General features: G+C 35.4%; 6 protein-coding genes across 12 annotated transcripts in view; 5 read left to right on the top strand and 1 right to left on the bottom strand.

Moving 5' to 3' along the window:
* Nucleotides 1-13,020: 13,020 nt before the first annotated feature.
* LOC145689216 (uncharacterized) lies at nt 13,021-14,493 on the top strand. Its single transcript, XM_081763353.1, has one exon. It carries the CDS (start codon nt 13,021-13,023, stop codon nt 14,491-14,493), a length of 1,473 nt encoding a protein of 490 aa, XP_081619479.1.
* Nucleotides 14,494-29,340: 14,847 nt separating this feature from the next.
* Nucleotides 29,341-31,996, top strand: LOC145690185 (general transcription factor IIE subunit 1-like). Its single transcript, XM_081764820.1, has one exon. It carries the CDS (start codon nt 29,755-29,757, stop codon nt 31,003-31,005), a length of 1,251 nt encoding a protein of 416 aa, XP_081620946.1. The 5' UTR covers nt 29,341-29,754; the 3' UTR covers nt 31,006-31,996.
* A 3,579-nt stretch (nt 31,997-35,575) lies between these two features.
* ValRS (Valyl-tRNA synthetase) lies at nt 35,576-140,318 on the bottom strand. Of its 2 annotated transcripts, XM_081764821.1 has the most exons (21): nt 139,939-140,318; nt 135,214-135,390; nt 134,073-134,200; nt 127,099-127,263; nt 123,883-124,084; nt 121,687-121,975; nt 120,027-120,151; nt 119,334-119,479; nt 116,385-116,501; nt 106,577-106,667; nt 100,522-100,551; nt 93,185-93,361; nt 88,482-88,603; nt 82,245-82,353; nt 77,210-77,357; nt 64,205-64,653; nt 58,526-58,681; nt 56,363-56,569; nt 47,167-47,281; nt 42,774-42,940; nt 35,576-36,188 (listed from the first exon to the last, which is right to left on the bottom strand). In XM_081764821.1, exons 1-21 carry the CDS (start codon nt 140,131-140,133, stop codon nt 35,973-35,975), a joined length of 3,531 nt encoding a protein of 1,176 aa, XP_081620947.1. In that variant the 5' UTR covers nt 140,134-140,318; the 3' UTR covers nt 35,576-35,972. The 2 variants fall into 2 exon arrangements, with proteins under 2 accessions (XP_081620947.1, XP_081620949.1); XM_081764823.1 differs by lacking the exon at nt 100,522-100,551.
* A 39,758-nt stretch (nt 140,319-180,076) lies between these two features.
* Nucleotides 180,077-235,803, top strand: ida (anaphase promoting complex subunit 5 ida). 4 transcript variants are annotated; one of them, XM_081764826.1, is made up of 14 exons: nt 180,077-180,108; nt 193,029-193,159; nt 196,211-196,311; nt 204,721-204,931; nt 209,794-210,019; nt 216,192-216,357; nt 218,040-218,227; nt 221,883-221,997; nt 225,742-225,870; nt 228,317-228,553; nt 229,481-229,674; nt 231,471-231,735; nt 233,282-233,539; nt 235,586-235,803. In XM_081764826.1, the coding sequence occupies exons 2-14, from the start codon at nt 193,051-193,053 to the stop codon at nt 235,703-235,705; spliced, it is 2,319 nt and encodes a 772-aa protein (XP_081620952.1). In that variant the 5' UTR covers nt 180,077-180,108; nt 193,029-193,050; the 3' UTR covers nt 235,706-235,803. The 4 variants fall into 4 exon arrangements, with proteins under 4 accessions (XP_081620952.1, XP_081620950.1, XP_081620951.1 ...); XM_081764824.1 differs by lacking the exon at nt 180,077-180,108 and adding an exon at nt 180,200-180,513; XM_081764825.1 differs by lacking the exon at nt 180,077-180,108 and adding an exon at nt 180,200-180,491.
* LOC145689217 (uncharacterized) lies at nt 191,182-191,754 on the top strand. Its single transcript, XM_081763354.1, has one exon. It carries the CDS (start codon nt 191,182-191,184, stop codon nt 191,752-191,754), a length of 573 nt encoding a protein of 190 aa, XP_081619480.1.
* Nucleotides 235,804-287,406: 51,603 nt separating the features above from the next.
* The window catches only part of LOC145690188 (uncharacterized), an 18,181-nt gene continuing 17,229 nt past the window's right edge, over nt 287,407-288,358 (top strand). Inside the window, exon 1 of one of the 3 annotated variants that reach the window (XM_081764828.1) lies at nt 287,407-287,810. The gene's annotated coding sequence lies outside the window, so the exon portion shown is untranslated. The other 2 variants (XM_081764829.1, XM_081764830.1) reach the window with 2 other exon arrangements.

The following is a 288,358-nucleotide window of genomic DNA, read 5'->3' on the forward strand; positions in this document are numbered from 1 at the left end:
TAGTATTTTAGTATAAACATATTTCTTTTATAAAATAAGTATATTTTATACTCTTGATAATTTCCACATAAAACTGTATGATGGGGAACGCCACATTGAATTTGGGACTAGTTAGCAATGCTCAGGGGCGTAGCCACGAGGGGGTCCACCGGTTCCGGACCTCCCAAAAATTTCGAAACTTGACTAACATTTGTAGACTTTCTTAATAAATTATACTTTTTAACAGAAACGATTGATGTATGCTAAATATTTTATTTTACGCCTCATCATGTACTCTTCTTTTCTTATAAAAAAAATCGTTCTATCATTTTTCTAAAAAATATAGGTGACAGTAAGTAAGAATTACTTATCGTCTTTTCGGGTGCAGTATAAGACAGGTTCCATATTATATAGACGTATTGGACTTCCCTCAAATACTTTGGACCCCTCCCAGTTAACATTTCTGGGTGTAGAACTGGCAGTGATGTTTGTTTTGATGTTCTTTGATTTTTCGGGGGGCTTCTGTTACATGCTGATTCTTCATCTGGCAGGTTTCGAGGTTTCCTTTCCAGAACATATCACATTGGTAAGCATTGTTCCGCCTCATGTGGAAGTATATTGTGTTCATCGTGCATTGCGTAACAACCAAGACGGATGATTTGGAATGTGGTTTTTTCTTTTACGCACATGTGTGTGTGTTGATGTGTGAATATGTGACATTCGGAATTCATATACCAGTTGTGGTTTGGTTTTTAATTATTAGGTTTAATTTTATTGTATGTGATTTAATTCTGTAAATAACCTACAAATTCTGAATGAGTTGTATACCATGACTTCTGTAAATAACTTACTAAAAACATTGACCAGCTTTCAACTGAGGAAAAATTTGCAATTAAGGCTTAGACAAAACAAGCAAAGGGGAATTCAGGAGAGTGTTCGAAAAAAGAAATCCAGTTTAAATTTACAGGGTATCTTATGCAGTAGTGTTATTTGTACCAGATACATTTCCTCAATTTATTTTAAATTTTCCTGGATAAACTGTGAATAAAGTGTGTTCAATGTACATTTTTTTATAACACTAATCTCTGATACGAACTCTCTCACTGTCAATGACTTGAGTTTGCTAGAATGAATCGTTCGCAATAATCTAGAAAAAATATTTAGTAAATCTACAAAGCTTTGAAATTAATATTAACAGTACCTATGGCGTCAGCAAAAGACGAAAAGCTTTTTCCACATGAGAAAGGATTGACACTTTCAAGGAATTGAATGTCCCAAGAAAGGTTATCACCATTGGTTATGCTTTCCATCGAAAAAGACCTGACAATAAGAATACCAGAGTTCAACCAGCATGTATTAGACATTTGCTCCAATCAAAGAGAGGAGAATGAACTTACTAATTAATTAAGGTGATTAATCGGATAAAATGTTTTGCATTTTTTATTTTTTGAAAACAGAATTTTATATAATTTAACATGTCACATAGCATTTGCATCTAAAGTTATGCTGATTAGTCAATGAGTCAACTTTATATCTTCTGTCTCTTATCGTTCGTACTGCAACACCCGAAACCACAATCCACCGGCCGCCACTGATTTAAGCTCCTCCTAATCAGCAAGTTATCCTGAAGCTGTAATAGTTGAAGCTTGAAGTTTACATGCGCGCACACACAAGTTAACTGATAGATCCCATACTCCACGTAACAACAGTTAGAAGTCACGCATTTCATTTACTCTACCAGAAATACTTCTGTTCAAATTTTGTTGCAATATCTTCATTAGTGCTAAAACATTTTAAAACGAAATTACAGATCCGTAGAACATCGTGTAGATTATGTGTTCTTTCTGATTTGTGGTAGGTATGTCCTTGATAAATTTGATTATGGATTGACTGATGTTGATATTTGTAATAACTAACTAACTTTATGGCTATGGAACCCGGAGGTTCAATGCCACGTTCACAAAAGCTCTCCACTGACTTCTATTCTTAGCCAACTGGATCCAGTTTCTACTTTGTAATCCTATTTCTGCGAGATCAATTTTAATATTGTCCTAACATCTGCGCCTGGGTCTTCCTAATGGTCGTTTTCCGATTGGTTTTCCAGTTAAGGCTTTGAAAGTGTTTCTACTTTCTTCCATCCTGGCTACATGACCTGCCCATCTGAGCTTCCTAGATTTCATGACCCTAACAATGTTCGGTAAACCATATAAATTATGTAGTTCCTCGTTATGAAGTTTCCATCATTCACCATTCCCGTTCCTCTTGCGTCCGAATATTCGTCTCAGGATCTTGTACTCAAATACTTTCAGTGTATGTTCTCTCAGAGTAAGCGACCATGTTTCGCAACCATATAGAACAACAGGCATGATTATCGTTTTATATATTTTAAGATTCAAATTCGTCGACAGAATACGCGACCACAAGATATTCTGAACTGAATAATAACACGAATTGCCTGCTTTTCATCGGCATTTAATTTCTTCGTGAATTCGTGATTTTTATCCGTTAATATTGATCCTAGATATTTGAAAGTATCCACTTTATCAAAAGTATCGTTGTAATATTATCACGATATTATGTGAAGATTAAGATTACAGGTACCAGGTTCCTCTATTTCCATCTAAAGTTTTTTGTTGTTTTCGTTTTAATTAGATACAGATTGTTATCAAAATAACGGAAATACCTGACGAAAATGCAACTTATCAATGCAGCGTAAGGGCACCGTCAGCCTACAGAACAAATCCAATACGTCATGGAATGGAGGCATATACTCGTACATCATGAATGGGTTTCAGAGTAATATTTTACAATTCCTCATCAGTGCAGACTCAGTTTCGTCAACGACGATAGAGGAGTATACAATATCTGCTCTGAATTCTGAGCTCTAGAACTAACCACACGTTTTCTTTTAATAATATTGAAGTCTGTGGATTGGGTGAGTCAGATGAATTGTTAGTTCATCCTCATGCAGGGCCTGTTCTACCATATGTGCAACACGTTCATTTGCACGGGGCGGTAAGTCTCGAGGGCGGCAAAATCTGTCATAACCATATTATTTAAAATAAATATATCTTATTGGAAACAGACTTCGTGATGATAGTTGTTAAATTTACTAGACTGACCTTTTATTTGAATACTACATTCATAAATCATGTTTAGGTCACATTAGTTTAAGGGCACATGGACAGTTCTAAAGCAAATGGTGAAACAAATCCTAGCATGAATTGGTTGATTGTTGTCAAGTACAAGAACTCAATTCTCAAACAGTAGTGAACACATGCTCTATTTAGTTAGTTATCATAGTTTTCATATGAAAACTAGTCTTGTCTTTGTCGCAAACAAGTTCATTATCATTGAAGGAGGAAACAAGTTTCTTTAAATATTTTTTAACAGATGTAGAAGGAAAAATCAAGAAATAAAGATAAAAGAGCTAATTACACTGGAATTGCAAACTTATATATTGAGATTGAAGCTCGATATTGAATCCTATAAAAAAGATTACCACCTTTCTTCTGCATATGTGTTTGTTTTATCTTTCACTATAGTGCGTCCAGTAAGAGAACGTCTCTGACAGCTCGCACTGACATTGCCACTACTCGCGTGTCAAGGTTTTTTTCGGTGCAACTTTTGTGGCAATTTAATAGACTGAAATAGTAATGTCGTCATTTCTCTTCGTTACCATGGTGATCGCCATATTTTTTTCTAAACAAATGCATGAAGCGATAGGTATACTATGAAGTATACTGTTAGTAAGAGCACAAAGTTAATAATAATTTTAGAATATTTTGAGACAAAGTAAAGTTTGCAGGAAAATATACAGATTAAGAATATGGGTCCAGTATTTAGAAAATTTACAAGTGAAATCTAGTAATTAACGAAGTAACATATAAGGAACATTTTTCTACAGGGGCTACATCTCTAGGTAATCTGATGAGATAGAAATTGCTTAATGCCAGCGCCGTTACCATATAATGCACAATGAACAAAATCAACTATACGCAATGTAAAAACTATAAGGTACAGACTGATGAGCTGTCGGCACAATGAAAATAGAACAAATATACGATTTGTCTACAAGGAAAAATGATTGTATATTTTGAAAAGATTATATATTTTGAAAATAATGTTAATTATATTGGCGCATTTAGGTATTTTACACCCACCCTTTAAAATATGAGTGCATAGTTACAGTGGCTACAAAATAAAGAAACAAGCAATCAATCAAAAAAAAAAAAAAAAAAGACACGAAGCTTGTAGCCATATACGTTCTAAGAATTTTCAATCTGGACCAATTTCTGATCGGTTAACATGCATCGGATCTTTCCTTATATTTTCTACTTACTTTAAAAATATATACTGACAGTACGACAAGAAAACATCCAATTATGAATGGTTCAGCATAAGTTTTAAACACTATTTCTGAAGACCTACACGTTTGAAATGTAATGTGTGACACTGATAGCACTAAATAAATATTTTCCAGAGTTATTTAAATTTAATATCCGATAATAAATAAGCTAAGTATATCTTGACAATTAACGTACCTTCCAAATGTATAAATCACAAAATCTTTGATATCAGGGGAAACATTTCACTTTCAATGCTTGTCATATTTTAATATACTATTTACCTAATCGCTTGCTTTTTCTATGATTTCGTAGGTTCATTCATTGGAATCTTTTTAAACATGTACAACTTTTTTTTTTTTTTTTTTTTTACTTTAACTTTTGCAATCCAGAAGATAACACGTCACTGTTTTCGCTTTGTATTTAGGTTCTTAGGCCATGTTGTTTAGAAAATAAAATTAGAAAATAAAGAGAAGTTCGAGTTATATTTGATTCATGCTCCTGTCATTTATGTGTATACAGATCATAGACCGATTTTATCACTGATAAAATCTATGAAAGTCCCAGCGCTTGTACAGAGGTGGTTAACAAGAATAATGAGATTTCCAGTTGTGCTGAGATTTCAGCAAGGGAAGACAAATCCCGTAGATTTTTTGTCTCGTCTCGAAAACTCGCACACTGAAGGTCCAGAGTTTGAGGGGAGCAACGAGGCTAATGAATTATTACCGTTAGAAGCTGAAAACGATTCTGGTTTTCTTAAGATAGAGACAAGCGAAGGAAAGGTAGTAGACGTTCAGGAGCTACCAACGTCTGAGGTTTTACTCATTGATTATAATAGTTTTAGGGAAGTAAAAATATTAAAGAAACAAATGAAGGAAAAGAAGAGAAGAAAGAACTTAATCGCGAGCAAAGTTAAAAAATTTTCTCTAGAAGAAAAGAGAGAAATGCTATCAGAATTACCTTACTGCATGTTAGTAGAAGAAGAGGAAGAAAATAATTATGCAGACTTCTCGCAAATCAGAGATTTAGATAAACTTAGAGAAACTCAAAATGGAGATTCTTTTATTTCGAAATTCATTGCTTTCTTAAAAGGAGATAAGGTGTCAGTTTCTAGTAAGCTGAAACAAAAATTTAAGAGACTGAAGAGAAATTGTTTTATAGACGAGAATGGAATTCTGAAAAGAAGATTGAGGGTAAATGATGAAGTTAGGGATGTGGTTTGGATCCCAAATTCATTGAGAGCAACTCTCTGTGTGATGGCTCATATAATTAAAGAATCAGGTCATCCTTCGTGGATAGAAACGCTAAGAAAATTGCGGGAAGCTTACTTCTGGCCAAGTATGCGTAACGATGTACGAAATTTTTGCAAAGCTTGTGTTCCCTGTAGTTTATACAAGGAAAATACTAATACTAAGTATGGGTTTATGGAATCTTCATTAGCTGTTAGGCCTAACCAAATCTTGTATGTCGATAATTTTGGATCCTTAGTGCCGAGTAAAATAGGAGGATATAGATATGGATTAGTCCTTGTTGATGGATTTTCAAGATTGGTAAAGATTTATCCTGTCAGAAGACTTACTGCAAAGACAATGGTAGACTGTCTTTTAACTTTTTTCTCGGAGTTTGGACCTTATTCTCAAATATCTAGTGACAATCACTCAATATTTTCAGGAAAGTTGTGGAGAGAAACAATGAGTCTGCTTAAGACAAGATGTCATTTTATTAGCGCTTATAGGCCAAAGGGAAATAAAAGCGAAAAAATGATAAAAGATGTAAAGACAATACTTGGCATGTATGCTAACAAGCATGAAAATTGGGCGAGAGATATTAAACTTATTGAATTTGCAATAAATTCCAGAGTTTGTTCGGCTACGGGATACAGCCCAGCATTTCTATTCTTTGGAAGGTCTTTTAAACACCCGTTATATGAAACCCAAGAAGAGAAAGAAGTTCAAGAGGAACCAGATTATTGTAAATATGTTCGGGAAATCCAACTGAGAATGGAGACTGCTTACAAACGCGCGAATGAGGTACAGAGACGAAAACATGCTGACAGAAAACAAATTTACAATAGAGGTCGTCGACCGAATCCATTCAAACCCGGTCAGATGGTATGGTGGCGGATAATACGGCTTTCTTCCCCCACTAATAAAGTGAGTGCAGGCCTCTTACCGAGATACAGCGGTCCATGGAAGATCGAAAAGCAGTTAGCTGCAAATACTTATATAATTCGGAATCAAGACAGCGGTAGAACAGTCAAGACAAACGCTGATATGATCAAACCTGTTTTTATGGTCCCAGAATTTTGTAAGAAGGTCCGTGAACTACAGCCAGAGTTTGCCAAAACACTATTTCCAGACGAAAGAGGAAGTAATGTTGGGGGGAAAATAAAACATCCCACAGACGTAGTAATTTAAGCTTAAAAAAAGATTTTTTGTGCTGTTATTTTTTCTTTCTTAGAGAAATTTAGCTAGTTTAGGGAACAAGCCTGGCCAAGATCACAGTTTTCTCGTCTCGTCGTTTACTGTAAACATCGTTGTTTGTAGTCTCAAAGCTTTGAAAAAATGTCGAACGAATTTAAGAAACCTACACGTAGTGTGTACGTTGCTGCACGTCCTAAAGCAGATGCAAGTTTTGAACTTGAATTATTGTGTCACGTAGATGCTTCACGAAACAATAAGCGTCGTATGCGTTTTTCACAGTTAAATAACAGCAGTAGTAAGAAAGTTCGAGTAGCTGACCCAGGCTATACTTTGAAGGACATTAGAGCACTTCAATATCAAGAATCGTTGCAAAAGTTTAATGAGCAGTTGTTCACGAAAGAGGACTCCAACCTTGGTGGACCGAGTTCGAAAGATTCTTCCAGTAATCCAGATGCTATTGTCGAGGATGGTTGTTTCTTGGATCTAATCACTGATGGTGAGGGATTAGATGACCTTCCCTTAACACCAGGTAAGGACTTAGATTTATCAGGTACTGTGAACGGAGTCGAGACGGCAAAAAGGAAGTTGGACATCTAGTGAACAGAAATCTGCAAGTCGGTATTGCAGATAAACAGATAAAATCAGTGGAAGTGAGTGAACAAGTGAAGTGAACAAATACTGAATTAAATGGGAAATTATTAATTTTTGCTTATGTTTTTTTTTTTTAAAAAAAGACGGTCACGAGACTAAGAACTGAAGGGAAATTCTCCCTAAAAATTTTAAGTCGTTACGAAATTAAATGAAAAATTTGTTTGTTTTTCTTTTTGTGATTGTGATAGTGTTGTGATGAAAAATTTTTTGAAATATAAGACTGATCCGGACTATAAACTGAATACTCAAGTAACAAGTGAGAATAATATTCTTTTTTTTTTGTTTTTTTGTGATGGGGTTATATGCAAGGTACGTCTTGCGACCTTGCTGATATTATATTCAAATATAACTGATATAATTTAAATATTGCTCTATTTAATAATTGTGTTTAATTATAGGTTAGAAATCCAGGCCTGGAGTATATTAATTATTGGTATATATTTATTCATTTATTTTATTATTATTAGTGTAAGGAAATATTTAATCAATTTATGTTGTATATTTATGTATATATATATTAGAGCATCATCCCCTATTATTTAAGAATTATTCATATTATTACTTACAGTTTAGCTAGTGCTAATCGTTGCTTTTTTCCATGCTAACTTTTTCTCTTGAAGCCTGTCGAGGAGGCTAGCTGCTAAATCCATTGTATTTCAGTCTCCCTTACTGGGAATTTTCCATTTCGAGTAGTTGGCGCTAAAAAACTTTCTAAAGATTTTTTGTTGCTATTTTTTTAGCAGGCCAAACCGTATAAAAAGGCTGCCTCCCCTATCTTCGTGGCTGTGCGTTTTGAGGATTCCAGAATGTAGGATCTTGGCCAGCCAGTCCGCTGCACTGTAAGAGAATAGTGCAGTTTGGAGAGAGTCCCCTCTAGTTAGAGACTGTATGTAGAGAGAATAGTGATTCTACTACATTACAGATGCCCGCTTAAGCAATTGAGCTTTGGCCGTTAGATAGGATATTAAAATGATTTTAGGAAATAAGTTGTTATTTTTAGATGCTTAATCCTACGCCTATAACAGAGGCTATTGGATTACTATTGCTTGTTTAGAATGGGAGTATATAAGCTTCCTAAGGGTCTATGGCGGAGGTGAGTGACGCACGTATAGACTCGAGGTTTTGGTTCCGTCCTAGTGGTGGAGGAACATTAATTTTGAAATCCAAATGCGTTTGGGTTCGATCCCTGCTTATGTAATTATAGCATATTTAGGTGCTGTAAGAGATTAGAGATTTCTCACTGCAACTTTCATTTAAGAGAGTGTTAGAGTGAGTATTTAACCAAATTCCTTTATTTCCTTGAGCGTAAGGAAATTTAGAGCCGTGAGTAAAGGCTGACAATCCTATCCCTAAAACCAACCTATCCTATATGATTATTTGCTTAAGCTAGATAGAATCCTTTTGTGGACTTAACTTGGAGTCCCAGAGTCAGGTTTAGGCCAGACAGTGACCTTTGAGTCAAGGTCCCGTCTTTAAAAGCAAGGAGTACGGTCCAGGAGTAACTGAATTCTGTAAACCGTATTTCCACAGGTCCCTGCTATAATAGAGAGTAATTTGATTAATAAGGAAATTAGGATTTCTAGAGTTTAGATTAAAATACTTCCTTTCTCCATTAGTTATTGGGGAAGGGTAAGAAGGAAGATAGAGTGCATATAGGGCGGAGTGGCGTCCTGAGATAAAGTTAGTACCCTACCTTTAAATTAGAGTATTCTATTTGTAAATAAACGAATAATCACCTAGTTAATTTCTCGGAATTTCATTTAATATTCTTTGATATGAACCATATACCCTAGACATTACGAGCAAGTACTTTGTAAGGACGTAGATAGAAAGTTATGAATAATTAGAAAGTTGTTAGTTGATATCACTAATTATACGGAATTGATATTCATATTTGGAAGAGATATAGAGAAACGAGAAATCGAGAATACGGACAAAAATTTTTTTTTTACCTTCCAAAAGTGGGGAATTCTCGTCCGGAATAGAAATTAAATGAAACCGAGAAACAGACGTAGGAGGAAAATGGAGAACGTAATTGAATTAGACTTGTTAAAATCCGCTTTAGGGATAGATTCGGATGTTGATCTAGGAATAGACCAAATAGTAGAGGAAATACGTAAGCTTAGAGAGGGGAATCAAGAAAATAATGAGCACAGAAATTGTAAATGTAGTAGTTTGGATGAAATAAAACTACCGTTACCGAAGTTCTCAGGACAAGTATCGGAGAATCCATTCGATTTCCTCGATGAATTGACAGATTTTGCCAAGAGCAAAAACATGACAATGAATGAATTGCTAGATAAAGTTATTCCAAATGCCTTAGTTGCTGACGCCCGTAAATGGTTTAATTTCAAGTCGAAATTTGCAGATTTTACTGCATTTAGGCATAGTCTACTGCAGGAATATTTTAGCTTTAATTATGAAAGCGAAATAGAAGCTCAATTGGCGACACGAATTCAGAGACCGGACGAATCGTTCTCAAGATTTATTAGAGAAATGGCATTGCTTTTCTCTCGTATGAAAAATCCAGTTGAGGAGGTAGAACAGATAGCTAAGATTGTAAGTAAAGCACACCCTAAGTATAAACAATTTCTTCATGATAGGAAATTTGTAAACTTAAGGGAGTTGGAGGAATACGCCTTGAAAATTCAAGCGTATTTATTAGAAGATTATAACTATGCTAAGCAGCATAGCGCAGGGAAGGAAGAAAGTATCCAATTGGCTGCAGTGAGTAGTAGAGAGATAGGCACTGAGTCAGTCCCCCCGATTAGGCCGCAAGCATTAAATCCAGCATATTTTAGCAGGCAAACAAATGAAAAGAGAGAAAGTAAAAAAGAGGGACCAAGTAAGGCTGAAATTAAATGTCATGCGTGTAGAGGTTTTGGGCACAAAAGCTATGTTTGCCCCAGCAAGAAAAAGGTTGAGAACCACGGGAAAAGGGAAAATATTGCAGCTACGGTCACTAGATTTCCTAGAAAACTTGCTAGAGGGAAAAATGCACCTCCTTATCTTTTTGGGAAATTTTACGGACAGATTAAAGACTGTTACTTGGACAGTGGATCATTTATTTCATTAATTGATATTAAGACCGCGAAAAAATGGATTGAGAAAGGAGCGAAGTCGGAAAAAGTAAATGAAAAGATTTTGTTAGCTACAGGTGAAGCTAGCTGTAGTCTTGTGGTTATGCCAACTTTTTTCATAAAAAGGAGGAAATTTACGCATAAATTCTATGCTCTTTCTCACGCTTCTATTGAATTAGTGCTTGGTGCTGATTTTCTATCAGAAGCAAAGATAGATCTTTACCTTGCGAAAAATTCATGGTGCTTTAGCGATGAGTCGTTTCTTACGAGATTCGTAATTCCAGAGGATCGAGAGAGAACTTCAAAAAGTTTGTCATCATCAATGAGGGATAACGGTACTCTTTGTAAAGAGGGAAACGATGGTGCGTCAGGAAAAAGAAAGAATTCTTTTTTATTGCATCGAAAGCAAGAAAGGAATCTCAAGGGTGGAGAACAGAGCCACTAATAAAAGCGACAATATTAAATAGAGAGGTATTCTTGTTTTGCGACTCTGGCAGCCTACTGAGCTTTGTTGACGAAAACGAAGCAAATTTGTGGAGAGAGAGAGGGGCGAAGTTTAAGAAAGATCCATTGTATTTAAGTCTAGCGAGTGGGTCAGCGACTTCCTTAGAGAGTGTGCTCGTAGAAGTTGAATTTTACGGCCATAAAATTAAGCAGCGGTTCCACGTGGTATCTTCCCTTCTGAAACCCATAATTGCAGGAAGAGATTACCTGGCGAGGGCAAAGATTGTTTTGTGTACATCGCTCCGAGGATGGTGTATTGAGAACGGAGGGATGGCGGTATGCGAGTATGACAAACCTCATAAAAGTAGAGGGGAGGGAAATGTCCCTTGTGCGGCCATTGAGAATGCCCCCAGCCAACTTACAGAAAAGATGTTAAACAATGTTAGTTTAGACCCACAGAGAAAAAATAAAATGAGAAATATTTTGGAAAAATATAAGAACGTTTTTTCAGACAAACCAGGAGTTACACATTTAATGAAACATCATATAAATATTAAAAACCCCAAACCCTTTTCCTGTCGGCTTAGACCTATGTCTATAGAGACAAAACAGATTATGGAGAAAGTGTTAGATCAAATGGAAAAAGATAGAATTATAAAAAAGGCGAGTACCCCGTACGTAAGCTGCCCGATTTTGCATAAGAAAAAGGATGGTAGTTTCAAGGTCATATTAGACAGTCGAAAAGTTAACGAACTAACAGAGAAGGAAAAAGTAGGTTTGCCAAGTATAATGGAAGCCCTAACTCACCTAGGAAAGATGAATTTCTATGCATGTTTTGATTTATCATATGCTTTCGCTCAAATTGAATTAGATGAAGAAAGTCAACCGTATACAGGTTTTATAACTCATTTGGGCACGAATCAGTTCATTAGAGGAGTTTATGGATTATGTAATTACCCATTTGCTTTAGCCAGGTTAATGCAAATGGTTTTAAAGGAACTATATTATACTAAGGTCATCTCATTCTATGATGATATAGTGGTGGGCGGACAAACACCAGATGAGTTAATTGAAACTCTTGAAGAAACGTTGAAGAGAATTAGCGATGCAGGACTTACCCTTAAACCGGATAAAGCAGTTCTTTTTACGCAGAAAATAGAATTTCTGGGATATACTATTACTCCCGGTAGAATAACATGCACTCCGGAGAAATTAAAGATGGCACAGCAAATTACTAGGCCGAAGAATGTAAAACAGCTTAAAGCGATCTTGGGATTTTTCCAGTTTTTTCACTTTCGGATACCAAATATGGCTATGATAGTTTCACCGCTTACAGATTTGTTGAAGCGAGATGCAAAATTTAAATGGGAAGAAAAGCATGAGAAAGCGTTATTGCAACTAAAGGAGGAATTAGCCAAAGATCCTGAATTACTTCTACCGAAGTTAGATGACCCGTTCTACTTATATTAGGACGGAAGGTCGGTGGCTACTGGGTACACCCTCTGCAAAAAGGATGATAAGGGCCGTTTAGCAGTAGTAGCGTATGGATCTAGAAAGTTATCTCCCACTCAAAGTAAATATAGTTCTACGTATCTAGAGCTTTTATCCATTGTTATTGCACTTGAGAAGTTCGAGTTATATTTGATTCATGCTCCTGTCATTTATGTGTATACAGATCATAGACCGATTTTATCACTGATAAAATCTATGAAAGTCCCAGCGCTTGTACAGAGGTGGTTAACAAGAATAATGAGATTTCCAGTTGTGCTGAGATTTCAGCAAGGGAAGACAAATCCCGTAGATTTTTTGTCTCGTCTCGAAAACTCGCACACTGAAGGTCCAGAGTTTGAGGGGAGCAACGAGGCTAATGAATTATTACCGTTAGAAGCTGAAAACGATTCTGGTTTTCTTAAGATAGAGACAAGCGAAGGAAAGGTAGTAGACGTTCAGGAGCTACCAACGTCTGAGGTTTTACTCATTGATTATAATAGTTTTAGGGAAGTAAAAATATTAAAGAAACAAATGAAGGAAAAGAAGAGAAGAAAGAACTTAATCGCGAGCAAAGTTAAAAAATTTTCTCTAGAAGAAAAGAGAGAAATGCTATCAGAATTACCTTACTGCATGTTAGTAGAAGAAGAGGAAGAAAATAATTATGCAGACTTCTCGCAAATCAGAGATTTAGATAAACTTAGAGAAACTCAAAATGGAGATTCTTTTATTTCGAAATTCATTGCTTTCTTAAAAGGAGATAAGGTGTCAGTTTCTAGTAAGCTGAAACAAAAATTTAAGAGACTGAAGAGAAATTGTTTTATAGACGAGAATGGAATTCTGAAAAGAAGATTGAGGGTAAATGATGAAGTTAGGGATGTGGTTTGGATCCCAAATTCATTGAGAGCAACTCTCTGTGTGATGGCTCATATAATTAAAGAATCAGGTCATCCTTCGTGGATAGAAACGCTAAGAAAATTGCGGGAAGCTTACTTCTGGCCAAGTATGCGTAACGATGTACGAAATTTTTGCAAAGCTTGTGTTCCCTGTAGTTTATACAAGGAAAATACTAATACTAAGTATGGGTTTATGGAATCTTCATTAGCTGTTAGGCCTAACCAAATCTTGTATGTCGATAATTTTGGATCCTTAGTGCCGAGTAAAATAGGAGGATATAGATATGGATTAGTCCTTGTTGATGGATTTTCAAGATTGGTAAAGATTTATCCTGTCAGAAGACTTACTGCAAAGACAATGGTAGACTGTCTTTTAACTTTTTTCTCGGAGTTTGGACCTTATTCTCAAATATCTAGTGACAATCACTCAATATTTTCAGGAAAGTTGTGGAGAGAAACAATGAGTCTGCTTAAGACAAGATGTCATTTTATTAGCGCTTATAGGCCAAAGGGAAATAAAAGCGAAAAAATGATAAAAGATGTAAAGACAATACTTGGCATGTATGCTAACAAGCATGAAAATTGGGCGAGAGATATTAAACTTATTGAATTTGCAATAAATTCCAGAGTTTGTTCGGCTACGGGATACAGCCCAGCATTTCTATTCTTTGGAAGGTCTTTTAAACACCCGTTATATGAAACCCAAGAAGAGAAAGAAGTTCAAGAGGAACCAGATTATTGTAAATATGTTCGGGAAATCCAACTGAGAATGGAGACTGCTTACAAACGCGCGAATGAGGTACAGAGACGAAAACATGCTGACAGAAAACAAATTTACAATAGAGGTCGTCGACCGAATCCATTCAAACCCGGTCAGATGGTATGGTGGCGGATAATACGGCTTTCTTCCCCCACTAATAAAGTGAGTGCAGGCCTCTTACCGAGATACAGCGGTCCATGGAAGATCGAAAAGCAGTTAGCTGCAAATACTTATATAATTCGGAATCAAGACAGCGGTAGAACAGTCAAGACAAACGCTGATATGATCAAACCTGTTTTTATGGCCCCAGAATTTTGTAAGAAGGTCCGTGAACTACAGCCAGAGTTTGCCAAAACACTATTTCCAGACGAAAGAGGAAGTAATGTTGGGGGGAAAATAAAACATCCCACAGACGTAGTAATTTAAGCTTAAAAAAAGATTTTTTGTGCTGTTATTTTTTCTTTCTTAGAGAAATTTAGCTAGTTTAGGGAACAAGCCTGGCCAAGATCACAGTTTTCTCGTCTCGTCGTTTACTGTAAACATCGTTGTTTGTAGTCTCAAAGCTTTGAAAAAATGTCGAACGAATTTAAGAAACCTACACGTAGTGTGTACGTTGCTGCACGTCCTAAAGCAGATGCAAGTTTTGAACTTGAATTATTGTGTCACGTAGATGCTTCACGAAACAATAAGCGTCGTATGCGTTTTTCACAGTTAAATAACAGCAGTAGTAAGAAAGTTCGAGTAGCTGACCCAGGCTATACTTTGAAGGACATTAGAGCACTTCAATATCAAGAATCGTTGCAAAAGTTTAATGAGCAGTTGTTCACGAAAGAGGACTCCAACCTTGGTGGACCGAGTTCGAAAGATTCTTCCAGTAATCCAGATGCTATTGTCGAGGATGGTTGTTTCTTGGATCTAATCACTGATGGTGAGGGATTAGATAACCTTCCCTTAACACCAGGTAAGGACTTAGATTTATCAGGTATTGTGAACGGAGTCGAGACGGCAAAAAGGAAGTTGGACATCTAGTGAACAGAAATCTGCAAGTCGGTAGTGCAGATAAACAGATAAAATCAGTGGAAGTGAGTGAACAAGTGAAGTGAACAAATACTGAATTAAATGGGAAATTATTAATTTTTGCTTATGTTTTTTTTAAAAAAAAAAAGACGGTCACGAGACTAAGAACTGAAGGGAAATTCTCCCTAAAAATTTTAAGTCGTTACGAAATTAAATGAAAAATTTGTTTATTTTTGTTTTTGTGATTGTGATAGTGTTGTGATGAAAAATTTTTTGAAATATAAGACTGATCCGGACTATAAACTGAATACTCAAGTAACAAGTGAGAATAATATTCTTTTTTTTGTTTGTTTTTTTGTGATGGGGTTATATGCAAGGTACGTCTTGCGACCTTGCTGATATTATATTCAAATATAACTGATATAATTTAAATATTGCTCTATTTAATAATTGTGTTTAATTATAGGTTAGAAATCCAGGCCTGGAGTATATTAATTATTGGTATATATTTATTCATTTATTTTATTATTATTAGTGTAAGGAAATATTTAATCAATTTATGTTGTATATTTATGTATATATATATTAGAGCATCATCCCCTATTATTTAAGAATTATTCATATTATTACTTACAGTTTAGCTAGTGCTAATCGTTGCTTTTTTCCATGCTAACTTTTTCTCTTGAAGCCTGTCGAGGAGGCTAGCTGCTAAATCCATTGTATTTCAGTCTCCCTTACTGGGAATTTTCCATTTCGAGTAGTTGGCGCTAAAAAACTTTCTAAAGATTTTTTGTTGCTATTTTTTTAGCAGGCCAAACCGTATAAAAAGGCTGCCTCCCCTATCTTCGTGGCTGTGCGTTTTGAGGATTCCAGAATGTAGGATCTTGGCCAGCCAGTCCGCTGCACTGTAAGAGAATAGTGCAGTTTGGAGAGAGTCCCCTCTAGTTAGAGACTGTATGTAGAGAGAATAGTGATTCTACTACATTACAGATGCCCGCTTAAGCAATTGAGCTTTGGCCGTTAGATAGGATATTAAAATGATTTTAGGAAATAAGTTGTTATTTTTAGATGCTTAATCCTACGCCTATAACAGAGGCTATTGGATTACTATTGCTTGTTTAGAATGGGAGTATATAAGCTTCCTAAGGGTCTATGGCGGAGGTGAGTGACGCACGTATAGACTCGAGGTTTTGGTTCCGTCCTAGTGGTGGAGGAACATTAATTTTGAAATCCAAATGCGTTTGGGTTCGATCCCTGCTTATGTAATTATAGCATATTTAGGTGCTGTAAGAGATTAGAGATTTCTCACTGCAACTTTCATTTAAGAGAGTGTTAGAGTGAGTATTTAACCAAATTCCTTTATTTCCTTGAGCGTAAGGAAATTTAGAGCCGTGAGTAAAGGCTGACAATCCTATCCCTAAAACCAACCTATCCTATATGATTATTTGCTTAAGCTAGATAGAATCCTTTTGTGGACTTAACTTGGAGTCCCAGAGTCAGGTTTAGGCCAGACAGTGACCTTTGAGTCAAGGTCCCGTCTTTAAAAGCAAGGAGTACGGTCCAGGAGTAACTGAATTCTGTAAACCGTATTTCCACAGGTCCCTGCTATAATAGAGAGTAATTTGATTAATAAGGAAATTAGGATTTCTAGAGTTTAGATTAAAATACTTCCTTTCTCCATTAGTTATTGGGGAAGGGTAAGAAGGAAGATAGAGTGCATATAGGGCGGAGTGGCGTCCTGAGATAAAGTTAGTACCCTACCTTTAAATTAGAGTATTCTATTTGTAAATAAACGAATAATCACCTAGTTAATTTCTCGGAATTTCATTTAATATTCTTTGATATGAACCATATACCCTAGACATTACGAGCAAGTACTTTGTAAGGACGTAGATAGAAAGTTATGAATAATTAGAAAGTTGTTAGTTGATATCACTAATTATACGGAATTGATATTCATACATGGAAGATTATTAGATTAAGAGATAAGACCAAGAATAAGGAGGTCTTCTTTGTACTTTTTTTTCCTTCCAGGTATAAGACAGAGTGATCGTGGTTGGTAACACTGGTATCAAAGTATGGGCTGCAATGTCCCACCGCATGTGGTACGAAACGTCAGAGACCATCTCTTGTTTGCCGTGCTATAACATAATAGATTATTATTTAAAGGAAAAAAAAGGGACACAACGAGATTATATTTGTAGTATTTAGGCCTTGTGCCTGAGTGTGAATGCATTTTCCTTTCCCTTCCTTGTTCATGGTAGGGTAGTGTTACATACTCGCCAGGAAGGACGAAGGAAAAAAAAGTTATTGTGTAAAACATTTTTATAAAAATAGTTAATAACTAAAGATTACATTTAAAGAAAACATGGCAATAAACGGCGATAAACTGGTAATAAACGAAAACCAGAATAAAATTAAATTTAACCTGACCCCACATGCTAACACCCAAACTTTAGATAAACAACTATTAAAGTAACTTTTAACTACTAAATAAAAACTGGATGACAAGATAAACTTGGAAATAAAAAAGGTGAGTGGAAGTAGCGGGGATCATCATCACTTCAACTTACCAGTCAAGCATACTAGGTTACAGGTCTAACAATCTCTGAAGGACGGGACTGAAGATTTTGTGTAAGGATGGATCTTTTTGTGTAAGTCTTTTGTTTCCTTTCTGGCCTAGTCTTTAAACTGTAAATAGGGTAGTGAAAATTGGTATCTCGTGAGGGGATAATATTTTCCACTTATTTCCACTATACTATTTGTTAATTTTGTAACTGCAACCATCGATAAATCATATTTTGTTTAAATTAAATCTATTATTCAATAGACAAAGTTAACAGGAAAAAAAAAATATATTTTTAAAGATCGGAACAGTAGTATACATAAAATCGTGGCTTTTAAGATTTGTTCTTTCTGGAGAAAGGGGGCGGTAAATGGTGCCATTGCACGGTGCGGCAAGTTACCTAGGGCCGGCCCTGTTCTCATGTTAAGTAACCACACCTTAACAGCTCCAGTAATGTAAATTGGCGCATTATCATCTTCAAAACTTAGGCATTCGCGGAAAACAACATCTGAATAGCAGAATATGTGTGGATATCACTAAAATGTCCACACATTCACTGGCAGTAGTGAGTCCTATAAATGTAATTGTGCACGTTGAATTTGAAGATTTTATTTAATCCAAATGACAGGATTCTCTATAAGAATTTATCTATTGATAACGCGAATTTTTGTAATTGTAGTATTCAGTTATTACACTGTAAATATATGTATTACTCAGGAGTAATATTGAAATACGACGCTTCGGACACAAATTTTTTGATTGGTTACTTGACGCTCCTTTTCAGTACTGTGGCTGTATGAGACAGGACCTGCTGTTTAAAGTGCGCGATCAAAATTCGTTAATGTTTGTATCCGACACTATCGGGAAAGAAACCAGGAACCATGCGTATAGAAAGCAGAAGCGTTGGCCACTCAGTCATGAAAAGGTACTGACCATACTGTATATAAAAATAATTAGAGCGTTGTTGACAGAAGTACCAAAAACAATGGTAGGAGAGGGGGAGTGACACAAAACTATAAATGTTTTAGTTTTCAGTGGGCAATACGCTATAGTTTAAAAACCAGTCGAGCGTATAAGTACAGGTGCCTAAAATTCTAGCATTACATTATTGCTGTACAGTGCAGATCATTTTATGTTTCCTGCAAATAATTAGAGATTGTATACAATTTATTTTTAAAATGCGTACAATACACATTTCCTCTTTCTGTCATAAATGCTTAAGACATACAATAAAGTTCTTAACACTGTTGGGTAAGTTACTTGTAAAAGTGTAACGCGTTACAAGTTACTTTACTTTCCTTTAAAATGTAACGCGTTACTTCCCTACTTCGAAAGTAGCGCGTTACTTTTAGGTAAGAAACTTTGAATATGGGAAAAAAAACTTATTACTTCAATTGTCCGTACTACTACTATTACCACCACAATTATTATTATTACTATTATTATTATTATTATTATTATTATTATTATTATTATTATTATTATTATTATTATTATTAATATTATTATTATTATTATTATTGCACGTTCTCAATCGCTTTATGTAGATGCAAGAACAAATTCTTACTTGAGAACTATGGGAACATTTTTATATAATGTAACACTGACTAAAAAGCCATACTGCCTTACTTGTAGGAATGGGCAGGAGCGAGTTTTCTTTGAAACTCGACTCGACTCGAAACAGACATTTTGAGCTCGATTCGAGAACTCGGTTTGAAAAATTTCCTCCAACTCGACTCGAATTCGGGTCGAGTCGAGCCAAATCGAGCTAAATCCTGTGTGTATTTTCAAATACTTTCTTCAAGTATCCTATATAGACAATATTATTATTATTATTAATTATAACAACACTGTGTATAAACATGAGAAATAGGTGGTTTGTTTCTGAATACTAAAAAACTAGTTGATTGCCAACCTCGGTAGTCGTGAAGTTTAGGAGTCAAGGACATTGTTCACGAGCTTCTGAATTTGGGTTGAGTATTCGGGCTCGAGCCAAATATTGTTAAAAGTTATAGGACGCCGGCCAAATATGTTCAAAACTGCTCGGCCCGGGTTTAGAATTGTCAATGACTCGAGCTGCTTGGCTCACAGCTCATTCTCTATCGAGCCGCGTGAAGTTAACCGAGCCAACAGCTCACCCAACCGAGCCGGCTAGAGCCCTCGACTCAATTGAGCCGAACCGAGCAGAAGGCTGATTCCTACCAAGCAGGCTCGAGCCAATGGTTCACACCAAGCGAGCCGGCACGAACCATCGGCTGTTGAGCCGAGTTGAACTAGCTTAGTATAAAACGAGACGAGGCGAGATGTGAGCAGCATAGATGGCCATTTTCTACTGGGCTCGCACTCACTCGGGCTCGCGCTCATCTCTCTCGACTGGGCTCGCACTCACTAATCTTATTTGGGCTCGCACTCACTCGGGCTCGCGCTCACTTCTGTCCACTGGGCTTGCACTCACTCGGGCTCGCGCTCACTTGTCTCAACTGGACTCGCGATCACCAGCGCTTGCGATCACTTCTCCCAACTGGGCTCGCGCTCACTCGCGCTCACACTCACTGATCTTATCTGGGCTCGCGCTCACTTGGGCTCACGCTCCCTTCTCTCGACTGAGCTCGCGCTCGGGCTCATTTCTCTCAATTGGGCTCACACTCATTCGTGCTCGGGCTCAGTTCCCTCAATTGGGCTCGCGCTCACGTATTTTATTGGGGCTCGAGCTCAATTGCACTCGGGCTCACTTCTCTGAGTTGGGCTCGCACTGACTTGTTTCATTGAGGCTCGGGCTCAGTTATTGAGCCCGAGCCCAGTTGAGCGCAAGAGCCATGCTCGCGAGCTTGTACACCTTAATAGGCTGATTAATGGCGTATGCCCCCTCCAATTTCAACCCCTGATGGAGTTGTTACAATTAATCGGTGTTTTCTAACTTTTCCTATTTTTGCAGCAGCCCAAACTATTATCTAAAGCGATTTTTGTTAAAATAATGTGAGTCACTTTTATATCGATTTTCATTGTTTCTGTTTGCAGAATCTATGTGGATAGGACTATCATTTAGTTACAAAATAATGTTTTTTCTTATCTCATAGAAATACCTGACACGTTAATACGAAACTTCGTTAAAACAGGTGCTTTAACAAAATGAACTAGTCCTACAAGTCTTAGGTTGTTTATGCAGCTGAAATTTGAAATACTGTTGATTGATTAATTGATTATCTTTCACCGTCCCCTTTCATCAGCGAGGCTATATGAGACATGGACTTATAGTTTTAACGTGGAATCTGAACCACTGTCGTTTAATACTTTCCCACAGGGAATCTATCACAAAAATCACGTGTGCTAGCCACTAGACCAGTCGAAGGGCTTGTAATACTGTTGTCCAATGATTTTTATTAGGAATAAATTATAGGTGATTTTTTTATCGTTTAGTCAGCGTAACGAAGATGTCCAAATTGATTGTGAATGTGATAATGCAAGTATTGAACCATTGTGTAGTCCACAATCCAGTATACACCTTCTGAACCCCTGTCACCAAGGCATTCAAAGTGAAAGTGTTAGTGCTCTGAAGAATGTTAACCCTCCCCCCGTCCCAACCCCATTGTTAATAAACCAACTATCCAACCCCGAGTCAGTGAAGCGGAAATCGATCTTGGCCGATGATAATTTTGTGCTCAGGAACTGCTCGAATTAGTAAGTACAACAAAATTAGTAAATACCAGATATGTTAACAGCAGACGTTCACCTTCAAGTTTTATTGTATTGCCAAGTCTCGAGGCTCATTCATTGTCGTGCTCTGTAGATAATAGCTATGTATCTGAGACCATGCTTCAATACCATACACTGAGAAAGAAGTGTACGTGGCGTATGTAAAATCGTATGTTACATTTGTAAATCCTGGAGTTTTTGGACTGCAAACGTATAGCTGAAAACGCATGTTTTACTGTATAATACTTTCTGTAAGGCCTACCGCTCACTGGCAACATTTTGTCGGGCAACTATCTTGTTGCTCTGGCTAAATGCATTGAGTCTTATGGGAGTCCGCTCATTGAGGCGACAGCGACAGAAAAGTTGCCGAGGTGTCGCCAAGCAGGGCGACAGCAGGGCAACAGCTCGGCGACGGAACAGTTGCGCAACATCTAAAAATGCATTGAGTCTTATGGGAGTCCGCTCACTGAGGCGACGGCGACAGAAAAGTTGCCGGGGTACCTCCAAATAGAAAGGTAAAAAAATAAATGTTTTCTACATTTTTTTCACGTAACAGTTCGTTCCGTGTGAAAAGAAGTGTTCGCAATGGAAACTAATACATTCTTTGATTAGTGGCTATCATGTTTTTAGTGATAAAGACTATGAAAAATTAATTGAGGATATAGACAAACGCTCAGCGTTAAAGATGAAATATATATATAAAGAAGAAACTATGGAAGGAAGTGTGTTTCGCTGTTATAAGAAACTAGAATGAGGTTTCCAGCCAAGAAAAAACAACACAGGTAGGTACATTTTTCGATAATGACATATCGCTGTCATACTACACACTACTACTTTCATTAATTTCCCACAACTAGAAAAAAATACAGATAAAATTATCATTCTCAATTTTCTTTCAATTTCAAATATAAAAAAGAAAAAACTGTACTGTATAAATATGGCCGATTTTAAAACGTGAAGAATACGCGGGAAGGGCGAAGAAAGCCAATTTTTATTTTATGGCTATACGTAGAACACCTGAGAGTACAGTTACGGTACAGTGTTGTCGGATTGCCGCTTTTGTTAGTTTCGTTCTCTTAGTTATTTCCAGTCGTTTTATATTTTCGTTATTCTTGTTATCCTTTGATTCGAATAATTGTTCCCGTTCATATTAGCTTACACAATGCTGTTACTTTTGTCACTCATTGACGTTCAGGGACGTCATTTAGGGGGGGGGCAAGAGGTGCATTTGCTCCACAAGAGTTTGAGGAATACATATACTTTAATCAAGTGTCTACTAATATACTAGTACAAAACGTGAAAGTCTTATGTCGGTGGTGCTCTTGCCCCCCTCAAGTGAAGTCTGAAATAACGCACCTGTTAACGCTACCTTCGAAAGTTTATTTAAATTTATTTATTTAACCATTGGAATGGGCGGTAGTTTTTTTTCTTTTTTTTAATGTCCGAAACCAGCGATTATGTGAACTGTTCCGGTTGCCGATTATGTAAATTGTAATATCAAATGCTCGGCAACTTTTCTGTTGCCGTCGCCAGTGAGCGAGGGTATGGCAACAAAACTGTTTTGTCTCCGTGAAGTTGCTGACTGCAGACGACAGCGACGAGATAGTTGCGCAACTGTTTTGTCGCCAGTGAGCGGTAGGCCTAAGTATTCCATGTGTACGTACTTTCCGCATAAAACAATATGGGCGGTCAGGATCTCATATACAAATGGACAAACAAGGGAACGTATAGCCTTTTGGCCTCTATTTAGAATTTGAGGGAGTGAATAGTTTGTATTACAAACAAGCAATATTTTCTAAAGTTAATTCTGCAGTAGTTTCTTTATTTCTTTACGTTTCCAACTTCTGATGAAAAAATAGGCCTATTAAGTGATATGACACCTCCATGAATACCGGGTTGATATAGTCTTAATGCGATGTCTTTACATGTTTTTCTGAAACCTGGAGCCCCACAATATTGTTCCCATTCGGACCTGCATCTTCTAAGTCCATTAGATTACTTTTTGCCCTTACTTTGAAGCAAGAAAACCTTAATTTTTTAACTTTGTGACTTCCCTCAGGAGCAACCTCCATCCATTTACTTTTAATTATGTATTTGAAAGCATATTGTCCTGCTAAAACACATTAAATATGAATATTTCTTAATTTAGGCTAAGTTTAAGAGTATTAAAACTGAAAATTTGAAAATATGCGTTGATTATAGCCTGTATTTTGTTAAAACACACCAAAGAAAGTTAGAAGTTAATGAAAGCTCAATAAAGATGTTTATGAATGAAATTTACGTCATAACATCAGTTTGAGTCGAGAAGTTATGTGTAATACTTTCGAAAATGGTAAGCATATTGTGGTTCTAGTTTTCAATTCATCGTTACATTTCCTTATGTATATTAAAAGCCGGTTCTTTAATGACGTAACATAACGGAAAAATAGTACCTATATAAAATGAGGTAATATTAAGGACTGCGTTAAAAGATGAAATGTAATTATGTCAATTTACGAAGCTATCGTGAAATTTAGAATGTTTTGTGTTTGTTTGTTTGGAGCTTAATATTCTTTTTCATCAGTGAAATTATATGAGATCTCGCTCGTCTGGAAGATGAGAATACTTACCACTTATTCACAGTGAATCAATATGAATAAGTGCCTGGCAACTATTAGCTATTTCGTCAGGTATGTGCTAATCTTCACGGTAATAAGATTTGTTAACTCTGCAATGAAAATATTGTCAACATCATGAAAATCGAATTGTAACCAAGGGTAAAAATGAACCTGAAAAGGTTGGGGAACGCATGACGTTATGCTGTCCCCTGTACCTATCTTTGCCCACTATATTTTTTAGGAAGTGGAGGGACGCCATAGATATTTTTGAAAGTGAGGGATGACGTCTCTCGTGTTTTCCCTCACTTTTAACACTGGTTGTAATAAACGACTCACCATCGTTTCAGGGTAGCTTTCGAAAAAAGACTTTAATGAAAGGAGGTGTGTGTGTGTGTGTGTGTGTGTGTCTTATTTTTTTGGATGTTGAATTGCTATCTTTCTTTTTTTAATAGCCCATTGACTTATATGAGGAAGTATTTTTCTTTTAACTAGACGAGATTTTAATCATTCAGTTTTACTAATTTCTTTTTCTGGCCTATTTAAGAGTTCCTTGCTTTAAAAATATTCAATGTAATATTGTTTTAGTTTTTATTTATATATATTAAAAATACATAATACCGTAGTTAAATTTCGCTTAGAATACATTTAAAGATCTCAAGAAGGAGTAGTCAGTAAAATTAACAGGCTAAAAATCAACATTCTTAAGAGCTACTCTTGTTTATTGAGTTTTAAAGAAGCTAGAATTAAATAATACATAATTAATATCGCTCGACTTTTCTATGAACGCACAGCTTCATTAGTTGCTAGTAAATAAATTTCCTACTTCGCAAGGCCAAGTAAAGTAGTTTCCTTACTCTATGATCTCACTAAGTGCGTTACTTAAAAATGTGTAACGCGTTACCGTTACGGTTACTTTGGAAAAATGTAACGCGTTACTAGGAAACGTTCTTTAAAAGTAACGCGTTACTTCCATTACGTTACTTCCCAAGACTGGTTCTTAACAATGGTGCATAGGGTCCAGGATTCAAACCCTGGTCCCGCCAAGTGAACTTTGTAGTGGACACACACCGTGTGCGTGGGTTTTCTCGGGATTCTTCCATTTCCTCCCACTTTCTTCATTCCACTATTTCATTCATTTCTCATCATCACCGTCTCCTTTAGCCTAGCCGGCATAAACGTGGAACGTAAAACTCAAAAATTTCATTTCATTTGGTTCTTAACAAACATTTATAAAGTACTGGCCTGTACTAAGAGATCAGAAAATATTAATAACAGCAATTTTTGGTATAAAAAGAGTGTTTTTAATGGTATAAGTAAGGCAGAAAGCAGTGGTGGATTTAGCCCAGGGACAGAGCGACTAAACTTCCCAGTTTTCTGAGTGAAAAAAAAAATAATTGAAGCTGTTATTTCTATATTTTTGAAAGTTTATAGTAAGCTCACAATATACCTGTTATAGTCTGGGTTCTGGCTACCTTTGCCTCCAGCTTTTACTTTCTAGAGCCACCACTGACAGGAAGTGAATAATTATAAAACTCTGGCTTGCCCTCCCGGCTCCCGCCACATTCGGGCGGGTAATCGGGTAGTTTTGCATTATTTTCATTAAAATATAGTCTTCACATCCACCGATAGATGCTTCAAAATCTGCGAGGGTTTTATATTATTATTATTATTATTTTATCTACTGGCTATGGTGTCTGTTTTGAATACTGAAAAAACATTTGAACTTGACCCTATTCTAAACGCAAATTTAACATGGAACAATTTGTAAAACAACTTTTGAATTTAGGACATAATGGCAGGAAATAAAGGCAGGAGGACAAAATGGCAGCGGACGAAATGGCAGGAGGACAGAATGGCAGGAAGTTAATTTGGCAAAAATTATAACTCCTAGGGCTCGTATTTTTAGGTTTCATCTATTGTGTTTGTTAGTGGGTAACGGTTCTCGATTTATTATTAATTTCTACCTCAAATGTCCAAAGCACATAAATACAGCTAAATTGAACCAAGAGCGTAAAAGTGGGTAAAGATCAGTTATCCATGTCAACTTTTTTCTTAAAACTATTTCTTTTTAACCATCTTCCAATTGATATCTTGGTTTTATAATAATTCTAAGTAGTACAACTTTTATTTATGACGAAAGAATTTTCCCGTGGACTCCCTCTGAATTTCTCTCAGGGTCTAGCTATCATGTGACAAAGAATTAAATCTACAAACTGCTTTCACACACAATATAATTTTGAAACTTGGGAGCCTAGTGGTATCTTTATGTCTGTAGTATGTAATAATGTTGATACGTTATTCTCTTGAACATCTTAATGGTATTTGTCGTTTGACTTCAGAAGACTGAGTTTAGCCTGCAAGTACAAGTTGCCTACAGTTAAAACATATCAGATGTACGATCTTGTTTAATAAAACCTGCACCTCCCCCTCCTCTGTCTGAAAAGCCCTATATTGTTATTCTCATATGAAATTCAAAGACAAAGGCAATCGTCTTTGTCCAGTCATATTTTTATTTCAAGTGTAAGTATTAAAATGTGCTACGCATGGTTGCAAGAGGCTTATATATATATATATATATATATATATATATATATATATATATATATATATATATATATATATATATATATATACTGAACTTAGGTACCTAATATTGGAACTAATGAATTGATGTAAGAAGCGGCCGCGTGATTTTCGACCAATTATTTCATCACTGGTATCTATGAGCAATGAGATAACAACAGTGAAAGACAAACTTCGTTCTTCTCAAACTTGATACTTTGAAAACCTTATGAAAGTAGTTTCGTTATCCAAATACATATTCAATCAAATCAGTTTCAGAAGTAGCATTAATCTTATAATAACGTAATAGCTGTAAGAGTTACTCTAAAAATGTATTTTGTATGTTTTCTTTTTTTCGTAATTCAGAGATTTTTTCCTGAATTTTACTGGAGTTATGAGGAACCTTAAATTATCAGGCACCCCACTTTAATCGCTCCCCTTTCACCCCCAATGCGATATTGGGTATATTTACAGCTTAGTGGAGCTTAAAGGAACCATGATCGTGCATATTTGATTTCTAACTTGCTTGGTTATAGCGTTGCCCTCAAGACAAAATGAGAATTCAGGTTTTCTCGTCTCTTGTCGTAAATGTTTGTAAAAATGCTGTCTCGAATCAAAATTTTCTCGTCTCGCTTTGTAAATTTATGTACAAAATGTGTCCTGATTTCAGTCTTAGATTCATGTAGAATTTATCAGAATTCTTCCAGGTTACGACGAGTCCACGAAAGATTGATATAACGACACTTAAATCATATTTATTAATGAAGTAAATTGTGTAATGACTTGCATATCTTTAAACGTTGATAAATGCTCTTTCTTGTGTTCATACTATTACCTTATCAAATTGCATATGACATATATACAATTAATCATATGACATATATACAATTAATCATACCCTATATTTTGAAAACGGGAGATCCTATGTCTACCGAAAGTTCTAGTGTTTCTTGTGAGTACTCTACAATTTGTTTCCTCTGATGATTTTTGCCCCGAACTTCCCTTGAATTTGTCCCTATGCATATTTTATAGACTTAAAAATACTAGAGACAGTCACCAGAAAATAATGAGTACACATCCTACATATCCTCTCGTCAAACACTTCGGAACGAGTCGAATCGACCAATTTTAATTCGTTTTCTTTACAACAGAAAGTATCTGATCCTTTGTACAATACCGAGGTTAGTTTATTCGCAAGTTAATATGGATGATGTATGTATTTTCCCTTTTATTTTATTTTATTTTTTTGCTTGTTACTTAAAATGTTTTGCAAATAACTTCAATAACTTTTGAAACTGTTTGTCTTCACTTGAGCATATACAGATCACAGTGAGAAATAAAGATAAAAGCTGCTTCCTTCTAGTAATACCCGAAAAGATCTTAAATAATATATATAAAAAGAAAACGACTAAAACTAATTTCTTTTATTAAGACACTGCTGGTATGAATAGAAAGCTTGCAATAGTAAGGTGTTTGTAGATGACTGTCAATTAGAACTGAAATATTATTAGCAGTTCGAATTTTGGAGCATAATGAATAAATCGAAAATTTATGTTGAAATCTTCATTTATCAAGCAAGAAACAAAATAGTTTAAAACCCGACAATTCAAATTAAGTTCCTGCCATTCTGTCCTCCTGCCATTATGTCCCCTGCCATTTTGTCCTCCTGCCATTCTGTCCGTTCCCCCAACTTTTATCATGCGAGGGTAATCTCAAATGAAAAGTCTCATTTTATATAATATATATGCAAAGAGACGTTTATTTTCAATAATGTTTACATTATTTTAAAGCTTAAACATTTACCTATTTTTCTACATGATTTTCATTTCGAATGATGCATTTTTGTACGTGGTGTGGAAATTCTTATCTGCCCATATCACACCAACTCGCCATCGTGTGTTTGGGGAAGTGTTGAACCTTATATATATATATATATATATATATATATATATATATATATATATATATATATATATATACCTCGTCATCGTTGCTGAAGCGCCTTCCGCCCAAATGCTTTTTTAACTTGGGAAACAGATGCTATAGTCACTGATTTGCTCGACCTTAGCGACAATTCTCGTTCCTTTCTTCGTCGTGAATTTCAGTTGCGTCGAACTACAAACTCCCTACATCACTTGCGAATGTTTTTTTGACATCCATGCACGATTTGCCATACACTTCTTGTCGATTGGCGATGAATTCCAATCGGTTTAATTCCTTTTGTCTTCAAAAATCAAATAAATGCGCGAATCTTCACACTTGATGGTAGCGCCAAGTGGGAGCTTCGTTACAAATGGCTGCCAAGCCAAGACTGTGCGTCACAGCGAAATATGCGGAGACTTGTTTGGGCGTGGGAGAAACAACAAACACAACAGTGTTGCCAACAGCCGCACGAACAGTTTCCCTGCGTTTGGAGGTATTACTTTTGAGATTAACATCGAATACTATTATTATTAATAATGTATACGAAACTTATCTTTCAGTGTATTTTCACTGAATCATCTAACTTTTAGTTAGTAGGGAACCACGATGTCTCTGTGGTCACTGTCTGTCTACAAGAACATTTTGTAACGACCGTGTGACGAACGAATAGCCAGGTAAAAACCAGAATAAAGGTGAATTATCTCAAATTGTTTCTTCTTTTAGATATTTTGAAAAAAAAAAAAAAAAATAGACAAACATTTGGAATTCTATATTCATGGATTGCAGTAATATTTAGCAGTTGATTTTCAATTATTTTGTAAACATTTTCAGTTCTAAGCTAAATAATGTTCTATTTTATTCTATTCATCTCCCTTACGGGGAATTTTATGAAAAAATCACAGCACTATGGCCCAGTTGACTGCTTCACTATTTTTGTTTTGAAACGTTTTCATAAAATTATAATTGTATAATATGGCCCGTTCCAAACATGGACGAATTGGCCTTTTCCAAGTAGTTCTGTTTTAACACTTTGTTAAAAGAAAATGAAAGGCAGAGGCGCCAGACATATAAATATCATGTAAAATAATATAAAGTTTGTAATAAACTAAATTGTGTCTAAAATTAAAATTGAAATAATTAAAGAGCACAACGCTCCATTATTTTATAAACATGACGCCATCTTAACAGCCTAAATAATGTTGCCGGGTGTCAAATGAATACAGAAACATTGTAACAATGTAACTGTAGCAACAATTCTTTCATAAAAATTACTTTTGTATCTGGTTGTCAAGCATTTTACATTTTGTGGCAGATAAGGAGAAATATACTATGAGCATGGAAGAGCCATTGTTAACGATAGTTCCAAGCAGTTTGAAGCTGTTAGCTCGTCTTATAGTGCGAGGTTTCTATACCATAAAAGATGCGTTAATTGTGGATATGTTGGTCCGAAATCATTGTATGCGAGAGGATGATCTGCATGAATTACTCCAATTTGGACGGAAATTATTGCGTGCCAGAATAGAAACTCTAAAAAACGATAAAATTATTCAAGTAAGACAGAAAATGGAAATCGATCCTGATGGAATCCCCCAAACAGTTAATTTATGTTCCATTAATTATAAAACATTCGTAAATGTTGTAAAGTACAAACTTGATTTTATGCGGAACCGGCTGGAAATAGCAGAAAGAGAGACCGCAGTCAGAACAAGTTTCAAATGTCCTTCATGTTCGAAAACGTTCACGGATTTAGAGGCAGATCGGTTATTTGACATGGCGACCGGTGAATTTCACTGTACAGAATGTAAAGCACTTATAGTGGAGGACCAATCGGCTTTACCGAAGAAAGACTTAAGATTGCTTGTAACAAAATTTAATGAACAGTTAGAACCAATTTATGACATACTACAAAAAGTGGAAGGCATTAAATTAGCACCGGAAGTCTTGGAACCAGAACCAGTTGATATTAACTTTATTCGAAGGGTCGAAAATATGTCACAATCAGAATCATTAATCCGGTCAGAAGCTAAACAAATGCACGTATTCCAGGTTGATATTAAAAATGGAGATGAAGCAGTTCAAGAGAAGACAGCAACCAGGACAGAAATACCAATATGGTGGGCTGAAAGTACTGTTATTAGTCCTGAAGCCAAGGAGGTTGAATCTATACCAATATGGATGGCTGAAAGTACCGTTATTAGTCCTGAAGCTACGGAGGTTGAATCTATAAGTAATGTATCCGGACCTCGAATGGAAGTGCCAAGCTCTAAAAGTAATAAGAAAGCTCGAGAGGATATAATGTCTATGCTATTACTATACGAGAAGAACAGCAGTGGGGAAGAGACATCTGGACAGAACGATAGAGACAATGAGTGTAGCGAAGAAGAATCGAACGAATCTGACTTGGAGCCGGATAGCACAATGGAGAGTCACGATGAGGATATGATTCCCAGTGTGACAGTCGGTGGAAGAAAGGTTCCTCTGGCAGACGTTAATAACGATCTCATTTCAAAAATGACCCCGTCTGAAACTGCAGCGTATATACAAATGTATCAAGAGCACTATTCTTATATGTATGAATGAGTAAAATCTGCGAAACATTTTTGTAATTTATAAACGATCAAGGAAGTAAACGTTCCATGTCTTAGATCTGAGAAGAAGAAGAAGAAGAAAACTGTGGCTGACGTTTAAAGTTCGTGCTGTTTAGTTGTGAGTTTTGATACAAAAACAATACTGAAGACTGATTCTTCTAAATTGTTCTTCTAAATTCTATTTTATTCTAAATTGTATTTATGTATTTGAGAATGATTTTGATTTCAAAAGATGAAATGAACGTAAGAAGCAGTGAATTTTGAATATGGAACAAAATACTTTGGTTAAAATAAATTAGTTCAAAAGTGGTAGAGAGTAGGGATGGCCATTTCCAGAAAAATAGTTTTCCGGTTTCCGGATATCACATTTCCCGTTTTCTGGTTTTCCGGAAAATTTTCCGTTCCCGTTTTTCGTGGAAGGCGCGATGAAGATGATGTGTAAGCGGATGATGGGGTGATACAACTGAATGCACAAAATATCATTTTTAGATTGTTCCTCTTGCAAAAGTACTGATACAGTCATTTATTTTTTTGCTAAATCATTTGGTTCTGCTGCACATTTTCCCCAATACCAAGCATAATACAATGTTGGTTCCAATCATGAACCCCAACGGGTGAGCTGTTTTTGAAAACGGATATTCTAGACGGGACTTTGGAGATTATTTCTTCATAATGCAATTTTATCCCCATGGAACGAAACAGACCCATATGTATAATACATAAAGTCTATAAACCCTTTTAAAAATGTTTGATTTAATATCTTCTACCAACAATATATTCTAACATACTGAACAGGCTCTTTTAGGCATTATGAAACTTGATTACTTGCTACGTTTGCCAGTTAACGTTGACTTACTTGTTGTTTCTTAAATATATTGTAAAGGAAAAATAGGTTTTCAACTAAAATCCGACGTGTAGTAATCACGCAATGTTATTTATGATGATGATTTATAAACAATCGGTGAAAAAAAGGTGGTGGCGCATGAGCCACCCCCTGTTATAATTAGTTGGTGGCAACAATATTATTACCACGAGATTTTAAACTTGCGCTGAGTACCTTAAAGCTTAGAGTTATCACTTTTTAGATTCTGTCGAGAATCGAACTTAAGCTTTATATTTTAAGGTAAAAAAAATCATGTAGACTAATCTATTCAAGAAATGTATATTTCAGCATATTAGGAATATTTGCACTTACTTCCAGTACCTTGCACTTCATTGCAGTTTATTTTAATCTAAACCATCGCTCCACTTATTACAAAAGTGTCTACAATATTTGCCACTACACTACTATCTTTGATATTTTGAAGTATAAATATATTCATTTCAAATGAATGACATAGTAATAGTTTGAACTATATTTTGTTCTGTTTAGAAATACACGTTGGTATTTTATTTCCAAAGAAAAAAATAATTTTAATTATATTTAGTTCCAGAAAAAAAGATGATGAGAGCTAATGTGCTGACCACACATTTAATAACTAAAATTTATCTGATCGACCACAGCTGTTTATGGTCTTTAATGTAAAAAAAAAAAAAAAAAAAAAAAATTCAGCTGTAAAGCTGAGATTCCTATATTTCGTAAATAGAAAACCCTAAAACTATTTGTATTTTTTTTTTTTTTGGTAAAATCCTGTTTTATTCTCATTTAAAAAAAAACAAAAAAAACTATAGAAAGTCGAGCCGGATCTAAAATTATGATCATATTTTTGAGTTACTCTACCTGACCAATGAGGGAAAGAAAAGGTGTAATGAAGAATTGAACACAGGTCGAATGGATAGTACTCGAGTATGGATCAATTTAGTCACGGGATAACATGTAACATCGCTCATGTAACTCATGAATATGAGACTGTTACATTTTTTGTTCGTTTGTTTGTTTGTTTATAAAGAACGTGACTTTTACTTTCTTCTTTTTATTAATTTTTATATTTCTATAGTGTCTTGCGTAAACTGCAAACATGAAGATAACGATTTTGTTAGAGATCGCGCCTTTGAAAGCTTTAAAACTAGGGATGCGCACGAGACAAGGTTTGTGGCTGTCTCGTCTCGAAAATGTGCTGTAAAAGTGATGTCTCGACTCGAAAACTGTATATTGCTCTATTGGAATAGCGAATTTTGTCAGGAAAATCCTGTCTCGACTCGTCTCGTGCGCATCCCTATTTAAAACCTTTGATTAAATAGGAAAGTGACAGAATTACATGGACACTGCTTTCGTTCTCATAGAAAGGGGAAAAGATGCTATTCCGCGAGAAAGATGTATTATCTTTTGTAAAAGATAAACCAACAAGCTCGTCACGTACAGTTCAGTGACTTTGTAAATATAGTTTAAATAAAATAGCCTTATTTATAGTTTCAGTGTGCGAATCTCCCGATGCACAGGCGATTCTATATTCAGTTAAACATTGGCAACTCCACACATATTCCTTGCTAAAATATAACTTTATACATATATTTTTGAAAAATCCTTTGTAATATGCATTGAAATTATTTCTTCTTCGAAACTAAATATTGCAAATGCGGTGTGTATTATACGCCGGCCAATACGATATGTCGGTAGATTTATACACTAGTGCTCGAATTTGAAATAAATATTTAAAAAAAGAAAAAAATAAAACATACAAGATAGCGCATGAATTGATCTATTTGTTTCTTTGATAAAACTTTTTATTAGCAATAATATTTCAGTGAAAATAGTATGAAAAAATAAGTTATGAAGAAATATTCTAATACAGAACATGTTCAATATGGCCGTCATTTTGGTTTTGAACTTTAAGCGAACATAGATGTTATTGATTACCAGAAGGGACATGTTTTCCGTAATTTTATTGCACGCCTGAATATGTTCTTAGCTCTGTCAAATTTTGGGGATGTTTTGGAGAAATCATTTCCCTCGAGGTACTTCCACAGAAATTAGTCACATAAGTTAAGATCTGGACTGTGAGGGAAGAGCAAGATCAGGTCCGACCCTAGGCAATTTGCCCTCCTCCTCTTTTCCAGAAAGACCAAATCTTAAAAGCTACAATTTTAAGTATGGTACCCCATCATGAACAACGAAGTTGAAGAGAAAGTGCACCCGCACTCAGAAAGGCCTAAACACTACTAACACAATCTCGTTGTGTTTGTTTTTTCTTTAAATAATCTATTATACTGGTGAAAGATAAAGCAAGTGCACCTGCAGACGAAAGATGGTAATCCTTTTTAAAGAATTCAATATCGAACTTCAATCTCAATGTATCAGTTTACAATTCTAGTGCAACTAGCTTATATCTTTATGGCTTGATTTCCCTTCTACATCTGTTACAATTAAAAAAAAAAAAAAAAAGAAAAAACTTATTTCCACCTTCAATGACAATGAACTTGTTTGCGACAGACAAGAGTAGTTTTCATATCAAAACTGTGATAACTAACTAAATGCAACAGGTGTTCGCTACTGTTCGAGAATTGAGTTCTTGTATTGGCAACAATCAAGCAATTCATGCTGGGATGATTTGACCATTTGCTTTAACACTGCTCATGTGACCTTATACTAACGCGACCTAAAGATAATTTATGAATGCAGTCTTCAAATAGAAGGTCAGTTTAATAAATTTAACTAGAATCATCATGAAGTCTGTTTCCAACAAGAAAAAATTATTTCAAATAATACAATTATGACAAATTTTGCCGCCTCGTTCAAATGAACGTGTTCCACATATAGTAGAGCCGGTCATGAACAAGGTTGTCCGTTATGACACCAGTCAGGAAACTGACCTGAAATTACCTGCATGTTGAAAATCTCGTGTAAGAAAAGCAACAAAATAATGTTCTCAATGTGCGCTTTTGCACCGTCCTGCATAAACCACTGCGTGTTGATAGACAAGCAATAGCAAGCAACTGTGGACTAGAGACAACGTCGTAAGTTACGCTTCCCTTGGTTATGTATTTCTATTTGGTTCTAGTGAAATGTCAACTGATTTATATAATGAATTTACACTGTATGTAGATTTAAGTTCCACTCAGTAAGAAACATGGAAAAAAAAAAAATACATAAAATCACTAAAATTCCAGTTCACTTCAAAGAAAGGATTAGGGTAAGGAATTAGATTTGTGGGCTTTCGGCATCCATGGTCATGTTCGCCCGTCATATATATGAGGGATAACGGGGAATTGGAAAGAAAGAAAGGGATGGGGAGCGACCTGGGACTATTATGGTAGGTACCATCCCGGTATTTGCCTGGTGTGAATGAGGAAAATCCAGGAAAAATATCATTCCGGATGGCTGGCATGAAAAAGCTGTTATGCCTCTTCGACCGAATATTCCCACAAGAAATCAAATCCGGGACCATTTGCATCAAAGGCTAGAGCATTAGCGACCACGCTACGATTTCAAAGACGGCGAAAACAATCTCCATGTAAATCAACAGACGAAAACAAAGATGGTGCAAGTATTTATCATCATTAAGTAAAATAACTTGTTTTCAAACTTGCGTTTCATATTGGTCACAAAGAGCTTTAAACCACATTTGGCCTGCAAATGGTAGTGTTTCTTTATTGAAAAATATGCCAGAAGAGAACAGATAAAATTAAGTATGAAGTAATAATTTATTGTACAAGGACAGAACATTACAGATCCTTAAATAATAATTGGCAGACATGATCCAACATAAAACTACAGAGCTGAGCAAACGAATTTCCTTGTTAGGCCACTGTGACCTATGCCCTTAACCTGAAAGCAGAAATATCTTGCCACATAAAGAGACAAGATTAATACTTATAACCATGCTTTTACATAAGACAAGCATGGGATAGAACTGCTGTACAATCTGTTAGTACGTATACTTTATTACCAAGTGTGAAGTGTTCTCGCATTATGAGTACAATCGTGTTATTTTTTGATTCCTTGAACACGTACTACACAAGTACACATCCACACTTTCAGTAGCGAGGCAAGAATCATGAGTGGCTGGGAATATAATTTTTCTACATGTTTTTCAATGCTTCTAATGCAGCAACTAGTCGACTCAATTCACCTTCAGCTTGAGCGAATTTTTCACTGTTGCTACGTCGGATCTCTTCAGGCACTTTCACAGTATAATCTGATGCATTCATTGCTTGCTGCAGTTTTGTTAATTGTTCCTGTAGCCTCTCTTGTTTCTTAAGTAGCTTCTCACATTCCTTGACAGGATCAATTAATCCCTGTAAAATACACAATACATTAAAAAGTCAATACAACTAATATCGTTAATGATAAAATATAACAAGTACAGTAAAACCTGTCTTCAACAGAGTCTTTTATATATATATATATATATATATATATATATATATATATATATAAGTAACATCGACAGTGATGTGCAAACCGAACCAAACACGATGAATATACATGCTTTAATTGAGAATTATATGAAAAGGAGAAGACAAGAATAAGGAACAAGAGAAATAAGGCATTGAATTGGAAGAGAAGTGTAGGCTAAAGAAAGGAACTGCAACATTCGCCTTATGTGGAAATGATATTGATACGCTTAGTGTGGTTTTTCAGACTGTCTTTATATGGAGAAAGCTCGGTATACAAGCAGCGATGTGTACAGAAAACCCTGTTTAACTATTAAAAAAAATTAAATTAACGGTGTATAGGCTTTTTTCTTTTGTTCAATGTAAATTTTGTGTATATTAATGTGTAGTAGAAATAAATACTGTAAACTGACTAAGGTACATTCAGCATCTCATTTCATCTTAATAAGTCCATTATATATATTAGAGATGCAAAAAAGCCGGCTTTTTTGAATCGATGGTTTTTTTCACATAAAAAGCCGGCTTTTTTGGGAAAAAAACGAGAATTTTGGAAATTTTGGCTTTTTTCAACTTCATGATTTTTCTATCTAAATAGCTTTCTTATAGTATATTCTATAGTTAAATAAAAATTCCATGACCTGAATGTGATATTTCGCTCTGAAATTCACCATCAAGATGGATGCAGCACATGTTTTACGAATTAAAGCTAACATGAAGAATGTAGTATTTGAGGGTAATTTTAGAGGCTATTTAACTTTATTTTAACTTTTGAGTTATCGACATCTTTTTTCTTCTCTAGTTTGTCATCCGTGTTTCATTTCTAAGAGCTTTTAGTACTCTAGCTTCTAGCGCAAAAGTTAAACTTGCCCGTTTTTCTATTTATCCGTCAAAGCGTACGTTTTTCAATATATCCGTCAAACCGTACTTCCACATTTCTGTTATACTGTAGCTGTGAAGTGATTTAGCAATAATTTTCCGGACACAACCTTGAATACCAATTTATACAAATAATCAGTAGCGGATTTAGAAAAGTACTTTAGGAGGGTTTTTTTCTGATTGTTTCGTTTCCTAAAAAGTCCTAATTTTATTTGGGAAGTGCTTGAAGTTTATGAGTACAGGCATAACTAATATTTCGTTTCGTTTATATGTTTAGCAATAATCTTCCGGATACAACTTTAAAAATCATTTTATACTGAGAATCAGTGACGGATTTAGAAAAGTATTTTGGGAAGGATTTCTTACTAATGTTTAGTTTTTTTTTAAACATTCGTAATTTTTATTTGACGGGAGCTTAAAGTTTATGAGTAAAGGCATAAATAATAGATATTTCGTTTGTTGCAGACATTCCGTAACTTTGGGGAACGGGCTTCAGTCCGAAAGACCGCCCCCCTAACCTTCGCAAAACCGTCACTGCTGATAATTAGTAATAATAACGATTTAAAAACAATAAAAAAGGAAGTCGCCCAACTCACAGTACACGCACTATTTCTACATTCACAGATGGAATGAAGAAAAGCTTTGTCAGAATGGTCGAATGCTGGTTGAATCCCGGACTTCCCGATAGAAGCGCAAAAGCTAATCACTCAGTCATGTTTGTTGTGCAGTTGTATTTAGCTTAACTTAAATATATTCCGTAGTCTTTTTTTGGGGGGGGGAGGGGAGTTCCGTAATGATATGTTGAATCCCTCTTGTTAAAAATTCAGAAAACTTGAGGATTGGGTAAACTGTGATGGTGGTTCTATAAAACTTAACTGTAGAATTTCAAGAATATACAGAACCAAAAGCTCTAGATGTGCAGCCTTTAAGTGTATCATATAAATCTAAGTATTTCTCTTATGTTTTATTTTAATTTTATTTTGTTTCAAAAAAAGGGTATGGAATATTTTGAAGTAAAAATACTACATACTATTTTGCTAGTTATTTGTGTATTCTTTAAAAAGAAGTGTTTACTTTTAGGGTTGGCTGGTTTACACCAACTTTTTTTTTTTTTTTTTTTTAATAACTGGTTTAAACCACAAAAATAAAAAGAATGAAAAATGCGAATCGTGTGAACTTCATGGTGACGTTTCCAGATATCAAACTACCTGCGATAGTTTTATTTCCCTTTCACCTTTTAATCAAGGTGTCCCATGTTCAATTCTCGGTCGAACCACAATCATTCTTTCATGCGTAACCCAAGTAGCGGTTCGGATGTCAGTTTAAGCGAAAGTCTTCTCCTTGATAACCTCGGTATTTCGTAAGGATGTTAAGCCTAAATATACGAAACAAACCAAATTGTATATTTCTACATGCCTAAATGCGTGTTGTTTTATAAAGAAGCCAATATTGCTTAAATATATTGATAGAAATTGGCAAAATTTATCGATTGCCTACGTAGCTTCCAACATTAGCTTGGATTGGACTTTCAATGATATCTACGTACCGGTACTAAATTTGTAATTTAATACCTCAGTTTTAGCGTACTTATTATGGTAAGTTGACCTTTAAATTTTACATGCAAAGCAATAACAGGATTTTCCCGTTATTGTCTTACATTTCAAGTAATGACGGGATTTTCCCAATGGCTAGGGCGGGAGATTCTCAAATTAAGAAATTTACTGACCGCACTTCTTTAAGCTTATGGGAGTTCTTCCGGCATAACCCCGCTGTTGCATAATAACATCAAGGCGAAACAAACTTAGGCTATTTCTGTGAATATGTAATATAAATACATAAAGCAAAAAATCTAAGTCAAAAAAGCCTGGTTTAAACATCCCCCAAAAAACGGGTTTTTGGCATTTTCAAAAACAACCACGGTTCTTGCCAACTCTGCTTACTTTTGTATATAGGAGGTTAAAAAATTCTTATTATATACATTGGTTAATCCTGTGGAATTCATAATGTAAATATGTTGAAGAAAAATTGTTTGAAATATTTTTTCGAAATTCATAGTTTATTTTCGATGTTTTATATTATTATCAGCATCAACCACTAATTAAATTATTTTTTGTGTTATAGAGAAGCGATACAAAGTCAGTTTTATCAATTTAAAGCAGTATTTTGAAAAAAGCCCAAAATTTCCGAAGCAAAAAAGCAAAGCAGAAAAAACCGAGTTTTTTTCCAAAATATATATATATATATTTTTTTTTTTTTCGTGACTCTACCCTCGTTAACCGGAAACCTATGTTTAACGAAAATTATTGCGAGTCCCGTTCGATTCTGCTGAAGACAGGTTTTACCGTACTATGTTTCACAGAAAATAAACAACAGATACAATATGCTATTTAACATTTTTTCTTTTTCATATACTGTACAGTGCATAAAATATATATGTTCCAGAACAATAAAAGATACGAACTATTATTGGCAACTAACTACACACTTTTCAGCGCCATATAAATTTATCTCCGTTTTCTCAAAAAATTATGAAGGAAAATTGGACGGTGTTCTGCATCAACTGACCAAGCGCCATTTTGTGATTTTCGAGATTTTTACATCAGTGAGTAGGAAACAATGTAAATAATGTAAAAAAAAAAAGTTTGAAATCCTACTATTTGTTTAAACGTTCAGGAAAAGCTATTCGACCAAATGCCAAGTACTGGATCGTAATGGGAACATGTTTTTATTTCCTTCAATATCTCAGAACTGTATTTCGGCGCCTGGTCAATTGATGCATAACACCGTCCAATTCACCCTCAATCTTCTCATATGTTTAATTGAACGTTCTATCCACGGATATAAGTTTCATCTTTGCACAGTATTGTAGTTTAGTTAAACAAAAAATTAAGTTTTAAACATGCTGGATTGATTTAAATCAGTCTGATTTAAATCAAAATTTAAATCACTTGATTTTTTAAATAAAAATCGTTGATTTAAATAAAATTCCGAAATAAAATAATTTAAAGTGAAAATAAGTAAAATCCCATTTCTGTTCTATTATTTCAGTACGGAAGTTAATAATCATAATACAATGAGACTCAAATGTACAGAATGTACAGCATAGTATGAAAACAAGTGTCATGCACAGTATGATTAGGGAAAAATCCCGTTTTGAACGGGTAACGAAGCAATCTTGCTATCTTCTCTTCGTAACAATGGGTTTGGGTTTTTAAATCGTTAACTATTCCAACAGGGAAATCATCATCGACATTTAAGACGAAAATTCTTTCGTGTGCGCGTCTTCTTGCTTGTTCCCAGATAATAGGGCGTATTTAGAGGGGTTTTATTCAATCTCCGTGAAAAAAGGAATATTTTGATAAACGTTGCTATATATTTTCCTTTATGCTTAACCTTTTAAATTATATTATCAAATTTTTATTCTATTAAAAATCGAATCTTCATTATTCGATTAAAAAAGTACCAATAAACCTTTTTACTTCGTTTTATTTATTTATTTATTTATTTTTTTTATTATAAGATAAGGCATTGTAGAACATGTTACATATGCTTTCACGCCTTTCTGCGTCGAGACATGGTGTGTGATGACATCATAAATTTAAAAAGATATTTTTTGTTATGCCTTTTTTTTTTGGCAGGCTTACATTTTGCATTCAAAAGACTGAAATTTTGCACACTTGTTCAGTGCGCCCTTTAGTATTTTTAAGATGTTTCCAGATCTCTGCGTGAAAATAGGGGGATCCAGAGAAGAAAATGCAAAAAAGGATATTTTTAACAAAACTTTTTTTCGCGATTCAGATGGAGACATATCAATGGTACCGTTTGAAAGGCTGTTCTATTCTGAAGAGAACGATGTACGAACCATGATCCTAGGATAAATAGGAATGTTTCAGGAAACTGTTACCTGAGATCCTGTTTTATACGGAAATCTGGGCTATATTATTTTTCGCAGGCTTACTTTTGCACCTAGAAGACTGAAATTTTGCATATTTATTCAATGCACCCCTTAATATTTTTCAGTGTTTCAGATCTCTACCTTAAAACAGGGGGTTGGTCCAGAGGAGTAAAAAGTAAAAAGGGATATTTTTAACAGAAAATCCCTTTTTTCGTAATTTTTCCGCCCCAGATACACGATGGAGACATTTGAATGGTACGATTGAAAATCTTTTTTTATTCTGAAGCGAATAATGTACAAATCACGACCCTACGATAAATCGAGATGTCTGAGGAAATTTTTATATTACATGCGGGTTATCTGGGGCATTGTGGGGATGTTCTTAGCACATTGTTAAATATTTTCCTCCCCTTACTATTTAAGATAGCTTGAAATTTTATACACACATTTAGTATTTCCCAGTTGATTTTTGAGATATATGCGTTAACACAAGGGAGTCCAGAGGGAATCAAAATTTGAAAAAAAAAAAATTAGAAAAATCCCATTTTCTCTCAAAATTTCCCGCTTCAGGGACATGATACGGAAATGAGAACGTTACCGTTTCAAAGGCAGTTCTATTCTGAAGAGAATGAGGTATGAACCATGATCCTAGGATAAATAGGGATGATGATGTAGCTGCTTGACTGAAAGTCTATAATTTTCCTTTAAAAAAAAAGCCATAATTTAAAAGAGTTAAGAAACATTGTTTGGGATTGATATAGGTTAACAATTGGGAATTAATTCAAAATTAAACCCTAATACTTTCACTTAAATGGCATAATTAGTATTTAATACTAATTCCTAATGCTTTTTCTTCAGTTCGCGAATTGTAATTTACGAGGAGAAAGATTTGATTTATATATAAAAAAAATCGATTTAAATAAAAAAAAATCACCAGAAATGATTTTTTTTAAAAAATCATGATTTTTTTCCACCCTGGTTTTAAAGCTACATCTAATTCTGGGCTGTATTTAATTAACCATAATGTGTACTGTAATTTTGCTAGTGTTAATGAAAAGCTTGGTTAGGGTATATTTCAGTGTCAGTTTGATATTAATAAGTGGCTTAATTATTCTATTGTCTATATAAGGTCCATTCAATAAATAACCAGAAAAATTATATAAAAATTACCAAACTTCGACAAAGTTTGTGCTTCTTGTTTATTTTTTGGTGGTATCCTAGAACTGGAAATGAATGAAATGGTGGAATGAAGAAAGGGGATAAAACAGGAGAATCTCGAGAAAAACAACACACATGGTGTTTGTCCACCACAAACCACACTTTACGCGAGCTGGGATGAACCAGGGATACCACACATCAAACTAAGAAAAAGAAGTGTCCGGAATCTATTGTAAAGCACCAGTTGGCATTTCCACTTCAAGAACTGATCCCTGTCTACAAGTGACGTATCAAATAGTTGTCACTTGATATATGAAGAGAACAGTCAGTAATTAAACCATATTTAATTGCATATCTTAAAATCACGACTCTGAACATATTACGATACTGTTCCTGCAAGCCAATATCTGTGCGCCTGGTTCGGAATCGTTCCTTGGGAATATAACAATATTGGAAGTTAATGCGCTAAGAACATATTACACTTCATGGACTGTAGTGAAGAGACTCACTATATGTACGTATAAAACAGCAATATTAGTTTGTCACGCAAAACTTACCTTCAACATAAGATGTACTTCACATTTATCTGATACAGTCAGAATAGCACATCCTTGAGGGGGACGTTGCGTTAGTTCCACTTTACTGCAGTACGCCAAAGTTGACATCGCACTAACATATTTCTCAAGAGTAGTGGATAGTGCCTGATCTGAGCAACAGATGTACGCTGAAAGCACAAAGGCAGATAACTGTTATTTAAAGTACTTCAAGGCTTTCACAGATATGTAAGTTGTGATTTCCCTCATTTCTATATCTATTTTCCCTGAACATTAATTATTTCATCGCCTTCTTTTCTTTTTATCCAACCTTACCTTGCCTTTATATTTTAATTTAATAAATACAATTCGTTTAACTCTACCTGCCTTATGAATCAGATGCACTGCTTCAAACAATTTAGAGAACTGATACAAATACACTACAATACAAATTAATTCTGGTAATTTTCGTTCATAGCTTTTGCATTTTATTTTCAATGTCAAATTTCACAGAATATCTTGCATCTCGTCTTTTTAACACAAGATGCTTTGTTAATTTGTAATTTTCTCTCTTCTACATTTTAATTTATTCTTCCTGTTTTAATTCCTGACAAATGTATATGTGTTCCTGGATTTTCACCTTGTTCCTAACAACGGCTTCGTCACGGCATGTGACCAGTTTTATGAAATTGGTCACATGCCGTGACGAAGCCGTTGTTAGGCAGATAGTTTATGTAATGTTGATAATGTCGTTAAGTGAAGAGAATCGCTAGATTATTAAGTAGGTAATGGATATATGAGTTGAGATTACTCAATACATGTTTGTATGGGAATAGCGATTGTTTATCCACAATAATAATTGGGATAGCTTCAGTAAGAGTGTATACCAATAGAGGTATAGCAATAAAAGTGATCATTGCAATTATATGCGTTATTCATCTGGACTAGTCGTTGGTCTTCTAGTAGACATAATTGTGGTGTGGTGTATATTCGGTTAGTACGAATATAGCAGCTTTGTTTTGAATTTTACATAAACCTAATATGTAAGTATGCATTTATGAATGAAATGATGTTACGTAAGTTACTGAGAATTTACAACATATTATTACTGCGTTGATAATACTTAATAAAAACGGGTAGTAGAATTATGTTTTTTTTTTTTTTTTTTTTTTTTTTCCGAAAGCAAAAGTACTATACTTCAAAGTACAAATCTTTAATGTTTATATATCAGGATTCACAGTGGTTTGGTCTCTTGTAAACAGCTGAAAAGTGACCAAAAGCACACGATAAAGTGGCCATAAAGTGACCAAAAGCACACGAAAAAGTGACCAAAAAGTAACCAAACTCTCATCATGCCCATCTTTTCTTCTTTACTTCTTCTTTTTAAGCTTCCTCCTTTCTTAGGTTTTCTAAATATGCTTTGTAGTTACGGTAAGCAGACTTAGCAGACGTAAAAAGCTTCTGAGTAAGTGGAACCAATTCTGGCCTATTTCAGAATTTCTTCATCCCAGACATTATATTTAACTGAGCACTGAGAGTTCTCAAAGCCGTGAAATATTCAAATTCATCACCTACTCTTACAAAAAACCACACAAGAAGCATAACACAAGACGAACATGATGAACCACAGAGAAACACACACACAACGTTCAACAGAGAGAAAACTAAAAGATTATTATGATAGAAGAAAAATAGACACAGAAGGGTTCTCAACCCCACCTTGAGAGCTTAAGCATCTACCAACCATCCACTGTGCTTTAGAAAGAATAAAAGCTGAAATGAGAATAAAGCTGACAGTTTCACATGTGACAGCAAGTACTGAAGCTTTCGGAAGAGTAATGAGTAACACGTTTCTGCCTTTTTCCATTTATTTTCATATTTCTCTTAGAAAACTGCCAATGCAAAACATAAATCACACGAAAAAGTCACATTACTTCCCAAAAAAGTAACTTTTAGTGACAAATTAAAAAAAAAAGGAACTTTTAGTAACCAACTTGAAAAAAAGTAACTTTTAGTTAAAAAAGTAACTCGCTATGAGCACTGATATATATAAAAGCTGCAGTTAAAATAAAACGACTGAGTAACTAAGGCCCATCACTGGAAGTAACATAATTCTGCTACTTGTTTTTATTGTACGTCATCTATGGCACATGAAATAGTGATATGTTGAAACTTAGAATGGACCATTTATCTTGATTCGCCCTTGTAACCAAACTAACACATACAAAACGCTGAAATCTCTTACCATGAAAATATCGTCAGGGGTACATTGTTTGACATACACTGCAATACAAAGATTAACAGTGTTGTCAACCCAAAATGAAGTTTTACTTTTTTCAAATGACGCTATGTTTGGTTATTACATATTTCAGATCTTAGAAATATTACATGGGAGAACTTACAATAGCACGCTTGTTATGTAGAGTTGCAAACTAAGGACTCTACAGTGTTACAAACATTGAAAAACAACCAAATTTTGGAGGCTTCTATCACAGTAATAACACAAGTGAGACTGACGGGCAATGAATATCCGAAGTTTCTTTGTGTCGAATACTACAATCTTCATATGAAGTATTTCGAAAAAGTAGAAACAAAGTTACAAGGAATTAACAATTGACTTTTCTTAAAGGACTTTATTTTAAAAAAAAGTGCTTAGATAAGTATCACATCCAGCTACGCAGATGTTTTTGAATAGACATAAGGATCATAATGCCGTTTACAGCAATTTGAAGTTTCAAACCTGAGTATGAAAAACAAAATGTCGGAAGTTTTTAAAATCGTTATTGCTTTCCTTTGCTTCTGTAACACAACATTAGTAGTTTTTGCCAGGTGTAATTACAAGTTCTCGGAATTACATAATTTTGAGCAGTGTTTCAAACTTTACCATTGTTTACCATATCTCGAAAGGATTATTCTCCTATCCTTTTATTTGCCTATCAGATTAATCTACTTAACAGATTTCCTGAGAGGTCAAATTATTTTAATCCTATATAATTCTCTCGATACCAACACAAAGATATTACCCTTACCCACTTTTTGCCAGTTTACCTACTTTTCCCAACCAATCTCTAAATTGCTGAATGAACTTCTAGTATGAGTTTTGCAATTCCTAAAATATCTGCAATGTTTTGTATGATATTCATAAAATTTACTCTTAAAAAATCGAGTACTTTTCCTCTTCATGAACACAAGTTTTAGCTTTCTCCATAGGTACGATAAAAACCGGAAATGTAATTGTTAATCGGTAAGGAAAACTTAGATCCTTTTTGGAAAAGAGTATAGATTACTCAATGGCATACGCAGAATTTGTCATGCGTCGGGTTCAAGCTACCAAGTTTATATTATTATTTCAGGTGTTTGTATACATATCTTACTATGGTAAATGTTTATTTTTGCATATCTTCAGAAGGGTAGGGTTAAAACCCGGAACTTCCCTTGCGTATGCCAGTGGAATTACTGTGATATTGTTACCTTCAACAAATTCAAATAAAAAATTATATACCCTTATTCGCTCTGTGGTTTGGCTTTTTCTCCAGCAATCAAATATCACCTAACTGTTTGTTTTGAGATGGTATTCTTCTGATCGATTTATAATACTCTTAAACAAACAGTTGGTGCAAGTGAAACATCCAACAACAATTCAACATTGTTTTATTTAACCGAACGATTTCATGATATTTTTAACGTGAATAAAACTCGGTCTGGTTGGCAAACAGACGCTTTACCGACTATGCAATCACAAATATTGCTAATTCAACAGCTGTAAAATTACGTAAGTTGATATTGTGGACATGTACCTCTTTTATTGCCTTGCCTTTGACAGCTCATTGCATCAAGAAATAGTTGAACCACAATATTCCGACATGTGAAACAGAATAAATCATTACACTTCTCGAAATGTTGAAATATTTATTTGGATTTAAAATATCTATCTATTTATGTATCTATATATATGATATTATTTCAGCAGGATGGTTTTGTCATGATTAATATTCAGGCTTAGATTTTAATCAGTAAATCATTTGTCAGTAATCAAAACTTCTGAAGAAACCGATTTTAAGATTTCCTATGCATTGTAAGTTCTTAGAACTCAAACAACCGTTTTGTAAAACAAAATTCAATTTATATTTTTGAAACATTTCTTGAACAGTATTCCCCATAAACATTAAGGTTGAGAGTGGAGAAATAAGAAACCAAAACAAATTCTTTGCCAAAATTCACCGAAAACCACTAGCTGGCCATGTGCATATATACTTTTCAATTAGCGCAGCGCTTACGATGAAAGTGAACATCCGGAAAAATTTCTTCCGAAGGGCCCTTAAAACGAAATTAAAAATGAAGAGACACAACATCTTTTAGAAAAATTAACTGTTTCAAAGAACTTTATCACATAAATAAACGTGCAAAAGTGACATACCTTCAGTTTTTGTTTTGTTTTGCAGATTATAGTCTGCTCTCGCTGATCGGACAATGTGAACAATTTTCTGCACAAATTCAACCTCAGCTTCCACATTCGTATCTCTCCATGAGCTCTGGAAAACAATCAAAATATTATTATCAATAATTAATAATTGTACACAGACAACAGGCAACTACTATTTCGACAACTTGAAAGTCCCCTACTGGAAAGTTTATAAGAATTGTGTATTGAAAACAAATATTTTTACAAAACTTGCATTATTTTATTTAAATTCGACACAATATTTCACTTCCTTACACTGGAAGCTTCATCTGGGGGTAGACTTGTAATGGTAATACCAATATTCTATTTATATCGCACTCTGCTACTCTGTCTTCTGTTTTGTATTTGAAGATATTGTTAATTTTAAACTTAAGCTCCAAAAAATTTGTTTTTACTATTTACACACTAAATGAAATTTTATTTATGGCCATTATATGAAAAATGTTAACTGACACTGTAAAAATAGCAATTCTTCGAACTAGTAACCTCATACCAATGTAGCCAGTTCCTAAAGTAAAATATGATGGATACCACAAAAGTTACTGAAGAGAAAATTAAAATATTTTTATGCGGATTTGGTGGTCTTTCCTAGTTTAATACTGCAATTCCACTGGCATTAAGCAGACTAGCTGGCGGTTTTAAGTAGAGCGGGCGGGGAATTTATGATTAGCACATTGGCGAATCACATCACCATTTTTGCTATTTTTCTTAACCGGCGTACGGCTAAGTTCTAATTTAAGTAGTTTCCTAATCACCTCACGACGTTACACAAACACAGACCTCTCCTGAGAATTAAAGCCGGAACCATATGTACCAAAAGCACGAGAGCTAGCATTTTACCAACATGAGAGCATGTGACTAAATCAAATAAAATGGCATAGTAAGGTATTGCAGCGAAATGCAACTTTAAAAAACTATAATGAAGAATGATCTAGAAACCTGTCTATGTTGATAATCACTGGGTTTTCAAAAAATGAACTGTGTTTCATTTAAAAAAATATCAAACACTGCTTTGAACGCAAATAACAAAACAAAGGAGATTCAACAGCTCAACAAATCTGTATGCAGTTTAATCCTGACTACTCGCAACATTTGGAGAGGTCTCTTGGAATTTGTAGAAATCAAGGCGGAACAAACGCCGGCTAGTGTGTATACACCCTCCATTCCAAAAGAAACCGAACTTTTGAAAACAAATAGTACCACTAGTGCCATCTGTTGTAATATTTTACCGGTAGATGGCGTAGTCCCTCATTGACAACTGGTATAAATGTCATGACATTTGGATGCACGGCAACAAAGTTATTGCGTTTCAACTGTCAATGTGTTGTGTACATCGGTCGGAAAATGAGTTTCAAACAACGAGCTGCAATTGAGTTTTGTGTTAAACTGGGTAAAACTTTTAGTGAAACGCACCAAATGCTACAAAATGCATATGGTGATGAGTGTCTATCCCGTACGCAAGTTTACGAGTGGTTCAGGCGATTCAAATCGGGTAGAGAGACGCTGGATGATGACGAAAGATCAGGCCGTCCCAGAACCGGATTATCGGAAGAAAACATCGAAAAAGTGCGTGAATTCATCAAACAACAAAAAATCGTCGGTGAAAGTTATTGAAATGGAATTAGGCATTCCTCAAACAACCGCATACCGCATTTTGACCGAAGTTTTGGGCCTTAAGAAGGTTAATTCGCGGTTTGTACCACACAAACTCACCGAAGACCAAAAAGTTGATCGAATTGCGCATTGCAAAGACATCGTTAAAAGTGCTCGGCAGGATCGAAACTTCTTGAAATCGATTGTAACTGGTGACGAGACGTGGTGTTTTGAATATGAGCCCGAAACAAAGCGGCAAAGTGCTGAATGGAGAGCGCCGGATGAAGGAACACCCAAAAAAAAGTCGCTTGGTGAAGTCAAAAGTTAAGGTGATGCTGATTTGTTTTTACGATTCAAAAGGAATTATCCACAAAGAATTTGTTCAGCCCGGCCAGACAGTCACTGGAGAGTTTTACTTGGGCGTCATGAAGCGTTTGCTGGCAAGAATTCGTCGTATTCGGCCCGAATATCGCGAAATCGGCAGTTGGACTCTTTTGGACGATAATGCACCATCACATCGTTCGCGACTTGTAACTGAATTTTTGGTCAAAAATCACATTATTCGGTTGCATCATCCGCCCTATTCACCAGATCTCGCTCCGTGCGATTTCTATCTGTTCCCGAAACTGCATTTGGCGATGAAAGGAAAGTGGCACGCATCGATTGATGCCATTGAGAAGGCGACGACCGCCGTCCTAAAGACCATTCCAATAAAGGACATGGAGAAGTCGTTTGACAACTTGTTGGAGCGTGCAAATATGTGTATCGATGCAGAAGGGGAATACATTGATTAATAAAAATGATTTGTTCCAAAATGTACATTGCTTTTTTGTTTTTTTTAAAACCTTCGGTTTCTTTTGGAATGGAGGGTGTATATGCCGAAAACAGTGAGAAAAATCAATAAACAACTATATTTTGGAACAAGTTGCTTTTGCAACTGACACACTCTTCGATTCCCTGTCCACTGAATTTGCACTTATACAGGAATTGGTGTCCTCCATTTATCATTTAATCCTAAATACCAATTATTGTTGTTCTCTTCGACGTACGCAGCATAGGCCTCGCTCTCACTATAATACTGACAACTACCTCCCAGCGGAAACTTCAATTAAAATAACTGTCGCGAATCAATCTGAATCCACTTAAAGACAGTAACAGTGATTGACGTATTTTAAAATTTAACTTGCTGAAATAAGCTTCCTTTTTTATAAATTTATATCCGAGTATACGAATCATTGCCGCTTAAACAGACTTTTGTAATTGCCAGGATGCAATAGGTTTTGCCATTCAGATTAAATCCAAGTGCAGGCAATGTCCGTTAATCTGCTATACGGAGCTCTTCTGCAGGTTGCCTAACATAAGGACATCAACCTCAGAAACGTCCTAATGACAATGTTAATCTATTAGACTTAACACGACCCCGAAAACATTGATTGAAAAATAACGGTACATTTTTTATTATTATTATTTCAATGAGAGCTGGCAAATCTACAGAAAATTTTGAATCGACCAGAGAAAACGGCACGTTTCAAGGGCTTGTGGTTTCCAAGACTCCATTGCTGAAAGGAATTGGCCACAAATATACAAACGTAGCATTTTAATAGCCTAGAGTTGAACGGTATTCACCAGGTTATGGCATATGCTGATGATGTAAATTTAATAGGGGATGATAGGAGAACAGTAGAAATAAATGCAGAGATCTTATTAAACGCTTGCAGGGACATGGGTTTAGAAGTAAATGCAGAGAAAACTAAATACATGGAAGTGCGTCGGGACCGTAATACGGCAAATTGTGGAGGCGTTAAAATATTAAATAATGCTTTTGATAAAGTGGATACTTTCAAATATTTAGGATCAATATTAACAGACGAAAATCATATTCACGAAGAAATTAAATGTCGACTAAAAGCAGGGAATTCGTGTTACTATTCGGTTCAAAATCTCTTGTCGTCGCGAATTCTGTCGAGGAATTTGAAGCTTAAAATATATAAAACGATAATCATGCCTGTTGTTCTGTATGGTTGCGAAACATGGTCGCTTACTCTGAGGGAAGAACATAGACTGAAAGTGTTTGAGAACAGGATCCTGAGAAGAATATTCGGACCCAAGAGGAACGAGAATGGGGAATGGCGGAAGCTTCATAACGAGGAACTACATAGTTTATACGGTTTACCCAACATTGTTAGGGTCGTCAAGTGTAGGAGGCTTAGGTGGGCAGGTCATGTAGCTAGAATGGAAGAAAGTAGAAACGCTTTCAAAGTCTTGACTGGTAGACCCATAGGAAAACGACCATTAGGAAGACCTAGGCGCAGATGCGAGGACAATATTAAGATGGATCTCGCAGAGATAAGAATACAAAGTAGAAACTGGATGCAATTAGCTAAGGATAGAAGTCAGTGGAGAGCTTTTGTGAACGCGGCACTGAACCTCCGGGTTCCATAGTCCATAGAGTGAGTGTGAGTGAGTGAGTGTGAGCATTTTAATATATACAGGGTGTCCCAGGAGGATGGGGCAATATTTTTGGAAATGGTAGTATGGGTAATTCTAAGCAAAAAAGAAAAAAGAACAATGAAAAAATAACATCTTTAAGTTTTACGTCCCACGGTTATGTCGGTTAGGATAAAGGAGACGGTGATTATGAGAAATGAATGAAAGGATGGAATAAAGAAAGTGGGAGGAAACTAGAGAACCCCGAGAAAACCCACGCACACGGTATTTGTCCACCACAAAGTTCACTTGGTGGGAGCTAGAATCGAACCCAGGACCCCACGTCTAAGCAAAAAAGTTCTATGAACATTGGTCCTAATCTCAACGGTTCTGTTCTTTCCATTTCAGGGAAGCTATTGAGGGAAATTTGGGAAAGTTAAGATTAAAGAAACTGAATGGCAACACTGATTCCCAAATATCCCTCAATAATTTCTCTTCCAAAGACACTACTGTCACATGTTGCATACCGATGGAACGGTCACCCATCACCTTTCAAATCCTCCATATCTCATCTCTGTACAATAAATACAGGGTGAGCAATAAGTAACATGAAGTCAAACATGGTTCTCAAACCGTTGAGATTAGAACCTATGTTGATATGAACATTTTTGCTTATGTTAGAATCACTCCTACTACCATTTTCCGAAGTATTGTCCTTTCCTCCTGGGACAACCTGTATATTGTTAAGAAAAAAAAGTGGAACAGTTTGGTTATAGTAGTTCAACCGCCACATACGTGTTAACGTTAAATGTCAACGAATCTGAGTTTCAGTGTATTATAATGGTTACATACTCAATAACTTCTTGAACACTAATAAAAATTTTAATTTTTGTACAGATGTTTACAATTAAGTGTATAATTACACCAGAAATTGAAAAGCAGTGCATAACGGAGACACACTCATTGTTAGTTTCTACAAGATTCTCACATTGTTACTGTATACAGAATAATAGGTTAAATTTGCAGTTCTTTCATAAAGAAATCGCCGCATTTTTTTAAAAAACATTAACAACCAATTTATGAAAAGGTCTTACTTCTACTTTAGAACTCTTACACCACAAGTGCAATATGTATTTATAAAGTGATACAATCTTGATATGAGTGACTTAGGCTGGTGAACAAGGCCACAGAATAAGTGGATTCAACTATATTGGAAAACTCTTACAAGTGCAATCAACGAAATATTTCACTTATTTCTTTAACAAAAATATTTAATTTATTTCTTTAACAAATTAAATCCACTTCACTTCCCTATTCGCGACTCAAAAGCAAAAACCTCAACTACCAGATAATTCCTACAGTGTATTTTTATATAAGAACTATAATACAGATTCTAAAAATTCAGATACAGATGTCTAGAAATAATTTCAGATACTTCCATTTCTTTAATAAATTTAATAACAAATTTTTAGTTAGATGTCAATTACATTACTAACTACTGCTACCCATATCGTTACATATTGGCTGCTAAATACTGACTATCATAAACTTTCAAATTATTCCTAACAGGACGCTGAAATCGGGAATTTACAATTATGATGTTGATGAAACGGTATTGTTAAGTAAAACAGAGAAAGGTATTTGTAAACTAAAGCAGCTAACAGGACCAAAATGAAACTGTCACTTCACATATTTCAACTCTTCAAAACCTTGTATCGTCATCCGCAATAAAAAGTTCGCATATACTGTAACTTCTACATTTTCATTAATAACTCAGTTTTCTTAATATATTATCGCTTCTTTGTGCTTTCCCAAACAAAGCAGTGTAGTAATGAATAATAATTTATGATTTTTGAGAAAAAATAATAAAGCAAAATAAGAAAATTATAAGCAAAAAACTTTGATTGTTATAAAACTTTGGTCTGTCAGATAATTACGCGAAGAATATCCCGTGGGAAATTTGAGGGAAAATGACTCCACAGTGCACAGGTATTATGAACACTCACAAATACGTAAAATTGAAAGAACATAAAATAATGTATTTTTGAGATGAACATACAATTCACACTTCACGCAAAGTTCCAATATGGGAAATCAATCAATATCTTCTGTTGAAATTACTGAAAAAGACAGAAAATGGCTATTTAAAACTCCAAGTGTAAACCTATGCTTGGAGCGATTCTATTTGTAATATTACAAGGCGTTATTTCGTAACATACCTCCGTGGCCAAGCGGGTTTAGCAATGCTGTTGAAATTCTAGAATCGAAGGGTGGCAGTTCGAGCCTGAGTGTCGAAAGCTTTTTTCTTTCTTTCCTTTTTTTTTTTTTTTTTTTTTTTCAATATAGTGAAATCTTTTTTAAAATATAAATTTGTACTTTGAAGTGCTTGAAAAAACAAGACCAGATGAACAATTACTTTTCAAAGCTCAGTCACATTTATTCACTATGTTCATCATTTAGATTATTATACGAAGACACTAAAATGAGGAACGTTAACAATCCTTATTAACGTTAATACCACATCCGTTATAATGAGAACAGATTTGTGATCTGAATATCAACCTTAAACCATACATAAAAAAATGAAAATTATTCATGTTCTTGATACCTATTGCAACACACAGGTGTATATGTAGAAAGAGAGTGAGAGTGCGAGAGAGAGATAAAATATTGTATATATGCTTGTATTTTTAATTAAAATAGTTAGTGTAAATCATAATTTGGATTTTTATAAAGCAATTTGAACAATCATATAGAAAATGTATACTGCTTAAAATTGAATTAAATTGCAATTCCAGAATCTGTAACATCTTACATTTCTTATTTATTTACATCGAATGTTAGCTTATTGTATAGTTTATAGCATGAGTTACAGCTGATATGTAAGACAAAATTATCCATAAATTGAATTTAATTAGGAAATTGATATGTTTGCTATAAGAACAAGTTTATGAAAATGAAGTGTATAATAATGGTTGTATTTGAAACAGAGTTTGCGTAATGGAGTAAATATTTACACCGCCAGCTTTGCAATACTGTGCAGTTTAAATTGTCAATCTCATCATTTTACTTATTTTTTTTTCACTGTACATGGAATTTAGTATTGCATTCAATTATTCGATTCCAGTTAAGGGTCGATTCCCGTTGAACTCTGAAAAAAGTATATGGAAAAAATGTTAAAGAATATACATGCAAAAGTCTGATGCCAGTGTTTTGTAAGCTATTGACAAAATAACAGAAAGACAGGAAAGAAAATCTCTTGAGAACTGAAACTGAACAATGTTTTCGCATTCATGCTTAATTTGCTACTAGCGTGACACATTAAATTGAATATAATATAAATATTAGACACAAAATTCGCTACTTCAGTGTTGATAACATGGAAAATGCTAGGTACTGTTAAACATTAAACATAACATCTCATTTTTTATATGAATATATATAACTTAAATAAATAAATGACAATACAGTAATAATACTATTAATCTATATCTGCATAGCATATAAATGAAAAACACGTTGTTTATCATAACGAAAAATGGCTGAACCGTTTGAAATGAATTTTATTAACATAGTTAACACCTATTTAGGACTGGGTTGTTGTCACGCCATTTTTATTGAAATGCGTATCCTAACAACGGAGAGGGGGTTTAAAATGTCACATTTGTGAGATTTTTGTAGATGTCCAGAAATACTATTTTAACTGATCATAAAACAGAAATCTGTCGGTGAAGTAATATAGGGTAATGTGTGGTATTCTAGTTTCACAGCGAGTTCCTTCGTAGCTAAGCGCTTAGCGTACACATTTTTGATGTAAGAGAGCCGGTTCGATTCCCGGTGTGAGTTCATGTGCTTCGGATTCCACGCTAATCAGTAGGTAAACGTCTCATATAGCCTCGCTTCTGAAAGGAATGTGAAAATCAACTCAACATTATTTTTATACCATCAATAGAAGCAAAAGTAGATGATACTATCCTGCTAAAAACATGCATTTATTTATTTGGCACATATTACAAAGCATCGGACTATTTGTGACATTAATTACAAAAGCTTCAAGAAAAAGAAGCTTTATGAACACTTAAGTCGCTTCAGGCGTTTAAATCGCTTTATAAGAATCCAGATTATGAATTACACTAACTTTTTATGTTGTAATTAAAAATACAAGCATACACTGTTTTCTCTCTCTTTTTCTCTATATATACGCCTGTATATTACAATAGGTACCAGGAGCATGAATAATTTTCAGTCGGATGTGTGATATAAGGTTGATATTCAAATCAGAAATCTGTTCTCATTATAACAATGTTAACGTTTCTCATTTTAGCGTCTTCGTATATGAATAATGACAGAGTGAATAAATGTAGCTGGGCTTTGAAACGTGATAGTTGATATGAATTTGTTTTCTTCAAGCACTTCAAAACAGAGCTTTATATTTGAAGAAACTTTATTAGTGTTTCCATATATTGAACAAACAAACAACACAAAACCAAACAAACAAACAAACAAAATCTTCCCGGAATCAGATTCGAACTGCCGCTCTCCGATGCTAGAACTTCAAGAGCACTACTAAACACGTTTGACCACCGAGACAACTTATGAAAGAATACGTTGTAATATTGCTAATATATCCACACTTGCAGGTTCACACTTGAAGTTTTAAATAGTCATTTTTTCCCTATATTTGTAATTTCAACTGAAGATATTGACTGATTTTGCATATTGGAACTGTGCACGAAGTGTGAATTGCATATTCAACGCAGAAATACGTAATTGACTGTTTAGTTCATGTTTCTGTTCAATAGTTTTACATGTTAGTGAGTGTTCCTAATACCTGTGCACTATGTCATTTTCCTTGTAATTTCCCATGGGATATTCTTCGCGTAATTATTTGACAGACTAAGGTTTCATAAGAATAAAGGTTTTTTGCTTATAATTTTATTTTGCTCTATTTTTTCTCCAAAATAATAAATAATTATTTGTTATTACACTGCTTTGTTAAGGAAAACACAAAGAAGCGATAATATAGTAAGAAAACTGAGTTATTAATGAAAATGTGGAAGTTACAGTATATGCGAACTTTATATTGAGGATGACGATACATTGATATCCAACTATAAAATAATTAACTTACCTCCTCGACCTCAGGATACGGTGTCACACAGATACTAGGTGGAGCACTGTCTGATTTTTTGGGCAACCTCTGAAACAATTCTTCTGTGATGAATGGCATGAACGGAGATAGAAGTCGCAAACCTACATCTAGCGTTATGTAAAGAGTATTTTTAGCAGTTTGAATAGCTTCTGCGTCACCTCCTTGGAATATAGGCTTTAGATATTCCTGAAAAAATAATAAAATACATAATAAACAAAATGATGCATTTCCGATAATGTAGATTCGCATCAATAGTGAACACAGAAGACTGTACGAAACATTTAAATTTATTTCAATCAGGGATTATTTTAGCCCACTAATTTATTTTTATGGTTACCTACCAATGACGTATTCATTAAAATCATTGTATTACATTGTGACAGTGACAAATAGTCTCGCTGCTGCTATCCTCATTAAAGTGTTACCAATTAATCAATAAATTTCATTATACTGTAATTACTATTTGAAGATCAAACACTAGATAAGTCATTTCCAAGTCGTCGTTGTATGACGTAGAAGTGGCCTTTTACAATCAGAGCCAGGAGAGAGACAATAGGTTGAGCAAAGAAGGCGAGGGAAATAGTTAGGTAGAATGGAATAAAACAAGTATTGGTAGTATTCATTAGTCCTAAATCCACGAGTAGTGCATCTGCGAAACGATCTTGTTTATCTATCAGCATTATCAACGGTAGGCTATCACCATTTCTATCAATGCTAGAAATACCTGTCACCATTTCTATCAATGGTAGACTATCACTATTTCTATCACCATTTCTATCAACGGTAGGCTATCATTATTCATATCACCATTTCTATCAACGGTAGGGTATCACTATTTCCATCACCATTTCTATCAACGGTAGGCTATATCTATTTCTATCACAATTTCTATCAATGGTAGAAATACCCGTCACCATTTCTATCAACGGTAGGCTATATCTATTTCTATCACCGTTTCTATCAATGGTAGGCTGTCACAATTTCTATTAATGGTAGACCGTCACCATTCTATCAATGATAGAAATGCCTGTCACCATTTCTATCAACGATAGGCTATTACTATTTCTATCACCATTTCTATCAATGGTAGATTTGCTGTCTTCTTGCTGTCTAAATAGTTTACTGAGAACACGAGCAACAGGCCATGACGTCACAATACATACAGTTAGAAATGACAGTACTTAAGAAATTCCCTGTTTTCTTACTAGAAAATGCTAACCCAATTTCTATAAAACAAATGCCCACAGCATGATATGTTACATAACTCATTATAAGTATTTCTGATCTTTATGTTTCCCTGACACAAATACTACTAATAAAACACTCAGTACTTCCTTTAAAATTAAGACTACTCTATTTTTCGAACGCATAAAACTATTTACTACTACACCTTGCATATCTATCTGTTTCCGTTGTTTGAAAGCTCCATGCATAGTAACAACTACTTTATTTGGGTCTTGCAAACAGCTTGTAAGCAAAAAATACACAACTTGTAAAAATATTACATAGTACTAAAACCTCAGACAATACGCTACAAGGAAAATAATAATTATAGTAAATTATAAGTCAATTGTCAACTCAGCAGTATTTTCTAAACAATGTAGTTAAAATTTCATTTAAAGTAAGTTAGTCTAACCATCTAAAATTTCATGCCCATCAAGCTGAAATATATCATTTTGTTGTCATATTGATTAAAATATATTCGGATAAATATTTTTTTAAGATTGCCAGGTAATTCTTAAATTTAGTCACAAATTTAATGTACTCGTTAATCTATTTGACCGATACTCTGTAAAATTTTTAAAATATATGATTATGGTCAGTTTAAATTATAACATTTTGTAACTTTTTAATGTCTCAGATTTCAAATTTTACGGAAACAACATCGACTGGTTCCTTATTCTATAATTTAGTTTCTTATATCTACATTTTCTGGACAATATCTACGACAGTACTTATTTTCTAATATAATTTGATTAAATGGTTTATCGATAAACCATTCTGATGATTTTGATGATCCAATTTGCAACTCTTTGAACTAAATTACAGAGTTCTTTTTCTATTTAAAATGAAATAAAAATGAAGACTGATTAACACAAAAAATTTTTATAGATTTCTTTATAAAAAAATAAAGGAGCTTACCAAATAAACGTCACAGAGTTCATATAGCCACAGATTATAACACGCCGTCGTAGCCATTGGGAAATCATACTGTTCAAAACCTTTATTGCAAGCTTCTACAGCTGCCGCTACACGACTCAGCATCCAAAGGTCCATTGGAGACTCTCGGCCGCTTAACTGTAACAAAATCATTTGCTTAGTTCTTTCCGTAACATGATAGTATTATTACTTGCACATGCGTAAACAAGTACCACTGTCATGTGTACATCACATAATGGAAATTGGTTTCTATGGCGTGATATTTTCTCAATACTGAAACCGGAAGTAGCAGTACAAAATCACTTCCGGTTTTAGTATATAGAGATTAGACTGGAGATGGAATATGATTTGGGACGCTTGATTCTAGAAAAACACTTTTCGATGTTTACTGTATTACAGGCTTTTACTCTATAGCGATCAACGTTGAAGTCGGAAACAGTTGATTTCTGACACTTCCGGTTTCAATAGAGAGTTATTTTTAGAACGTTAAATCGATTCCAAAAAACCGCTTCCTGCTATCTCTTATAGTTTTTGCTCTATCAGAGCAATATTGAAACTGGAGGTGTTAATGGATTTCTATTACTTCCGGTTTTAGCAGTGAGTTAAGGATGGAAACGGAATATACTCTTGGGACGCTTAATCGGTTGCAGGAAACCACTTCTCGTGATCTATTACCGTTTTTGCTCTATAGTTAAAACCGGAAATAGTTTATTTCTACCACTTCCGGTCTGAATATAACCTCCATCAACGAACTCGATTTCTAACTCTTGGTCCTAGCGGCAGCCCATGTGGTTCAGATCCCATGTTAAGTTGTAGATCCAATCTCATATAGCCTCGCTGCTCAAACGAACGCTAACCTCTAGTCTAACTTTTGACCTACATTCTGGCCAAAAGTGATGGAGGTCCACAGTATTATGACACGTGGACCTACAGCTATTTCCGGTTTTAACGGTTATCACTATAGAGCAAAAACGGTAATAGCTCGTGAGAAGTGGTCTCCTGCAATAGATTAAGCGTCCCAATATATATCATTTCCGGTTTGAACTTCCAGTTTCAAATGTTGATCTAATAGAGCAAATAATATAAGAGAAAGCAGGAGGATAGATAACCAAACCAAACCAAACTTAGGTAAACCAAACTCCTTTAAAAAATTAATATGTATTTATCATTAAATAAAAATGAAGACCTAATAAATATTTATAGTTTCTTCATCAACACATCTGTTTCATCAACGGAGAAATTAAACACTTTAGGAAAATAAATGGGAACTCGCGAAGTTTAATTGATTATTGTATGCAAAAAACACTGACACAACCAACATGATAAATGCTAATATAATTTTAACTCTCACTTTCATGTTCTCTGAGAACATGTTGTAAGTAATCATGTGTTATATTTTAGACTAATCAGTCTTCTTCTGCCAGTAACAGATTCACAAGATCTGTCCTAAGGAACATGGAGATTAATGTTAAAAATATATATGCCTTACGTTCTTTAAGTAACAATGAATGCAATTAATCTTTAATTCAACAATAATGGAACTTAGAAGTTCACATTATGAATCAAAAATGAACATGTAATTTGTATTAAAGCAAATACACCACACATAAGTTATCACAAATGAACAACTCCGCTATTACTCTGCTTTCTTTTCTTTTTTTTTCCAACAAGTTACTGAGTAAAGTATCTACACACTTGTCTGTATCAAGAACTAGTAACGGAATCGGTCATACAAGAAGTCAAGAGGCTGAAATTGATCAATCCTCAATTAGATATCCATATTTGTGTTATTTGTCAAGTATGAAATCTTAATAATATGATGCAGAAATACCTCGATTATCGTGGTTTATAATTGGAGCAAAATTCCAATACTGAGCACCGAATTCCAATTATCACGTCCGAGAGATGTATCCCATTACATATGAAAACATAATTATATTTTGTTCGAAACTTTGCTCCTCCAAGTAGTTCGTCTCTTGTAGTGCTTTATTTTTAATGGACGGTACCTATTCAGCATTAACTGTCCGCCTTTACCTTTAGTGCATGTGGATATTATTCTCCTTACGTACTCCTTTTATACAAATAAAGATTAACCTAAAAAAAAAATCACTACATGTTTAATACATTTCTCTTAATATTTATTCATTCACTTCAGCCTCTTGCGAGGTACTTCTTCGTTGGATCATAAATCCATGTTGCCTTATCTTATATTTGTAATTTATAATATAATTCTTTACAACTGGCAATTGTGGCATTTTTCGCGCCAACAATAGCCGTGATAATCGAGGTATTCCTGTACGTACAGTCTTGTTCAAAAAATCTTGGCTATTCACCTTACATCTTGTTTAAGTATAAACATGTTTTTCACCAGACTACTGAAAAATTATTTTCCCGTTTCTTATTTATTTATTTATTTATTTATTTATTACAGTATTTGGAATAAGCGGAACATAGAAAATGTTGTCCACAGGTGAACGACTAGCAATAGAGCTTTGTAGTCGTAAAGTTTAGGTTTAGAAACCACGATAAGCGATTTTCAATTTTTTTTTACGGTTATTCTTCTCTTAAATACGAGAATAGTTTCTTTAGATTTATCGGCCTTCGTCGATGTTCTAAAAATTCCTTCGATTCTTTGTTGTTAAAATAAAATGATTTAGCACTTGTATTGGAGCTTCATATACGGGGTATTGGACTTTATGGTCCCGAGGCTTGGACATTATGGAAGTTAGAGAAGAAATGTTTAGAGAGCTTCGAGATGTGTTGTTGGAGGAAAACGGAGAAGATAAAATGGACGAGATGTGTTGTTAAAGGAAAACGGAAAAAATAAAATGGACGAAGATGTTTTAAAACGGATAAGAAAGAAAATTATGCTACTAGCCACTATCCTTCGTACAAAGGCCAATTGGATTGGACAGATCTTACGAAGAAGTTGTCTTCTTCATACCACCATAGAAGGAAAGATGGAAGGAAAACGAGGAATAGGAAGAACACAACTGATCGATGATTTGAAAAATAAAAGAAAATATTGGAGTTAAAAGAGGAAGCTGGAAATCGAGAAACATAGAAGAAACATTTCCTCAAAATTAAGAAGAAAAAATCCTCATTAGTCCCAGGACCTACCACGAGGAATAATAATAATAATAATAATAATAATAATAATAATAATAATAATAATAATAATAATAATAATAATAATAATAATAATAATAAGAAGAAGAAGAAGAAGAAGAAGAAGAAGAAACACTTTAAAAAAAACTCTCAACACCGTATTTATGTAAAGTTTTGAATTTTCGGGTTTCATCATTTAATTTCAAATGACTTGAGTCACCAAATCCCTTATTGGTCCAAGTCTCATCTCTCCCAAACTAGAATAATAAATACAGAAAGCGGAACTAGCGATTTGTTACTTCATATTCACACACCAAATCATAATTATCGTACACAGAAATATTAAAACTTTCTTGTAATTCCCCTGCTTTTTTACAGAATTTACTGACCTGATTCAAATCTATGAGGGGCTTTGGTCTGCTATTATTTTTAATTTTCACTTTCTCTTTCAGTTAAACAAACAAACTCCTGTTCTTCAAAGTCCTTAACACGATTCATATCGCACTTTGTTGCAAATTTCGATGTGAATAAAAATAATGTAAACGTCACCACGCAAGCTTTCAAGTAAACACAGGAAAGAATTTATTCTCACAAAAATAATTGAAAATAATCATGACGTAAGTGTCTGACGTAAAAGCACTCTAGATTCCCTCGTGGCCACGTTAGCGTACGCGTCTTCGGCACCGAAGACCTGGGTTCAGCGGAGCTCATATGATTTGGATTCCAAGTTAAGCTCAGGGGACGCCGACTACGGAGGTGCTCCGGTGCTCAAGTACCCACACAAAAAAAGACAAAAGAATGATGAAAAACAAAAAGGAAAGAAGAAAAAAATGAAATCTTTGAGTTTTACGTCCCACGGTTATGCCGGTTAGGCTAAAGAAGACGGTGATTATGAGAAATGAATGAAATGGTGGAATGAAGAAAGTGGGAGGAAACGGGAGAACCCCGAGAAAAACCACGCACACTGTGTTTGTCCACCACAAAGTTCACTTGGCGGGAGGAAGGTTTGAACCCGGGACCCCATGCACCAGAGGTGAACGCTCTAGCACTGAGCCACCGCGGCTCCAAAAAGGAAAGAAGAAACAAGAACAAAAGTAACAGAGGAAAAATTCTGATATTTCACCGTAATTTTTAAATTATAGTAGAGTCCGATATTTTCATAGAGCGGTAGATATAAACTTTGGAAAGACAGGGATGAAAACAAGTGAAGTTCTGGAATTATGGCGCTGAGGATTTTTTACGTGACAAATTGAAGGACAATTTCACCGTGTTGTTTTTTGCTAAAATTTTTCACATTTCTTATATCACAAATAGTCGGTGTTGAGAATGGTGTGACGAGAATTTAGATCGAGGATTAGAATACCTTTAAACCCTTCTGGTTTGAATGGTATTCTCATTCAAAAGATACATATTTTCCACTGTGGAAAAAAAAATGAAAATAGACGAAAAAATTCAATTTCTTTCAAACAAACCTAAAACTGCATTTTTAGGAAGGCCAATTTTCAAACTTTTCCAGGGGAGGACCCCACTAAGGCTTGTAGTATTCCTTAACCCGAGATTTCCCTATCATGAACTATAAAATCACTCCCCTTGACTTTTAAAACTCGACATCCTTGGTTAAGTTGTTGGTCCACGTTTCATATAACCTCGGTTTTGAAAGAGGCGCTCAAACATTCTTAATGCACTGCTTCAGATTTCACACAATACAAAATTTCCCGCTTAACGAGATATTCCCACCTACACTCAGGCACGATCTTAGGCAATTTGCCGCTCCATGCAATGGCATTCCCCTCCCCCCTTTCCCTAGAAAGAACAAATCTTAACCATTTAAGTAAGCTATCCCATTATGAACAACGAACGGGAGGAAAAGGGCACTCGCATTTAGAAAGGATTTGTTTGATCATTTCCTTTAGCACTGTCCATGTGACCTTAAACTAATGCGACCTAAACATGATTTATGAAAGTAGTATTCAAATAGGTCAGCTTAGTAAATTTAACTACCATCATCTTGAAGTCTGTTTTCAATAAGAAATATATATTTTAAATAATATAGTTACGACAGATTTTGCCGCCTTTCGACACTTTCCGCCCGTGCAAATGCACGTGTTGCACGTATGGTAGAGCCGGCCTGCCTATACTTGGCAACACAAGACTGCAAAAAGCCTGTCATGAGAACAATGGTACTTCTCCCATATAATGCGACAGCGTATGTGCGGAAACAATTGCACAAGTCGTTAAATTCGAATAGCTTACATTGAAACACAATGGCTTTCCTGTCGTCTCTGTCTCGCTCAGATATCCAAAACTTTCAAAGCTTGTGCGGCTCCCACTATATAGAAGAACGAAGAGGATTAATATATCTTCGCTGGACGTCGAAAACAACGTGATTCATTTTACGAAAAATCACAGTCAATGAAAATTATTTTAAAATTAATTCTACATTCTCTAATAGATTAATTAATGTGGATGTGCACATGCGAATTTGCGAATACCCGCAAACTGTCTCTGTTCCTTAAAAAAACATTGAAATACATAACCCTCTACATGTCTTACCTTATTTGATGGCAGTCCGTTGTCTACTGAACGTCCTGTAAAATCACCACTCTGCAATTTTAACTCATTTTTATCTGCTCCGAAGCTCGCAATATGATTGTACCACCTTAGAAGGTGAATTCGATTACTTTCAGGTTTCCTTGCCAATGCTTCGAACACTAAAACATCTGCTTTTGACGGTCTATAACCCTCTATGTAACTATGGTCCCCGAGGTAATTGTTTAATGAGTTAAGTGCACTCTCTGAGTTCAAATTACTTAATGATATAAGTCCATTCTTCAGACATGACGTAGATCGAGAATTGGTAGTGTTCGACCCTTGTTCTGTCCTCACATTTGGTTTGAAGTCACTTCCTAAGTACATTAACGCAAATTTTGTGGCATTCCAGATTTTATTACAGAAGAATCTGTAGCCCTGTACTCTTAAGATATCTAAGTTGATATCCCGACCTGAAATTCACAGACAAATTACCATATAATTAATTACAGCTTTTAAATGAAAGCCATTTTAACAAAATAAATTATCACTCATTTTAACAAGAAAACATATAATTGCAAAAAGGGCAAAACAGTATTTAAAGTGGAACAAGAACTCTAGAAGAACTGCCTGATTGTCTCTTAAATTTGAACTGATACTATGTACATCCATGCTCATTAAATATTCTGCGAATACTGTAATTCACAACTTTTGGCATTAAATTTTTCCTTCAGCCTCTGGCAAAAGTTGACTGATTAGTAAATGGAGATGATAGGAAGAATTCCTTGTATGAAAATGTTCCCCAAAATTATCAAAAAATAATACAAATATATAATCAAAAATCAAAATTAAACTCAATTGAGTGAATCCTGGCTATCCTGCTTTAGAGGGATTTTTTGTAGCAGAGAGGAAATTCAGAATTTCCATTAAATAAGATGAGAAAAGAAGGGAAAGAAGTAAACTGTTGAATCTATAAGTTTAAACCTACTGTCTAAAATGTTTCCCAAACATATACTAACTCCTGCAATCACGAATTCGCACGCAAATATTGAAACAAACAGCAAACTCTTCTTTTGAGGTTTGAAGTGAAGAACTACGGATAGAAAATCTGAATGTAGGTTAAGAAAAAAGAAAAAAGTAGGAAGCTACTGCAACGGAGTACCCGTGGGTGAATGAGTAGTGAAAGACTACAATATACAATCCGGTAGCATTTTGACATTTTGTTTCTATTATCTTTTGTTTTTTCCTTTCCTTTTTTTCTTTTTCATTTCTTAGAATAGTAGACAGAAGTAGTTAAGTTTTGTTGACAGAAGTAGTTAAGTTCTTCCTTTAGTCTACGTATCTACTCAGAACAACAGAACCGTGGGTAACAGTTTTTGTATGCTTACTTCTTCCGCCACCTCGAACTCAGATAACCAAAGAGGAAGAAAGAATGAGTCACAATCACAGGTACAAGTCACCATACAAAATGAATACGGCAAGAACTTTTTTGATTACCTTGTATTTCAGAACTCCTGCACCAAAATTGCAAAATGCGTTTACAAAATGATACAATTTTGATGTGAATGACTTAGACTGGTGAACAAGACCACAGAATAAGTGGATTAAACTATACAGGAAAACTCTTACAAATGCAATCAACGTATTTCACTTATTTCTTTAACATATTGAATTTACTTCATTCCCCTATTCACGACTGATGAGGCAAAAATCTCTACCAGATAATTCCTACAGTGTACTTTACGAGGGCGAATCAAAAAGTAAGTTACATTTCCAAGTTATGGCCATTTATGAAATCACCTACACATTGGCAACACGGCTATAACAACATACACTGTACGTTCACTTTTCTACATAGTCACCAAGAGACTGTAAATATTTCTCGTAACGGCCAACCAACTTTTCGATTCCGGATGCATAGAAATCACCTCCAGCGCTATGTAACCACCTGGAGACAGCTACTTTCACCTCCTCATCGTTTTGGAATCGTCGTCCACTGAGATCTTCTATCAACTTACAGAACATATGGCGCTAAGTGCGGACTGCATGGAAGATTTTGCTATACCTCCCACTTGAATCGTTGCAGCAGTTCGAACGTTTGGTGGTACGTGTTAGGTGATACATTCTCGTGCAACAAAATCACATCGGCGCTCAATTTTCCCCGCCGCTTTTCTTTAATTTCCTTACACAACCGGTGTAATGTTTGACAATACGGAGTCGCGTTGATTGCCGAATGGAATGTCAATTTAGAGTGAACATCCAGTTGACGCGCCATTGAATCTAGCCTGCTCTGCACACACAACACGACAGAAGAACACATAAACCTTCCTCTCGGACGTGTCAGCAGTTACTGTAGCTTGCCCCGCATTGGCCACAGTCACGACACACAGCGTGCTCCCGCGGCGAGCTAGGGTAACTTACTTTATGATTCGCCATTGTATAGAAGAACTATAATACAGATTCTAAATATTCAGATACAGATAACTGAAAATAATTTCTGATACTTCTATTTCTCTGATCAATTTAATAACCGATTTTTAGTTACGTATTGTCAATTATATTACTAACTGCTGCAACCCAGTGGATAAGAAAAATGTGCAGAATAAAGGAGTGTCAATTAATTGTGGCGGGCCGGCGGTATGCGTTTGCGTAGACCGCCGGCCCGCCACATAATTTAGTGTCAGCTTTGTGGGATATCTTGAACAACCTAGGATATCTTGAACATCTCTAGGATATCTTGAACAACCTAGGATATCGTGAACTTTTTGCACAGCCTTAGGATATCAGGAATAATCGTGACATCGTAAACTTTGATACCAGTTTAAGTTATTTAAGTGAACTGTGTTTTGTGCATGTGCATTTTGCATGTGTGATATTTATTGTGTGCTGAAAGTTTTTTTCCATCTGTTTAACTTTCATTCCATCCTCCTTGGCGGAAGCGAAAAAGGGAAAAGGACGCTTTTGTTGTTTGACTGGCCATCAATCAGCAAAACATCCTGCTCACTGTATCGTGACGCCAAACGCATATTAGTGATTTCAGTTCATTAGTGTTTAAATAAGTGCAGTGCATTTTAATGTTGAAATTAGGCATTTTAAAGCCCCATACAGGTGAATAAACTCATCGTGAATTTAGATTTAGTTAGGTTAAGTGAGAAATTCCTCTGAGAAACCATTATTGCTCAAACCTTCGAGTTTTCGCAATTTGTTGTTTCTACGTTGAAACATAATTTGAATTTTTAATCATGGCAGAAGCTGACGGAAGTAACGTACAGCCAGAATATGTTAAAGTTTCTCAGGCAATTCAGGTTATTGCAGAACCATTTACAGGAGATCGTTCTAAGTTGAGGCAATTTATTGATAGTTGTGAAATTGCTCAAGGGTTAGTTAACCCCCGTAATAAGCCTGTACTATTGAAGTTTATTAAGTCGAAAATTTTAGGAGAACCTAGAAATCGTATTTTAGTTAGATTGAACGTAGATACTTGGGAAGCAGTTAAAACAATTTTAGAAGAGAATTATGCTACACATAGATCTATTGATTATTATGCTTGTTTATTGTTTTCTGCCAGGCAAGGCAAAAATGAGGGTATTAGCTCATGGGCTAGCAAGTTAGATACAATTCGAGCTGATCTGAAAGCTGCTGCTTCGAAAATATGTCGTGAAACTGAAAGAGCTGGTGCTCATTCACTTATTGATCATTTGACAAAAGCATCTTTTGTCCAGGGAATTAGCGATCCCCGCATTCAAACAGTAATTCGTGGTAAAAGTACAGAAGATGATAGTTTCGCTCAATTAGTAGATTTCGCTCTAGTTGAAGAGTCGCACATATTGTCTCAGAGACGAAAGCCATTAGATTCCAAGAATGAAGATAGGGCAAATTCTTCAAATCATAACATTAAGTCAGAGAAGAAAGGAAATAGGAAATTTCCCCAGAAAAAGCATTCTGAAAGTAAATCTAGAGATTCTCATAACTCTTCTCATTCCCGTAAGGATAGTAGAAATTTTAAGAAAAAGGTTCATTGCTTAGAAGATTGCGATCATTCAGTAGACTCGCATGAAGAACCGCATGATAAACATTGTAGTGAAAATAGTGACAAATTTGAGGATTCCAATTCTTGTTGTGTTTTACGTTGTACACACTCCTATCATTGTCGTGAAAAGCGTAACCATACTTGTGCGAAGAAGCGTATCCATGTTTGTACCCGAAAGAACAATAGTTCTCCGCGTTGTTCTCATCACCGCCAAACGCGCAGTCCTTCTCCGCGTAGTTCTCGTTGCCGCAAAACGCGAAGCCGTTCTCCGCGTCGCATTCAGCGTCGCCCAGCGCGAGATCCTTCTCCGCGCCGTTCTCAGTGTCATCGCCCAGCGTGTACTCATTCTCCGCGTCGCACTCAGCGTCGCCGATCGCATAGTCATTCTCCGCGTCGCATTCAGCAACGCCCAGCGCGTAGTCCTTCTCCGCGTCGCCCAGTGTATGTGTGTCCTCAGCGCCGTACACCGCGCAAACCTTCTCCGCGACCAAAACCGAATAATGTCTCACCGCGTCGTCATCCCGTCGTTGACACGCATGATTGTGAATTGAAAGAGAAATGCCGTGCTGACCACAGCACCAAGCCAAAATCTTGTAGCAAGAATAAGTCTTTATGTTGTTTATCGAGACACAACTCCTCCAGAGTTAAATTAGAGAAACGTGTTGATAGTAATAGAAATCAGAATGATAATGTTAAGAAGATTTTCCTTTGTTCCACTGAACAAACGAGTAATAATTGTACGAAGGTGTCCCCACCTCAGAAACCTGATCGAAATTCTGTTAAGTCTGATACAATTGGACGTTACGCCCAATTATGCGAATGTTCCACTAAGAGTATAATCGATGAAAAGGGTAAAATTAAAGTACGAATGATGGATTTAAATAAGAATCACGAAATGTTATTAGATTCAGGCTCAGATCTATCGCTTATTAAGTATAGCCATTTACGTGAGTCAATGTTGAGAAAGATACATAGATGTGACTCCACTCCAGTGCATGGATTCAATAATTTTCATGCCCATACCTTAGGTACATTAGATCTTAGATTAGAAATAGGCAAGAATAGAGTAACTCATACTTTTCATGTAATGCGTAGTGATTTATTACCTCCTAATGTAGCAGGTATAATAGGCAGAGATTTTCTTCTTGAACATCATTGTGTAATTTCGTATGACGGACAAGCTGAATTGAAAATTGATGTAGGAACTAAAGTAAAGATCCCAGCACGCACCAGAAAGCCTAGTAAAGTTGCCCACGGCCGAGTTAATTGTGTATTTGTGTAAATGTTCTACTAAATTAAGCCATTATTATCTTTTTCTGCGTTAAAATCAGACGCCTCAAAATTGCTAATGGAATTCATGCAATTATTACTAAACGTAACAAGTCATCCAATCTCATTCAAAAAGCCAAGCCGCCCCTCTCAAAAAGGAAAATCTTAATGTAAAACTCTCTCATCCGAAGTTTAATTATCGTTAATTTGTTATTTGAAGATCAATTGTTTGATCTACAACAGTGACTTAAGGATTCTCGAGCTCTCGCCATATGTAATTGAAAATCATTTAATCTAGAGGTTAATTGTAAAGCGAATTTTAGTAAGAAATTCAAGTGTAGCGATATAATTGTGTATAATTTGTGCCCTTAAACAAGGATGAAAAATGTATGAATTTAGTATGATTAAGTACCCATATCTGATGCCGATTAATTGAAAACCTCATATTGATTCAAATAATCGTCTATGCTTGTTAACAATGTAGTTATAATGTGTTGAAAAAGCTTTTAAGGTAATATGTATAATTAATTATAGGCAATACATATAGAAATATTATGATAGTTTAAAGGTCTTCTAACCGCTCATCTAGTCCAGTAGCGTGGACGAGCTCACATTAATTAGCTATTAACGAATTAAAAACATTAGTATTTTATTGTTAATTGTAAATGTTCAATTATAACTCAAATATTCCTATTTCAAGCGAGAATTGTCTATGAATTGCCTAATCATTAAACTTTAGTAGATTTATTTATGTTGAGTCATTAGTACGAAAGGCATCATCATCCCTTTCTAGAATACTCTATTGAAACAAAAATTGTGCAACTTGCGTCCCACGCGCAAAGAATATAATTATTTCAACCATACTAGAAGTCAGTATGTTAATTAATTTTAGAGCTATCTATTGTTTGTTGTTCAGAAATCTCCTTAATTACCCGTAAGTTAACATCATTAAAGTAACAATTAACTTACTTAACTTACTTATGCATCATTTAACGGATTCATAAGATCATAACGCATAAATAGCTTATATTTTTCATATCTGTAATTTCTTGCTCTGTATCTTCATAATATCATTGTGGCATTGTGGTTTTATATTTCCCATATAAATGTACAAAAGGTCTTTACCTGTACTCTAAAACTCTTTCTGTGAGAGAATTAATTTTCATGTTATCTCGTAAGCTTTGCCATTTTGTAAATCAATTATGAAGGATTCATTATCAATTTCTATAACAATTGATACAAACTGATCAAACTAATGCTTGTAGCTATAAATTCGAAATAATTAAAGTAACAAAATGCATAAGAAATAGCCACCATAACATTGTTGCTAGTAATAATAGTATTAATATTGATGTTGCCAACAACATCCATGCTAATAATAATCGTATTGAAAACGATAATGTTTCAAATCAGGAGGTCTATAATACCTCGTATGTTATATTAATTATATAAGAATAAAAGTGTGACAATAGTATTCTGTCTAATCCAATGCAATGATAATTTGCATCATTAATTGGTTAAACGTACATCTAAAAGGTAGCTATAATTTACGATTACAATATATTAGTCATATGTGTAAAAGATACAATCTCGAAACATCTGTTTCCAAATAGAATGGTTCCGTTAACGTAGGGACAAGAAACAGTTTAAAAAAAAAAAAAAAAATTCTCAAAGGTTAGTTGTGTAGCTGAAGAATATATATATATATACGTCTATACACAGATTCTTGAATTCCTTCATCTTCTGTGGTTTACCCCTCTGTAGAAAATATCATATATCAGCTCGAGGCCAAGCTGAATGTGTTAATGGTTTAGGGTAGTTTCTTTTTAAAAGAAAAAGAAAAAGTTAAAAAAAAAGAAAATGTACCGTTAGAGTCTAAAAAGTAGGTCAAGTTCATCTCTTATCCTTTAATGGTTTGTTTGGGTTCAGTAAGGTCAACTATGTGTCTACTTCCTTATTATGTTTCCGTAGATAAACAAGAATTTGGTAATTCTGTTTCCTTTTGTTTTTGTATCTTTGCAAATACAATTCGATATTGCTATCGCCTACGAATTATTTGGTCTCATATTATTTTTATTCTATAAGCACATTTGTCAGAAAATCTTAATAATTTTGGAAATTATTATTAAAAGGAATATCATTTAAATTTACATGTAAAATTTTAAGGTACATATGTAGAAATGCTAAAAAGTTTTAAGGAATTAATGCCTTTAGTATAAGCTCATATACATACTTTGTAAATGTCTATAGGTATAGCGTATTGATTAGTATCATTGAGTTTATGACCCAATCATGTAGTTTAAAGTTCACTAATCGTGTCATTTCTTAGTTTTATGTACTTATTATGAAATTGTCACTATATACTATATGAGTTCTCTTATATTGAGTTAGGGTATGTTCTATTTCAATTTTAATTAACCTTAGTATGTAGTATTGCTCGAACATACAACAGTGTTGCAACCTACCATAGGTTAAGTCAATGTTGCCAACCCAAAGTAAAAACTCATTTAACATGAAAGTGTTGCCAACTCTGAAATTTAATTTGCCATTAGCCCTAAGTAAAAAAAAAAAAATGTTTAGATTTGTCGGAGCAAACTAAAATTTTTTTTTCCTTAAGGGGCGTCGACTGTAGTGTGCCACACGCGCCATCTCAATTGGCGCCAAAATTTTTGCCACACTCCACAATTACTCAAACAATTAACGACAATTATTTTTCTAATTGCGTAGACAAGTTTATTTTTTTCTTAAATCTTAAAACAAGGAAGAACGAGAGAACAGGGAAATGTTAGTCATCCTCTTCGCGCATTCAAGTTCCTTCCAGCTGTCTTTATTTTTTTTGTTGGATGAAATACTATGTCTGCTCCATCCCTCCCAGCCAGCTGACTGTCTGCTCAGGAATCAGTTAAACTATAACCTTTCTCGTCTAGAGAAGATAATATTTTCTCCTACAGGAAAGTAATAGATTCCTACTTTTTGGTTATCAAAATCTTAAATAAATAGAAACGACAGAATTAATCTGAAATTCGTTTAGTTAACTTAAAGGTTAAAAAGGTTATTTTGTTAGTCAACCATATATTCAATAACTATGACACAGAGTCTCATCTTCCCGTAATACGACCACAAGTGTTCGATTATAAATTTGATTATTCACTCTGTTTTTGGACGTTTTAGTAATATAAATTGTCACAGACCTAAGTCGTTAATTTTTAAAGCACACTTGCAAAGTTTGAACTTTTGAACTCTTGAAATTTTATTGAAAATATAATGTGTCTGGAGAGTCACGGTGTAATTAAAATTGTCTTAGTAAATTGTACTATCTGTAACCAAAATTGACTCTTTGTACACATGAGGTCAAATGTTAACCTTCTCAGGTTATCAGGGTTTTTGTATCAATAAATTTTTCCATGTACAGGAAGCTTTTAGGATACGCCCTCCGCCTGCTTACGCAGTCGCAGAAACTTAAATTCGTTTCATAAATAATTCGAAATCCAATCAGGTAAAACCCTGACTTACCCCTGCCTTCACACGTCCCTACCCTAGTGCCGTGTGAAAATGATAAGGTCGAACAAAAAGTGAGTACATCTCTCTTGAGATAGAATTCGTCAATTCGGGGGATCATCCTCTAGTTTTCGAAGAGGCGCGGGCCTCCGCCCGTTGCCCCCTTCGGGGGAATTCCGATCACCTTTAGAAGTGGCACAAGCTCCCGCTTGTTGCTTCCTTCGGGTAAAGTTCCATCAAACTCCACGGCATGGACTTATCGTCCACAGTCTAACTTGGAACTACGCCGGAACGTTGACACTCTTGTTTTAGCCCGTTCTTCGGTCGGGAGAAACTTTGTTACATCCCTCACCGACTTGTGCTATTGTGTCAGCAGTGACTGTTAACTTCCATCATACGGCGTAAGGACGGTATTCCTTCCACCACGGACATTTCATAAAGATCTACCATTGGAGACGAGCAGTGTGTGTTATCACTAATTCAACCTTAAGTGCTCAACTGGACAGTACCTCTGTTCTCACTGTGAGTATACAGTCAACCTACAAACTTAGTTATTACTACTCAGATTCTGCTTACCTAATCTGAACATTGGCTCTACAAGGATCTCTTCAAGATCTCTCATTAATTCAACTTTTGTGTACCTAAATGCTTCCTAAAACAATATTCGTTAACCTGTGCTAACGCTGAGTTACGTAGAAGACCTCATGTAGGAAAGTCACCCTGTAATGTATTCAGTCTACGGACTTATTCGAGCCAGCTAATAAAATTCTTCCTAACTCGAACTTGCATTGTTTACGTCATTCCAAAAACATTCTCAATACTTCCCTTTTGGTGAACGTTTCATAATTCTTTCTCAATATCTATATTAACGCCTCGTATCGACGTGCCCATGTTGTAGTCTACTGGAGAAGGCAGATGACCTGTGGAATGAAATCCTGTTGGACGTAGTTCGAATCTGGGAACTGCATTCACCATTCGTCTCACCTCTATTCCATCATCCATCCAGGAGAAGACCAGCCTGTGCGAAGTCCCAAATATTCCGAAGACTTCTAATCCCGTACGAAGCTCAGTGACGACATCGCCTTACATAAAGTCCTGATCATCGTCCGTCTATCCTGTTCTTGTATTTCAGCCGCTCGAAGTACAAGTAAGTTTCTCGTAATAGTGTTCTTAGTGCTTTTAAGTGATTGTGCTACCTGGTGCGTACGAAACGGCTACAGCAGCGTCGAAGATAGCCCCGGAGTCTTCCCATCTCGACTTAGAGTGCCTGGAGGTAGGACCACGGACCTCAGGTGGGTTATCACTGTTTATTTAATGTTTTCTTGTAACTGTCATTTGCATTATCTTTTCATAAAGTCGCTTAACTGTAAAGGGGATCACCTCCCAAGTAGTTTCAAAATTACTTTGAAACCTTTTGTTGCTTAAATATCGTTTGTGTGAATTGCTAATTACTTTTGATTTCCTAGATCTCTTTCAATTCGAGCAGCAATCTCGTGTCTAATTATAATGATATAATATGTCTTTGATAAGCTAATTTGCTAAGTATTCTGAACTGGCTGATAGCAGTGGTATTCCAACTCGCTGACGCCTTCTCGCTAATATCGTAATACTCGTAATTATTGTTCTTTTGCGTACTGACCTCACTCGTCCTCATTCAGACGAAAACCGCCTTGCTTTTGTTATCTGTATTGTTCCGGGACCCTAAAGCTGTCCCCTTGACGAGTGGTCATTCGATAGCCTGTTTGCTTGAGATGGACATCTGCGCCTTTGCGCCCTCACTCGGTTGTTATTGAAATTGTATGTTATTTAACCATCTATCATCCGAGCTGCATAGCTCTTCTTTGACACGGACTAATTTGAAGTCCCAATATAAACAGCCTTTTTCAAGGCTACCTCTTGCTATTGTTCATTATTATAGTACTAATAACAACCTCCTCCACCAAGACATACTTTGGTGACAGATTGGTGGAATGTGCACGCGCGACATAATTGTTGTCGGCCTGTGACATGCGATACCTCGCGTCACGCACATAATTTGATAACTGAATCGTTGGGATATGTACCCGCTGACATAAATTGGTGGCTACATTGAGATTCGAACCCTGGCCCACATAAATAGTGGCCCTTACATGAATTATTCTTGTTGTGATATAATTATCCTCTGGCGGTATATAAATACTTGTTGTTCTTGGCTATCGTTCTCTATATCGGTGTCTTCACACCCTGTCAGTACGCCCATAAATTAGTTAAGCGCTCGTGTATATAAAACCTATATTTTGACTTCTACCAGAGCTTACTTGGGAGCGTGAACAAACTATTCGTTGTTCTTTAAATGCAAATGATAGAATCGGTGTTTACAACCTTCTAACACTGAAAATCCTACCCGTCCACCACGAAGGTCTAGTTGTCCCCTTGAGACCGTTCGTGGCCGCGACAGCAGGGTGACTTTCCTACATGAGGTCTTCTACGTAACTCAGCGTTAGCACAGGTTAACGAATATTGTTTTAGGAAGCATTTAGGTACACAAAAGTTGAATTAATGAGAGATCTTGAAGAGATCCTTGTAGAGCCAATGTTCAGATTAGGTAAGCAGAATCTGAGTAGTAATAACTAAGTTTGTAGGTTGACTGTATACTCACAGTGAGAACAGAGGTACTGTCCAGTTGAGCACTTAAGGTTGAATTAGTGATAACACACACTGCTCGTCTCCAATGGTAGATCTTTATGAAATGTCCGTGGTGGAAGGAATACCGTCCTTACGCCGTATGATGGAAGTTAACAGTCACTGCTGACACAATAGCACAAGTCGGTGAGGGATGTAACAAAGTTTCTCCCGACCGAAGAACGGGCTAAAACAAGAGTGTCAACGTTCCGGCGTAGTTCCAAGTTAGACTGTGGACGATAAGTCCATGCCGTGGAGTTTGATGGAACTTTACCCGAAGGAAGCAACAAGCGGGAGCTTGTGCCACTTCTAAAGGTGATCGGAATTCCCCCGAAGGGGGCAACGGGCGGAGGCCCGCGCCTCTTCGAAAACTAGAGGATGATCCCCCGAATTGACGAATTCTATCTCAAGAGAGATGTACTCACTTTTTGTTCGACCTTATCATTTTCACACGGCACTAGGGTAGGGACGTGTGAAGGCAGGGGTAAGTCAGGGTTTTACCTGATTGGATTTCGAATTATTTATGAAACGAATTTAAGTTTCTGCGACTGCGTAAGCAGGCGGAGGGCGTATCCTAAAAGCTTCCTGTACATGGAAAAATTTATTGATACAAAAACCCTGATAACCTGAGAAGGTTAACATTTGACCTCATGTGTACAAAGAGTCAATTTTGGTTACAGATAGTACAATTTACTAAGACAATTTTAATTACACCGTGACTCTCCAGACACATTATATTTTCAATAAAATTTCAAGAGTTCAAAAGTTCAAACTTTGCAAGTGTGCTTTAAAAATTAACGACTTAGGTCTGTGACAATTTATATTACTAAAACGTCCAAAAACAGAGTGAATAATCAAATTTATAATCGAACACTTGTGGTCGTATTACGGGAAGATGAGACTCTGTGTCATAGTTATTGAATATATGGTTGACTAACAAAATAACCTTTTTAACCTTTAAGTTAACTAAACGAATTTCAGATTAATTCTGTCGTTTCTATTTATTTAAGATTTTGATAACCAAAAAGTAGGAATCTATTACTTTCCTGTAGGAGAAAATATTATCTTCTCTAGACGAGAAAGGTTATAGTTTAACTGATTCCTGAGCAGACAGTCAGCTGGCTGGGAGGGATGGAGCAGACATAGTATTTCATCCAACAAAAAAAATAAAGACAGCTGGAAGGAACTTGAATGCGCGAAGAGGATGACTAACATTTCCCTGTTCTCTCGTTCTTCCTTGTTTTAAGATTTAAGAAAAAAATAAACTTGTCTACGCAATTAGAAAAATAATTGTCGTTAATTGTTTGAGTAATTGTGGAGTGTGGCAAAAATTTTGGCGCCAATTGAGATGGCGCGTGTGAATCAAGGATGCCTCTACTAAAAAATAGAAAAATGATCTTAATAATAATAAAAAAACAAGGATAAAAACTATATGTAATTTATTTAAAACAAGGATAAAAACTATATATAATTTATTTCAACAGTTTACTTTTTGATTAAGCTTTGTTATTTCTTCAAGCCATTTTCGTACTACCAACATAAATGAACAAGCAACCAACTTTTGTTTTTACCTTGTGACATATAAGCACAGAGAGCGAATCTCAACGCGTCTGTGCCACATTCTGGAATACCATTTGGATAGTCCTGTTTCTGGCCTTCTTTAGCCTTCTCAATCTCCTTTGGATCTAAGTTACTCTCATACAACTGTTTATGGAGCTCCTAAAATATAAAATATGGTTTTATTGAACTAATAGGAGAGATGAACAAACATATAATACTACTAATTTATCAACAAACATACCAGACTACTTCCTACACCTTAATGTACGTACAATATGGATCAGATAACATATTTAGATCAAAAGTTTGTAAATTTCTCAAGATAATTAATATATGTTTATATGCTATTTTCACAAATGGCGGATTCTACATCAAATACAGGGTGGAGCAGAGGAAACGCGTTTTTAAACCGCGAGTACCCGACGACGAGTACAAGTATTAATTTTAAGCGACTATGGCAGAGAGCTCAGACAATGTAGTTTCAGTCGCTATGGAGCGTTAGAGCGTCGAGTACAGTGTGTTTGCGGTCGAGCATTTCTTTAGAAACACTGATTCTGTGATCACGATTCAATTGTTTTTCCGTCAAAAGTTTACTGTCTAACGTCGAAGTACAGTCCCAGATCGAAACACCATACTCCGATGGGTTGCAGCGTTCAGAAGTACTGGATATGTAATGAAAAAGAAACCACTTGTCTTCCCCATTCAATTTGAACTCCGGAAAACGTAGACAGAGTGAAAAGGGTAGTTCCTGCTAGTCCGAAGCGATCCGCTAGACGACAGGCTGTATCGTTGGGTATGTCACGTCGTTCGCTTCATCGCATCTTACACGATGATCTCAAATTTGATCCGTATAAAATAACTAGCAGCGTTCACCCCGCTTCGCTGGGGTCACCCCGGAACGCAATAAACTTTGTTACTTAGATAATTTTTACTTTTTCGCTTTCAAGTGATATGATAAAAACCATAGAAGATTGCAGTAAATGTTAACATTATATCGCCTGTCATTTATGTTAACCCGCCGAGTGACACGGTCATGTGGGTTGCATATAAATACGGTTAGATTTAGCTATGATGAGCTAACAAAGGATTTGTACGTTATGGACACTTGAATGGTCAATTATCTCAAGACACTGGTAATTGAAAATTAAAGTGATATGATAAAAACCATCTAGGGTCCAAATCTTAATAACCCCCCAAAAATGAAAGAAATTGGTTCAGCCGTATTAGCGTGATGAGCTAACAAAGGATTTGTACGTTCTCTTTTATATATATAGATGACTGTCCAGCAGCTAAGTGAAACGGAGTTTGTGCTGCGCAGAGAATTTTGTGGCATAATGGACGCTACTCTTACGGAAGATGCAGATATCCCAATATTCAAGAGTGATGAAGCCCATTTTCATCTGGATGGTTATGTTAATGTACAGAACTGCTCTACGCTCCAACGCTCCATAACGAGGTCGTTCAAAATCAATACCCCAACTCGTCGTCGAGTACTAGCAGTTTAAAAAAAAAACATGTTTCCTCTGCTCCACCCTGTATAAGGACAAAAAATTCACAAGGCGTAATGGTGAATACAATTTTGTTATACTTAGTATTGGTTATAGTTATAAGAACAGTTCACTAACCTGTTAATACACCTTTGAAGCTTTATTTTGGTATCACCACCATCTCTTGAAGCTTTCGTCATCCAATTTAAAATTTGAAGAATTAACTGCTTGAATTCACATGATGCTAATCTTGGTCCTCCTCTCAAAAGACATTAAACCGAAGTCACTGTTTAAATTTTTATTGATCACTTTTAAACATGGACTTCGGTTTACTGCATTTTGGGAAAATAACCATAATGAGCAATACGTGAATTCTAATAGCTGGAGTTCTTCAAACTTAAATTTAGCTGAAGGAAGCAACAGTGTTGCTGAAATAATACCAAAATAAGCGTTAAATGTGCAAGAACAGATTAATAGGCTGTTCTTTTGCCAATTCCTTTTTTAAAGTTGAACGTCCCACAATTATGTGCCGACGTTACGTTAAACTGTGATGAAGATAATAGTGGAACGACAAAAAGTGGAAGGAAACTAAAGAACCCCGAGAAAACCCATGCACACGGTGTTTGTCCGCAGACCTCACTTGGCGAGAGCTGGGACCGAACCAAGGATTCTGGGTGCCAAAGGTGAGCGTTCTACCTCTGAGCCACCACGTCCTCCAAATATGTATTAAAACGCTATTTTTATTATAAGTTAGCTACGCCCCCAAATACACATTGCTGTTCTCCTTAAAATATTTTACCTCTTAACAACACATTCTGCTAATATATAAGCTTACCTGGTGTTTGAATAAATATGGCAATTATATATGTTCCGCCACAAACTATAAATTTCATGAAAAATTTTGCAAAAATGCAGCTTCTTTCATTGGTCAAACACAGAAAAACAAAAGTAGATATCATTACGCAATCAAGTATAATTGGTTTACATTCTATCAATGTTTGAATACATTTGTAAATTAATTTATAGTGTTTTATCCTGATTTCGTAGCAATATTTGTCTTTTCGAAGTCCATGCAGTAATTTCGTGGGGACTATGATTTCAGCTGCCTACTTATATAAGTAAGCAACTGAAATCATTGTCCTGACGAAATTAAATTACTGCACAAATACTCAGGTAAATAATTCTTAGTCTGAATGTATCTTTCTAAATTTTAAAAACAGGCAATATTTGTTAAGTGTTCCTTACAGGGATAAGAGTTGGCCAGCTTCTTAAACTGCTATAACACTCAGTACTTGTCAAAAGGAAGATGTGTATGGTGGTGTAATATGAATTCATTGACACCTAGTTTGTTCTTTTCGACGTTTGACTATGGAAAAAAGCAGTTTCCTGAAATACCTAGAGAAATTAATATCTTTCGGCCAAACATAAATAAGTACCATATTTATTATTTACTGTACTAAAAGATCTTTTAAACAAAGCACGCAGAAATGAATTGTCTTTATTTTAGCTCTAATTTTTAACTAACTCATATTTCAGTGAAGCCTCTCCACAATGATGGCTATCGTGAGCAAAAAATAATCGAAATTTTTTTATGGTTCCATAAATTTTCATATATAATTTCATATAATTAATCTGCTATTAAGTGGAACATGTCCAACTGAAAATGAAAAACCGACTTTGATCTCGAGTAACGAAAAATACTGTATTCGTCCTAATTGGTTATAAACTTTCTACTCATAACTTCTGAAGATTGGAATACGATATATTTTTAAATAGTAACACCCTATCGCAGAAGAAACACACATGTATTTGGTCTAGGAATTAATTCGTGCGGGTGGACAAGAGATGGCGCAACGAACGGAGCGTCCCACAGTTCCGTGTATCCACACATGTGTTGCAAACCCCTGTCATCGCGTATCGTTCGTAGTATAGGGCAGTGGATTAAAGCGTCAACAACACCAGTTTGTAGTTAAGTGAACATGGCGCAATTTGTGCCTGATTAAGTGTTTTTGCGGGGTGTCCTGCTGCATTACTTTAACATGCAGAAAAGTGCGACTGAAAGTCATCGTATTTTGGTGGAAGTGTATGGTGACCATGCTCTAGCTGAGCGAACGTGTCAGAAGTGGTTTGCACGGTTTAGAAGTGGTGATTTCGGCTTGGCAGACCAAGAGCGAGCTGGACAGCCAAAAAAATTTCAAGACGAAGAATTGACAGCATTGCTCGAGCAGGATTCGTGTCACACGCAGGAACAACTTGCAGCAGCATTAGGCGTTGATCAAACAACAGTCTCCAAACGCTTGAAAGCCATTGGGAATGATTCAAAAGATGTCACATTGGGTTCCACATGAATTGAAAGACAGAGACGTTGAAAGACGAAAAACCATTTGCGAATTGCTGCTTCAACGACAGAGCAGAAAGGGGTTTCTGCATCGAATTATTACGGGTGATGAGAAGTGGATCCATTACGAGAACCCTAAACGAAAAAAGGCCTGGGTGAAACCAGGTGAACCAGGTCCATCACAACCAAAACGAGATATTCACTGTGCAAAGGTTATGCTGTGCATATGGTGGGATATGAAAGGTGTGGTGTACTATGAGCTGCTGCAACCGGGTGAAACTATGAATGGAGAACGTTATCGACGACAATTAATGCGTTTGAAGCAAGCTCTGGCCAGAACACGACCAGAATGGGAGCATTGTTTAACATGATAACGCTCGCCCACATGTCGCAAAACCGGTCAAAACCTATTTAGAAAATGTCGGATGGGAAGTTTTACCCCACCCGCCGTATTCACCAGACGTTGCTCCTTCGGACTACTACTTGTTCGACTGCATGAACAACGATTTGATTGGACAGCGGTTTACTTCTTCAGAAGATATCTAAACATGGGTCTCTGACTGGATCGCTTCCAAGGATGAGGACTTCTTTCGCCACGGAATCCGTACATTGCCTGACAGATGGGCGAAAGTGGTGGCTAGCGATGGACAATATTTTTCTTAAGGTATTTATGTATTTTGTGTTTGTACTACAGCTTCAATGTGTGCGTACCAACCGCACGAATTAATTCCTAGACCAAATAGCTGCACAACAGAGAAAGTGAATATTAACGGAATCCTCGAAAAGATGTTAACAAAATGGTAATCGCTGTTTTTTTAACTGGCATTCTTTCTCAAACTTTCCAAAAATCTTTTTGCTAATGATCTTGCTCTCTCACTGTGGCCGCAAAATCAATCTATGGAAATATAAGTTCTTTTGTAATGTACTTATTAGAAACTTTTATTAATATCTTCAACTATCTTAGATTTAAGCTTTTTCAGTGTGTACGTTAAACTAAAAATTAATAACTGAGCAAATGTTATAAATACACACTACTTATGAAAAGCAAGTTATGTTGATTAAGTTGTATATAACAAGAATTAAGCAGCAACCTAACAAAACAAAAAAAAAAAAAAAAAAAAAAAAAGTGAATTTAGAGTCCGTTAACGACGGGCTTCACTGTAGTATACACTTAAATATCGTACATATATACTGAAGGTTAAACAGACAGTATTCACTTACTTCTAGAGTTATTCCATTAATTACGTCCATTGGATCAATAACGTTTCCTAAGGACTTGCTCATCTTTCTTCCGTGAGCGTCTCGAACAATAGAATGAAGATACACCTCTCTGGAAAAGAAATACATAGTTTCAATTAAAAGATGTTACAAGTCAGATTGAGCCTCTGAACACACCTTATTCAAATACCCTATATCTAATGTATGTGCACAAATTAGATTCTTGGTTTCATTGTAACGAAGACCATTGTTACTTTCAAGTGTCCCTTACATTCCTGTGATCCAAACAATTTAGTTTACGTATGTTGAATATATTGTATGAACTAAAAAACTTTTAATTAGTTTCCTTAAACGTGCCGGTCCATTTTGTTCAGCGTTGCTAGATACCAGTTCTTGCCTTGCTTCTTGCCGTAGAACACATTTAGTGTTATTCACATAAATTTAAACATTTATTAGTTTATTAATTTCACAAGGAAGAAGACGAACTGTGAATAATACCTGAAAGATCTGCAGACCCTGGAATATAAATTTACACTCTCATGATGGCCACAGGAAGGATAGTAGTCGAAAATTCAGTAAAAATTAAATTCCACGCAAACTAAACGTCATAACTGTAAGTTTATTTATACAGTATAACTTGCGTAAAACAAAATCTGTCACATTTTACAACTAAAGCTTTCCGTATTTATTTTTTTCATTTTTTTTATTTATTTTTTTTTTTTTCAGCGTAAATGTACTTTAAACTTCACGGAAACAGGGAAGAAAAACTGAAATATTTGTAAAGTGCATATATATATTTAAAAAAAAAAAAAAAAAAAAAAAAAAACAGAAACAGCTAAAATTTTTAATATTAACATTAAAAAAAAACCTGAAAAGACTCATATCAATATCAGTAAATAGGAAGATTTTTGAAGCCATCAGAGATAAAAACATGTATACACTATTAAAAGCAAATTAAAACAGCAACAGTACGGAGAACATTGTAGATTTCTGTATGTGAATATAAGTGTAATCAGTTCAAGTATTCACAGTAATCTAAATGGGGTGCGTGACAATATGGTAGACACGGTGCACAACAACTCTGCACTTGAGTGACGTAATGCTTTTCGCGATTTGGTTCCCATCTGACCGTGATTTAGGAGGCAGAAAAGTGAACTTATCAGCGTTGCCAACTGAAATAAAATTCGCCATGAATTTAGAAATGTGAGGTATTATTCATAACTCGTACGTTGTACCTTTTCATCTATGTATTCTAGCTCATTACTATTAGTAGTAGATGTTGAATTCCACAAATAAAAATGAAATAAAATATTTTTCATCTATGTGTATGCCTACGTAAAGGAAACACTCACCTACATTTCCTCTATTCCGGATAAGTCACCGTCAGTATCCTCTTCTGAATCTCTGTTGCTATACTATCGACACCACCGAGACTGATAACAACCCTCTCAGTAATTTCATCCATAATTCCTTCTGCTTCCCAATACGGAGTCTCAATTTGCTTCAACTTACAAAGTGATATCCATTCGTTCCTCCCGATTTGCCCGAACCTAATTTCACAGAGTTTTTGAACATCTTTAATTTTGAAAGTTGTGTTTCATGACGCAACCCATCCTTTCACCAAAGACCATTTTTTTTTTTTTTTAATTGGATTCAGTTCCGGGTGGAAGGGGGGTAAACGAAGCACAGACTGTCCACGCCGTTTTGAAAATTTCGTCAATTGCAAACTATTTAAATCTAGATTTATGTGATTGGATTAAACTATACAGTTCCGTTTTCAGCATATTACAATCAAAAGAAATGTTTTTCTCTGTCAGCCACTGCATCAGTTGTTGCTTAGTCGAACCAGAGGTAGGTGCTTTTTCCAAAATAACGTTGTGATAGGATGCATATCACAAACCACGACAGAATTGTGAGGGAAATTTGGTATTAATTTATCTGTAACCCACTTTTCATAATTCTTGGTTCATTTGGCTGTGGTAGTCACCTGTAGACTGACTTGCTTTTCACATTAATAACGCATTGGGTACAAACCCATTTTCCCCTCCTGCATGAATCATAATTAACCTCTGACCCCGAGAGACTGGTGCTAATAGACCGTGAGAGCTGTCGTCGGTCTAAGATTTATTTGAAACGTGAGATGATAATATGTATGATTTGTCTACATAAACTATATTTCGCGCTTGGTTTCGATATTCCTTTATACGTCTCAAGTAGGAAATTCTTTCTTCTCGAATTTCTTGAGACTCGACAAGTATGGTTCTGTCAGTTTTAGTCTTTCTCCACCGAAACCCAAGATCTTTTAGAATTTTTCTAAGGCTTGTGCACCCACCCTGAAAACCTATTGATTCTGAAAGCTTTTCCCTCAGTGTCGAAATAGTAGGAACTCTGTGTTCCGTTTTATAAAAGTTGTAAATTGTTCTCCGAATAACATCACTGTCAAACTCATCTACCCCAACTACAGGTTTCTGACAATGCCGGATTTTATTCGGAGTTTCAAAACAAGTTTTATTAGCTTCAACTGTCTGTCCTTCTTTTTAATATTTTTGATCATCCGTAACAATACACCTACAGCCTTCGCTGTTCTTTCTAAAGCTTTTCCAACAGGAATTGTGAAGGTACCTTCTCGTGCTTCCATCTCCATAAATTTAATAACATTCCAAACCACCTCTCTAGCCTGTGAATGGATCTTTTTGTGCTTTACTTTGGAGTTTATAACATCATAGTCACGTCAATTCACTACAACACCACCGATGTACTTACAACTATCACACTAGCCTATCCACACTACACTGGACCGGAATATGATAATAACACCCTCGTAACAACAAACACCTTATTTTCAATCTACCAGCACACTACACGAAACCCAGCCAAAGAACAAACCTCCACAAGCATCGGATATATCTTATTTCAAGGGGTGAGTGAGCCATGTCTTGTTTTAGATCCTAAGCGAATGGAATGCTACGATTGCCAAAATGTACCATGTGTTCTGTTGACCAGCAAATGTGTGGGAAACTTCTTTTTTTTTTTTTTTTTTTTTTTTTGGTAACCCAAAGGTCAAAATAAGAAGGGTGAAAGAATGTTTTCCACTCAGTATTACTTAGCATTGTGTTATAGTGGTGTATATAAATCTAAATTTTGTGTTTTGTAGAACTAAAATACTATGTGTATCTATTCTTTTGTGTGTTAATATCTGGGATTGTGTGGATATATTTCTATGAGTTCTTTACCCTTTTTTATGTCGGTACGTTCAGGTCTTTGATACATTCATTTATTCTTAATTTTCATAATTGATTTCAAATTCTCTTATACTTTGGTTAATTAACGCTATGATATGGAAGATAAAAGATCTTTTTTTTAAAAAAATCGGGAGCAGTACTACGACCAGAAGTCTAAGTAGGGAAATGATATATAATGTCAGAGCTTACTTTGAGAAAGAAAGAGCAAACGATGGTCTATTGTTATACATTGTACCAACTGCAAAAATAGTGGAGAGGATGTGTGATGCTTTGCAAAGAGGCAAACATTCAGTAATAAACAAAATAGTTTTTTTTTTTTTTTTTTTTTTTTTTTTTTAATAAATGATTTAGGATCTACTACTGAGAAATTTGGATAATAGCGGTTGGCAACATATCTTGCGCATGCGTAGTCACAACCATCTCCTCTTATTTTCATCTCATTCGCTCGGGTAGTAAAGGTTTCAAAGTGCAAATTTAGCTTGCGCCGTGTCTACTGAGAAAATGAACTAGCTAACCTATTACTGAAGCCAGAGAGCCGTCCCATCGATTTGCGGTGCTTAAGGTGAACTGCTGGGGTCAATGATGTAGGAGAGAATTCCATATCCAGTATGAATGAATTATTTTGTTCGAACTCTTTGACTTTTTCATATCAATGATAATATATCAATATGAGAGCACTTTATGACATTATGACATTACTAGCATAGATTCGTAAAAATGTCTCACAAAATGATGGTTCATCTTATCTATTTTGAACCCCAAGACCATATTGGAGACAGTAAACTTGTTACTTTTCCTAGAAAGGCTTAACTCTTTCCTCCTGTGGGGTGGGGCATGGAGCGATCGCCCCACTTACCCTATCCACCGGACAATCCTGTTGGCGGCAATTAAAGAACACACAACAGATGAGGACTTAATGAGTTTATAGCTAAGCTGAAGCAACACTACAATCCTGATAGATACAGAACTGATATTGGCAGTAAAACAGGATATGACAAATGCAATAAACCTAACATTATATGATGAAATACGAAAAGTAATCAAAGCTATATTGCCTATATACAAGAAAAGTTCAATGGACACAATACATATTGTCAATTACTGTTTTTTGTGCTATTTGCCAGAACTTTAATAGCCTATAATTATCGTACTATACTGAACGTTGATAAATCTATATATTATTAAAATGGAGAGATTCAACACCAATTTATTTCAAGTTTCATATCAAATATATCCTGCAGGTCTCATAAGACTGTCAACACGTAATTTTACACCAGTTAACATCATTCTATGGGACATTACGTCCACCGAGGAAGACCAACATGAAGAACGTTCTGTGTAGAACTCTATCGTGGGTTTATAAGTAGCACACTTAAGTTCCATTTCCGACAGGTTCATGTAGTTTCGATCCTACGTTAAGATGTAAGTTTATCTCTTATATAGACTTGGTGCTCAAATGAGACGTTAAACTCGAAACGAACAAACCAACAATGAAAGCTTTGCATCAATGAAGAAGTGCTGAGTTCGGAGGAAAAAAAAAATGTTGACAATGGATCGTTCAACACGTCAGCCAAGGTGGAGCAAACTGTTCTAGTGACACATTGACAAACCAGACAAATCTGTAAATAAGTTTGGAACTCAACTTCCTTGAACAATCATTCAGCGTACCATGAGGCAGCTCGAACTTCACGCTACAATCAACAACGAAACGTTTAGTTCAATGTCTGTCAATTATGCGGTTTTGGCCAAAGGGGACAATGATAAATACATGAATAATTACTGAAACACTTAGCTTAAAATGTGGGAGGAAAAAAGACAAGCCGAGAAAATCCAAGGAAACGACGTTATACGAAGCACTGATGGTCTAAGATCACACCAAAAAAACCATCGCACTTAGCTCCAATTCCCATTGGTCATATATGATACAAGGGATGTGCTATCTCTTGTGCCCTTGAAACCAGAATGCAACACAGAATGGAATACATCCGAACCATTGAGTTCTGATGTGCGAATGGTTTCTGGAGCACTGAGGAAGAATGGAAAATTTTATCACAAATGTTCTCAGAGGAAGCAATTTTTAATGTAAACCGCAACCGGTTCTACTATTCAGCATATAATTTTCATTGGTTTATGGACATCATCGTATTATGATGTGGCGAGAACTATGGAACGAGTAAGTTGTCAGTTCCTAATTATTTCATGAAAAATCGATACCATCGAAATCTATCCTGAAATATTGTATTATTTATGCTCGATCTGGGTATACACACCATTGGTTTACGAAAAATAGGCTATCCTTCGTAAGAAATTCTACGATCACCTGACTTAAGAGTTCAATGGAGTGCACAATGTGGGGTTTCCTGAAATCCAAAATGAGTACCATTAAAAATCAGGGATATAAAACATCTGTGAGTGAATTGCTGCGAAGTGTACTGTAGTGTCATTCTGGAGATAATGTCCCGCATTCTACGAAACGCACAAGACGTTTACAGTTATGTTTTAATAGCCGCGGAGCTCATATTAAATACACGTTGTAATTTACCCATTCATGAAAAGTCTAATGTAACTTATTCAACTATATATCTGATGCAACTATATATCTGCAGAGAGTTCAAGGTTGTGATTAAATTATATTCCAGACACAAGCAAGTTGATTAGGAATTAGATTCTGGGTTTTCGGCAGCCATGGCCATATTTGTCCGTCAACGTATGAGGGACGACATCCCCGGGGAATTGGAGAAGAAGACAGGAAGTTGCCTGAGACCATTATGTGAGTCACCATCCCGGCATTTGTCTGGTGTGAATGAGCAGGAGAATTTCACTCAAGATGGTTGGCCTGATAAAGCAATTACACTTTTTCGGCTGAGTACTCCCAATGTGAATTGGACACGGGATCACTCGTACCAAAGGCGAGAGCATTAGCGATTACGCTACGTGGGGTCACACTAGCTAGTTGAACGGATAGTAGTTACAAATAAACAGATAAATAATTGCTTACTTAAATGGTAACTGATTCAACAACTTTTGTCCAAAGAAAACCATTCGAGCCACCCAGAAGAAGAGGATATCGTGTCCGGTTTCTAGAAGCGTTCCTGGATAAAAAGCTCTCAGTTCTTCCGTCTGGAAAAGAGAAAGGAATACTATTAGTACTACCTGGCTTTAAAAAAACGCACACAATAACCTTATTATATAAATATCCAATATGCAACCTACGTATTATTATATTAATACTTTAAATGACTACACTTTCCCACCTACAAAAGTAATCACTGCGACATTACTAAGATTTTCTGAATTCTTTCAAATAAAATATAATTTTACTCTAATGTCTCGGTAAATTAAAGGGGGTAAATAATAAGTACAAAGCGATAGTAAGATTATTATTAACGACATATTACTTTATAGTTGGAGGCTAGTTATTGCCAGATCATAAATTAAGCTTAACTATGAAACGAAGAGAAACTGAGTCCATATACATATTAAGGCTTCAAACAAACAAGTGAAAAAATTTTACATGAAAATTTCATGGTTCCCACTCTCTTTCCCCCCAAAAATTTCCACGACATATCCAGGACGTTTCAAGGACAAACAACCAATTTTCCAGGACTTCGATACAGGAAAGTACAACAGAATTGCAATTGTAGGTTCAAAACTCACAACAGTGAAATGAAAAGTACAGTAGCTTATGGAGTGAATATTAATGCAAGTACAGTATTAATACACAATAATTAAATACACAAAGCGGAGTATAATGTGCTGTTTTTTATTTATTTATTTATTTTGGGTGGCCTCCCAATTTTCCTTACAGCCACCCGATCCACCCACACCCAGCACATGTATTTTCATTCTTTCTACATGACATTTTAACTGTGCACTGAACACATTTACAAACAACAAAAATCTATTTTTCGTACATGGCATCTTTATTGCGTGACAGTGTGACACACATAATTAGGGAAAACAAAAAAGGAATTATATTACAAGTTTCTCAACTGAGTATGGATTTGTGTGATTTCCTCATCTACAGATATAATCTCATATGAAATTTTACTGAAGAATATGTACTGTTGCAAAAATAGACTGATCATGGAAGATTGATACTGATACAAAGCACAGTTTCTGGAGGATAGTACTAGTGAAGACAGTATCCAAGAACGGGTTGCCAGACTAGTGGATGAAAGAAGAAGAGAGAAGTTCTCCCAGCCAACTACCCTGTTGGGAGAAAGAAAGCTCACCACCCACCACCCACACATGCAGGATCATGACAAATTATTATTCAGCACAAAAACAGGAACAGCGAACAAAAATAGCAATCAATTGAAATCTTCATTATAATTATGAAAAATCTGACATTTAATATACCTGTAAATTTCAAGGACACTTCCAGAACAAAATCAATTCAAGCACATTTTCAAGATTTCCAGAACGAGTGGGAACCCTGAAAATTTAGTTCTCTCCACTCTTGTTTCTGTTTTAACGTTTTAAACATCTATACTATCTTATATTACATTGGGAAATTGCATAACATAGAGTTCACTTTACAAGTTATTATCTTAGCTTAGAGCAGGGATGCAAATAAGCACTTGCCCACTAGCCCGGGGCGAGTGGTTCATCAGTGCGGGCGGGTATTTAATAGCATACCGAAAGTAAGTAAATGATTTCTATTGTCAGATGTGGGCTAGTAGCTTTCTTCTTGGGCTAGTAAAATTTTGTTGCTTATTTGCATCCCTGGCTTAGAGTAAGTATTAAATATCGCTGATCTTTATTTTAGGTTGATATGAAACTATCAAATGGTGTCTAACCTTCTTACAGCGTTCATACATCCCGCATACTTATTAATACTTAAAGTCGAGAGTAGTAACTTAGACGTGAGACATTATGAGTGTAGACAGACTGCAGCAGCTAATATTAAAGAAAGACAGCTTTGTAACTATATATATCTTTTTTCCCCCTTTTTTTTTAATTCTTCTGTAACATCACGCTTCTTAACTTAATTATTTCTTCTGCAACATTACGCTTCACAAATGCCACATTCACAAAAGCTCTCCGTTGACTTTTGTCCTACGCCAACTGGATTCAGTTTCTACTTTGTATTCCTATTTCTGCGAGATCAATCTCAATATTGTCCTCCCATCTGCGCCTAATGGTCGTTTTCCGATTGGATTTCCATTAAAACTTTGAAAGCGCTCCTACTTTTTCCATTCTGGCTATATGACCTGCCCATCTGAGCCTTCTACACTTCATACTCCTAACAACGTTTGGTAAACGGTATAAATTATGCAGTTCCTCGTTATGAAGTTTCCGCTACTCTCCATTCCTGTTCTTCTTGGGTTTGAATATTCGTCTAAGGATTTTATTCTCAAATACTTTCAATCTGCGTTCTTTCCTCAGAGTAAGCGACCATGTTTTACAACCATACAGCACCTCAGTCATGATTATCGTTTGATATATTTTGTTTCAAATTCCTCGACAGAATTCGCGACGATAAAAGATTTTGAACTGAATAATAACACGAATTCCCTGCTTTCAGTCAACATTTAATTTCTTCGTGGTTATGTTTTGGATCTGTTAATACTGACCCTAGATATTTCAAAAATACTGATCCCCTTTTTTCTTAACTTACACTCTTTTTCTTCTAGCATTATTTTTCCTGGAGATAATTATAATTTTGTCTGTGATAGGAAGTGAACTACCACATCAATAAGTTCTCCCGAAACATTTTTGGGATATTCTTTCAGGTTTTCCTGCAGGTGGCAGCAGGGAAGCCTGAAATCTACATAAGCGAAAACCAAGTACACACTACCTCTCTTACACATGAAACTTTCTCTTACGTCATACTCAAAAATCACACACTGCAGCAGAAAAAGCCTCACGAAGTGCTACAATTCAATAAAGGAAATACAACTTGAAAAGCCATCTGGTGCAGTTGAGTAAAAGACAAATAGTGTAAATTGAAAGATCATTCAATGGTGAGATTTCCCACTGACACTGAACTTAGGCAACTTAATCTGTGTGGAATGAGAGACTGGGAGATAAGTAATACCTTTCGTGGCATTTTATTTTTATTTACCCGTTCAGGTTCGAATATTGCTTTTACTTTTGTTAAATGAAAATATCTTGTTAACCACTATGCAACATTACTGCTGCTACATACACCGTCACATTTGCTTTCGAATAAAGGAGATAGTGACACCTCATTATATTTATAGTTGCAACAGTAAATTCTAAAGTATTTACTAATTATTGTATTACGTCAATAATAGCCAAGGCCTTCAATCAAGATATTGAAAATACTATTTAAAAAATAAATAATGCTTAGTATTAATTTCATAATACCTCATGGTCTGTAAATCGAAGCGTAATTGATGTTAAAACATAAGTCCGTACCTCATATGTACTGAATATATTTGGTCTAGGAATTAATTCGTGCGGGTGGACAAGAGATGGCGCAACGAACGAAGCGTCCCACAGTTCCGTGTATCCACACATGTGTTGCAAACCCCTGTCATCGCGTATCGTTCGTAGTATAGGGCAGTGGATTAAAGCGTCAACAACACCAGTTTGTAGTTAAGTGAACATGGCGCAATTTGTGCCTGATTAAGTGTTTTTGCGGGGTGTCCTGCTGCATTACTTTAACATGCAGAAAAGTGCGACTGAAAGTCATCGTATTTTGGTGGAAGTGTATGGTGACCATGCTCTAGCTGAGCGAACGTGTCAGAAGTGGTTTGCACGGTTTAGAAGTGGTGATTTCGGCTTGGCAGACCAAGAGCGAGCTGGACAGCCAAAAAAATTTTCAAGACGAAGAATTGACAGCATTGCTCGAGCAGGATTCGTGTCAAACGCAGGAACAACTTGCAGCAGCATTAGGCGTTGATCAAACAACAGTCTCCAAACGCTTGAAAGCCATTGGGAATGATTCAAAAGATGTCACATTGGGTTCCACATGAACTGAAAGACAGAGACGTTGAAAGACGAAAAACCATTTGCGAATTGCTGCTTCAACGACAGAGCAGAAAGGGGTTTCTGCATCGAATTATTACGGGTGATGAGAAGTGGATCCATTACGAGAACCCTAAACGAAAAAAGGCCTGGGTGAAACCAGGTGAACCAGGTCCATCACAACCAAAACGAGATATTCACTGTGCAAAGGTTATGCTGTGCATATGGTGGGATATGAAAGGTGTGGTGTACTATGAGCTGCTGCAACCGGGTGAAACTATGAATGGAGAACGTTATCGACGACAATTAATGCGTTTGAAGCAAGCTCTGGCCAGAACACGACCAGAATGGGAGAACAGACATGATAAACTTATTGTTCAACATGATAACGCTCGCCCACATGTCGCAAAACCGGTCAAAACCTATTTAGAAAATGTCGGATGGGAAGTTTTACCCCACCCGCCGTATTCACCAGACGTTGCTCCTTCGGACTACTACTTGTTCGATTGCATGAACAACGATTTGATTGGACAGCGGTTTACTTCTTCAGAAGATATCGAAACATGGGTCTCTGACTGGATCGCTTCCAAGGATGAGGACTTCTTTCGCCACGGAATCCGTACATTGCCTGACAGATGGGCGAAAGTGGTGGCTAGCGATGGACAATATTTTTCTTAAGGTATTTATGTATTTTGTGTTTGTACTACAGCTTCAATGTGTGCGTACCAACCGCACGAATTAATTCCTAGACCAAATACATACCTCATCTGGCCATCCGAACACAGAGAACGGGAACAATCCTGATGAGAACCATGTGTCCAACACGTCATCGTCCTGTCTAAGGCTAATCTTGGAAGTTGGGACTCCAAACCTCTTCGCTGCTTTTTCAAGTGCCTCTTGCTCTGTGCGACCACTCACCCAATAATCATTATCAATTTCCTAAAACACAAAGTCATGTATCTAAATCAATCAGGTCTACGAAGAATGATCAAATAAAGGAAGCGGAAAGAGTATATAGTTAAACATCAAAACGAAATATTACCAAGTGTATATGGCTGCAGGTCTATCTGCTGCAAACCATGCACAGACATTTCTACCCATATTCACCGTATCACTACTAATAGTTCAAGTTTTCAAAAGAAAGTGTATGAAATTAATAGAAATTCATATTGCCATATACTATGCCTAAACTAAAATGTCCACTTGACTATATAAAAAAAAATACAAACAATTTAAAAATTTCTCACACTTCATGTAGCAGGTGTTTATGATTAGTGATTTGCGTCATATTACTTACAATAAATATGCAACATTTGCGGCGAAAAAAAAAAAAAAAGAAGCTAAGAAAGTAAGAAGCATATTTATATGATTGCCTGCAAGAGTGATTTGTTGCTTCAGAAAATGAGTAAATCTGTCGAATGCAATAGAAGATAATCTTCAAGTATTCTAAGCTCTTAGGAGATGAGAGATACAAGTTACACTGATAAGACATTTTCGAATAACCAGGAGAAAAATTATTGTGTGTGTCCAGAACTCTTTATAGCAGAACTAGCTGTGAATGACAGAACTAAAATTAAATGAAATAAAACATAAAGAATCTGCATTACGGCCTAACAATTGTGTGACAGACGCATTCTTTACTACATTTTAAATGAAACGAACTTAATTTGACGTCCTGCAAAACATGTCTATAGACAAATGAAACACATGAAACTGGAAGCAAATGAAATTTAATCGCGTAGCGACAAAACATGTAATGAATATGTTGCTTAGTTTGGTAGCAAAGTTTATACATAAATTCTCATCTTAAATTTTGCTAATAAAAATTTATCTACAGTACTTGTTACAGAAACTTAAGCAAGTGATGATAAAAGAATTGATAGAATAAAAATAATGAGTCAATCCGGAGAAAACTGGCAAGCGCAATATTGTTCACCACGAGCTCGTATGTCCTGAGTTCAAATCAGAATCTCTTCACAACAGAAATGGAAGTTACGCTATTAACCACTTTGAAGAAAATTTAACAACTTTGAATATATATATTTTTAAAAAGTAAAAATAGTTTAATTTTTACTAATAATATTCCTAGCATTAAAAGAACAACTCAATTTGATTTTATTCTTTTTAAGCGCCGTCACAAAATTACACCGTGTTCATCAAAATACTATCATTCATACTTTAAAGTGGTATTACGTCGGTTTGGACAATCGTATTTAAATGAAATTGGTCATATTTGAAAGAAAATCTCAAATATTTTGTGCATCTCAACAACGGATTACAATGTGAATAATGGACGGGATCAAATACAGAAAAAGTAAATTCACTCATGTTTACTTCGTGATTAGTCGATATGGGTTCATTGTTGGATATTTAGCAGGCAATTTGCTGTTGCTGCTGAAGGTCACCTGGGAAGCTCTTGTTTCTGTACTGTTATGCCTTAATGTGCTAACGTAACTTTACTTCCTTTCGCTGTTTGAGAACATCTGAGCGGCTTTCAGGGAATGGATTGGACGTGCCGGAAATGATGATAGTGTCTTCTACAAGTGGCCACCGAGGTTGCCTGACTTGTCGGTATGATACTTCTTTTTTATGGGGTTACGTAAAGGATTGTGTGTGTACCCCCTTTGCCTCAAATCCTGCAAGAAGTGCATGTTCGTATCAGTGCTGCCATGCAGTCCATTCCATCAGATATGTTGGAGCGTGTGTGGCGTGAATGGGAATATCGCTGTCTTTATGTCTGCATCGAAACTTCTGAAGCCCACATTCAATGTCTATGAGGTATAGTACAAAATATTGGAGTTTTTCTTTCAAATGTGATCAATTTCATTTAAATACGATTATCCAAAGCGACGTAATATACCACTTTAAAATATGATAGTATTTTTATGGACACGCTGTATAACTCCCCTTCCAATATATATAATTATCACACACATATCTTTTCATACAAGCATATAAAAACAAGAAATCTACAACCAATATAAACTACTTTAATGGAACTACGTGATAAAAAAAGTCTAACCTAAATATATGTACATTCAAGCATTTTAAGAGAATTTGAACGAAACTTTGATACATATCACAGGCAGTCTTATGTAGCGTACTTTCTTAAACACTACGAAGCACATGCAACGTTCAGCTTCTATGGCTATGAAAACCAAATTTTGCTGCGTAATCAGCACTACTGACTTCATGAAAACAAAATAGCTATCTAATTCACACACTAAAAGCAATGCAAACAGTTACACTGAAAAAATATGTAGGTTTATTACAGGAGAAAAAGCGTGAGGAAAAACTACTAATAAATTATATATGTAGCAAGCAAGTGAATACTTAAACTATTTACTAGTTTAGATAAGATGACATGGATGCTGCTATAACAAATTAAGAAATAAAATCAAAGACACAGCAAAATTTTAAATCCTATTCACATTAAGATTAACTAAAAACCAGAAATAATGACAGAAAACAGTCCAGTTATCTTGGAAGTCATAGATCGTTGTACCAAGTCTTTCTCTATACGTTTCTCCATTTGTTTCAGCCTTTGTAATAGTGCAAAACTAATCAGTAACACGAGGCATCTGGAAAGTATGCTACGTGTAGACTTGTATTCAACCCTTTCACTACTTTTTATTTTCTGTTTTTCTCAAATACAGTAAATACCTCTGAATAGATAATATCGTCTTCTAGACTATTGTTAGCAGAAAACATATAGAACTTAGATACGAATATTAAGCATAATCGAAGAAAAAAAAAGAAAAAAAGGCAACTCCCAAAAGTACCCTTCCATAACTCTATGAGACATCTGTGTCCTGGTGAAAGCAACAGGCTAAGAAAATAAATAATTGTTTTCCACATTTTTGTAGTCCAGAAATATTCTTTATTTTGAGTTCAATATTTATTTTCAGCATCAAGGATACATGAGATGTGGACTATAGTTTAGCCTGGGGTCTGGACCATGTTTCCTACCAGGGATTGAATTATAGGTCTTGCACGCCCAAGGCGAACTACTTACGAGGAGTCTTTAAAAGTTATCTACCTCGGTATCTTTTTCATTGCTGGAGAGCTGAGCATGCACGTGCAGGCAGGTAGGCAGGTACATGTCTTAGTATGCAGCAGACGCAGTTATAAGTCAGTCAGCGTAGTGCTTGAATTGCAAGAATGGCGAGTGCAAAGTCGTGAGAATATGGAGCTTATGTTTCTGATAGAAGTCCTCGCAAAAGAATGGAGAAAGCCTAAAGAAACTCACGACCGGATGCGCGCTCTATATGATAATGATGCACTTTCATACTATCAAATGAAGTTTTTAGCCAAACAATTTAAATAACGAAAGTTCAGGGTCGTGCTTGTTGTGGCATCTTCAAAGGAAAATGTGTCAAAAAAAAAAAAAAAAAAAGCAAAACCATCGTGTTAAGATTAGTTTTATAGTTCATAAATTGGGTATTTCTCCTGGCATTTCTTACAATATAATCTATAATAGTAACCAAGGAAGTCTGTCACTTTTTCATCCACCACCTTCGAACATCGATATGACACCTAAGACGTACCTGGAAGATCAAAAATAGTCCCCATCAGCATCAATGACCTTCTGCCAACATTCCGGAAGGCCATGGATTCCATCGCGGTAGAACTTGGTGGGCCGTGAAGCGAAGAAAGTATCAAGTGCATTTTGCATCTCTACTAGGGATCTGAACTGGCTTCTCTAAGGTGATTGTCCACGGAATGGAACAAGTGATAATCGGACGGTGCAATATTCGGGGAGTAGGGCGGATGCAACAGTGTTTCCCATTCAAGGCGTAGAACGGTGTCCCGGGTTATCCTAGTCACGTGGGGCTTAGCGTTGTCCTGTAACAGGAGGACCCCTTTGCGATTCAGAGGTGCTGGCTCCAGAGTTTTGAGTTTTTCTTTAGCACTTCTCTGGCTCAACTGCTGACAGTAGACAATTGCACTTATGCTCTGACCAGCTGGTAGCAGTTCTCGATGCACGAGGCCGCGAGTAGTCCACCAAACACATGTGAGGACCTTCTTCATGTGCAGTGCTAGTTTCCACTGTTTTGGAACCGGTTCATGGGATGCTAACCAATGATTACGGCACCGTGGAGCTTCGTGGACCCACTTCTTATTACATGTCAACACCCTGTCCAGAAATGCCTCCTTCCTCAGACGAGACAGCATAGAAACACAGGTGTCTGCTCGCGTTGTCTTCTTGCCCGGAGTCAAATCATGTGGGATCCATCGATCCAACTTTTAATGCTCCCCAAGTTGACGGAGGTATTGCCGAATGGTTTCTCCACTCACATTGAATTGTAGTCCCAGTTCCCCACATGTCTGGCCACTGTTCACCTCAATTGATGCCTGCAGATCTTCATTTTGTACATGTGTTGGTCTTACGGAACGTGATGCGTATTCGAGTGTTTCGTCACCCTCCTTAAACTTGTTAAACCACACTGCACTATCCACGTAGTCACGACACTTTCACCAAAGGCCTGACATATCTTCCGCCCCGCTGCAGCGGCATTTGACCCCAGTTTGAACTCGTACAGCATACAAGCCCACATGACACTCTCTGGAGGTCTCATATTCACTCTGTTCTTGCGCAAGTTTACTGTGTAACTGAACTATCACAACCAGGTAGTATGTTGAATATATCTACACCAACAACTGACCTTCGCCTTATCCCTATTCGTATTCAACTCTGGTGTGAGGGCCAACTGAATACAGACCTCCCCAAAAAGCGACATAACTTTCTTGGTTACCTTTATATATAGTCTTGATGACATCAAAGCAGTGCCTAACTTTGAGCGCAAAGGCGACTGTCCCTCTATTTAAGCTCCCCGCTCACGAGCGAGCCCACTTCAAGATAAAATATTTTTATAATACGATACGTATAAGACTATATACATGAAGCAAGAAATACGTTTACCACCTTTAAAAAAGAAAAAAAAATCCCTATGAAACGAAAATGCGATCTGAGTCCACTTAAGAAAAATGACTACTACTGCGGCCCCAAAAATAATATATTTCTTAAAGGTTTAAGTTGAGTCAAAACTCTTCCCTCAGTTTAACTTCTGAACCCACCATATCACTTTCAAAAGAACTGAAAGTAATTTAAGATGTTGCTACTGTCCCATTGTCTGGAAAAAAATATATTTTCCCAAGTTTAAATAAATGTAATCTGGGCCCTACTTCACTAAAAGAACAACTGAGGCCCGTAGAAGTAATATTTGTTCAATAAGATTTCAAATTACTCTAAGGGACCCCAAATTTCATATTTTTCTAGGGGACACAAATTTCGTATTTTCTTAGGGAGGTCCAACTTCATATTTTACTAGAGCAGTCCAAATAATGATGCCTGCCTCCCATCTCATCCCCTTCCAAGGAAAAGTGCTAAGTTACGGTGCTGCATCAGAGGTAAATTCCAGATGGGTGCCGCGAGTTCTGAGTCCTGAGCAAAAGTCATTTTGCCAGCAGTGATACCAACAGAACTTAGACATTCTCCGAGAAAACTTCTACTTGAGAATTATCATGGGATAGGAGACACAGGTTCAACATCATGGTCTTGAAACCAAACACGGGTCCGTGCAGTTAAACACAACAGGTATCCAACTCTCAGAAATTTCGTGTGCAACAATAATTAAAGAGGGTTTTTTTTTTTTTTTTTTTTTTTTTTTTTTTTTTTTTTTTTTTACTTGAGATTCTTCTCATAGAATCCACAACACACACAAAATAATAAACGGAGATACAGTGCTTCCACAATTATGTCTTTACGCGAGACTCAAACAGAAACGTCATAGGAAGTTGTCGGCTGTTTATACTCCATTACAACAGGCCTGCACGCAAGTCACGCAAAGATATGTGGCTTTATAATAGAGTTTAATCAACCCCCCGATAGTCTAGACCTAGTTTCAGGTAACGTTTCTGTTTTGGTATCTGAAAAATTTTCTGTGTGGACGACGACAATTATCAAGAAAGATGTAATGGAGTATTTCGGCAACCAAAACGTTTCCTTCTATTCCGATGGTATTGGATTAGTTAAGATGAACTGGACTAAGTGTGTTGAAGTCAAATGGGACAACAATGAAAATAATTATGCTCAAGTAGATAGCTAATTGAACGCTTCTCGTAGTTACACGGGAGCTCAAACATACGAGAAAGCAAGTTAATGACCCCCTTTCCTTGTGTTACGACTATTTGGCTGCAACACGAGAAAGCAAAGGGAACATACATCGGTATTAAATAATTTCATTGTATTATGTAAGCAAAAACGTAATTTTCGAAGTCTTCATAATTTTCATTGTTTTAGTTCTTTACAAAAGTAAAAAATACGTAAATAAAAATAATTAAATAAAATAGTTAGAAAGCTGAAGAGAATTATAACAAATATAGAAGTTTATAAAACCGATACTTTAAAAAAAAAATCAATTCAGTTTCGAAAGACACTCATATTCTAGTGTAATACAATAAAATCCCCCCCCCCCAAAAAAAAAAAGCATTTTTGTTCTCACTTTCAACAGTGCAATGAATGAATAGTTATAATTTAATAGGGGCGTCAGCAACGAGGTTAAGTATAGTGTAATAAGGGTTTTATATATAAATGATTTGCTCACAGTGACCTGTTACACAAAGAGGACGTGAAATTGCTAAGCATACAAATATTGACAAAATATAGAACAGTAAAATTTTACGAACATTTGTTACTCATGAATAATAATCACACACAATAATAATAACAACACATCCTATAGTCATATAGTAGAGAGTCACTTTATCTATTACAGTGAAGTATACACAACATAAAATAAAATAAACTACACATTTGAATGTAAAAGAGAGAAATACGTTAATTTACACTACAAGTTCGTCATAATAACAAAGATAAATACAACAGCTTAAAGTCACATGATATACAATATTAGCTATACAATGAAACGAAGGTAAGTTTAATAACACTGTGTAGTAGAAATATAAATTTATTACATAAAAGGAGCAGAAGAAGAATAGCAAGAGCTTCAAGCAGGCGTACATGCAGCATTCTTTAGCATGCTCTACAGGAAAGCTTTTTGCTAGTACACTTTTTTTTTTAACGTTAATAATCCTACCTGAATGGGGCTTCTTCGAACTTGTTCCGCCTGCATCAGCCGTGGCATGGAAGAAATGAGATATTACATAAAAATACCCAATGATTAGAACTACAAACTACTAGCGTCGACTTCCCCTTACTTTTGCCTTAAGCTATCGTCAAAAGTGATACAGAAAGAATTGTTTGACCGAAATATATGGAAGGAGCAAAATATGTAACAGAAAACGCAGATGTAATTCTTAACGACAATTTTTTTTGAGATGTACTCAGAATCATTTTGTCTTTTATTTTCTCCATTCTCTATAGTAAAACATTTTTATCCTATCTTTACTCGAGACTATACAATACGAAGTAGATCTCTGACTGCTCACTTTTAAAATAATTGTCGCTACTTTCGTAAGCCAGTTTGATGAAAAAAAAAAAAAAAAAACTTATATTAAACCACCGACTTCAATACTAGCCGTTTGCATGTAATTTTTTTTTCTAGCCACATTCCTCAATTCTTTCTGTATTACAAGGTTATTATTAGCACTCGGTTGAGTAAATTGCCATTATATTTTAGTTCATTCCAATAAATACGTGTTATTAACCATACACATAATCACTTTCATGCACCAATGTTCAATGCTGTCGGTTATTCAGATATGTCAATGTTTTTCTCTCAATTATTTAGCGCACTATTACCTTTACCACATAAGCATCAATTCATAAATTACGTTCAGTAGTGCAGGTAGTATAATGCTTATTTATAACCTATGTATACAACAACAATTTCACGTATATGGATTTGTTATGTATATCAGTTTAAAATAACTGCATGCTCCATCTGCAATTTTGTTAACTAACTGTAATATTTTACAGTATTTCAATATCATGTGCTTAAGCAATCATTAATAATACAGATACAACTACCTTGCAATAATATTCCTAAATTATGAAATGAAAATGAAATAACATCTTTAAGTTTTACGTCCCGCGGTTATGCCGGTTAGGCTAAAAGAGACGGTGGTGATGAGAAATGAATGAAATGGTGGAATGAAGTGAGTGGGAGGAAACGGGAGAACCCCGAGAAAACCCTATTATTATTATTATTATTATTATTATTATTATTATTATTATTATTATTATTATTATTATTATTATTATTATTATTAAGTATGCACATAAGTAGTTACTAAAAATAATATAACGTAAAAATAATGTAATGTAACGTACTCAACGAATTTATTTTTTAAATTTTGCATCTACTGGATATGTTAACATACAAGTGCAGCTATGAGCCACAGTTCATATTTTAATCAAATAAACTGCAAGTGAGATCTTGGAATTAGAATAGCCATCCCAACTGATTAGATTTATCACAATACTGACTTAGAAATGTTCCTAGGATTACATAAGTCTATGGATCGCAGCACTTTCTCAAATAACGGATAGACTCTAATTGATTTACTGGCACTGAAGTACTATACCTCAGTATGTGATCAGCCAGCTGTGTAAAATGGTTTAAACTTTAAACCGCCCTGAAGAAGAGCAATCGATAAATTTGCTTGAAATATAGATCTTTTGAAGATTTATTTATTTATTTTTATTAATCTTTACAGGAATACTTTCTGGCCAGTACTGTGATAATAATTAATATGTGTTACTTACGTTCAATTAGCGAATTAAATTTCTTTGGTAATATATCAAAATGCAGATTGAAAATTGTTGAATAATGCAGCGTACTGAGTTAATTAGCAAACAGCACCAATAAATTCTTACTTCTATCGTGCAACTTCTAAAATAACCTATTAACAACCTTATTTCAATTAAACATGCGCAATATTCATTAATTATAATTTCCACTTTCAGGCTGAATACAATAAATAAATAAATAAATAAAAACACATTGCTAACAGTTATTTCAAATTTTACAACCACAGAAATTCTCGAGAACTAATTAATTTTATATCGATATGGAAGTTCAGATTCAACTTGCTCTTTACTTTTGTAACTACACAAACGAAATACTGACAGATTTAACATTTCCTACTAAAAGCAGGGAATGGAAATAGTTTCGTAATAAAGACAAGACGTTTGCAAACAACCAGAGCATTTCCAAAAACAAGTATATTATAATGGAACTGTCATCTGATAATTCAATTTGTAAAAATACTTTAAAAATCAATGATGCAATAATAAAAATATCTCATAATTAATTTCTGTTCCAAAAGATATAAATATCAAAAGGAAGTTAAGCAATTTCATGAAAAACCTACAGTAACTACAGCCAGTGCTGTAGTCCTAAAATTTTCACACGGTATATGCTATTTTCAGAACATTTATGGTGGTCATAAAAAACATGACAATAGGCTTTTAAAAAATGGGAACGTAAAACGCATGCATTAATAATTCCAGTAATAATGTACAGTGTAAGAACTGCGCTTCTATTTTAAAGTCTAAAAACATTTTATGTCATTTTCTTGATTATAATCATAGAAAAATTACTCCATTAACAACATAAGTGGGTTAGGTATGCCCACTGCGCGAAGGAACAGAGAAAATTGCGCCCGATGTACCAGAAGGAAATAAGAAAATTTTGTTGAGGAGTAGGGTTGAAATACGACTATCACAATTAAACCAACTTTCATAGCTGATTCACTGATCAAAACATGAACTTGGAGAGACAGAGACAGAGGTCACATAATCTTTTCATTTTTCTTTCACTTCCTCCCCGCCCTCTCTCTCTCTCTCCTTCTTTTGTGACCCTGCCTTGTTGCTATATGGTTAGCGTACGCGTCTTCGTTGCAAAGGATCCAAGTTCGATTCCGTGCGGGAATTCATGTGGTTCGGGCTGTAAGTCTACGTCTCATATAGCCTCGATCCTGAAAAGGACGCTAAGTTTTAATCCTAACTAACTAACTAACTCTACGGCCTATGAAACCCGAAGGTCCAATACCGCGTTTACAAAAACTCTCCATTGACTCCTATCCTCAGTCAACTGGATCAAGTTTCTACTTTGCATTCCTATATCTGTGAGATCAATCTTAATACTGTCCTCACATCTGCGCCTAGGTCTTCTTAATGGTCGTTTTCCGATTGGACTTCCAGTTAAGACTTTGAAAGTGTTCCTACTTTCTCCATTCTGGCTATATGACCTGCCCACCTAAGCCTTCTAGACTTCATAATCCTAACAACGTTTGGTAAACAATATAAATTATGCAGTTCCTCCTTATGAGGTTTCCGCCATTCCCCATTCCCGTTCCTCTTACGTCCGAATATCCCTCTCACGATCTTCTTCTCAAATACTTTTAAACTACGTTCTTCCCTCAGAGTAAGCGACCATGTTTCGCAACCATATAGAACAGGCATGGTAATCGTTTTATATATTTTAAGCTTCAAGTTCCACGACAGAATTCGCGACAAGAAGAGATTTTGAACCGAATAACATGAATTCCCTGCTTTTAGTAGACATTTAATTTCTTCGTGAATTCTATCTACCAGGGTTGGCAAAAATCATGGTTTTTATTTTTAAAAAACCAAAAAACCAGTTCTTTTTGGTTTAAACCCGGTTTTTTTGTTTAAACCAGGGTTTTTTGGTTTAAATAATTTACTCTATGTATTTATATTATATATGGACAGAAATTAATTTGTTTCGCCTTGGTGTTACTATGCAACAACAAGATTATGCTGGAAGGGGTCACATAAGCTTAAAGCGGAATCCAAACCGCTTCTCGACTTACATCCAAGAGAAATTGTCCATTGGGACCCAAAACCGAAACTAATTGGTTACAAATGCGATTGCCGAGTCACTCACGAAGAACTCCTGATAAAAATACGTTGTACTGATCTTTACATAGGCGTACTTGTTAATATTGGTATAATTATCAAGAGTCATTTCAAAAGAACAAAAAGATAAACAGTTACACAAGTAGAATTATATATAAATCGGGAAACTCCCGCCTTAGCCATTGGGAAATCCTGTTATTAGTTTAAATGTATTTGTATGTAAAATTTTAAGGTCAACATATCATAATCATTACGCTAAAACTGAGGTATTAAATTACAAATTTGGTATGTAGATATCATTCAATAAAATTAAAACAAAGTCAAATCCAAGCTGATGTTGGAAGCTACGTAGGCAGTTGATAAATTTTGCCAATTTCTATCAATAAGAGGCAAGCTTGGTTTTTTTTATAAAACAACAGGCATTCATTCAAGTAGAAATATATAATTTGGTTTCATTTCTCATGTTTAGGCTTAACATCCTTATGAAATACCAAGGTTATTACAGAGAAGATTTTCGCTTAAAGGGACACCTCGAATCGCTACTTGGTTTACACTTGAAAGATTGGTTGTGGTTCGACCGAGAATTGAACACGGGACCCCTCGATTAAAAGGTGAAAAGTAGATAAACGTAATGCGGATGGTTTGATATGTGGAAACGTCACCATTAAGTTCACACGATTTAAAGCATTTTTTTTTTTTTTTTTTTTTTTTTTTTTTAACCAAGGTTTAAACCACCCAACCCTGCTATCTACCTAATCTCTTTTATGATCGGAGAGTGGGAAAAATGCAGAAATTTTCTCGTATGATCGATATACCTAAACAGAGGATAAGAGGAGGATAGAAAAGAAAGTGATAGTCACTTTTAAATAAATAAGTAAACGAACATAAACGAAACAAAAAAGTACTACCGTATACGCCTTGAAGCAGAAGGTATACTTTAATGACTAAGATTACACAGAGGGTATACGACGTATACTGCAGTATACCCTCGACTACAGCTCTGATTATAACTTCGTAATTCCAGATTTTACATCGCATTTTTTCTCACTATTTTATATCTTCCAGACTGATATGCTTCTGTAAGCATCAAATAATAATTCATTGTTATTAATGTACTGAAATCACATTAATTTTGGCTACGAAATATACCTATTGATATTCAAAATTGAATATGCCACAAAGTAAGGGTAATTTTGTGATATCAACATACAATATCGTTATTTGAAGTGTATCACGCCTGATTCTTTTCTCTGTGACAACAGCTTGTTATTTTCTGCCATATTTTACAATTAAAACTTATGAGTTGACAAATTGCTTCCCACATATGCACTTTTCAATGAGTAAAACTCCATGACTAAAGTTAATTAAATAAAACATAATTAATAGTATTCACCTATTTGTATTGTAATATGACTAAAGTATTGCTTACTGCAGAATAAACTTACCAATATTTCGGCTACATACGCACGTGACCTTTAGCGAAGATTAATGAGGCTTAATACATGTTGTATATTGAGATCTTCACTTGTTTACTGTTTCAGTATCGGTGGACATTTCAAATTTATAAACAAAGTAACATATTTTTAGAGTGAAGAATTTTACGTTTTTATATAAAGAATAATCCAAATAATTAGCATAGGGGCGCGGTGGCTCAGTGGTAGAGCGCTGACCTCTGGTGCATGGGGTCCTTGGTTCGATCTCAACTCGCGCCAAGTGAACTTTTTCATTAACATCACAGTCTCCTTTAGCCTAGCCGACATAATCGGTCAATGCAGATTATTATTTCCTGCCAGTAATTCTCGTGTAACCTTACGCCTTCTCAAAACCGTGTGCGTGGGTTTTCTCGGAGTTCCCCCGTTTCCTCCCACTTTCTTCATTCCACCGTTTCACTCATTTTCCATCATCACAGTCTCCTTCAGCTTAGCCGGAGACACCAATTTGGATTCCAACTACAGTTCATTATTGCCAACTTGTGTTTCTAAACTAGTAATCCATTATTTTTATTAAGCGTCATTAATCTTCGTTAAAGGTTACTCGTGTATATAATCAAAATATTGCAAAGTTTATTCTACATTAAGGAATACGAATAAGTAAGTAACGTAGTTATATTCAAGCATAAATTCCATACGCTCTACCAGTCAAACGATATCATTTCTATAAAATTTTTATCTCACTGTAACAAAATGTTTTATTCACTTTTGTAGATTAAAAACCTTCGTAATGTAACACAAAAATCATTCGCTTATAAATGCATCTAAATATAATTTACAAACTCACACAACATGATTCCAATTCTGGATACCTACCGATGTTGCCTGAAATGCGGGGTCATCAACAGTCACAAAATATGCCGGAATCCTATGTCCCCACCACAACTGACGTGATATACACCAATCTCTGCAAAGACAACAGCAGGTAAGTCAGAATAAATTAATACTTTCTTTTCTTGCCAATAATACTTAACTGCTTCTTAAAACATCTTATTTCTCTTAATGTTTAATGGAAAATAAAACAACATATTTAGAGTACACACTACACAGCAAAAATACTGAGCTTATAGAGCATGATTTTCGTTAAGTTTAAATTAATATTAAAGATGAAGAAGACGAAGTTCTTTAGTATATTTTAAAAATAAACGTACAAGATGCTCATCCTTCGCCTTAACGGACTAAAAGGGAAAAATAAAATATCTTTCAGTTTCACGTCCTACGATTATGCCGGCTAGGTTAAAGGAGACGGCGATGATGAGAAATGAATGCAATGGTGGCATGAATAAAGTGAGAGGAAACAGGAGAACCCAGAGAAAATCCACCAATACAGTGTTTGTCCACCACAAAGCCCACTTGGCGCAAGCTGGGATCGAAGAAGGGACCCCACGCACTAGAGGTGAACGTTCTAGCACTGAGTCACCGTGCCCCCGGACTAGAAGGGAGAGAATAGCTGTTCGATATTGTCGATTGCCCGTAATTTCCGACACTAAGTCTGCAATGGGTAATATTCATAATTACATTACGAAAGAAAAAAAAAAAAAAACAATACAGTAACCAACTAGACTATCCAATCTTCAAGCACAGAGACTTCTCTATGATGCCTGTGAAAAATATGTGGGTCGCTGCAAATATAATCTACAATACGATAAATTCAACTTCTTTAGTTTAAAATGAAGACTTTTAGACTAAATCGGCTGCTCCAAATTTTGTCCTTTGCCTTCGAAGTATGTAAAACAGAGAGATGAGTGCAGTTAATTTAATATCATGAACCACAGTCTCTAAGTCGATTCAAAACGAATTCTGTTCGATTCCGCTTCCACAGTCATTAGCTGAAAACATTCTTAGAACAAAAAATCGGTCATACCTTTTACGGAATATTCTGGAAATTCTCACAGTAATGACTCTGTGTAAGTTGACTGGATTGAAATTTAAGGTTTATTTGAGCTCCGAAGCTATATGAAACATGCAGATACAGCTTAACGTGGAATCCAAACCAAGTGAGCTCCCCCAACAGGTGTCCCACATCAAAGACGCGTACGGTACTATACAGCGACCAAGGAACTCCAGACTTGTATGGGAATCAAATACGATAATGCTAACGCACTTAAGAACATCCACTACACACCATATCACTCTAACGGTTTTGGTAGGTCTAAGGGTTTTCGTAGACAGCATGCTGATTTCGATTTGAAGGTCCACAGCACTCCGTTCACCGCAGAGGGTAAGCAGAACACAAGACTACTCTATATAAGGCTAGGGTCAGACACGCCTCTTTTTTCTCCATGAAAGCAGTGGTCAAACTATGACGTCACATGGCGACAACTAAAGGGACAAACACACACACATACACAAATACAGAATAATGGGAAACATGTGGACTGAAAATAAGAATTTGAGAAGCATTTCTGTTAGAAATTAGTTTGTTTTGTGATTGTGTTGTGGGCTGTGTTTTGTTGTGTGTATTTTTTCATTATTATCATATATTGATGTGTTAATGCTGAGTGAGTGAGTGCATGTCTAATATCTAAAGAAAATGCCGTCTGAATGTGCTGTTTCAACTTGTACGAACAACAGCAGAAGTTGCAATAAAGACATTTTTTCATCGTTTCCCAAAGAATTCTGCGGTCTCTGCGGTTGGACAGTGAGGTGCAAACGAAAAGACAGTTTTAAGCCCAAAAACAGTAGAATTTGTTCTACCCATTTTTGTAGTGATAATTATGAGCGTGACTTGGAACATGAATTATTAGGCCTCCCTTCCAGAAAACGTCTTAAACAAGATGCAGTCCCCAAAATAAGTTCACCGTCTAATTTTTCTCCCAAAAAATCAGAACGAGGTGATCGACAGTTGGTAAGAGTCAGGAAACGACAAATAGCGAGCATACCACAAGAATCACCGTCATCTCCTAAGAAGAAGTGTAAAAATGTACCGAGTGATAATATATATGATAATGTTCTCCAAAATAACTTAGTAAAAGAAAACGATGAATTACGTGTACAGCTAAATAATTTAAAGAATCAACTAGAAACTGAAAAAAGGCTCAACAGAGCTTATCAAGCTCAAATTTCGAACTTGCGTAAAAAATTAAATCCCAGTAGGCAGCGCAGATTCGTAGCGAGTGAAGGTCGAAGAATTTTACAGACGGCATTCACTGATAGCCGAATTCATTGCCTACTCAATCACAAAACGAGAAGTAAGTGGCAACAAGAACATACGACAATGTGTTTGTCTCTTTGCACTTTGTCAAAGAAAACATACATGTTCTTGTGCGAAAAGTGCCATTTCCCACTGCCGAGTGTAAGTACCATTCGCCGTTGGTTTAGTTCAATAAAATGCAGGGTTTGCCCAAGTGGGCCCAGCCCGAAAAAACCCACCGGGTTTTTTCGGGTTGGACCCACCTGAAAAAACCCATCTTAAAACCCACCTGGGTTTTTGACTTTTTTGTTAGTGTATTATTGGTACACTAAGGTGATCACATTGAAAGTTATTTTTATCAGATTTTAAACTTTCTTTGGGCGAATTATATGCTTTCATGTTAAGATAGACAACAATATTCAACATAAGACCTTTATAAAGCTCTAAATGCACTGAATGAATGAATAAATAGATAAATAAATAAATAAAAACCTCACCTTAGCTTGAGATAATTGTAGAACAAATTAATGTGTAGATTATGCTTATAGCCTATTTGAAGTAAAGTAAGCGATTGTATATTTTAGAAAATACTTTCCGTGAATAGTGTGTTTCCTGACTCGGCGCCGCCGAGGGACGTTATCCCTCATACGCTGACGGGTTTAAGGTCATAGGTGCCGGTACTAACAGTAAATATGTAAATACATTAGTAAAACTATTAGTATTATTTCTTACCTTTGATGGTAACAAAAGTATTCAGTAAAATTTGGTTTTCCAACAACAACAGTTAAGTTCAGTCATTTGTTGCTAGCCTTCAAATAAGCATTCTGTAGAACCAACACTAGCAATAACGTAAAAATTCTTGTCAAAATTAAGAAGCTTAATGCTCGGAGCTCCGAAGACTACGTAACGCTTACTATTTCAAGTGCTGCATTCAAACTTCAGTATTAATGGAAGCTTCGATGTACAGTAAAGCAAGCTGCATTTTCAGGGAAAACCCGTCGTGAAAGAAGTGTTCGGGAAATTCTCGCAATCGAACCCACAAAGCATCGAAAGTGAATACTTCAACAATAAAACTATTTATTTTACGCTGGAAGATATTTAATTTCATTTATGACATTTTGAAACATTTACTTTAATAAAATATGAATTATAGGCCTATGTTTGTTAATTGTTTTAAATTAGTTTTCGGAAAAGAACGGTCTTGCAACAAGTGCTCGGGTAATTCCCGTAATTGAATGCACAAAGCATCGAAAGTGAACTTCAACAATAAGACCATTTATTTTACGTTGAAAAATATTTAAGACATTTTGATGAATTATCTCTCTGTTTTAAATTAATATAGCTATTTGGTATTCATATTTGGCGAACGTCACTGAGGCTCCTAGGATGACTCGATCTACATTTGTTCGTTTGTCTGCCTTTAACCACACAGTGTTCAACTTTCGGTCTTTTAAGTTTTCAGGATACAAACCAGAGACACTTTAAATTTTCTGTTTAGCTTGTGGCAGTATACCAACGTAAAATTACAAAATGGCGCGCTTTTTTTAAAAAAAAAAAAAAAAATAGCTGATATCCACTGGCGAAAATCCCGTGGGGATGATGAGGACATATCCCCTAAATCTTGGAACTGTCCCCCTCAATAATCAAATTGGAAGTGTGTCTTTTAGGAAGAAATGTGATGATTTGTGTCCAACTGTCACAAAGGAAAGTGAGATGAAATTGATACCTCCCAGAATAAGCTTCAAATCTGACCGCCTCCCAATGTTGAAGACAACTCTGCTCCCCTATCCATGTTGTCCCGGAGTCCCACACAGGGGACATAAAATATGACGATATTATTATTGCTTTACAACTTTAAAATCAGACTGGCAACATTGAAAACTGTTTACAGGGAATTATCATATTTGGATCATCCCTTGTAAACAAATTTCAATGTTGCCAGTCAGATATTAAAGTTATAAAGCAATAATAATGTCGTCATATTTTATGTTCCCTGTGGGGGACGCCGGGACCGACATGGGTAATCATCCTCAGCATTGTTTTTCGCCTTCATAATTATTTTGTACATCGCATATTATATATATATACCGTCTTACCCGTCTCCCCAATGTTGAAGACAAATTTGCGCCGCTGCTGATATCCACGCTACAAAGCGCAATTTTAGGTCTTTCAAGTTGAAATTTTCAAAGTAGAAGCACGAGAGACTAAATTAGCTGTAGGGCGGCATACAATTTCAAAATGGCGTCCATTTTTCAAAATAGCGGGTATCCATGCTACAAGGTGCAATTTTCGGACTTTTTAAGTTAATATTTTGAGGGTAGAAGCATAAGACATTCTAAATTTGCTGTATAGATTTTTTCGGCGATCCAATATAAAATTTCAAAATGGCGGCAATTTTTTCAAAACAGCAGTGAATAGAAAGTTGTTGCAAGTTGTGACAATGACACTCATAAAACGTAAATCATATTTTAACATTTTTACCCCAAAGAGATTGAAATATTTCGAAAAAACCCAATTAAACCCGAAAAACCCAATAAAACCCGAAAAAACCCACAGGGCCCAGGGGGTTAGGTTTTTTCAAAAATACCCGGGTTTTTTCAAACCCTGATAAAATGTAAATCAGGTCTTCTGAAGCAAGTCATATGCATATTGAAGGCTAAAGGTGAAAGTCTATCTGTTTCAGAAAAATTGTGTGTGATCTCGTTTGATGAAATGAACATTCTCCAAAAAGCTCGTTATGACAAACGGACTGATACTGTATATGGACCTTCTAAACAGGTGTTAGTGGTGATGGTTCGAGGATTAGTGGGTAAATGGAAGCAACCAATATATTTTGATTTCGATATTAGGTTTACAAAAACATTATTTGACACAATTGTCCAAGCTCTAGAAGAAATAGGGTATCCTGTGGTTGCTCCAGTATCAGATCTTGGAGGATCAAATAGGCGTATTTGGAAAGAATTAGAGATAACAATGAATAACACGTCATATCACAATCCTTTCGACACCGAAAGAAATATATTCTTTTTTGCCGATATTTCTCACATGATTAAGTTATTATGGAATCATTTCTTAAATGAATGCTATGTATCACCATCAGGAGAGAGAAATTCAAAATTCCCATTTGTAGCTCTTTCGAAATATGACTGTAATGAAATTAAAATATGAGCCAAACTTCGTGACATTCATACTAACGTTCATGGAACAGACAGTGCGTGAAATATGCAACAGAACTTTTTTCGGAAAGTGTTGCAAAGGCAGTGCGGTATGTGTATACAAAGGAAGAAACATCGAAGTTCATTTTGGCTGATGTTTTTAATTCGCGCCTACCTTTCGATTTTAGAAAGCCCTCAAGAAGTGCTTTTGGTAATTCTATTCAATCCCAATTTATTTTTGGATTGGATTTTAATTTACTCAAGTATTTTGTCACAAATGCTAAATCTTACCATAGTATAAGAAAGTAGGAAGCAAAAATATTTTGTCATTTCAGTAAGGTATTGCAATACCTATATACCTATTAAACCTTTAATATATTTATTCGAATATGTCAAAAGTAAATATGGTATGTAATATATATTAACGAGTAGACTTAACCAGGCCTGCTTGGAGAATTTCTTTTCGCAGCTGCGCTTTGCTGGTGGATAGTATGATCATCCTACACCAGTTGAAGTTAAGTATCGATTAAGAAAACTAATTTTAAGTCGCAATGTTTCCACTGTAAGTTCAAATTTGAATATGAGTGAAGCCAGTATGTTTCCTCCGAGTTTCATGTATCACTATTGAAAGAATCACAGAGTATAGTTGAAAACCTCGAACATAAAACTAGTGAATGTTCAATTAGTAATTATGCAATTGAACATAAAGGGCTTCACATAGGAACTCTGTACATACACGAAACGCTGGAGGAAAATAGTGATGAGAACATAAACACGTCAAATGAAGGTTTGTTGTAAATAGCTGGATATATAGCTTTCAAAGATGGTAAAAAATATTCAGAATTATGCTCAGAGGACAAGACAAAAATAGATGGAAAAGTTTCGTGGTTGTCGTTTCTCTCTAGAGGTAGTCTTGTGCACCCGTCGAATAAATTTTATGAAGATGTGGTATTCATGAACAGAGAATTTTTGAAGGTTCATGATTCAACATCATTTCGACAAATGGCAAAAGTTGTGAAAACCCTATCCGAATTGATATCGCGCAAGATACCACATGTGCCTCTTAGTATAATCGAAAGATTTATAAGATTAGGATTAGGCATATAAACAATGTTAGTTCACCAAGTCACGCTCAACAAAAGAAAATGAAAAAGTTAATGAAGTAGTCACACAATGAAGCTTAACATATCGATATAGCATCGAAGGAGAGGGTAAGTTCTTCATTTTATATTTATCACAAAAAAAAAAAAAAAAAAAAAAAAAACTTTTAGTAGGATAGTTTTTAACCTTATGCTTTTCTTTTTTTTTTTTAATAAAGCAAGTCAATTCAAATTTCTTACGCAAATTACTTTTTTAGAGATCTGTTAATTACTTCTCATTTACTCGTTTGACATTCATGCCGTTAATTACTTTATTTCGGTATTTGTGTGTGTGTCAGGAGGGGGGTAGACTGTTGCAACTTCTAGAGTTAGTGTGAAAAATGATATTTATAGGTAGTATTTTTCCGTTTCACCTTAATTTTCGAGGGAATCTACACTCCATGGACCATCCCCTGACTATGTCCCTGTCGCCAAGATACAAACAGAATTGCTTAGATAGCTGAAGGAAGGAAGTGATTCCCGTCTCCAGTATTTTGCATCTTATTTTTAATAATAAAAATGCAACTAAATGTGGTGATCTAGGCGAATATTGTAAAGTTAACGTACTCCAAACTAGGGAATTATTTATATTTTTTTCCTATTTCGTTTCCTTCATCCGAAATTTTTGTGCTATTATCCTCTTTTCATAGAATTTACAAGGTGGTAAAATCTCCATATTTCAATAGGCGCGGGAAATGTCTTGTGCAAGCTCTGCGGGTTCCCTAGCTTGCTTCTTGTCGACACTCAATGTCACGAATACGTCAGAGATCACGTGACAGAGTACGACCCTAGCCCTGTATAGAGCAGTCTTGGGCAGAACGTAATGTCTGTAAGCAGCATGCTGCCAATAGCCTTCCCGTTATCTTCATTTTACAAATTCTTCTCCAATAACTTCATTCAGAAGTGCCCGCAGAAAAGAAAAGAAGGTTAAGAGTATATTACCGACAGTTTTAAGATGCTAATACAGTTTAAAACCAGTCAGCAGTCAGCAAAATTTGGCATAACAAGTGTATATACGAAGCGTATGTCCCCCCCAAAAAAGTCGATACTTGTTTAAAAAGCAAGAAAATAAAACGAGAAGAAATTTATTATGATTGATATCCAAACATGTAAGTTTGCTATTTTTCAACGTAGTCACCCTAAACCTCCAGACATTTCTGCTAGTGTGACACAAGCTTCCGTATACCCTGTGTGTAAAAATCTGCCGCCTGAGAGTGTATTCAATTCAGAACTGATGTCTTGTGCACTTTACTGTCATTGAAACGCTTCGATGCAAGCCACTTTGTCAGATGAAGAAAAATAACTAAATCGCTAGGCGCAAGGTCGGACAGTAAGTGAGATGACTGAATAGCTCCCATCGAAATCTCTGAATTCTCTCAACAATACGAGCAGCTATGTGTGGTCAGGAATTAGTATGGATCAGAAAAAAATCCACAGCATAGCATTCCTCTCCGCCGATTTTGGATGGCACGTCGCAGATTATTTAGTGTTTGGTAATACACATATGCTGTAATTGTTCGTCTTGATTCCAAAAATTCCACAAGAATCTCACTTTTTATTGGTTGCAGAACACAATTGCCATGATTTTGTGTACTGATGTGTTTGTTTGAATTTCTTCACTTTAGGATAACCAGAACGCCACCATTGCATTGACTGTTGCTTCGACTTCCCAATGACGTATAATATCCAAGTTTCATTCCCCATCACTATGTGAGAAAAGAGGTCATCCCCATCCTTCCCCCACGGGACCAAAGTATCAGGTGCAGCTGTCATTCTTTGCCCTTTGTGAGCATCTGTGAGCATTTTTGGCACCCACCTCGCACACAGTTTGTGATAACCCAGCTTGTCAATCACAATTCGATGCATTGTTTTCGCAAACACTTCTGGAAACTCATTGTCAACTTCATTATTGTGCACAGGCGATTGGATCGCACTTTCTCGTTAACGCATTTCACTAGATCGTCCGTCTGAACACTAGGTCTTCCGCCACGCTCATAGTCATGAACATTTGAACGCTTTTCCCGAAACTCTCTACACCATTGCCTCATCTTCCCTGGACTCATTAGTGTTGATTCCTAAATGGTACACAATTCTCGATGGATGTCAGCAGCATTCTGTCCTTTGGCGTTCAGAAATCCTATGGCAGATCTCACTTGTACTACGGCAGCCATTTCACCTTATTGCTACTCGCACGTACGCAACTCCACTCGAACGATTCTATCTCTGTTGTAAGCGCAGAATACTAGAACATGCCGCTGCGCATGCTCAACTTTATCAGTGCTGTCGACCTCGCGTAAAAAATAATAGCGCCTTTTTTACACGCGCTCGTATATTATAAAGAACAGCATTTTTAAATCAAAGTTGTACCCAGAAGAAGAGTACAGCGTTTTCATAAAGTATGGACGGATTTAATTCGCTTATAATTTACATAAAAATGCTCATATTGAAATCAAATAAAGTGCAAACGGTAGCGGAAGGATTAAATTTTTACCTGTAATCTGCACCAGCTCAGTTCATTCACCGCCACACCTCCAACTGGGCGCCATTTACGTCCACACATTCGCATAGGACCGTCTAGGAATCGACTTCTGTGGGCTGTTGATGATGCTTTCCCTTACCCTGCTCACTGTTGCAGGCGATGTTGGCGGCCTCCCACTTCGAGGACGGTCCAGGACGCTTCCTGTCTCCAAAAACTTAGCATGCCACTTTCGGATTGCGCTCTCAGTCGGTGCCGGCTTTTTGAACTCTTTGGTGAACTTTCGACACACCAGAATTGGCCTTGCCCTCCCTCTCTCAACGTGTTCAGAGTTGCCGCTTATCTAACAGTCTTGCCAACTAAAAAGTTAATCCTTCCGCTACCGTTTGCACTTTATTTGATTTCATTATGATCATTTTTATGAAAATTATAAGAAAATTAAATCCGTACAGACTTTATGAAAACCCTGTATTTGGAGTCAAGTTTATTCAGCAGTTCATCATTGGCACTGCTTTAAGAGCGTGCTAGCTAGCTTATGAAGGCACTACAAAATGGCACTCAATACTGAATTTTAATAGTATGGGTTCACCGCTATTATTTGGACGCCGGGAAGAACCGAGACATACTTGCGCCATGAACCGAAAATATAAAGAAACCATAGCATAGAGTCAAATTAATAAAAAAAACAGTAAAATAAAAATTCTCTGTAAAGAAATCTTACCTAATATTTTCCATCCAATAATACCACGTCTTGTTAAAATGTTCTGGAATGATTTTCAGTTCTCCGGACCTTACTGCTGCCATTGCTTTTTCTGCCATTTCACCACTCCTCACATACCTGCAATTAGAAACAGTTAAGCACTAACAATTCTTATTTTATTAATAACCGAAATCTTATTTTAAACATTACGGTATGGATGTGAGATGTTCAAAACCTTATTACTTTAAGTGTTAAGCATTACAATCTTAAGAAAAAAAGATAATATCCTTCTAACAGTAAACCTTCTTGGTTGCTTAGCTAGCCCCTTTCTAACAGACACATTAAACCATTTAGATCTTTTAATTTTATTACATTCAGCGACGTGACATGTGTCAATTTTAAGAGCTTTTAATCCACTACTTAATTCTATTTCTTACAAAAAAAGAAAATTGAAAACAATGAGTTCCTAAAATTTCAATCTTACAGGCTTTAGACCAACGACATCACTGATACTATTTTTATCCTGATTTATTAGGATCGCGAAGTGAGGCTTAAAATAATGTAATATTAGTATGTCCGTTACTCCACGCGATAATTCTTGAACGAAAGCGATTTTCTCTGAATTGTTTTCTTTTGCAATAATCTGGTAAAGTAATTATCTCCGCTCAGTTCATTAATAGAGTCAATCCGTTAACATCTTAACGGGTAACAGTGGCTTACGTACGTACGTCCAATAGTACACACGCTAATGGTTCAACGAAAGCAAATTTTTGAATTGTTTCCTGTAGTAGACAGCTGGAGCTATTTTCTCAGCTGAGTTCACTAATGGAGTCAATCCGTTAACATCTTAACCGATAACGATGACTTACGTCCGTCCGTTAGTTTACACCATAACGGTTGAACGAAAGCGAATTTCTGATTTTTTTTGCAATAGACAGCTAAAGCGATTATCAGGGCGAGTTTGTTAATGGGGTCAATTCGTTAACATCTTGAAGGGTAACGGTGATTTTAACAGTAGTTGTCCATATTCTATTTTCTATTATTGAAAAAAAAAGTAGAAGTTAAAAATCTCGCTGTTAGGTGGCAGCACACATCTACCGGACAAAATTGAAACTTCTAGTGCGTAATCCTCTTTACTGTCTTTCAAAGTTTATTACTTTGCTCTTAAAACAAACATTTTGATTATTGTGTTTCTAACTGTAATTCAATGTGATATCTCTGTACTGTTTACATCTAATTTATGTATGAAGTTGTCCACAAAGCTGATAGTTTTTGTATTCAAATTTGATCTTGCAATTCGAAACGCATCTTTCCTCGTCCAGAAGAAAAAAATATAGAACACTACTCTCTGAATAGTTTACATTTTTAAATATATATATATCGGGTGTTCTAAAAATGGCGCCCACTGACCACAGAGCATTATTCTATAAGTCAAAATAAAGCTATATATATATATATATATATATATATATATACACGAGGGAGGTTCAATAATTATATATATATACACGAGGGTCATACTTAAAATACTTGAGCTGGGTTGGATGATGGGGGATATTGTAGCCTAATGTCTTCGATAGCTATAAGCTAAATTTCAGAACCATAGCTACTATATTAATATTCTTTTTTGTCGTTTCAGGTGTGAGAGGTGGCACCTAGCTTGAAAAATTAAAAAAAAAAAAAAAAAAAAAACGAACAATGAGCTGTCATCAAGTGCCTCCAGAAAAAGGGGTAAGCCCAAAGAAGATTCATGAGGACATGATCAGTGTGTTGGGTGATGGGGCTCCTTTCTACCAAGTGGTAAAGAACTGGTGCCGCGACTTTCGTTGCGACAGGGAAAGTTGTCAACAGGCTCCTGGTGCTAGTCCTCCAACAACATCATGCACCCCAGGAAACATTGATGCTGTGCATGATACGATTATAGCAGACACATGAATCACGGTGCAACAGTTAGCAGACATCATGCACATCTCTGTAGGCTCAGTGGAAACAATTGTGCATGAATCTTGGGATTCAGAAAGGTGTCAGCGCGATGGGTACCCGAAATGTTTTCTCGTAAACATCAGAAAGACAGAGTTCGATGTTCAAGGGCTGGTTTGGAAGTTATGGGGGCAGACCTGAAACAGTTCTGTGACAGTGGATGAGACGTGGCTCCACCACTATGATCCCGCAAGGTCAAAGTGCAAGCATCAGCACGCAAGGTTATGGCCACAATTTTTTGGGATGCGAAGGATGTGCTCTTTATTGACTACCTGGAGGTTGGACACACAATCACGGGGGCCTATTATGCAGCCCTAATCCCAAAGTTACGCGAAGCAATCAAGGAAAAACGGTGCGGGATGTTGCAGCGAACAGTGCTGTTCCACCAAGATAATTCTCCGGCCTACAAAAGCCATCTTACTGGTGCCGCAATACATGCTGCTGGTTTTGTGTTGGAACATCCTCCCTACTCACCCGGCCTCGCCCCTAGTGACTCATTTCTTCCCAAAGTTGAAGGAGTACCTCAAGGGGAAGAAGTTTCACTCACATGCAGCTGTTACTGAAGCTGTGGAGGAATGGCTCACGGCTCAGCCAGACTTTCTTTGAACCACCCTCGTGTGTATGCCTTACGAGTCCTCGTCTGGAGAGACAAATTGCACTATGTGGCAACGTGGCAAATAAAGAACCACAGATTAGATCTACCAATCTATCAAATAGTTATATCGATTCTTTCCAGATGGCAGGTAAAGTCGATTTTGATTGACACTAGCATAATTTATTAGTGTAGCTATCGATTCAATTGCTTGTTGTATTCGCAGAGTAATGCTAATAGCTTCAAGTTAACCTGCGAAGTTGCCACATTGTGAAATTTTGATTCCCCATAGCGGCTGAAGGAGGCCCCGGAGGGCTACTTCATATAACATTTTCGCTTTATTTTGGCCTATAGAATTGTGTTCTGCGGTCCGTGATAAAACAATTGATAATACATACCACTGTGGCTTGATAAGGGGCTCTACCACATCCTTCGATCTACTGCACATTGGAACTACCATTGGATTATCTTTTGTTTCACGATATAGACCCTTCTCTTTCAAAGCCTCCAAAACAGCTTTACGAGCATGGAATCGTTTCATTCCCTGAAAACAATAAGAAGGAATCGTGATTAACATACTACATCCACACTGAAATTTATCGTATGATAAATTTTCAATAACAAGAATTTTAACTTGTTCATTGTACTGTATAAAATGTATATCTTTTACTGTATAAAATGTAACACTGTAAAATAAATTAAGATTTTCTTTTTCAATAAAATACAATTTGCACTGGCATTCCATACTATCCTATATTAAAGCTCTGCTCTTCTCATGCACACACAGTATTCTTCAGAACTTTTTTTGATGGCTTTCTAAACCTGAAAGGTGAACTTTCACTATTATTATATGAATGGCATGTTATCTACAAGAAAAAATACATATTACTTAAGTTTTTTGACTTGTATTGGAAATGTGTACCGTATCATGATCAAAAATTTAATTCGTTCATTATTCTCTTAAAAATTACATTCTTTCTAACGAAAAATAATTTAATTTCGTTACCAGTACTGAAGAGCTTATCTGCTTATGTCTATTCACACCTTTCTTTAATATTTTAATTCTAAACATACTCTTATCCTCTACTTACTCTAAATTGGGCACAATCTCCAATGATATTCCCATCATCGTCCATTATTGTAATAAATGGTAAATTATGACGTTTTCCAACTTCGTAGTCATTATGGTCATGAGCGGGAGTAATTTTGACAGCACCTGGAATAATAATAATAATAAAAACATCAACCAAATATTTGCTCCCATATTGATCCCAATTACTTTAACGACCTAAGAAGATCGGTGGTTCAAACGGTGTGTTGCTTTTGAATGAACACACCTCTAAATTATATGAGGAATGCACAGTGGCGGAGAAAAACGGGAGCTTTTGAATCTATGTTTAGCAACACTGTAATGCCACAATTTGTCACGGAGCGATGCAATATCGATAAAAATGCTTTCCCATTTATTAATAATACAGCATTGGAGTAATGTGGAACGTGCACTCGGAATGTACACATTGAAATGAAATGAAATTTTTGAGTTTTACGTCCCACGATCATGCCGGTTAGGCTAAAGGAGACGGTGATGATGAGTAATGAATGAAATGGTGGAATGAAGAAAGTGGGAGGAAACGGGAGAACCCCGAGAAAACCCACGCACACGGTGTTTGTCAGGAATGTACACATTTTATAGAAATTGTGATAGTATGATCTAGCGCAAAAACCTCTGATCGTGGTGTTTTTCGATTTCTTTCTGTGGGAACATCTGAAAAGCAAACTGAATAACATACGTCCTGCAACCATCGTTGGACTGAAACTGAAGATTAAAGAAATCACTGGTGTTTTTCGAAACATGATGCAAGTGAATATCAGAACGTATACGCCGAGATGGAACACATCTTTGTGATGTAGTCTTTACGAAGTGAAAAGACATACGTGACACAGTTAACGACATAATCTGTACATACATTTCCATCATTAAAGGCTTTTTTTTTTTAAATTTATTTGTTTGTTTTTCCTATTTTTGTTCGTGCATTTTATGTCAATTGAAATTTTTTCCGTTTCCCTGCACCACCCAAACAAATAAAATTATATATACAAAGTGAGGAATTCTAAACGTAGCCCCAATGTGTTTTTAGACAAATACAAACGCTAGCTTTTATTACGATTTGAGTTTGTGGTTACGTGTAGCAAAATAATTAACGCGTGTGCTCTTTGGACTTGTTATTTTGGGTTCGATTCTTGGTAGGAGCAAAGAATTTTTCTCGTGTTGATACAGCATCCTAAAACAACCAGAATGGTACTTGAATTAACTCATACACTTCAAACAAAAAGGGATAAACAAGACAAACCACAATATTTTGACGTTCTCTTTTTATGTAATGTAAGATCTCGAATTTTTTAAATACCTGAATATCAGCCTGAAGGAATTATATTATTACGCTCAGGAATTACCTTAAGGAATTACGCTATTCAGGTAATTATTTTTTTCTTACAAGACAAGCAAAGTCAAGTAATAAAAGAAAAACTAAGTTCCGTTAGTTCTAAAGGTAAATGAAGAAACTAACTACAAAAGAAAATATTAGGCACTATTAATTACGAGAAATTACCTTCATCCATCCTTTCGCTAATAAATGAATGTAACAAAAGCTGAGACAGTTGCTAAAAATCAGCTGATAAACAAATTCCCTTTAGAGTACTTCATATAAAATGGTAACTTATTAATGATATTTGTCTTCTATCAATTATTACCTGTGCCAAACTCCATATCCACAAAGTCATCACATACAATCGGCAGCTTCCTATTAGAAAACGGGTGAATAACAGTCTTGCCATGAAGGTGCTTGTACCGTGAGTCATTCGGGTGCACGGCCACAGCAGTATCACCCAACATTGTCTCTATTCTCGTAGTCGCCACAACGAGTTCCTCGTCTGTACCTTCAACTTTATATGCAAACGATACCAACACTCCAAATTCCACTTTCTCCTGGTAGCCAGGAATAGATAACAAGGTACGACCCGGAAGCTCCAATTTATCCACCTTAACAAAAGAAAATATTAGATATTACGAAAAATCACATAAAGTGGTCATATTAAAAAAAAAAAAATCCTTAATACAATAACTTCCGAATGAAGTGGCACATTGCATTACAATTTTCTGTTATGAACAGGTTTAAGTATGACGTATTTGCACCAGTATTTATTCTTCATTTGTTTCTGTTGGGTTCCAAAGTCGTAAGCTGCATATGGAATTTACAATGGTTGTTTTGTATTGGCTTATCAATATTATAATGAATGAGAGGATTGCAATTCTTGTTTGTTTCTGAAAGAGGACTAAAATTGTTTTAACATTTGAATGAAAGTAGCATTCGTAGGCACATTTGTAATCTCACTAACATTTTTCACTGTATGCACTTTGTCCTTAGAATAATCCAGTCCATTTATGCACAAAACTCGTTTATGGATATTATAATGATATTTATGTATTTCCGTTACAAAAATTCCATTGTGCAAACTCGTTTATGGATATTATAATGATATTTATGTATTTCCGTTACAAAAATTCCATTGTACAAACTCGTTTATAGATATTATAATGATATTTATGTATTTCCGTTACAAAAATCCCATTGTGCAAACAGCAGATCAAACATATATGGCAGATAAACGTAACCCAAAATAATATCCTTTGTTTTAATTTTGACAAATACCATAATAATTCTAAGTTACTTCTATACTATTTGCATGAATTAAGAAGAAAAATCTCAAACCCCTGTAACAAAAATTTGAGATTTGTTTTTGAACTCCCAACTGACAGAATTGCGCCAACCCTGGGAGAATTATGGCAAGCCTCGAAGTTGTTATTATACATTTATATTGCACTGACTTTTAGGCAATCACCCTAGGCCTGTTTTAGCCATTTAAAATGATGTTTTAAATGTTTTCTATCCCTGCTTTTAAGGAAGTTATGAATCAAAACGCCAGACAGTAAAAACAACTGTTATAACTTTCTTGTTCTGTTTTTTATTATTATTATTATTATTATTATTATTATTATTATTCAGATAATATAAGAACAATTTAACTATGAAAACTCGCAAATAGACTTTAAAACTCTTAAGCCACAGTTTATTTAAAACATTTAGTCCCTATACTTTGGAAAATGTAAATAGGCTATATTGTTAGCAACATGAAGCGAGTTGCTAAAGGTACAACTAACTAGCGACTTCTCAGTCAAAATCTATCGGAAGTCCAGATCTATTGGGAAAAGTTCATCTCTATACCTTGAAATCCATTTTTACATTTTCCTTGCTATTTTAGTGTTGTCAAATATAAATATTTCATGTCCATTTTGGGATGAGAAGGAACATAATAATAATAATAATAATAATAATACATCAACATCGAAAAAGACGTTCTTCAACTGTAATGCTTTAAATTTTATGTTCTTGCTAAAAGAGAACGCTGCCATAATTGACCATAGCATAACAAAATTGGGCAATTATAGCACTCGTGGTAAATCACATCATTTATTCTAATAACTAATGTTATTTCTTGTTTATAGTACTTTGGAACATGGTAAAACCATCTTCATTACTAAAACCAGTTTTTTTCAAATGGGTAGCTTAAAAATTAACGTCACGCAAGGTGTTACGAAATCTCCGTGCGGCGGATGAAAGCATTTTTTTTACTGCTTAAAACAGCAACTAAAATTAGTTAAAAAAATATATATATCCTTGCCTTGTGTCGATGTTATGCTAAATAATACATATTATAATGAATAAGCTATAAAATTGAAATACACAGAAATTACAGGCCCTTGCCACAACTGCTCCCCATTTCCTCAAAAAGATCCCTCGAGACTAATATTTAACACTGCCAGATACATTTATACTTATAGGTTGAATACCGAAAAGCAATAATACAGTACTAATTATTTTTCCTTACCTCGATATCCGAAATAGCAGATTTCAAGGTACAAGACCAATTTACAAGTCGATTACTCCGGTAAATCACGCCTTCTTCGTGTAGCCTGACAAATGCTTCTGTCACAGCGCGACAGAGTTTGGGATCCATAGTGAAACATGCTCTGTCCCAATCTAAGGATGAACCTAATTTCCTGAGCTGTAAGTATATTCTATCTCCCTTCCTGAAAAATACATAAATTTATCTTATCAGGAAAATAACTAAAAAGAAATATTTACTCAGTCATATAATAATAAACCATTTTTTTTCACAGCAATAGCATTTTTGTTTAATTATAGGATTACGTTGTATGTTACCTGAGCAAAGCAGGTAGTTAGTATAGTCAATGAAAAACATGAGAAGCCCTAAGGTACAAGAAAACGATATGTATGGATCTTTTGAGTTGACGTTAAGGACTGACCGAGTATTTGGTGTTGAATATTGTATTCTATGAAGCAGAAACATGGACAATAGGCAAAGCCATGTCAACTACTCGGATACTATCGAATTTAAATGTGTAGAAGAACGAAGAAATTAACTGAGTCTAACTAAAAATCGATCAGTACAACTGAAGATAATACGGGAACGGATAAAAAAAAAAAAATATATATATATAAATGGAGAATAGGATATAGGATTTAGACTTCTGGGCACTTGGCAGTTATGGCCATTTAGCCCGTCACGTATGACGGATGATGTCCCTCGGCGAGCACACTATAAGGGGAAAGGGAAGGGAGGAAGCGGCCTGGGACCTATAAGCTAGGTATCACCCCGCGATTTGTTTGGTGTGAAAGAGGAAAACCCAGGAAAACCTGGCTTGCCTGAAAAAGCTTTTTACACCTTTTCGACCGAGTGTCCCAACCAGAAATCGAATCCGAGACCGCTCGCACTTGATAAATGAAGAAAATAACCAATTTTATATCACACCATTTCTTCTACAGGTGCGAATTCTATTATACACAGAGTGAAATAATGCACGACTGGACCGAGAATAGAACCCGGGTCTACGACTTACCGTACCGCACAGATGCCTTGATCACTACACTAGTGGTTTCCAACCGGTGTGTCGCAACACACTAATGTATCGTGCAATCCCATAAAATGTGTCGCGAAATTTTAGCTAATTTAAAAATCGTGATACATTTAATACGTTACAATCAATTTTGAGATAGACTGTACCAGTCGCCTCCAGCGGCAGCAACAATATTCAGTACTACATGGAGTTATTATTTTATAGAAATTTATTATCTTACATTGCTACTAGTTGTACTACTATACTCTTATACTATATTTATACTATTATTATTAATAAATATCAAACAAGTGTGTCGCGATATCTCGTGAGTGTTCAATAAACTGTGTCGTCGGCTTTAAAAAAAAAAAAAAAAGTTGGGAACAATTGTACTACGGTGTGCTACCCAGTCCACCCATAGATTCTTACTCTCTTAATTTAAGTATTCATATGACACGCACAACCATAAAACGTTTAAACTAATGACATATCTTGATCTATAAATTTAGCCCGAAACTTCACATAATGATACGCAAAGCAAACAATACCATAATATTCATTCATTCTTTTATTCATCCATGTCGTACATTATTGGTGAGACACCAGTACATAGGACTTGTCAAAAGACATTTTAATATAATTAATTACAAACTATCACTCAAGTATTCATTAATATCACAGTACATTTTGTGACACAAAAAATTGAATAGTTCATTTTTGAATTTCAGTATGCTTTTGATATCCTTCAAGTAACCTGGGAGCTTATTAAACAACTTAGCGGACATATGAAGGACACTTTTTTTTGGTGCACGCATAGTTTTGGTATGCTGTGAATATGTTATTCTTTTGTCGTGTGTTGTATGAATGTACATCGTCAACATGAAGAAAACTACTACGTAATACATATTTATACAAAACTTACAAGTGATTGTATCTTGTTAAAATTGTCTTACTGTTTCGAAAGAACTGCCTGCTTCCCCAGTGAGCCGGTTACAAAAAATTCTGACATCACTATAACATGTAAAGGCATTCTGTACTGTTTTACAGGTTCTAAACTGTTGAAGAATGAGACTGATAACCTTTGAAAACCAGTGCTGCTATTTTCTTCATAATTCCTGTTGCTATCACAGACTTCCTAATACATTTACACTAACAACTGTAGTTTTCACATTCAGCACGAACATTAACTGGTTAATACCAGTAACTGTTAACTTCGTGCTTTCGATTAACTTTATTGTAAACAACTTAAGGGTTTTCTTACAAAGTTGGCAGTTACAGATATTAATCAATTAACGTTTCTTTGAATGTAAAGACCACAGCTATAATGTGAATGTATCAGGAAGCCGTATTATACAACAGGAATCTTGAAGAATAGCAGTACTCTCTTCGTAAGGTATTAGTTTCATTCTTGAACAGCTCGGAATCTTTACATTTTATAGTAATGTCAGACTTTTCACTAAGAAACTCCAATCTACTGAGGAGACAGAACCTCTGTTCAAACGATTTAGGATAATTTTAACAAGACGTAACCACTGGTAACTTTTTACGATTATTTGAAAGCAATCGTTATTTCAGTTCATGAAATCAGCAAAACAACACTTCACAGCGATAACAATGTCACCGATTTGAAGCTCTGTAACTCAACACCCCTCACATCAACTAAATGTAAAATGAATTTTTGTATGATCCCCATACAAAGGATCTTCCTTTCTCTATAAAAATAATTCAACACATTATGAAACTACAATGCATATGACACAATATCTATTTTAACAGACCTGTCTAAGAGCTCTCTCTGGGTTCAATGCTTACTACTCTCGTCCCTCGTGTAGGAGATTATGTTCGATCCTCGTTGATAGCTCATATAGTTCAGATTCACGTTAAACTACAGATCCAAGTCTCACATATCCTCCGTGTTCAAAAGGGACATTCACTTGCAAACAGTGATGTAATGCTAGAACTTTTGGTAGGTATACGCTCGATCGTTTAAAAAAGTATAGCGTATACGCAACACTACTTGCCGTATATGCACCCAATATACGTTCATTCTTTCGTAAATTGAAGGTGAGTATACGCTGAGCTATAAAAAATTTAGGTGGGTATACGCCGTATACTCCCGTATACAGGCCATTACATCCCTGCTTGCAAATGAACATGAAAATAAACAAAATTGTTTCAAAACTTACTCGTGTTTCCACTGCCATATCTTTTCCACGAACTTCTCTCGTCCTAGATCATGTCGGCTCTTTTTCTCTTCCCGCCAGAGCTTCTTCTCGACCACCACCTGAGTGGCAATACCCGCATGATCACATCCAGGATTCCACAGCGTAGTCTTCCCTTTCATTCGATGCCTATCAACAGATATAAAAATAAATATTTTAGAAGTATCACTAGCACAGAGATGATTATCGTTTACAAACGGAATATATCTGTTGTCAATTTTTCCCATTCGACAGATGACATTATCAATAGATTAAAAATAACTAAATAAATATAAATTCCACCAAAATATATACACATCAGGAACACCAAATACAATTGTATTACAGGGTGTCTACTAAAATTCCAAAATGAAATTTCGTGACTTTTTCGTGACCTTTTCTTTACCAAATCATAAAATTTCCTAACATTTTCAAGAGCGAATTTGGGTGCGAATTAGGTCGAATTTTCATCCATGCGATAGAAACTTACTTTGCTTGCGATTTGATAGCGTCTAAACCCGACAACAGACATTTTTGGTGGTGAATTTTGACGTTTTATAGAACAAAATTTTCCAATCTGCACTTACATTTGTACAGTTAAAAAAAAAATCGTGACCCAAAAGCTAAATTTCGTGACTTTTTCGTGACTTTCATGACCGTTTTCTGATTTCGTGACTTTTCCGTGACATTCGTGACCGATAGACTCCCTGTATTAGGATCTTACAGTACTTGACACTTTCTGAAATAAGAAATGTCCTTTATTTATTTATTTATTTTCATTACAATATTTATACATTATCTGTGTATCGACATTATTTAACCAGGAATAACTCCAAAGTTGAATCTTGAATCTGGGGACAACCTATGTATTTCCTGAAAGAGTTTCTCGAGTAAGTTTCAAAACAAATTTCAATTCCTTGCCCGAAAGTGATCCCAACCCTTCAGGGTTGGAAATATATAGAACAACTTGACCTATATGTCCTATATGAAAAAACAAAGTGATCTGCGTGACTAATCGATTAAGAATATAATATGCACTACTCAATATCCTATAATAATGAATAAAACAAAAAAAAAAAGGGTTATTTCACTATAAATATCCTATATTGGTGGACCTATAAAGTTGAGAAAAGCATATTCATAATATCTAGTCAACAGTAAGTAATTTGGTATTACAACTAATGTGACTCATCGTTATGGCTAGATGTGACACATTCGGTGTACATATTGAGCCATTTCATTTAAAATTAACCGAATTTTCAGAAAAAAAAAAAAAAAAAAAAAAAACTTGTCAACTCAGAATTCGATAAAACTTGCTGTACATGTAGGTCCCTATGAGAAATGATAATGCACCAAATTTTAACCCTGTACCCTTGTAGTTTCAGAGTACAGGGTGCTAAAAAATTGACAAATTTGATGTTTTTTGTAGAACCTTGTTAGCTTTAATTGGTCATATCTCCCGTAAATATTGAGCTAGAGAGAAAAATAATATACCATTGTGAAGAGGTAAAAATAGGCTATAAGATATGTCAGGGACATTTATTTGAAAATCAAATATCATTTTCCTGGAAAATTTTGGATCAGTAATATCTCAAAAACTGCCCATTTGATTTCCTTGAAATTCTGTACCAAGGTAGCCTCGTATGGTCGGCGTAAGTGTGCCAAATGTCAACTGGGGCAAAGAATGGGCCTGGTGTCTACAATGATTTTCGTGTAATCGTGCCGGGAGAGACTTGGGGTGCCAATGTGGCAATTTGCCAATTTGTCAGTACTGGTGAAGTAAGGTGTAGTTGACCTAGCAGTAACGTTTCTCTGGAGAAATCTGTAATTTTGTAATCCTGTAGGGATCTTTGGAACATTCCTTTATCAATTGTAGTACATTGCATTGACCTAAATATGTGAACATTCAGGAAGGTTCTCGAATCATCTGGAACATTCCAGAAGGGTCTAGAACCGTCTGGAACATACTAGAAAGTTTTAGAATCATCTGCAACATTCTAGAAAGTTCTAGAACTATCTGGAACATTCTAGCAGGTTCGTTGCCTGTATAAAAGCAGAGGACATTGACACTGCATACCAGTAACCTCTTAACTCTAGACTGGACAACAAGTCTAGCTGAAACTGTCTATATAGTGTTCAGGCATAGCTAGTGAGATCACAGTAACTATACAGTATATTTGTGAGTGTCAGCAGTGGATAGTCCCGTGATCCAGGTGCAGCATTACCTGTAACTGTGTGCATTCAAAAGCTGCATTGCTGCTTAGGTGATTCCACTATGTCAGCACTGCCACGCGTCTATTGTGCCAATCCATTTAGGAGTCATAGCAGTAAAGAGATGGCAGAACTGGCTCCACAACTAAAAGCCCAGAGTCTGAGCAAGGTGTGAAATAAGTGCAGGAAGGAACTAAATAGGCGCCGTTTCAGAGCAACTAACGTACCGGCAAGTGATGACCAAGAATCGTCTCTTAGTTCAAATTTTGATCAGCCTTTCACATCATCTGACGCAACAATTGATGTATTGAACCAGAGCTTTCAGGTACTTGGTGCGTCACCAATTCAGAAAAAGAAGCTGAAGAGATTGGCACCGCAGGTGTCTCTCCCGACATCTCCCGACACAAAAATCATTGTAGACTCCAGGCCCATTCTTGACCCAAGTTGACATTTGGCACACTTATGCCGAACATATGGGGCTACCTTGGTACAGAATTTCAAGAAAATCAAATGGGCAGTTTCTGAGATATCACTGATCCAAAATTTTCCAGGAAAATTATATTTGACTTTCAAATAAATGTTCCTGACATATCTTATAGCCTATTCTTTCCTCTTCACAATGGTATATTATTTTTCTCTCTAGCTTAATATTTACGGGAGATATGACCAATTGAAGTTCACAAGATTCTCCAAAAAACATCAAATTTGTCCATTTTTTTCCACTCTGTACTCTAAAACAACAAGGGGTACAGGGCTACAATTTGGTGCATAATCGTCTCTCATAGAGGCATACACATGTACCAAGTTTCATCAAACTGACACCATGAGGTTTCGAGTTTGGTTGATTTCACATGGAATGACCCTATTTCAATTTCTATATTTTCCTCGATTTCACCTATATATGTTGTCAAATCAGTACGTTCATTATATATTCGTCAACTGCTCATCTAGACAAGTTGTTTGATAGGTCATACGGTCCAAAAACATTCAATAGATTTTGAGTTAGTAATTAGGTGAAAACCAGTCGTGGTGGTAATTTGAGCTCACTTACTCGAGCTATATAAACCCGATTGGTCACTCTTAAGGGTTTAAAGCATTCTAGCCACGACAAGGCCCGGGTAATGAGAGGGAAGATGTTCCGGCTGGATGTTGTTTGCCAAAGCTTGGCTTTAGTTTTAGTGTGAGAGTCACGTAACTCATACGTCACGGTCCTGGCAAAATGGCGCTGCCAGGACTTAGCCTTTATTTTTAAGGCGTGAGAGCCACGTAACGCACACTGTCTCACGATCACTCTACGGTGTGATAATATAGGATATTTATAGTGGAATAATCATTTTTGAGTTTATTACCTTGATATAGGATAACATTAGGTAGTGTATATTATATTCTTAATCTACTAGTCATGCGAAGTTATTTGATATATGGGTATATAGGTCAAGTTGTTCTATATATTTCCAACCCTGAAGGGATGAGGTCACTTACGGGCAAAGAATTAAAACCAGTTTTGGAACTTGCTCGACAAATTTTTTCAGAAAATATATAGGTTATCCCCAGATTCAAGGTTCAACTTTGGAGCCATCCCTAGTAAGTATTAAGAATCAGCACTAATTTGATTAAATAAAATAATAATAATAATAATAATAATAATAATAATAATAATAATAATAATAAAAAGACAGATTTTGTGAGATTTGACTATTTTCTCATTGATGGCAACAAAACGAATAATATAATGTTAAAACTGGAGAAATATATAGCTCACAAAATTTTCATTGAGATAATTCAATACATTACACACTTTTGGAGTTTTATCTGTGTTTTATTTAGAATTAAACAGTAAAAGAAATTTTAGTTTAACTGATTATTAGAGAACAACAACTTGTATACAATTATATACATATTCTAAATATAACCATTTCTAAGTGGACAAAGAGTTATATAAGAGGAAATTAATAAGGAAATAATATTTTTACCTACGTTATCTAATAACACCAGCATCAAGGATTGATAAATGAACATTAAAAAGCCGTTACTTATGAACTGTTCAATTTGTTAGCGAAAAGATATGAATCAAGAAGTGTTTATTTTTGGAATACTTTGGGATGTCATTTTTCTTTCAATAATTAACACTAAAGGATGGAGAACTAAGAGATTTCTAGCAGGGGAGACTGAACTGATCGAGAACAAGACTAAAGTAATTGACCGAAACATTGGTTACGTAGTGCACAGGAAAAAAGGGAAAAAAACACGTGGTGTGTGTAAGATGAGTACATTTCTCTTAAATAGGTATTCTATAGCCTCTATTAGTAATTATTTTTAATGTTTCAGATGCCCTCGCTTCATTTACCATCAAAGTTGCATTAAATGATATTTTTGTACAGTTGTTCTTGTCCTATAACCACAGTTGGTGTTTCATAATATTATTGCCGCAGCCATTAGCATTGTCGGCTATTGCACTATAAATTGTTAAAAAGTAGAAAATTGTATTAAACAAAATTGATTTTCACTATAATTGTCATGATTACAACCGAAGCTGCAAACCAAAATGGTGCAGGCATATAGTCTCAAATCGCTCGTGTTAAACAGTTTGTTATAGCCGTTTTCGCTAACGTTACACGCGTAATTATTATTATAAAACTGTTAATAATATAAATTTTAATTAAATTCAAAAAAGTCTTGATTGATACATATATTGATATATAAAATTATAACAATACAACAATGAAAGTTATACCACAGTACACACACAGAGAGAGAGAGAGAGAAGAGAGAGAGAGAGAGAGAGAGAGAGAGAGAGAGAGAGAGAGAGAGAGTGAGAGTGAGTGAGTGAGTGAGAGTGAGAGAGAGAGAGAGAGAGAGAGAGAGAGAAAGAGAGAGAGAAAGAGAGAGAGAGAGACTGACTATGTGATCAAAAGTATCCAGACACCTGGCTGAACATGGCTTACAAGTTCGTGGCGCCCTCCATCGGTACTGCTGGAATTCAATATGGTGTTGGCCCACCCTTAGCCTTGATGACAGCTTCAACTCTCGCAGGCATACTTTCAATCAGGTACTGGAAGGTTTCTTGGGGAATGGCAGCCCATTCTTCACGGAGTGCTGAACTGAGGGGAGGTATCGATATAGATCGGTGAGGCCTGGCACGAAGTCAGCGTTCCAAAACATCCCAAAGGTGTTCTATAGGATTCAAGTCAGGATTCTGTGCAGGTCAGTCCATTACAGGAATGTTATGGTCATGTAACCACTCCGCCACAGGCCGTGCGGTATGAACAGGTGCTCGATCGTGTTGAAAGATGCAATCGCCATCCCCGAATTGCTCTTCAACAGTTGGTAAGCAAGGTGATTAAAACATAAATGTAGGCCTGCGCTATGAGAGTGCCACGCAAAACAACAAGGGGTGCAAGCCCCCTCCAAGAAAAACAAGACCACACCAGAACACCACCACCTCCGAATTTTACTGTTGACACTACACACGCTGACAGATGACGTTCACCGGGCATTCGCTATACCCACACCCTGCCATCGGATTGCCACATTGTATACCGTGATTCGTCACTCCACACAACGATTTTCCATGTTCAATCGTCCAATGTTTACGCTCCTTATACCAAGCGAGGCGTCGTTTGGCATTTATCTGCGTGATGTGTGGCTTATGAGCAGCCGCTCGACCATAAAATCCAAGTTTTCTCACCTCACGCCTAACTGTCATAGTACTTGGAATGAATCCTGATGCAGTTTGGAATTCCTGTGATGGTCTGGATAGATGTCTGCCTATTACACTTTACGACCCTCTTCAACTGTCGGCGGTCTCTGTCAGTCAACAGACGAGGTCGGCCTGTACGTGTCCCTTCACGTTTCCACTTCACTATCACATCAGACACAGTGGATCTAGGGATGTTTAGGAGTGTGGAAATCTCGCGTACAGACTTCTGACACAAGTGACACCCAATCACCTGACCACGTTCGAAGTCCGTGAGTTCCGCGGAGCGCCCCATTCTGCTTTCTCACGATGTCTAATGACTACTGAGGTCGCTGATAATGAGTAACTGGCAGTAGGTGGCAGCACAATGCACCTAATATGAAAAATGTTTTTTTTTTGGGGGGGGGGGTATTCGGATACTTTTGATCACATAATGTAGATATAGATATAGATATATATATTAATATACATATATATATAAATTTGAAGATGTACTCTTTATTTGAAACCGTACAGTTAATATACTATTAAATGCATAGCTTCATTGTTCCCTGATGTCTAAACAGTAGTTAATAGTATATTAAATATAAATATTAGATGTAGTAAATAAAGGAATACGTTTACAAATTATTGTAAACATGCAACTCATATTCTTAAATAATTAAATATATAGTACATATTGAATCTATTTATCAGAACTCATAACATTGTATTAATGCTCATTCTTTTTCGTAAATTCTATGAGAAGTTTTTTTTCTAAATTTCCATAATATTTTACTCCGAGGATGTCCAAGATTTGAAGAAAATTATAAGAATCAAAAGATAATTGGTGAGTGGAAAAACAGTACACGTTTTCAAATAATATTTTACATCAAAAATAACTGTTGAATACATATAATAACGGGATTGGTGTAACAGTTTTCAAGTGGTTAGGCATTTTAAAAATGAACTTCATGTGTAGTACAGCATAACACAACTGTACTACGCTAAATTCTGCTTCTGGTGTGAGAAAAAACACATGATGAAACTTACCCATGATAAAATTACTTACCATCTGGTAATTGCATCTTCAACAGCATTTGTCAGAGCATGTCCTAAATGTAACGAACCTGTTACATTTGGCGGAGGGATTACCATGACGAATTTTCCCTTTGGATTTGGCTCCGAAATGCTTTTTCTCTACAATAAACAAGCAATATGTATTGATATGAATACTATGGAAAGAAATTAAGAAGTTTTAATTCTAAAATGAAATGAAATACTTCAGTTTTACGTCCCAGGATTACACCGTGTAGGTTAAAGGAAACGGGGGTGGTAAGGAATGAATAAAATAGTTGAATGAAGAAAGTGGGAGGAAACGGGAGAACCCAGAGGAAAACCACGCACACGATGTTTGTCCACCAAAAAGCCTACTTAGCGCGAATTGGGATCGCACCAGAGGTGAACGCTCTACCAATGAGTCACCGCGAGTTTTAATTCTATTTCGATCACTTCCAACCCAATAGAAGTCTCCGTACAAAGAATACGTAATAATTATATTCTCATGTATATGGCATATCAGATACTTTGTGCATTACCGGTAAACTTTCGACAGGCCGAAAGACTAAGGTGGCGGAGTAACGAGAGTTCGAATAGGACTCCACACCTTTCTTCTCTCTATATTTATAAAAGTCCTTTATTTATTTCAAATGAAAAGTCTAAATACCCATTTTCGTTTCTCCTAGCCTAAGTAATTCTGAGATATGAAAATCTTAGTTAATCAGTCCTATCCCAGTTTATTCCCGTCTCGGTCAAATATTAGAAAACGCTGAAACGTGTTAAAGTGTTTTAAATAAAAGTTTCGATACCACATTTTATGTCTCTAAACTTAAGAAATTCCACTTCTCCTTCCCTTCCCTTTCTAGAAAAAGTATCAAAACAACATTTTTATTTAATTATTTTAAATGAAAAGTATAAATACCGAATTTCATGACCCTCAAGTTAAGTGATTCCGAAATATATATATACAGTATTTCTATAATAAACACAACCTTCGTTTCCCCCTTTCCAAGTTGGATTTCCAATAATAAGTACACTTACGCCAGATAAACCATTAATCATGTTTCTTTTACGAAAAACCATTTAAAATCAAAATTTAGCCACACAAAGAATATGTCTTTCTATCAATAACACGATCTAGAAGCAACACTTACCCCATATTCTGGCTTAAAGAATCCCTGTTTTTCCCACCAACTATACCAAGCAGCTTCTACGTATTGAGGGCTATATGAATCCGGCAGAGGACAATCCGTGACCTTCTTCTCTCCTGGTTTTGTTGGAATATTGTAAGTTATAACTTCCTTCTTGGTTTCTTTCTTCTTTTCCTTTTTCTGAAAGTACAAAGGTGAAAGTTACTCATGAACCAGTATTTATTTTATAATTTCCGCCCCTAAAATACATGAAAAACATAAATGCAACGGCATTTTGTAATTTTCAGTTAGAAACATGAACGTGTCATTTTTTTTCCCCCACTTGGAAAGATGATTCCTTAAAATTTAACATTCTTTTCAGTTTCAAGGCTATATAAGATATGAAACTACAGCTTACAACCAGAAATTGAACCCGACTCTTTCGTGCAATTTTCACCTACTCGAAGCACATTTCAAATAATGTTTAGCAGGATCATACGAGGTATCGTTGACTCAACGCCTTGAATACGGTGAATAATGTATTTAACAGATGTCCCTTCCTAAGTAATCTCGATTAATTTAAAGGGAATTTGGAACATATTCTAAACGCCTCTACTGCTTCAACATTTAAGAAAATTCGCTAACAAAACCCACTTCCAGGAATGTAGAATTGATATTCTCCTGGTGAATACATTGATGAAAGGGCATATATAATATTAAGAAACGCAAAAGAGACAAAACCTAAAACATTTCCGTACTAATGTCCAAACATATGAAGAATTTTATATTCCATTGAAATCTCCGTCATAAGATCCTTATTAATACATCTACATTTCTATTATTGCAATTAAATATATCATTAACATAGTTTAATACTGAAACTGAAATAGACAATGAAATATTTTTAAAAATAAAAATTAATTCCATATTGTTTATAAGTATAGAAAAAATCTACTACCTACCTACTCATTGAAGGTATTCTAGGAGTCTCCCCCCCCCAAAAAAAAAAGCAATTTATTGTGGAAGAGAAAAAATAAATTTTAAATTCAGCTTACAACTGCTTTGGCGGTTCAACAGATGATTGATTTATGACAAAAAAACATTTTGTAGGGAAGGGATTTTCTATCTACTGGTCTGTATCGCAGATCTGTTTTCAAATTGCAGAGTTTTTTTCTGTGCTAAATATGTGTGAACAGCTTAGAATAACTCCCGTCCGTTATGAAGAGGACACTGCAACGTTGGGGAAATAAAAGATTGTCCGTGTCCGTAAAAGAGAAGTTCCTTCTCCGGTAATAACATAAAAGGAACAACTAAACAATCTGTGCATATTATGAAGATGTCCGTTGAGGAAGTATTCACTGAATAAACCAGGATCTTATGCAGGTAGGTAATAACAATCTAGAGAGGAAATGACTTTTTATACGATACGATCTGACGGAGAGGTTTAGTTTCTGCGGCAATAAATCAAAATTCCTACAGTTAGTTAATTGTTTACGAATAATTGAACTTAATACACGTGTATAATTCAATGATAGAAATAATTTCTTATCTTGTTACTTCCTATTAATTATTTCTGACTCTACTTTCAGCTTATCAATTATATAGCCTCCAACAGACTTGTTTCTCAAATGCTGGTTGAAACCAAAATTCCTTTACATACCTTGATTCCTGTAGATTTTTTTTTTTTTTTTTTTTTTTTTTAATACTTAAACGACAGTTCGTACGATGGTCTAAAACATCTGAAGAGAACTCGAATCCTTGAATTGAAAACATACACTATATTTAAACAATTAATGTTACACAAAATTATTTATTAGTATGTTACTTTCTACAAAAATGCAGGATTAGCAAGCTGAAATTGGTCAGCAATAAATAACCTTAAGGGTAAGTCTTTACTTTGACTCCAACTGTGACTTTAATCGGTTCTTATAGGTTCAGTTACTTCCTGGAACTGTTTGTGCGTGAGTCACTTGTTGGAACTGTTCGTGTTTTTGGTGTGACGTCTTAGTTCATATTTTTCCCACTAGGTGTTTGTGTAGTCATATGGTAGTTGGTTAGTAGTCACATGTTCTGTGTGCATGTATGTGTGTGCAGCTGTTTGTGGCATGCGGGAGCGCGTAATTGAATTGGTTGAATTGAGTTAGAGAAAACCTATCATAGTTGTGGTCTAAACTGAAGATATTTTCGACGTATTCTAAAAGTGGACGTTTATTGGTTTCTTGTTTGTAATAATAGCAAGTGTGCTCGGTTTAATAAAACGACGTGTGTGCGGAAAGGAACATTTTTCAGTAATGTTGAGTATTGTGCATGAGTTCTTGGTATCTTATTTTTTCGTGTGTGGAATCAGCAGTTATGAGTTCATTATTCATGAGATTTCTCCTATGGCGAAATGGTGAGTGTTTTCTTTTTTTAATTCATATTATTTTTATTCTTGATTTGTTTTGCATTTGCGTATTAGGCAAAGTATTTGGTTTGCTGCTGCTTGTCCTATTGTCTTGTTGAGATGTAATTTTTTTTTTCTTTGTCATGCACTGATTTATGATTAGAGACGAGTGGTTTTTTTTTTTTTAATTTTTCCCTTCTTATCTTAGCTTTATAGTAGTGGTGTGATTATTTATTATTATTTTGGATGTTTTTATGGTACTTGAGCGGGGGGGTTGGGGGGCGGTAGCCCCCCATTTAGATCTCAAAATTCATAGTCACCGCTTCACCTGAATTGATGTTTAGTAACATTGTGGCCCTTGTACTTATAGTATAATTCTTAACTTCGTATAGTAACATTGTGGCCCTTGTACTTATAGTATAATTCTTAACATCCTATAGTAACATTGTGGCCCTTGTACTTATAGTATAATTCTTAACATCGTATAGTAACATTGTGGCCCTTGTACTTATAGTATAATTCTTAACATCGTACATTACTTTCACTGTGTTAGTAATTGTAATCGATTCATGTGATCCGGTTCCGGGAGCAGTTTAGGAATGATTCCTAAACTGCTCCGGGAACCGGATCACATGAATCGGTTGAAGTCACAGTTGGAGTCAAAGTAAAAATTTGCCACCTTAAGAATCAAGGTATGAAGTTATACTCTTTATTCTAACCTGAGAAGCCCCAACAATTGCACGAACTACTTAGTAAGTAAGCACTGGAATTTGTGAAATATTGTATTTAAAAAAAAAAGTACCCCTTTACACACCAAACAAGTAAAATATTTGATCATTATTTCAATTTTCTCTCTTTAATATTCATTTACTTAATTTTATCCTAAATATCACTTTAATTTACCCTAATACTGGATTTATATATCAGCTACATACTTGTGTAACAAAAGCCATAATACACGTAAACATTACTAAACTTTCGTAACCATTTAGAATATCTTTGTAGGTGCCAACATATATTATTTAAACATCTGCAATAGTCCTAAGAACTCTGCACAATGAAGTTCTAGTTTTTCAAAATATGAGCATAATGAGAACAGTGATTACAATTTTGCATATATATATATAAAATTATGGAGTACGTTTAGCAGAAGGGGTCCAAAAGCACGTAAAAAACACAAATTTACAGAAGAAATGAATGATGCAAGTACTTAGACGTAACATAACGTAACCAAATCTAACCTGAACTAACTTAATATTAGTAGAAATAAGCGAAATTCTTTTTTTATTATTATTATGCTGGACTCCTACATTAACATAAAATAATCTAACCTAATCTAAACTTACCTAAACTGAACTAACTTAATGTGAACAGAAATTACCAAATTAGAACATTTTTTTAAGAAAAAAAAAAAGGCCCCTTCTGCTAAACATAGGCCAAAACGAATTTCACTATAGATGAAATCACATTCAAAAAGGGAAACTGTGTGACTGACCAGAGATCAAACCCAGATGCGTTGGCCTCACACTTTCACTCTTGCATATGATGTTTAACGTTATATTACCATAATTACCATCCATTGTATTTAAACAGCTGCTATCTACGAAGTTAATACTTCTTTCGGTTGACTTACATAATTATTTTATTTTTACCATGATTTAAGTCAAAATACACAAATGGCACAGCAAAACCGATCTAATATGATGTATGTATCGCTATGAACATTAAAACTGAACCAACATCAACATTAAAAATGCCAAGCGAAACTGTAAGCTATTACAAAATTGGTTGTATGAAATCAATTTGATAATGGTGTTGTGAGGCTGCTATTGCTTTCAAGAAGGTAGCTGACAAATAGCTTAGTGTAGCTGACGAACAGTATGTAAATAAATAATCGAATTTCATCATATCAAGGTGTAAATCTAACAACAAAAATGATACAAAATTACAGCACTCTTCTGACAAAATTACAGCTGAATTTATGTTACACGTTTACAGAGTCAAATAATTTATTGCCACTGACGCAACTTGTAAGTCAGGCTTATTTACCGTCTCTATAATAGAAACTGAAACACAATGAAAATTGCTTATTAAATTATTCATTAGCTTTGATTTACATTATTAATGGTATTATATGAAGATATACAATTACATATAATTATTACTTTGTCTCATAAAGAATTTACTTATTACAAATGATTGTATCGTAATATTAATTCTGAGTGATATCTACAGTTCCGCAATGAAGTGCACATATGGCATAATAACTCATTACCGTGCGCACATGCTTCAGGTGAAAAGAGTGAAAGGGTAATGATGCAATACCGCTTCTCCATCATAACATTTAAGATAAATCAATATATTACCTCTGGTTTTTCTTTAGTCTGAGCTTGTGACTCTTTTTGTTTTTCTTGTTTCTGTTTGAATTTCTCAAGCTTTGCTAGTTTTTTGGCTTCCTTTTCCAACTGCTTTGGTGTCTTCTTCTGCTGAGTCCCTGCATTGCTCTCAGTCTCACCAGATTTTTCACAAATTCCATTAACCACAGGCTGATTGTCAGACATTGTTGCTAAAATATAAATAAGCACTTCACGATAAGTACTCTTCTGTTTAACACATAAAGCAATCAGGTACACAATTCCATTCAAAAGATAAATAAACTACACATCACTCCTTCCCACGTCCACAACAAATCACCAGACCTCACCACGTCTACGAACACGACTTCTGCTGCTGAATGCGCGGACAGAAGGAAGTCCATGTGTATAGGAAATCGCTCAGGGTTGCTACGTGCATCTAGTGAAATTACCAAGAATATGAATGGGTGAAACTGATACTGATTTCAAACTCATGTTGCGTTAACTACAAATCAATCTAAACTGAAGGAGTATGCTACATTTATAATTTTCTAGCTTATTAACTGCCTAACTCTATGGCTCAGAAATTACAAGGCTCATTGTCTCAGAGTAGAAGCGCCCATTTGATATTTTCTTGCCAATTAAACTGTTCCAGTCAGTTACCAGCCTCCTAAAATTTTGAATTAGCTATATTAATACTAGGAATGCAATGTATATACCCGATTGCAATGAAATGAGCTGAGCGAGCTTAAACTACGTAATCAGGAAGCGTTTTTCGGTGATTATTCCTCGATGGTACATCGGATTTTTGATTTCGACCTATGTTGTCACTCAGCACGACATACTTTATCAACGTGCTAAGTTTGGTTGAGATCGGCCAAACGGTCTAGGAGGAAGCGTTTTTCGGTGATTATTCCTCGATGGTACATCGGATTTTTGATTTCGACCTATGTTGTCACTCGGCACGACATACTCTATCAGCGTGCTAAGTTTGGTTGAGATCGGCCAAACGGTCTAGGAGGAGTTCGCGGACAACCAAACGGCTAACCCGAGTATAAGAGCTTCGCTTCGCTCAGCTCAATTACCTTCACAGTTTTTCGCTACACAAAATTCTCTTTTCCCTTTACTTCTTTCCACATCAGCATGCTTCCTTCGGCCCGAAAGTGGGCCGAATTTTTTGGTTACAAGCAGGCCCGCAACCAGCCACAGAGGTTTGGGAAGGGGGCAGGGGTATGTTAGGGGGACCAAGTCATTAAAAATTCTCTTGCACATATCTAAATTGTGTTTTTTGTGTTGAGGTCTGGAGGAGGCACGAAAAGTTTACGGGGGCCAGGCCCCAACTAGCCCCCCTCTAGTTGTGGGCCTGGTTGCAACCCGATTGTAGACCTTTTTCAAAACTTACTTTTAATTCAATTTTGATCTTTACTTAAGATTGCCATCCGTCCCGGAAAATTCGGAACCGTCACGGAATCGATATCCGCGTCCCGAAAATATTTCTCGGGACGTTTAAATGTCTTGGATTTCAGCGCAGAAGAAAGGAAGGAAATATAATAGTTTGCTTTTTTCACAGGATTAAGTATATTATTATTCTCTTCAACTTCTGAGTATGTCAATTCAAAAATTGAAAAAAAAATGAATACATAAAACATGGATTTAATTAAGTTCACAATTTAACTCCTTTGACATTGAACGAAGCATTCGTTTCATGGGCCAGGAACAGAAAAGTTTAAAATAAAATAAAATTTCAATGAAAGAAGTTCTTTGAAGATAATAAACGCCGACAAAACATATTGCCAATGAATTAACCATTCTTAAAAAAATAAAATACAACACGAACAGACAAAAAGTGTGAAAGGAAATATACCTTGAATGGGCTGAAGCAGACACTGAAAGCCAAGAAACACAACAGATCTTGGGGGGGAAATGCTTACCAGGGGAGGGAATAAATCATTTGCTTACATTTGCTTAATTAGGGAGAAGAAGGTCTACTTAAATGACTAAAAATGTGATTATGTAAAGCTTGAACAACTCTATCTAATAGGAGAAAGTAAATTAGTATATAATACTTCTTTTAATTTTAAGCGTTTCAAAGATTCTGGTAATTTAGTAGCGTCCCGGATTTTCATTTTTGAAATATGGTAACCCTATCTTTACCATAGACATATACTGGGTCACATCCTTCCTCCGGTAGAGGAGATAACAGTTTTAGGATTGTGGTTGGACAACACTTTCGTACAAAATCCCGAGTAGAGATTCGGGTCCCACTTTAATTGTAAGTATTGCCTTTTATACTCAGTGCTCACGAATACTTAAAACAAAATTACAAATCATAAACTGATTGAGCTTTATATAGGTTTCCTTTTGTTCCCTCAGTTTTAGTTTTGTTATATACGGTACGTAGATTGTTCATGCTACCATCAGGATACTGTTTCATACTTTATGAGGCGCGACCAGAAATTAAGTTTCCCCTACGGTGGTAAACATAAAGAAGACAAAATGGCCTTGAAACATTCATGGACACAGATACAGCACAGCAGAGGTAAAAGTGGTTCTGAAAAGGTAGGGGGACGGCAGGAAGTTTCATGACGTCAGGCCGTTCCCTCTGCCTATCTTTGCCCATTGTAATTTTTTTAGGAATTGAGGAGACGTCGTACATATTTTTTCGAAGCGGGGGGGCGGTGTTCCCCCTCACTTTTACCCCTGCAGCATATCTGATGCTACTTTTCAACACACTCATCACCGGAATTCAGGTACTTATACCATGGGATCAAGTATTGTATTGAAATATAGTAAACGTCAGACGCCTGGGAACGGAACCAATGTATAACAGCCGTTTACAATTGTTCATCACTATCAAAATGCTTACCGGACATAAATGTCTTGGGTTGTGAGAAGATATGAAAACCACTCTGAGGAAGATCCGGGCTATAGGACAGGTGACAAACCATCATCTGCACTTGTTTCACTCGGAAGTGATTGACTACCCACTGTATAGCCCGGACCTTGCTCCGAGCAATTTTCGTGTGTCTTCGTACACCTTAATAAATTCCTGTCCTGGAGTGTGACAGGAATCAACCTTCCATTAAAAATGAAAGCTGTACCATTGAACCACCGATACCCTATTCTCTCTCACAAAGCCAAATATTTTATACACAGTTGTGTTTAACTTGACTCATACATTTTTAAAGTGTATAAAATTACTATAAGTCTGTATTTGGCTTTTTTTTTTTTTAACTCGAATGCAAGAAAACTCTAGCAGCGCAGACAGTGAGCTCCACTGTATGAAATGGTAGGTTAGCCAGCAGCAAATGTTGGCCCTTCTTTATAATTAGCTGTTTCGCCTGCATTTTGCTAATTAACTCAATTGCTAACGTGACTTCGAAAGTAGTAAAAAAAAATCTCGTAAAGATATAAATTTGGGATTGGGATTGCGGGATCGAAATTCTTGGATAAATTACGGAAAATTGTTGGTTGGCCAACATACATTATATACTACATTGGATAAAGGATGGCAAATTGTTGGTTGGCCAGCATGCGCTTTAAACTAGGTTGAGGCAACGAATTTTTCACTTTAATTTTACAAATCCTAACCATATGACCATCAGTGTAAAGTGTAGGACAAAAATAAGCAACCAATAATGACACTAAAGCTATTTACGATCTTGGTCGTTTATTTTTGTCAAGTACTTTATATACGATCTACCATGATCACTACTAGGGAATATCTTGTAGCATCCGCTATTGTGTAGTGGTGTACCTATATTACTTAACTAATATCCTAGTAGTTCAGAAAATTTCAAAATATAGATATCGTAATTTAATAATAATAATAATAATAATAATAATAATAATAATAATAATAATAATAATAATAATAATAATAATAATAATAATAATAATAATAATAATAATAAAATACAATGAAATCCGGGTTATAAACTTAAACCGTCCCATAATATTTTTTTCTAAATAATGTAAATGCAAATTACAGAAACATGACACTGTATGTATGTTTCTTTTGTTTTCTTTTTTTCTACATTTTTAAGTGCTTTTCTGTGATGAAGAATCTAGAATGAAAATAACATTACGCTTAAAAAATAAGTAAGAATACAGAACACTAACACATAAGGTCTTATGCAGAGTTGTTTTGACGAATGATTAGCGTCATACTAAAAGCCTGACTACTGCAAGAAACTTATGTTAGGCGAACTCTTTAGAATCGCGCGTTAGAACGACTCTGCATAAGACCTATAATATTTATGGCAAACGCCTAAAAGTAGATACTAAGCGCCAAAAATTTTGTCGAGTGCACTGTATGTGCACATATCGCGAAATAGGCCTATTGCTCGTTAGTCAAGGAAGAAAATTGTTCACAAAACATGTTCATAAAGCGAATTGTTCGCAAGTAGAGTAGTTCGTCGGAGGTGCACTGTAATAATAATAATAATAATAATAATAATAATAATAATAATAATAATAATAATAATAATAATAATAATAATAAGAAGAAGAAGAAGAAGAAGAAGAAGAAGAAGAAGAAGAAGAATAAGAATTTTGGAAGATATTTTTGCAGTCTATTAAGAGCTAGCCAGTAGCTAGACCATGCGAAAGTTAACTCTCCTCCTTCCATTATTTGATTACAAACGTTCTTAAAACCGGTTAGCGAATATTATATGTAATACTTTTAAATCTTCTTACAATATTCCTGAAAATTTTGAATCAGTATGAATTATCGTATACAGATTTCGTGAGGAATACAGTATTGCAAAGCAGTTCACATATTCGATCCCTATTCATTGATTTAGGATTTAGGATTTAGATTTCTGGGCTTTCGGCATCTAAGGCCATTTAACCCTTCAGGATTTGAGAGATGACGTCCCTCGGCGAGCAGACTATCCGGGGAAAGAGAAGGAAGGAAGCGGCCTGGGACCTATATGTTAGGCATCACCCCGGCATTTGCCTGGTGTGAATGAAGAAAATCCAGGAAAACCTCATTCAGGGTGACTGGCCTGAAAAAGCGTGTTACACTTTTTCGACCGAGTGACCTCACCTGGAATCGAACCCGGGACCGCTCTCCTTAGTCATTGAATGGTATACAGTTAGAATTAGGATAGTTATCCAAAGGATGTCTACTGTGTTCTCATGTTAGCCCTCCCTGCTAGTCTATTGGCTAGTGAGCGTCCCGGTTGAAAAAAAAAACTGACAATAATTCAGTTTCATTGGTCATGATAACTTACACTTTAAAAAGGAATCAAGTTCTGTTTTAAAAATTCCTTCGATTTTTTCTGAAATATTGTGGATCCCAATATAAACATATTTTAATAATCAGTGGCGCTAGAGTCGAGAAGGCAGTATGGGAGGTCATACCTCTTTCATCATTTTGTTGGGAACAATGCCGATCCACTTTTTAAAGAGCCAAAATCTACAGTATACATCCTATAAGTATATATACAATAATAAAATGCCATAAGAGAGGATAAGAAGTGAGGTTTTGATTCACTCATCCAAGAATTTGCTTCCGGTGTGCCTATTAATAGTGAAACATTGGTGAAACAATGAATAAATTAGAGAGCTTACGGTCGAACCCAGATCTTCAATGTACCGTGACAGTGCTCATCTAATTGTCATACAATTTGTAATATTCTCTAAGAATTTCAGTTGGGTATAAGAGTGTTTGGCACTAGTGGAAATTGTCATATACTCTTTATCCACTGTATTTTTAAGTTCTACTCAAATACGATCTTATTACACCAATGCTTTGAAAGTCATTCACTTTCACTGATCATCAGTTTCCTTGGGCCTACTGGGCATGATTGGAGAGCATTGAACGCAGTAGAAGCAGACAAACAATTCTACAGGTACCGTTAGGTACTATAATTAATATAGAAAGTAATGGTCTGTGTTGGCAGCGGGTTGGGTTAGGTTATTAGGGTTTGATGACCTGGTTACGTGTATTAGAAAGTTGTTATATTTCTGTTTTTAGTTGTGCTGACATGGAAAGGTCATGTGTTCTTTTTCGAGTTTGTATACGTGTCTGTAGAGACTTTATACTGGGTATTTTTAAAAATAATAATAATGGAAATTTGAATTAAATCTGTTGATACGTCATTTTGAGAGAATAAAAGATGATCGAGCAATATGTGAGAGAGAATAAAAGATTACACGAACAATATGTGAGAGAATAAAAGATGATCGAGCAATATGTGAGAGAGAATAAAAGATTACACGAACAATATGTGAGAGAGAATAAAAAGATATTCTCCTAATATATTTAACGGTTCGATTTCTATGAAATCTCATAAAGTGGTAGGAAATTGTTTTATTTGTTAAAAATAAGAAGCTCAGAACACTTATAATGTGTGATACGCACTGGGATCGAACCCGGGACCCTTAACACCATTGGTGAACAATGTATGATGGGAGGGAAATATTTATTCATGCGTGACTTTTTACTCATTCGTAATATGTAAAATATTACTCGTTGGTAATAATCTGAAAGACGTCGTGTATAAAATATGTATACTTTGGTATGATATGTAATGCCGGTACATATACAGAGCGTGGTAAAACTTCGTGTACGGTATGATACACTATGATGGTACATATACAGAGCGTGGTTTCCGTACGTCTGTTGCTGATGAACTTAAGACATAAACTGAACTTTTCCCGCGCTTTTGGAAACCCGGTTGGGTAGGAGTGATGATGTGTGCTTGCTAAAACTTGAATTTTAATATAAAGGAAGACCGTTGACACGTTTGGTAAACATTACAGAATACCGCCAGACTGATAGAAATAACTTTGGCGCCGCTGTAGGTGAACAAAAGGAAGATTGCGGACGTGGGAGATAAGCATCACAAATTGGGGACAAACTAATAAAAATAACTTTAATGTTGGGAATGCCGAACACGTGATTACCTTGCGGTTATGAAAATACTTTAAATACAGGTTATAAGAGACAAAATATATAAAGATACATCATGCAGTCGTATGAGAAGAAGGATCTTTGCAATAGCAATATTGAAGCAATATCTGATGCTGAAACAGAAATATACGAATCATCGTCAGATGAAGAATTTGATTTTGATGCAATAGATTCACCAGCGCTAACAGTTTCACCAACACCGCCATCATCTCCAATTGTATTATCAAGAACATCACGATTTTGGGCTTTAGATTGTTCTTGTAATAGTGAAAAAGTGGATCGCGAATGTATAAAGAAGGCTATTGAAAAATGGAATTTTAATGAAACACTAATATGTGATGGGTGTACGACAGGATCTAATCATGATTTTGATCATGATTGTATGACGACGCGTCCAGAATTATTGGAAATCCGTGCTTGGAGTATTATAGCAAGTCCTAGTGTTGAAGATGATGTGTTTTATTTGTACGCAAACACACATATTATCGGACTATTAACAAGAGAAAAATTTTATGACGCCTATGTGGAATTATTAAGTGATACAGACTATTTACCGGAATTACTAGAGATCTTCATAAGAAAAGACAAACGGAAAGCGAATATTTCAGATTGAAAAAATGTATTCGAATAGTGCTAGTGTTTCATGTGTGTTATGTAATGGTGAAAACATTAATGTGAACTGTGTAATAAAAACTATAAAAGTATACTTACACAACAATAATCCAATGGAATGCGTGGAATGCAAGTTACATCTTCCTCATGAATGTAGACATTTTTATAATACTGGATCATTTGCAGTGAAGTATTTATCTCTTGACAAAACTCTTAGTGAACTCTTTGAAGTGTTTGAACAAGAACATAGTGAAATCTCATTTCGATGCTTTATGCAAAAAACTTGTGATCTTTTACAAAATACAGAATTTGTTGGACAGATAATTCCGTTTTTTATTTTTCATACAAATGAAATTTCACCATGTGTAAATCAGTATATTATCGATATTCAAGGTTTTAAAATGTCTGATAACGAATTTATTATTCGTGAGTTTTGTTTAACTGCATGCGATGATACAGTAAATTTCCATTGCTTGGTAAAATCACCAGTTGAATATAATTTATTATCACTAGGATGTCAAAAACAAATTGACTGGTTAACATTAAATTTGCATGGATTGAAATGGAATAGCAAAACTGGATATACTGTATCATGCATACGAAACCTTGTATATCAATTATGCGCAAAGAATTCAACCTTTTATTGTAAAGGTTTAGAGAAATCTCTTTGGATTAAAAGAATATTTGCATTAGATAATGTCATTGATTTAGAAACAAAACATTGTCCTTCATTAAATGAATTATGTGGAAATACATTTAATGAATATTGTTCTTTTCACACAAGTATTGTAAAGAAATCAGGATGTGCATATCGTAATGCACAACAGTTGAATTATTGGTGGAAATATGAAAGATCAACAGCATTAACTAATGCATTATCAAGATTGTAATGAGGAATTGTAAATAAAATGCATGGGTGTAAGTTTAAAAAAAAATTTATTGTAAATTAAAAATGTAAATTTAAAAAAAATAAATAAAAAAATTTTTAAAAAAATTATTTGTGTTTTCTTTTTAAAAATTTGTTTACATGTTTATAAACAATAGTATCATTCTTTTTCAAAATTTTCTTGTTAAACAATTTTAAACACTTTTCAAATGATTGAGTGCGAATAATATGATGCAGAAAATATAAGACAAAATAACCACATAACACAGAATTATCATGTTGATATTGTTGAATATTTGTAAAGTACATTTTAGTATTTTTCGACAAAAAGTTTTTTATTTCCTTGGGAATGTCCATAGCAAGACTATCAAAGTAGTACCCATGTTTTTTCTTATTGATGTACACTGCAACCCAGTGGGAACCAGCAGAATCAGATGTATCAAGATTAATCACAAGTGCTGCAGGAGGTTTTACCGTTACAGGAAGTTTGTCAATAGGGTAAATTCCAGTAACACTTGCACCAGTCACTTTATCAGTTAGTAACACTTTTAATAATTCATCACTATACATGATAAAGATTATTTTTAATTGTAGTAGGTATGTAATTATCACTGTTATTCACATGTAACACACAATCATACACTTTCACATATTCACTATACAGTAATGCTTCATGAACAGTACATCTATATTGTCCGAAACGATGCTTATTATGTGCACACCGATGAACGTGAAAACTTAATGCAGTATACTTTGGACAGTTTATTTCTTCCAAATTTGTAACTTCTCTTTGAAGAATTTCTTTAAGAAAACACTTTCTATTTATTCCGTATGTGTATATGGTTGTAGTATTTGAACAATATGTTTGAAGAATTTCCTTAAGATGTGAATATTCTACATCCCCTTCGTGCCAGGTAATGCCATACACATTCTCACCTAGATATTTGTTTGTGCTTATGATTGGCTCAGATAAGTTATTTAAAGGAAATGGTGGTTTAAAAACCCAATTTTGAAAAAAGGGAACGTCAGGATTTACAATGGCTAGCTCTTTTATAATAAACTCATCTTCGTTATCATGATACGCCGAGAAGTGAACAACAACCCGCATTGTACTCAACTAAATAAATTAGAAGGTGTTATCAGTATAAATATTTCTGTCTTTGTCTATTTGTGCTAAAGAATCGAATTGTGCGTACACAATGCATGTAACAGGTTCAGTTAAAGTTTCTGAAAATGATACTTTTAAATTTACAGGGGAATCGCGTACTACATCCCACGTGTTATCATCTAAAGTTCCTGTTGGAGATAGAATAAATGCATACAGAGCATATCCGTTTGGATACTCATCAAGAGTAACAGTATGTGAATAATTTTGATAATATATACCAGTACCTGAAATCAAAGTATAGTAACTTAGAAGGTATAAATTATTATTAAAATCGGGTGTGAGGGGGTTGGGAGGAAATGATTTTGAACCGACTTGTAATTGCAGTTTGTTAACGTTAAAGTTTCGAAATTCAAAGGGATTAAGATGTGATTTCCCATTGAAGGCTGTGTTGGAGATGAAACCAATAATCAGGCCTTTAGGAACATTACCCAGGAAAAGATTATCAAGGCTGTACGACTTTACTTGTGCAGGTATAGTATAAGATCTTGTTTCCACTCTCGTCAGAGGTAACTTGGCTGTTTTCGAACCCATTCGTGTATTTAATTGCATAGCTAAATCTGCAGCTACATCAATACGACGTACATGAAGAATAATTTCCTCAAGTGCAACTTTATAACTTGTATTTTCAGCAGACATTAAGCAAAAATTATCTTTACTACGATGTAGTTTTACACGCAAACTTACTTTGTTAGGAAGCATACGATCTAAACTTACAATATCCGTATGAAGACGTCCATACATTTCAAAAGATTTACTATTTTTCACCATATTAGCACGTTTTTGAAAACCAGCATTTGTATTATCTAATTTATTAAAATTTTTTGCAGTATCTTTATGCCACATGGCACATGCTAAATGTGTTTGAGAAGCATCATGAGAATAATTTAATAATGTTTCAATGTATGCACGATAAGGATAAGATCCTGATGAAGAACTAATTAATTTATCATTTAACGAAATATCAATTTGACTAAATAAAGAATGTAAGAAATTATTTACGGGTGCGACAACATCATCGTCAGCTAAAGTTGTACCATCAGCTTTAGTAATTTTACAACGTACATAAAGATATAGATATGCAGGATGAATAAATTCACCTGTTTCTTCCGGAATAACAAATTCAATAGGTCCTTCTGAGGTTAATGTGGAAATAGGACTATATTCAGCATTTGTAGTTGCTTCAATAGCTGTTTGTGTCATTGGTATAGAAAAGAAATCAAATTCATTGGTACAACATTCAAAACTATTTGAATTTAGGAACGCCATTATGAAAAGATGTCCTGTATATGTTTACGTTTTGTTGGTGGTCCAAACTTTACAATTGCAGGAGCTTTCCTCTTGCGTGACCGTCTCTTGCCGTTACCAGTTAGCAACTGCCCAACTTTATTAATTGCTTTTGTCTTTAAACTATTACCAGCTTCTTTTACACGTGCACGAACCGATTCTTTAAATGGTCGATTTTCTAATACATCACCCGCAACTTGCATACCGGTTTGTAATGCTTGACGTCCTACAGTTTTTGCACCTTGTTTAAGAAATGGTAAAGCAAAACGAAATAATCCTTTAAAGAAACTACCTATACCATGTCCCCTTTGATATACAGGTCCTGAAAAATATGGTATTCCGCGCCCACGATGATAAGTAACACGTCTTGCTTTCATTTTTATTATTATTATTATTTAGAAGATGCCGGAGAGCGTTTAAAATGTAGTGTTACGGTCAGTGTCCCAGAACGAAATAGCAAATTTCGCCCTGCATGATCTTTTAATAGTATTTCAATTGTATTAAAACAAATTTTTGCAAGTGGCATATAATGAATATCTTCAAATGTAATTGTTTGAACTTTTCCATATTTAATATCAGAGATTGTTGCTATACGTAATAATGGTGCTTTTGTATCACCTAAAAATTGATATTGTATAATATCTGTATAAATAAAAATTTGATGTGGATATCCGATATCTATGTATGGTTGTTTGAATTCATGAGATTCTTTTACAAGATCTGATTTTTCAGAAAAACCTAATTGTAAAGCTAATGTAGGCGACAATGTAACTGATTCTACATGTTCATCACATTCAACATGTACAACATTTGAAAAACTAAATCTTATAAAACTCGATATTGCGTTTAATTCTTCTAGTAAATGATGAATGGATGGATAATATCCAACAAGAATTTTACTTTTCATAGGTTCTGCATTTTTAAATTTGTACTATATAACGTTTTCACCCGCGGTAACATTATAACATGTTAATGGAATATGTACTTCACTTAATCCTACATACCAATCGGATTCTGATAAACGAATATTATTTTTTAATTGATTAATAAAATGTGTTGGACTATTTGTAGGATATACATCAGCACTAGCATTTGAAACTAATGTAATGTAAAAACTATCATCAATACTTTCAGAAATCATTTTCGTTTAAAGTGAAGTGTTAGGTTTGAAGTTCCAAAACGAAATGGTAATTTTAACCCGTGTTCATCTTTTAAGTTTACTTCTATTGTATCAAAATATTTCTTTTCAACTTTAACATAATGTGGTGTGTGAAATACAAAAGATTTTACATGACCGTGTTGTACATTATATACACTAAGTTTTCGAACTAATGGACCTATATTTTGTTGTTGTTTTACAATATCAATGCAAACATTAATTGTATTGGGAATATTATAATCTAAATCACATGGAAATTTTCCACGTGCTAATATTAAATCAACATTTTTAACTTTTGTGTATATAACATTTTTAACATCAAGCGTATTTTCATTAATAAATCCAAAAATCTGTTGTAAACCCGGTGTAACACCAATCATACATTGATCTTCTAATTTTAAAGAATGTTTAATAACAACTTGATTTTTATTTTGTAAATAGTGTAACATACGAACATTTTCAGGAATTAATTGTAGAATTGATTCAATTGATGAATAATATCCCGGTGTTATTGGAACATGGTAGCGTTCAACTTTATCATCGATAACACTAGTAATTATAATTTCTTCATTTTCACCAACATTGTAAAAACTCCACGGAATATTAATTTGTGTTAATGCAACACCCCATTCCCCATCACTTAAATCAATAGGTTGTGCTAATTTAACTCGAAATGATGATGTAGTATTATTCTCAAAAAGATTGCTACTTGCATTTGAAGGAAGAGTAACGTAAAAGTCGTGTGTAAAGTTCGAATTCATTTTGCAGACTGAATAGAATCTGATCTAATCCACGAATTCATACTTGATGGATATCCTAACCATTTTACATACATCCACCCTTTTTTACGTTTTAATACTTTTTCAATGAGATATGTTTTCTTTGAATTTATAATTACTTTTTGTAATTCTTGTGCATAAAATATTCCTTTAATTTCTTCACCGTTCCAATCTTTTAATTTGTAAGTGACAGGATCTGACTTAATACATTTGTCAACAATAAATATTTCTTGTGACCATTTAGGTAAATATCCTTTTTCTAATACATGTTTATACTTACTAACACGTACATAATCACCCTCATTAAATTTACATGTTATATTCTTTTTATTATTTTTATTTCCGTATAATGTTTCCCACACTTGATTCACATTGGAATCATTTACTTGTGCAGGTGCCATTTTAATACTTGAATGGTATGAATGATTATAATTTTTTACAATTTGATCTAATACATTAATATAACGATAAGTATTTTTTGCAGTAAAATAACGATACAATCTTTCTTTTAATGTACGTATAAAACGTTCTGCTAACGCGCATTTAATTTCGGAATGAACACTATAATGATTAATTTCATATTCTTTAAACAATTGTTTTACATGACGATTATAAAATTCACCGCCTAAATCTGTTTGTACGTTAAACAGGGTAACTTGAAATTTTAAAAAATTTTTGTTATTGCTTTTACCATTTCAGGACCTTTCTTTGTTTTTAACGGAACACAATATGCGTAACGTGAAAAAATATCAATACAACATAATATATATTTATAATTATTATTATACTTTGCAATATTTTGCATATCTGCTAAATCCATTTGTAATGTTTCATTTGGTGCACTAACATAATACTTTTTACGTTCAAAAACTTTACGAGCTGGTGCATGTAATGTATAAGCATCTTGAGAAGCTAACCAATTTTTAATTTTCTTTTTAGATAACTTTGTTTTGCGTTGTAATGTTTGTATACTTGATAAAGAATCAGGATTTGAATAATCATAATATATTTTTGATAATTTTGTCATTTTTTACATACTATGTTCTTTCCACTGTTTAAATAAATTAGCAACTACTGCAGGACTAGTAGATTTTCTTACTTTACGAATACGTTGTCTACTACTACTACTACTACTATTTACTTTTGATGCTGGTGTGCTAATAGCTGTACCAATAAATTCTTTAGGAACATTAAGATCTTCTAATAAATTTTTAAATTCATGAATACCTAAAGGATTTCTTGAATATTTTCTTGTACGAACAACATCATTTACTAAATCTATAATATTTGAACCTGGTATTGTTTTTCCTTGAATACGTACAATGCCAGACTTATCCCACTGAATTTTATCAGAACTTGTCAACTGTTTTAATAATAGATCTGTTTTCCTACGAAGTGTTTTCGGTACTGATTGTAAAATGTCTGATACAAATGGTAAAATAGAAGTATTGCTATCTTGTTTGGAACTTGATGATAATTTTTCTTCTTCTTCTTCTTGAATGATAGGTAAAGTAATAGGCTTATGTGAAGAAGAAGAAGATGTATACTGTAAATAACGATGCAAAGCTTGTTGATATAATTTCCACTTTTGTTGTACACTAAGATCACGGCGTTTTAAGATATTATTCATTTCTTCATCTAAACGTGACTGATGTGAATCTATGGATTTAAGATTTGATTGAATTTCATGTACAGCATTTTCAGGAACTAAAATCATTTTACGTAACTCTGACATATTTAACGACTGAAAATACTACTTGCTACTGCTGCAAGAAGTGGTCCCAAAATTAACGGTAAAAGCGCACCACCTTTTTGTAGTAACAACTTCTTTTTATTTAATGCAGTACGCTGCTGAGATAGAGCACGTAAGATCTTTTTATGTCTACGTAAACGTTGCTTCTGACGAGAATTTAAAGGAATGTTTCCTTTCATTGTGTTTTTAGCTACTTGAGATATTGTTCTTATTAAATCCCCTGAAGCATTTTGTAAAATTTGTTTTCGTTTCGCATTTTTGCATTTGCACAGAGCACAGAGCGTGCTGTAGTGTTGTTTCACCTTCAACATCTTGATGCCGACTAAACAAAAATTTCTGTATGCATGTCTTTTACGTTAGCGTACACATGCATGATTTCATTCGGAAAAATATTTGTACGTATTCGCAATGCATCGTTTGTTTTTTGTGTCAAGTCAAATAATAAATAAGTGTGAGGCTCCCGTGTTACTTCTTCGAACACACTCACGACTTCTTTACTATACCGAGGCATAATTTGCCTTGCTAAATATTGTATTTGTAATTTATCACGTGGATTTTTAAATACTATAATATAATGTGCATTTAAACTAATATCACGTGCATGTTTTCCTTTTGGAAATAAATTTTGAATAATAAATATTACAGTTAACTTTTTATGATGTGCATACTTTGTAAATAAATTAGCAACATCGCCATTAGTTTCCGACATTAAATCATCAAGTATTAATAATGAATTTTCTTTAATTTCAAAATTATTCATGTCAGGTATTCCCTCTACAAAACGTATTTTTGCATTTGCATCTAATTTTGGTATTACTGCACCATAACACCAAACAATATCATTAAATTTTATACTAAACATTTGATCACATTCATTAAGTAAACGATTTACAAAACAAGTTTTACCAGCCCTTGAAGGACCAGCAATTAAAATAGTAGAGGGATGTTGAAACTTTAACATCTTGTAATCAAATGAATGCATACAATAGAGACTCTGCTTTATATACACACTCACACTCATACATTCACATATTTTCGAACATGTGAATTTTAATATTTTCACAATCGTTGATTGTTCGGAGTATACATACTAATGAAACGGATAAAAAATCACTGGGATATAAGATTAAAGCTTGAATTTCAAAACGAAAATTTAAATAAAATGAGCTTCTACAAGAAGCGTACCAACTAAAATTGCATAGCAAACGAATTATTTACAAGTTTACATCGTAGCTGCTCTGGTATACGAACCAATAAAAAAATCACTGGGATATAAGATTAAAGCTTCAAATGAAAAAAAAAATAAATTATGAATAAATTAAAATAAATTAGGAATAAATTAAAAATAAATATTTTTACAAGCGATTTTAACAACGAGTATACGAGCCGGTTTAAAAAAGACATTCATACAATTCACATTCATTCATTCGTGGGTCTATAACCGTAAGGTACACTTGCACGTTTTTGTACTGGTTCATCGTCAGTTACGTCAGGTTCGTCAATACGTTTTCGTTTTTTGTTGACCTCACGGTGTGTCTTTGTCTCCCTACAGCTAAAGATACGGAACCCAGGTCTACGAACGATACTGTTTGGGTTTTCTATTACTGTGGACTCTAATTGTCCAGACACTAATTTATAGAAACTCTCAAAGTTAATTTTTTGAGAGGTTCTATCGTTTAGTGTTATCCCCCTAATTTTGAATATATCGCGAACATCCCCTTGGGCATTTGTTAGCCGCATTGCGTAGTTTTTACAGCCAAGACCTATAAAGGTTGTAAACTCCCAACCTTCAGGAATTTCATTTGTAAGATCACCCAAATAGTTTCCGAGCGGTAACAAGGGTTCCTCATCTTTTTTCTGTAGATACATGATACTGTCAGTGTCACAGTAAATTGCTCTGTCAGGTCCTACAGTCGTCAGTAGTTCGTAAAGTCTAAGTCTAGCCCACGAAGTAATAAATGCGGCTAGTATCACATTAGAAAACGCTAACGGGACGTTTTCGTTTTCAATGTCTCTGTATGTGACAATGAGATGGTCATCATCAATTGGTACCACACTTTGAATTTCATACCTTGCCGTAGTTAAATACCTAAGAAATGTAACCTCATCACTAACAATTATACTCTGTGACATATCTGTGCGCTGCCCCCACTTTCCATACAATGAATTGAGGTATAGTTTCGCACATTGCCTCAATCCAGGGTTCGTCCTAATATTATCATAATTTAATCGTATGCCTTCATGGGCATAATATTCTTCGATATATTTATGTTTGTCTTCTTCAGTGGTACAGTAAGCAGGAAAACCAGAGGCTTCCTGCTTCATCTGAAGGAAGGAATTCACATAGCTCCCGAACAGTCCACCTGAATTCCCCTCTTCAGGATCTAAGAGTTCAAATTCCCATATCTCATGTATATCGATTATTTTGTAACCTTTTTTAAGAGCAAGGTGTAACTCTGGAGTGCAAAATGTTCCTGTGAGAGCACACTCAGCATCACTATGAGTACATTCATTAGTGTTTTCTTCTTCCATACATGTGCGGCAAAGGCCGAAAAGTAATCGACCTCCCGCAACGTATGGTAAGATCGGAAAATAGAGGTCCTTTGCAGGGACAATTGTGCATTTGACTACACCGTGAATACTTTCCACATCTGGAAAGTCCGGTCCCGTGTGAATCTTAGGTGATTTAACCGGCATAGGTTTACGTGCCATTACCCATGGGTAAAGGCTAGTTACATCGGCATAAGATATACGCTCATCACTCGTACAATTGACGTAAGAACGAAAGACCTCCGTGCGACCACCGTTGTAACAGTTCTTAGGAATAAGAAAATCAGGTAGATTAGTACAACGTTCTTTAACAAACTTTTGCACTTCCTTGTCCGTCTTTATCTTATTATCCCAAGAACATTCCCATATTTCATATAGGTTTACACCTATACTTTTCAGGTACTTACGGCGGCGCATGGTTTGCTCATAGCGTTTTTCCATCGTATTGTACGAGTCTTGTGCATCGTGCAAAACCGCGTCACGGTTAAAGGGAAAACAATGGCGGCAGGCATGGAAAAAACATCCGTAATACTCGAAGGCAGCGTTGAGTCCTTCGTGCCATCCATCGACCTTGTACCTACCAATATACTTTTCCCCGCCTCTCCTAGCATGCTGGATTTCTATCCCTAATTGGTCTTCCATATACATAAGCCATTGCATAGCTTTTGTACTATACTTGGTCTTATGATGAAATCCCAACGCGGGAATGATAGGAATAGTATTTTCCGGTAAGTGCAAGGTACGATATGTACGCATTGCAAGACTTGCAATGGTTGATGATGTTATGAAACATTGCAAACCCTCCGTTTTCTCTTCAATAATATCGCTAAATTTGATGACCGCTTCTGTTAGAATTCTAACATCATTTTTACAATAAGCCAACATATCCTTCTGCAGGTTAAACTCCTCGCCACTTTCCGCACGTTCTTGGTGCCAGGCTTCCAATTGTTTTCTTTCTTCTGTGCTTCGTCCCTCAGGGTCATAGTACTTAAGCGGAGGGTAGGGACCGACATAATTTTGATTTTCTTCAGTATTAAACAAATATGGGAAATCTCCCTTCTTTAAATTTTGACTAAGGCCTAACGTTTTCGGTAATTTGGATAATTTAGCACCAATATAGAGGAAAAAGTCGCGAAAAAAGATACGGTTACCTATGTTAATATTAAAAATCTTTTGACCCTGAATAAGAACACTAGGTACAATATGCTGGTCTTCTATTAGAGTTCTAAGACAGAAGAGACCATCGTATCTCGATGCGTTATGAGCGATCGCCAGGATTTTCTGAAAGACAGGACGTTCTACTAACACGTGGTTAATAAAATCCGTCATTGTCTTAAAAGAAAACGAACGATTTCCAATATTGTCACCGCACGTTTTACAAGGCTCATCGATACCTTTTCGTATACAGACGTGACATACATGATGACAACACACCAGTACAACTTCATGTTCCCTTTCACCGCGCTCATTCGGCGCCTTCAACATCGTCTCTACATCATAGGTAATGTACATAAACCTTTTCGTATGAACAGGTTGCTGTCTCTGAACAAAACATGTATGATTTGTATCAACATACGCGCGGCATGTTGAACAAAAATGTTCACCACACATGTGTTCAGATTTTCGCCCCCTCTTATCAAAGATGATACCACAATCGATGCAGAGCTTTACATTATCACATACGGATTTAGCCGCTTTATTACATGTCAGATGGCTGTCAAAACAAATACCCGCAGCAAACTCTCTATTGCATGCATTACATTTAATTCTATTTGCAGTATCGTCCCGTTCGTGAGTATGTTCGCAAAAAGTACAACGAGTTTTACACTTGTGTGCATGATATCTTTCATCATAAGCTTCCAAACAATAATAACAATACTTCCGTGCCTTGAGAAAACTTGTAATATTACGAATGGGTTCGAAATGACCAATAGTGTTACCTCTTTGATATAGGATAAAAATCTTATTTTCTGCGTGTTCTCCCGGGTAAAGTACTATATATTCCCGATTATTCTTTTCAACCTCCTCATAAACAACGATTTGATATTCCCCTTTCAAATATGCTTGAAAGAGGTCCAGATCAGAGATGTCACAACCTTGCTTACTTTGAACGTTAACTCCTGCCATTTCGCAGAGAACTTCTGCTTTAAAAAGCCACTTATTATAATCTCTTGTTTTTAAATGATACAAAACTTTACTACTTGCGGTATGTTTTGTTATTCCATATATTATGGCCATGGGGAGGCAGTACATATTCTTATTTTCAATGCGAATTAATCGCTTTTCCAAGTAATCTTGGTATTTGCAGTATTTTTGGACAGCACTCATTGCATTAGGTCTTCCTTGTCCGTGCAAATTCTCTGCTATATGGAATCGAAACAATACTTCTTCCCCTAAAAGGAACACTTCATTCGAATTTAGTACTCGTTCGATTGAAGTGAGGACTGTTCTAGCAGTGAAATTGTCCTTTCTTCTAAACGGCACATACACTGGTTTGTTATTAGTACTATTACTACTTTCAACGTATAAACCAATGTAGTCCATGGGGCGTGCATTGGAGATCACATGTTCCAACGCAAAATCGATTAAACTCTCGATATAGGCCTCTGGGTTATTAATATTCCTTTCATCACCCACAGGTCTGACGACAATTTCATGGCCCGTAAGATGAAACTTACGAAACCGTTGTCTGCTTTGTCTTACAACTTCGAAATTACTATTTCTTTGATTATCCCCGCCATTATTATTATCACTACTACTACCACTTGTACTACCACTATTATCACTACCAGTAGTACTACTTGCACTATTCTTATTTATGTTGCCATGTCCAACCATTGGTGGGACACTAGCAGATGACGGTCCAGGCTGAGGAGAAAAAATCAATTGGTTCCCATAGTCATGATTATCCTGTACACAATATTGAGCTGGGTTGTATACAGGATTTTCTCCCTGGACCTGTTGCGTGGGTATAACCACAGCATTGTCCGCATTTTCAACCAATCTCCTCATTTCTTCTTCAATTGGTAATTCAACGGAATTTAAATTGCCAATCCCATCTGCTTTATCATTTAGGAAAGCTAAATCTTCATTTGATAACAAATATAAATTATTAGGACTCAAGTTATGAGTTTCTTGAGGGGTCATGACTATGGCATTATTATTATTTTCAGATGGGATTAAGCATGGTTCCAAAACAAATCGCGAGCCAAAATCAAAAAACTCAGATAACTCTGTATCATTTATCCTATCTACCTGACCTTCCCCACAAGCTAATAAATACATAACTTTATCTAGAGCCAATTCATATGATTCTTTACTACGGAAAAAACCGTACACAAACAAATCCAGTACGTCAGCACTGCTTACACAGTGCTGGAGAATTAGTGTATCATTACCTTCAAAGACACGAAGGGTCCGCAATAAGGCTTCACATCTCACCGATCCTCTATGGCCAAGTCTGCTTAATTCCATGATGGCTTTCCACGTACTAAAAACCCTAGGGTACTCGTTGAGACCGCGCAAAACCTCTTGCAGGTAGATCTCATCAATCATGTTAAATTCTTCAGTCGGACAGAAGAAATCCATCTAAAAAATAAAACAAAGAAAAACTATTTTGAGTAATCAACACCACTTTAATAAAAAAAAGATCAAATAAATACATCTTTTAAGCAACGCTCACATGATAATATAATATAAAAGAAAAAATTAATCACCTTTAGTTAATTAGTAATATGTAAATAGAAATCAATCAAGTTACTTTATGAAAAATCAGTAAATATATTCACCTATATTGAATTATAAACTATTCTATTAAAATATCCACACACACACACACACACACACACAAAGAGAGAGAGAGAGAGAGAGAGAGAGAAAGAGAGAGAGAGAGAGAGAGAGAGTCTCTCAGTAGTAATTGCGGCACCCTATCGCGTTTTGGATTATCCTCAATGAGGGGCCCCAAGGCCCGGGGTCAATGACCTAGGGGTACATAGGACCACCCCCTCTAAATTTTGGCAGGGGTACCTTGGCCCACCCCCTAAATTTTGGCAGGGGTACATAGGACCACCCCCCTTAAATTTTGGAAATTGCCAAATCTAAAAATTTGGTATGGTAGCCTAGGACCATAGTATGTACCTCTATCAGTATTGGGTGTCTATGTCGTTCCATTTCATGGGTAAAAAATTGCCAAAAATTCAAATTTCGGGGGTTTTGACCTAATTTATACCCTTTGATGAGGTGTTATTACCCTATATAGTTATATGGGTGTATACAGGGGTCCATTACCTTTCATAAGACATGGGTATATTAATGCACCCCTTGAAAAATTTGGGAGGGGTACCTTGGCCCACCCCTTCAATTTTGGAAATTGCCCAATTTCAACATTGGGTATTATAGTACAGGACCCTAATATGTATTATGATAAATTTGGGTGGTCCACCTCATTCCCTTTTAGGGGTGCATAGGACCACCACCCTTAAATTTTGGAAATTGCCAAATCTAAAAATTTGGTGTGGTAGCCTAGGACCATAGTATGTACCTCTATCAGTATTGGGGGTCTATGTCGTTCCCTTTCATGGATAAAAAATTGCCAAAAATTTAAATTTCGGGGTTTTTTGACCTAATTTATCCCCTTGGATGAGGTATTATTACCCTATATAGTTATATGGACGTATACAGGGGTCCATTACCTTTCATAACATATGGGTATATTTGTGCACCCCTTGAAAAAATTGGGAGGGGTACTTTGGCCCACCCCTTAAATTTTGGAAATTGCCCAATTTAAACATTGGGTATTATAGTACCGGACCCTAACATGTATTAGGTTAAATTTGGGTGGTCCACCTCGTTCCCTTTTAGGGGTACAAAATTGCCAAAATATAAACGTAAGCAATACGTTGTACCACGTGTTTGGTTTTGACCTAAGTTATCCCCTTGGATGAGGTCCTATTACCTTATATGGTTATATGGTTATGTATAGGGGTTTATTCCCTATCATAAGACATAGGTACATTTGTGCACTCCTTTTAAAATTTGTGAGGGGTACCTTGGCCCACCCCTTAAATTTTGGAAATTGCCCAATTTAAACATTGGGTATTATAGTACCGGACCCTAACATGTATTAGGTTAAATTTGGGTGGTCCACCTCGTTCCCTTTTAGGGGTACAAAATTGCCAAAATATAAACGTAAGCAATACGTTGTACCACGTGTTTGGTTTTGACCTAAGTTATCCCCTTGGATGAGGTCCTATTGCCTTATATGGTTATATGGTTATGTATAGGGGTTTATTCCCTATCATAAGACATAGGTACATTTGTGCACTCCTTTTAAAATTTGTGAGGGGTACCTTGGCCCACCCCTTAAATTTTGGAAATTGCCCAATTTAAACATTTGGTATTATAGTACTGGACCCTAACATGTATTATGATAAATTTGGGTAGTTCACCTCGTTCCTTTTAGGGGTACGAAATTGCCAAATTTTAGTACAACCACGTGTTTGTTTTGGCTCAATTTATCCCCTTGGATGAGGTCCTATTACCTTATATGGTTATATGGTTATGTATAGGGGTTTATTCCCTATTATAAGACATAGGTATATTGATGCACCCCGGGAGGGGTACCTTGGCCCACCTCTTTATTTTGGAAATTGCCCAATTTAAACATTTGGTATAATAGTATAAGACCCTAATATATATATATATATTACTATAAATTTGGGTGGTCCATCTCGTTTCCTTTCATGGGTACGAAATTGCCAAATTTTAGTACAACCACGTGTTTCGTTTTTGACCTCTTTTATTCCCTTGGATGAGGTCCTATTACCTAATATGATTATATGGTCATGTATAGGGGTCCATTTTCTATCATAAGACATAGGTACATTGATGCACCCCGGGAGGTGTACCATAGTCAATCCCTTAAATTTTGGAAATTTTTCAATTTAAGCATTCGCTATCATAGTACATGACCTCAATATGTATCATGATAAATTTGGGTGGTCCACCTTGTTCCCTTTTATGAGTAAAAAAAATGCCAAAATATAAACATAAGCAATATGTTGTACCACGTGCCCAATTTATCCCGTTTGATGCGGTCTTATTACCGTATATGGTCATATGGTCATGTATATAGGTTCATTCCCTATCATAAGACATGAGTACATTGATGCACCCTTTAAAAATTTGGGAGGGGTATCTTGACTCATCCACTCAGTTTTAGAAATTGTTTAATATAAGCATTTGGTATCTTCGTACAGGTCTTCAATATGTACCACTATAAATTTGGATGGTCCACATCGTTCCCTTTCATGGGTAAAGAACTACCAAAAATCAAATTTCGGAGGTTATTGACCCTTTGATAAGTATTTAGCACGTTATATGGTTTATTACCTTTATATATTTTTGTTCTCTTTTAAATTTGGGAATTATAAAATAACATAATTTGGTAAACGTTTCTAGGACCCATTGGTGTTCCTCTTATGGCCAAATATTCAAAATTTAAAGGTTATTGACAGGCTTTATTATTGAATAACTACAGGATTTATTACTTTTTCATAAGACACAGGTGTATTTGTGTACCAATCTTAAATTTTGGGAGGGGTACATTTCTTATTGTCATATCAATAATTGGTAATTGGATAGTATCTCATTCATTGGGTAAATCATTATGATCATGTGATCAGTTATTGACCTATGATGGGATTAGGAGTCCAGGACATTGGTACATTTAAACTTTGTAGGATAATTTGAGAATGCGTCATTGGTATTGATTATTACAGCCAAATATAAACGTAAGCAATACGATGTACCACGTGATTGACCTTGATGAGGTAGTGTACAGGGATACATAGCTAACCTTATTGAATCTTATGACTCATAGTCTTAAGGGAATACATGCTACAACACTGGCAAAGTTATTGTTGATGTAATTTGATTGGTTGATCACTATCTTTCGTGCAATCTGATTGGCTGATCACTATCTTTCGTGCAATCTGATTGGTTGATGATTTTCAAATCTTTGCTGCATTCAGTTTTAAGTTTTGTTTAACATTTAAAAAGTTTGAAACTTTGGTTTGACATTTTTTCGTTTGATATTTTTAGTTTAAAAATGTTTGTTTCAGAATTTTGTTTGAAATTTGCACGTGATCAGTTATTGACCTATGATGGGATTAGGAGTCCAGGACATTGGTACATTAAAACTTTGAAGGATAATTTGAGAATGCGTCATTGGTATTGATTATTACAGCCAAATATAAACGTAAGCAATACGATGTACCACGTGATTGACCTTGATGAGGTAGTGTACAGGGATACATAGCTAACCTTATTGAATCTTATGACTCATAGTCTTAAGGGAATACATGCTACAACACTGGCAAAGTTATTGTTGATGCAATTTGATTGGTTGATCACTATCTTTCGTGCAATCTGATTGGCTGATCACTATCTTTCGTGCAATCTGATTGGTTGATGATTTTCAAATCTTATTCTGCTGCATTCAGTTTTAAGTTTTGTTTAACATTTAAAAATCTTGGTTTCGTTCAACATTTTGCACTCACTGATAAATATGATCAAAACAGTTTATTTGTTAATCGAATAGTTAGAAACCGGATAAAGTTTGACGGTTAACCGTGAAACGTAAATTTTTTTTAGTTTGAAAATATTTCGTTTGAAAATTTTTGTTTGAAACTTTGGTTTGAAATTTTTTTAGTTTAAAAATTTTTGTTTCGAAATTTGTTTCAAAATTTTTTTGTTTGAAAATTTTTGTTGCAAAATTTTGTTTGAAAATTTTTTGTTTAAAATTTTTTGTTCGAAATTTTTGTTTTGAAATTTTTCGTTTCCAAATTTTTTTGTTTAAAATTTTTTGGTTTCAAATTTTTAAGTTTGTGCACTTATTAGTGAAGAACCGGAACTGCTTAGAAGAAAATTTGGTTTGCAATTTTTTTGTTTGAAAATTTTTGTTTCGAAAGTTTTGTTTGAAATTTTTTGTTTCAAAGTTTGGTTTGACATTTTTAAAAGTTTGTGCACTCATTAGTAAAGAACCGGAACGACGAAATATTTTCAAACTAAAAAAAATTTACGTTTCACGGTTAACCGTCAAACTTTATCCGGTTTCTAACTATTCGATTAACAAATAAACGGTTTTGATCATATTTATCAGTGAGTGCAAAATGTTGAACGAAACCAAGATTTTTAAATGTTAAACAAAACTTAAAACTGAATGCAGCAGAATAAGATTTGAAAATCATCAACCAATCAGATTGCACGAAAGATAGTGATCAGCCAATCAGATTGCACGAAAGATAGTGATCAACCAATCAAATTGCATCAACAATAACTTTGCCAGTGTTGTAGCATGTATTCCCTTAAGACTATGAGTCATAAGATTCAATAAGGTTAGCTATGTATCCCTGTACACTACCTCATCAAGGTCAATCACGTGGTACATCGTATTGCTTACGTTTATATTTGGCTGTAATAATCAATACCAATGACGCAATCTCAAATTATCCTTCAAAGTTTTAATGTACCAATGTCCTGGACTCCTAATCCCATCATAGGTCAATAACTGATCACGTGCAAATTTCAAACAAAATTCTGAAACAAACATTTTTAAACTAAAAATATCAAACGAAAAAATGTCAAACCAAAGTTTCAAACTTTTTAAATGTTAAACAAAACTTAAAACTGAATGCAGCAAAGATTTGAAAATCATCAACCAATCAGATTGCACGAAAGATAGTGATCAGCCAATCAGATTGCACGAAAGATAGTGATCAACCAATCAAATTACATCAACAATAACTTTGCCAGTGTTGTAGCATGTATTCCCTTAAGACTATGAGTCATAAGATTCAATAAGGTTAGCTATGTATCCCTGTACACTACCTCATCAAGGTCAATCACGTGGTACATCGTATTGCTTACGTTTATATTTGGCTGTAATAATCAATACCAATGACGCATTCTCAAATTATCCTACAAAGTTTAAATGTACCAATGTCCTGGACTCCTAATCCCATCATAGGTCAATAACTGATCACATGATCATAATGATTTACCCAATGAATGAGATACTATCCAATTACCAATTATTGATATGACAATAAGAAATGTACCCCTCCCAAAATTTAAGATTGGTACACAAATACACCTGTGTCTTATGAAAAAGTAATAAATCCTGTAGTTATTCAATAATAAAGCCTGTCAATAACCTTTAAATTTTGAATATTTGGCCATAAGAGGAACACCAATGGGTCCTAGAAACGTTTACCAAATTATGTTATTTTATAATTCCCAAATTTAAAAGAGAACAAAAATATATAAAGGTAATAAACCATATAACGTGCTAAATACTTATCAAAGGGTCAATAACCTCCGAAATTTGATTTTTGGTAGTTCTTTACCCATGAAAGGGAACGATGTGGACCATCCAAATTTATAGTGGTACATATTGAAGACCTGTACGAAGATACCAAATGCTTATATTAAACAATTTCTAAAACTGAGTGGATGAGTCAAGATACCCCTCCCAAATTTTTAAAGGGTGCATCAATGTACTCATGTCTTATGATAGGGAATGAACCTATATACATGACCATATGACCATATACGGTAATAAGACCGCATCAAACGGGATAAATTGGGCACGTGGTACAACATATTGCTTATGTTTATATTTTGGCATTTTTTTTACTCATAAAAGGGAACAAGGTGGACCACCCAAATTTATCATGATACATATTGAGGTCATGTACTATGATAGCGAATGCTTAAATTGAAAAATTTCCAAAATTTAAGGGATTGACTATGGTACACCTCCCGGGGTGCATCAATGTACCTATGTCTTATGATAGAAAATGGACCCCTATACATGACCATATAATCATATTAGGTAATAGGACCTCATCCAAGGGAATAAATTAGGTCAAAAACGAAACACGTGGTTGTACTAAAATTTGGCAATTTCGTACCCATGAAAGGAAACGAGATGGACCACCCAAATTTATAGTAATATATATATATATATATATATATTAGGGTCTTATACTATTATAACAAATGTTTAAATTGGGCAATTTCCAAAATAAAGAGGTGGGCCAAGGTACCCCTCCCGGGGTGCATCAATATACCTATGTCTTATAATAGGGAATAAACCCCTATACATAACCATATAACCATATAAGGTAATAGGACCTCATCCAAGGGGATAACTTAGGTCAAAACCAAACACGTGGTACAACGTATTGCTTACGTTTATATTTTGGCAATTTTGTACCCCTAAAAGGGAACGAGGTGGACCACCCAAATTTAACCTAATACATGTTAGGGTCCGGTACTATAATACCCAATGTTTAAATTGGGCAATTTCCAAAATTTAAGGGGTGGGCCAAGGTACCCCTCACAAATTTTAAAAGGAGTGCACAAATGTACCTATGTCTTATGATAGGGAATAAACCCCTATACATAACCATATAACCATATAAGGTAATAGGACCTCATCCAAGGGGATAACTTAGGTCAAAACCAAACACGTGGTACAACGTATTGCTTACGTTTATATTTTGGCAATTTTGTACCCCTAAAAGGGAACGAGGTGGACCACCCAAATTTAACCTAATACATGTTAGGGTCCGGTACTATAATACCCAATGTTTAAATTGGGCAATTTCCAAAATTTAAGGGTGGTGGTCCTATGCACCCCTAAAAGGGAATGAGGTGGACCACCCAAATTTATCATAATACATATTAGGGTCCTGTACTATAATACCCAATGTTGAAATTGGGCAATTTCCAAAATTGAAGGGGTGGGCCAAGGTACCCCTCCCAAATTTTTCAAGGGGTGCATTAATATACCCATGTCTTATGAAAGGTAATGGACCCCTGTATACACCCATATAACTATATAGGGTAATAACACCTCATCAAAGGGTATAAATTAGGTCAAAAACCCCCGAAATTTGAATTTTTGGCAATTTTTTACCCATGAAAGGGAACGACATAGACACCCAATACTGATAGAGGTACATACTATGGTCCTAGGCTACCATACCAAATTTTTAGATTTGGCAATTTCCAAAATTTAAGGGGGGTGGTCCTATGTACCCCTGCCAAAATTTAGGGGGTGGGCCAAGGTACCCCTGCCAAAATTTAGAGGGGGTGGTCCTATGTACCCCTAGGTCATTGACCCCGGGCCTTGGGGCCCCTCATTGAGGATAATCAAAAACGCGATAGGGTGCCGCAATTACTACTCTCTCTTTGTTCATTAATATTGGTTAAATACAAATCAAGTACAATTAAAAACTATATAATTTCTTTCTTTTTTTTTAGAAAAAAATCATAATAATAACCATAAGAAATACATACCTTTCAAGGCTTAGTTCTCCGTTCGCAATCCACAAAAAGAAAAAGAAGAAATCTCAGCTGGGATATTCGGTACTTTTAATTAATTGCTAGCACCACAACGCTTAGCACAGCTTCAATATCTGTAATAAAACAGGTCTCAATAAATATAGTGGTAATCCTGTATACTTTATTTAATACTATTAAAATAGGTTTAATAATCAGGAAAGCTTTCTCTGTGATCTTTAACGCACGCCGACGTAAGAAAAAATGATAATCGTACACATCAAATACATGTTATATCATGTTCTATCAAGTGTTCTCCCCCTCCCACCACTAACAGTGACATCTGTCGGAGAACTTTTAAATTAACTTTAGTTTAGTTTAAGCCGTGCATCGTGTTGACGTATTTATTATTAGTCCTGAATATATATATTTATATTTTAAAGGTAAAGTATGATATATATATTTCTTTTTAGCCATTAAATACTACTGATAGCATTAAATAAGTACCCTTCTCGCAGTTGTGTTCTGTTAATAAAACATAGTTTGTGAGGGCATAGCTAATTCTTCTTCTATCAGTAAACCACCAAACGTTCATTATATTACAAATCCCTAAGGGGGACCCACCAACACATATGGACCTTCAGTTGAACATAATTATCATCATTATGTTATTACCTATTCAGAAAAACCCACAATTGTAAGAACTAACTAATGGGGAACATGCCCTCAACCGGTAAAAAAACAGCCCCACATAATTCTCTTTTTTTTGCTATAATATAATATAATACTGTTAAAATCTAAGTAAGCCTGGGGGCCGCGGTGGCTCGGTGGTAAAGCGTTCACCTCTGGTGTTTGGGGTCCCGGGTTCAATACCAGGCTAAGTAAGTTTGTGGTGGATAACACAGTGTCCATGGGTTTTTTTTCTCGGGAGTTCTCCCGTTTCCTCCCACTTCCTATATACTTTTAAGAGCTTATTTTAGCTCCCATATTTAGTTCAAACACCTTATTTTTAACAACGAGTTTGCACAGCAAACGATTTATTTTGCAAGTTCGAAAATACAATTTGCTCCGACTAATTTATTAGGAGAATATAAAAATAAGAAACGAACCAAAAAAATAATCACCGTCTCCTTTAGCCTAACCGGCATAACCGTGGGACTCAAAAATTGAAATGTCATTTTTTTTCTAAGTAACCCTGTGACTAATGGGAAAGGGCTCCCGTTACTTGTAAAAATATACTACAAATAGGACTACATAATTTCCTTGTAATACAATACTGTTTAAATCTAGGGTCACCTATAACTAAGGAAAATGCCCCCGCCAGTTATAGCTATGTGTTAGAATACTCGTACGTAATTCTCTTTTGCTATAATACTGGTAAATCTAGGCAATCTATCTGGCAGGCAAAAGCCCCCCTCATTGAGGGACATGGTACAAATAGGAATACCCATACATAATTTCAATTCGCTTCATTGTAATACAATACTGTTAAAATCTAAGCAATCTATCTGAGAGGCAAATGCCCCTTCATTAAGGAACATGCTACAAATAGTCGTACATAATTCTCTTTTTGCTATAAGATAATACTGTTAAAATCTAGGCAATCTATCTGGCAGGCAAAAGCCCCCTCATTGAGGGACATGGTACAAATAGGAATACCCATACATAATTTCAATTGGCTTCATTGTAATACAATACTGTTAAAATCTAAGCAATCTATCTGGCAGGCAAGAGCCCCTCATTGAGGGACATGGTACAAATAGGAATACTCATACATAATTTCAATTCGCTTCCTTGTAATACAATACTGCTAAAATCTAAGCAATCTATCTGACAGGCAAAAGCCCCTCATTGAGGGACATGGTACAAATAGGAGTACATCATTTCATTTTGCTTCGCGGATATACAACAAGTTTTCAAGTCAAAAGACAGTGTTCAATAACCAATGTATTTAGGGGGTTCCGTAAAATTTTCTTTCTTGGCATTAAAGCTATTGTTTGCGCTATGTGGCTAACATTCAGTAATATTTACTATTAAAACACAATAATGTTGGGGCAAAGCGCTCCCCCCAAGACTAAAACATTTCTTTCTGCAAATACTAGTCTTAGTTCAAACATTTGCGTTCCTAAAAAGATTATCAGTTGTATTACCAAAGCGTAGTAGTATGCCATCTATTGGCAAATGAGCTTACTTAAACAGTTCAAGTCCCATCTGTACAACGTACATATATATATTAGGTATAACTAATTTAAAGTGATCGGTATAACAGTTAAAAAATCGTAACAAATGAATCAAACATATTGTAATTAAGCATCCTATAATTAAGCAAATAAAACTCTACAAGTAAATGGTCCGTCTTTAGGCCTTTTATTTGTAGGTTCACACTACAAGTGTTCTGAGTTTGCTTAGCAAACGACCCAATAAAATAAAATAACACGACCCAATAAAATATTTTTAAAAACGAGTTTGTGTAACAAACAAGAGAATAAATAATCGCAGCGTAGCTGATATTAGCTTGTGTACCAAGCATGAAAAAATGCAAATAAAAATGAGCTTTTAATAATAATAATAATAATAATAATAATAATAATAATAATAATATTGTCCCTCTTGCATGATTACAAAAATGGTCGTAGGTTTATTTCCCGGATAATGTTTCTCAAAAGCAAATCGTGTAGTTTACCAATAATTATTCAAAAAAACTTTCATTATAATTAAGTGAATAATACATGGCATTTAAAAAGTTCTCACCTTAAAAAATCAGAGTTCGTTCTGTTAAATCACTCACAAAAAAAGTTCAACACACAAAAAATCAACACACACACACACACTATGGAACTGTGTAAAAACAATAATAACAAACTTTATTTCAATACTATATATATATAAGGATTTCATTATGTCCCTCCCCCAAGCATCATGTTTTCACCGGGTTTTCAACCCGATTTCATTAATTATAAATAAATAAAGTCATCATGTCCGCTAACATCGTTTATTCATTCATTGCCACAGCGAGAAATCTAAAAATTTCTTATTTTCAAGTTCGTCAACCGCTGGAGAAATCTCATTCAGACAGGGTATCGATCGATCAACATTCAGGACAGGCTATGTACGGTTTTCATCTAATTAAGGAAAAATGCTTACATGTTCATCAGATATTAGATATTCTGCCAAAAATCAGATATTGCCACAAAAATACATCTTCTAAAGGGGGAAGAAACATAAAATTTCTATCTATCTTCTTCATCACTGCAGATAAGTATCGCAGTGACAAACATCGTTAATGGAAAAATATTTCAGTATGTCGCCAGACAGTTTCTCATGGTCAAGAGAGAAAGTGTCTAAGGTTATTCCAGTACAAGCGGAAATAAAATTAGAAAGTGCATTGACACTCTATACATGCGTGTCACAAGTCAGTTCTAACGTAAGCAAGGTGAAAGCGTGTAAGGCAACGACCCGGAAATAATGGAATTTACAAAAATAAAACGCTGTTCATTCTAAGACAGCCTTCTCTCAGAGACGGAAGAACAATTCACTCGCTCCGTATTTCAAACTTGGCTGTAAACACGAAGTTAACTATAATAAACAAATCAATAAAACGATGAATAAATAATCCATTCAATCATACATACACACACTTCGTATTTCTCATATGTTTTTTTTTCTCGCCAATTTACATGTGAGAATTGCAATAATTCTCAGTACAATACAGCGTTCACCTCTGGTGCTTGGGGTCCCGGGTTCAGTCCCCGTACAATACAGCATTCATCTCTGGTGCTTGGGGGTCCCATATTCAATCCCCGTACAATGCAACGTTCACCTCTGTTGCTAAGGGTACCAGGCTCATTTTCAGTACAATACAGCATTCATCTCTGGTGCTAAGGGTCCCATATTCAATCCCCGTACAATGCAACGTTCATTTCTGGTGTTAAGGGTCCCATATTCAATTCCCGTACAATGCAGCATTCATCTCTGATGCTAAGGGTACCAGGTTTATTCACAGTACAATACAGTATACACCGTCGGTGCTAAGGGTCCCGGGTTCGATCCCAGTGCGTATCACACATTATAAGTGTTCTGAGCTTCTTATTTTTAACAAATAAAACAATTTCCTACCACTTTATGAGATTTCATAGAAATCGAACCGTTAAATATATTAGGAGAATATCTTTTTATTCTCTCTCACATATTGTTCGTGTAATCTTTTATTCTCTCAGAATGACGTATCAACAGATTTAATTCAAATTTCCATTATTATTATTTTTAAAAATACCCAGTATAAAGTCTCTACAGACACGTATACAAACTCGAAAAAGAACACATGACCTTTCCATGTCAGCACAACTAAAAACAGAAATATAACAACTTTCTAATACACGTAACCAGGTCATCAAACCCTAATAACCTAACCCAACCCGCTGCCAACACAGACCATTACTTTCTATATTAATTATAGTACCTAACGGTACCTGTAGAATTGTTTGTCTGCTTCTACTGAACGCATTACGGTGGTTTGGACACCGCGTTTAATATATAGGTTCACTTCTCATATGGTCTCGGTGCTGGTAAGGGATGATAAACGTCAAAAAATACATAAACTAAGGGTATAAGCATGGTACGTAAATTAGAGATTTATTTTTTTTATTTTATATCATCTGCTAGTGATTACTTATTTGCATGTAAAAGTCGTCATGATAATGCATCGATTTTATCAACTTAATCATAGAAAATAAATGTATTTTAGATGCTTAATTTTGGAGCCTAAATTTTCATATACATCTTTGCCCAGATAACATTTACCGTAACCTATACTTTAAGTATTTTAAGAACAGTTTTTGGCATATTTATTTTATACCTAGATAACTCATTATGCCTTTTAAATCATAATTTAACACTAAGTTCAAATCAAAAGAGGCATTTCAACAGTAAGATATTTTAACACTACTTTAGAATCATGAGTTTTAATATTACAGGAATTGACAACTCTTGAAAGAAGTCAAATCAGTAATATATATATATATATATATATATATATATATATATATATATATATATATATATATATATATATATATATATATATATATCACTACAATTTAAGGGCTTCATTTTGTGACGGTCTTCACAAAATTTGGAAATCACAACGCAACACAATAAATGCAATAAGTAATTGCAAATGCTATACGAACAATTACATCGAGGATAACGGTTACAGCTTCAGAAAGCTATTGTATATACACGAAATACTCGGACATTGGGTAAGCTTTTTTTCCTTAGCTTGTAGTTAGTGATATATGGCCTTATGCAGAGTCGTTCTGACGCGTGATTAGAGCCATTCTAAAGAGTTCGACTAACATATGTTTCCTGCAGTAGTTAGCCCTTTAGTACGATGTTAATCATAGTCAAAACGACTCTGCTGTAATCTTTGGCAGGTATACATTCGATCATTTTTAAAATTACAGCGTATACTCACTCATTTTCCATTACATCCCTGGTTTAAAGTCAGGCCTGTATCCAGGGGGTTCTGGGGGGGGGCGGTTGGGTCCAACCTAAATTTTTGCTGACCCCCCTTAAATGTTCACGGTAGGCATGCAAATGAATTATAATACGGTGATGAACTATAATATAGTTGGATCGGGCCCCCCTACATTTTTGGGTTGGCTTCCGGCCTGTTTAAAGTCAGTACACAATGCACTATAAAAATGATAAGTGGGCAGGGGCACACTCACAGGCGGGGCCACCGGGTCCATAACCCCTAAAATTTCGTAACTCGACATACATTTGTACACTTTTATAATACAGTAGAGTCCCATAAACTCGGCCTGATGTGAACCAAAGAGTGGCCAAGTTGGAGAAAATGCCGGGTTATTGGGAATGGGGTTAAAGTTTTTCTTTAGAAAATACAGTACGTACTTGTATGTATTGGTTTCTTGAAGACACAACAGAGAACAAACTGATCAGTTACCCTTAAACACAGGAAAAGTACTTACTTTATGAAGGCATATAGTCTTAACTTTAATTGAAAATGAAAATTAATGAATACACATTGTACAGGCCATGTGATAAATTCACCTCACCTTACATCCATAGTTCTCAGCACGGCTTTCTACCGAAAAGCTCAAGTCTCTCAAACTTAAGTACTCTTCTTTCCTGTGCAGTCAAATGTATGAATAACAATACTCAATTAGATGTTATCTACTTTGATCTCTCGAAGGCCTTTGATTCTGTCAGTCACATTCATCTTCTTCATAAACTCTCCAATAGATTTAATGTACATGGCAAATTTCTCTCTCTAATCACAAGCTACTTGAAGGATCGTATGTTGTGGGTTTTCTCGGGGTTCTCCCGTTTCCTCCCACTTTGTTCATTCCACCATTTCATTCATTTCTCATAATCACCGTCTCCTTTAGCCTAACCGGCATAAACGTGGGACGTAAAACTCAAAGATTTTTCTTTTTTCTATGTTGTTGTTATTGTTGTCTTGTTTTTTTCTTTCTTTTGTTAGCATGTCCCTGTGTAAAATGGCAAAGTTATGCTGTATCTGGGAATTTGTTCAATAAATAAATAAATAAAATAATTTAGCTGATAAGACAGACCTAGCCGACTTTGCAAAACTAGTTTTTTTTTTTTTTTTTTTTGAAATGTGTAACGTCCTGCTGTTTTTCACATCTGTTTTTCACACCTGTTTCACACAGAGTGTGAACGAGTTATCCGGACTGCCGGGTTATTGAGTGCCTAGTATCAGGGACTCTACTGTAAAACTGTCTGTTCTATATAGCCTACTTATTTATCAGAGAAGTACTTGATATGGACTTTACCTTACTCATCATATGTACTATTCCTTTTCTGATTTAGAAAAAAAAATCTAATTATATTATTCTCGTGAGAAAATATAGATGTCAGTACTTAAAAATTACTTATTCTTTTTCTTTTTTTTTTCGTCTATAGAATGGAACCCGTTCAATACCACATAGTTTCTTGTATTATTTATTTATTTATTTAACAATCTCCAGATACAGCTCAGAGGCCATTTTACACTGGATATTCAACAACAACAACAATGGAAAGGATTTGGGAAGGTATCGGCCAGGGCCTGTTTAGTAATTACCATCCCGGCATTTGCCTGGTAGGACTGAGGGAAACCCTGGAAAACCTCAGTCAGGATGGTCGGCAGCGGAATTCGAACCCACGACCTCCCGAATACGAAGCCAACGCTCTACCACTTGAGCTACTTCGCTCGGTTTAAGGATCCTCCAACAAATATTTCTGGGTGCTCGCCTGCAAATGAGTATCGCCATATACTCCTATATATTCTCAATCCGTCACTGCTTGTAATTATAAAATTTAAGTTTTTACTGATGTGACCTTCCTCAGAAGCCGCCACTGATTTCAGAAAACAAATAATATTGATGATACCTAGATCAATTAACATTGTTTATACATGAAAAAGAACAGTAAATTTATTTATTCCTCCAAAAATGTAACTTTTTAGTTAATTATAAAATGTCCTTGTATTAATACGGACAGGCATGTTGTCGAACTCTTTTCTGTTTTATTCAAGGTTCCTGCCGTGAGCATGGGCGTGGTGAAATTTGTATGCCGGATGCAGCAAAGGAATTTAAAGTTACAATATTACTTTGTATAAAACAACTGATACTGCAGTTATACCGTTAACTTGTTAGAAAAAAAAAACACATTGTCACATATTGATGAAACTAGTGAATATTGCTCGAAGAAATCACGCTCGTTGGAAATATTGTTAGACTAAGAGAAAGGATAGCCAACCTTGCATGATTACAACATAATACATACCAGAGTAATAAAGTATATTTAAAAAGTTGGATATATTTTTTTATATATATGAAGGAAACGTTGTCAGATTGAAATCAATAAAAAGAAAATAATCATAATATTTTTTAAAAGTCATTGGTAGTCGTGGCTTTCTAATAAAGTAGACATGCGTGAAGATTTGTACTTTTCTTCGCAATCGTCAAGGCCTAAGTTCAAATACTGCTGCCAGCATTAGTTTTTTTTCTTTTTTCTTTTTTTTTTTTTTTTTTTTTTTTTTTTTTGAGTTTTCCTAAGGCAAATCAGTGAATGCTAGGGTAGAACTTTAAATACATTACATATAGGTCCTTACACATAACTTCCCATATCAAGTTTCATTTCTGAACTTCCAAACTATGCTATGCGTAAGTAATGGGGATCTTATGTGGGTTATGCCCATCCATCCTTTTATCTGTCACTAATGGATCCATGGGGAGGGCGGTTGGGGATACTCCACTCCAAACAACCCCTCTTGATCAACTTGTGCTGTTTGGCAACAGGTATCAGAATAAAAACTGTAAGTGAAATCGTAAAATCGTTTTCTGTTATGGATTCAGTGTCCTAAGAATATGTTTCATCTTTGTTCTTAGTCGCAATAGTAGTTTCAATAGAGCAAAAACGGTAAAAGATAATCACAAATGGTTTTCTGATATGAATTCAGTATGTCAGCAATAGACTCCATTTCTACCGTTATCACTATACTAAAACAGGAAGGGGTCGAAACCCACTTCCGGTTCAATATTGATGGTAATAGATAGTGAGAAACGCGTTTTGAATGGTCCCAAGAACAAGCTTCATTTGCATCCTTTTTCTCTCTATTCCAACCGGAAGTAGTAGAAATATACAATTTCCGGTTTCAACACTGATCGTTCTAGAAGAAGAAGAAGAATAAGAAGTATAACGAGAAATGTTTTTCACGTTAATTCGGGATTCCTAATCACAAGTTATATCCCCGCTCATAATTATATTACTGAAACTGAAAATGATAAATATTTGCTACAACTTCCGGATTTGAATAATGATCACCAAAGGGAAAAAAAAAAAAAACTGCTATAGATAGCAAGAAATAAATGATCAGAGATACCGAGAACTTGTTTAGCCCATTCCCAAGCGCAGGTTTATCTATCCAAATAGACTCCATTGAAACCGGATCTAATAAACCTGTCACGCATGGTTCTTATGAATATTTGGTTCCTCTGGCTTGGAAGTTTATCGTGAAATCACAATTTGAAACAAAACTCACTTGTTCAGATGAACAGAACTAAAATTTATAAAATACATTTTAGAGTTCTAGACTATGTATAAATATTGGAAGCCTTATAGAAGGCGTAGGGCCATCCACCTGCCAATCTGTCGACAATAAAAATCGCCGGAGGTAGCAAGAAATGTTTTTTTCAAGAATAGTTTCCGTCCCTACATTTACCCCGCTATCCCAATCGGAAATGAGTAGAAATCTATACCATTTGCGATTTGAATCTTAATCGCAATAGAGCAACGGGCTCCCTCGAGACAATATAGTTAGTGTACGCGTGTTTAGAGCGTGAGAGATCCAAGTTCGATTCTTGGTGAATACTTATGTAGTTTTGTATCCTACGGTAAGCTGTAGGTCCACGTCTTTTATAGCCCCACTGCTGAACAAAACGCAAAATTCCAAAGCAATAAATCAATCAATAAAACCGGAAGTGGTTAAAATCTACTACAATTTTTGGTTTCAATATTAAACCTCATACAGCTAAAGCGACAATAACAAGGTCATAAGGAAGGAAAAGAAAGACTTTGATCGACTTATGCAGAGTTGTTTTGACGTATGATTAGCGTCATACTAAGTGACTGATTACTGCAGCAAACATATGTTAGTTGAACTCTTTAGTATGACAAGCGCCATGCCGTGTGTAGGGGGGGAGCGTGCGGGGCGACAGCCCTGAAAGCCGAAGTTAGGGACGCATAATTCAGGAAGAAAAAGAAAAAAAAGAGGAAAAATTACTTGGATTATTACTAGTATGTACTTAATCCTCTTACTGCTGTTACTCATGTTAGGAAAATTCATGTGCACATACGTATATAAAATGAAAGGAAAAAAGTATTAAAATGTACTCAAAATCAACGAAAAGCAGGGTTTATCTTTGAAAATTTTCTTACGTTTCGCGCCAATCATGGTGGTGCTTTGCGGCTGGTTTGTCGACCCCACTCAGAAGTACGGGGTCATCGTCGTATACCCTCGCCCCGGGCGCTGAGTTTCCACAGCACTGCACTGAGTATGACACTAATCACGCATCAGAACGATTCTGCATAAGACCCTGAATGTTAATTCAAGTTTTGCTCAATACACAAATTAGAACATCGTGATTTTAAAAACCCTCATTATAATAGCAAAACGCATTAGTCATGCTGATTTCTAATAGGTCACAGTCAGGCTAATTCTTAATAGGTTACAATCAAGCTAATCCTTAATAGGTCATACTTAGGCTAACTCTTAACAAGTCACAATTGGGCTAATTCTTAATAGGTCAGTCAGGCTAATTCCTAATAGGTCACAGTCAGGCCAAGGCTACTAGCTATTTCTAGTTGCACTATTTCCTACCTGATACCAAGAGATATCGCTAACTTGCAGGGAATTTGCAGACAATACGAGGACTTACAGGAATTATGACTACTATTAATACTAATACTAATAATAATAAATCTGACGTCTTTGCAGTTTAAAAATAATAACACAGTTTAGTTTATTGTTGTTTGTGTGTGACCTGTGCCGCCTTGATGGTCTTTCACGACTCTCAGGGAGGAGCCCACAGTTTGGGAACCACTGATATGAAGATTTGTTTTAAAAGATTAGAATACGTGACGTGATTTATCTCATCGTTAGCAAAGCGTGAGCACCCATTCAAAATAAATGGAAGCCGGCGCCTGTGGTTTCTTTATTTTGTGCACCATGTATGACACACACACACACACACACACACACACACACTTCCCAATAATCATTACTATTCTCGCACACTTACTAATGCATCCTTATGTATCCTTTATTACTTTTCGATTGGAACGCAAAGTAATATTCTTTATTTATTTATTTCTGGTATGCAGTTGTGCAAAATGTTGCGAAAGACAGGTGACGTGTAAAATACAAAATTTGTGTTGAACTGACGTCATAATGTGAACTTACAAAATCGCTATGTATCTAATACTGATTCCCTCAAACTGAAGCTTAAGTTTTGCTTTGATTTCATGTAAATAGTATGTAATGTGGCCCGGGTGTTATATGATATTTCTCTTGGAATTTCAAAATATTCAGACCGCCTCCCTCTCTCCGAAGCATTTATAAGAATATTAGCGAGCCTCAACAGAGAAAATACAACGAAGCTCTCCCGGAATTTGGTGTGTCGTATGTATCAGTCTTCGCAAAATCTGTTAAGAATTTTTGAGGGTGTCTAAAAAAAAAAAAAAAAAGTTTCTGGAAACAAAGCATCTGAAGATTCAAAACTTGAGTTATTTAAAGTTTGCGAATTTAAAAAAAATCTATATGTGATATACGATTATCTAAACGTAAATTTTACGTTGGCTTCACGGAAACGCATACGTAATGTCACCCTCCCGCCCTCTTTTGGAAGAAAGATGCGATTAAATAAATAAAATACCATAAATGATAATTACTCTCCTGTCCCGCAACATATTTAAAATACACAGTCACACATATCTTAGTGTATCAACTATATGAATGTGCATTTACTTTCTCTTTACAATAAATAATATTCTCAAAATCGCAATCTGCTGCTTGGACGCAGTAAAATGTTACGAACTTCTGTATTTCAATTATTACTACAATAAATATTGTGAGCCCTGCAACCCTGTGTGGATGATGTATAAAGTTTCAATTTTTACACAAGATTACACAGGTATAATTATTATTTCCGTATTCATAATCCACGAATAAAGCAAAGATAAACTTCGAGAAGTATTATGTTGGAATTGTACACAATTTAAAAGGTCAATTGAAAAGGAAACTACAGATACGGTTGCGTTGTTCCTCTATGGTTCCAATGCAGCATTCCTTTGGTTCTAGTTTTTCGGAATCGGAACAGATGAAAAGGATGTCGAGGCCAAGGTTACTTGGGCGAGTACATTCAATTCATCTAAGTGACTGCACTACATGAACAATGACGTCATAAGGTGTTGTGATACGTAACGTGCTTCAACGTGTTGTGTCACCGCCAGCATACTGTGAATTGGAGCGCGCGTAGAGAATCAATTTGATTTATGCAATGCCAAATGAATGACGGTGAGATACTTGTGAATATGTGGTGAGTGGTGGGATTATAAATTCAGTGTACTAAGTTGAGGAGTCAGGCAGTTAGAATCAGGCTGTATACTGTATGCCAATCATTAGAGTATAGGAATTCAATCAATAAGTGAGAAAAAAAGGATAATTAACCTTGTACTTAAAATCCACAACGAAACTATTTAACATGAAAGCTCCGTGCAAATTTTCAATAATCCATTAAGTTCAAGACCAAATGCCTTTTTTTTTTTTTTTTTTTTTTTGCTTTAAATTAATTTTTAAGATATTCTACTCGTATTTTGCAGATTGCTAACAGATTGAATATGCATACGAACTGGCTTTGCGAAAAAAAAAAAAAAAAAACTTTACAATATACGCTCCAGCTGCGTATCAATATCGCTTTAAAAAGAAAATAGTAGAGTAGGATCGGGTTAATTTAGGGAAGGTTACGGTTCAGGTTTAATCACAAACCATATTTTTCTAAACCATATTTACACTTAAAATTCAGTATTCGGCATATGCCGGCTTTTGGGGACCAGCAGTTTTTGAAAAAAATTGACATTTATTCCGAAGTTGTCCCCCTGGCTTTCGACAAAAGGCACAATAATAGCTGCAAAAATTTAAAAATCATCGATATTTAGGACCGGTTTAAAAGGGTATGGTAGAGTAGGTTCGGGTTAGGGAAGTTTTGACCCATTTCGTTACAGAGTGTACGTAATTTCTTGTCTCTGCATAAGGATATCAAATGGAATGTCTCTGTACACCAACCATGTTCATAATACAAACTTACTTTCCCACAATCCAACCATGCGATAACTTGGCGCAAAATAGTTTCGGTCTATGTTGACCAAAAGGGTCCAGTTATTTTTTCTTAAAAAAAAAAAAAAAATGTAGTTTCTTAACATTAGGTTACGTTAAGTTAGTTCAGTTTATGTTATATTAGGGCTAAGTGTCGTATCGCCGGACGAATTTTAGGAAATTTACCGGGACAATTGGAGAATATATTTAGTTTGTGAGGAAGAATGTGTACAATTTAGGTAAGGAGAATAGTAAAAGTTAAGAAAGTGGTTGTATTTGTTGATTCTTTTTGATGTTGTTAGCGGCACTGTATGTGGAAGCGGATGGACTATTTCGCGGAGAGGTACACTTGTTTTACTATACGTATCCATAAATTGTAAAATGTACAGAAAAAAATTGGCAAGACTTTAATTTGCCCATTTCATGTCAAGAACAGAACCCAACCAACCCCTGCCGGGCTTCTAACCCGTTCCTACTATTACTATTACTACTCTTACTTCTGCTCCTCCTACTATTAATACTTATACTATGGATCCATATTAAAGTAATACTGCACGCCTAATGTAACGTAATCTAACTAACTTAATGTAATCAAACAAAATATAACCGAATGCAATACATTTTGGTGCTTTTTTCCAGTTTTCAAAATGGTCCGGCGATACGGCACAAAGAACCTTGTTAGTGTAGGGGTTGAGCATAATTAAATTATATATATATATATATATATATATATATATATATATATATATATATATATATATATATATATAAAGATGGAATTTCGCGTACTACTAATATTAGGTTAATTCGTTACGTTATGTCAAAATACTTGCATTGTCCATTTCTCCTTTTTTTTTTTTTTTTTTTTTATTATTTCTAGACCTGTTCTGCTAAATATACGGTACTCCAATAGTTCCTTCCGCTTGGCAAATAGCTTCATTTTTAAAACCGATTGTTTAAAAAAAAAAAAAAAAAACCACTCTCCTTCCATATTATCAAGCACACAAACGAGCAAATTATCCATTTCTTCCCAGTAAATTTTCAAAATTTTGCTAGAAGCGGACAATCACCTTCGGAACTGAACCCAAAAATCATTTCTGTTTTGTTAAATATTGCTTAATTTTTTATTAGGTTAGGTTAGGAAGAGTACTTTTTCGCACTCTTCCACTAATTGCAAATACTCCCTGAAAAATAACCCCACTCCTCCATTGCACACAATGAATTTCGGTTCTATTCACTTGACAGATTACTCACACACCAATCACCCTTCCGTAACATGAGCTCATTCCTCAAGTAAACATTGTTCTTTTTTGTTGGTCCCCCAAAAGACCGACATGAGCCCAATACTCTGCATGAAAAGATATGTCTATAAAGGACAAATTTGTGCGGGCATTCGAATTAAGCAGTAAGTAATACAGCCACATTTTATGTTTACAAGTGCACAGTTAGTAGTGTAAAATCATTACAAATGCTTTACGGTAGCTATAGTGAGTGAGTGCAAATGAATGATTATTGTATTAGATTTACTTTCCGCCTGCAAAATATTTCTGCACAGTGTACAAAAGCTGTATTTTATGTATATAAATGTAACGTTACTTCTGTAAAACCATTACAAGTGTTACAGGAACTTGTCTCACTGCGGAAACCCACGTTTTTATTACTTTGCGTACCCGCATACCCACAGTTGTTGACGCGCCCACTGCCTACTAACAGGCAAGTTGGCGGCGATGTGTATACGCATATGCAAAAGACTGCATTCACATACACATTCAGTTCGTCGTGGCTTCCTTATGAAGTAATACGTCGTTACAAACATATACTTTGGATTACGTTTGGAACATTATCACTCATCTCAGAGGTAAGATTTACACATATTTTTATTACTTACACATTCTTTTGAATTAACATTAGACATTTCTTTTGTAAATTTTACAAATGTATAGATACCTAAACCGGAATGGTTCCCAAATAATTACATGCAAATTGACTGTACCTATCCGTGTAAAGTCAGATGCCATAAAAACTGTTATTGATGTGAAAAGCCTGTGCTAGTAGCAAGAATTATATTTATTTCGCGTCAGGCAGTGAGGTGCTGTTGGTTCCCCGCAACGATGTATCCGTAGGGAACAGACCCAATGCGACTACTAACGTATGCTAAGTGCCCACTACCAGCAGATTTCGATCGGCTTCTTTGTTGTGTTTATAAGTTCCTTAATGTGATGTTTGGTGTTTCAACATGTATGGTATATAGCAAATAACTCTCGTGACAGAAACAGACTGCCTACTATAAACAAAGCTCTACGCACTCAAGATTATGAACAGGTATACGACTCCCTATATAGCACTTGTGAATGATTTCACGCTAGTAACTACTTTTGTAAACATAAAACACTGTTTTACAATATTATGGAGAAATAGTTCAGCGGTGAAAATTAATATCTTTGAGACAGTCTTCTTTAAAATTAAAATATTAATGTAGCGTTACTACTGTAAAACCACATAGGAATAGAATTACGTGAGTACCAAAGGGTTATTCAAAAAGCGCTCCGGTTTTGGATCGTCTGGCATTTTTTTTTTCTTTCTTCTCGGTTGCTGACATTGTTTTCTATTGTTGCTCTACCCACAAACATTCCGATTGTCGGCTTAGTCTGAATTTCTTGCGTTTCTTCAGTCTGTGTCTAGCCATGGAGCAGTTTTACTATACCGGCCATGCTGCCCGCGAAACAGTACAATTGCCCCAAGAGCGGTTCCCGGATCGCCTCATTTCGAATAATGCTCACCAGCAATGGCTCCCGAGGTTATGTGACTTAATTTCTCGTGACTTTTTTCTTTGAGGTACTCTTAAATCATTGGTGTATGTCAATAAACCCCGTTCCATCCGTGAATTAAAAGGAGGAAATTCGACGAGTCGTCGGCGAAATCCAAGTGAAAACTTGTCAGTCAGTCAGCCAAACTTGCCTTTAGAATTTCAGGAAGAGAATTATTGCATGCCAACCAGGGTGGATTGATTTAAATCACGATATAAATCAAGATTTAAATCACTTGATTTTTTTAATAAAAATCGTTGATTTAAATCGAATTCCGAAATAAATTAATTTATAGTGAAAATAAGTAAAATCCCGTTTCTGTTCTGTTATTTCGATTAATCATAATACAATGAGACTCAAATGTACAGTATAGCATTGAAAACAAGTGTCATGCAGAGGATGATTAGGGAAAATCCCGTTTTGAACAGGTAACGGAGCAATCCTGCTTTCTTCTTTTCGTAACATTGGGTTTGGATTTTAAAATCGTTAAATATTCCAACGGGGAAATCACCATCGACATTTAAGACAAAAATTCTTTTTTTTTTTTTTTTGTGCGTGTCTGTTTGTTTGTTCCCAGATAATAGGGCGTATTTAGAAGGGTCCTATCCTCTCTCCATTTTTTTTTTTTTTTGTTAATTTTATAACTTTAGGCGAAATTTATGTATTTCATGCCGCAAGGTAGTTCTGAGTTTTTAAAAATAGGCCCCTGCCAAATATCAGTAACTTTTGTGATAAAAAGTGTCATTTGATAAACGTTGCTGTACTTTTTCCGTAATGCTTAAACTTTTAAATTATATCACCTATTTTTAGGTGATAGGGTAGAATCTTCATTATTCGATTAAAAAAGTACCAGTATGGCTCTTTACTTCGGTTTCTTCAAGACTGGAGGCATTTTAGAACACGTTACATATGCTTTCACGCCTTTCTGCGTTGAGGCATAGTGTGTGATGATGTCATAAATTTTAGAGATGCAAGGGCTCGGAAATAAACCGGCTTTTTTGAAAAAAAAAACTCGGTTTTTTCTGCTTCGCTTTTTTGCTTGGGAAATTAATTTTGGGCTTTTTTGAAAATTTTGCTTAAAACTGATAAAGCAGACTGTTTCGTTTCTACAAAAAAAAAAAAAAAAAAAAAAAAAAGGTTGATGCAGATAATAGTATGAAACCTCGAAAATAAACCATGAATCTCAAAAAGATTTTTTAAAATTGTTAACATATTTACATTATGAATTCCAAAGGATCAACCAATATATGTAATATTTTAACATCTTATATACAATAAGTACTTTAAAAAATGATACACAAATAACTAGCAAAGTTCTATGTATTATTTTTACTTCAGAATATCACACACCCTCTTTTTGAAGCAAAATAAAGAACAACATGAGAGAAATCTGCACATCAAGAGCTTCGTTTCGGGTGGTTGTGTACATTCTTGAAATTTTTCAGTTAAGTTTTAACTTTCATATACATTGTATGAATATTTCGAACAATTTTTTCATGATTGATCACATACGTAATAATCTGTTACCACCTATCAGGTGCTTCAAATCTGCAAAATCGGTAAAACTCCAAATTCTGTAATGCACTGACTGTTCCTTAAGCTTGTTCAGAATCGGGAAAGTATCGAATTTTCTGTTCATGGATCATATACGTAATAGACGGTTCATCTGATTTATGGTTTCCTCGGCTGTAGAAGATATAACCATCATCACGGTTTACCCAGAATTGAAGGTTTCTGATTTTTTAACAAGAAAATTCAACATATCGCTACGAAACTTTTTTTTTTTTTTTTTTTTTACAAAAAAGAAAAACTGTGGAATACATTTAAAAAGAGTGGAAGAATCAATCACTGTTCCAATTCACAAGAAAGACGACAAAATTGATTGTAATAATTATCGAGGCATTTTTTTAACATTCTATTAATAAGATTAACCCCATACGCAGATGAAATTATTGGAGAGTATCAGTGTGGACTTAGTCGAAATCGACCAGATATTTACCATTCGACAAATGCTCAAAAAGAAATGAGAATATATTACCCAGTATATTAACTATTTATTGATTTTAGAAAGACTTACAACTCGGTTAGGAGGGAAACACTGTACAACATTCTTACAGAATTTGGAATACCGCAAAAAGCTAGATTTATTAAGTGTTTAAAATGAATTCCAGAGTAAAGTCCGAGTAGAAAAATGCGAGCTTCCACGTCGAGATTGGCTTGAAACAAGGATATGCGTTATCGTCAGGGTTGGCTGGTTTAAAACCCCTCTTTTTTTTTTAAAAAAAAACAACAACTGGTTTAAACCAAAAAACAAAAAAATGTTCGTAAAAGTGTAAGTGTTTGTAAAATCTTGATGAACACACATTTGTGGGTTATCACGTTTCACTCCCGTATATTATTCGTATTATATTCAGACCTAAATTCCCCATTCATTACTCAAAAAGATTATACTACAAAAGCAACTTTTTTATATAAGTTTATAAATGTTTATTTTGTGATTTTTTGTAGTTGTTATTATTGTTATGTAATTGCGATCGAAGAAAAATTCTAAATATTGTTGCGTTTCAATGTTTACTATTGATAAAATAAATCAAAAATGCCGTACTTTTTGTGTGTGTGTATGTGTGTGTGTGGGGGGGGGGGTCATACAGACCCCACGAGAGACATTTAGTGAAATAAGTATCTTTGGTATCTATTTATGTATAAATGAGTCTGAGCCAAAGTGGACTCAAATAATTCGTATCTTTATTCACTTTTCTTATTGATATGTTGATTAAGTCGGTGTATTTCTTTAATTTCGACCAATAAAAGTCGTTGTTAACTAACTTGAACTAAATAAGTTCTTCTGTACTCCGTAGTACTTTGAAATTGTTCATATGTAATTCTGTGTAATGGTTTCACTTGTGCAACTGTTTATCTTTTTGTCCTTCTGAAATGACTCTTGACAGTTATATTAAGAAGCATGTAAAGATCAGTACAACGTATCTTTTTATCAGGATTCCTTCGTGAGTGAGTCAGCAGACGTATCGCATTTGTGACCAATTAGTCCTGGTTCCGAGTTCAAATGGAGGACAATTTCTCTCGGATGTAACTCGAGAAGCGGTTTTTATTCCGCTTTAAGCTTATGTGACCCCTTCCATCATAACCCGGTTGTTGCATAATAACATCAAGGCGAAACAAACTTATTTTTGGCCATATATGATATGAATATATAGAGCAAATTATTTAAACCAAAAAAAACCTGATTTAAACAAAAAAAGAAAAAAACTTTTTTTTCTTTAAATAAAAACCATGGTTTTTGCCAACCCTGGTTATCGTCGTTATTATTCAGCTTTGTTCCGGAGTACGCTATAAGAACATCATAGGAACCAGGACCTAGAATTGAATGGTATTCACCAGGTTATGGTGTATGCTGATGATGTAAATCTGATAGGAGAAAAATCGAAAGAAATGCAGAGGCCTTATTAAACGCTTGTAGGGACATGAGTAAATGCAGAGAAATCTAAATACAAGGAAGTTCACAAGGATCGTAATACGGCAAATTATGAATGCATTAAAATATCAATTAATTCTTTCGACACAGTAGATACTTTCAAATATCTTGTATAAGTATTACCAGAACAGAATCATACCCACAAAGAAATTAAATGTCGACTGAAATCAGGAAATTCTTGTTATTATTCAGTACAAAACATTTTGTCGTCGCGAATTCTGTCAAGGAATTTAGAGCTTAAAATATATAAAATGATAATCATGCATAATCATGCCCGTTATACTTTAAGGTTGTGAAACATGGTCACTTACGCTGAGGGAAGAACGCAGACTGAAATTATTTCAGAATAAAATTCTGAGACGAATATTTGGGCCGAAGAGAAACGGGAATGGGGAATGGCGGAAACTTCATAAAGAGGAACTACATAATTTATACAGTTTACCAAAAGTCATTAGAGTCATCAAGGCTAGGAGGCTCAGGTGGGCAGGTCGGTTCCGTAGTATCTCGTCCCAGTAGCGTTCCGTCCGAAGACAAAATCCGTATCATTTCGTTCCGGTGTAGTAGCGTTTCGTCCCAATGCAAATCCATGACAGTTCGTCTCGAGCTACCATATGTTTATTGATTAGTGAACAGACTAATGAGTAGAGTTTCGTCCAGTAACCCACACAGATGATGACTCATACGTCGATCAACCGGTAATTCTGAAACTTAATCTAGGTGGCAGCACAGCCGGATAGGCCTACTAGGCACTTCGAACACTTGCTAACGAGCGTTCTCCAATGGAAGTACGGGACTCAGGATGTGTGCTGCCTTACCTTTTTGAAGCCAGCAAAAATGGAGGAAGGATGACTATATATCCAGAGTATCACAGAAGACAACGAAAAACTGACTGAATTTTTCATTAATTTGTTGACCAGTGGTTTGAAAATCCACAAATATGTTTCCATTGATGACAGAATTGTAAGAGCAACTGAGTCACTGGAAAAGTCAGGAGACATCGGGAGCTTTTGGAGAAGTATTCCTTACATAACCCTTATAGATTAAAAAGAAAGAAAAGCCGTTAGTACTGACATATAATATTGGACGAAGCTATTGATAGTGAAGAATATACGAATATCATTTAATAAGTAACAAAGCAACCGCTACAATTATATTTTTGGGACTAGGCCTTAAGCTTTAAGCCCGAGTGCGGTAATTTCGTGGATTTTTTAGTTTATGAAAATTAAAAAAAAAAAATCCATGAATTAACCGCGCGGGTCCATGAAATTCGTGGGTTACTTACTACCCCTTTCGTATATGTTGAGTGCCAAGCATATACAGCAGGCCCACCTCTGTCAGAGAGGTGCCAATAAAAGAGGGCAAACAGTGCAGGCTGGTGACAACAGTGAAGCTTATGTGTGTGTGTGTGTTGTGTGTTTGTTAGTGTAACTACTAGACAAAACGCTACTCGAAACCTAAGTTTCGTGTTCGTGGAATTGGGACGAAACGATACGACACGGGCAGGTCATGTAGCCAGAATGGAAGAAAGGAACGCTTTCAAAGTTTTAACTGGAAATTTAATCGGGAAACGTCCATTAGGAAAACCTAGGCCCAGATGGGAGGACAATATTAAGATGAATCTAGCAGAAATAGGAATACAGAGTAGAAACTGGATTGAATTGGATAAGGACAGAAGTCAATGGAGCGCTTTTGTGGCCATAGAGAAAGAGAGAGAGAGAATACATTTACGTTAACCATAACTTCACAACAAACATGAGTGAGTAGTTAGCTGTCGCGCTTGTATCGTGAAGTCCGGGATTCAACCCCGCATTCGACCATTCTGTCAAAAGTTTTTCTTAACTCCATCTGTGAATGTAGAGAGTGCGTGTACTGTAAGTCCTGGCCGATTCCTTTCTAATCGTTTCTAAATCTTTGTTATTACTAATTACCAGCAATGATGGATTTGCCAAAAGGGTTAGGGTGGGGATGTCTTTCAGATTGAAGCCTCTACCCCGAGATTACGGAATTTCTAAAACAAACTAAATATTAGTTTTGCCTTTAGTCATAAATTTCAAGCTGTCCTCAAATAAAAAAAATAGGAATTTTTAAAAAAACTATGCATTAATAAGAAAAGCCCCTCTCAAAATACTTTTCTAAATCTGCCACTGATTATCAGTATAAAATGGTCTTCAAGGTTGTATCTGGTAGATTATAGCTGAATATACAAACGAAACGAAATATTTGTTATGCCTGTACTCATAAAATTAAGCTCCTCTTAAATAGAAGTTAGGAACTTTTAGAAAAACCAAACATTATTCAGAAAAAAACCCTCCCAAATATTTTTCTAAATCCGATACTGATTATTTCTATCAAATGGTATTCAAGGTTGTGTACGGAAGATTATTGTTAAATCATTGCAAAGCTACAGTATAACGGAAATGTGTAAGTACGCACTGACAGATATATTGAAAAACATAAGTTTAATTATGTGCTAGAAGCTAGAGTACTAAGCTCTAAGAAGTGAAAAACGGATAACTAAAAAGAAATGATCTGGAAAAGAAAAAAATGTCGATAATTCAGAAGTTTAAATAAAGTTAAATAGCTTCTAATATTGCACTCAAATACTACGTACTTTATGTTTACTTTAATTCATAAACCATGTGCTCCAATGAATTCTAGAGCGAAATATGGCATTTAGGTGATGGAATCTTATTTAACTTTAGAGTATACTATAAGAAAGCTATTTAAACAGATAAATCATGAAAATGAAAAAAGCCAAAATTTCCAAAATTCTCGTTTCCCCCCCCCCCAAAAAAAAGCCAGCTTTTTATGTGCAAAAAACCATCGATTCAAAAAAGCCGGGTTATTTGCATCTCTAATAAATTTAAAAATATATTTTTTGTTTTCGTATTATTACTTTTTGGCGGGTTACATTTTGCATTCAGAAGACTGAAATTTTGCTCACTCGTTCAGTGCACCCCTTAATAATTTTCAGATGTTTTTATATCTCTGCGTGGTCCAGAGGGGCAAAAATGTTTTGAAGAAAATGATATTTTTAACAAAAAATAGCTTTTTTTCGTGATTTTCCCGTCTCAGATGGAGACATATGAATGGTACCATTTGAAAGGCTGTTCTATTCTGAAGAAAATGATGTCTCAGGAAACTGTTACCTGAGATTCTATCTTATACGGGAATCTGGAGTATTTGGGGAATATAATTTTTCGCGGCCTTACTTTTGCACCTACAAGATTGAAAGTTTGCACATTTACTTAGTGCACCCTTCAGTATTTTTCAGATTTGTTTCAGATCCCTGCCTTAAAACAGGGGGAGGGGTCCACAGAGGTAAAAATTAAAAAAAAAAAAAGAAAATTCCTTTTTTTCGTGATTTACCCGCCCCAGATACATGATGGAGGCATTTGAAGGGTACCGTTTGAAAATTTGTTTTATTCTGAAGAGAATAATGTACAAATCATGATCCTAGGATAAATAGGGATGTCTGAGGAAATTTTTATATTACATCCGGGTCATCTGGGGCATTGTGGGGCTGTTCTTAGCTCATTGTTAAATAGTTTCCTCACCCTTACTACTCAAGATAGAAGCAACTGTGCACCCCATGGTTCAGCAAATTCTACTCTTCTGCCATTTCTTACGGATTGCAGGTTGCGATGACCAATTTTGTTGGGTGCCTGGCCATGCTGGTATTCCGGGGAACGAGCGTGCTGACCGTGTTGCCAAAGAAGTTGCCCTTACAGGACCTGAGTATCCGTCACCGCTCCCCAGCTCTGATGTTCGTCCTGTAATCAATCGTCTTCTCCTTCAGCGCTGGCAGACAAACTGGGATGAGCACCTTCAGAATAAATTGCATGCTGTCAAACCGCGATTTGGTGTTTGGGCCACGAGTTTTCGTTCTTCAAGACTGGAAGAACGACGATTGGCACGGCTACGTATCGGGCACAGCCACCTGACCCATGGCTACTTGTTACGTCGGCAGAACCCGCCTTCTTGCAGCCATTGTAGTGCATTCCTGACCATCCGCCACCTTCTTGTGGAATGTGTTCCTCTTGCTCCTGAGCGAGCCCGCCTTGGCTTACCAGCTGATATGTCTACCTTGCTTGGAGACGATGTCCAGATGATCCAGCAAGTTTTCACCTACTTGCAGCTTTTGCACGTCTTGACTGATTTGTGAGTGCATTTCTCACATTTCTTTTAATTAATTTATTTCTGCTTTTATCTACTGTTTCTGTGTTTTTTCATGGTGGTTTTATGCTTGTCATAGCATTTCCTTGCTTTTATCTTCTTTACTGCACTGTCATATTCATTACTAATTATGGGCTGCCCCACGTGTGTGCACCTATTGCCGAGCTACCCCAGCAGAGAAGATTAACATGCCGTTGTGTACTAACCCGTCCTTGTGTTTGTGTATCGAGTTTGCACATTTCTTGAATGCTATGACATTTTAATTCATAAATGACCGAACACTTTTTACGTACTCCAAACTTTGCTTTTAATTTATTATATATGCGATACTGTGCTTTTTTGTTCTTGGGTACTTCATTTTTCCTGTCAGAGAAGGGTGCAAAAGACCTCGATGTCCACGCGCCCATATAAACCCTTTCAATCAATCAAGATAGAAGCTTGAAATTTTGTACACACATTTAGTACATCCCTTAGTATTTTCCAGTTGATTTTGAAATCTGTGCGTTAACACATGGGAATCCAGACGGGATCAAAATTTAAAAAAAAAAAGTAAAAAAATGCCGATTACTCTCAGAATTTTTCACTTCAGTTCACTTCAGGGGCATGATAAGGAAATGTTAATGTTACCGTTTCAAAAGCTGTTCTATTCTAAAGAGAGTGATGCATGTACCATGATCCTAGGATAAATAGGGATGATATTGTAGCTGCTTGACTGAAAGTCTATAATTTACCTTTAAAAAAAGTCGTAATTTAAAATTGTTAAGAAACATTGTTTGGGATTGATATAGGTTAACGATTGGGGATAATTCAAAATTCAACCCCAATACTTTCACGTAAATGGCATAATTAGCATTTAATACTAATTCCTAATGCTTTTTCTACAGTTCGCGACTTTTATTACACGAGGAGAAAGATTTGATTTAAATAAAAAAAAAAAATCAACAAAAATTATTATTTTTTTTTTTTTAAATCATGATTTTTTTTTCCACCCTGATGCCAAGGCAGTAGAAGAGGTCATATGCCCGACGTCATTCACCATACCTGAAATCGGAACGTGTGATGAACATGTTTATGAATTTTGTTACTATGTTTTGAAAAAATGAAGTTCATAATTTGACGTAACAAAACCGGCTTTTTGAATAACCCTATATTGTTATCTTGTAAGATGTATTCCGTAGATTCTATCGTTTTAGGAAATAAAGTTTTGGACACTTTAATGTATTTGTTTCGTATTCTAAACTTAATTTTGCCTTTTTATTTCAGATTTAAATCCCGGAGAAAAAAGATGATGGTCTCAGGAATTAATCAGAAGAAATCTGTAAAAGAAAATATTACACCGCATAAGATAGCGGTTGTATTACTCATTCGTGAATTTTGTGTGTTGAAAACTAAGAGTAAGTTGGATGTCTTTATTATAAGTAAAAATAAGAATGATTCTTTAGTATTGTTCAAATACCTAGTATAGACAAAAAACACTGATACATATATCTCGCATGCAAGGGAATATACCATATACAGAATTACCTCGCAAGCAAGAGAATATACCATATACACACTTACTATGTTCAAGTATATTTTAAACTGTATACCTTGCACAGCCCTCCAACCACTGTGACCACTCGCTAACGACAGGAAGCTCAGCATCAAGAGAAAACACTGCAAATATTCGCTTTTGGACAGTCATTTCGAACGTCGACGATGATGTATAGTATGCCTTTACGAGCAGAGACAGGACAAGTTGAGCAGAGGAGTGGGAGGGACGAGATAGGGGAATGGAAGAAAATAGGTGTTGACAGTTTACTATTAGTCGTCAGTTCACGAAAAGTATATCTGCAAAATTGTGGACAGGGATGTCCTGTTAGTCTTTCATCACTTTCTTTTATCAACAGTGAGCAGCTTTCCATCTGCTCCTATGGTTTCATGAGAATGGGAGCATGAAACTATGACTTCATAGAAGATCCAGATGGATATAACTTCTGTAGGGCATATTTCAGGAGCGTAGTGTAGCATCACGTACAGCTGACTAGCCTTGAACCTGTACCACAGAGGGGTGAAGTCTGGACAAACATCTGGCCATTCATCGGATGGTCTTATATGCCCGGAGTCACGTTTGAGTTGACTTTGCTTTGTGCTCATGGTAAAATAACCCAGAGTGCATTGTGATACTAATACATCATCATAATATATACTACAACTGAAATATGTGTAAACACCAGGATAACAGCATAGCTGAATATGTAGTAGATAATTGTATCAGAACTTTTTCTATGCTTGGTATAATACTTGTGTGTACATTGTAGCATGAATGTAGTTTAAAGCGACCCTACAGGTTGTCTTATACAGAAAGTACTAAATAAATACTTCTGTTTTTGTTAAACCTTTTTGCACTTTTTGAATTTTTCTCTTTTGGCGCATTTTATTCCTACAATAATTAAACAGGGAACACCGAACGTGTTTACGATCATATTGCTTTCGGGTCAGTGCAGTCCTGTTAGTTCAGTTCTTTATCCAGTCTCCTCGAATGTAGAAAGAGAGGAAATCTAATGTTATAGAGGAGACCGTATTCATAATCTTTTTTTTAGTTTTGCTAATAATTACTTGATTCTGCTTCAGTTATAAGATAAAAACAGGGGGATTTTTCCTTCGTAAAATGTCTGGATAAAACACTGCGTTAAGCAAAAGCTATTGCGTAGGAAATACGGCTATCACCAATTGGCATTGCTGAGTCTATTTCTACATATAAATATTTACTTAGTGACGTCAGATGCAGCAAAAAAAAAAAAAAAAGTTAAATATTATCTATTTGAAAAAATAAAAAAGGTAAATGTCAGTTTAATAATATTGTGTTTTGGATACTTGTTTCAGGTAGTATTTTTTAATATATCACTGAATTTTGAGTCCTTATAAGTGATTTAATCAATTGTGGTACAGTGTGTATCAATATTTACATTTGAAATTTGTATTTTTTTTTAAAGTATCTTTTTAAACTAAATTTTGTGCTAGAATTCCTTCAATTCCAACTTTGAAAATAATACGAGGATACCATCTATTAAATGTGTAGATATTTTTTAACGAACTATGTGTTAATATGTATATTAAAAAAAAACAAACAAAAAAAAAAAACGGTTTATGTCACTGAAAACTACTGCATTGCGAAAACAGTCTAATTTCAGTACTTCCACAAATACACTTGCTTTAAGTTACGGGTTAACATTGCACAATAAGCGTATTTACACTAGTCAAATACTCGGAAAGAAACGGGAATTCAATGGCCCGTAACATTAGTTATTTATTGATTTCAGAAAGGTGTATGACTCGGGTAGGAAGAAAACATTGTACAACATTCTTATTTAATTTGGTATGCCAGAAAAGCTAGTTAGCTAATTAAGATGTGTTTAAATGAATCTCAAAATAGAGTCCATGTAGGAAAATACTTGTTCACGAGCTTTCACGTCATGGCCTGAAACAAGGAGATGCGTTGTCACCATTACTATTCAGTTTTATTCTGAAATACGCTAGATGGAAAATCGAAGATAGCAACCAGTTCTTACAGCTGAATGATATACACTAGGTGATAGCTTATGATGATCGTGTAAATCTGATAGAGGATGATATGAGAACAATAGAAAGAAATGGAGAGGTTCTATTAAACGCCTGCAGGGAAATGAGTTTAGAAGTAAATGCTGAGGAAGCTAAATACAAGGACTATAATACTTCACCGTGACTATAATACTTCAAATTATGTGGACGTTAAAATATCAAATAATACTTTCGATAAAGTGGATGTTTTCAGTTATCTAAGATCTTCACTAACAGACCAACCCATATCCATGACGAAATTAAATATCGACTGAAAGCAAAGAATTCGTATTACTGTTCAGTCCAAACTCTTTTATTCTTGTCTTCTCGAATTCTGTCAAAGAATTTAAAGTTTGAAATATATAATACGATAATTACACCTGTTGTGATGTATGGGTGTGAAACATGGTTTTACTTTGAGGGGAAAATACGGTATGAAAGTATTTAAGTATAAAATCCTTAGGCGAATATTCGGACCCAGATGGACGGGAATGGAGAATGGCGGAAACTTTATAACGAAGAACTGCGTAATTTATACCGTTTACTAAAAACATGTTAGGGTCATCAAGTTTAGGAGGAAGGACATATAGCCAAAATTAAAGAAAGTAGGAACGCTTTCGAAATTTTAACTGGAAATCCAATCGAAATACAACCATTGGAAGACCTAGGCACAGATAGGAGGACAATATTAAAATTAATCTCACAGAAATAGGAATACAACGTAGAAACTGGATCCAGTTGATTAAAGGCAAGAGAAATCAATGGAGAGCTTTTGTGAATGCGGGATTAAACCTCTGGGTTCCATAGGCTATAAAGTTAGTTAATTCATGCTTGTGTCATTAATGTTAATAATTATTTTCTTCCAGCCCAGTCGGAACAAGTAGGTGAATTTGAAGACGGAGATGTTCCCAACATAGAGCCACGTCATAGAAGAGGTTTCTGCATGTTAATGCTGAAACTTATTCAGGTATCAGTTTATATTCTGATGAACAAAATTATTTATTTATTTATTTATTGAAACCTATGCTTGTATAAGTATATATTTCACTTTCTATATATGTCTCGTTTGATTTATATGTGTGAACGTCAAAATTGCGACTAATTTCCTTGTTTATAAGGGACGTCAGCCGTATGGTAGGGTTGCCAGAGGTACTGGTTTTACTCGAGATTTTCATACGCAGTTTTTTAAGAAAATCAAAAGAATATCCTGAATCAAATGAAATTTAATGGAATCAGTGGTGTACACTCATGTTCAAAATGATTGTCACATATCTATAACTATCTTCTTGTAACAATATAATTTGATAATGATTTTGCAGGGTACTTTTCATACTGATACTATGTGTATAATCGGAAAATGCATATTTGTGGTAAATATCATAGGAAAAGAATCATAAATACGAAAATTAGAATGAGTAAAACAAAATGTTGCTAAATGGACAAGAAAGTTTTATTTTCGTTCTATTGTTCTTATTTACTGCTCTTTTGACATAAAATTTGCCACATACATGTCTTTGCCAATTATACACATACTAACATTGTAAGAAATATCGGGTGAATTCGTTATCAAATTACTGTATTCCTACAACAACATATTTATAGACATGCGACAATAATTTTGGACATGATTGTACATAACTTTAAGTCGTTGTGCGCTAAATATGTAAAAACTATTTAACATGAAATGAAATCCTAAAACATGTAGATGGCAATGAACGTAACTTTCCTATATGAATGTAGAACTTAAAACTATCAAATAGTAATAAAAATAAAAATAAAATAATATAAAAAATCAATAAATCATTAATAAAAATAAAGAATATCAGAAATATGTAATAAAAATAATGTAAAATAATAATAAAAATTTAAAAAAAAATATCAGAATAAACATTAATATGTCTAGAGCAGTGATGGAGACAGAAAGACATCATGGGGGTTAATAAATTGTCATTTCAAAGAAGCGCGGACAAATATATATTCACCGCATATCCGATCAGACTTTCATGTACTCTTGCAATATTATGTTAAGTTTTATTTCAGTACACTGAGGTGAGCCGAATTGTAGGGGAAATAGATAACAAATAAGTTTAATTCTTTATATTCATACGTTTGAAATGCTGATGAAATTAGTTAACATAGAAAGAGGTACTCAACCCACTGCTACTACAATCCATGAAAAGGTATGGCTAGCTAGATGTAGCACGTTCAACGTGGTGATGTGTGGTCAATGCAGCGACTGTCAGGTGTCATTATTTCTGGCTTTCTGGACCTGACTTCACTGCTTCTTAAAATTCACATAGTTCTCCGATTGTCTCATTATATATATATATATATATATATATATATATATATATATATATATATATATATATATATATATATAAATGGTATTAAATCTTTCAGTTTTACGGCCCACTATTATGCCTTGGAGGCTAAGGAAGGTGATAATGAACGAGTGGTGGAACGAAGAAAGTGGGAGGAAAGGCAATAACAGTATGAAACCACACAATGGTGGTTATCCACCAGAAGGTCCAGCTGGCGCGAACTGGAATCACACCAAGCACCCCACATACCAGAAAGGAACACTGTACCACTGAGCTACTGCGGCCCCTCATGATGATTGGCCAACACGCAACACCAGAAAATGTTAGTGGTCCAATTGATAGTTGAACTAGGGACGAAATTGCGTGCTACGAATTCAGCTAAATGGGTTTTATAAGTTTTATAAGAATACTTGAGCAACCTGTTTGTTTTTGATGTCCATACTCGCATCCGCAAACGATACATTTTGATGCATATGCAGACAAGAAAGAGCCTTTCCGCCCAAAACAAGAAAATTCAGTGCAAAACCAATTCATTAAAATCTTATGTAGGGTTAATGGGATCTTCTGGGAAGTAATTGCTTTTAATATGACTGTACAATACTTGTGATAAATTATAAGAATTCTGCCTGTATGAGAATTGTATGATTTTGGCAACCAATCGTTGCCTTCGATAGTTAGATACTAATGAACTAATTCAGAGTAACATATATGTCACCTTATATCACGAACGCCATTCGTTTTAATATTCAATTTTCATTATATTTCGGTTATCTCTGTGACCATGATCGCATGTCTATATGATGTGAATAGAAACTATTACTTTAATTACATTGAAAAAGATTGTTCTTTGTCCTGTAAAAAATAACGCCCTCAAATACTACAGAAACATTCTTGTCAATTAATTCAACACTTGTAATTAAATTCAATTACTTTCTTGGACTAAATTTCTTTCCATAAGATGTTGTCGAAGAAGTACTTATTTAATATCACTTACGCTACAAATCCACTTTATAGATTTTATTTCGGTTATTTCCTTGGAAGAGGACACTTCTATCCAGCATCCTTCGGAGGAAGGTCAATTGAATTTGACACATCTTGCGAAGAAATTGTCTCCTTCACACGCCATAGAGGAAAAGATGGAAGGGAAGCGAGGAATAGGAAGAAAAAGAACACAGCTGATCGATGATTTGAAAAATAGAAGAAAATATTGGGAGTTAAAAGAGGAAGCTGAAGATCGAGAAACGTGGAAGAAACATCTCCAGGCCCACTGCCGAAAGACAGAATACTTGATAATAATATTTCCTTGCGTGTTAGAATTCTTCTACAAACCTGCACATTCAAATCTATAAAAGGATTAAAGTTTTAAACCCCTCTAACACTATCACTATAGCATAGCGCTTTGAAGAGAAAGTGAAAACACTCAGTTAGTTGGAGTGGTTCTCCACAGAGAGGCGCTGTCGTAGTTTTACGATCCTACTTCGAATAAAACGCTACAGAAACAAATGTAAATTTCATACTTTTTTTTTTTTAAACAGTTCATGAATTCACATACAAAAATGTAGTGTGTACTTGATCGATTTCAGCAGTAAATTGTATACTTAATACATATGTAGCAGTAATTTATAGCTAAATATAAAATTTTAAAAAATAGAAAAGAATTACTGCATCCACAATTTTCAAGCTCTCAAATTTTGTTACAATATTTTTCTTCTATTAATAAAGTCTTTGTACATGACATTGAGACAAAAACCTAAGTTAAATTTTAAAATGCAATGAAACTTGTATAAACCAGAACTTCAATAAAGTTCAAATCTGTCTATAACGGAAACTTTTCAAAGTCTCGGTATGACTTTATATTGCTTTCCAAATTTATATAAAACGGAAATATGTCCAAAACGGAAGAAAATGTTGGACCCATTGCTTTCCACGCTTTATGCAAGTTTCATTGTAAAAATAACTTGATAACATAAATAATATTTTAAGTAGGAAATGTAGTCCTACCTGTAACTGTGCTGCAAGATTTCTTCGTTGAGCCCTGAGACAGTAATTAGACACTAGCAACTTTTGAAAACTTGCGTGATGATTTTGCGATTTTGGACGACGCTAACTCCATCCGAATTTTCTTTGCGCGAAAATAGAAACGACACTTGATATAATGTAAAATCAATTTGAGAATTAGTTCCATGGAATGTTCCTTACTACATCCCAGCGCTGTGGCCTCAACTTTGATTTCATTCAAGCTATCTAAAGTATCATAAAATATTTCACCCCATATGCTTTTATTAGATGCAATGTTAGCGGTCACTACTTTTTCTGCCTCTAATAACACACTAAACACTTCTTGAGTTGGATACATTAGAAATGAATTTCCAAAGTCTTTTAATTTGGTGAAGACTGTAACGTTATTTTCTTTTGAAAATGTTCTTCGTAGTGTGTTATTACAGTGTGTTATTCAGCATGTACATTTAGTGAATTTTGACGATTTACTAACTATGTAACCTGCCAAGTGATAAACGAAACCCTCTTTTGCAGGACTACATTTTGGTAGTGGTGGAGAATTACTTTCCCATTCACATTCTTCTGTACCCTTTTTAATCAAAATCAACTTGGAAGTGATATTTCGTAGCGTCTTTTCCTTTAGTTGTTTATTTTTTTCTTCAGTGATTTTTGCCAATTTTCTCATTTGATCAACAAAAGAAGTGAGAGGAATATCTATTTGAGGTTCGCAGTTTGAACTTGAAGAAAGCAAGTTTTTTTTTTTACAGGAACATACACAGATTGCAACATATGCGAATGAAGAAAATCAAGGGTAGAAGGGTGATCATCACATGACAATGATCTTATAATTCCGAAATGTCGTTCCAGTGGATTCTGATTAAATTTTGCTGTTAATATGTAGGAAAAACCATTATTCCACAAATATTCTGCTATTTCCAATGTACTTTGAATGGTGACACGAAGAGATTCAAGTGTTCTTTCTGCAGAGTTTTATGGTGTGGGCTATTTTTAGAGTCCAGAGGAAGGGATCTTAGTATTCAAAGCATCGGCAAGGTCATTCATGTTTTGAGTAAATTCTTCTGTGCTTTCAGGGGGGCGCGGTGGCTCAGTGGTAGAGCGTTCACTTCTGGTGCTTGGGGTCCCGGGTTCGATCCCAGCCCCCGCCACGTGAACTTTGTGGTGGACAAACACCGCGCTCGTGGGTTTTCTCGGGGTTCTCCCGTTTCCTCCCACTTTCTTCATTCCACCATTTCACTCATTTCTCATTATCACCGTCTCCTTTAGCCTAACCGGCATAACCGTGGGACGTTAAACTTAAAGATTTCATTTCATTTTCATTTTTTTCTGTGCTTTCACTACCTTCGAAACCGGAGCAGTTTATGGTTCTAAAATAATTTGTGGCTCTAGCCACGCTCCGACTGAACAGTTGGAAAGCCAGACGGGCATTCATTCGCTGAAAGGAGGTGGGGTCAATATGAGTGGACGTAATGTTGGGACATGACCTAATTCCTGCAAATTGAGGGGATGTTCCATGTAGAAAACTTTTCTGTAAAATTAGAAATTTATTTCCTTATTTGAAAAGACTGCCAATGCTTTATCATGAAAATGGTTTCTGATACATTTTATAATATGAACTGCATCAGAAAAAGCCCATATTTTTCTATGTTTGTTTACAGGATTAGGGATAGCGCAATTCACTTCTCCTAATTTCCCCGATATACCTAAATGTTTCCACGCTGCTTTATTTGGTTGACTTCCATCAGGTGTAAATCCGATAATATTAACACCTGCTTGTTCTAGTTGTATAATGACTTGGATTAAAATTTTGGCCAAAACTTCCCCTAATGTTGAATTTCTACTGGCATATAACGCAACAGGCTGTATCCAATTATGAAATAATGGCACAAACATAAAAACTAATGCGTGATTTGCCAACATCCCTTTCTGATTTTCAGGTGTCATATCTCCCAGATCCACGAAACCATCTACTTTAAGTGAAATACCATCAAATCTTATATCCTCCCTTAATTTTACTTCATCGTATATCAGAATGCCCATTCGCTTGTTCGCATCACTCTCTCCTGCAAAGAAATGTTGGAGAGCATTTACTGCTTCCTTATTAATTCTATAGGAACATTTCATGCCTTTCAGGAGGCGCCTTAAATGAGCTTCTGTGGGAAGTGGTAACAAATTGTTGTTTCAAACAATGCCTGTAACCCTTTGGTGATTTTATTTTTAGCAATAAACTGTCTAGAAGAAATTCACTGTTATAACGCATCCCCCTTGGTCCCTTCACGTTACATTTCTTAACCATTGCATCTATTATCAATTTCTGCTTGTTACTTAAAAATTTAACTTTATTCAAAGAGGTCTCGCTGCCGACTTTCATATCACTCAGTTCTTTTTGTAATAAGGTAATCCTAGCCTTAGCCGCAGAAAATTTATTTTTTAATCTCATTAGATTTCTGTTGGCTTGCTTTAACTTACGAGTCAAAACAGCAAGTTTATTTGGTTTAAGATCACAATTGTCACAAGCTCGTGTGTTTGAACGATCACTATTTAAATCAGATATTGACGAACGCGTGGAAATATCATTTGTTACAAGGGATGTCACAACACTAGATGGTGGGTTGTGTGTTCTTTTTATTGGATATTTTCTTTTCTTCGGAGTTTTGGACAAGTACTGTGGGAGGTTGGGTGGTACCGCATCAGGAGTCAATCTCCAGTTCAAACACGGTAATTCGGTTTTCTTGACATTTATCACAAATATGTGTACTTTTACAATAAAATTATCAGAAAAATGAGCGTCACACACATAGGAGCGAGCACTGAGTTGCCTGTCCTTTCTAGGAATAGCTCTGCACCATTTCTGGAAAACGTCTTTGTTTTTCGGGGATAAAAAGAAACGTCTTGCCTCGTTCGAAGTCTTGTACCCTGATTTACACCCAGGAACAAAGCAACACGGCATCTTCAGTTTTCTTTAGAATTAAACACTTCACTTCCCTTAAAAAACATAAACACAAAACTGCCACTCATTGCACACACAAACTGGAAACATTGGAAACTACTCTCTGGTGAAATCTCAAAACGATCGCAGCGCCACCCTAACCTTGGGGACAACAGAGGGTTGACAATTTATATGGGCTAGAGCGGGAGAATCCACACTTTCTCTTCAAAGAGCTATGACTGTAGTATTTTCACGTGTTGGTTTTTAAAGAAAATATCAAAAAACACTGAAGCACATCTTTAAATGATTTAAATTAAAAGTCCTAATATCAAATTTCATGAATTTTCTCTCTCTGTTCTTAAGGAATTTCGAAATATGGCCATCTTATTTTAGCAATTGCAACTCCTATCTTTTTTTCTTCCCTTGTAAGGAATATCAAAAAACTCTGAAACACATCTTCAATTATTTTAAATGAAAAGTCTAAATATTAAATTTTATGTCTCTAACCATACGGAATTTGGAGATGTAGTTATCCAAATATAACAATTGTAGCATATATATATTAAAGTATAAGTTTGTTTTATTTCCAAAATTGTATATTGAAAAGAAAAAATGAATTTTTTGAGTTTAAGTCCCACGGTTATGCCGGCAACGCTAAAGGAGACGGTGAAGATGAGAAATAAATGAAATGGTGTGGGAGGAAACGGGAGAACCCTTAAAAAACTCACGCACACGGTGTTTGTCCACCACAAAGTTCACTTGGCGGGGGCTGGGATCGAACCCGGAACTCAATGCACCAGAGGTGAATGCTCTACCACTGAGCCACCGCGGCCCCAAATTTGTATATTGACTATAGAATGTAATGAGAGGACATTCAACTTAGACTCAGGAAAAGTAGATAAACAAAGAAACAAAGAAAGATATTTAACATTTCAAAAAGAAAGATAATGCAAAACTAATATGCAGATGCAACATGCGGAAATGTTGTAAGAGTGCAAACGTTTGTAAATCTAGGTGTGTAGATTGAATGCCGAGTAGAATCCACGAGATGTCGAAATTTAACTGACTAATGCATCTTGAGCAAAGACAAAAGTGAAAAACCTTAGCTTTCGAAACAAGGCGGAAGAAAACAAACGAGTGTGTTAGGATAATAAAACACGAACCAATGACCCCATATAAATACTGAACTTAAGAGATTGGAGAGAGAGATTGGGAGCGTCAGATTGAGGAGTAAGATCGAGACGATCTTTGGAGCAGTCTTCGCTTCATTACCACGATTTACGCCAAGGCGACAAGTCTGGGAGCAGAGAGTCTACATGTTCGATCTGAGACAGCATCACTACTAGTCCAGGATTCCAATGTATCTAGACCAGAAGTTATAGGACGGGAGACTACCATCTCATATTGATAGAGAAGGGTCATCGCCGCCGAAATATCCTAAAGCATCGTGAAAGAAGACAACAAATTGCAGGTAAGACGGCTTATAATGTGTTATTTCAGTGAAGGCATTCTGTGGATTCTCTCGGACATAATTTGATACTCATGAATACTCGGACATAATTTGATACTCGGACCTACTCGTGAATTTGCCAGACATAACTAAACATCTTTCACATACCTCAATCCTTACATTTCAATTCACGAGACACACAATACTCAAGAGACTTAATTTAAGAATATATGCTTTTGCCGCTCACAATTCAGTGGAGTGTGAGTGGAAATCACTTTCTCGTATTGGTACCAATTTCAAATTATTATTATTCCATACGCCACCCACGTACGTACGTACTAGAAAGGGAAAGCGAACACACAGCCAAACACACACACACACACACACACACACACACACATATATATATATATATATATATATATATATATATATAATGTAATAATTAAGATACACTAACAAATACTTCTTTGTTATTCTAAACGTACCTATATAATTCTCTATACTCACGAATAAGTATATTTCGTTAATCTTGGTAGGAGCACACACACTCTCTCTCTCTCTCTCTCTCTCTCTCTCTCTCTCTATCTATCTATCTATTTATATATCAGGTTGTGTCTGTGTTAAAGTCGTCGTCTTTTTCTTTTTTCTTTTCAGTGTCCAGATATGGAGCTTTATGAATTGCAAAAATTAATGACATCAGAGAAGTACAGTATTTACCCTGCTTGTACCACGAATTTCAATATGAAATTGGAGGACGTGTATCAGAATGGCGTAGCTGGTTTGCTGGATCTAATTCAGAGTCTGTCGCAGTTGATGGAACCATCTCAGACACACAACTGTGTCATCAAAAAATCAAGTACTTTAGGTATGGTCGATAGAAGATAGTTGTAATTTGATATTGCTGACTTTCTGTACGTAAAGTGATTCGTCAACTGTGCTAAAATGTGTTGTCAGATAAAAGTACTTTATCTGACTATGGAATTGTGTCTTCAGAGAGAAATAGTAATTTATTTTATATGATTTTAGTTTTTTTTTTTTTTTTTTTTTTTTTTTTTTTGTAATGAGTTATTTACGATGATTTAGTGGTGGTAGAATGCTAAAATCTGATGTATAAAGACACGAGTTCCAATTTCAAAAAATGAAACGAAATCTTTGAGTTTTACGTCCCACGCTTATGCCTGTTAGGCTAAAGGAGTCGGTGATTATGAGAAATGAATGAAATGGTGGAATGAAGAAAGTGGAAGGAAACGGGAGAACCCCGAGAAAACCCACGAACACGGTGTTTGTCCACCACAAAGTTCACTTGGCGGGGGGTTGGGATCGAACCCGGGACCCCAAGTACCTGAGGTGAACGCTCTATCATTGACCTACCGCGGCCCCCAAGTTCCAATTTCAAATCTCAGCATATTACTGTCATGGTCGACAAACGCTGTTTGCTTATGTTTTTACTAATATTGTACTTCTGTAGTGTAAAATTCTATGAGTATACATTGAATTGTTGCTTTACTTCTAAAAGCGTTGGTAAGCCCATAAAAGGGTAGGGAAATAAACGGTAAGGGAAATGAAGTGGAGAAAATACGAATATCTTGTTACTGTAAATTTGTTTAGATAGTATCTTCCTTCTAAATATTCACGAAGAAATTAAATGTCAACTAAAAGCAGGGAATTCGTGTTACTATTCGGTTCAAAATCTCTTGTCATCGCGAATTCTGTCGAGGAATTTGAAGCTTAAAATATACAAAACGGTAATCATGCCTGTTGTTTTGTATGGCTGCGAAACATGGTCACTTACTCTGAGGGAAGAACACAGACTGAAAGAAAGTATTTGAGAACAAGATCCTGAGACGAATATTCGGACCCAAGAGGAACGGGAATGGGGAATGGCGGAAACTTCATAACGAGGAACTACATAATTTATATGGTTTACCCAACATTGTTAGGGTCGTGAAGTCTAGGAGGCTTAGGTGGGCGGGTCATGTAGCTAGAATTGAAGAAAGTAGAAACGCTTTCAAAGTTTCGACTGGAAGACTAATCGAAAAACGACCATTAGGAAGACCTAGGCGCAGATGGGAGGACAATATTAAAATGGATCTCGCAGAGATTGGAATATAAAGTAGAAACTGGATGCAGTTAGCTAAGGATAGAAGTTAGTGGAGAGCTTTTGTGAACGCGGCATTGAACTGCCGGGTTCCATAGGCCATAGAGTTAGTTAGTTAGTTAGTATCTTCCTTTCTGTAAATTTGTATAGAAATCATCTTCCTTATTACAAATTTGCTTAGATAACATCTTTTACTGTAAAATTTGTTTAGATTACTTCTTCCTTTCTGTGAATATGTTAAGATTTTTCTTGCTGTAAATGTGCTAACATCTTCCTTACAGTAGATTTATTATATCATCTTCCGTACTGTAAATTTGTTAAGATAGCATCTTCCTTGTTACTGTTGGTACAATAAAATTCTGTCAGATTTTCATATAATGGCTCTTTACGTACTCGCTATATACATTCCGTTTCAAAGTAAAGAAAAGAAGGAGGTAACGTGTTAGCGAGTGTTTCGTCTTGTAGCCTGCTTTTTGTGGTCGCTAGCCGTTAAACAAGGACGTCAGTTGGAGCAGCTCAAACATGTAAACTCCAAACAGCATGTAAATACTTAAATATTTGGTAAATCCAAACACGAGCAATGTAAAATTCACTCTTCTTTCTCGATAAAAGCTAATTAAGATCCATTACAATTAAAAGAAAATTCACTGTCTTGGCAACAGTGAGCCTGCACGAAGAAAAAAAAAAGACAGTTTTTGGCCATATTTTCGGATTTTTTTCCTATTTCATCGAGGGGAGAAGATGTTTTCTTTACCAGCCATGTTAACGATATTGATTCTAAGCTGAGGCATATTATTTGAGCCAAGAAAAAAGAAAGAAAGAGATAAAATGTCTTAATTTGTTTAAATACTGTATTTCCTTACTTTTCTTGTGGTGTGCTGGAAAAAATACTTCTCTGTAGACGATAAGAATAAATATATGGAGCTGTAGAAACGCTAAAGTTGAGGAGCTAAACTGTAGGAATACTAAATATGAGCATCAGTTGACTGTCATCTTTAATTTTCTGATTGTCAATGTTACCATAACTAGAAACTTTATATGAGGAAAATATATATATATATATTTTTAATACAACGGAGGTTTTGGTGCAGTTGTATTATGTATTGAATTCATCTCTCTATTCTAATTTATAATGTAATCCCATTTTAAACATACATATTTCTGAGTTTATTTATTTATTTATGTATCTGTCTCATTCTACAGTTATGTTTAATTTATTGATGAACAAAAATCGAAAATTATAATTTTCTCGAATACAACTCGAAAAGTTTTGTTTATATTTGATATATGAATATGTCATTAATCACTTTATACCATGGACTAGTTGTCAGAAAAATGCAGCAAGGTACGAAAATCACGAGTGCTAAATATCGAGAAAGTTTTGAGATGATCTTATAGCGTTTGTGTGTGTGTGTAAATGTTGTTGTAAATAAAACGAAAACTTCAGCTTAACGTCGTATAGTTGTTCCCTGTAAACTAGAGAACATGAATTATGAATATAAGCGAATGATAATAAGGTATGAGAGAGTTTTAAGAAATATCGTCTTTACGTCACATGACGTGAAAATCAGACCATAGTTCTGGCAGTGAATCGTCTTTGCCACTGAACCTCCGACAGAACACTTTGCTAAGACATCTTTGATCGTCATTAGAGAGAGAGAAGGATAAATATGAAAGATAAAAGAGCGAACTACCATATGATCAGTGCGTAGCTTGGATGATTTTGGTTATTTATTTTGGTGACTAGAGAACATGAATTATGAATATAAACGAATGATAATAAGGGACGAGAGAGTTTCAAGAAAAATCGTCTTTACGTCACATACGTTAAAATCAGACCATAGTTCTGGCAGTGAATCGTCTTTGCCACTGAACCTCCGACAGAACACTTTACTAAGACATCTTTGATCGTCATTAGAGAGAGAGAGAGAAGGATAAATATGAAAGATATAAGAGCGAACTATCATATGATCAGTACGTAGCTTGGATGATTTTGGTTATTTATTTTGGTGTTGTAATAGTGGTAGACCACATACACTATAAATCTATTGTTGGCCGATCACTTGCCACAACTGAGAGGCTTACATGTATCACGATCTTCTGCTAACCTCTTCATCTTCACGTATGATTTTTCTGTTTTGATACATCCATTAACTGTAGGCTCCTTCGCCTACTTTCTTTCTTTCATGCGACTATACCCTCTCGCACGTCCCTCATGATACAATTCCTTCCAAGCCAAGGTACCAACCACTTCTCAATTACATCTCTAAATTGTTCTTTCGTTCTCGCACATTTCTAACACACTCTCATTCGTTTTCCGCTTGACTCAGCTAATGCTCTCCATTCTTCTCTACACCCACATGTCGAAAGCTTCCAGTCTTTCTTTATCGCTTTTGCAGAATGTCCACGTTCCTGTCCCATACAATACAATACTCCACGCGAAGCATTTTATGTCTTCTTCTCAACTCTTTATCTAAGGACCAATAACATAGACTTTTTCTTCCTCCTAAATGCTTCTTTCGCCATTCCTGCTCTTTGTTTTATTTCACGGTCGCACTTCATATCATCGCTAATAGACAAAGGGCCTACTCAACCGTAAATAAGCCGTTGATTTCGTGTATCGTGTAAAAAACAAGGAATAAGTCGTGAATTTCGTTATCAGACCTTAAAAATCTAAAGAAAAAAATCAAATCAATAGAAACAACTTATCAAAAGAAAATAGAAGTCGAAAGAAAATCTAACTTTTGGTGTTTTCACATTTCTTGTATGTACAGTTGACATCATGAGGTTTAGTTATTCTATTGAAACGAACAGTGAAGGTTATTTTCAGAAACTTTCGCACCGTAAAATTGAAAAATTTTCGACCGTAAAAACCATGAAAAAGCGATGAATTCGATTATTTTAGTTCGAGTAGAATTCCTGTAATATTACCCAGGTATCGAAAATACTGTAGTATGTCAAATACTCAAATATTAAAATATTTTCTGTCTTTTTAAAAATAACAAAAGAGATAAAAGTAGAAAATATTAATTAAGTTGAAAATATTAAGCAGTGGTCTACCTCAGCACTCACCACTAATCTTAGCGATGATGTACTCGATGAGGTCGATGATGCTCACACTGCAAACTTAATTTGACTGGCTCGTTCCCGTTTCATAACCTGTATATGTTTTACCTTTCTTCTTTCATCTTATTTGCAGTTTTTCTTTCTTGTTTTGAGTCTTACGAAAGAGAACTTTATTTTTCCAACTCAAACAATGTTCGCATACCGGGACTTATTTTTCCAACTCAACAATGTTCGGATACCGTGACTTACTTCCAAGCTAAAGAATGATATGCATATAAAGACATTTGCACATGTGTTTTAGTTTCTTGGTTTGAGAGAGCTAGTCTACAGCACCAGCTAAAAGCAGCGATTTATTGTAAAATCCAAAAGAAATAATATTACAATCCAACTAAATACAAATTATGAATAAATAATAATCTGAGACTTCTTTTAGCATGTTACAGCACTATCCATCTTTATTATTATTATTATTATTATTATTATTATTATTATTATTATTATTATTATTATTATTATTATTATTATTATTATTATTATCTCCAATTTTTTCTTCTTTCTTTCAGGTCTATACTTACGACGAATAATTATATTCTTTGACAAATTATCTTTCTCACAAGTCGTAAAAGTGTACCAGGCCTTCAAAATCTACTACGATAACGGCAAATTGAAAAAGGAAGAGCAGTTGAAGAATGAGGCGCAGGGACCAGAAAAGGATGTTGAAATGACCATGTGTACTGAAGATGGTTTGACAGATGATAAAGACACTATAGATACCTCATTCAATAAAAGGTAGGAATGACAGTATGTCACTGAGAATTGTTTCTCCTAACTTTTTGTTTTAACTTACCCATAAATACGTATATGTGTAAAAGTAAAAAAAAAAAAAGTTTTTTTCTTTCTTTCTTCTTTGTATCAGCTAACGAAAATTTATAATAACGCAGACAGAAAATGCAGGTGGTTTACAGGCGCCTGTGAAACATGCATAAACAAGCATATTTTTACAGGCGCCTGTACATGCACCTGAAAATGGAACACTTTAAAACGCATGAGACAAGTATCGATTTTTTTCACGATCGTTGCATGTTCATTTCACGGAAACAGGTAGTTTTCATGTTGATAGGGTTGCAACCTTGCAACGTGAAAAATGCGTGTAAACAACACGTAGAGAGTGGAAAGACATGTACGTAACCGGTATATTCCATGTAGTTGACATATACGTTACCGCATGAGGATCTGGCTACAACTGCCTTTCATTTGATAAAAATGTAATTGACATGTTAAATACATGTGAAATACAGGTGTTAGCGAATTAGTGGGCGTGTTAGCGGAATATACATGTAAAGTATATCGCATTAAGTACAATACATGTGTCAGGACCTTGCATATGTGCATGACAAACTGGAGACTTGGTGCCTGAATTTTACTTGTTTCCTACACCTATAACATAAAATGATTCACTCAAATCAACCTTGTTCATTGCATGCACCTATTTAACCCATTTATTGGCAATCATGATCATTGCATTTTCCGTTTACCTGCACATTGCATATAGGTGGGTTCACAATTCGCATGTACACGGAGATAATACAGACAATATATTAAGTTGTAATCCCATGTATTATATATACATGTGTCAGGACCTTGCATAGCGAATGTCGAATTGAAGACTTGTGCCTGAATATTGCCTGTCTCCTGTGCCTATAACGTGAATGTTTAGCTCCAATCCACCTTGTTCACTACACGTGTCTGTTTAATCCATTTATTGGCAATCATGATCACTGCATGTTCCCGTTCACCTGTACATTGCCTGTACCTGCACGTAGGGGAATTACACACTTCGCATGTACACGAAAATGATAAATGTAAAATAACATATTCTATTTGGTCTAGGAATTAATTCGTGCGGTTGGTACGCACACATTGAAGCTGTAGTACAAACACAAAATACATAAATACCTTAAGAAAAATATTGTCCATCGCTAGCCACCACTTTCGCCCATCTGTCAGGCAATGTACGGATTCCGTGGCGAAAGAAGTCCTCATCCTTGGAAGCGATCCAGTCAGAGACCCATGTTTCGATATCTTCTGAAGAAGTAAACCGCTGTCCAATCAAATCGTTGTTCATGCAATCGAACAAGTAGTAGTCCGAAGGAGCAACGTCTGGTGAATACGGCGGGTGGGGTAAAACTTCCCATCCGACATTTTCTAAATAGGTTTTGACCGGTTTTGCGACATGTGGGCGAGCGTTATCATGTTGAACAATAAGTTTATCATGTCTGTTCTCCCATTCTGGTCGTGTTCTGGCCAGAGCTTGCTTCAAACGCATTAATTGTCGTCGATAACGTTCTCCATTCATAGTTTCACCCGGTTGCAGCAGCTCATAGTACACCACACCTTTCATATCCCACCATATGCACAGCATAACCTTTGCACAGTGAATATCTCGTTTTGGTTGTGATGGACCTGGTTCACCTGGTTTCACCCAGGCCTTTTTTCGTTTAGGGTTCTCGTAATGGATCCACTTCTCATCACCCGTAATAATTCGATGCAGAAACCCCTTTCTGCTCTGTCGTTGAAGCAGCAATTCGCAAATGGTTTTTCGTCTTTCAACGTCTCTGTCTTTCAATTCATGTGGAACCCAATGTGACATCTTTTGAATCATTCCCATGGCTTTCAAGCGTTTGGAGACTGTTGTTTGATCAACGCCTAATGCTGCTGCAAGTTGTTCCTGCGTTTGACACGAATCCTGCTCGAGCAATGCTGTCAATTCTTCGTCTTGAAATTTTTTTGGCTGTCCAGCTCGCTCTTGGTCTGCCAAGCCGAAATCACCACTTCTAAACCGTGCAGACCACTTCTGACACGTTCGCTCAGCTAGAGCATGGTCACCATACACTTCCACCAAAATACGATGACTTTCAGTCGCACTTTTCTGCATGTTAAAGTAATGCAGCAGGACACCCCGCAAAAACACTTTATCAGGCACAAATTGCGCCATGTTCACTTAACTACAAACTGGTGTTGTTGACGCTTTAATCCACTGCCCTATACTACGAACGATACGCGATGACAGGGGTTTGCAACACATGTGTGGATACACGGAACTGTGGGACGCTCCGTTCGTTGCGCCATCTCTTGTCCACCCGCACGAATTAATTCCTAGACCAAATACATCATGCGTTTTCCATGCTATACGTTAATACATAGTATTTACATGTAATGCGAATGTCACACATGTATATTACATGATGATAACAGGTACCTTCCTTGTACTTTTCATTCTTACTGTATTGCGAATGTTATCAACAATCCATTCAAGGTACTATATATGCACCTATTCCCTCCATTTACTTGCATGTGAGTGACTACGTGTACATTGCATGTTCTCATTTTAATATACAGGCTCTGTACAACGCGTGTTTCCTTGCAAAATTTCCAACAGAAGTTTAATACTTTTTCGACATGCATATCACCTGAAGACAATGTGCCTGTAATATTTTTTTTTTCATGTGTTTTCGCCGAAACAGGCGCCTGTATAACGCCTGTTAAAATCTGACATGCTTTTACAGGCAGTTCCATGTACAAAACATTGCATGTTTTCTCGAAAATTTTCACAATAGAATAATAAAACTGACTTTATTATACCTATATTAATACTGAAAAGAAAATTCACGAACTCTTGTTCCCTTTACCGGTCACGATGTACGATAAGAAACTAACGCCAAAATAACTCATATATGTTTAGTAGTCAATATTATAGCTTCTTCATACGAAAACAGAGTGTAATCATTGCTTAGAAAGTGCTCATACAACTAATTTGTCAAAAACTGAAACAGCGATGAGCATTGACTGACTAGTCGTCTTCTTATTACTCGATAATAATATGGAAATACTTTTCGAGTTATCCAAAGATTGTTCAGCTTATATCGGATCTATTTTGAAGGGTACTCACTTTACGAGAAACCTCGCCACCACTACCAATTCTTTCCTACAAATATTTCAGAGACCAGCGAGGGTACGCAGATGACAATGTTGGAGACGTCTTTTCGTTCAACAGGCCAAAGCCGCAGAAATCCACTCTACTGGCAACAGGACTCTTCACAGAAATGTCTTGAAACGGAACGACACGATTTCCTAATTCTTGTTCCATTTCCTGATAATAAAAGCAAAGATGTTCTGGTGATATGACTTGAAGCCTTGTCCATATGGATTCTCACCTGGTTTGACCCGTACCGTACAATTGCGGGATATTGATTCGAAAGATAAGTATCATAATGGATTTCTGGAAGTGTCTTGCATTCACTTCCACGTTTTCATCAATTTTCCTGCATAACTGAACCCCGTAACAACCATAAACCCACGACGGAAACTTCTTCCGGTAGAGTCCAACAGAGTTACAGACATGTCAATGCCCTAGTGTGACCACCAGTAGTGAAATGGATATGTGCTTCTTCCATTTCAACGACTGCCCACCATTTGGACCCCGCCAGATATTTTTCATACAGTTTCTTGCAGGTCCTTTTTCGTTCTGCAATGAGATGCGGGAGCACCTGGTGTACGCGAACCGTAAGGACGCCTCTGCCGGAGATATTTACAAACGGCTATGTTCACCAAATTGAATATGGGCCATTGGATTTTCCTGGCAAGCCAATCGCCAGATCTCCTGCAACATTACGACTTCACTTTCCATGGCCCTTTCTTCCTTGTGCTTTCACGGATGACTGTTTCTTCCTTGTGCTTTCATGACTGTTTGGTTACAGGGTTCTGGTTTGTGAACGGACTACAATATATTTCGTAGAATCACGCCGAGTGTGAATCCATTCTTCCAATACTGCTCCAATGTGCGCATTTAGGAAGAACGAGCATGGAAAGGGCCGTAATATATCCTTCTCAGTAACAATTTAATTTAAGCCCATTTCATGACACTCACGCACTAAACTCACTCACCCACAGCTTCAGACACACTACTGCATACGACAGCATATGCGTTGTACTAGCATCTTTCTACTGATAACAGTCCTGTTCCTAATTCTGTGGATAAAATCAAACAACTTTCTGTAAGTGTAATAATAAATTTTAATAATAAAAATCTTGTAAGCTATGTATCATCGTTAAAAAAGAAAAGTAAACTTTATAATCAAAAGTTTCCATTTTCTGTTTTTGGTTTTACCTTCAAAATATCTTATTGTTTCTCTCTGCCGCCAGTCAAATTTTAAGATCTCGTGTATGACCAAATAGTGGGTTCTACTTCTTAATACGTTAGACGTGTGTTTTAGTCCCGGAGGTCTAATGTAGTTGTGCCCACGTTAAAGTGTAGATTCAATTTAAAATAGCCTTTGAGCCGAAAACGTTTGTGGAATTTTAAATAAACAAACCAATAGTTAAATTTTGGGAGAATAGAGAGTTATATATATATATATATTTTTTTTAAAAAAAAAAAAAAAACATATTCTAGTCGGCAATACAGAAAGTAAAGGGCGTGGACGGAACTACTTGTACTCCTACTAGATTTAAACCTGGTCTTTATATAAAACGCCAACCAAGTTGTCACGAGAGAGGTCTGAATCTTTCCACGGCTTCCGACTCAATAGAACCTATTAAAGGCTTCTATGTCACTCAGATTTGAATTTACTAGAAAAGTTCGCTTGATAAGTTGCGAAATTTCCTGTGTATTCACTTCTTTGTTAGTCTAATGCAATAAATTTCGTATGTCCACACATTCACTAAATTAAAATGAAACATTGTTTCTGAAGATATGACTAATAACGTTTTTTACAAACGTATATTAGTATAGGTATGTTTTCTTGTGTTCAATAACAGTTCAAAGAAATAGGCCGTTTAATACGTACTAGGTGGAATCAGAGCATTTCTAAGCCGATAAATTAAGGATACCAAATATTTCGAGTATTTCGAGTGTTAAATATTCTTAAGGCGTTTCATACATCAATTTATTTGCGTTGAGGATTCATTTTCTGAAAATGTAAAGAGTGTTCAGTAAAGATTTGCATTTTCATATCGTAGTTCATAATAGTGATCTTCTTGCATCTCTCGTTACGAGGATGATCTACCTTCTGACATCAGAAACTTCTAGAAGTTTCTGGAACTTCTAGAATGAACTCCTAAGATGCCTGTGCGATGAGCGTTTTGCTATGTAAATTATATGTGCACTCAGAATAAGAATATTTCGACCACGTACGAAGTACTCAGGACAACCTGTCCGTGGACTCCTTTCTGTAAGTCCGTGGTGTCCCATCTTGTCTAATTTGATGGTGCAAAGCATATTAAAATTACTGTGGAAGTTATACTGTAAGCTGCAGAAAGGAGATGGCGCACTAACGAGGAAACGTTAGTACTGTAGCGCTGTCATTATTCAGTCTTACATCGTATTGTTCAACAACTTGTATAGATATTAATAATACTCGTACTCGTACTCGAGGTAAGGAGAACTCGTACAATTTTACGTGATTATTTGCACATGTCTAGTATGTGTGTGCGCTGTGTAACGCAAGTGTCTATTCCTGGCCAAAAGAAGAACTCAATTCCTGAACAAAAAAGGTATTTGAATGGTACCATATTCACATTGCATTCCTGACCGCTCCCTCCCTGCGATTTTTTTCTACTGTATACAATGGCCAAGAAGGGCCTTTTTGAGAGTGAAATTCAAACCGTGAAAGCTTTCGAGGCGAATCAGAAGCAACTGTCTGAGGCAAGTTTCCAATGCGTCTTCAAGAGTGACAGTGGAGATGGAACGGGTGCATTGCATTAGGGAGTATTTTGAACAGAACTAAACCTATAAATATTTTTCGTGGTACTCGTTTGAAATATAAAAACAGATAATTAAAGTGGCGTATATAGCGATCTTTTTGGAACTATTTTGTTTGTTGACCGGTTAATATAATTGTTTATGATGTTTATTTTGCCTATGCGTGAGTAGTAGGGTTGCAATTGAAAATTTGTTTTTCAGTGAACACGAGATGGACTCAGGTCGATGGTCCAGAAGACAAGCTGAACTTTTTATAGCTCAGCAAGCATCGTTAATGCAGATTAACGAAAGTGCTGCACTTCCTGCTCCTATATTGCAAGAACGAATACGGGATCTGCTGCGAGCCAATCCGGAGTTTGCAGAAGCTGTGAGTGTTACTTAAGTTGTTTGATTAGATGTTTCAAATAATTTCGTATGTTTATTATAGTGATGATGACTAACACTATTATATTTAAGTTAAATTCTACGGTTAGTGCTTATAAATAATAACTGAATTATTTTGCCTCCTTGTGGCCATAAACTCACAATTACTTATATTCAAATTCCTTACTTCTCAAATGTTGGAGACTTAATACATATGACTCATTTCGAACGCAATACGATCATTTTTCTTTCTGGTAAATGTATTAGATATTTAAAATATACTAGATTTTGAAATACTCTTAAAGAAATAATTAGGATCTAGCTTATTTACGGATAATAATTTCACTGATGCGCAGGAAGGTTATACTATGCATTTAGTAGGTTTGGAAGGGCATCATGTATCACAAGCTGGTGCCGCCGGGCAGAACGATAGACTCGGACCGGTAGTCTCGCCAATTAGCCCGAGTGCACCTAGCAATTCAAAAGGAACGGGCAGAGCTAGTCAACAGAAAGGATGTCATATATCATGTTGACAACACCAGACCGCATATATCTTTAACGACCTGTCAGAAATTCATAACTTGGCTAGGGTTTTTTAAAAATACATCCACCGTATAGTTCCGACCTGGCACCATCAGACTGTCATTTGTTTGGGTCTCTGCAGAACCCCTGAATGTTGTTAAATTGCCTGTAAAAACCACGTGTCACTTTTTTCCCCACCAGAAACCATACAAGTTCTATAGATACGGGACTATGGTGTTGCCGAAAAAATGGTAGATCATCGAACAGATGGTGCGTATGTAGTTTTATAATGTTACTTTCAAATTACAATAAATATATTTTCCATTTTTACCTCCAAAGGCTGAATATTTTTAGACAACCTGATAGTTACCACATTAACTAAGTATTACTTAGGACAAGGAGGTATGTAGGACTATCATGTCAAATGTGATACAAAGACTGTTTCAGTGCTTCGTGAAGTTTATGGTGATAAAGCTGTGGGTCATACTCACTGTTTTGAGTGACATTCGTATTTCAAAAAGAGCCGAGCTAATCTGGAGTGCACTTGTGCAATTGTACGCGTGCACAATCCTTGAAAATATCGAAAAAACGTCCTACATATTCAAATGATTCATGTGAAATTTTACTGTTGTATTTTAGGCGATTAGGAGAGGACATTCGCTGCTAAAGACGTGGACTTTCAAGAACCAAGGGCTCATCTTTGTATCGCAAATTCCTTTGTTCTTATATAATATGTACCTTATAAGTTGTGTTAGTGGTACGTGGACTTTTGCTCGGTCAGTGACGTTCCAACCACAACTCTTCCTCCCAGTAACATCCTCCTAAATACCATAGCTATTCGCTTTCGACTTCCTTCTGAAAATTAAAATTGCAGCCAAAGTTGTAGCGTTTGGACACCGTTGAAAAATCCAGGTAAAATCCTTAGCGGTGCTTAATATTCTTACAGAGGAGGACTTCCGAAACGTTTAAAGCGGTTTGCGGAATTAGCACGCGAAGAAGCTACTCTGATGGAGTTAGAATGCAAATTTGTAGGTCGTACTTTGATCTCTTTTCTATATTATTATACACTTTTCCTGTGGAAGGTAATGCAGTTTTAGAGAAAATTGTTTTCTGTATATTTTTTTCCTGAAGTATTTATTTTGTATAACATTTGTATATTTACAGCATTATTTGAGCTACTTAAATTGTCTTCGAGTAAAAGAGTTTTGTGGAGCACTGCACAGTTTATACCATTGTTTCGATAGAAGCATTTTGGTAACAGACAGTAAAAATAATAGTCAGGAAGAGAAAACAAGAGGCTTCAGATATGCTGCCCTTAATTTAGCTGTGCTTCATGCACAGTTCGGTCACAAGTAAGTTGAGTGTTTTATTTATTTATTTATTTTAAATAAGTTGAAAGTTCTTGTAATGCAGACACCTTGGTTTTTAATTCTCAGAAAATCAATTAGTAAGTCCGCGATAATTTTTATTTTTAATGGGAAGTTTAAGTGTTATACGTCCTGTTAATAGTAATTGTAAGTTGTGATTTTTCTAGTTAACAAATAATCTCAGAAGTCAAAAGATACCTATAAAGTAAAATAATCCACGATTTACTTTTCTTTCTTCATGAATACCTTCTCACACTAATTTAATATTTGATGTTTCTTTAAGAGGAAAACATTTTTCACCAAACCTTTTCCAGATCGCAGTTTGCAAAATGTTTGCTTAAAGAGACTATGGACGCATAATTGAATTATATTATTTTTATAAGTACTTTTTGTAAGCGTCGATATTTCGTAAATAAGCGTATTGTTTCATCATACGACTTCACCCCGTTGATAGAGAACGGTGATCATGTGTTGAGACAGTACTGTTATAAAATATTGATGCTTGCAAGTAAATCTCTAATTATAGTAAAACGTTTGTCAATATTTTCCTTGTATAAAGAAAAGTAAGTAGATGTTTAAAAATAAGATTAGCAAGCATGGTTTTGATTTATGTGTTTCCACTTTCGATTCCTCGTATAGATATATTTTTGTTATTTTCCCAGCATCGTTAAAACATTTTTGCGCTGCTTGAATTAAAAGATAACAAGTTCTAGCCTTGAAAGTGTGTAATAACGGCGTGATCACTAATGTGATGACTACACATCACTCAACTGAAAGCCATCAAACCTATCTGACCCTTGACAGCTGCAACGCCTGGGAGTTTCATTTAATGTAATAAGAAGTGGAAGAAGCCAGAGTATATGGGTAATAGATGCCAGATATATATGTATATGTGAATTCCATATGATTTTTGTACGATTATGTTATCAAACTTGTTATCGTCGTTCACATAAAAATAAGTATTTGAAGCTTAACATTGAAATAAATTTCTTGCCGAAAGAAAATCGCGGACTACATTCAACAAAAATAATTAATGTATTTAATAAATATTTTCAAGGTACTCTCATACTTGATGGTGCACTTATTGCTGGTATATATATATATATATATATATATATATATATTAGTCTATCATTGAATGCTGAGTATTGATGGTGTCATGGATGTGTCTAGTGTGCGTTCGTGGGTGCGACAATTCAAAGAAGGCAGAACGTCGTGTGACAACAAATCAACACAATCTCGGCCTCACAGAAGCCGGTCTGACGACAGTGTGCACAGATCTCACGGTAATCCCATCTTTGGAGACTATGTGTTCCTCATTTATTCGGCGATCCTCCAAATCAGCTTTCTCCACATGTTCGATCATGTCATCAAATTGCTTGTGCAAGGCCGAGATTGTCTTGTTTTGTTGTCTCACGACGTTCTACGTTCTTTAAACTATCACACCTACGAACACACATTAGACACTTCCATGACACCATCATCACATAGCGATGAATTTCAAGCGGTATCACACCACACAAATGGAGAAAACGAATGATTACACGCTGTTCTTGTAACGAAAACGTCATTTTACTAGTATCATATCAAAAACAGTCATCACTCTCACCGCTGCCGCTAGAGTTCTGTGTGCCGTACGGTGTTGTTATCTATGTCATGCATTGATAACGAGTGCTCGCGTATTTTAAAACAAACAGGACGTTTCTATCTGTTACCCAACCTTAGAAAAAAAAAAATGGAGGCGTTATAACTTGAATGCACCTCGTAGTGTTTAATTGCCGACTTCCCCTTACTGATACAAGTGGTTTGGAGCCCACGGTAATCCTTGGAAACACAATACAGTGAAACCAGTCTGTGTTCGCTATCATCGGTTCCATTTACAATCCATAAAAGTACAGATGAAAAGTGTGTTTTGAGGAAAGAACTATTATAGATTGTAATATACCCATTTTTGATGTTATACTAATTATTACCAACGTGTTAGTTTGTATTTTATAAATAATATAAACATTATTTATGCAATATAGAAACATTCCATGTCATGCATATTAAAGTTTACTATTCGCACACTGTGATCTAAATAAAATTAAAATGTGGTATTTACTTACAAAACACTAAGGGAATTTTTTATTGATCTTTATTTCTCCGGGCTATGACGATGCAGATAAAATTGTCAGCTTAAATATATACTTGAAGCGTCCGTGCTGTCTTAAGTAGCGGAACATCAAAATCTTCCTTTGATTTTGAATTTACAGACAGTGCTTATTAATGAGTGCTGGCCAGCAAGAACTTATTCGGTTTTATATTTATTTCTTTGACTTTGCAGCAATAATTTATTCGTGGGTTTAAATTTTCCGCAAGTTCACTAGACGGTAAATGCTTCTAACATTTGTTGACAACAAAAGCCATACATAGCCTAATAAATCCGTATAGACTAAACTAAATAATGGTAGTAGTAACTAGTAGAGTAATCTTAACTATTAATGTCGTCTGTGAGAAGAATAAGAATGGAAAGCTGTCTCTTCATACAATCGCCGACAACATACATAAAAAAGCAATAAATACTACCATTACCTCCGGTATTTTGGAGACATTGATTTCAGTGGACAAGTTTTCCCCTTTTTCTCCCATGGTTCATTGACATTTTAAAACAGTATAAGATGTTCTGCAAAGATTTCTAAGAAATAAAAATGATCATGTGTACTGGGACATATTCATATGCCCAACGTGTAGAGGTAAATTTAACATTAACGTCATAGGAATAACATTGTTTTACTACTGCCAAGTTACAAGATAGACAGGTACCTAACTTATAAAGCAATAATTAATCTATTTCGCATGGGAAAATGCAGATTCCACAAAATAGAGGCAAAGTTCATAGTTTTTACTGTATTTGCACTACGAGATCACTTGTTTTTTACAATCAAATTATAGCTTGAGGCAGAGGGAAGTCACAAGAAAGCCAGCACTCAAGCTGCGCAAACTGATCACTCTGCCTCGTTTTAGTGTTACTCGTAATAGTAGCTTCAGTTTGTGTTCCACTTTGGTGGTGCTTGCTACATGTGTTTGTGTGCTTTAAAAGGTTTAACCTCAGGTCCATGTAACTTCGGTGCCAAAACGGGATGTGGAAATCCAATAAAAGGAACTACTATGTAGTGAATAGATGCCTTAAATCAGTTTTTGACAGTCATAAACCCTTGGTCTTCAGAAGTGATAGATAAATAGTAAGGAAATCATCAAAATTCATTGAAATAAAAGAAATGCTAACTATTGAGTAAAAATTGTTTTGAGATAGATATAAAGTCCCAATTAATTTTCTCACTTTTATTCAAAATCCCATGTATTTTTCTTTAGTTATTAATAATAATAATGAATGTACTGGTAAAGGCTCTTCTGCTCTGTGCACTATGTTGCAGTTTTTATGTTCTGCTGGTGATAGGAAACCCAATATACTATAGCGTCCAAAAGTTCGTAGAAAGGTACAAATGGTTTCGTCGAACCAATTTGAGGATGCTTAGAGATGAGTTTTAACTATTTGATATACGTCCCATAGTATCTTTAAAGCATTTTAGGTCATTTCAATCCATATATGCTCTGCAAACTGAATAAGTTGAATAGATTATTTAAACTTTCATTTTAGACAAGAAGCTCAAGCTGCCCTGAAAGAAGCTATTACTATGGCACATGAAGCGAATGATAACGTCTGCCTTCAGCATGCTTTAGCGTGGATGTACAAACTTTGTGATGACAATAAGGTAAAACTTTCGTGTTCCTGCTTCTTATTCAAATGATTTGATTTCAAGAATTTCTTGTTCCTTAAATTAAGTTTGTCATAAGGTTTCAGTGATAACGAATGCGTCATTCAGTGGAAGAAAAAAATGGAAAGAAATATCTTGTACTCTTAACATATTTAGTCTTGAGAAAAGTAATTACCATCAGTGGCAAATTTGGACTTAAATGGCCAGGACTGAAAACATGTTAGGTTTAATCGATTTAAACTGGCCACAAACCTATTTAATGTATGGACCAACGGAGAGTGATATCTGTCACATAATTAACTAATTCTTATTTTCAAATAAAGCATGTAATACTAAAGATACTGAGTTTTTTGTTACATCTAGGCTCTGATATTCGATGTATGCACCTTCATTTTGAACACACTTTACTCCCTATTCTTTCCAGGTCTAAAATGTACCCTTAAAAAAAAAGTCGGCACCTTTGCATATATTTATTTTTAGAATTCTTATAATTTATGATTGTCTACCCGAGTTCAGGTATTTTGGTGTGTCTCAGAGGAAGTGTGAAGTCTGTTATTATCGTGGTGTACTTAATTTTTTTGTAATTTGTTTTCTTTTTGGGGGGTACCGTGGCTCAGTGGTAGAACGCTTACCTCTCATGCGGGGGGGGGGGCGTGGTTCGACCCTCAGCCAAGTAAGTTTTTGGTGAACAACATGTAGGTTCTCTCAGGATACTCGTTTCCTCCTACATTCCATTCCTTTCTTTTTCTTTCTTTCTTTCTTTCTTGTCTTGTCTTGTCTTGTCTGTATACATGTATGTATGTAATGTATGTATGTATGTAATGTATGTATGTATGTAATGTATGTATGTATGTAATGTATGTATGTATGTAATGTATGTATGTATGTAATGTATGTATGTATGTAATGTATGTATGTATGTATGTATGTATGTATGTATGTATGTATGTATGTATGTATGTATGTATGTAATGTATGTATGTATGTAATGTATGTATGTATGTAATGTATGTATGTATGTATGTATGTATGTATGTATGTATGTATGTATGTATGTATGTATGTATGTATGTATGTATGTATGTATGTATGTATGTATGTATGTATGTATGTATGTATGTATGTATGTATGTATGTATGTATGTATGTATGTATGTATGTATGTATGTATGTATGTATGTATGTATGTATGTATGTATGTATGTATGTATGTATGTATGTATGTATGTATGTATGTATGTATGTATGTATGTATGTATGTATGTATGTATGTATGTATGTATGTATGTATGTATGTATGTATGTATGTATGTATGTATGTATGTATGTATGTATGTATGTATGTATGTATGTATGTATGTATGTATGTATGTATGTATGTATGTATGTATGTATGTATGTATGTATGTATGTATGTATGTATGTATGTATGTATGTATGTATGTATGTATGTATGTATGTATGTATGTATGTATGTATGTATGTATGTATGTATGTATGTATGTATGTATGTATGTATGTATGTATGTATGTATGTATGTATGTATGTATGTATGTATGTATGTATGTATGTATGTATGTATGTATGTATGTATGTATGTATGTATGTATGTATGTATGTATGTATGTATGTATGTATGTATGTATGTATGTATGTATGTATGTATGTATGTATGTATGTATGTATGTATGTATGTATGTATGTATGTATGTATGTATGTATGTATGTATGTATGTATGTATGTATGTATGTATGTATGTATGTATGTATGTATGTATGTATGTATGTATGTATGTATGTATGTATGTATGTATGTATGTATGTATGTATGTATGTATGTATGTATGTATGTATGTATGTATGTATGTATGTATGTATGTATGTATGTATGTATGTATGTATGTATGTATGTATGTATGTATGTATGTATGTATGTATGTATGTATGTATGTATGTATGTATGTATGTATGTATGTATGTATGTATGTATGTATGTATGTATGTATGTATGTATGTATGTATGTATGTATGTATGTATGTATGTATGTATGTATGTATGTATGTATGTATGTATGTATGTATGTATGTATGTATGTATGTATGTATGTATGTATGTATGTATGTATGTATGTATGTATGTATGTATGTATGTATGTATGTATGTATGTATGTATGTATGTATGTATGTATGTATGTATGTATGTATGTATGTATGTATGTATGTATGTATGTATGTATGTATGTATGTATGTATGTATGTATGTATGTATGTATGTATGTATGTATGTATGTATGTATGTATGTATGTATGTATGTATGTATGTATGTATGTATGTATGTATGTATGTATGTATGTATGTATGTATGTATGTATGTATGTATGTATGTATGTATGTATGTATGTATGTATGTATGTATGTATGTATGTATGTATGTATGTATGTATGTATGTATGTATGTATGTATGTATGTATGTATGTATGTATGTATGTATGTATGTATGTATGTATGTATGTATGTATGTATGTATGTATGTATGTATGTATGTATGTATGTATGTATGTATGTATGTATGTATGTATGTATGTATGTATGTATGTATGTATGTATGTATGTATGTATGTATGTATGTATGTATGTATGTATGTATGTATGTATGTATGTATGTATGTATGTATGTATGTATGTATGTATGTATGTATGTATGTATGTATGTATGTATGTATGTAGGTAGGTAGGTAGGTAGGTAGGTAGGTAGGTAGGTAGGTAGGTAGGTAGTCATACCTTTCTTCGTTTAATGTATGAAAACCACCGCAATTTGGAACCAAAACACGATCACCATAATTGTTGCACTTAATCTAGAACGTCTACAGTTTTATGTTGGTAGGTATCGTTTGTCATGTTATTCCATAGACTGTTGTTCGTAGAAGTATACTCACGTTTCGTCTCGTGTAAGAACACCATTAAAGAAGTCATCTTTGCAGTTCGCAAATGCATGCAGAAGGTCATTTTTTTTTCGAGTTATCATATCCATCGTAAGAAGCTTGAGAACCCACTTAGCCCACTCTGTAACCAAACGCATTTATCATGTTAAATACTCTCCCTTGGGACAGAGTAAGACTTCCGCTATGGCACATTTGAAGACACCGTTGCCGTTTCGATTTCGTTCAGTCTCCAAATTTGATATTGTTTCCACTGAATGAGGTCTTCATCAGTTCCGAGTTGGTTACATAGAGGATTGTTTCGCCAGACTTGAAGTATCATCAAAGCCATCTACAAGTATTACTAACATCAATCTTTGCACATATTCTGTAGCTTCCCGTGAATTGTCACGGCTCTGTCGTCACTTTTCATAAGGAATTCAATCACAGCACCCTGCTTAAAATTAACTTCTGTTGACTGGCCATTACTTCCTATCGTCTGAAAAAAAAAAATCAAACTAAATTTTAGCATTTTTGGTTATAGAACTATGTCACATGTAGATAAACATTTATTTAATTGAAACTATTAAAATATATCAGTTATGGTGCAACAGGCAGGACTTATTCACCGACGTTTAGATTGTACTCTTGTTAGTTTGAATTTAACATTGACAAACAGGATCTGTATGAGTATGTAAATACTGCTTTCTGTTTATGCTTTAGTTTTACGGATTAATGATTACCTCTGTTGGTTAGGGAAGACAACTACCTAAGTTACCCTTGTATCGACATCGAAATAATATTTTTGTATTATTTCAGGAAATATTGATGGAAAGATCAATATCGAAAAGCAGTGAATTGAATCTCAGCTACTTAATCTCTTTGGGAATTCAGTCCTTTGCTCAATATGCCGGAGTAACTGGTGGAACTCCATCATTGGTTTTTGACGTAAGTATTATTAATGTGAGATTAAAAGGGTGAATATGAGTGTTATGTTTGTCGTATTTTTTATTCATGTGCTTGATATTTCAATACATATTCATTACTTTGGTACTAGTTATAGATGATTTTAGTCTATAGTAGTTGAGAACCGACTTTAGCAAAAATGGCGAATAAAGCTTTTTCCTCCCTTTTGAAATACAGTCTAAATATTTTTTCTTTTCTTTCTTTCTTTCTTTCTTCTTCTTTTTTTTTTTTCACCGTCATGCTTTAAGCGGATTTTGTGCATTAACATTTAATAACTACTCTATCAAGCCTGGTTTCCATATTGTCAAATTAAAGACAACTACACACTGAGCAAGGGTATGTGATAATGTATAAAAAACGCAATCACGTAACAGTTTCAACACAATAACTGTGGCGTGATCGTGTTTATATATATATATATATATTATCACATAGCCTTGCTTAGTGTGTTGTTATCTTTAATGTAACATTTAATACAGGATATTATTGTTATTTATTCAAATATTAATGTTGATTAGTAAAATTAGCTGGATACTACTTGTTCTATGTATAACAAATGTGGCTATAGTATTATATTATACAATTACTACAACGATAATCAAGAACCTCCGAATATCAATAGGTAATCCAATAAGTAGCGCATAAACTATGATAGGCCAAAATTACATTTAATATATAATCGAAATCTACCATTACTTTGTAGTATCTCTTTTTTCTTCGTACAGGGATGCGTCGTGCAATATTCTGGTACACAACATACCTGTATTTATTATAGCAGGCTCACATTCAAAGTATAGCTTCTCGTGTTGGACTGGCTGCACTCATGTTCGTGCTTGTTCCTTGATTCCACGTAGACACCACTTCTTGTCCTTAGGAAAAAGAACTCACCACGCCTCTTTCAACCTCCTGCTGTTTGGTGAAGCATTACGATTTCAGGAAGTGTGCTATGGATCGAGAGGTAGTAATTCAAAGGGACAAGGTCAGGATTATAAGTCGGGTGTGGCATTAGTTCGATGCCGTCAAGTTCCTGAGTTTTGTGTTTCGCTTTTCGAGCCAAGTATTGTTTCATGTTTTGCTGTTGCGGCAGGACGTACTTTAGATTCATCAATGTAGGATATTTTGGCATAGGGCAGCACACATCCGCTTCAACTGTTGGAGGTTGTCATTGATTATACGACCATTAGGAACGAACTCGAAGTAAATTACTCACTCATAGTTCCTATTTGTCATTGATTATACGACCATTAGGAACGAACTCGAAGTAAATTACCCACTCGTAGTTCACACACGGCTCTGTTTGACCACTGGTTCTGGAAGTTGGGCCTTTCTCAACCGGATTTCGGAAGAAGGAAAGAAAGAAAGAAAGAAAGAAAAAATCACATCTTCGCATGTGAGTCCGTTTCAGTAAACGCATATTACGCGGATGTTGCGGTAGTTGTCGGCACATATCCACTCTCCTCTGGGCCTGAGCTGGAGTCAACTCATGTGACATAATGGGGGTAGCTTCCGATGATTTTCTCGAGTGCGTAAAGATGACACACTGCAGTGAACTAGGACATACCAGGTTGGTTTGGCAATCGTCGTGTGTTGATGAATGGATTTTCGTTAATGGCATGATCTCACAATCTCTACAACCTGGGGCCGCCGGACCTTGGCTGCTCTTGGATATTTCTGCAATCTGCATGAAATTTCTGTAATTAACGAGTTACTGTGCTGAGGCTCACTGCACTTTTCTCTTTCGCATGGCAAATGTTTTGGTGCTGCTTAGGCGTTAGGTTATGCCCGAGTTCGAACTCATACATCAACAGTTCTCGTATCAGGTGTTGTTAACCACTCATCATCACTCTAACTAAAAACTGACTGAAGATAGTGATGGTAGCCTTCGTGTTAAATAATCAGCTTACTGCACTAACTCTTGGGCAAGTTAGACTATATGCTTACGGTTGATCACTGTATATACCCGCCCCTGTTGTTAAGGTTGTTGAAATATTGCAAGACTTACGACTTATCATTGTGAAACGCTCCACTATTATTAAACATCTCACCACATAATAATTTATTTACAGTAATAGTTCAATGATACGTACACGCAAAAGTGTAATAACATGAAGGCACATTTGTTAATTTTGCACATAAAAAATCAAGATTCACAATTTTCATACTAAAGAAAGAAAGAAAGAAAAAGAAAAGAAAGAAAGGAATAAAGAAAGAAAGAAAGAAAGAAATGAATAAAGAAAGAAAGAAAGGAATAAAGAAAGAAAGAAAGAAAGAAAGGAATGAATGAAAGAAAGATTGATTGATTAATTAATTATGTTACGTAATTATAATAGTTTATTGTCACAAATCAAAGTTGTTCTAATAATTATGGAACATTTTGTGCTTAAAATACGTAAATACTGAATTGTAATAATATTTCTTTCTCGCTTAGGTATTGACAAAGAGCGATGTACTAAATTGTCAACACTCTATGCTAGAGCTGATGGCGAACAGTTACGCGCAGAAAGCAGCCCTTTGGTCTCTGTATGGTAAGACTGATATGGCGTCTCTTTCTAGTCAATTACTTCTTCATCTGAATACCACTGACCTCACACGAGGATCGCTGTTTTATAATGGAGAGAGCACGTGCAAAGCTATTTGCAATGTAGCAAATGTTCTTACGGAACAGGTAAGTCAAATTATATTTAATCCAGTTTCTGCTTGCTGTCCTCTTCAGGTTTTTTTTTTGAGTAAACGGAAGTGTAATCGACACCGAAAGTTACCAGAGTAGCTTTAAAGATATTTCTCAAAGATGTCATAAGATGCAACACGAAAACATTCTAAGGTTAAATACACAGTCTCTCTCTAAAGTCTCCATTCATTTCCAAAGTGTTATGGCTTGAAAACGGCTAATCGTATTTGAATGAAACGCCTACAGCTTGAAAGAAGTGGTGCTCCAATTTCGTTTGGTTGGCAGACAATATTACTCACTGTATAAAGATACAGGGCATTGGTTCACGTCTTTATATCTGAATTTCTAGACTCGAAGTTTGGTAGGTTTTAATTCAGGTAGCTCTCCAAATGTTTCACGATACTAAAAGCAATGAAAAATGTATGCTTCCACCGAGAATTGAAGTCAGGACCACGCTCGCTAACCATTGGCTATACGGCTACTTTACATTACTCAGTAGTATTTTGAAATTATGAATTACGTTGGAATTTCTTATGTTAGGAAAGATATAAGTTTATGTTAAAATTCGAGGTTAGTGTTTGAAATTTTTGCTTCGTTGGATATGCAATACGAATGAGTTCATATATGTTACAAAATTATATTCTTTCGATGGATTAGTTCGACATAAAGTATGATTAATGAGGTCATATTTGTGAACTAGCTACAAGTTTTTCAGCCATAGATGCCAATAAGAATCGGGAACGTTTAAAATGTATTGGACACGAGAAAATTGTATAAGTTTAAAAATGGGTGTACAGAGTTAAATATTCTCTTTCAATTTCGTATTTTGTCCCATCTATGTGTGGAAGCATTTGCTTCTTTTAATTGGGACGCTGTTGTTTCTATGTCTTCTTGTTAAGTAAATATACAAATATTATTTCCCAGGGTGAATATCAATTAGCGGCTGTTGTTCTGGATCATGCAAGCGGAAGATTTCCTCATGAACCTCAGTGTCATATATGGATGCTTAGTGAGCAGTTACTGCGATTTATCAGAGCAATGCACCATGCACAGTGGCCCGAAGCAGAAGCAGCTGTTGCCTCTTTGGCAGCAATAGACCAATGGGAAGGTTTATACAGGTAAAATAAATAAATAAACGTAAAATTACTAGTGAAATGAAGATACAAAGATGATAATAATACACACACACACACACATATTTTTATATATATATATATATATATATATATATATATATATAATATTCGAATTATGTTGAAGTAACACATCAGAAACAAGATTTATTGCATCTCTGGTAATTCAATTGATGGGGCATCCATTGGCGGATGGAAGATTAGGGTTCATGTACTAGTTAATCAGCAATCTTTATACGTGTGGCAATATCAGAAGTAAATTTTGAGCCATAACATTGATCTACGAATCAATCAAGCAGTCACATCAATCCTTTGTAGATGGCAGTTAAAGCCGGTAACCTTGATACTAATCCTATCTATTAGCATCGTTGTAAATTATGTGCATGAATAAACATATCTTACTTGCTAACGAAGGAGCAAACAATCATATAAACACAAATTGCTAAAGATGTGACTTTTGAGCCTGATCTAATTTGTACCGATGTTAATTGATGAGGTTATTACCAACAACTACCATCTTTAGATTCCATTTGGCGAGAATCGATGTAACTGATTGATTGATTGGTCGAACAATACTGGCAGTGTAAAAGTTTATCTTCAACATTGGGACATTCCATGTGAAATCAACCAACGAAATGACAAAATCTGACCTAACGATCTTCGATTTTTGTAAAAATTGGTGCACAGCTTTATTACAATGGGAGATGAAAAAATCCCAAATATTACCTCTCTCCTCCTGAAAGTGTCCCCATACAGGGTGTACAAAAATGTCAAAAAAGGTTATTTTTTCAGTTACAGTGATTATTAAAAATTATTATAAAATGGTTAATATATGCACTAGAGACATAAAACAAACACCATTGGAAAGCTTAAAGATTGCTCTACAAGTTGTATTATATTTTAAAAAAAAAACCTGTAAAATAAAAAATAACACTTCAAAAATTCAAATTAAAATTAAAATTTTGCATAGAAATGTCCCTCTGAATTTGTTCAAAATTGTTCAGATTGTAGTCTCGTATATGTACTAAAACACCACAAAGTTTCATTTTGGGCACTCAATGGGATAGGATTCAAAATTCAACATAAACCAAGCATTGTACGATATTGGCCATGTAAATATCTGGGTTCAGATCGATAACCATTTGTCTGTAGCTATTTACCTGCAGCATCAAAAGAATTTATATTCAATTTCATTTGTTTCTTGATGTATTCATTTGAATTTACACAACTATCCACCTTTCGAGTTATTTAGAGAGGTATTACGTTTCCGAACAGTACTCAATACAGGCGATTATTCTTGTTAGTCAGTATGGATGTTTCTAAATTTATATTGGCTACATTGATACTTGCTATTTTCATTCCTTTGTTTCCGGATTGCTGTTACAGAACTTATTATGAAAGGGAGGGATATATTTCCCTCCCTTTCACAATATTTGTATCAAATACGTTATAAAACACAGTGACAGTGTTCACAATCACATCATACACTTTCAGCACAAACAATTAGTCATTAAATTCCTTTTCCTATTTCAATTAAGCACTTCCACATGTCTGTGAATCTTGTTGCCTTTTTCAAAATGTATTTGATGTTTATTTTATGCTTTCTTTCTTACAAAATATCTTTGAAATACTCCCAATTTGAAATTAAATGTCTTACGATTTAACAGTTTTGACAGCTGTTAGAAGAAAGTTCTGAATAGTATACTTTGCCAGTATTAGACCACTGCAAGGTATAGCACAACATTTACTTAGCGTCCGTTTACTTATTTGTTTATTTATAGGAAAGCAGAATTATATATTGGTCAAGGCAATTACACTCAGGCTTCCAGCGTAATACATAGTCTACTTGATCACTGTAAACAGGATAAAGAATCCCTTCCATCACTGCGAGTGCGAGCTCTAATTTTAGCAGGGGAGTTACAATGTAGCACGCAGTCTAGTTCGGCTACTGCCATATCTTTCCTCACTACAGCATTGGCCCAAGCTGATCTACATCATCTGGATTACTTAAGAGCGCTTGTTGGTCTCCATATGGCGAATCTAGAGGTACTTTTATTTATTATTATTTGATAATTCAAGTCGTTTTCTGTAATTAGAGTATTATTTATGTATAGTGTCCCAAAAGTTTCTCACAAAATAGAAGAAGACAAATAATAAATACAATCTACTAGTTAGGAATTACATTGATAAGGTAGTAGGTAGAGCAATGTAGCACACGGAATTGGTTTTCTCCCATACCTTTAATGTAAAAGTCTTGTTATATACAAATATAAGATCACTCTAATTGTGGTCCAGAAACCAATACAATCTTTTCTATGTAGTTTGGGTAAATAGATGTCCCAAGGCCCAGACAGTCCAAGGAAAGGATACCACGGAACTCCAGGCAAGCTAAGTGGTAATGGTTTAGGAATTCTTAGTCCTTCAGTCAAGCTAAGCGGGCAGGGAAACGACAGAGCTCCAGGAAATCTAGATGGTTGCGGTTTGGGATCTACCAGTGTTCCAGGCAAGCAAAGAGATGGGTTGAGTTCCCACAGAGCTCCAGGCAAGCTAAGTGGACAGGAGACCTCAAAGCTCCAGGCAAGCTGAGAGACTTGGGTTAGGTTGGATTTCAGAGATCCAGGAAAATTAAGAGACGGAGATGACCAGCCGAAATTGATGTCGATGAAGGCCTTACAGCGTATTTTATACCTTCTTCTGGACAGCGGGGGGGGGGGGGGATAGTATTCCTCTTCTGTCACATGACTTGATGGCGACGGCGCCTGTAGTTGTAGTAAGAGAGCAAGTGATTTTGTGTATAAATAAAAAGCACGTGTTGTTTACAAATATAGACCACATAGGATATATTTGTAGGATATAATATTTTTATTGATGCAGTACATAAATAATAATCTGTCCTAGCAAAACAAAAATTATAAATTATTACTGGCAATGAACGTCATAAGTTTCAGCGCTGTGAAAATTGTTTTTGGGATTTCCTCGAGAACTATAAATGAGAATTTACTTCAAGCATTCCATTTTGTCCAGCTCGGTGTGATCTATGGATTGATATATATGCGTCATGTGTGCACAACATGGTTAAGCAAAAATTAAAAGTTTGGCACCGTCTTGGCATTTTCCTCATCATTTGACATACGTCTGTATTCTAGGAGAAAGAATGTTTTAGCTTAGTTTGAACTGGGAAAAGACAGCTTCCAACACTGCGTACGCTTCAGGAATAAACTTGGAGTATGGTATGAGCTGTATGAGTGAAAGGAAAACGTACCAGTGGTTAGAAGTATTTCAGTAAAGTCGAAATAGTTGACTGATGAAACATGTTGAAGCATGTCCAGTGTTGGAGAAGATGCATTTCTGGTTTCACAATTCTCCTAATGTTCTTATCTTGAAATGGATAACCTGATAGTACTATGGGAGAAGTCGTTAAAAAAGAACGGTAATTACATATAAAAATAGCATAAAGTATGGCCTCAATGAAATGCAGTTTGGCCTTTCTTATTGAATTGTCCTATATTCGTATAAATTACTTTAATAGTGATGAAATATTATTGGAAATATTTGTGAAATGTTCCTTTCTTTTTATTTTCTTTTGTTCCAGTTACAAATGGGATTGCCTTCCCAAGCTCTTAAATTAATAGATGAATCTCTCTTAACAATATTGGCTCATGGTGGCAATTATGACCAAGGGAGAGCTTTATTGTTGAATGCAAAATGCTTAGTAGCTGCATCAGCCGGACAACCCAAAGAAGAGAGAAAATCAGTGTTGTTAAATACTGTGAACATGCTCGAAAAAGTTAAATGCAACTTCAAGAAAGTAGAAGCTTTTCACAGAATAAAAGATGTTTTATATTTGCAGGTAAAATGTTTTGTTATTATCTACTTAATGTTTTGAGTATCATTTGTATGTGATATTTTGGTATTAATTAATCTTGCTAAAACTTTTTGGAATAAAGTGGTCTAAAAGCTAGCCAGGAATGTATAATTCCTTCTCAGTATATACTGAAACCCAAAAAATATAAATAATAATAGAGCAGTAATAACAATAAACTAAACTTGTACGTTACAGCCCATGAACTGCTAGGGTCGAACAGATTCAGCATAGAAGTGTGTGATACATGGTCAGAACACAGATTGTCAGCCCAGTATATTTCTGTCTTTCTAGATCAATAATAATAATAAAACAACGTAAGGAAAACTGGGAAAATATATACAGGGTCCATTATGAAAGTAATCCTCATGATTTTATCGTGACGTGACTATCCATGGCAGCGCGGTAAACCCGGTCGGGCAATGTGGTGGTGAGTTCTGCCCTTCCAAATAGTACAAATTACAATGACTGTAAAAAACAAGACAAATGTATTTGACTTAAAAAAGTTTATGGTGTATAACAGAAGTCCCATATCTCTCCGGGTACGTTTTGAATTCCTCACTAGTAGCCCTTCTGTTGATTTAAGCAAACTGGATGAATTTACAATTAGTTCTCGGGCTCAGTTTCTTCTTGCGCCAATACTTCCTTGAAGACAAGGACAGTAATCGTACCCGTTCTTCAAAGCATGGCTTATACGACTGATATTTGATACAATGCATATATTTGTAGCTATTTCTTGTTGTATAAAGCGTTTTTATTTCAGTAATACCTCTCTGAGTACAACTTTCCTAGGTGAAAGTTTGCTTGCTTGACCCATAACCTGAAAAATCTGCAAATCAACAAAATAACCTAAAATAATACAAATATTTCCGTTTAAAAATTAAATTGCATGCATAAACATGCACAAGCTGCAATATTATATAATTAAATGATAAAACTTACCTAGTACAGTTCTGTTGTTGAGCAAGCTTGCTAAATGTTAAAAAAAAAAAAAAAAAAAAAAAAAAAAAAAAAAAAAAAAACTTAGCAACACTAAATAGAACAACTGATAGTGTTACCCAATCTTCTCCATCATAGCAGGTGAATAATTTTACAAGATGCATTAAATAGTTTACAAAGCAAAGTATTCAATATTTTGAGTATATATATTCAAAGAGCAAGGAAAACTGGGAAATATATATACAAGGTCCATTATAAAATAATGCGCATGATTTTATTGTGGAGTGACTATGGCAGCGCGGTAAAACCGGTCGGGCAATGTGGTAGGGGGTCTGCCCTTCCAACGCAGCTGGTCGCCGGTTTGCTCCGAGCAGTGTGAGCGGAAAGACGTGCCTCCGCGTGAAGTGTTGTTTTCGACTTTGTAACAAAGCGCGACAATGCCCCCAGCCACACGTCCTTCATCGTTACCAACTTCCTGGCCCGGAGCAACATCCAGGTGATCCTCCATCCCTCTTACAGCCCCGACTTGGCTCCGTGCGACTTGTTTTGTTTCCCCGACTGAAGAGAGAGCTGAAAGAAAAGCATTGGGAGACCGTGAAAAACATCCAAAAGCATGTTACAAAGTTCCTGAGAGACATTCCCGTCGAGGACTTTCAGGGTGACTTCCAGGTATGGCAGGCACGTCTCTGCAAGGGTATTGATGCAGGGGGAGAGTATTTCGAAGAATTTTAAACATTTGTACAGGTCCGATCAATAAATCTGTTTCCCCCAGAAAATGTATATTACTTTTATAATGGACCCTGTATGTAAAAAAGTTTTCAATATTGTAAGTTTTCAATTTCACATCTGTATGCATAATATTTGTGGTTGTATATATATATATATATATATATATATATATATATATATATATATATATATATATATATATATATATATATATATATATATATATATATGATTTTCTTACTCAATAAAACGAGTTATTTTCATTTGTGTAATTATAAAAATCTCCATCTGTCTTTTTGAACATGACTGTACATGATAAATACAATTTAATTTTCGCTATTAAGCTTAATAATTAAATATTTTCAGGCTCTTCTTTATAATGAACTGGGCTTCGTACCTGAAAGAAAGAAGTGCGCCCTAGAATTCAGGAAGTTAGATGAACAGTATCCGACAAAAGTTGCCAACACAATTCTCACATTTTTGTAAATATATTTTTTCTTCAGTATTCAGTAACTATTGTTAATATTGTATATTTTTTACAATAAAAAAGTCAAATGTTTTCTGTGAATAAAAATATTTTACTTGATTCTGACAATGCTTTAGTATAAGTAGTTATGATGGTATTATTTTATTTAATATTTAACTAGCTATACTTAGGCTGAGGTGAAAGAAAAGTCTTAGTCTGTAAAAAATGAAAAATCGAATTTAACATTTTATTATTATTCCTTGAGAGTTTAGAAAAAGAATGAATATAATGTACGACGGTCGTTCCGAAAGTAATGCCTCCTATTTTTTTCATGGAAAGTAATGGAGATACATAAATAACAACAGCACAGCTAAACAGAGCAATATTTCAGCTACAGACAAATTTTTCCACATAGTTCCCACCATTCGTTATGCACTTTTGCCAACGATGAACCAGAGCCTGCATGCGGCTCTTGCAAAAATCGGAACCAGCTGAGGCTAACCAGTTCCTTACAGCTTTGACAACAGCTTCCGAGTCTTGAAACTGTTCACCACGTAGTCCATCTTTCAGAGGCCAAAAGAGATGGAAGTCTGAAGGCGCTAAGTCTGGACTGTACGGGGGATGTGGTAAGACAGTCCAGCCAAATTCTGCTATGAGTTGCGAGGTCGCTAAACTGGCGTGGGGCCTGACGTTATCATGTTAAGGTAAAAATTGGTCTTCTTCTATGGCCTTACCCTCGAAATTCGGGATTTCAGCTTAGTCAAATGTCGTCTTGTAGCGTGCTGAATTGACAGTTTCTCCAGGCTCCAGGACATCCAAAAGAATCACACCCTGGCTACCCCAGAAGATTGTGCACATCACTTTGCCTGCGGACGGCTGTGTTTTGAATTTTTTCTTTGAGGGAGCATTCGCGTGTCGCCATTCCATGGACTGTCTTTTGGATTCCGGCTCGTAGTGATGACACTACGTCTCATCTCCAGTGACGATGGTATCCAGAGATTGTCACGTTCAGCTTCGTATTGGTCCAGCAGGTCCCGACAAATTTCCATTCGCTGAGTTTTGTGATCTTCTGTAAGCATCCGCGGCACCTACCTCGCACAGACTTTGCTATAACCAAGATGTTCCAGCATTTTTCCAAGACATTACAGCCGACATTCAGCTTTGTACACAATTCTCTGGTTGTTATCCGACGATCAGCACCGATGAGTTGATCAAGACGCTCTTCATTGCGAGGGAAGGTCGATCGAGCCGTGGCTTGTCAGGAACACCCATTTCATCAACTTGAAAATGCCGTACCCGTCGCCTCATATTGCTCACGTCTATTGTATCGCCTCGATAAACCTTTCCTTCAGCAGTGAGGAATTCAATCACACAGTGTTGTTTTATACGCATATCCATATCAGGCTCCATTTTGGAACACTTTTTTTTTTATACAGAGTGACCCAAAAGTAGGTATACAGACCAGCATCGATTGAGTATGACAATTTATTAAGATAATGTATTTATTTGCTTCGGTCTGTTCGAAGCTTCAGGTATGATTGAAAAGAAATTAAGAAGAAACAATGAAGAGACTTAAGTTAATACCTGTATGGATAATAAGTAAATGATATAAAATGCCATGAGCAGATCAGTACGGGAGTGTATATCTACTTTTGGGCCACCCTGTACAATAATATCCAAAAGAACTCCAATATTCTCATATATTAGACCAACGCTTGTCTGAAGTTCCTCGACAAGTGAAGGTACGAGGGATGTTTTTTTACAACTTCCACTAAGCCACTAAAGAACCACGTGAGATGAAACGGGGACAGGATAAAACTGTTCATTGGACATAGCCAATCCCCACACCAATAAAAACTCTCTGCCGTTTAATCGTAGCGGAGTATCGAAGCGCTCATTTAGAAATCGTGATTTACCCCTTTCACGAACCATATGATTCCCACGTTGACAAAAGAACGATAAATTAAAAAGTGCATACTGCAGATGAACGAAGTGTTTCGAATGTCCTAGTAATTCCCTTACCATTTCCCAATTAACAAGCGTCTCTATCATGATTAGTGTTGTAAAAAACCTTTTTTTCTATGAAGTTTTTTCCAATAAAAACCGTTCTTTTTAATGTTTTTTTTCAAATGCCTGTTCTTTTTTTGTCAACTATTATTTATTGATTTATGTGCAGATTATTGAAATAATCAACAGAACTTGAGTCGAAGCCCTCGTAATTTACAAATCGTTTGTTTCTTTGTACCTATACAAGCAAAATTGTGTGAATATTCCATTCAAATCCAGGTCATTTTTGGCGTTTTCCTACATTCTCAGTTAGTGACTTATTGCTCAAAAACCATTCATTCGATTGATAAGGATAAGGCCTTGCTTTTTAGAAAATGGATGTGGCTATTTTTTGGTGTAAGTTGCATCGCAGTGTTGCCAATGGATGGGAAATTATTGAGGGAAATGTAGGGGTGAAAATTTACAAAAGATCCCTAACCGAATTTCAAAATTTTTTGTATCTAGCACCACTACTGTTATACGGGCTCAAGTCACCTAAAAAATTTCTTTGGCGTATTGACAAGATACAGTGAAATCCTGATGTCGCTGGCTTCCATTCAAAGAAAAAAATTCTCTATCGTCATACACAAGAAATTTTGACACTTTTTACGCCTCAGAAGCAAAAATCAACAGATGTGCCGGAGCTACAGCTACTCTACTTATCCTATTGAAACTCTTTATGGTGCGTTCTGTAGGACAAAAAGGAAGCTTTCAGGTAGTGGTACGTTTGCTTTAATGTAGCCAACAAGAGGGAAATAATAGAGGGGAAAAGGGAAATTTTCTGAATTTTTAGCCTAAAATCAGGAATTAATTCTTTTGGCTGGAAACACTGCCATCAGACAGACAAAGACTATCTGAAAATAAACCTTAGTACTCCAAAAATATATCCTACTAGTATCATGTCGATATCTAACAAAGTAAGCATGAAATTTAAAAATATATATATATATATATATATATTCTACCTCAGAAATTCACCATTTCCAGGACAGAGTTTATGAAAAACCTCAACTGTATTTCACCTAATTATTCTAATGAAACTTTTTATAGTGCGCTGTGTAGGATAAGAACGAGGCTTTTATACACGGGTACGTTTGTTCGAATGTAGCCAACAAGAGGGAAATAATAGAAACTAAAAAGGTTTTTTTTTCAAAATTTGCCCTAAAATCTGGAATTAAAATTTTCTGTAGCTGGCAACACTGCTATCACACACACACACACACACAAACTATCTTAAAATAAACTTTGGTATCCCTCTAATATATCCTACAAGTATTGTGACGATATCTAATAAAGTAAACATGTCAATAAAAAATATCTCATTCTACCTTTAAAAAATCACAGTTATCTTTCCAATTAGAGAACAAGGTTTACTGTAAACATCAACTGTACTTCTTCTAATTATCCTATTGAAGCATTGTATAGTGCGTTGTGTAGAGCAAAGACAAGACTTCCAGATACTGGTACATTTGTTCCAATGTAGCCAACAAAGAGGGAAATAATAGAGACAAAACAGATAATTTTCCCAAAATTTCCTCCTAAAATCTGGAATGAAAATTTTCTATAGCTGGCAACACTGCTACCAGACAGGCGGAAACTATCTTAAATTAAACATTGGTGCACCGCTAATATATCCTACAAGTTTTATGGCGATATTTAAGAAACAAAGCTAATTACCAAAAATATATTACGATAAACAGAAAAGTAGGGAAAAGCTACAAAAATCAAGGGTAAGAACCTAAATACGAATTTTTCGTGCGTCCCCTAATTACCCCATTGTAACGATCTGCACTTGCGTTTGTTAATTAGGGACAAATGTTCGATTCGCGTAAGTTGACTTGCACTCGGACTTATAGGTACGGATTTATAAACAAAAATTACGTAGCTTTTGCCGAAATTTAGGGAAATTTTTATTTCCCTAATTGGCAACCCTGTGCGCAGGCCCGTCCAATTGATGTCAACAGTTAGGTATCCATCCGAGGTATCTGCCTGGCAAGTCTTAATTATTAGGTCTTTCTACAACGAAGGAAGCTACAGATAAAAAGAAGTAAAAGAAATTCGAAATTAGAAAATTCCAGGGGTGGATAACTTAACGTAACTGTAACGTAACGAAAATAGCTCTCTGTAACAAAATTATTGGTTATTTAATGTAGGTAGGTACAAGGTATAACACCAATTTTTGTTACGACACCGTAACGTTATTCGAGCATGTAACGTTATTGTACCGTAACTAATTGAAGGAACAAATCTGTTTCGGGTATTCCATTCACGCTTGGTGGGAGAAAATCAACAACTGGTACCAGCTGAATGAGATTCTTTCCTCTGCGGGTATCTAATGGAACGAAAATGTGTGGAACAGAAGCTATTTCGTTACAAATACTATTTGCCACATGAGTAACACAGTTGACCAGACAGGTTTGGTAAAGGTATTGTGTTCATCAGTTACAGATCTTATCAGATCTTTGGAGAGTTCCTCGGACATGGTATCTATTGTATTGTTCTTCAGAGGGTCACATTGAATTTCGTTCTTCAGGTGGTGAAGCAGAATGAATATTTCACTTTCATATGTTGTTATTGCAAATATGAAGTAGAGACAGGGAGAAAAAAGAGATCGATTTCTGTGAATATCATAGGAGGAAGTCAGTCACATACAAGGAAAAAGGCAGGTGGAAGGGGATAGCAGGGTCAGGGGGAAGCACAGAGTGAGACAAAAGTAGCAAAGGGGAGGGAAAATAGACAATCTCTTTCATTCTTCATCTTGCTTTGTTTTCGTAGCGCTCTTTGCTGTCCACAACAAGAGTAGGATTAATTTATGTAAGAACTGTTCCATGAATGGTGGGCGCAAGCCTGTGAAAATCATATTATTATTATTATTAAAACAAAGCCCACAAAATAGCTAGGAAATTGTGTGATGCATGGCCACGTCATTGGCTATCAATCTGCATTATTTTTGGAATATTTCACCGTTGTTTGCTGATTCTTAATCCAAGCACATCCCCAATTTGTTCACTATATTGAATCAAACTATATTATTATTATTATTATTATTATTATTATTATTATTATTATTATTATTATGTCTAGCGAGCATAGCCTAGTGGCTAGCGTTCTTCTTTCGCAAAAGGGAGATCCTGGGTTCAAAGCTTGTGGCCTGCTACCCTGACCGGTTTTACCAGCTTTTTTCGTTGTTCCACAAAGTGAATGTCGGGATGTTATCTTTAAGCATAAATCCTGTCTGATTTTCTCCTTTCCTTTTTCCATTATTGATGTTAAAATATTCTGTTGTAAATTGGCCTTAGAAGCTGCATTTGAAATATTTTACATAAATAAATGAATGTTTAGAGCACGTCAGGCACGCGCCCAGATTTTTTTTTTTTTTTTTTTTTGGAGGTATCCGAAGATTTTTGCAGGTCTAATACGTATATGTAGTATTTGACCTGTGTTATTCAACACCCGAAAAGACGACAATTGTTAATTAGTGCCTCTTATTAAACATGATAGAGCTAAAGATATTAAAATTTTTAGCCTATGTGAATCATTTCGATGACAAAGAAGCAGGCCCGTAGTCACGGGGGGGCTAGGGCGGGCTCAGCCCCCCCTAAATTTTTTGCAGCCCCTTAACTAAAATCATAGTTCGAATTAACGGGGGATGCCGGGGAAATTCCCCTTCGGTAAAAATTTATGTCCGGCTCGTATCACAGAAGTAACAAATTTTCGCCTTCTACATTTACAGCAACAATACATAAGCATCCCCCTCTCGTTCGAAAGTTTCATTCGAACACTAAAGTACATTTGGAAATATAATTTCTTCCAACATTTCAGTCAGAGTGCTAAATTAAAATGTACTTTTATTATCCTCATTTAAAGTATTGGCCTATTTATGTGTTACGCTTCTTTGAATTGCTAATATTTATTTGAGCGTGAGTCTGTTTATATATATATATAATGCTCCATGTGCAAACGACCTTCGTTGCAGGAGGAAAATAATTTATGGTTATTCTATCGGCAAACATGTATTTGTGTTCAGAAACAACATACTTTTACCTTAATCTGCGGACGAAGAGTTTACTTCTTCCTGTTCTTTTTGGAATTTGCAACTGAAAACATCCTTTTGCTGTGTCATTGGCTTTCGGTTAATATGCGAGAGATTGAAAAGACAGCATCCCTCAACAGGGGGTCGCAACTGCTTCGCTCTAATAATCACACAGGTGTATGGGTTTGTTTTGTGTATATTGGACATGGAGAGAGAGAGGGGTGGGGGATTTTGACTACGTTTTATGTCACGTGATAACGGAGTAAGAAAAGTTTCCTTTTGTGAATTGTATTTACTCTTGTTGTGTTGTGAGTTGAACATAGTTGTAATTCAAGTTGATCGATGCTGGTTTCTGAAGATGTACCGAAGTTCACTTGAAGAATGACAATTGTAGTGTAGCAGCAACTTGACTATTTGTTAAATAACTTAGAATAATATATCTTTAAACTAAAGATAAGTTCGATTCACTTAATCTTTATCGGGGGTGAATAATTAGATACTTATATGAAAATAATTTAATAATTGTTGCCAATTTTTGGTGCCAGAATCAAATGTTCAAGCAGATCATTAGACGTAAGCCTAATCATGCAAAGTTACTATTTTGTAAATGAATACCTTGCAATCTTCTGGTATGTAAACAAAAAATGCAGCGGGCTAAACGGAGGTAGTAGTTGCACTTATAGGAAAAACAGAATTTTCAATTAAAAATTGAACCTTATTGGATGATAATATGTATAATGCTTTATAAATTTGAAATTTCACCTTTGACTTAAAACAGGGTGCGTTGGGGAGTTTAGCGTCTCTCTTCAGCAGGGAGGCTATAAAGAAACGGGACCTATAGCTTAAAGTAACATCCAAATCACTATCGGTTTGAATCCGAGGACTCCCAGTACGGTTTGAACCCGAAACCAGATGTGCCGAAGGCGAGCGCTGTACCCATGAGGCTACGGGGTAGCCCACAAAAGTAACAATTTGTTAATGTAGCTTCATTTTGAAGAAGAGATATCTTCAATAGAAATAAGTAAATAGCTGTTTAAATAATTAGTTCTTAACTTAAACATTTTAGTACCTACGAAAGCAACTGATCTCGAATTATTATTTGTGCAATGTAAAGAAGAATTTCATGTATACTTTGATATGAATTGTACTATACAAAGAAAATTTAATGAAGTGTTACTTCTCTTATCAATTTCGTTTCGAGAAAGAAGGTAACTGCGCTAGAACAGGGAACTTTTTTGGAGTCATTTCTTATTTGAATGCTCGAGTACCAGATCATAACAGATTATTTTTACTTAAACATGACTTTAGTAGCAATCATCCTAAATGATTGTTGATAGTATGTTCCAAAGAGTCTAGAGCAGTGGTTCTCAAACTGGAGTCCGCGGACCCCAGGGGTCCGCGTGACCTGGTTACGGTGTCCACCACGTCTAAAAATTGAAATGTGTTGTGATAAAATGGAACTCACAGCTGTTATGCAAAAAGTATTTTTTCAGCTACTAAAAAGAAAGCAATTAGAAATTATACGTTTGTAAATTTGAATATTTTCTTTAGATACTAAATTTCTGCCCTGAAGCCGGTCAACCTTTATATAGAACTCCTTCAGGTGAGAGGAATTCCTTCTTTGTTAGGGCATTTTTTCAAAAGGAGTTTTACATTAACTACACCGTGCCGATCTTATTTTGTTGAGTTACAACAAGGACATCACCAGAAACCTCGATCTGGACACAATTATTTTAAGATTGACAGCATCCAAAACAAGGAGACTTATACTATGATTGTGTTGTTAGTGATTGTTCAAATGTACAACTTGTTTCTATTATAGTGTGCCAACATGAGGAGTGTATATATGCGTGTTGTGTTTGTGTTTCTTAATCTTATGAAATTTATAAATTTGTAGATAGCAAAAACCCATAAACATATCATTATTTCTTTCGAACATCACCATAAAAAAAATATCAAAAAATGTTTAGAAGTACAAGTGTAAAATAAAGCGCGTGATATTTAAAGAAATATAAAGTTTCATATCTAAGGAGATGTAAATAATAATACAGGTAAAATGTTAATTTCATTTTTCCAATATGCATATATTTGTTTAGGCCACATGTATTTCAAAACATTGATTTAAGATTCTGAGACTCTTCTCTGTAGAATCTCTTTGAAGATAGTATTAAATCTCATTACTCTCTAGATGTTTTCAAGTTTCACAAATATTTTTTCAGTCATCAAAAATTAAAAAACGTATTTCCTGCACTAATTCTTTGGAAATTTTAATGATTGGTTCGTTCGGCCAACTATTTCTTTTAACAAATATATTTTTTAATTTCCTTGAAGATGAGAAAACGGAAAAAATATTTTGTTGCCATAACAAATTAAATTAAAAAGGAGACACATAGTATTCTAGCTTTCAGGTACAGTTGTACTAACGCTATAGGGGAAAATTTTAATAATAATTCCTTCACGCTGTAGTTTTAGTTTTAAGAGCATAAGAAATTATTCATCTAGACTTCGGATTTTAAGGCAAATGCCTATTTTGTTCCCTTTATAGGAAGTAAAAAATACTTCGGATCTTTACGAATCATGAGGAATTAAGCCTATTAAAACACTTTATAAGTGCCCTAAAAATGCCTAAAATGGAGTTTAGCGCCTATTTTGGCCGTTTTGGCCTAAAAATGCCTAAAACTGCAAAAAATACAAAATTCCTGTATTTTTTAAATAAACTTTTTTTTTAGTGTTGAGTGAAATTTAATTGACAAATCTGAAGGCAGAGTGAGTGTGTTTGTCGAGGCTAATTTTAGTCTAACTCGTATGAAGAAGTGAAACGCAGAGGGTGGTTGTATGTAAAAAATTGTTTCTAAAAGTTGAGCTATTTCTGCTCAAGGTCAAGCCCATTTGTGAAAGACAAAGACAAACCATCCCTTTGCATCCTGCAGACACTGTACTGAAAGATCTCTATCTCTTTCTGTCTGTCTCTCTTTCCCCAGGGGCAAAACCAAAGCTATTGCTAAGTGCATATCGCAGTAACCAATATTCCCCTCCCTGCCGTTCTGCATTCTTGGAACTATTCCACCTTTTCTCTTCTGTAGCGGCTCACTTCAGCTCTTCTGTGATCCGTTCAGCTCTCTGGAATTTGGACAATAGTTTACACACACACATTCACAAATCAACACACAGCTCTATTGAAGCAAGAATCTCTTCGGGTCTTCGCTTTCAATATTTGGGAAAAACCAAAGTCCACGAACAGAAACGATTCATGAAGTGACGCGGTTCAGTTGACTGGAGTATCCATCCATGTATCATTTTCGGGTCAGTGCAGTGATTTATCTTAAACACGTAGTTCAAGAACGATACATCGTCTCTACAACGCATGAACAATTGGACTCAACGGCTTACAGCCCAGTCACAGATCTTGAGGATTCTTAAAAAGAAGTTTTGTATCATACGCAACAATGCCAAAGGAGAAGTCTTCAAAAAGTACCTTGATTCGCCAGTGGTTGCAAGAATTTCCAGATCTAACATACGATGGAAGAATAATCTTTTGTCCATTGTGCAGCAAGCAGGTAAGAAAAGCTATTTTTATTTACAGAATTTATAAATTTAATTAAATCAATTGTACACCCCCCCCTCCTTGTTTCTGTATAGCTAGCTAAAGTAAAACCTTTATCAATGGGAGGTTAACTATTTTAAGAGACAACGTTACTGAGCTGCTGAACTCGTGAAAATCTAATTTACATGGAATTTAGATCAGTTAAGAAAAAACATAAAAATAATCCTGTAACACAGGAAAATCTTTAAAATGTAAAGACTTCTAGCAGCCTGCTTAAATGAAATATATGAACGATGGTTTTGAAAGTGCTAATGGAAGAAAGTGTCTAGACTTACACATTCAACAGTTTTAGGGATTCTCGGGGATCTTGAGAAAAGCGGACATGGCATTCTCGGTTCTTTCCGAAGGACTCCCCCCCCCCCGAAAAAAAGCGGTAAAGGTTAAAAACAATGTAAGTTAAAGTTGACATATTGTGTCAGTAACTCCAAAAGGGGTCCTTTTTTCGGAGAAAAATGTTTAATGCCAGCAATTACTCGACAGTTTCAGGAGCTTAAGAAAACATATTTTTGCTATCTCGTTTTTCAAAAGAAAAAAAAATACGAAAGAAGTTAAGAAAGGCGGGATTCAATTTTTTTTAAATGCCAACAGTTCCAAAAGTTTGAAAGAAGAAATGTGCAATGCCAATATTGATTATCTTTAAAAAGTTAAGGAAACTGGATATATCCTTTCATCCCGAAAATATCTAAAAACGAGGATTTCAGTTTGAAAGAAAAACTAGAAATGTCAATATCTTGAAAAGCATAAAAGATAGGAAAAATGTTTAAAGGCCATTTTTTTTTTTTTTTTTTGTTATTTTTCTCGAAAAAGAAAGAAAAGATCTGTTAATAGTTAAATAACGGCGTTTGAGGTTCATAGATTGTCTCAGAACTTGTTTTACGAAGCAGAAACTTGTTTGTCTCTTTGTTTTTTTATTTATCAATTTTGCTCGAGGTGCTACTGTCTATTGTCTTAAGATGCTATTGATTTCCATCCATAGTTACAGACAAATAAATTCCACACAGGGGCAAGAAAAGAACAGTCTGACACTCGTCTAACAAGAATTACAATTGCGGATAATTTTATTTTAGGACAGATCTTAAGAAAGGAAGAATTTGTCTCTGATGTTCTCTCCCCAAAGCCAAAAAAAAAAAAAAAAAAAAAAGGAATTCTAATCGATTGCTCTCTCTCTCTCTCTCTCCTGATGAAGAATATCCATACACCTTTTGTCGCAGGGCCGCAAGAGACAACTAATTTCCAAAAAAAAAAAATTAAAAAACGCCAATTTTATTTATTGTATCATGCTGATGTTCACGCTCAACTAAGGCATTGCTAATACTTTATTTTCGTTCTAACTTTGGTTTCTGTCAGTTGATAGTTGCAAAAATTTTGAATTTTTGAAATTTTAAAACGGCCCTTATTTTAAATTTTTGACAGGTCACTGATTTTCACACTGAAACATTTTAATCATATTTTGGGGAAAATTTGGTTCAAATCAGTTAAAAATTTTGTAAATTACAGTTTTAAAGAAAATTTTAAAGGGACGATATTTTGAAATTTTTCATGCAATTATTTTGGCATCCAAATCTCAAACAAAATATTGCCAAATTATGTTTTAATTTTTGCCAAGTTGGAGTGTGTCAGCATTCGAAATTAAATAAAATATAGTGCTTAAAATTAAATTAGTTACAGTGCTTAAAATTAAATATTATTTCTCAGATATTGATATACAATTTTATTGCTTCTGTCTGTAAATTGGGGATTATTCTGAAGTAAAATGCTCATCGATTAGTCTTTTATTTGATCTGTTCTGATTCGAAATGGGACTGGGGTATATTGGTCTTTAACGAGGTAGACCAACAAGTTTGCCTTTTTGTCAACTTTAAATCAATAATGTAACGTTCACCGATTAAAAAAAAAAAAAAAGCACATTACGACCAGAAAGGCAAGCAAACAGTGATGGTAGTTGTCGCAATTAGTGCTCTCAATCGGGTCAGTTCGGGTCGACTTTTGGTTGGACACCCTCGAGTAACGGGTCGGGTCAGGTCAGCCTAACTCGGGTCACGGGTCGGGTAGCGTTAGACCAACTCAGTTCACCGGTCGAGTCGGGTCACCCGAGATAGTTTGACCCGACCCGACTGGTGAACTGAGTTGGTCTAACGATACCAGACTCGTGACCCGAGTTAGGCTGACCTGACCCGACCCGTTACTGAGGGTGTCCAACAATAAGCTGACCCGAACTGACCCGTTTGAAAATACTAGTCGCAATGTACACGAAGAAAATTAGAGAATTTGAAACCGAAATTAAAGTTAAAACGCCACCATCTTCACTAGTTTTGTAAGAAGCATTTGAAAATATATTTCTAAGCGTTTTTTTTTTTTTTTTTTTTAAGGTTTCTCAGGAAAAGAAGTGCCACTTAAAGCAACACATTGATGGTGCTGGACATCTTGCCAAATCTAAAGCGAAGAAACAACAGAAACAGACACAGTTAACTCAGCCTTCTGGATCTGGATCTGAATCTGGAACTGCGAACACATTTAATGCGGATCTTGCTAGAGCCCTTGTCGCTGCCAACATCCCATGGAACACACTTCAAAATGAAACATTCCGACAGTTTTTACAGAAGTGGTGCCAGCAATCGATACCGTGTGAGTCAACACTCAGGAAAACGTGTTTGGATTCTGAATACAACAATACACTTGATACAATCAGAAAGGATATTGGCGATTCCAGCATTTGGGTAGGCGTCGATGAGACTACTGATGCATGCAATAGATACATAGTGAATGTTGTTGTAGGAAAACTTGATGAAGATGGACCTTCAACTCCTCACTTGTTAAGTAGCAAGGAAATTAAGAAAGTGAGTGCCCAGACAATTGCTTACACCGTGAACAAAAGTTTGCAACTTCTGTATCCTAGTGGTGTGGATGATTCTAAAATTCTTCTTCTTTGCACAGATGCAGCTTCTTACATGATTGCTGCGTTTAAGAACCTAAAACCTTTCTACCCCAACCTCATCCATGTTACCTGTGTAGCACATGCTTTTCATAGAATTTCTGAAACAATCAGGAACGAATTTCCTCAAGTCAATGCCCTCATTTCTAACATGAAAAAAACTTTTTGCAAAGCCCCATCGAGAATCGCTGTCTTTAAAGAAAAACTGCCTGGCATTTCTCTTCCTCCACAACCTGTCCTAACGCGCTGGGGAACATGGCTTGAAGCAGCTTTGTATTACGCAGAGAACTTGGACGCTATTGCTGGTGTTGTTGGCGAACTTCCTGGTGTGGAAAACATTGCAAGTGTTTCAGTTTTGAAGGAACTTTTCAAAGATCCCATTCTCAAAAGAGATCTTGTATATATCAAGTCAAATTTTTCATTCTTACCTACGACGATCACTAAGTTGGAAGCTACGGGAAAGCCACTTAGTGAACAGGTGTCAGTAGTTAACGAAGCCGAAAAGAAAATCCAAAGTGCTACGGGGAAAGTTGGGGAAAAAGTGCAGTGTAAGTGGGAAAGTGTAGTGAAGAAGAATGAGGGATTTCTTGTGTTGGCTCGTATAGGGAAAGTTTTGATGGGAGAGGATGAAACCATCCCCGACGAAGTGGAAATGAAAAATGTATCGAAATTTAAGTATGCTCCTGTAACATCTGTCTCAGTGGAAAGATCGTTTTCGGCAGCAAAGATGATCCTTACAGACAAAAGAGAGAGATTGACAGTCGAAAACTTTGAGAAACTGTTGGTAATTTACTGTTTCCAAAATTACGAATGAGCAAGTTGTGTACTGAATGAATCACCTGATTCACTGAAAACAAAAGATGTTAATAAAAAGGGGTATGTAATAATTTATACTATTATTTTTAGAGCCTATTTTTAATTTTTAGCGCCTATTTTCCTATTTTTAGTACCTATTTTAGGCGCCTAAAATTAAACTTTTTGGTGCCTAAAATTCCGAAGTCTAGTTATGAGCAAATTTAGGGATCTTTTGTCAGATCTAGCTCGAAATACTGACAAATTTCATACGAATTGTAATTACAATAGAATCACAATCGGATATCTTATAATGCATTAACAGTTTCAAAAAAGCGTTGAAACTGGAAAGAAATCGTCTGAAAGATCAGCAAAACCTACAATAAAATAACTTTTGCACCTACATAAGAAGAAACACACAAACTATATTTCCTTTAACATACCGATTAGCAGTACCATTTGACAATACCAGATATTTGGAAACAAACTGCAAACTTAAGTTACTTTTGAACAGCACTCACCTTTAAACAAAATTAATAACAGGTAACTTTTTGTGTTTCTCTCATCTCAAATATAGTCACTATACACCCTGTGGGGGCATTAATATTCTCAAAATGGAACGGAAAAGTAACTGTACAATTGTCGAAACATTTTTCCGAAAGCAAATAGTCCTATTACAAATTAGTTATGGGAAAACTAATTTGTATTTCTCACTTCTTCACATAGTAGGGAATATTTTTTCCCGAAAAATTTCCCTCCAGTTTTATCTCCAAGATTTTTTTTATAGTCCACCATTTTAGGCAAAACGAGGATTAGGCCAAACGAGTATCCTAATTTCGCCTAAAATGGCGGAGATAAAGCTTATCTTTTATCTGTCATAAAAGTGTCAGATAATTGGTTAGGCGAAACGAGGATTAGGCCAAACGATGCAAGATCCCCCCTAATTGTATTTAAGAAGATATAATATTTGGAATAATATGAATGCAATTTGTTTTAAAATCCTCATATATGCCTTCTCCATCTAAATGAGGCCCCCCATTTTACAGAGAAATCGGCGCTCTTGTATACAGGCGCGGATCCGAGGGAAGGCTATAGGAGCTATAGTCCCCCCTTGACGATCAGGTATACACTGGTTAAAATGGGCTTCAATTCTGCTTTACACTGGATAAAGCTGCAAGCTATGGTTTAGCCCCTCCCTTGTTCATATCCTGGAACCGCCACTGTATCTATCTATCTATCTATCTATCTATCTATCTATCTATATATATATATATATATATATATACAGGGCCGGATTTAGGAACTGCAAAGGTGCACTTCCCCCCCTTTGTTGTAAATATGCACTATCTAAAATGAGAAGCGAGTAGTGAAAATAGCAACACATTCCGAAACTTTTTGCCATCATGTTTCTGTTTGGGGCTTAAAAGAAAGCAGAGCTTTGCAAAAGCATGATTTTCTGAAGGTTGAAGGTAAAGAATTCACCAAGCAAAATAATATAACTTTTGTCAAGTAAGTAAGAAAACATAAGGCAAGAGGAGAGAAGGACATTTTTGTCCTGCATTCCACTTGCGTCCCTGCTTAAAATATTTCGGCCAGTAGTTACTGAAAAAGAAGATACAACGTACAAGACAAGTCGAGTCGAGACTGTCGGCGACCGAGCCCAGACATAATATATAATGATCTTTATTCCTTAAGCGATACTTGGAAACCAAATTTGATTTAAATCTGACCAAGAAATAAAGTACAACATACAGACAGAGCCGAACCGAGCCTGTCCTTTGCCGAGTCGGCCACCAAATATAGAGATGTTTATTCTTTGGATAATGGGCTATCTGCACACCAAATTTCGATTATATTTGGCCAGTAGTTACGGGGAAATAAAATAGAACATACAAGGCAAGCCGAGCCGAGCATATCGCCGACCAAGCTCGGCCATCACATGTAGTGATCTTTATTCCTTAGATGATTGGGTACTTGTACATCTAATTTGGTTTAAATTTAGCTGGTAGTTACCGATGAATAAAGTACTACATACACACATACTTAATTACATCTGCAGTAAAACTACAAGCCCCCTTATGTTTACTAAGGAAACTAAAAAGAAAAGTTCTAACATTACAAATGGAACATACTTCATGTAAGCAGAATCCACTTTCAACATTCCAACACTAATGGGGAGAGCTTGAGGCGGGTGAGCCCCCCTGACTACGCCACTGCACTTTTGAGACACTTGAGAGCTATTCGATTGGAGAAAACTGCTTTCATCTATCTTTTACCGCTCTTGCTCTATGTAGACCAATATTTATTGAAACGAGAAATTATAGTTGAATGAACCACTTCCGGTTTTAGTAGAGAGTTAATAATAGAGATTAAATATGTTCTTACGAAACAGAAACCCGAATCTTAATACGTATTACGTTTTCAATCTATGATGATCAATGATCAAACCGGAAATGGTTTATTTAAAGCACTTTCGGTTTGAGAAGACTATTTTAATAACAAACTCACTTCCTAATTCTTGACTCTTTTACCAAATTTGGTGATGATCCATGAAATACTTTATTTATTTATTTATTTTTGTCACACACTGACACACGCGAATATGGTAAATATATAATGGAGTTTTGATAAACCAAACTCTAGTTAAACGAAAACGTCTTACAACGAAAACTTGATTTTTGCCATCCCTGCACACAATTAATCCGTTCTAACCACCGAAACATCGTACTGTGTGCGTTTTTGTGATAAATATTATAAAATGAAAAGAAATCTATCCTTCCAGAAAACAAAAGAAATAGGCAAATATATAAGAAACATTTAGACTTTTTTTGGTTGTACATTTGTGAGTGGAAGAGAATAAAGCTACTGCTTCGAAGGAGAATCCATCCGTTTCAACTAACAAAAGATGTAGAAAAGCAATTGGAAAGACATTCCATACTGAGGTTTCAAAGATCATTATCTTTGTTCTACGAAGTATTTTGTTGACACGTGAATCATACCAACTTACGCCGAAAAAGCACATTCAGATAGTTGTGTCGTAAAGTTGTGGGAAAACAGTGGGAAGTGGGAGTGGAAAGGGAGACTGCTCAAGGCATAAATGATTATGAAACTGGAGGGGTAGACACGGGTTTCACTTTTCAAATTGTCATAATACATCGCTCCTCAGCATTTGTTCTTCAAAGAATGTCATCCATAGTAATTCATGAGGTTTGCAAGTGGTCTTTTGACTCTTTACCTGCAGTAACTCAATACGGAAGAATGCATTACAATTAATCCAAGTAATTAGGTGCAAAATTGTGACAATCATCTGAATTGTATTACTCTTTGGCAACAAAATTACCAGTTCCTAAATGCAGTATTTTTAAAGATATTTATGAATTAAATTTTACATGTTATCTTATGAAGATTCTGAAGCCTCTGATGATGGGAAGACATCCCCTTAAGCTGTAGGTCATGTCTGACAGTAGCGTAGTCAGGGAGGATCACCCGGCTCAAGCCCCCCGCCCCCCATTAATATTGCGATGTTGAAAGTGGATTCCGCTTACATATAGTATGTTCTATTTGTGATCCTGATGTTAGGACTTTTCTTTTCAGTTCCCGGCGTAAGCTGACCGGATGTTGTACTTTTACTCCAGATGTACTGTAATTATGTGTGTGTGTATGTAGTACTTTATTCCTCGGTAACTGTCAGCTAAATTTAAACCAAACTTGATGCGAAAATACCCAATCATCTAAGGAATAAAGATCACTACATGTGATGGCCGAGCTCGGCCGGCGATAGGCTCGGCTCGGCTTGCCTTGTATATTCTATTTTATTTCTCCGTAACTACTGGCTGAATATAATCGAAATATGGTGCGCAGATAGCCCATTGTCCAAAGAATAAAGATCGCTATACTTTACAAAGCGACAGGGCAAAGGACAGGTTCGCCTTTACAACAACAAAAGAACTACGAATATATTTTGTTTGACGGAAGGTGAAGGGGCTGAAGTATAATCTTAGGTATGAGAATGTATTCATTTGGCCCTATACATAGTCAGTTATTCGCTTCAAACGTCATATTTCTTACCTTTTCATGCCGGCGTATGTAATGACTTCTATATATTGATTTGCTATATATTACAGGCACGCCACGAAACCTCAAGTCTGAATCCAGCAACAAGATCATATAGTTTTTTTTTCTTTTTTTCTTTTTTCTTTTCTTTCTTTCTTTCCTTTTTTCTTTCTTTTTTTTTGCAAGATATAATTTATGCAAATGTCTATCGCCAAACTGAAATATTCAGTCATCATTGGCGATCTGGCGATCGAAAATTCCAACCTGGCGACCAATTTGGTACATGGGTTTTGTTTTATATTACTTAGGCATCAGACAAGGGTTGGAAAAAATAGTTTTATTTTTTTTTAAAAAAAAAGAACAAAACGTGTTTAAAACATAAGAAAAGATGTTCAAAACGTTTTAAACATGTTTTAAAACACAGACGAAAAAGAACATGTCTTAAACATTTTGAACAGTTTAAAACACGATTTTTAACATGTTTCAAAATCATGTAATAACTTATTTCTTAGGACTTTTTGCCCTTTACTAGCAACCGACCTTTTCATTTATTTTATCCTGATTAATAACACTGTGCTGGGCACAGAATATTTCAGTATAGATTAGTAATTCTCAACTTATTTCATATTCCAACCCCTTTTTATTACACCCTCTTGCCAGTGATTCTCATAAGTACTTTCTTAGTTGTAATTAGCTTTTTTGGTAGATTTTAAAATCTACCTACTGTGGAGATTTCACACAATCTATCAATATGCATGGTGAAACAAAAGTCCTCACCACCCTTGTGCGTTGAGAACAGGTTGAGGGAGAATGATGAAACTTTTAAGTGGTCTGACACATCAGATAGTGCTATCAAACATCATGGCTGGCATCTTTGATTGGAATTCAAAATTTCAAATGCAAATGGAGTCATGTTACGTGTTTTAAGGCTAGAACTTTACCAGAAATACGCTTGTGCGGTTACTTTAGCCTTAAAACAAGTCATTTCGGAGTTACTGCTTCTGAAAATTTCCTAATTATGCTCTTAGGGGCTAAATTCGCGTTTCATGGAGGCGGGTGTGATTTTTAATTGCAAAAATTTGATTACTATTTCAGAACACTCATACTAATAAAATTATCTTAAAATAATAAATTTTCGAAAAGTAATGATAGTTTGAAGCACACTTCATGTTGTGCTAACTTTAGAATATTTTCTGCAAGCCTATGTAATTGGTTGTTTTTTAAGTCAATAATTCATTGAAGAAAAGTAATATTTGAGGCGTTCAGAGCACTAGGGATCCAAGTCCATTTTCAATAAGGTTCAGGTTTGCTCAGCAAATGAATTCTATTTCCAAACGTAATATTTTCGCAGTCAAGAGTCCGCAAAAGTATAACTAAAACCACGTTAAAGGTCGTGGGATAGTTTCATATGACAGCCGCTAGATAGGGGCGTCAATGGGACAGGAGGGCATCCGCCCCCACCCCACCCTGAATTTCAGACTTTGGGGGCAGTAAGGCAGTTTTAAAAACCTTTCGATAAGCAAGATCCAACAAAATAAGTTTGAAGTCCTTACACCGAATAAATAAGGAGGAAATACAGATGATCGAAACTGGAAAGTTGTTCCAAATGATGTCGTTTTTTCTTCCCGTAAAACTAATGTTAAGCGATTCCAAGTTGTACGGAGACTGACAAGGTACATTCGCGAAGTGTCCCCTCGGGATTCGTGTAACATTGATTCAAATGCAAAGTTCTCCGTGGCCCAATGTGTATTGTACTAATTTAAGCGGCCCATACCGGTAATTTCCATATTTATGGGCCTTCATATATATACGGAATTCAATCATACACTACTATAACACTCGGACACAAAGTTGCTTTTAGTTTCTTTAGATTTCACTGGACATGAATGGCATATGCAGAACAAATTGAATCAAGTACTCCTTCTCTGATATCCGTGCTCGTGGGTTTTCTCGGGGTTCTCCCGTTTCCTCCCACTATCTTTATTCCACCATTTCACTGATCTCTCATCATCACCGTCTCCTTTAGCCTAACCGGCATAACCGTGGGACGTAAAACTCAAAGATTTCATTTCATTTTTCCTTCTCTGATATATGTTACCCACCTTGGCCGCCATCTTGGATTTAACTTTCGGTTTTTCAAATGGCAATAGGTTCAAATGATACATCAAATTAATGTAAACTTTTCTCGGAATTTCATTGGTGTACTGAGTTTTATCGTAGCTTGTATATACCATTAAATGTCAAGCACTTCATATTGAACCAAATAGAAAGTTGTGCAGGGCCCCGCGTGTATATGCAATTTTTTATGTGTTATCGTTGATGAAATATTCTCTGAACTTATATATATGCAGACACACAGATGTCAATACGGAAATGGTAGGTCTTCACTCAAATCTGGCCGTATCTGGATCTACATTAGGCATTTTGACAGAATACAATACTTCCTTATTATATTATAACATGGAAGTAATAACAATCACTCATGGAAATGTAATAAGATTATGACACCTATGTTGTAAGGAGTTTACCAGTTAGAAATTGTTTTGATTTGTCAACATCAAAAACGTAATCGTAACTGATATTAACCTGCAATGTCTATTCGCAAAGTGGCTGGAGGGAATGAACATGTAATACCTTCCAAATGGTACAAGCTACGGTAAAATACATTACACCAGTGAATGTAAACGTAAATGTCCGATGTAACACTTGCACCTATTTCCATTTGAAAAACCAAAAGTAAAATCTAATATGGCGGATCTAAGATGGCGGCCGGGATGGGTAACATGTGTCAGAAGCAGTACTTGATCCAATTTGTTTTTCATATGCCCATATTCATGTCCAGTGAGTAACATCTAAATAAACTAAAATGAATTTTGTGTCCGAGCGTTATGGTAGTGTATGATAGAATTCCGGATATATGAAGGCCCATAAATATGCCAATTACTGGCATGGGCAGCTAAATTTAGTACAATACACATTAGACAGCAGAGAACTTTGTATTTAAATCAATTTTACACGAATCTCGAGGGGACACTTCACGAATGTACCTGGTGAAAACCAACATGTAGGCTACTATATCAACGAATGCCTGCGATATATTAATTTCAGAACCGCAATTTAGAACCGCAATTTAGAACCGCAAGAACCCTATGTTTGTTTTCTGAATACAACATGAAAAATTTGTTTCCATGATAATTCTTTTATTTACTTTTTAATATCAGTTCTACAAGTAGTACAACCTTCGACTATGACACTTTCTCGCAAGTTAATTTATAAGCATTTAAACAAAACAACGAGCATTACAAATCAAAAGGAGAAAATGAGACAAAATAAACTACAGATTACCACATTGCCACGAGAAGTCAAAACATTCACATGAGAAGAAAATAGTCTTCTGAATGGGTAGCACTTTTTGACAATTTTCTTTCTCTGGCAGATTTTTTTTTTTAACAAAAATAAGATAAAATAGAAATATGTTTAAAGGTGCAAAGGTGCACGTGCACCCCGTTCCTTGTAAATATACACTACCTAAAGTGAGAAGCTAGGAGTGAAAATAGCAACACTTTCCAAAATTTTCCTCTGTCATGTTTCGATTTGGGCTTAAATCAAAGGGAAGTTTTGCAAAATCGATAGGTTAAGTCAATTTTCTAAAAGTCCAACAAAGGGATTCACCGAGAACAGATACTTAGGATTTCCAGGGCATTTCCTCATTCACACCACAGGTGCCTAAAGGCATTTTAAAAAATCCAATTCAATTCAAATGTAGGCCTACTGGTAGTTATTGGTGCACCCCTCAAAAGATCCTTTCTACCAAATCTTGTGTGTTGGTCCCCCTTGATGAGTTTCTCGCTACGCCACTGATGTCTGATATGTATTTGATTTATAAACTAAATTGCTTGCAAGCAAATGAAATGTCCTTCCTGCTTCCCTGGGGGCCAGTATATGTGTAACTTTGGTGTATGTAGCTCCGGGTTCGATCCTTGTTGGGAAGTGAGCTCGAGCTTCAACCACATTGGTCAGTGCAAGACTGTTGTAAAATAAACATATATGGTGACTACCGGCAGTAAGCTCCTTCATGCCTCGTACGCGCCTTTCGCCTGGAAGACCCGGATTCGATTCCCGGCGTGAGCACATGTGGTTTCGATTCCATGTTAATCAGTAGGTCCCGTCTCATAAAGCCTCGCTGCCGAAAAGGACGTTAAACTCCAAATCAACTCAACTATCCGCAGTGTCATCACAAGAAGTAAAAATCTTATCAATAAGCTTACATTAAAAACTTCACTCTTTGATCATTTCTCTTTTTCCTCTTTCTAAATACAGAGCAATCAAAGTAATGCTATTCTCAAAGGACATGTGCCTGAGGGCCTAAGGTGTTTACTGAAACTTAAGTATGAGGAAAAAGAAAAAAGACTGAAAAACGTGGAATTTATTTACTAGTATAATGGAGATTCTTTTAAAGCCAACCTTAGACTCCCTGTCGCCAAGGATATTTAAACGTTACTCAAGCGTAACTCCAAGACCATCAGAATTGAAGAAGATGAAATACAGGTACAAAAGGTAACCGATAAAGAAAAGAGAAACATAGAAATGGTACTCATCATAACAAAAATATGTCTACTTACACAAAAATGTTCTGCAGAATTTCAATACGTTTCATATCGCTAAAATCAAGGAACAAAACCCTTTGGATTCGAGAGAGAACTGGTGGAACCAGTTTTATCTTAACAATTTCAAGCAGGTACGACATACGTGGGTATTTAGAGTAACGCTAATCCCTTGGTGACCGTAACTACAATACCAAAATGCAGAATGTTCCATTGAGTAACGTTACTCAGCGTAACATAATTCAGAGCGTACCATTTTAAAAGTTACACTGACCAATAACGTTATTAACTAGGTGCAGAAATGGGTTACAAAATAGTAACCGTAACAGATAACAAATTGTAGATATTGAACATTTCGTTAAGTTATCCACCCTTTTCAAAATTCTCGAATTTTTGACTGGGGTGAAATTTGGAAGGAAATTTGACACCAGAAGAAAAATAAATTAATATGATAAACTATGGTCCAACCACATTTGGCAAGAATAATATCCCGATATTCTAATTAGTGTCCACACAGGAGCGGATTAAAAGAGTGACACACCCGTGTGTGCCACTTTGGCTACCTGGGCCACCGAGTGTACATTTGATTACTTTTTTTTTTTACTACTAACCCGTGTTGTTGTAGTTATAGTCTCGACTAATAATAATATAGTTGTTGTAAACAATAACTTTATAAGAAAAGTTTTCTCTCCATTTTACATCTTAGTTCCAACACTGTTGCTGAGAAATGGAAGTTGTTTGAAAATGAATATCGGGGTTTTAAGTCTTCGTAGTACTTATTACATTTTACGTACAATTATAAGCAATGCATCAAGTAAAAGAGTACCTCAAACAGTCTTTGCTACAAGTGTTCGATGTGAGATTCATTCGTCACACGGCACACATCTAGTCGATAGGTGAGAAAGGCCAATAAACTTTCCGCCGTATGGCATAAAACACATTCAATTTAAGGGTGTCTCGTTTCAACTGTATCATCTCCTTAGGATTTGCAGACGGCCAGATGCAAACATTATGAGTGCTCACATTAGCTCTTAGGTGAAATGTCGATTTATCACTGAAGACAACACGATCCAGGAAATCATCATTGTTATGCAGCAATATTTCACTTGCGAAATTGGCACGTAAACCTTAGTCTGTAGGCTTTAGACTTGTAGCAATTACAAACGATAAGGACGTAGCTGCAAGCGTCTCCTTCATATTCTTCACACAGACGGTTGCACTATACAGATTCAGTTTTTATTAAAACACAAAAGGCTTTCTGCTCTCTAGTCTCCATCTTTGCTACTTGCTCTTTCTAACGGCAGACAGAAGAAACAATGCATGTACATGTGTGAGTACAAAACTGTTTGAGTTGCTTTTTCATTCGATATAATATTTATAATTGTAAGTTAATTGTAATTGATACTACTAAGTTTCAAAACCCTAATATTAATTTTGAAACAGCCTGCATTGCTTAAAATTATGTCATCCTATATTCATGTCTTGTATATACATATCATCAGGCCCGGCCCTAGGCAATTTGTCGCCCGTGCAATGGCATAATTTGCCACCTCCCCCTTTCTCCAGAAAGAACAAATCTTAAAAGTCATGCTTTTAAGTATGCTACTCCAGCATGATCAACAAAGGGGAGGATAAGGGCAGTTGCACTCAGAGAGGCTCATATACTTACTAAAAATGAAATCCCATTTTGTCTTTTTCCTTTAAATATTAATCTATTATGTTAGGGAAAGATAAAGCAAACATGATACAACTGTTTGTGTCCACTTTCTTAAGGATTGCTCATTTAGTATGAGAAGTCACTCTTTAATTCTTCACGATTGCTTAAAAAAAACTTCAAAAGGATTTGAAGCTATATTGATTAGCTGTATTACTCAGAATTCCAGCACTTCATTCCTACATTATCTTTTCATGCAACATCATAAGCTAAATATTGCTAAGTTCAACCCTGATGTTTGAAACGAACCGGCAATGTTCTTCCTGTAATGATGATCCCACCAAAGTGCATGCCGAAGTTAATTTATTCGATGATCTGGAGATAATTTAGTGCCCATTAATAAACTAAATAACATACAATGGAGGAAAATTACAGAAATGATATCGTATTATACAGTAATTTCGCCGTGCAAGTTCAACAGTATAATAATAATAATTTTCCATCGGTCCTGCGCGGAAAGTGAGAATTAAATCAATCACATGTGTAGTCAAGTTAAGGAGAAAAACCTAAACTGAATAAGACATTGAAGCGGTTCACAAACTGGGAATAAGAATAGTGCATGGTGTAAATAAAGGACGACACCGAAAGAGAAATCCTGAAACAGCAGGTAAACGGAGAAAAAAGAGTAGAAATTGTTGAAGTGGAAACATAAATTACAAATACGAATAGCGATGAGCACTAGTCGAGCCAAAATTTGACCTGACTCCAATTCAATTCGAGTCGAGTCAAAAGTAATTTTCTTGAGTTGAGTTTCGAGCCAAGTCGTTGTTTTCGAGGTCGAGTTTCGAGTTGAGTCGAGTTTGATAATGGCTCGCTCGCTCGTTCAGCTCGTTTTAACTCGTTTTGAAAAAATTACCTGATTAGACTGGAGAGCGAAAGCCATGAGAAATGTAAGCAGTAATGTGGAATACTTTGAGTGTTGCTCACGACAGGGATGCCTCGCGTCTCGTAATTTTAGTGCATCTCGTGGGGCAATTTTAGTGCATCTCGTGGGGCAATTTTAGTGTATCTCGTCTCGTCTCGATAACGACAGGACAAGAGTTTTTTTTTATTACGAGACAGCCTCAAATGTCGTGATCACCAATATAAGTATATACTGTAGTTCTTAAAATCAGGCTGAGACCTGCACTGTCGAATTCTTGAGCCCAAGCAGAAGACCAACCCGGGCAGTGACATCAACCGGCTCGGCTTGTTTCAACTGAGCAAAGCTCGAGACGGCTCGGTTGGGATGAGCGTCGGCTCGGCAAATTGGGCCGATGACCTGAGCCGGCTCATTCGACTCAGTTCAACTAAGCCGATGGCTCGAACCGGCTCGGTTGGGTGAGCTGTTGGCTTGGCTCACTTCTCGGTCCGGTTCGGAAGTGAATAATCTGTAAGCCGAGCCGTTGAGGGCCTTAAACCTGGTCCCAGCAATTCTGAACATGTTTGGCTGACGCCTACAACTTTTAACAATTTTTGACTCGAGCCCGAATACTTGCCCCTTCGGAACTCAAACCCAGAACGTGACCGATGTCCTTGCCTCCTGAAGACTTCTCGACGACCGAGATCGACAGTCAATTAGCTTTTACTATTCAGATACAAACCGCATATCTTTTAAAGATTATACACGATGTTGATATAATAATAATAATAATAATAATAATAATAATAATAATAATAATAATAATAATAATAATAATAATAATAATAATAATAATAATAATAATAATAATGGTATTAAAAGTTTTAAACTTGCCCTAAAATTTGGCAAAACTTACTTAAAAGTAGGGATTTCGGGGGAAGGGTTCCGTACCTTCAAGACACACCTCTGCAACTACCAAAATTTTAAACGAGCGTTCCACTAAAGTTTCATGTAGAAAGTATTCTACTGCATGTTTTAAGGTAAATAACTGTAATAAAAATCACTGAATATCACGCAACAGTAAGGCATATAATAAACTATTTTTTAGGATATGCAGAGGTAAATATAAAAGCTTTGCTCCAAAATACCTACACAGACCATAATTCAATAAACTCTGAAATATAATGTAACGAAATAGCCTATGAGATTCAGTCTACAGAGCAATTGTTACTTAAAGAATAGACATGCACTATTTCGAGAATTGAGACAAGACGGGAAATGTTTACGATACTTTTCGTCTTGTCTCGATTCTCATCTCCAAAGCGAGACGATAATTTGAGTTAGCCTTGTCCCGTATCGAATGTAAAATGTCAATTCTCATGTTATTTTGTTTGTTTTAGAAACGAGATGAGAAATTCCTCTTCTCGGCAACATTAAACAAAATCGAAATATTCTTTCCAAATGTCACGTTTCTGCTTGTAACGGTATGACCTGAGCGATAATTAGCTTCTAACTTTTAATCTTCTACGAGATAATAATAATTATTATTAGTTTATTATTATTACTATTATTATTCCTGAAGATTTGATAGTTCAAGTACTGAAACATCCGAGTATTCAAATATCTGAATATTATAAAACGTATGTCATCGCCGATCAATCGCCATCAAAATTCCTAGAGTTAAAAAAAAGTGCGATGTGGATTCGAAAAGCACCTTGACCACTGAACCGCGATCGCTACGCGGTAAACGATTCGTTTTTAGTCTGGGTACGTTAAGTTTCTTTGCCTTCGCTTGCAAAGTTGTATGTTATATTTCTTCGATTCAAAACGTCTTTCGTATTTCTTTTGTGAATAATCTTCGCCAAACTTTATATTAATAACTTGAGTTGTTCTTAAACCTTTGATTCACAAGTTTGTTTTTTCTCCACACGAAACTACAAATAGATAGATTTAATTCTCATACTTTCAATTTGTTTCAAAGCAGTAGCCATTACCTGGTCAAAGACTTACGTCCGCCACGTTACAGATTAACCAACAGAAATTTATTTTCCGGAAGCGGAAGTTTCACTTTCCGAATTTCGGAAAATTATGGAATTCGTTAAAATTCCGGAATTCAGAAAAAATCCGGAACTCGGAAAGAATCCAGAATTTAGAAAATTCCGAAATTCAGAAAAATCGAGGAATTCGGAAAAATTCCGGATTTTTTCGAATTTAGGAATGTTTACGAAATCAGAAATTCCTAAATTCCGTTTTTTCCGAATTCCGGAATTTTTCTGAATTCCGGAATTTTGCCAATTCCGGTATTTGTCCGGTTTTAGTTTTGGAAGTCCGGAAAGTAAAAGTTCCGGAATTGGCCATCCCTAGTTTACACACAATTTTTCAGAACACTAAACTAATAGCTGTCTACAAACAAAGAAGTAATGCAAAACATTTTGTATCCTGCAATACGTAATGTATTAAAAATCCGACAGCAGTTTCAGTATCTACCCAGAAATTGCACGTATCTAGCTACTGGAAGCTGAGGTATAAAGAATTGTATTGTGTCTTATCTTTTTATGTCTTATACAACACTACAAACCACTGAATGTCTAAACGGCTTTCGTTAAATCCAAGTTGTAATATGCACAGTTACATCCATTTGTGTCTATATGATCGGGTTAGTAAAGCTTTCTATATGATAGGGTTAGTAAGTCTTTCTCTGCTCTCCCGTAAAGTTGTGATACAATCTACTACAGGATACAGAACGAAATATCAATTTAACCGAAGTTGTATACTACACATCTGCTTCCGCCTCTGTCAACTCTGGTCTATCTCGTTGATGCGACATGTTTGCTTTCTATACGCCTTTATTCGTTTACTGAACTAAACAGTAACTATTCTGATTTATATTACTGTGCATGTTTCGTAGATAAATATTTCTGATGCCAATAATTTTCGTTTTGTCCAAGGAATGTTCTTTTTCTTATTCCCAGCGTGACCCTTTTATTACATTATATGAAAAGCATGTAGGTGTAAATACCTCATGTATTACATAGCACGTAGGCAGTGGCGTATTTAGGGGGGGATTCCGGGCTTAAGCCCTCCCCCGAAATCTTACTATAGTAAAGTATATGAAATATCTTGCAGAATTTTCACATTTTCAGGCAAACCCCCCCCCGAAAGTTAGCAAAGCCCTCCCCGAAACAAAATCGTAAATATGCCACTGCATGTAGGTTTAACTACTACATGTAAGAACATTGTCGACTTCCAGCAAAGAAGTAACATATGATCGTAGTATACAACCCATGGAAGTGATAGCTGTTAATGCAGTGCTTGTAATCCCTAACGACACAGTGGGTGAGTGGACAAAGTACTGGCTTTTCGCGCCGTCCACCCGAGTTCGAATCTACCTTGATTTGATTTTTTATCCGTTTGAGAGAAAGTATTGTTTCTTTTCGGTACAGGTAGTCACTCTTTTTGTATTTTTTGTCGTCCTTCACAGTTAAAGTAACTATATATTCTTATTCTTTCTACGAATGATGGATCTTCTCTTTCGTTTCATGTCAAACATGCACACGTAATGAAAAGACGCTGTTGATAATAATAATAATATGAAATATTACTAGCTAACTCGTGCGTATATTTCGCACAATATAATTTTATATTATGTGGAAATAAGTGAGGCTGGCTGGTGCCCCCCCATATTTTTTTGATGCACCTTATGGGTCCACGCTGTCCAACGTTGGTCCCATCCCACTATCACCTCCTGTTCTCTCGATATAAGTAATCGACATTTTGCCTAAAGAGGGCTCTGCCGTGGCCCCATGACTTTCAAATACAATGCCTCTTCGTTCTTTGTGCATTGAAATCACTTATTTTTCTGAGTACTATGAGTGCATACTGTCCAACGTTGCTCCCATCACTCTACCATTTCCCGTTCTCACGATATAAATTGCTAATATTTTGATTGTAATGGGGCGTTTACACTTAGTCGATTTAGTCGCACTACTAAATCGACTTGCTGCATTTGCCACTAAATCGAAGCAACTAGGCCGAATCAGATTGATGGATGTGTTCAATTATTTCAACCACAGAAAATAGAACGTCTTTTAATTCAGTCGCCAGTCGATTAGTCGCCTTCGATCAACAAGCGATTAAGTTGAAGTCCCGTTTACACGGTCGATTAAGTTGAAAGTAACGTCAATTCAACTGAATCGAACGCAAATCGACTAAGTGTAAACGCCTCATAAGGGAGATATGGCGTTTCAATCATTACGTTTGATGAATAATAATAATAGTAATAATAATATACTTACCACTAATGTTGTCTACTACTATTTGCAATGCAATGTGTTACCAAAAAGCAAATCGAATAACACTCCTCGCCCTTCACTCTCCCGAACTCCAAATACATGATTTACAGTTCTCTGTGTTAGGGGAAAGCATATTTATTATATTATTCTTTCAAATAAAACATTTCACAAGTTACTTCACTTTCAATGTGTAACTTCATATCATCACTAACAATCGTCTTGATCCGATAGGAAAATATCCCCCCTGCCAAAAACAAAATGAAAGCCTGACCGTAGCGAAAGGACGTGAACCTTCTTTAGGTGAGTAATCGGATCCAATATTTCAATAAAAGAGGATAAGTCCCTGCACACAATCATTTCATTAAGAGAGGAAAAGTCACTCAAATATTGTGAATACCCATTTATGGGCGAAATTTATTTCGCTTGAAACTTTTTAAGAGTTTGAGGGGCCGCCATTTTGAACATTTTCATCTGATTATTCTGGCTAACGAACTCATTCAAGATATTTCAACAGTTAATGTTTGTGCCAAGTTTGGTCTCAATCCGCTGAAAATTGCGGTTGTTATGGCATTCACAAATAGCGTTATATATATACAGATAGATAGATAGACACACAGAGGGAGAGAGAAAAAGTGCCTTGCACCCTTCTCCCTTCTCGGTCCTGTGCTGTGTCAGAGCTAAACCGAGCCTCTTTGCATAACGTATTGACCAGCCTAAGCTAAACGTACTTACTACTAACGTACTTTTTGGAGCTACGTCGAAAAGTTCAAATTTTATTCTTTACAAATTGCAAATGGCGTTTACATTCAAAATAAGAGGAATTTTGGTGGCATTTGTTCGGATATTCTTCTCTTTCGAATTGAAGACAAGAATAAAAGCAATACGCAAAGACAAAAAGTATTATCAGTACTAAACATTACCAATAATAATTGCTACGAAAAACTAAATACGACCTCTCTTAAGATCTCCCATGAGCTGTATGTATTATTAACAAAACTTAAAAAAAATCTCCTTGCAGGAGATTCGAACTGTCGTCCTTTCCATTTCTAAGTAAGCACCTTAACCACTACACCAAGCTCCTGGCTTGGTGAACGTTTAGTTGTCGGCGTGTTTGTTCTATTTGTGTTTTATGTTCCCACTTCGACAATTTCTACTTTTTTTTTCTCCGTTTAGCAGCTGTTTCTGGCTTTCTATTTCGGTATCGTCCTTTATTTACACTATGCACTATTCTTATTCACAGCTTGTGTCCCTTTGCAATGTCTTATTCAGATTAGACTTTACTTCTTGCCCTTCAGTAAACGTTTGATTGATTTAATTCTCATACTCTCCGTGGATGGAGCGCAGAAATGCCAGACTCAAAAAACAGGTGTACATTTACTTTCCTGACAGACTATACTTCAGCTACCTACAGTTTTAGGTAGAATACATGGCCTATCGGTGGACAGTGTTCGTAGTTTCAGGGAAACTTTCCTTATCCAGGGAAATTTCATGAATAAATTTACCAAAATGGGAAAAATTGAATTTTTCGATAAAACGTGACAATCCAGGGAATCAGTGTTGCCACACTTGGTACAATTGTACAAAATTGTCATTTATCGGCCCGTTGGTACCACGCTAGCATTTTCAGCCCCTTTTGTGAAAAAGTTGGTACAATCTTACCCAATTCAGCCCCATTTAATAAATACCTTTAAAAGTGTCAGTAAGACTTTTCTTACATCTCACGTTACTCATACTGTGTGTTGGACTCTTAAAAAACCCTGTTGAACATTCATTCTGTGGCATTACACTGCATAACGCTACAAACTTTGTGCGGATAATTCGTAATTCGCATTATGTCAAGAAACAAATTACGCTAGATAGGCGTGTCCGCGGCGCACATGAACGAGACGAGGAAGAAGCAGTGTGGTGGAAATTTTAGTTTGAAATCTTGAAAACAAAAAGTAGCACAATATTCTTCTTACAGTTATCCTCCTCCTTCGGTCGCGAAATAAGCGAGAATAAAATGCAATAATTTATACAGTATTTTAATATTTTATTTTAACGCACTGTTTATATATTTTTTCATATTTTATATATTTTTTCATATATGGCCATAATACTGTTCTGGTTTATTGGCCAGTTTGAAATAGAGGGGCGTTTGGTTTCCTTATAATACATACCGATGATGATAACTGTTTTCCCTTTTAATTTGCGGCCTCTCTTATACTTCTTACGTGCGAGAAAAGTTTCATCTACTTCCACGGTTGTTCGGGGTCCTTCTATTTGGATGTTTTTTTTTAAGTAATTTTTAAAGGAGCACTTTCTTGATTCGGACACAGAAGACGTGGGGGGGGGGTTAGAACTTATCCTCTTTTAGTTTCATGTTATAGAGTCATGTATTACACTGGTATAAAATAATGAATTCAGCCCTTTTTGTTTCAATTTGGTACTATTTTTCAGCCCACTCCAGAGCCAGGACTGTGGCAACACTGCAGGCAATTCTCGCATTGACTGATTGACTAATATAAATGCTTGAATTTTTCTTTGTTTTTCAGAAGCAAACCAATACAATAGCAATAGTTTGTGTGTATTTAAAGGAGACTAATTTCCACCCGTTGTTGACTAGGTGTATTTGTGTATATTTTTTGTTTAAAACAGTGAAGGAAAAAGTAAAAATAATCGCAAAAAGCAAATGAATAGAACAAATGTGGTTGGCACTTCGTTTAATATAACTAAATTAATCTTATTTCATAGCGCCTGTCATAGCAATTGGACACTCAACGAACTAGGGAAAACTTGATAACAAATGGGGAATTTTTTGACAGGAGGGAAACCTACGAACAATGTCGGCGGATATGAATCATATGATAGGATACGCTGGAGTTCGATAGCGGCTGTGCTAGTGCGTGCATCGTAGCTAGTGGTGTTCCAAGAGGAAGGAGTTAAGTGGGCCCAGTGATACACCTACACTACACTTACACTTTCTGTTCCATTTACACGTACTACCATGAGCAAAATAAATGACGCGTCTCTTTATTTTGAAGTTTTTTGAAAATATCTCCGTTTTCTTTATATGTTCGAAATTTCGGAAGGTTTCCCCAGCAGGACAGGTTAATAACAAACCCGTTTTTAATATTAGTGTTAGATATTAGCTTAAAATAAAGAAATTAGAAGCAAAAAACATTAAATCGACAGAAATCTCGAGATTTACCAACTCTGCTAAAGTGGGAAATTTTCAAGAACACGAGGGAATTCTCCATTTCAACACGAAGCAGCGACATCTATGTCATTGAGAGAAATGTGGATTAAATCTACAAACTAAACTTTTAACGAATATTTCTAGTATGTCTTATTATATGCATTATCTGCAAACTCCAAATATATGAATATATGCTAAGTATTAACATAAAGATAGAGCAAATAGTGGAAATTATCTATGGAAAAGAACGAATTGATAGGACGATCGTAATGAAATATCGTCTTTACCGGAACAGGCTGAGTTCACGTAAAAAAACAAATAGCTCAGTTAATTAAAGCAACGAGTCTGTATGCTGAAGGTAGCGGGTTCGATCCCGTGGAAGTGCCGTTATCATTTTTATCACTACACTACGGTTATTTTTTTGATTTGGGAAAGAATCAAATTGTAACGTATGTGTAAAACTCATGACGATACCAAAAAAAGAAAAAAATGCTGTTGTCGCACTTGCATTAGCGTCCCTAATTTTGTTTGCTAACAGTTTCGTAATTATTTCCCCTGTGCTCACTGCTCACCATATGCTCGCTGGCGCATAACGAATGTTTCCCAGTAAATGTTAATTCTAATTTGGAGAATTTTATAAAGTTTCACAATATTTCTCACTAGATAGTCTTCTATCTACGTGTTTGGATATTTTGATAACAGATTTCCCTATTAAATGTTTAATTTTCCCTAGATGTTTAATTACGGAAAAGTTTTACAATGTATTTGTATTGAATTGAAATTGTTTTGAATTTACTACATAAGGTAAGTAGACCGAAGGAGGAGAACTCAAGTAATTGATATTCTACGTAAAAGCAACCTATTGTAGAATGATGATGCTTCTTACCTTCAGCACATAATCTTTACGTTAGAGAGTCAGACAGAGAAAAATCCTGGTTTTTCCTCCTCTATGACCACCCATCTTAAACCTCTACATATCATTGTTCGACTCACAAAATTTCGGTGCTCCAAAAACATTCAAATAATAATAATAATAATAATAATAATAATAATAATAATAATAATAATAATAATAATAATAATAATAATAATAATAATAATAATCCTGAATATGCCATCCTTACATAATGTAGGATATCTTAGTTTCCTAGTTTAAATCTTAAATATCTTAGTTTAAAATGCTTTCTTTAGTACTTATTTGAGCAACCATGTAGGAGGGGGTACGACTTTTTATTTTGCCCCTCTCATTTCAGTAGCCTTCCAACAGAAAGTAATTTTTGATAAGCAGGACAGACAAAATGAATAAGAAATATATTTACAGCATCCTCTCCCCTTTCATGATTGGAATATCACGTAATATTTTTTATTCTACGAAAGATGGCCCTGTGCGGTTAGGGGTAGGTAACTAAAAAAATACCTAATATATAGCGCCCCTTGATTGTAATATTACCGCTTCTTTATTTGTACGAGGGAGCCCCTACACAATCAAGGGTGACAAAAAGAATAGGAAGAGTGTCTATTGATTCCAGTGGTGGATCCAGCACGAACTCCTGGGGGAGGGGAGGGGAAGTGAAACATTCTTTTGATGATGTGAAGCTGTCACAAATTACCACTTAACTAAACTAAACAATAGTGGGGGGAACCGGAACCCAGTCAGTTTAAATTGATGTAAAAGTTTAATTTTTGGCTTCATATTAAAGTTTTGGTTTCAAATGAGAATTTCAGTCCAAGTGGTCAATGATCAAATCTCGTGGGGCTCTTCAGTGTAGGCTAATACGGCCCCTTATGAGAAAAGGCAAAATTATTAACATGTTTATAACTTTCGAATTTATCGTCTATTTTAAAGAAATATTTTGCTTCGTATTAAAGTGTTGGTTCCAAATGACAAATTCAGTCCGAGTGGACAATGATCAAATCTCCGGGGGGGTCTTCAGTATAGGGGGCTACGGCTCCCTTATGGGAAAAGGCAAAAATATGAAAATGCTTATAACTTCCGAATTTTCCGTCTATTTTAAAGAAATTATTGGCTTCATATTAAAGTCTTGGCTTTAAATGAAAATTTCAGTCCGTGTGGACAATGATCAAATCTCGGAGGGCTCTTCGGTGTAGGGGTTTCGGCTTCTTTATGGGACAAGATTCACGTAGTTGATATTGCAAAATTGTTTTGTATATATAAGTGGAAACTTGCACCATTTGGTTAATTTTACCTCTTATGTTTTGCAGATTCATATTCCAGGCAATAGTTACTTCGCAGAGCTAAAAGAAGGCACTTACTAGTTTCATTAAAATGAAATGTCTTTTATGAGAGGAGCAGACGAACGAACAGGCACCCAAACGTTGGTTGAGTCGTACGGTTGAAACTCGTTAAGCTCGCTTCAATTATTATTATTATTATTATTATTATTATTATTATTATTATTATTATTATTATTATTATTATTATTATTATTATTATTATTATTATTAATAATAATAATAAAGCATTGCAGGGACCTTTGGTGCAGGGGGTCCGTGGCTCGATTCCACTTCGTGCCAAGTGAAATTTGAGGTGGACAAATACCGTGTGCATGGGTATGTGTTTTCTTGAGATTTTCCATTTTCCTCCCACTTTCTTCATTTCACCATTTCATTCATCATCATTCTCCCTTAGCGTAGGTGCATAATCGTCCAACGTTAAACTAGATATTGCAATTTCAATAATAATAATAATAAAAATTAATTCAACTGAAAGGACTGTAATTTATGTGGACAGCAATTATCATAAATATGCAACCATTATAAAAACAATGCTTTGAGTAGAAAGATAATCCTTCCCAAGTGTTAACGAATGCGCACGAGATAAGACATGTCTCGAGAAAGAGACAAGACGCGCTTTGTGACATCCAAGATAATACGAGGCAAATGTTTTGGACACGAGATAGCTTGTAAAATGTCTCGTCTTGTCTGGAATGTCTCGAAAACAAAAGTCTAAGTTTTAAAATTATTTTTCAAGATCTATTCTCTCAGAAGTAGTTCTCTGCCTTAAAATTAATAACGACATTTGTGATTTAAAAAAAGATAAACAATGCCTAAAGTTAATAGTTAACTTTTCGAAAAGAAGCTTCATTAAGGGTGAACCTGAAAGATGTCCACAAACTTCGGGAGGTGATTCGTGACATCAAAAGGAGACAAATGGTCCTCTTGCAGTTTTCAAATTCAGCTTCGTTGTCGAGATACAGGGTTGCCAACTGGTCGTGTTTGAGAAACTCACTGGGAATAAATTCAAGTCCAAGAATAAACTACTACTCATATATTTTTCAGGTCAATTGACTTATACCATGTTGTAAGGTCAAATATTTATTTATGAACTGTGTACAAAATTCGCCAGGGTCTTTTCTGAGAAAATCGTCGAGAAAAAGTCACCTCCAAGAATAAACTACCCCTCGTAAATTTTTCTAAGAGAAATATCTGATACTGCAATATAGGGTTGTTAATTAAATATTGATTAATGAAAAATAAACAAAATTGTTAAAACAATTTTTGAGAAAATAGCGTTTTTCGATTTTCGGCTGTTTGTAAACCACACTTATTTTAGGTGGTAGGGAAAAATGGAAAAGCTCCTGTAAGAATACTAAGTAAACCCTAAGTTTAAAATTTGGTGTAGATAAGTTGAACGGTAGTGCCTCTAGGCGAGTGCATATAAAAGTGTGCCGAACGGACGGACCGGAAGGACGGGTGTCGAAAAGTCACATTTTCGGTATGTAGACGCCATGAAACATGTAAATCCGTTGAAATCTGAATTGATATTATTTTCACAATCACTATATTTTCTTCTCTCTTTTGTCGCTCGAAAAAGAAAAGCCTGAGTTTACCACAAAAAGCTAGGGAGTTTCTCAAAAAATATTCAATTACAGGGCCACCGCACTTAACTTTTTCAATTCAATTTCTTAACTGTGTTAGGCCGCAGTTGTTACTGAAGTGTGTATTTGGATAATACGAATAAAATTATCGTATTATTCAAATACATCGAATGTCAGATTATCGAATAAAAAACTTCGATTGAAGAAAATCCATACTACAAAACTAACTCACACTTTGAGCACATTTTCATTAGACATATAATAGACCAATTAATGCAATCATTCTTTATGAAATATGAAAAAAATCAAATGAGTCACTTTGGGAAAGACGTTCAAAAAGAACAAGTCAGGAGTAACCTACCTCTTGTGAATTGTTTCGAACAATGAGTTAAGATATACTTTTGGTTATTAATGAAATATTTATTTGCGAAATTTGAACAAAATCGCCTGTCGTTCGAGAAAATTGTCGGCGAAAAAACCTTGACCCCAAAAATAAACTATCCGTTGTAATTGTTTTTCATAGAAATGACTTATACTAAAATATAGGGTTATTAATGAAATACTTATTTATGAATTATCAATAAAATTGTCCGAGTAATTTTTGAGAAAATCGTGAGGGAAAAATAACTCCCCGAATAAACTATCTCTTGAGGATTCTTTCATTGTAAGCGAGTTATTCCATATTACTAGGTTTTTAATGAAATATTTATTTCTGAGTACGAACAAAATTGCTTGACTCATTTTTGAGAAAACCGTGGAGGAAAAACACCCCCAAGAGTAAACTACCCCTCGCATATTTTTTCAGGACAAACGAGTTTTACCATATTGTTCGGTTATTAACGAAATATTTATTTTTGAAATATGAATAAACTCTTTTGAGTCGTTTTTGAGAAAATCGCCCAGACAACACTCCACCAAGAATAAACTACCCCTCGCATTTTTTTAGGACAAACGAGTTATGCCATATTGATAAGTTATTAATGAAATCTTTATTTATGAAATATGAACGAAAACATTTGAGTCCATTTTGAGAAAATCACTGAGAAAAAACTCACCCCCTTAGTATAAATTACCCCTTGTAGATTTTTCTCAGATAAATGCCTTATACCACAAAATAGGGTTGCTAATTAAATATTGATTTATAAAAAAAGAAAGAAAACAATATCGTTAGAGCCAGTTATGAGAAAATATCTTTTTTTTTATTTTCATCGTACAGGAAACTACCCTTGTTTTGGGAGTAGGAGGGAAATAAAAAAAACTATAGGAAATACTATGAAAATCTTAAACTAAAATTTGGTGCAGATAAGTTGAACGGTATGGTTTCTAGGCGAGTGCACAGAAAAGTGTAGCGAACGGACGGACGAACTGATGGGCATGTATCGGAAAATAACTTTTTCGGTGTTAGGGGCTATAATACGTGTAAATTCGTTGAAATCTCAAATTTGATTTTTTTTTCGAACACCATACTTTCTTCTCTCATTTGTCACTTCAAAGTAAAAGGAACTCAGAACTACAGATAAAAGACACCTACTTTTACACATAGACATTTATTGATTTAAAACTGTTTTAGTTTGTGTCATTTCACTTCCAATTGAAAGGTTTTACAATGATTAACGGCATACCAATGACGAGACGGAAGTTTTCAGGAAGTAAATGCATTCAGAAGTCTAGACTGCATTACAGCCTGTTTTTATTTCTGCAATTGTTAACAGCTGTAATTTCGTCCAAACGCTACATGAAATAATTTTTGGTTGACGTCATTGTATTACTATTTTAGTATTGTTCTCTTCAGACTTGGTTGAAGTTTTGTCTTAACGGTTATACATTTTTTCTTTCTTATTTCATCGTTACACATAAGAACAAAATGTTATGGTGAGTGGATAGATTCGAACCTACGAACATTGAGTTTATATTCTTCCAACACTTTACCAATGGACCAAGCTTTGTCTTCACGTTAACGCCCGGTTACAGGGTTTACTACGATTTAAATAAAATGGCTGGCTGTTAGAATTCCCTGCTCACATATTTCGATAAATAATTTTCATTGCTTCGTAGATACGTAGAGCAATGTTTAGATACACATTTTAGGAGAGTGAATTTTGGTGTATATAATAATTTCATGCCAGGTAAAAGCTAGATAAGTTTTGATAAAATGTTTCATATGTAGTTCTCAATAATAAGCTTGCTGTTCGGAGTGAAGTTCCAAGGTTCAGCATTGCCTAGCAGTTTTTGCTATTAATATTCCTTCTAACAATATTGGCAGTGGACAAAAGTTAGCCCGTGTTGAAGCTTTTTGCTCCTAATTTAGTTATTTTACTTATTTAAGGAATATATTGAAAATTGTCAGCAGGCACGTATGCAGTAATTTGTTTCGGGAGAAGTCCGACTTCAATATTAGGATAAATTATAATAAAATTTAAAAGATAATCCTTAAATTTAGGCTAAATTTACAGAGAAGTTGGGATTTCAGAGGGGAGTCCGGACCACCTGGACCCACCCCTAAATGCGTCCTTGTTTGTCAGTAACGTTTCCTCATTTTGAAACCCTCAAAAACTTCGGATATATAAAGGAAAACGAGTTATTTTCGATAAAATATCACTTCAGAAGACGCGACAGTTTTATTGCACATGGTGGTATCCCAAGTTCACAAGGGCAAGAATTCATTAATTTTGATTCTCTGTCATTGTGCTCTATCGAAAGGTTAGGTTTGTAACATATTACTCCTACGAACAAGCATGACTGGCAGATAGGAATACTGAACACAACTCCAGAGAAATGCATGCTGAACTTACGTTTATAGCTACGCTTTGGTGATTTGCCCTCAAGGTCAATCGAGTGGTAATTCAGTTCCGTCTCTGTTCTTAAGCCATGTTCGTATTACTTCGAACAGTTTTGATAATGAAAAGCATGCCTCTTAATATAACAGACTTCTTTCGCGTAAGAAATCGAAACTCAGTTGGTCAGAGCAACTAGTCTGTAAGAATTAGGTTGTTAGTTAGTTAGGAGCCCAGTAGGAGTAAGGGTTTTTATTACTATTATTTTTATTTTTTTTATGTGAGGAAAAATCAAATTGTGACATCGCGATATCAAATGTATTTGATTAGGTAGGCATATTCATTAATAATAATAATAATAATAATAATAATAATAATAATAATAATAATAATAATAATAATAATAATAATAATAAATATGAATGTCTTTGGAGAGCCGAAATTATGTGAGACGAACAATGATATGTAGAGGTTTAAGATGGGTGGTCATAGAGGAGGAAAAACCAGGATTTTTCTCTCTCTGACTCTCTAACGTTAAGATTATGTGCTGAAGGTGAGAAGCATCATCATTCTACAATAGGTTGCTTTTACGTAGAATATCTATTACTTGAGTTCCCCTCCTTCGGGCAACTTTGCTTATGTAGTAAATTCAAAACAATTTCAATTTAAGACAAATATTTATAGAGAAAATTAAACATTTAATAGGGAAATCTGTTATCAAAATATCCAAACACGTAGATAGAAGACTATGTAGTGAGAAATATTGTGAAACTATAAAATTCTCCAAATTAGAATTAACATTTACTGGAAAACATTCGTTATGCATCAGTGAGCACAGGGGAAATAATTACGAATCTGTTTGCAAACAAAAATTAGAGACACTAATGCAAATGCGACGATATTTTCTCTTTTTTTTTTTGGTATCGTCATGAGTTTTACACATATGTTACAATTTGATTCTTTCCCAAATAAGAAATAAATAAAATAACCTTAGTGATAAAAATGACAACAGTACTTCCACGGGATTCGAACCGTCTACCTTCGGTATACAAACTCGTTGCTTTATCTAACTGAACTATTTGCTCTTTTACGTGAGCTGAACCTCTTCTACAGTAAAGACGATTTTTAATTACGATTGGGCTAACAATTCGTCTTTTTCCATAGGTAATTTCCACTATTTGCACTATCTATACGTTAATACTTAGCATAGATTCATATATTTGGAGTTCGCTGATAATGCATATAATAAGACATACTAGAAATATTTCGTTAAAATTTTCGTTTGTAGATCTAATCCACGCTTCTCTCAATGACATAGATGTCGCTGCTTCGTGTTGAACTGCAGAATTCCCTCGCTTTCTTGAAAATTTCCCACTTTAGCAGAGTTGGTAATTCTCGAGATTTCTGTCGATTTAATGTTTTTTGCTTCTAATTTCTTTATTTTAAGCTAATATCTAACACAAATATTAAAAACGGGTTTGTTATTAACCTGTTCGCTGGGGAAACCTTCCGAAATTTCGAACATATAAAGAAAACGGAGATATTTTCAAAAAACTTCAAAATAAAGAGACGCGTCATTTATTTTGCTCATGGTAGTACATACATTCCAGTAGTATGTTTATGCCGGTTCTGCGCCACTGACCCTCTACCCACTTTCTCGGTCCCGCCTGAAGCAGACAACGAGTTTCCCAGTGCCGCCTGACACACTATGCCGGAAGACACAGGGAGGATACGAGAAATCGAGCACCTTACACCGTCAACCCACGGTCTTTTACGACCTCCATTTTAGGGGTGAATTTGTTCCCTTTTATGAGCACTTTTAAGGGGGTGTATTCGTTCCCTTTTATGACCTCCATTTTAGGGGGTGAACTCGTTCCCTTTTATGAGCATATTTTTCAACCCTTATTTTAACATAGCAGAAATTACACTGAGACTATTTACGACCGGGGTGAATTTGTTCCCTTTTACGAGCACATTTTAGGGGGTGAACTCGTTCCCTTTTATGAGCACTTTTTCAACCCTTATTTTAACATAGGAGATAACACATAAGATTACGAACACATAGAAGAGAAGATAACACATAACACTACGTAACACACAGCAGAACAGATAACAGATAAGAATATGAAACATAGAAGGGGTGAACTCGTTCCCTTTTATGAGCATATTTTCCAACCCTTACGAACACATAGCAGAACATCAGACTACGTAACATAACGAACATACAGCAGAGCAGATTGAACTCGTTCTCTTTTACGACCACTTTTTACGGGGTGAACTCGTTCCAACCCCTATTTTAACATAGCAGAACAGATAATACATAGCACAGCTAATAAAAGAACATGGCTTATTTTTCAACCCCTATTTTAACATAGCATAGAATACATGGAGACTATGAACATACAGCAGAGCAGATAACAAACACAACCACCTCCATTTTAGGGGTGTATTCATTCCCTTTTATGAGCATATTTTTCAACCCCTATTTTAACATAGCAGAAATGACATAAGAATACGTAACATAGCAGATAACTCATTCCAACACTTATTTTAACATAACGAGCAAAGATTACAATCGAACACCCACGGTCTACAGATAATCATTTTAGAGGGTGTATTCATTCACCACCCCTAATTGAAATTACATAGCAGAGCAGATAATACATAAGATTCGTTCCTTTTGATGAGCACTTTTTAGGGGGTGTACTCGTTTTTCAACCCCTATTTGAACATTTTAACATAGCAGAAATGACACAAGCATGTCCCCAAAACTACTGACCATCGTGAACAAAGGTCAAACTCAAAAACGAAACAACATATCGAGGTGCTGTTTCCACATTTAGTAATTGGTCATCAACTACTACAAGTTTCAAAAATAGTGGCCATCGAGGTCAAAGGTCAACATACTTAAAACCTAATAACACGAAAACTGAGCCACATATTGAAGTGCTGTTTCCAAATCTAGTAACTGGTCATCAACTAGTACAAGTTCCAAAATAATGATCATCGAGGTCAAAGGTTAACATACTTAAAACCTAATAACACGAAAACTGAGCCACATATTGAGGTGCTGTTTCCACATTTAGTAATCGGCCACTAACTACTACAATTTCCAAAATAATGATCATCGAGGTCAAAGGTCAAAATACTTAAAACCTAATAACTCGAAAATGGAGCCACATATTGAGATGCTGTTTCCACATATAGTAATTGGTCATCAACTACTACAAGTTCCAAAATAATGACCATCGAGGTCAAAGGTCAACATACTTAAAACCTAATAACTCGACAACTGAGACACATATTGAGGTGCTGTTTCCAAATCTAGTAACTGGCCATCAACTACTACAAGTTCCAAAATAATGATCATCGAGGTCAAAGGTCAACATACTTAAAATCTAATAACTCGAAAACGGAGCCACATATTGAGGTGCTGTTGCCACATTTAGTAATTGGTCATCAACTAGTACATGTTAAAAAAGTACTGATCATCGAGGTCAAAGGTCAAAATACCTAAAACCTAATAACTCGAAAACGGAGCCAAATATCGAAGTGGTGTTTCCACATTTAGTAATTGGTCATCAGGTACCACAAGTTCCAAAAATAATGAACATCGAGGTCAAAGGTTAAAACTCGAAAACGAAGCAACGTATTGAGGTGCTGTTTCCAAATCTAGTAATAGGTCATCAACTAGTACATGTTAAAAAAGTACTGATCATCGAGGTCAAAGGTCAACATACTTAAAACCTAATAACTCGAAAATGGATCCACATATTGAGGTGCTGTTGCCACATTTAGTAATTGGTCATCAACCACTGCAAGTTCCAAAAATAATGAACGCCCAATGAACCAATGAACGCGAATAACTCTTAAACAGAGCAACGTTTTGAGGTGCTGTTTCCAAATCTAGTAATACGTCATCAACTACTACATGTTCTGAAAAACTGACCATCGAGGTTAAAGGTAAAATATTTAAGCTTTAATAACTTTAAACAAAGCCTATGTGACCTATTCAGTTTTGTACCAAGCAGAGAGAAGTGAAGAATGAATAAATATGACTGGTTTACTTCGAGAAAGAAAGCAACGATATACATTTTAACTAGCTGCGTATTTTAAATCATTTTGTACTATTTAAATAAACAATCGGATAAATTTAACCGGCTGAGAAGTTCAATACTATTTTGTACTCTTGAGTGAGCTTTCCAATTTTGTAGCAAGAAGGACCATTTTTAAAACTAGCTCAGAATTTCATTTCATTTTGTAATACTCAAATTTGGATGGAGTGTTTAGTTTTGTACGAACCAGAAACCTTTGATTGGATTATTTCCTTATGTACCAACTGAAAAAAGTGAAGGGCCATTATTCAAATAAACGAAGGAATACCAAGTGAAGAATTAATAAATATGACTGGCTTACTTCGAGAAAGAAAGCAAAGATATTTCATTTTAACTATTTAAACAAACGAAAGGATAAATTTTATACCAACGAGAAATGCCATTTTATACCATTTTGTATTACTCCAATAAACGAAGGAATACCAGAAAAAAAGAAGTAAAGAATGAATAAAATTTAGGTGGATTATTTCCTTTTGTACCAGCTGGAAAAGAGAAGAAGAGCTACTTTAACAAACTGAGAATTTATGTAACTTTTGAACTACTGAAATGTTCTATTTTTGTATCAATCAGAAAAACCCGAAGAAGGATCATTTTAACAAGCTTATAATTTCGATGTTTTACTTTTTATACCAACGAGAAAAAAAATGAACTAGCTGAATATACGAAAGAATAAATTTAAGTGACCTATTTAATTTTGTACCAATGAGAAATGGCTCAGAAAAAGGCGAAGAAGGACTACTCAAATAAACAATGGAGTATTTAGTTTTGCACCATTTTGGAGTATTCAAATAAACAAAGGAATTATAGTTTGTGTCAACTCTAAAATCAATTAAACGAAGTAATGCATTTGAAAAACCGAAGTTGAGTATTTTATACCATTTTGGATTATTTCAAGAAACAAAGGAATAAGCAAAAAAAGGATCATTTTATATCATTTTAAACTAGTCTAATAAACGAAGGCATAAATATGAGTGAGCTATTTAATTTTGTAGCAACCAAAGGATTTTCACGAAAGAACAAAATTGTACTAATCAGAAAAAGCGAAGAAGACCCATTTTAACTAACTGAGAATTTCTGTACCTTTTTGTAAATTTGAGTGGCCTGTTTTTTGTACTAACCAGAAAAATCGAAGTAGGTCCAATTTAGCTAACTCAGAATTTTATACCATTTTGTACAACTCAAATAAACGAAAGAAAAAAGTGAAAAAAAGACCAATTTAACTAGCTCAGAATTTATATATGTTTTGTTTAGGTGTTCTACTTTTTGTACCAGCATCGAAATGCCATTTTAACCAGCTCAGTAGTATTCAAATAAAAAAACCGAAGAAGGATCATTTTAACTAGTTCAGAATTTCTGTACTTTTGTGCCATTCAAACAAATGAAAAAAAACCAAGCAGGAAAAGAAAAGAATTTGTACTGACCAGAAAAGGCGAAGAAGGATCATTTTATACCTTTATGTGCTATTTAAATAAACGAAGGAATAAATTTGAGTGATCTATTCAATTTTATACCAATCAGATGAAAAGCAAAGAAGGGCCATTTTAACTAGTTGTGTATTTTTGTGCTACACAAATCAACAAATGAATAAATTTGAGTGACCTATTCAATTTGGTATCAACAAGAAATACCATTTTAAATAACTCAGCATTTTATATCTTTTTGTGCTATTTAAATAAACGAAGAAAGCGAAGGAGGTCCAATTCAGCTAATCAAATAAACGAAGGAATAAATTTTTGTGACCTATTCAGTTTTGAAAACAAGCAGGAAAAGGAAAGAATTAACATTTTGTACTAATCAAATAAACCAAGGAATAAATTTAGATGGCCTATTTAGTTTTGTTCCAACCACGAGAAAAAAAGCGAACTAACTCAAAGAAACGAAAGAATAAATTTTGAGTGGCTTAAGCAAAGAAGGTCAATTTGTACCTTTTGTGCTATTAAAACTGAGTGACCTATTCAATTTTGTTTGCAATTAAAAAAACGGAGAAGGTCTATTTTATGTACATTTTGTACTACTCAAATAAACAAAGAAATACCACATTCTGCTACTCAAACAAACGACGGAATAAGCTCAGAATTTCTATACCTTTTTGTGTTATTCAAATAAACGAAGGAATAAATTTGTGTGACTTATACCAACCATGAAGGTCCATTATAACAAGCTCGGTATTTTTATACCATTTTGTATTACTCTATTTCATTTTTGTAACAATCAGAAGAAAACAGCTCAGAATTTTATACCTTTGTGGTGTTACATTTTGTATATGTTTGTGTCATCCAGAGAACAATTTAAATTGACTCTCCCGTCACTAAGAAAGGCTCATAAAATATTTGAACGTGAGATTTGACAAACCAGAGTTGCGTAATAATTGTGTAGAACAGACTACATAGCAATTAGCGTAATATCATGCATGGCCATTTTTGATCACAGCAGAAGTTTTCAAAGTTCCATGTTGCAGCAGATATTTAAACAAGGTTACGAATGCTTTGCGTAACAGGTGTATTGCCTATTGCTCAACGATTCAATTATTTTTTTAAATTTTCTTTCCTCGTCTAAGTCCAAAAAGACAAATATATATTTTTGCATTTATGTATTTTATTATAATGGAATATAAGTTTATGGAGTATATTTGGAAATAATAGAACATACATCATGATGTTGTATTGTTTTGAAACATATTATTAAACACGGAGAATGCATAGAATGTTTTTATTGTAGATATATAAAATTATTTATTTGATTTGTTTTTGCTGAAGAGTAGAAAAATGACTAGCAAGGAGAATGTTTATGTTTCACCTAGAGAAAAAGAAATTCAGCGTGAAAACGAGAAACCTATACTGTTAATCCAGCCATCTGACCCCGATTTGCCAGACGAATTACGTGATAAAGTGAGAATCATATATCCAACACAAGAAATAGAAGAAGTGTATTATTTTAGACGCTATAATAGATATAATGATGAAATACTCCCGGAAAGTGATGATGACAGTGTTTCAAATATTACCTGTTTTGAACTGGAAGCTAATGAGTGCGAGTGTACTAGTGAAACTATTAGTGATACATGTGTTATACAATTATTTAATGAGTATACACCAAATTCAGTATTATTATGTGAGGCATGTTCTAAACATAATGAGAATGAAAAAGATCACAACTGTTTGCTGCAGTATGATTACGAATTATTGCAAAAGGTGTGGACAATCTTAATTAAACGTGCAATGAGAGAGAAAATCTATAAACTTTATATAGAGAAGCATTTTAAAAGTTGTAATATTAAGAACACTTATACTTTGGAGAAAAAATTTAATCTGGTATATGAATACATTACAGAGTGTGATTATTATATCAACAAAATAGTAGAAATGTTTTTAGAGAAAGATAAACAATTATTTAATTCTATAAATGAACACTGAGCCCACTGTAGCATATGCATTTCATTGTGTAAGAATAGAAGAACTTGAACTGTTAACTGGATCAATTTGTAGTATTGTAATATTACAAACATTGGACTCTGGCAACTGATTTGTCAGGGAGAGGCAATTTAAATTGTTCTCTGGATGACACAAAAATATTCTTTTGATTGGTACAAAAAGTAATACAAAATGGTAGAAAATAGCGAGCTTGTAATAATGGACCTTCGTGGTTGGTATAAAAGTGAATAGGTCACACAAATTTATTCCTTCGTTTGTTTTTCTCTGGTTTGTACAGAAAGTAGACCTTCTCCGCTTTTTTAATTGCAAACAAAATTTATTCATTCTTCAATAGGTCACTCAAATTTAATAGCACAAAAAGGTATAAATTGACCTTCTTTGCTTAAGCCACTCAAATTTATTCTTTCCTTTTTCTGATTGTTATAAAAGTGAATAGGTCACTGTTTAAATAGTACAACATGGTTAAGAAATTGGATAGACCAAAAAAAAACACAAAAAGCTGTAACATACTGAGCTATTTAAAAATGGTATTTCCTTGCATTTTTTGGTTTGATACAAATTTTACAAAAAAGGCATAAAATTCTAAGCCAGTTAAAAATGGTTCTCGTTGGTACAAAAGGAAATAGGACACCCCAATAAATGGCACAAAAAGTATAGAATGCTGATCCTTCTTCTCCTTTTCTTTTTAGTACAAAGTGTTAATTCTTTCCTTTTTTTCTGCTTGGCTAGTTAAAATGGTCCTTCTTCACTTTTTTCTGGTTCATACAAAGCTAAATACTCCATCCAAATTTGAGTAAAATGGTTCATGTTCGCTTTCTCAAATTTAGCCCTTCGTTTTGTTTAAATAATACAACATGCACTAGAAATTCTAAGCTAGATAAAAGTGGCATTTCTCCTTGGTACAAAACGGAATAGATCACTTAAATTTATCCTTCGTTTATTTAAATAGTTAATATGACATATCTTTGCTTTCTTTCTTGTTACTCCATCTAAATTAATTTTTGCGTTACAGAAATTCTGCGCTAGTTAAAAAGGTCTTTTTTTCGCTTTTTCTTTCGTTTATTTGAGTTGTACAAAATGGTATAAAATACTCAGCAAGTTAAAATGGTTTTGTTTAAATAGTACAAAAAGGTACAGAAATTCTCAGTTAGTTAAAATGGGTCTTCTTCGCTTTTTCTGATTAGTACAATTTTGTTCTTTCGTGAAAATCCTTTGGTTGCTACAAAATTAAATAGCTCACTCATATTTATGCCTTCGTTTATTAGACTAGTTTAAAATGATATAAAATGATCCTTTTTTTGCTTATTCCTTTGTTTCTTGAAATAATCCAAAATGGTATAAAATACTCAACTTCGGTTTTTCAAATGCATTACTTCGTTTAATTGATTTTAGAGTTGACACAAACTATAATTCCTTTTGTTTATTTGAATACTCCAAAATGGTGCAAAACTAAATACTCCATTGTTTATTTGAGTAGTCCTTCTTCGCCTTTTTCTGAGCCATTTCTCATTGGTACAAAATTGAATAGGTCACTTAAATTTATTCTTTCGTATATTCAGCTAGTTCATTTTTTTTTCTCGTTGGTATAAAAAGTAAAACATCGAAATTATAAGCTTGTTAAAATGATCCTTCTTCGGGTTTTTCTGATTGATACAAAAATAGAACATTTCAGTAGTTCAAAAGTTACATAAATTCTCAGTTTGTTAAAGTAGCTCTTCTTCTCTTTTCCAGCTGGTACAAAAGGAAATAATCCACCTAAATTTTATTCATTCTTTACTTCTTTTTTTCTGGTATTCCTTCGTTTATTGGAGTAATACAAAATGGTATAAAATGGCATTTCTCGTTGGTATAAAATTTATCCTTTCGTTTGTTTAAATAATACAAGATGATTTAAAATTCTCAGCTAGTTAAAATGAAATATCTTTGCTTTCTTTCTCGAAGTAAGCCAGTCATATTTATTAATTCTTCACTTGGTATTCCTTCGTTTATTTGAATAATGGCCCTTCACTTTTTTCAGTTGGTACATAAGGAAATAATCCAATCAAATGTTTCTGGTTCGTACAAAACTAAACACTCCATCCAAATTTGAGTATTACAAAATGAAATGAAATTCTGAGCTAGTTTAAAAAATGGTCCTTCTTGCTACAAAATTGGAAAGCTCACTCAAGAGTACAAAATAGTATTGAACTTCTCAGCCGGTTAAATTTATCCGATTGTTTATTTAAATAGTACAAAATGATTTAAAATACGCAGCTAGTTAAAATGTATATCGTTGCTTTCTTTCTCGAAGTAAACCAGTCATATTTATTCATTCTTCACTTCTCTCTGCTTGGTACAAAACTGAATAGGTCACATAGGCTTTGTTTAAAGTTATTAAAGCTTAAATATTTTACCTTTAACCTCGATGGTCAGTTTTTCAGAACATGTAGTAGTTGATGACGTATTACTAGATTTGGAAACAGCACCTCAAAACGTTGCTCTGTTTAAGAGTTATTCGCGTTCATTGGTTCATTGGGCGTTCATTATTTTTGGAACTTGCAGTGGTTGATGACCAATTACTAAATGTGGCAACAGCACCTCAATATGTGGATCCATTTTCGAGTTATTAGGTTTTAGGTATTTTGACCTTTGACCTCGATGATCAGTACTTTTTTAACATGTACTAGTTGATGACCTATTACTAGATTTGGAAACAGCACCTCAATACGTTGCTTCGTTTTCGAGTTATTAGGTTTTAAGTATGTTGACCTTTGACCTCGATGATCAGTACTTTTTAACATTTACTAGTTGATGACCTATTACTAGATTTGGAAACAACACCTCAATATTTGGCTCCGTTTTCGAGCTTGACGTTTGACCTCGATGATTAGTATTTTGGAACTTGTAGTAGTTGATGACCAGTCACTAGATTTGGAAACACCACTTCGATATTTGGCTCCGTTTTCGAGTTATTAGGTTTTAAGTATTTTGACCTTTGACCTCGATGGCCACTATTTTTGATATTTCTAGTAGTTGATGAACTATTACTAAATGTGAAAACAGCATCTCAATATTTGGCTCCGTTTTCGAGTTATTGGGTTTTAAGTATGTTGACCTTTGACCCCGACGATCATTATTTTGGAACTTGTAGTAGTTGGTGACCAGTTACTAGATTTGGAAACAGCACCTCAATATTTTGCTCAGTTTTCGAGTTATTAGGTTTTAAGTATGTTGACCTTTGACCTCGATGATCATTAATTTTGGAACTTGTAGTAGTTGATGACCAGTTACTAGATTTGGAAACAGCATCTCAATATGTGGATCCATTTAAGAGTTATTTGGTTTTAAGTATTTTGGCCTTTGACCTCGATGACCACTAATTTTGGGAAATGTAGTAGTTGGTGACCGATTACTAAATGTGGAAACAGCACCTGAGTATGTGGCTCTGTTTTCGAGTAATTAGGTTTTAAGTACTGTGACCTTTGACCTCGATGACCACTATTTTGGAACTTGTAGTAGTTGATGACCAGTTACTAGATTTTGGAAACAGCACCTCAATATGTGGCTCAGTTTTCGTGTTATTAGGTTTTAAGTATGTTGACCTTTGACCTCGATGGTCATTATTTTGGAAATTGTAGTAGTTGATGACCAGTTACTAGATTTTGGAAACAGCACCTCAATATGTGGCTCAGTTTTCGTGTTATTAGGTTTTAAGTATGTTGACCTTTGACCACGATGATCATTATTTTGGAACTTGTAATAGTTGATGACCAGTTACTAGATTTGGAAACAGCACCTCAATATGTGGCTCAGTTTTCGTGTTATTAGGTTTTAAGTATGTTGACCTTTGACCTCGATGGCCACTATTTTTGAAACTTGTAGTAGTTGATGAACTATTACTATATGTGGAAACAGCATCTCAATATTTGGCTCCATTTTCGAGTTATTAGGTTTTAAGTGTCATACAAAGGGCGTATCCCACATAAACTATCAGACCCAGGTAGAAATAAATATGATATTCGTAATCAGCATGTCCGAAAACCCTCATATACCGAGTTTCATCCAAATCGGTTAAAATTGTCATAGAAAGGGCGTATCCCACATAAACTGTAAGACCCAGATAAAAATAAGTATGATATTTGTAATCAGCATGTCCGAAAACCCCTATATACCGAGTTTCACCCAAATTGGTTAAAATTGTCATAGAAAGGGCGTATGCCACATAAACTATAGGACCCAGGTAAAAATAAGTATGATATTCGTACTCAGCATGGTCGAAAACCCCCATATACCGAGTTTAATCCAAATCGGTTCAAAGAGCGTATCGAATCGCTATGTTACATAGGTATTCATTGTCTTAAAATAGGGGTTGAAAAAAAATCTTATGTAATTTCTGCTATGGTAAAATAGGGGTTGGAAAATATGCTCATAAAAGAGAACGAGTACACCCCTAAAATGGAGGTTTTTGTGTGTTACGTACTCTCAGTGTAATTTCTGCTATGTTCAATTAGGGGTAGAGAAAATGAATACACCCCCTGTGCTATGTCCGCCATGTTTCGTAGTCTCTGTCATGTTGAAATAGGGGTTGGAAAATATGCTCATAAAAGAGAATGAATACACCCCTAAAATGGAGGATGTTGTGTTTATTATCTGCTCTGCTATGTGTTCGTAACTGCTATCTTACATAGTCTTATGCTAAGGGGTTGAAAACGAATACACCTCTGCTATGTGTTCGTAGGGGTTGAAAAATATGCTCATAAAAGAGAACGAGTACACCCCTTAAAATGTACTCATAAAAGGGAATGAATCTTACGTATTCTCTGGTCTGCTGTGTGTTACGTAGTGTTATGTGTTATCTGTTCTTCTATGTGTTCGTAATTAAAATAGGGGTTGGAAAAGTGCTCATAAAAGGAAACGAGTTCACCCTTAAAATGTGCTCATAAAAGAGAACGAGTTCACCCCTGAAAAAGTGTTCATAAAAGGGAACGAGTCTTATGTGTAATCTGCTCTGCTGTATGTTCGTTATGTTACGTAGTCTTATGTTCTGCTATGTGTTCGTAGGGGTTGAAAAATGTGCTCATAAAAGGGAACGAGTATACCCTTAAAATGGAGGTCTTAAAAGGAAACGAGTCTTATGTGTAATCTGCTCTGCTGTATGTTACGTAGTCTGATGTTCTGCTATGTGTTCGGAGGGGTTGAAAAATATGCTCGTAAAAGGGAACGAGTTCACCCCCTAAAATGGAGGAGGTCATAAAAGAGAACGAATACACCCCCTTAAAAGTGCTCATAAAAGGGAACAAATTCACCCCTAAAATGGAGGTCGTAAAAGACCGTGGGTTGACGGTTCACGATGCTCGATTTCTCGTATCCTCCCTGTGTCTTCCGGCATAGTGTGTCAGGCGGCACTGGGAAACTCGTTGTCTGCTTCAGGCGGGACCGAGAAAGTGGGTAGAGGGTCAGTGGCGCAGAACCGGCATAAACATACTACTCATTCCCTTCTTTTTATACTCTTTCTCTTTTCTATTTTCATTTTACACTTCCCACTTTCCTCTACTTTTTTGCCCTGTTCACCTTGGCTTTTCGCCCTCTTTCCCTGTCTGAACTCCTTTCCCGACTTTGACTTTGACGTTTTCCTGATTTTGACTTTTTTCCCGACTTGTGTCCATTCTTCCCGATTGTGTCCTGTATATTATTCTATTTTGTTTTTCAATCATAAATCCTTTGTTTGAGGTACACATTTGACCAATTAGCATTAGTAGCACATTTGACTAGATAGCTGGTGCACCTACCTATTTGACTGATAATAGTCTTATGAAGTGAAGAAGATACGCTGCTGAAGTCGTCTACTGTGAATTTTACTGGGCGCAGCCATAATAGTTACATACAAACTGTTCTAGGGTGGGTGCTATTGCAGTTTCAATGGCGTTGTATTGAAATTGCTGAGTCTTGTGAAACCTCGCCATGTTTGCCACTTACTTCTTCATGTGTTAACCTTAACATGTCATATGATAGAGAAAAAGATGTGTCGAACATGAAGAAGTAAGTGTTGGGTGTTAGGTTAATGATATATAGTCACAGGTACCATTCTCGCATAGACAATTTATTTTTAATTTCAAAAATCCTTCTTATAAGATATACATAAAGCAGTATTACATTACTTGCTCATAGGATTTGTGTCTGAGGTTCTTATTTCGTTAACTGTTAGTGTTTTCGGAGAACAAAATAAAATTTGCCGATATGGATTTATATACATCTATAAATAAGGTTAGGGATTCACTCAATGATTTCTTACACCTACCAGTCTTTCTCATTGCTCTCTAGAATATTTTTCGCTGGGCAACATACCAATAACCTACTTAGCGAAGTTGATATTCACGGTATCCACCAGTAGTAATGGTTAAATAATAAATTCTTTCACTATTTGCGTGATGATACTGGGTTCAATA

The sequence above is a fragment of the Thermobia domestica genome, chromosome 7 (genome assembly GCF_964235325.1).
Source record: "Thermobia domestica chromosome 7, izTheDome1.hap1.1, whole genome shotgun sequence".
Taxonomy (NCBI): domain Eukaryota; kingdom Metazoa; phylum Arthropoda; class Insecta; order Zygentoma; family Lepismatidae; genus Thermobia; species Thermobia domestica.

Bases quoted from the DNA above. Each gene is read 5' to 3' on its own strand.
- LOC145689216 (XM_081763353.1), top strand. From the start codon at position 13,021: ATGCTATCAGAATTACCTTACTGCATGTTAGTAGAAGAAGAGGAAGAA.
- LOC145690185 (XM_081764820.1), top strand. From the start codon at position 29,755: ATGAGCATGGAAGAGCCATTGTTAACGATAGTTCCAAGCAGTTTGAAG.
- ValRS (XM_081764821.1), bottom strand. From the start codon at position 140,133: ATGTCTGACAATCAGCCTGTGGTTAATGGAATTTGTGAAAAATCTGGT. The intron at 121,976-123,882 runs GTAAGGAAAAAT...TCTTTTGTTAAG, and splicing joins CTGCTATTTCGGATATCGAG to GTGGATAAATTGGAGCTTCC. The intron at 58,682-64,204 runs GTAAGACATGTA...ATTTTGTTACAG, and splicing joins ACGGACTGCCATCAAATAAG to TTAAGCGGCCGAGAGTCTCC.
- LOC145689217 (XM_081763354.1), top strand. From the start codon at position 191,182: ATGGTTCAGCAAATTCTACTCTTCTGCCATTTCTTACGGATTGCAGGT.
- ida (XM_081764826.1), top strand. From the start codon at position 193,051: ATGATGGTCTCAGGAATTAATCAGAAGAAATCTGTAAAAGAAAATATT. The intron at 193,160-196,210 runs GTAAGTTGGATG...ATTTTCTTCCAG, and splicing joins TTGTGTGTTGAAAACTAAGA to CCCAGTCGGAACAAGTAGGT. The intron at 196,312-204,720 runs GTATCAGTTTAT...TTTTCTTTTCAG, and splicing joins TAATGCTGAAACTTATTCAG to TGTCCAGATATGGAGCTTTA.